The sequence below is a fragment of the Hemicordylus capensis genome, chromosome 2 (assembly GCF_027244095.1).
Source record: "Hemicordylus capensis ecotype Gifberg chromosome 2, rHemCap1.1.pri, whole genome shotgun sequence".
Classification (NCBI taxonomy): Eukaryota; Metazoa; Chordata; class Lepidosauria; order Squamata; family Cordylidae; genus Hemicordylus; species Hemicordylus capensis.
Genome location: NC_069658.1, coordinates 367,455,079 through 367,743,436, shown reverse-complemented (window position 1 = coordinate 367,743,436; position 288,358 = coordinate 367,455,079). Strand labels below are relative to the sequence as shown.

The 288,358-nt window shown below is 43.4% G+C and overlaps 2 protein-coding genes, 1 long non-coding RNA gene and 1 other non-coding gene across 5 annotated transcripts; 2 read left to right on the top strand and 2 right to left on the bottom strand.

The window, feature by feature from the left end:
• Positions 1-108,632: 108,632 nt before the first annotated feature.
• Positions 108,633-141,879, bottom strand: LOC128345689 (uncharacterized). 2 transcript variants are annotated; one of them, XR_008316585.1, is made up of 4 exons: positions 141,146-141,879; positions 139,343-139,492; positions 133,602-133,690; positions 108,633-110,451 (listed from the first exon to the last, which is right to left on the bottom strand). It is a non-coding gene; the product is annotated as an uncharacterized LOC128345689 (long non-coding RNA). The 2 variants fall into 2 exon arrangements; XR_008316584.1 differs by lacking the exon at positions 141,146-141,879 and having other exon boundaries at positions 139,343-140,244.
• Positions 139,649-154,873, top strand: C2H5orf58 (chromosome 2 C5orf58 homolog). The gene is made up of 3 exons (XM_053298012.1): positions 139,649-139,713; positions 145,762-145,861; positions 154,302-154,873. Exons 1-3 carry the CDS (start codon positions 139,660-139,662, stop codon positions 154,463-154,465), a joined length of 318 nt encoding a protein of 105 aa, XP_053153987.1. The 5' UTR covers positions 139,649-139,659; the 3' UTR covers positions 154,466-154,873.
• LCP2 (lymphocyte cytosolic protein 2) lies at positions 154,405-242,501 on the bottom strand. The gene is made up of 21 exons (XM_053298013.1): positions 242,248-242,501; positions 226,236-226,298; positions 225,865-225,911; positions 191,652-191,717; positions 186,690-186,721; positions 181,811-181,848; positions 178,351-178,543; positions 176,371-176,474; positions 175,322-175,376; positions 174,952-175,035; positions 168,263-168,285; positions 168,143-168,162; positions 167,947-168,045; positions 165,748-165,778; positions 164,024-164,036; positions 162,463-162,589; positions 161,876-161,919; positions 159,288-159,400; positions 158,826-158,909; positions 157,655-157,810; positions 154,405-157,353 (listed from the first exon to the last, which is right to left on the bottom strand). The coding sequence occupies exons 1-21, from the start codon at positions 242,323-242,325 to the stop codon at positions 157,231-157,233; spliced, it is 1,593 nt and encodes a 530-aa protein (XP_053153988.1). The 5' UTR covers positions 242,326-242,501; the 3' UTR covers positions 154,405-157,230.
• LOC128348374 (U6 spliceosomal RNA) lies at positions 215,512-215,618 on the top strand. Its single transcript, XR_008318106.1, has one exon. It is a non-coding gene; the product is annotated as a U6 spliceosomal RNA (small nuclear RNA).
• Positions 242,502-288,358: the final 45,857 nt, after the last annotated feature.

The following is a 288,358-nucleotide window of genomic DNA, read 5'->3' as shown; positions in this document are numbered from 1 at the left end:
GTTGAGGTCATGCACTCTCTCGTACTTTTACTCCCCTGCATCTGGTATTCAGAGGCACCCTGCCTCTGAGGCTGGAGGTGGCCTATAGCCCTCAGACTAGTAACCATTGTTAGACCTGTCCATGGGATGACCCCTCATCCTAGTGTTATGTGAGAGGGAGGAAATTTTCTCTCTATCAACCTTCTCAACATCATGCATGATGTTATAAACCCCTATCATGTCTCCCTTCAGTCATCTTTTTTCTCAAGTAAAAAAGCCCAAAGTATTGTAGCCTTGCTTTGTAAGGAAAGTGTTCCAGGCCCCTGATCATCTTGCTTGCCTTCTTCTGCATCTTTTCCAGTCCTACAATGCCCTTCTTAAGATATGGTGACCAGAACTATACACCAAATGTGGCCACACCATAGTTTTGTATATGGCCATTATAATATTAGCAGTTTTATTTTCAAACCCCCTCCTAATGATTCTAAGCATGATATTGTCAGAAATAGATTGCTGGGATTGTTTTTTAAAGGCATATTTTATTTTATTTTATTCTTTATTTTTACATTTTATATCCTGCTCTTCCTCCATGGAGCCCAGAGCAGTGTACTACATACTTAGGTTTCTCCTCACAACAACCCTGTGAAATAGGTTAGGCTGAGAGAGAAGTGACTGGCCCAGAGTCACCCAGCTAGTATCATGGCTGAATGGGGATTTGAACTTGGGTCTCCTTATAGTATATGGCATATACTAACTAGTCTTTGGTGCATTATCTTGATACTCCTGCATACCTTGACATGCAATTCTTGTGTCTATTGCTACATACAGTTATACATGCATAAGTTCCATTTATCTAAACGGTGTTGTGTATATGTGACTGGACAAGACTGTAACTAATGTGTTGTCTTTTCAGAGACAAACAGGATGCCCATGGGTTATTACAGGGGTGTAGCAAACTTGGATGGGCCCTGGGACCAGCTTTGAAGGCGGGCCTCCATTGCTGCCTTCACCACCCATCCCTGCTGCCTGCCTTAACCACCACCTGATTTTCCTGCCTGACATCATGACAGCTCAGGGTGGGAGGACTGTCCCAATGCCAGCAAGAACACCTTTGTCTTAAAGGGGCTGCCTGTTCCTGCTGGGATCAGGGCAGCTTTGCCTCATGGAACAGCCATGGCTCTGTATAGCAGCTGATGTGAGTTGGAACCGAGCACCCTGTGGGGGACAGCAGGCAGTTCCTGGACACCTGAAGCCCCAGGGCTTTCACACTTCCCATTCAATGGTTGTTACATTCCTGGTTTATACAGTTTTCTGCATTTACACATGCCTATAGAGTAGGGTTGCACAACTTTGGATCTCCAGCTGTTTTTGGACTACAACTCCCATTACCCCTAATGACAGGGGCCAATAGGGATTATGGGAGTTGTCGACCAACATCTGCAGGGAGCCGAAGTTGTGCAGCCCTGCTGTAGAGATTGATGGGGTGGGATGGCAGCCAGGCATTGGCAATTGGGGATTGTAATGTATGTAAATGAAGTATACAGTTATGCACTTATGCATGGAAAATGTGCTATGAGATTCTTGAAATCATTCAAAGCCCAGACTCAGTAGGTTAAATTTCCATAGGAGAATGTGAAGATTTATTTTGTTGCCCATGATCATACTTGCATTTAGATTCTGAAAGTGAAAGGGCCAGAGAAACATCTGTGTTTGCAGAAACTGAGTGCTAAGGATGTATGGATGACTGGGATTGTTGAAAGCCACTGACTTTAGCATTATCGTTTTGTGTTTATTAAATACAGAAATTCCTTCCTGCAACCTGCAAACTATGCACATAGCCATTGTGTGCAGACATAACAAACTCCTGTGTAGCATTCATGCAGTGTTAACAGCATCAGGGCTTTGTTAGTCTGGAAATCAGCCATTGACACTCAAATGGTTTGATTAAAAACAATAAACAGATTGCGTTTTAAAAGTCTAAACAATGTTCAACTAAATAATACTAATAATATCTAATATCATTTTAGAGCTGACTTTGAAATAGATGGCCACATATATACTATATATTGTATTATGTGTATACAAAAGTGTGAAGATGTGTGGTCTATTTTACTTATTTCAAAAATATATATTCTATCCTGCTTTCAGAAACTCTCTCTCTCTCTCTCTCTCTCTCTCAAAAGAAGGAGGAGGAGGTTTTCTATGACTGTAGTACAACAGTTACTGAAACATTAGTTTGGCAGTGGTGTGCAACAAGAAGGGAAACTGGCACTTCTGTGTTTCTGAAAAGATGTTGCCTACAAAATACATGATTGCACTTTTGCCCTCAATTAGGATTTGTCACTGTCTTGAGTGTGTTTAAAATAGTTGTCATTTTACATTTCTTTATACAACCTTTGGGATTTTTTTCTCTAAGCATATTTTGTAATTTTGTTGTTGTTGTTTTGGAATGAACCATAATCCATGGAATGGAAACTACAATGATCATATATCAAATTTCTAGATAGCTTTTGCAATATTTTTAAATGTATCTATCTATCTATCTATCTAATCGTATCTATCTATCTAATTGTTTGTAAGCCGCCCTGAGTCCTATGGGAGTAGGGCGACAGATAAATCTAAATAAATAAATAAATAAATAAATAAATAAATAAATAAATAAATAATTTGTAGACTGCCCCAAATTTCCATCACTGAGCGCCAGTTTACAACATAAAACAAATTAAAATGAAAATGTTAAAACAAATTTAAAAGCTTGGGTGAAAAAATGAGTCTTTAGGGGCTCTTTAGTCTTTAGGCTCTTATTTCAGCAGGGAGCGCATTCCAGAGTCTCGGGGCAGCAACAGAGGAGGCCTGTCCCTGAGTAGATGAGCTGGTGGCAACTGCAGACAAGTCTCTCTGGATGATCTCAGTGGGCAGTGGGCTCGTGGCGAAGAAGACATTCTCTTCAATACCCAGGGCCTAAGCTGTTTAGGGCTTTATACCTTGTATTTTGTGCAGAAACCTACTGGCAGCCAGTGAAGCTCTTTTATAATAGGTGCAATATGGTCTTTTTGAGGTGACCCAGGAACCAACCTGGCAGCCACATTCTGTACCAACTGCACTTTCTGGACTATGTACAAAGGCACATGGAGTGCAGTATAGTAGTCGGGTCTGGAGGTTACCAGCATATGTATTATCTCAAGAAGCAAATGCAGCTGGCGTATCAGCCAAAGCTGAAAGACGCAGCTGTCCACCACCTCAAGCTGGGACAGCAGGGAGAGGTCAGGATCCAGAAGCACCCCCAAGACTGCATATCTGTTCCTTCTGGGGAAATGTCACCCCATCCAGTGCCAGCAGATCAAAATCATCTCCTGAGTACAATGTACAATATGTACCTCCATCCTGTACAATATGTACCTCCATCTTATCTGGATTCAATCTCAGTTTGTTATCCCTCCTCCAGCCCTCACCACCTCCAGGCAGGTATTTAGGGAGGTTATGCCTTCTCCTGATGATGTTGACATGGAGAAATATATTTGGGTATCATCAGCATACTGAGAACATCCTGCACCAAATATCCTGATGATCTCTCCCAGTAGTTTCACGTGGATGTTAAAAAAACGTTGGAGACAGTATGGGGCCCTGAGGAACACCATATAAAAGTACAGTTTTTGATGTTAAACAGTCTCCAAGCAACACCATCTGGAATCTACCCGAAAGGTAGGAGAGGAACCACTGCAAAGCAATGCCTCCCACCCCAAGACCTCCCACTCCCACCTCCAGACCTCCCTTTCACCCTCAGATGCTCCAGAAGGATTCTATGGACAATAGTATTGATAGCCACTTAGAGATCCAAAAGGACCAACAGAAACAGTCTTCCTCTGTCAATTCCTAATTGAAGATAATCCAGCATTCTGGCAAAGGCAGTCTCCACCCCATAACCCATCTGAAAGGCAGTTTCAAATGAGTCTAGATAATCACACAATAGTGTGCGCTGCTCTTGTGAAATGCCTTTTCAGCTACAGCAGAGAATGGCCTCCATTTTGGTTTGTCCAAGTCAGAAATGTTACGTATCTGTGGTCGATATTCTTGACTGCAGTTATTCAGAATGTCTGTTTCTTTTTAGAGTCTTCTTTTCTTTTTAGTACTGTGGGTATGTGTTTTCCCTGTCTTAACCCTAAAATATAGCTCAGTGGTGGTAAAGTACTCATACACACACTGCAGGCAGAAGACCCCTGCTTCAATCTCCAGTTTGTTCTATTAAAAGTGTCTTAAGTAGCAAAGCTAAGAAAGATTTTTGCCTACAACCGTGGAGTTATCCTGCCAATCAGAATAGGTAAAACTGGGCTAGGGTAGACCAAAACAGGCTTGTATGGCCTCAGAAGAGGCTTATATGGCAGGCTCTTATGATCTCATCATCTTTTATTATCAGAATATTGTCATTTCAGATTTTGTTTTCTGTGTAACACTGTATTTTCATTTACATTGTGGAATGTCTGTAATCTCATTAATACCCATGAACTTTGTTATCATGAACAATAATATTATTTAGTACAATTGGGTCATCATTCTCTATACATACAGACTGACAAACATCTTCAGTACGCCGATGCAGTTGTGGCTCTGGGGAAATAAAAATGATAGCCTACATTTTATTACACTGTAAATTACATCAGAAGATCATGGAGCACTTTATTCTTTTATTCTTTCGCTAGCGTGTGGGTCTACAGATCAGTCCAATGACCATCTTGTTAAATTTTTATTGTCAGACAGGGATTCTTCTGTTTCTAACTCTGTTGCAAGGTTCTGCTATATCGTTTCTAGATTGTACAAAGGGGAGTCACTTTATGTTTAATTTTACTATTTTACTCTTATATTTTATTTTATTTTGTACTTTGTTCTTGTCGTTGTACTTTGTCCTTGTATTTTTGGTCGATGACCATAAATAAATTATCTATCTCTATACATACAGACTGACAAACATCTCCAGTATGCTGCCATGTCTGGTTTCTTTCTGATGCCAATATGTGGCATGGTTTGGCATATTTTGCCTGTTCTCAATTTGCCTTAAGTTCCTTTCATTGATCAATTGCACATAAAACCTGTTTTATAGTGGCTTCCCTCACAAACACAAAGTAATCTTATATAGATTTAACTAAGAGTTTATTCAGAAACAATTCCATTTTTTCTTTCTCCTGTCCCTCCCTTTTCCTTTCTGACTCCACTCCCCACACTCTCTACAGGATTCCCCCTGGGACAAACTTGTAAACAACAAAACATATAAGATACTGGATAGAATACAAGAACGCCTCATATGATATTAATAATCCTTCTCCTGTTCCTATCCCAGTGATCATCCCCAAGGGTTTACTGTTCCATCATCATTAGCAGGATCCCATTAATGTCATCTCATCTGTATCTGTTTTTTTCTTTCCTTTCCTTGGGCTCTTTGCTGATATGAGTATGGACAATTAGCTGTATCCCAAAACTTGGCACAACCAATATTAAAACATTTCTGCAGGCACTTAGACATGAGCACCCACAGTCTGCTCACTACAAACTTGGACACACTGGGAATTTACCACAAAGACACACTTGGTTGTATAGCATGCTGTTAGAAAAACCACCATCGTATTTGAAACAATATGAATGGGACACCTCAAGGCTAGTTTTTGGAGTATACCATTGAGATTTCCAGTAGTATTTATCCTCTTAGAAGCCCAGAGATGGATTAGGATACAGTTATGTATGACTGACAGACATACAGTCCTTCCTTCCTTCCTTCCTTCCCATGGATAAGAGTTATTCTGTAAAACCTTCCCTGACTTTTCACACCATGTTATGTGTAATTAATTAATTCTATCATTATTGCCACCATCATCTTTCCATCCAAATGTAGCGGTGACAAAACAAAATTCCTACTGAGTCTACAGTCCTTTATTCACAGAGAGTTCAGAGCTCAAACAATTATTAGAGTCTGTTTAATATGACAGTGTTTTGGCCAGAGATGGCAAGAGATGTACTCTTCAGAATGTGTCTGACTTCCTTGGCAGCCAAGAGTTTGCACTGATGGGATTTCTTAACACTGATGGGATTGTTAAGAAATGTCCTGAAGCTGCTGTCTCTCTGTGACATTTGTGAGAGAGAGATTACCCATGAAGGAAGCCTCTTTCTCAGGCAACCTGACCATCCATTGTGCAAAAGCTTCCAGTCTGGGCAGTTGAAAGTGCGTGTTCTTCCAAAAATAACAGAGATGAAGCAAATACCTAGATTCCAAGTCAAATCCAATTAGCACTGCTGCTATGCAGCCCTATTATTAGGGCATAAGAGAGCCTGTTTTCCTCCTTCCCCGTGGCATGTACACATGGGGCATTCAGGATGCTAGACTATAATGGGTAACAGAAGGTCTTTGCACACTTCCTTTATCCCCATTACCTTTCTCCACTCTTCTGCTTGACCACGGAATGTGAGATGAGCTTGTATTCTTTGACCAAGCTGAGGGAGGGGAACTGGACATGGGTATAAGAAGAAAGCCCAGGCTTTCCATTTCCTCTAGTGGCCTGGCATGGCACCTGTGCACCTGAGTCAGGGAAACAGAGAGAAAACGGGACTCTGTTATGATCTATAGGATTCCCTTGCATGTGGACACTGAGCCCATGGTGGACAAAATAGAACTAGCCATTAAGTCTAGATTTTTTAAAAAAATTCTGGCTTACAAAATACAAATACAACGAATATTTATATAGCCTTCTTCCTGCACTGATAAAGGAAACAACAGAGATAAGGAGGTTATAGGCTGCATTAGAGTAATGTAACCCTTTTGGCCTGCCAAGAAATGCCACTCATCAAAATTCTTCAGATGAAATACTGTTGTGTATTTTTCAGATTATACAGTCAATGCTTCAGGAGAAAATGAGTAGACAGTGTTCAGGTTTCAGAAGCCTATAATCATCCTTTTAAAACTCCACATTGGAGCACACACGTCATGAAGAGAAATATTCCTAAGAAAACAGCCTTGGTATTTTCGTTAATGACAGGTCAGCTACTCTAGAATCAGACATTGGAAGGAGGAGAGAGAAATGGAGAGATTTTCAAGAGCAAAAGGCAATTTCCTCAGAGCTGCTTTGACATTCTTTCAGAGTTGGGCTCCACTTTTAATTACTGGGCTGTGCATATTGGTGAATGGCATTCTTGACATTGCTGAATGGCATGGAATGCTTTAAGATTAAGTTGATTAAAGTTAAAAACAACCACCAAACCCAACCATCCCTGAAACCAAAAGGCATGTGGGAGGGTGTTCTGTTACTTTCTGAGACTGAATGTTGTAAGGATTTGTTTTGCTAATTCTGTTTCAAGCTAGTTACAGAAAGATTTTTATGTTTGTAAAAACTAAACAGTTTATTAACAGGTATATCACATCATTCAGGGGCACAAGCAGCATTTTACATTATACAGGCATTTTTATTTATTATTATTTTATTTATTATTAAAAAATTTATACCGCCCTTCCAAAAGGCTCAGAGTGGTTTACGTTAAAACACCATTAAAATCAATTAACAATTAAAACAGAAATTATAAAACTGCATAAAATAATAATTAACAATTAAAACATCATAAAACACCAATTAAAGAGCCAAAACAATTTTTTAAAAAGTTTTTAAAAGCTGAGAAAGCTTGGTTGAAGAGATGTGTTTTCAGAAGTTTCTTTAAAATTGCCAGAGATAGGGAGGCTCGTATCTTAGTAGGGAGTGCATTCCACAATCTTGGGACAGCAGCTGAGAATGCCCATCTCTGTGAAGCCACCAAACGAGCTGGTGGCAACTGGAGACGGACCTCCTCAAGTGACCTCAATGGGCGGTGGGGCACATAGCGAAGAAGACGTTCTCTTAAAACCCAGGGCCTAAGCTGTTTAGGGCTTTGTAAGTTATAACTAGCACTTTGTATTTTGCCTGGAAACCTATTGGCAGCCAGTGTAGCTCCATCAACAGAGGAGTAACGTGGTCTCTCCGAGATGACCCAGAGACCAATCTGGTCTCTTTTTTAGCCAAACCAGTCCATAAAGACTGACCATGGGATGTGCAGAAACACTCAGACAAATATCACTTGTTTAACAGAAACTCATTTGGCTTCCCTTGAAATTCATTAGATGTTTCACATTGGCAGGAACCCTGACATTCACTTTGAATTTCATTCCGTTTGAAATTTCAGTGACAAGTCCTATGGCAAACTAGTCTCAAAGAGAAAGATGTACACACGTTTGCTGGGAATTCCACGTAGAGCAGATTGCTGGGCAAATTCAGAGTAGGGGGCATCTGTATGTGAAAAGCAGCATTAATATTCATAGAAATCAGAAACCGGAGTCTTGCAATTATGTTGTTACAATGGCCGAGGTTTAAAAATATTTTCCTGTCGGTTCTTAAAGCTCAACTTGCGCTTGTTTGTATGCTTGCTTCCTCATGGGTCCAGCTTTGTACTCAACCCACATTTACCGACACTCTTGCAGAGCTGAAAAGTAGGTTGAATAGTGATGCATGCAAGTAGGTTGAATAGTGATGAGTTACAAGCTGGTGGGGGAGGAAGCAAACACACAACTACTTCTCTGTACCTGGGTTTCACCAGACAGCAACTGGAGACAGAGCTCAGTGAAGGAGCTGTGGAACCAATAAAGTCTGGCTGCAAATGGAAAGGAGCCATGAGTTGGAACCTGGAGCCCTTCCTCTCCCTGGAATCCACAATGGCCCAGCTCCAAAGCAGGCAACTGACCTTTTCTCCCCACTTTCCCAAGCAGGCACTTTGCAGGGAAATTCCAGAGACCAGCCCTGGTACAACATTGTCTCTACCCCTGGGGTCCTGGACGGGGTGGTGGAGGGGGTTGTGAGCACAGGCTGGACAGGATAGAATAGGAACCTTGCTGGGGGAGGCAACAGCTGCCCAGAGTTCCAGGGCTCTCTCCAAGCAGGTGACTGGCAGGAGGGATAACAAATGCAGGGTCTGTCAGATGCAGAGAATTTCATTGAGGCCAGAGATCTTGGCAGGGGTATGCTGAGTCTCCTTAATGGTCTCCTCACTGCATGACCTCTGCCTTGCCTCTTGTAGCAATGGGGAATGTAAAGGTATTTAAATGGCAATCACTTTACATCAAAAATAGGTTTCACACAGCAAAAGAAGTGAAAAGAAAATGGATCCCTGTCCTGAAAGGGACACACACACACACACACACACACACCCGCAGCAATAGCTATTAGAGGGATGCTGTTCTTGGGCTGAATCACTGGTGTTGCTAGCACTGGGTAGAAGAGGCATGTGTTCCAAATGTTTGGCTGGGCCTTGAACCTCTTGCCTGCCAGCCTGCTCCCCTTGCCCCACCATTGACATTGCTTGAACCAGGGGTGTAGCAAAGGGAGAGGGCTCCCGTGTCCACCCCTCTCTCTGGCGGCCCCTTGGAGTGAGGGAGATAATGAAGAAGATAGGGAGGGATGGAGTTGGGGAGCCCTCAGGAGCTGGGGCCCCTGGGTTCTTTGAACCCATCCGCTCAATTATGGCTACACCCCTGGCTAGGACAATTGCAGTGATGGGGTCCTCACTCCTGATCCCCATCAGGTGCTTCCCATCCCTACGTTCTCCATTGTTGAGCTCTCTTCTCCCTGCTCCAGAGGAGAGAGGAAGCTGAGGGCCTTCTCCTTATTTCCTTTCCCAGTCTTTGTACATTACTTTCCTTAAAAAAAAAAATTAATTTGTGAGTTTTTTAATTTTTTTTTAAAAAATAAACTTTAATGTAAACTGTCCTGAGCCACCTTTTGAAGGCTGGCATATAAATCAAATAAATGAATAAATACATGTGTGCAAAACGGGGAGGGGAAGGTGGTTGAGTTGTAGGCTGCATGGGGAGGCCCTTGGCTCAGCAGGAACCCAGTTCCTGGGCTCAGTGGAGGGGTTGTCAGGTGGCCGTTGTGAGCAGCAGCAATGCAACTGGAAGGCTTGTGGAGGAGGAGGCACACAGCTCTTATGCCCAGAATCAAGACAGTTGCCAGGTGTAATGGAGGGGGCAGTAGGAGGTCATCATGTCCAGCAGCAACCCATCTTGCCCCCAGTGGCGTAGAGGTGGGTAACCCCAGCCCCCAAAGTACTGTTAATCTCTTTCCATAGCCTCTGATTAAAACAACAACAACACACACACACTGCTCAGTGACAAAGCAGCAGCAGCAAAACCAAACAGTTAAGGGGCGAGATATTAATGCACAGTTCAATCTCAACCCTAACTTGCATGCAGTGGCAAGGCCGCCACAAGAAGTGATTGCAAAGGAGAGGGAAATTTGAAAATAAAACAAGTACTGTGGGCCAATCCTGCTAGGACTATTCCCCTGGTCAGCTATAACAAGGATGTCTTGGTGATCAATGGCTTCAAAAACTGGAAGAAAGTGTTGGATTCATCTAGAGAGCATGAGAATGTTTTACCATCAGAATGTGGGGAGGCTTTGGGCCTGGGCCCCAGATCTCTTAAGTACCTAGCAACACCCCTGGTCTGAAAAGGGACAGTTGCGCGCGCGTGTTCACACACATACACACACCCTCTCTCTCTCTTGGCTAAATGTAAGAATGCTCCACTGTCTCTGCACAGTTAGCAAGCATGCATGTTCTCCAGAAGTGAACTGGTAACCTTACACTTATGAAGAATGCTCAGCTTCTGCTGATCTCACTAACATGGCTGTTTTCTAAGAAAATGAATTAAACTGCAGTCATCAAAACTGCTTCTTATGGAGTAGCCTCTACTGCATGAGCTGGACTGACACCTCCCCAGCTGACACTTCCCCACCTCCCCAATGCTTGCGAAGAAAGTTGTGTGAAGATTTCAGCTTCCAGCCTAATCCTCTCACAGATGTATTTTGACTCATTTAAAAATACAAGGAAGATGCTTTTGAAGATGTATGAAATTATTACTGAGTGATCAATGGTTAGCCTTAATCATTTTTCTGTGCATGATTCTTGTTAAACAGCTTTGAGGCTCTTTAGAAGAAGAAGTGGCTTCTGATGAATTAAGCTGGAGAGAAATAAGACTTTGCATAGTTCAAATATAGGCTGCAATGATAAATAAATCATCCTTGAAGAACATTAGCCCTGAAGGTAAAGAACAAGGAGTGTCCTGCTCTTTTTGTAATTCAAATATAGATATAATTCAAACGTGCTGCTAACAGATTCATTTGAGTAAATGAATAAGACTATGTCTCTTCAAAACCCTAACAGTAACCAATTTCATATTTGCATATGTTTTGAATGAGGATTGCCAGATCCATGCAAACCAGAAGCTGAAAAAGAATGTTCCCTTTTAGATAGGCATCTTAAAATACAAGATAAAAACTAATAAATGCAGCTCTTGGACAGTTGTGCTTCTCCTTTGGGCTGACAAAGAAAATGCATTTGCATGTTTCTTTGTTTCTTCTTCTTAGCTTTTTTCATTGGGAGAGTTAATCACAAACATCTCCCCATCACACTGTTTTGATTTGTAATTTTCCATAACCACAACAGCCTCTCTTGGTGTTTAAAACTATCAGGGGAAAACTTGCAAGTTTCATAATATCTAGCACTTGCATTCTTTATATGCACAAGAGGTGTTTTGAGGTGTTCTTTTCTTCCACAAGCAAGCAGACCTAACCCATTCTTGGCCTCACACATGCCCACATATTTACAAAGAAAGCTAGTAGGTGATCCAAGCACACATGTTTTTTTGCAACTATAACAAAGACCACTGCTGGCTGCATCTGTGTAGTGTTCACACAAGCTAATATGTACCTGAGAATATTCAAGCATGTAGAAAAAAGGACATGAAAGAGCCCTGAACTGCAAAGGCTACTTCTTATGCTATATTTTCTAGTCATGAATGAAGTCTTACAAGTTGCTGCCATACATTAATCCTACCTATCTATCTATCTATCTATCTATCTATCTATCTATCTAGCTAGCTAGCTAGCTAGCTAGCTAGCTAGCTATCCATCCATACATCTGTATCAATATATACATAATATGAATATTATGTAGTGAATTGTGAGAATGACAAAATGCTTCAGAAGACCTATGATTTCAGATCAGAGGCAGAGCTATAATTGGGTGGGCATGTCCCAAGAACATGCACCACCCTGCCTCTAGGGCCACCTTGCCCTGTCTCAGGGCTAACTCACTTGTCTCCCTCGAGTCCCCTCTCCTGCTGCCTAGCTAACCAAACACTCCTGCTGGTGCCACGTACTGCCACACTCCTGCAAGTTATCTCCCCCTCCACGGCATGCTTTGCTGCCCGTCCCAACTGCTGCTTTGCCTTCCACTGACTCCCCAGGCTTTCAGACAGTGAGAAGTAGGAAAATCCCAAATAGGAACATGGCTTGGAATTGGCTGTCAATGGAAGATGCCCAGGTGCCCTTCCAAATGGGCAGAAGGTCTTGTTTGAGGCTTTCCTACTACCTACCACCTGAGAGCCTGGGGAACTGGCAGAACAGTGGAGTGGGCAGGAAGAGGCAGTGCTGGTGGTAAGCGGGTGATGGGAGAGTGGGTGGGAAGTAAGCAGAGGGCAATGGCAGCTGCAGGATTGGCCATCCAGCTGGCCGGTAGGGGAGGAAGGAGGCAAGAGGCAAGATGACCTTAATGGGCACCACCCACCCATACATACATACATACATACATACATACATACATGAGGCGGCTCCCAGATGCTGGGCAGTTCATGTTCTCAGAACACGACCACCCAATTCTACCTCTGCCCCCTGATTGGGCTTCATCTGAAGCTGTGTACTCTACACACTTCCCCTGAAACCACGGAGAGGCAGCCATTCCCACCATGCAGTGTTTTGCTTTGCCTAGTACCAATGGGCTCTTTTAAGGAAGACAAAGCCCTCGTGAACCCATGCATCATCTTGAGAGCTGAGCACACAATACTGGGAAGTGCAGCCCTTTCCAGTGCTTCTCCCACAGAGCTCAAGAGAGGGCTCTATCTCTTCATGTGCCCTCCCAGCATTGAGAAAAGTGCAGTTCTGTACTAAAATCAGCAGGATGAAAAATGGCTCTCATATTGAAGGTTTTCACCTAACATGGCCCCTGAATCTAAAATAGTGAAAATCTCATAGACACAGTTATGGCATTTAATAAAAGGCATAGATGTGTTTTTGGACAGCTGTGTCTACAGAACAGCAATTTAGGTATGGATAGATCTCTTTGTTTCTCATTTGTCTGCATTTTGCCCATTTTTGTTTCATTTCTGTTCTGCTTACCTCTACTAAAAATCCCTGGAGTTTTTTCCATAACCACAATTAATCCACATTGAAATATGTCTTGAAGTACATATATTTTCCAGTATTTTCACATACTTCCTTTCCAGACAGTGACACAATAGTACATTGTGAAGTATGTATTTTTCTGCAAATGTACAGAGGTTTGGAAGCTGTGCTTGAGAAGACAAGGCTCAGAGCAGGGGAGGCAGCAAACTTTTGTTGTTCTTCCTAAAGAAGCAAGCAAGAAAATAATTTTTTAAAAAAATGAATAAACAAGAAAACAAGGGGGAAAGACATGTTTGTTAGAGCTAGTCTTCTTAGAATTTGATTTCTGGCTGGCTTGGGCTTTCTTTTTGACAGGGAAGTTTCAGTTAGAAACTGGGTGGGGATTAGACACCTAGAAAAACAGTGGGTGGAGATTAGCTGCAAGTGAGTCACACAGCTTGTGGGAGGGGCCACATTCTGGGGCTAGCTCAGTTTGGAAGAAGCTCTTGAGAAGATAAGGCTCAGACCAGGGGAGCTTTGCTACCCAGAGCGTTGTGAATAAAAGTTTGCTAACAGACATCAAAGGAGTTTTGTGTGGCGTTTGGCAGGGAAGTGTGCAGGGAGCAACACAAGCTGTCCCCCTTTGTCACAAAATATACACCCAGCATGATGAGAAGATGAGTACTACCCCACTTCTGTAATTTATTTGCAGGACAGAGCTTAAAACCTTTAACTAGCTGACAACTGCAGCTAAGACCTAGATTTCAAGTAAACAAGCTCTATATAAGCTAAGTAGCCAATAAAACCAGTTAGGAAGGTAAAATGCCAGCAGGGGAGGGGGTGCTTTCCAGTACATTGCACAGTATGACTATCTGTTTGAAGGGCGGAAGTAATGGTTGTGTGCTTGGTGCAACAAGCTCCTGGCTCTCAGGGAACAAGTTCATTCCCTCGAAGCCAAGGTGGCTGTGCTGGAGAAGCTGAGGGAGGCAGAGAGATATGTGGATGAGATCCTCAGAGATGTGGTAGAAGCATCCCCCTCCCAGCCTGACAGCTCCTGTGCTGTCATGGAGAATTAAAGTATGGGGGGGGGGAGGACATCATCAGTCTGAGAAAGAAGGGAATGCTCTTTTAGAAATGACCCCTTCCTTGGCTGATGCACCCATTTCCTCTTGCTCAGAGGATACTCCTCCAGGGGTTGGGGGCCTCCTAGTAGTGGGTGATCCTAGTAGGGGCGAAGAGAGATGGGTTTGTGACCTATGAAAAGACCACACAGTGACTTGCCTGCCTGGTGCAAAGGTTGTGTACATCACACAGCAACTATATAGGCAGTGCTGGGGAGGAGTCAGCCGTCATGGTGCATGTTGGCACCAATGATGTTGGGAAAGGCAGTTGTGAGGTTCTGGGAATGAAATTTAGGCTGCTAGGTAGCATACTGAAGTCCAGGACCACCAGGTTAGCATTCTCTGAAGTGCTACATGTTCCATGCACAGGGCCAGTGTGACAGGCAGAGCTGAGGGTCTCAATGCGCAGATGAGATGGTGGTGCTGGGAGGACAGGGTTTAGAATTGTTAGGCACTGGGATACATTTGGGGGGAAGCAAAGTATGTACAAAAGGGACCGGCTCTGCTTGAACCATGATGGAAACAGACTGCTGGTGCTTAAAATATAAAAGATCGCAGAACAATTTTTAAAATGACACTTGGAGGATTGCAGACAGGAACTGGGTGGTATCCTGTACAGCAAGCAAAATCCCCTAAGGTGTTAGTGTGAAAACATTTCAGCCAGAAAGGGACAGAGTAGAACCAGGAGTAAAGCTGACGGAAACACATGACAGCTGGTCAAAAAGATCTAGTGGTAGGATGAGAGATAGCACACGCCAAAACCAGGTAAGAGAATCAGTGTATAAGTGTTTATATACCAATGCCAGCATCCTCCAAGCTAAGATGGGCTTGCTGGAGTACATGGTTGTTAATGAAAACATAGAAATAGTGGTAATAACAGAAACCTGATGGAATGCTGAGAAGAACCAATGGATGCTGTTATCCTGGATACAAAATCTACAGAAATGACATGGAGGGGTGGATTGGGGCTGGAGTAGCACTGTATGTTAAAGAAGGGATAAGAACATAAGAACATATAAACAGCCCTTCTGGATCAGGCCCAAGGCCCATCTAGTCCAGCATCCTGTTTCACACAGTGGCCTACCAGGTGCCTCTGGGGAGCTCACAGGCAAGAGATATGTGCATGCCCTCTCTACTGCTGTTGCTCCCCTGCAACTGTATTGAGAGGCATTGTGCCTCTGAGGCTAGAGAAGGCCCACAGCCTAGTAGCCATTGATAGACCTGTCCTCCATAAATCTGTCTAAGCCCCATCCAAGCTGGTGGCCATCACCAAATCCCATGGCAAGGAATTCCACAGATTAATTATGTGCTGTGTGAAAAAGTACTTCCTCTAGTTAGTCCTAAATTTCTCAACCTTTGGTTTCATGGGGGTCACCCCTGGTTCTAGTGTTATGAGAGAGGGATAAAAAATTCTCTCTGTCTACCCGCTCCACTCCATGCAAAATTTTATACACTTCAATCATGTCTCCCCTTAGTCACATTTTTTCCAAGGTAAAGAGCCCCAAATGCTGTAGCCTAGCCTCATAAGGAAGGTGCTCCAGGCCCATGACATTTTGGTTGTCCACTTTTGCACTTCTTCCAGTTCTACAGTATCCTTCTTAAGATACAATGACCAAAGCTCTATGTAGTACTCCAGATGCGGCCGTACCATAGATTTGTATAAGGGCATAATAATATTATTATTTTTATTTCCAACCCCCCTCCTAATGATTCCTAGCATGGAATTAGCTTTTGTCACAGCTGTCACACACTGAGATGACACTAATGAGCTGTCCACCATGACCCCAAGATCTCTTTCCTGGTCAGTCACTGACAGCTCAGATCCCATCAGTATATATGTGAAGTTGGTGTTTTTTGCCCCAATGTGCATCACTTTACACTTGCTTACACTGAACCACATTTCCCATTTTGTTGCCCAGCCCTCCAGTTTGGAGAGATCTTTTTGGCATTCCTCGCTCCAAAATTGTGGATTTCACTGCCTTAAATAGTTTAGTGTTATCTGCAAATTTGGCCACTTCACTGGTCACCCCAACTTCTGGGTTGTTTATGAACAAGTTAAAGAGCACTGGTCCCAGTACCAATCCCTGGGGGACCCCACTTCATACCTACCTCCATTGTGAAAACTGTCCATTTAATACTACTCTCTGTTTCCTGTCCTTCAACCAGTTACCAATCCACACATGAACCTGTCCCCTTATTCAATGACGGCAAAGTTTTCTCAAGAGCCTTTGGTGGGGAACTTTATCAAAAGCTTTTTGGAAGTCCAACTATACTATGTCAACCGGATCACCTTAATCCATATACCTGTTGACACTCTCAAAGAACCCCAAAAAGTTAGTGAGGCAAGACTTGCCCTTGCAGAAGCCATGCTGGTTCTCCTTCAACAAGACCTGTTCTTCTATCTATATGCTTAACAATTTTGTACTTAAGTATGCTTTCCATCAATTTACCTGGCACTGAAGTTAAGCTGACTGGCTTGTAATTTCCTGGATCTCCCCTGGATCCCTTCTTGAATATTGGAGTCACATTGGCTACTTTCCAGTCCTCTGGTACAGAGCCTGATTGTAGGGAAAAGTTATATATTTTTGCTAGGAGATTGGCAATTTAACATTTGACTTCCTTCATAACTCTTGGGTGGATGCCATCTGGCCCTGACAATTAATTAATTTTTAGCTTTTCAAGACAGTTTAGAACATCTTCCCTTGTCAACTCAAATTCACCCAGTTCCTCAGCTGCTATACCTGAAAAACTAAATTCTGGAGAGGGTATATGGTCAGTATCCTCTGCCATGAAGACAGATGCATAGAACCCGTTCGGCTTCTCTGCAATCTCCTTATCCTCCTTAATAATCCCTTTCACACCCTCATCATCTAAGGGTTCAACTGCCTCCCTTTCTACTTCTGATATATTAAAAGAAGTTTTTGTTATTCCCCATGACATTTCTAGCTATATGCTCCCCAGACTCTCTCTTTGCATCTCTTATTGTGTACTTGCATTTCTTTTGCCATAGTTTATGTTCCTTCCTGTTCTCTTCATTTGGGCAGGACTTCCATTTTTGGAAGGAAGTCTTCTTCCCTTTTATAGCTTCCCTGACTCTACTTGTTAGCTATGCTGGCATCCTCCTGAACTTGGTGGTACCTTTCCTCCCTCTTGGTATACATTCCAACTGTGATTTTAGTACTGTGGTTTTAAATAAGTTCCATGCTTCCTGAAGTGATATGACTCTCCTGACTTCCCCTTTCAACGTCCTTCTTACCAGTCCCCTCATTTTTGAGAAGTTTCCTCTTCTGAAGTCCAACACATTTGTGTTGGAGTTCCTTGATAATTCTCAACTTGCACATATCCTGAATGGGATCACATTATGGTCACTGCTACCCAATTGTTCTGAAACTCTGACATCTTGCACCAGGTCTTGGGCACCACAGAGAATTAAATCCAAAATTGCCATCTCTCTGGTTGGTTCCACGACTAACTGTTCTAAGGCACAGTCATTTAGCACATCTAGAAATCTGGACTCTTTGTCATTACTTGAATGTGAATTTACCGAGTCTATGTGTGGGTAGTTGAAGTCACCCATTATTACTGCCCTGTCTCTCTTTGATGCCTCTCTGATTTGCTTCTCCAACTCCAGGTCACTTTCAGCGCTTTGATCCGGAGGGTGATAACATGTCCCTAGTAACACATTTCCTTTCAGTCCTCGTAATGTTACCCATAATGATTCTGTGAAGCATTCTGGTCCACCTAGATTTTCTAGCTTATTGGAGTCTATCCCTTCTTTGATATACAGCACCACTCCTCCCCCAACCCTCCCATCATTTGACTTATTTGGCAAGCTGTCCTGTGTTTCCTTCTGCTCAACTCCTGGCTCTATTCTGTCCCCTTCTCATTTATCCGAAATGTGTTTACCCTTACACCTTGGAGGATTTTGCCAGCCGAAGCAGATACCACCCTGTTCCCACCGGCAATCCCCCAGGCATCATTCTACATGCAGGTCACAGTCCCATCTCTCTATGTGCCTAATGATCGAATCACCCACTACTAAGAGGCCCCCACCCCCTGGAGGAGTATCCCCTGTGTGAGAGGATGTGGGTGCATCAACCAAGGAAGGGGTCCCTGCTAAGGGAATGTTTCCCTCTTCCTCAGACTGATATCCTCCTTCCCTGAGACCCTCATTCTCCATGACAGCAGAAGTGCCATCAGCATGGGAGAGGGATGCCTCAGCCACATCCCTGAGGTTCTCATCCAGACATCTTTCTGCCTCCCTGAGCTTCTCCAGGTCAGCCACCTTGGCTTCAAGGGAACAAATTTGTTCCCTGAGAGCCAAGAACTCTTTGCACCATGCGCACACCCACTACCTTTGCCCCTCATGCAGATAGCCATACATGCGACATTCTGTGCAATACACTGGGAAGCAGCCTGTCCCCTGTTGGCATTCTCCCTTCATAACTAGTTTTATTGACTATTTAGAGTAAATGGGGTTTGGTACTAGGTACTGGGTACAGTGGTCAACTAATTAATGGTTTTTAGTTTTGTCCTCCAAGAAAATTACAAAGGTTGGGTAGTACTCACCTTATTCATGCTTTGTGTCCCCCCACCCCACAACTTTTCCCGCCAGTTATGTCTGACCATTTTGTAGCTCCACTTTCTCTAGATTTGAAAATGACTAATAATTGTATCTCCATAGGAGGTTTTGATCAGTAATGCCAGACTGCTTAAGAAGCCACATAATGATGTCATAGAAAGAGGTGAGACTATCTTCCCTCCAGCTTGTGTGCAGCATATGCCTCTGAGTTTATGTTAAACAGTGTTATGGTTAAGATTAACTGGGAAACAGCCACGCGGCACTGTGATGTTATTTGCTGTGAAGTGATTTAACAAATGTTTGAACAGCTGTTGCCGAACAAGCGCTATTGATATAAGCGAAGTCATACTTGCTGTTGTTTCTCTTGTTTATACAAGAGTAGGATAAATCAAGTAAGAGAGGACATAGAGACAATATGTTTATAGAGAATTATTGCCGCTACCTCCAGTTTATATCATCTGAATGAGTTCAAGGAGGACATGTCGCATGACCCCAAGTATGGCAAGGCTCAGCTGAAGAGCTTTGTCCAGTCTTATATTGCTCAGGGACAATGCAGACGATAACAAACTGAGCAGAATGCAGAAAAGTGTAGGCAAAAGGAGGCTTAGGAATCAAACGTTCATGGATGTCCTTAATTAGACCATTGGTTCATCTTGACCAACACTGCCAATTTGAAAAGAGAGGATCGTGATAGCGAGTGTGGGTTACTAACTTCATATTTGTCTTTTTTTGACAAGTTTATACTATCTAGTTATTGTCTTCTCTAATTAATATATACACTGGTGTTTGTTGAATGATTGCAGGGGCAGGGCCTATGGTAAAATATCAGTCTGATAATCTGTAAAAGTTTGAAAACGTTTACTTCTCATGAATGGGAAGAAAGGTGTTTTAATTTCAACTTAATTTTAAACGAGAGATTGTTTTAAGCAGAGAAGGAAGTTCATTAGATGGATTTGTAGTCCATATCAGCAACATTTGTAAACACAGATGAACAGATACAGGTCAGGGATGTGAGAGCATCTCAGGATGGACAAGCTGACCTGAAAGGTTTGATTTCTAAAAGGTATTCTCACTATTGACTGTACACAGTCTTTCCAGTCTTTCTGGGTTTGATCCCTGAGATGATTAGCAAATGGATAAAGAGCTCCATTCTACTGTGCTGAAGAAACACCTTTCTCTCCACCTTCAGAACAGATCCTATGGAAAAAGGAGGCAGAAGGAGCCATGGTTTCAGGGTTAGGAACTTTGTCAAAAGTTCAGGGTTCATATAGGGGTCATCACAAGTATTACGATCCGTTCTACACAATTTACTGTATATGCACACTAGGTTATTTTGCATGGCTCAAGAGAGGCCACCCCAGTGCTCTCCTTTCCAGAAATCATTTTCCACCTGCCCTGATAGTCAGTGTTTTAAAGAGCTGGTCTCTTGATAATGCTTCTTACCATGCTTGCCTGCCATCTCTCATCATTTATCTGCTTCACCACTCAATTTTTAAAGATTATTTTAATCTTTCCAACAAAGATTACTTTGTGTTCAGTGCCAATGTAACAGTAGATGCAGAGTTATAAAGCATTCTGCTTGCCTTTGGGTTAGCAAGAAATGTTGCTGAAAGGACACTTTCCAAGGACATTTCTGCACAACATAACTAACTACTTTAGCCCTTTTAACTGTCCTGCTTCTCAAGCAAGGAAACCATTCTTTGTTGTATGAAGGGAATAAGGCTCTCTAACAAACTACTGTGTACTCAGCACCTTCATAAAGCCATAATTCCCAGGAATCTTTGAGGGAGGTCAACACAGTGAACCAGATTACCAACTGGTTTAATTGTCTGAACAGCAACAACTGCTATAGCATCTGAATTACAGAGGGCCAGGGGGCCCTTACCCATATTGGCTACTGTTGGCTGATGTTTCAGAAGGTTATGAGGGGCATGATATGAATAAATGGGAGACAGTCAGGTTTCAGAAAGGGTAATAAGAACAGTCCTGCTGGATCAGGCCCAACGCCCATCTAGTCCAGCATCCTGTTTCGCATAGTAGCCCACCAGATGCATCCGAGAAGCCCACAGGCAAGAGATGAGGGCATGTCCTCTTTACTGCTTTTGCTTCCCTGCAACTGATATTTAGAGGCATATTGTCTCTAAGGCTGGAAGTGGCCTATAGCCCTCAGACCAGTAGCCATTGATAGACTTGCCCTCCCTGAATTTATCTATATCCCTCTTAAACTGCTGTCTGTCACCACATCTTGTGGTAAAGAATTCCATAGATTAATTATGCATTGCGTGAAATAGTATTTCCTTTTGTCAGTCCTAAATTTCTTTGCAATCCGTTTCATGGAATGACCCCTGGTTCTAGTGTTATGCGAGAGGGAGAGAAATTTCTCTCTATCAACTTTTTCCACACCATGCATGATTGTATAGACCTCTATCATGTCTCTGCTCAGTTGTCTTTTTTCTAAACTTAAAAGCCCCAGGTGTTGTAGTCTTGCCTCATAAGGAAGGTGCTCTAGGCCCATGATCATTTTGGTTGATCTTCTGCACCTTTTCTGCACCACTTCTGTACCTTTTCCAGTCCTACAATGGCCTTCTTAAGATATGGTGACCAGAACTGTATGCATCTTTTTTTGGGAGCTCTGCATTTATACGACCTACCCTCTGATCTTAACCACTTTCACTTCAATAGAAGTCTCATTTATTCAAGCAAAATTTACTCCCAAGCAAGTCTGCTTCAGATTGGCACTTTAGTCAGGTCTCTTGAGAGTTTAATAAAGAGGAGAGCCAGTCCTGGAGGGTGTGGAGGTTCTGCAATGTGGGGACTTGCAGTTAGATTACATTATTTATCATTCTGTCAAAAAACGTACTGAGAAGTACTCCCTTCTCAGTACATTTTGTACCTATTTCATCTATATTGAAAGGGGGAAAAGAGGAAAAAAACACCCTGCAACATAGAACGTACAAGTTGCCCATTGAACAATCCAGCCCTGATGATGCAATGACCCAGGGTTCATTGGGATTGTGGCCTAATTTTCAGAATGTTGGTAAACCTGACTCTGGGCTGAACCATTTCAGGTGCAGCTGGGGGCTGACACAGTGGAATGTTCTCCCATACACACAAATTCCTTCCCAGTAGAAAACTAGAGGTCGTATAGACAGATTATAGAGCCCCTGGTGGCGCAGTGGTAAAACTGCTGCCCTGTAACCAGAAGGTTACAAGTTTGATCCTGACCAGGGGCTCAAGGTTGACTCAGCCTTCCATCCTTCCGAGGTCGGTAAAATGAGTACCCAGAATGTTGGGGGCAATATGCTAAATCATTGTAAACCGCTTAGAGAGCTCCGGCTATAGAGCGGTATATAAATGTAAGTGCTATTGCTATTATAGCTTTGCCTTCTCTCTGACATGCTAGTTTTCTATCTGGAGAGGATTTTTGCTTTGTATGTAGAAGCACCCTGCCATGTGAGCCACCACCTACAGTCTGCAGTAGGTGACCAATGCATGCTTGCCATCTCACTGAAAATATAATAGTAGCCGAACTGGCCTCCAGTGCCTGAGATGGCATGATGACCTGCTCATCAGTTTCAAATCAGCAAGAAGTCCAGCTTAAATTTCAAGCCAAATGCTCAACACTGACTTGTGCTAGTATCACAAAAAGGCACAGATAGATGTGGTGGTGGGAAGGATATGAAGTCAATAGGCAAGGCTCTATACCCATGGTGGTTTGTTGGTTTGTTGGTTTGTTTTAAGCCTGCTGCTCTTTTAGCCACTACACTGATATAAAATCATTTTGACAGCATAAGTAGTGAGTTTTTTGTGCTCTCTGTCAAGGCTGGTCCACTAATGAGGCATGAAGAGGTGGTCACCTCAGGCAATGGATTGGCAGAAAAGGGGCGGAGTGGGGGGAAAGTGCCCCCTGACTGCCTCTGCCATCCATGTCACTGCTACTAATCATGTTCTCATAGGGGGCACCTCTCTGTTGCCCATCTTCTATCATGCCCATCATCTATTCCCATCGCCTCAGCCGGTTCTTCCCATCGTCTATGCCCATCGTCTATCATGCCCATTGTCTATCATGTCCTCATAGTCACGTCGCTGCTGCCTCTGCCATCCATGTTCCTGCTGCTAATCATTCTGCCCCACCACTACCCTACTGGTGGCAGCACTGTTGCTCCTGCTCCTCCTCCCTCCCATACGTCCTGCCTCCCACATGTGCTGCCCTGCCTTTTCAAAAGTTAGAGAGTGATGAACACGAGGCAGGCAGTCCCCATAATTCCTGTTGCTCTGTTCCCTACCCTTTGCCGCCTGAAAAAAAATAAGGCAAGGCGAGGAGGAAGATGGAGGAGGAGTGGTGGCAATGATGGCTGTGGCTGCCACTGTCCACCACCAGCAGGTAGTAAGAGATGGGAGAGGTCAGGCAGGGGGGAATCAGCGCACCAGGGGGGATCAGCGATTGGGGGAAATTGGTGTGTAGCTCCCCCTACAGGCCACAGGGGCAGGGGCAGATCTGTGTGCAGTATACTTTGTACAGTGCAAGGCAGTGCAAGATGCGCTCTAGCATATGCGAGAGACACTGCTCATCTCAACTCCCTCTTCTCAGATGAGCAGTGTCACATATGCTAGAGTGCCTCTTATCTATATTCTTAAAGTGTGTGTGTGTGTGTGTGTGTGTGTGTGTGTGTGTTTGAGTTTGAGGCGTGTGTGGAACTCTTTTCAAATAGACAGGATATTACACCAATGGCTTTGAATGGGACTTCCAAAACTATTAAACAAACACTAAAATATGGTACGGATGCTGAACTGCTGTTCTGGATAAGCTACTACTAAAAACAATGGCTGACATCCTGACTAGAATGTTGTGCTTGCTCAGGACAGGAGCATGCATGCAGTGCTAGCCTATGCTTCTGAAGTGCAGACATGCTTGCACGAGAGTGCAATTATTTTGCAGCTCTCCCTGCACTCCAGCCTTGTTCTGTTACAGCAGAAATACATCTCTGACCCTCAGAGGCATTTTGCCACTGTAACAAAGCACTTCTGGGGGCAGGCAAGAGGTCTGAAAAACAGCTGCGCTCTCGTGTAAGAGCACCACACTTCAGAAGCTTGGGGGCTATGTTGCGTGCGCACTATAGTTCAAAGCAAGCTCTCAGTGTCAGTCAGGATATCAGCCAGTGGTATCCTGACTAACATTAAGACTGTCCTTGATCCTCAGATATATACAGGGGTTCTCTTTCCCCACCTGAATTCTTTTTTTTAACTCAAAAATTTATGTCATGTCATATAAATGTTAATTATTAATAATAATAATAATAATAATAATAATAATAATAATAATACAAATAAATATTATTTGTAAAGCATAATGCCTGAGATATGATATACATTTTAATGAAGTATTGATTGGGACATGGCCACTTTTGATTAACCAAAGTAATTTAGTATCTGCCTCTCGTATTTGTAAGTGTGAAGTCATTTTGCCCAGTATAAAACACAAAGAGTATAAACAGTAGACTTAAAAACTGCAAATGGCTATCTGCTTGTCTGTAGGATATGGGTTGCTGTATACACACCAACAGGAGATGGCTTTTCCTTGTATATCTGCTTCAGTAAATAAGATACAATGAAATGAAGAAGTTTTTTCTGTATAAGCTAGCCACTGAGTTAGCAAGGAAATTGCCTCCTTTTTCCAGCCATCTAATTATTCACTACATCTGAGAATATTAATGGTCATCTTTACAGTACTTCAGTGAAAAAAATTGCCTGGCAGCTGGAGCTACTATAAAAATCAAGGGGGTGGAATATCAGCACAAAATGACTTCTCCCAGATGAGTCTGGTTTAGTCCAGATTTCTACACAGAAATTTACTTCCCCAAAGCCTTGTGACCAGCTCACCAGAATCTTCCCAAGCCAGTGCTGGAAGTTGTCACGTGTACCTGTCTTACGCTGCAGCTGAATAACTGCTGATCATTTAGTGATTGCTTAACAGTTCATTTTCACTAGCAGTTAAAAGTGGGCATGCATCCAAGACATTTTCCTCCAGGCAGGCATGAGGATTTAAAGGTTGATGAGTGTAAGTGTCTTACCTGAGCCAAATACTTTATTTATATCTGTATATCAAATTAGACATACAGACTGAACAATTTAACAAATTCAGGGCACTGTTGGACATGAGAAGTTAGAGATCTGATCCATCTCCTGTTACTTATCATATGAGTAATGACTTCTATCTCAAATGATGAGAAGACCGTATTTTCTATTGTAGACAAGCACTTCCTCCATTCACATGATTCTAGCTGAAAATTAAGGTGGCTAAATTCACAGGTGATATTTAGACCGAAGGCTGGTTCACACGTTGTGTCCATGGAGCCCTTTGCAGAGGTAAGAGTGAGTTCTGCATCCACATACAGAGGAACATCATAAGTGATCTCTCTTATGATGTTTCTGGCCTTGAGGAATGGCCAATTATAGCCGCTAATTGGCCATTTTTCAAGGCCACACATTAACTGTAGGACAGATACATGAATACCCTCCTGATATATTATATCATTCCCATATTGCATGTTCAGCAGGAAAAACTTGCACAAACATAAAGTGTGAACCAGCTCTTAAGAGTTTATTTATTATTTATTTAAAATATTTATACCCCACCCCTCCAGTGTACTACTGCTCGGGCCGGATCACAATAAGATAGACACAGATATAATAAAAGTAATAAAATTATTTTTTAAAAAATTAAAAGTCAGATTAAAAACCACAATTATTAGGTTCAAATTAAAACTGAAAATTATAAAAGGCTAAAGAAGCTAAAGAACCTACCAGATAAATACTGAGGGAGAGAGCATGGCGAAGCTCTTCAGGGAGGGCGTTCCAAAGCCGAGGGGCCATGAGCAGGGCCTGAGATGATGAGCTGAGATGATGAGAGTTTGAACTTTGAACCTCGATGAGAATAAGAGGCTATTCACACGGTCCACTGAAATCGGGCTAGGGGAGCTTTGCCTGATTTCGGTGGACTGTGAGAACCACTGGGCTTGCAGGCGAGCCCGGTGTCCTCCAGGTGGTTAACCTGCCAAACTACCCCTCCCCTTAAACTGGGTTTGTGGAGTGAGTGCTCCGCAAACCTGTTTTTTAAAATCATGAGTTGCCACAGCGCGGCTCCACACCACAGCAACTCACAAGGAGACCCCCGACCGGGAGGCTGAAAAGCAGCCTCCCAGCTGGGGGGTCTCTCCAGCATGCCCTGCGTGCTCGCACAGGGCATGCCTGAGCTTCCGGGGGCCACACAGCCCCCAAACTCCCCAGCCCCTGCCGGCTCCATGACATAGCCAGCAGTCATGTGGGCGGCTGCCTGGAGCAGACTGACTGCTCATCTGCAGGGAGAGCAGGCTTAGCCCGCTCTCTTCGCGAACCCCCTCATGTCTTCTAAAATATACCTTGCCTTCATATTTTTCTTTGCTTGGTTAGTCATCTTACATAACACTGAAAGGTCATGAACTGACTGTATTAAATTTCTTTTCAGGTTTAAGGCCTGAAAAGAAATTTCACTGCTTCATCAATGCACTGAGATGGCAGTATTTGGAGGAGAAGCTGACAGATACTTGAATTATTAGGCTGTGGCCCATGGATAGACATCTGGGTAGATGGTTCTCAGGATCTCAGGCCTGGACTATGGATAGCTGAACTCTAGCCCAGGCCTGGTGGGGACTCTCTCCACTGTTGGGTTGCTGATATCAGTGGCATTAGATGAAAGCTGGAAGAAGCAAAAAAGCACCAAACCAAGGTAGGAGGACCGGCCTGATACATCCAGAGGCATCATACTGCCTGCCAGTTATAGGCACTAATGTACTCCCTATTCTCTTAGGCATGTTAAGAGAATACCGGTTTCTGGAAGGTAACCATACAAGAGGGCTATTGTTTCAGGTTCTGCTATTAGGCTTCCCAGACACATCTAGCTGGTCACCGAGCTGGCAGGATTCTGGGCAAGATGGTCTGATCTAGCAGGGTTCTTCCTTAGTTATTATGCATCTGAAGGTTAGTTCTTATGCACCTCTGAGGTCTGAGGACCCAAAGGAGCATACTAACATAGGAAGCTACAAATTAGATAGTTTATAAATAAATAAAAATATGTATTATACAAACAGTGCAAACAACATTAGATGATTTCCAATGGTTCTTTCAACCCCACCCCACTTGATAATGTGTTCTTTGATTCTGCAGGCTAAAAAAATGCCATGTTGTCTGATCCAGAATAGCCTGACTGGTATACTGGCCACTGTGCCACAAAACAGGTTTTCCTCTTGTTAGAACACAGGCTCATTCTGTAACTAAGTACTGGCTTTATTAGACCATTAATAACTACCTTGTGCGGTACGGCCATACTGCCTTTAACATAACAACAGCTGTTAACATATGTAATGACTACTTTGGGAGAGTGAAAACTGACCTTAAGGTCCCACTCCTGTCATCATCTGACAAGCCAATTATGGCTTTAGGACAGCCAGCAGTTTCTTGATAGTTCACCTTTAATTAAATTCTCCCTGAACAAACTGACTCATTCTTGAGCAGTTTCCTGAAATAAAATATATGTGTACTAACCCATTCTACCAGCATCCAAAGCACCAAGGCAATGATATTTACTAGACTGTTTGTTATTCTTGGAAGTCTAAACATCAGAGGCCAGATGGAGCACTTGCAGAAGATGAACTGAGGGAGACACTCAAAGAATGAGGTGAACTTGTTTCACATAAAGGTCATTCACACAACCAAAGTGGAGTGGGCTGGGAAGAAGGCAGGATCCTACCTACCTCTCCCCAGATAATCAGAGCCTCTTTGGGGTTCGTGTGACCTTTGGGGCTGCTCATGTGGCCACACAACTGGTGTGGTGGTGGACTCCCAAAGTGGGATTGGGAAGAGGAAGTCCTCCTGTATCCCACAATGCACCATGTGCGCAGTGGAGAGGCAGCCTGCAGCACTGCTCCTCTTCCTAGCTGCACTAGCTTTCCATCAGATTCTATGGCCTCCACTGCTGATGGTCATTTTAAGAGCTACAGTGCTCCAGATGAGCACAAAGTGAGGAAGAATGGGCTCCATTTTCTTCCTACCTCACTTTGTACCTGGATAGATGACGTGGGCTACCTGGGGCTGGAGCAGGTGGGTCAGGCTGCCTCCTGATGGCCCAGACAACATGAGATGCTTGGGTTAACTCTCTCCTACCCAAGCAGCTTGTGTCGTGAGAATAGGCTCTTAGTCCTGCCAGCATGGTTCTTCTCTTGTGCTTTTGACAATGGTCTGATATGCAGAAATTAAGTAGATTAAGCTTTTCCTATTGCTATCTCTAAGCCAGAAAAAGCTTCACTAGTTTATCCACAATTTGGGCTACTATTAAAAGCACAAGAGTCAGACCAGTAAAAAGAAACAGTCAAGAGCTCCCATTTCTCTTGTATTCTAAAGTGATTCCTTGATCATGTGAATTCAAACCTATATGGCTGAAAATTGTGCCTCTCATTTTGCAGCAATTCTCTGTGTTGGAAATACCCCTCATGCTGTTTCTGTCTCAAGCCTTGCCTCCTGATTGCTTTTATAATCATAGGCTAGGATCCAAAGAGCTGCTTCAGCCACGCAGGGGTTGTGGCTGCCCTTAGATTGTGGCTTCCTCTCCCCTGTGATAGGTGACCCACATACTGTAGCGCAAACTGCTTTTGAAAGCCTTCTCAACTTCAGAAGTGATTTTCCATGGAGCAGGGGGCAGTTTAGGGCACTGTTAAAGACATACAAGCCCAAATGGCCTCCTTCAAAGCAGGAAACAAGTCATGAAGTCCATGTTCCTCCCGCAAAACTGTAAAGGCTTCTGCTTCCCTCTCTAGTTCTATGGGAGAAAATTAATTTAGGATTAGGATGAAAGCTGTGGCAGCATGTTAATGATATTTCAGTGAGGAATGGTTTGGCCCCCAATTTTTTAAAAATGGCATTAGACATGAAAGTACAAAGTCTTGTACTTTAATGCCTTGTCTTGAAGGAGTTGGATACATCAGTTCTAAGGACTTCTATATTGTATTTAGTTATGAAGATGCTGAAACATGTTATAAAATAAAATGATCATAAAACAAGCAATCATTTTTTAACTTTCCATAGAACTGAAAGAACCAGATGATTACACTGCTCCTTAGGAAGATGTACACAGATATTACTACAGGGCTCTTAGTCTCTTGATCCCAGCGTATGAGATCCCCAACCTTGCCCAAGCATTAAGATGAATGCTGAATGTGTAGTCTGAATATGTCTATTTTTCTTCTGTTTAATCTCTGACAGCAGCACTTTTCAAGGAAGGAATTCTGAAGCCCTGTGAAATGATTCCATACAAACATTTGGTTGTGCACAGATTGTAGCAAGGGCCTTCTGCTGTGGCAAGAGCATCGAGCCCTGTTGATCAGAGCAATGGTCCTTGTAGTCTGGGATTCTGTTTCCCAGATGGCCAGCCAGAGTTCTCCAAGAAGCCCAGAAGCAGGGCAAGGAGACCCCAGCCCTCCCTTGCTCTTTGTCCCCAGCATCTGCCATTCATTCATGTCCTCTGAACATGGAGAATCATTATATTATCTTGGGTTAATTAGCATTTAATATCTCTTTACCTGTTTTCTTGTTCATTCCACAGAACCCTTGTGTTTGAAAGCATGAGTAATATGTGTGTGAACTTTTCTATGAGTTCCTTTGCTTTGTCCTGGACTTTTTTCTTCTTGCAGAACACAATTCTTGACCACTTCCCATCTCTTTCATCCTGTTCCTCCCTGAATGTGACCAAAGATTTAAGCTCTTAAGGGCAAGGTCCTTCCAGTCAAAGACCATAAAATCAGTCATGAGGCAGAGTTGAAGGCAGGCACATGCAGAAAGGACCACTCGTTTCAGCTAGGTAGGTTCAGTATCCACCAGGAAATTGTGTGTCCTTCCTACATTCTCACTTGACCCCGCACCGCCCAGTGCTTTATTCACAAGCAGCACCTGCTGCCTGTCCTCCTTGTGCTGCTGCTGCTGCTGCTTCCAGTCCACTCCCTGAGGCAGGTCCACCTTCTGCCCAGTGTTTACTGCAAACACTGGCAGCATGCCTGGCTCTTGCAGCCACTACGCTTTTCCTCCCTCGCAGAGCAGTCATGGAAGTCAGTTAAAGCTGCTTCCCTTTTGTTTCAGTAGAGATTAGAAGCTTTACACTAGGGTTGTGCGTTTTGGTTTTTTTTCCCTGTTTTTTTTTTGCCCGAATCCAAAACACCCCCATTTTGTTCTTTGTTCGAAAACAGCCACTCCGAAACAACCCAATTTTGTTCTTTGTTCGAAATTGAAAAATCCGAATCCGAAACGTTTTGGATTTTAAAAAATGGTCCCAGGGAAAAACTAGTGGGTGTGGGTAGTAGTGCCCAATGGGTGGAAACTACCACCCAAATTTCAGAGGAATTGGGCAAAGGGCTTATTTTTGGTGAATTTTTGAAGTATAGTATTTTTCCCATAAGGAAGAAAGGAGGTTTCAGCAAAAGTATAGCTTCATGTGGGGGGGGGGAGGGGTGGCCCAGAGCAGAGTAGGGTGGGTGGTAGTGCCCAGTGGGGGCAAGGAAGCTGCCAGAATTATTTCAAAGGAATTGGGCGGAAGACTGATTTTTAAAGATGTAATGGAGTTTGCGCATCTGTAAAGTTCTTCCCTATAGGGAATGATGGACCTCCATAATTCCTGCCCCATAACTGCACTTGGGGGGCACCAGGGTGGCCCAGAGCAAGTGGTGGTGTAGAGCACATAGGGTGCCAACCACCCCCATGGGTTGCTAACCCATGGGGTACTGGGTTCTGTTGTTTCTGAGATGTTTTGAGTGTAGATTCAGATTCTCTGGTAGCATGTGAGAGTGGATTCATGGTTTGTCATTGAAAATCTCATACGCTACCAGAGAATCTGCACTCAGAACACCTCAGAAACAACAGAACCCAGCATCTCATGGGTTAGCAACCCATGGGGGTGGTTGGCACCCTATATGCACTACACCACCACTCGCTCCCGGCCACCCCAGTGCCCCACAGGTGGAGTTATGGGTCTGCTGAAACCTCCATTATTCCGGGGGGGGGACACTTTAAAGAAGCACAAACTTCAACAATTCCTAAGAAATCAGCCCTTTGCCCTATTCCTTTGGAATCTGGGTTGTGGCAGGCACCCCTTGGGGCACTGCCACCCAACCCACTGTTTTGCCCCTCAGGCCCCCTTTCTGCCCCGAATCTGCTCCAAAGACATGTCAACTTCAGAAATTCTTTAAAAATCAGCCGATTACCCAATTCCTTTGGAATCTGGGTGGCAGCAGGCACCCATTGGGGAACTACCACCTGAACCACTCTTCTGCCCCCAAAGCCCCCTTTCTGCCCCAAATCCACCCCAAATAACATCAACATCGCACATCAACAACAGCAGAGCTTTGGAAAAAATCAGGCAGATTTCAAAAGGTCATGCACATCCACATTCCCCCCACCCGAAATGCAATTGATCTACACACAACAGTGTGAAACAACAACAATGAAATGTACACTGCCCCACTGGCCAATGAGGGTAAAATTTACCCTTAAATTTGCTTAAAAGGAATAAGGAGGCAATTGCCAGCAGAGCAGCCGATGCTTTCCCTGGCCAATCTGAGGGCTGGAAGGGCTGAAAATTCAAACAGATGTCAAAACTCAAAATGGAGACTGAAGGAGAAAGACTTTTGCGATTGCAAAATGGAGTTCCAAAACAGCCATTTTGTATCCGAAACAGGGATGTTTTGTTTTGGCTACAAAATTTTCTGTTTTGAGCATTGGGTGTTTTGTTTTGGCTACAAAACAGCCAAAATGGCCTGCTTTGTGCACAAAATGTTTTGTATCCGAAACGAAATGCACATCCCTACTTTACACCCTCTTCTGAGTTTGTTTTCATTTGGTTAACAAAAGAGCATGCCTCTGAGGTCAGAAAACAAAAGTTGTTAATAAATCCCCAGTGCAAGGAATAAATGACTGCCAGAAGGGAGTAATCAAGAGGGGCCATCACTTAGTTCAAGAACTTGAGAAAGGAGACCTAACCATATCTGAAAGCTTTTGTGTCTCTGCACACATGCAGAAGCCAGGGCCATACTGATGCCCCACAGGGATGCTAGGCAGAGCGCCGCTACTTGAGGCAGCTTGCAGGTGTGCCCTAATACTAGTAAGCACCCATTGATTTATTTTTAAAGCTGTCTCTCACCACTGCCCCCACCCCCCCTGCCCCAGCACTGGCCTCACTGGCTACTGCTGTCTTAACTGATAAGTCCCATCCTCACGTTAGCCCATTTAAACCTTAAATGTTCACACGTCCGCCATCTTGAATTGGAGTGGATGACATCATCAAACTATGCCATTGAGATGTCCCTATGTGTCATTCAGTACAACTATACCAAATTTGGTTCAAATAAGTTATACAGTCTACAAGTTAGCCCATGTGTGCCTGAACCATTCACACATCTGCCACCTTGAATCAGGGTGGATGACATCATTACAAACGACACCCTTGAGGCATCCCTGTGTGTCCCTACAGCTGTAGCAAATTTGGTTCAAATCGGTTAGGTGGTTCACAAGTTAGCTCACTTGCACCTCAAACATTTATGCATCCACCATCTTGAATCAGGGTGTATGACATCATCACAAACTACACCATTGAAATGTCCCTATGTGTCCCTACAACTATACCCAATTTGGTTCATATTGGTCCAGGCATTGCGAAGTTGATGGGAGGGGGGAATACATGGGCACACAGATGGACGGATACACACACACAATACTGGATGATCTCATAAGCTTTCCTTTGTTAAACAGGAGAAAAACACATCCAATCTAACTTGCACCTAATACTGTGCCCTAGCTCTGTGTAATTACCAGGAGTCTTCTCATAATCACATCTAGTCAGCTTCTGCAGCGAGCCTGGCTTTCTCAGCCTGTGGTCTTGCTCTTTCTATCCAGTTCTGGTGGTTCGATTCTAGATTGGTTTTTCGGCTGCTTTGAGAGTGATTAAATTCTTCAGAGAGTTTCAGATCAACTTTCTCAGTGATTTCTTGGCTCTAATTTCAGCAGCTCTTCTCAACTCTTCTCTGCTGGTTCTCCAAGACTTCAGCTTCAACTCCAACCAGAAGTTGCACTAACGCAGTAGCGGCTGGTGGTCACTGGAGCAGGGCTTGGGTATTTACCCAAGCCTGCTAGGACTGAGGGAAACAGAAAAAGAAAAAAAGCAGAAAAGCAGGGGCAAAAGTAGAAAACAGAAAGGTTTTGTGGGGTGGGGGGAAAGAAGGCAGAAAGCAAAAAAGCCAGGGCAGAAAGCAGGGAGAAATAGGGATGTGCACAGAACCACAGAACTGCGGTCTGGCACTGGGGTGGGGGTTCCTTTAAGGGTGGGGGGAGGTTGTACTTACCCCTCCTGCCACTTTCCCCCTGCCAGTGCATGGTTTTTTGGTAAGCATTTGGGGTGGCAGGATACCTCCCTGCCGTCCCTCCCTCCTCTTTGCAGCAGAAGGTTTCATAAAGCCTTTTGCACGTGAGCACATAACACGCGCACATCGGGTGCGCACATCGCACACATGCGCAAAAGGCTTTCTGAAGCCTTTTGCTGCCGAGAGGGGGAAGGGGCAGCAGGGAGGTATCCTGCCGCCCCAAATGCTTACCAAAAAACTGCGTGCCGGAGGGGGGAAGCGGCGGGAGGGGTAAGTACACCCTCCCCCTGCCTTTAAAGGAACCCCTATCCCAGTGTTCGAACTGCTGAACCGCCCCAAGATCTGACTGGTCTGGAGGCCTGTAGAATGGCCTCTGAACTGGTCTGTGCACATCACTAAGGAGAAAGGCAGAAAGCAGAAAGAAAGGGCAAAAAGCAGAAAGAGGGACAGAAGGGAGAAAGCAGGGACTGCATCCCTCCTCCCACCAAACGAACAAGCTAGTAAAAGATCAGAGTTACCAGCAGCCAGGGAATCCTCCAGGAGCTTCTTCCAGCCCCTCCTTCTCTGCCTGCTCTTTTGGTCTTGCTGGCTGAAACAGCTGCTACTCAAGCTATATGATTGCTAGGGGGCTCCTCCTGGCTCTGCCCCCAGGATGAATGGAAAAAACATATTAAAAATATACTCTCTGAAGCAATCGGAAAGTGCATTTTAAACCCATTATTTTAGTTCTTCCTGGGGGCAGTGCCAGGAGGAGCCCCCTATGAATCAGATTGGCTGGAGCAGCTTGAGTAGCAGCTGCTCCAGCCAATCTGATTCATAGGGGGCTCCTCCTGGCACTGCCCCCAGGAAGAACTAAAATAATGGGTTTAAAATGCACTTGCCAGTAAGACCAAAATAATAGGTTAAAGGCAGGAAAGGAGGGGCTGGAAGAAGCTTCCTGCTCTGAAGGTTTCCCTGACTGCTGGTAAGTCTGATCCTTTATTAGCTTGTTTGTTTGTTTGTTTTTTGGGGGTACTGCCCCTCCTGCCCTTACTGACCAGCCTCCACTGCACTAACCAACTCCTTCACTTGGATTAATTTTCTGCTGCAGGTAAGTCTCCTTTTATTCTCTTTTTTTAACCTCCAAGTTTTCTAAACAAACCAACTGAAACTGCTCCATCCAATATTTTAATACAGATCAAATCAAATCAAACCCCCTTCCAAAATTTAATCTGTACAGCCCTTCTTCCGCCCAAACCAAACTGTAAACAGAGGCTGTGAACTTTAGACCCCACACAGCTTCTTCTTTTTACACAGAACATAGGGAGTAAGCAAATGCATATGCAATACAGAAATCCGTAACACAAAAAGAGGAGGTTGAGGCCTTATTCCTGCACAGTAAGGCACACTCTTTAGTAGCAATTTCTGCATTACAATCTATTGCACAGAGCTCTCTGTAGGAAATGGTGTTTATTCTAAAGTATGAAGCATGGGACAAAGGACGTATTTTCCCTAGGCTTATGAACACAGATTAGATACTCATTGCACATGTATATATTTGATAATAATTTAATAATATTTAATGTAAAATAATTAAAATAATTTAATAATCATATAGAAGCCTGGTAAGAAGCATAAAGTAGCCTATGTGTAGCACAAGTGTTTTCCCTGTCCCCAGCACATGCATCATGCCATTGCTGTGTGCTTAAGCTCAGCATGTCTTTGTGGTGGGAAAATAGCTATGCTTTACTTCATAAAAAGCTCTCATGCAAATATGACCTTAGAGTTTATTGTTCCTATATCCATTTCCCCACCTCCTTTGTGCTCTTCAGAGCAGTAAAGCTCTCTTAGCTTCTCCTCACTTCAGCATTTTGAGGTAAAACATTGATGAACCAAATGCCTAGACTTTATTCCCCTTGTATTATGTAGGTGATAAAATCTTGAATAGGAAGCTGAGGGAACATTCATTGTGCACTTTTGTCAACCCTGATACCATTAAATTTTCAGACTTTTAAACTCTCCCATTTATCCACTTTTTGTTTGTTTGTTTATGACACCTAATGAATTAATCCTGGGTAAGGATAATGCCTTCTGGCCACATGGCAAGGTTATATAAGAGGTTTTTTAATGAATAGGGGCTAAAGTGTACTTGTTGTTTGCTCACACAATTTATTTCCCTTGGATACCTCTTAACTTAATGAAATTTGGTGCATACTGTGGCCAGAATGATCTGACCGCAAGAGTAGTCACGAGCTCTGCTTGGGCCTGCCCTGGTGGCTCACAAATGCATTATCCACAGTCATAGTTCATACTCCACAAGAGTTTTTGGAAGAGATAAAAGTAGGAAGGAAGGGAATTGATTCATCATTCAGTCTCAAGGGGCTATCACTATTAGTCTGTTGCTGCAAAAACATCAAAAGGTCTGATGGCACCTTAAGGATAAACATTCTTATTGTGACCTCTGTTTTCAATGGTCTTAGCACATGTCCATATGAAAAAGTGGGCTCTGCTCTATGAAAGTTCAAGCCACAATCAGGGCCGTCCCTAGGGGTGTGTGGGGCTGCGGGTGAATCAGCATGTGCGGGGCTCCCTTAACATTTTGTATGATTACAAAATCATACTGACTGATGACATACTGTGTAAATAGTGCGAGTGTGTAAGTGAGTGAGGTTTTTGGACATGTCCAACCAACTTGGTCATATAGTTTATTTATAAGGTGGGAAAGTTAAAAACATAACACATGCCCATTGCTTCACAGTTCTCACTCGGACATTCTGGATTGCAAACCAACTTGAGCATAGTGCATGTACAAATAAAATAAATAAAATTTATTTAGATGTTTACAGTTAGCCCTACTTTCACTAGTTGTGAAATACTCTACGGACAGAGAAAACTCTTTCTGGCAGCTGTACTGCAGTAGGAAAATTTATTAAAAGTCATGAAATAAGCCACTTATAGGATTTTTAAAATATATTTTTTTGGGGGGGGGTGGAATATTAAGAAAAATTTGTCCAAACCATTTCAGTTTCAATAACCAGAGCCCTCCCACCCTGTCCTAGATCTGTGCCCGATATCAAAGCCCTAATGCAAGTCATTCCAGGTGATCTAAAGGGTGGGGCTTTTACTCTTTTTATGCAGGCAAAGGGCAGATTCCTCCACATGGGGGTGGAATGATGGTCCGGGGGTGGGTGGGGCGGGGGGCTTCAGTTCCAGAAGTTTCTGTAATTTTTTGTCATGAAACAAGCCACTTGTAGGACATGTATTTTTTTTTAAATTGAAAAAAATTATTTTATTATTATTTTATTAAAAAATAATTATTTTATTTTATTAAATTTTTAAAATAATTTTATTTTATCTTATTTTATTAAAAATAAGCAATTTGTCCACTCCATTTCAATTTCAATATTCAGAGCCCTCCCACCCTGCCCTATATCTGTGCCCAATATCAAAGCCCTATAGGAAACCATTCCATAAATATACAAGGTGGTGGGGAATTTTGAAAAAAGGGAGATCCCATTCCTTTCATTGCTGGCTCTGAGAAGGAGGAGGAAGGCCCAAGCTCTCTGCACAGCCCAGCGGTGTAGGTCAGGGAGGACAAAGGGTGTGCACAGCACTCAGCCCAGCACTGGCCACTCTGCCTCCTGGCTGGAGAGCTTCGGGGACTGGAGAGAGCTTCAGGAAACTGGGAGGCCCAGAGAGACCCTTGGATGCCCCGCCCACCCACCAAACAGCTGAGAGTCAGTCAAGGGAAAGGAGCTGTAGCAGAGTCTTCTCTTGTGCAGGGAGCCTTTGTATAGCAGGCTGAAGTTCTACAGGTTGGTTGAGCTGGGAGAGGGGAGGAAAGTCAATTTTTTGCAGGGCAGGCTGCTCCCTTGTGGGGCCTGTCGCGTGGCCCCGGGCGATCCCCCTGGTTGCCCCACCCTAAGGACGGGCCTGGCCACAATGAATGTGTTAGCTTTTAAGGTGCTACCAGACTCTCTGCTGATTAATTAATAGGCCCTGTTTAAAATATACTAGGTAAGTTGATTCTTACTAGCAGCTTTTAAAGAGTAGAGGTTTCAATTAAAGGCGCTGTCATTTGTTCTCCATGTCACCTCTAGGATCTGAGAGTCCACCTGGCACAGGAATACCTTAATTTGACCTTGGTTTGCATGCAGGATCCATTTATGTGGGAACTTGGAAGAATGTGGGAATGTAACCTGCTTATTTTTCTGCAGGGGTATGTAGTTCCATGTATGGTATGGGTTGCAACATTCTGTTCTTAAGAATTAAGTCTTTTACAACACTTTGTTAAGAAACTTAATAAAGGACAATACATTTAATTATGACAATAACTCAGCATTGTATTTTAAAAATAATTTAAAAAAACACTAAAGAGAGTTTCAGCTTGAAATGCAGCATTTCCAAACCTGCAAGCATTGGTGCCAGTTTAGGAATGATATCAGCAGTACAGGTATAACCAGTTTAACGGTCAAACTTAAATGTCTACAAACAATCCTTTTCATGGCTCATGCTTGGGCTGGATTTCAAGTTCTTTTCCCCACAGAATAAATCCCATTGTGTATATCGTTTGGCAGGCAAAACAGCTTGCCTGGCATATGGGAGAGAAGAGCCACTTCCAATGCTAATCTGTTCCTGGATGCAAGTTTCCATCAGTTTGTCTCCACCAAAGGGCAGTGACCTGACCAGTTCTGAATGGACAACTGTTAGGACATCTTTGACTCTCCTGGTTTAGGAACTGTGACTCCTTCCTTCCTTGGGCAAACTCCAAGGATTTGCATGTTGTGGAGATCTTCTTGTTTTGCATATTTTTGCCTTGAGGAACTGAGGAACATTTTTCCAAAATTTCCAAAATTGCTGCATTTCAAAATGTCATTTTATACATAACAATTTATCTGTCTAAAACTGAATATTTATGGACTCTTTGTTTCATAGGATCAAAACAATGTTTCTTGAAACTACTACTGCTTCTCAATCAGCCATTTAAAAATGTTTTTATTGATCAAATGCCTAAATTTGTGCAAACACAGGTTCCAATGACCATAGTGTTGAAAACTGCATTTGTGCAGTTTTAGGCATTTGCGCAATAGCACTCTAGCACAAAAATGTTGATTTTTTAAAAAATGCCTGCAGCATTGTGGGCAGTGCAGAAACCTTCCACAGTATACTGTGCTTTATGTGGGATACCATCTGAAAACAACTGCTTTGTGCTTACATCACCAGTCATGTTACTCATCTAGATTTGCAGAACAGGTAACTATTTTGTGTGTGGAAAAAATGACATTGTCTGACATCATGAATAAGGGCACAGTGGGAAGTATGTCCTTGTAGGGAGGGCTGTTCTTAACGCAGTTGAAGGCTTCTCCAGTACCACAGTACAGGATGGTGGGGGAGCAATCTTCACTGATCTTCCCTGCCTTCCAAAGTGCTCTGCACCTTCCAAAAATATATCCCTGAGGGTCTCACTACCCTCAGGGACATATTTTTGGAAGGCATAGAACACTTTTTGAGACAGACAATATCAGTGAAAATTGTTCATCCCCAGCACACACTTCAGCTGAATTAAGAGCAACCTGGTTCTGTGCCTTGCTTTGTTAGCCCGAATGTCAGCCATTGTCTGTATTGTCAGAATTATCAGTAGAGGGCTCATGTGTTGGATTTTCAGTCCTTGGGGCAGTCGGTTGGATTAGATGGGTGTTAGATATGTTTGAATTGTGTTGTGAATCTGCACATAGGTTTCACTCTACTGAAGTACATTGAACCTGCCAAGCTGTTGTATCTGCTATCTTTAGGTGTTTGTTACTCAAAGAAAAAGCTTTGTTAAGAGCTCCGTGTCTTCCTGGAGTTATTCTGTGTGAATAATGGCACATTACACATTCTGTCCAAAGGCATCCTTTTTATGAGTAACTCAACTTGAAATTTCCATAATACCTTAGGCATTATCATTAAACATGGTTTTTTTGTTTGATTGATTGTTTTGCTTTTTGAGGGAACAAGTTAAGGCTTGATATTAGAGATTTAAATTGGAGAGCTGTCATGGAAAGCTGACTGCTCCTTCACATCAGGTAGGCTGGCAAAAACTTTCAGCACAAGGCCCTTTCATTCAGCCTATCCTGAGAGCCCAGAATCTTTATAAAGATATTGTCCCCTCTAGTAGGCCACCTCAGACTACAGGGAATTCAGGTGTTTGTTTATCTTGATGATCTGTTGATCAGATCTCCAACTTTAAAGACTCATTCCTTCTTGACACTGCCTGGTGGTATTAATAAATATCCAGACAGACTGATTCTTCAATGAGACCGCATCCAGAAGATACTATATCTAATTCACCTAGATCTAATTCACTAGTCCAGTGCCTTTCCTAACCCAACATCTGGAGCTAATGGTGGCATCACTGGACTCGGTACCATGGGACAGATGTCACCCTAATACAATAGTCCTTCCTTCCCCACCAGAAACCATCGCATGGAAGAGCCAGAAGAAAATACAACTTTCCCCCCAGGTCCTCCAATCCTTCACATGGTGGACATCTCCCTCACATTTTTTCCAAGGCAAACAATTCCCGGACCTTCCCAGAGTTATCCTGACAACAGATGCCAGCCTACTGGGATGAGGAGCACACTGCCTTCACCACTCAGCTCAAGGCAAATGGACACTACAAGAACAAAAACACAGCACAAACTGGCTGGAACTAAGGGTCATCTGCCTAATAGCACCACAGCCCCTTCTCTGGGAAAGTATATACTAATTCAAACAGACAATATGACAATGAGGGTTCACATAAATTGCCAGCATGGAATCAGATCCGGATTAAGAACAGAAGAACAGCCCTGCTGGATAAAGCCCAAGGCCCATCTAGTCCAGCATCCTGTTTCACAAAGTGGCTCACCAGATGCTGCTGGAAGCCTATAGGCAGGAGTTGAGGGCATGCCCTCTCTCCTGCTGTTACTCCCCTGCAGCTGGTACTCAAAGGCATCCTGCTTCATCAAGAAGCAGTCCTCCTTCTCCACTGGGCAGAAACAAACCTAGCATTATTCATAGATCACCATGTCAGTGGGGTGCTGAACTCCAAAGCAGACTGACTCAGCTTCAAGGAAGTCCACCCAACAGAAGCCAACCCCTCAAACAACAGACATTTGACTTCCTCACCCAACACCTGGATCACCCTCAACTCTACCTCTTCGCCATGCCAAACAACACAGCATTCTACATACTGTATTTCCCACATGCTTTCCTTGTGAAGCCATGGAGGCAGTTGATGCACTCTCAGCTCCATGGCCTCCTGTGCTACTGTACACTAGGGGTGTGCGAGCTAGCTTGATTCAAACTGGGCTTGACATCAAGCTGGCTCAGTTCAAAGGGTTCAGGGTTGAACCAGACTGGCCTCGGCCAGTCTGAGTTCAAATCAAATCAGGCCAGGTTCTAGCCGATTAGGCTCAGAACTCTACTGGTAAAGGGGAATCCAGTGAGATTTCCCCCTTTTTAGTTAAGGGGGGGCAGGGGTTTCCCTAAACGTAGAGTGGATGGGAGGGGAGTAAGAAACTAACTTAAAAGTGGCTGCGGCTGCAGCTGTATGAGGGAGTTCACCAGGGGTGGCACCCTGCACCCTACCCCACTGGCCTCCCCCTGAGTAGCCTGGGCCAGTTCCAGCCTGGTTCACGCCTCTGCACAGGCATGGAGGTTGAATTGGAGCCAAATCAGCTTTGCAGGTTTTGTGTACATTTCTACTGCATGTCTTTCCACCTTTCTCTGCAAAGTTCACCCCTACAAGTCAGAGGTCATCTTAGTAGCTCCCCATTGGCCATCAAGGTCCTGGTCCTCAGAATTTTTAAATCTCTTTAATCTTTTAATCTCACAATCTCAGATGCTTGGTTCCTTCCAGTCACCACAGATCTGCTATATTAAGGCCTGATTCTACACTATGACTTAGCCTGATTACAGCTTGCCACATGGAGACTGAAATCAACTTCCTGAGCCAGCACAACTATTCCTCCAAAGTACTAAACACCACTGGCCTCAAGAAAAGCCTCTACCTACCAAATATACCAAACCATACGCAGGACTTTTCTTCAGTGGTGTAGGAGACCTAATGTCTCAAAGGATGGTTGTGTCATCAAGGAACTCCTATTATCTTATAGGAAGGTCTAGATAGAGGCATGAAGGCTAACACCCTAAAAAAAAAAAAGCATCTTCTCTTGTTGGCCTCCTCTCTGGACCCACAATAATGGGACTACACTATCCTCCATCTTACTGGCTCCCTGACCGCCCACCATTTTCCTCCATGGTACCTCCACATGTCTTACATTCAATTTCCTTTGAGCATTTCTGATCTATGTCCCTTAGATGGTTATCATTCAAGTTGACATTCTGAATTGCTATCTACACTGCAAGGCTCGTATCAGAACTTCAGGTGCTATTGACTGAAAAAAACAACCCTATGTATTTTCTTCTCAGACTCCACACATCTAATCCCTGACCCTTCATTCATGCCAAAGATCTCTTCAATTGTCCACTGTTCTCAGGATGTCATTTTGCCCTCACTTTGCCCTACACCGGCCCATCCAACTGAAAGGGCAGCATGAATTTGATGTCCGAAAATGCTCAAGGCCTACATTCAATGTACTTCCTCTTTCTTCAGTACAGAAACTTTGTTCATCTCTTTTCTGTCCACCTCTATGACACAAAAGGTTTCATCATCCACCACAGCAAGATGGATTGAGGCCTGTATATCAATTGCTTACGAAACTCAAAACCTATGTCTGCTGTCACATTTGACTGCACTCTCCACCAGATCAGAAGCTACTTCCTCCGCTTTCTCCACGAATGGTCCTCTCCATTCTGTAGAGCAGTGATCTGGTCCACTCCTTCATTTGCTCAGCACTGCAAGCTGGATATGTATCTCTCTGCCCAGGTTGCCTTTGGCAGAAGAGTTCTCCAACAGGTTCTCCCACCTCAGTAGACCCTAACATCCCACCCGGATTTGTTGGCTTTGGCATATCCCACTCAAGATGCCCTTATCCAGCAGCAGAGAAAGGAGCATTCATTACTTACTGTGAAGCTTTCTTCTTGATGCTGGATTTGAGGTCATCTCAGCCCACACTCATGAAGGTCTGGGTCTACTGGTGGGACCACCTAATCAATATAACCACTACACAAGAACACTCATTACTCTTTCCATTCTCCTTGTTGTTGTCTGCACCGGTGCAACTGGCTTTTCTGTCTCATCAGACTTGGCTACTCAGAACTTGGTGGGGCCCTGTTCACCAGGCTCTTAAAGCTCTAGCTAATTTGCATAAATCCTGCCTGTGGAGCATATGGGAGGATAACCCATTTGAGATGCCCTCAAATCCCAGAGCACTGCTCGTATCCATGACTTCATAAGTGGAGTTGTCCCAATTCCTATTTGTTTAAAGTTATTTTATTTTTGGGAAAAGAGCAGACAAAGAAATGCATCTGGCTAGGGGAATGAAAGTTATAGTGGCCAGGGGAGTGCCTCACACCTCACTGAGCTGATGGTGTGACTAAACTTTGTATGTGTTTCTTCTGCTGCAAAACATCTAGTGGGATTGAGAGTATATGTTACATCTGGCATCTGATTTTTGAGATGTGATGTGGTGAGTTGATTTTTGCCTTTCATTGTTTATTTCCCACATAATCTAATACTTTAATTGAAAAATGGAAAGCACAATTTATAGGTTTAAAGATGTAAGTATTTGCTGTAAACTATCTCTTTTATGAGGAAATAAAATTGGTTCCAAGCAATGCATTGGCAGGATGAAAACTCCTGCGATTAAGATAGATCAGTTCTGCCACCAGTTGCTGTCATATGTAGATACATATAAAAGCCATCAGAATCTACAAATATCTGGGTAGAACCATTTACTTTTTTTTTCAATCAAAAGCAGCTAGCATCTTGCCACCTATATGTGCTGAATATGAGCTAATTTAGGAGGTCGACTGAGTCATTTCAGCACATCTGATCATGACATCCAGAGAGTACATCATGGAACTGATCCCCCATCAGTTTCCATGGCAATAAGTATCATTGTAGTTTGCACAACTGGGCTTTCACTTTCCATTTGCTGCAGCAAGGTTCCTTCCCTTTTACTCTCAACATACTCCTCTTCAACTACCTTTAGGTAAGACCATCTAGCTGGATGGGGCAGGGCAGGAGGGGGTGCTTGCTCTCCTTCAAATTTTGAATTTAATAATATAAAATTGATGTGTAGAACCAAAGTACTCTGGTATCCAACACTAGTCAGCAGGAGGCCTAGATAGAATTTTGAAAACCATGTTTAATGAGAGATTCCAGGCCTGAACTCTGGAAGAGGACCTAGGCCAGCAGCTCACTGTTCAGATGGACACTCTATAAATGAAAAGTTGCTTGCTGGCATGATGCCCACCCATGGGGTGGAGGAGGCTGCAGGTCCAAAGGAAACCTTCAGTGGACCAGGTGTGTGGAGGAGGAGGCAGAGAAATTTTTGCATGTCTCCCCTGACTGCAAAAGCCCTTTCCGCTTGCATGAATCTGTTCTTAAGGTTCACCAATAGCTGCACATCATGCCAACCACTATATTCATGGTGGGATGTAAGTTTGGAAAAATATTCTTAAGTATGATCTAGTACAACTTAGCTTCCATTCTTCCCTCATAGTAATGTATTGCCTGCAATAGACCAATACAAGCTTCTCTGGGTCCTGGTCAACTATATCAATTTCTCTTCTCCCGGCATAGGTACTAAAGACCCTCCCTTCACGATGCTTTGGCTGTAGGTCTTCCTCTCTTCCAAGTTGAGGCAAATACTACTACAACTATTTATATACTACTTTTGACCTGCCCCCCCCCAATCCAAAGCATTTACATAGAAAAAGAATAATAATAGTAAGATGCTTCCCTGTCCCCAAAGGGCTCACATTCTAAGAAGAAAAACAAAGGAGGCAACAGCAACCACTAAAGAAATGCTGCACAGGGGAGGGGGTGCAGAGCTGAGAAGAAGATTAGCACTGCAGTCATCCAGACATTTTACCTCTACTTTAGAGTTCAGCTCAGAATTTATGCTGGGAATGGGAGGGCAGGAAAGGGTGGTAGCATTGGCTATTCAAGAAATACAGAGCATCTCTCTAATCCTCTAATTAAAAAGATGAAAAGAAAGTAGAGGGTGCAACGGTAGCTATGAGCCTTAAAGGTATTGTTGTACTGTTCATGTAACTTGTTGATGTTCTTCAAACATAGAGGCTATTCACACGAGCATGCAAAACTGGACTAAGGGAGCCCAGCCCGGTTTTGCACGCTTGTGTGAATTGCCGGGATCAGGCCTCACCAATCATGAGAAGAGCTCCGCTATCTTACATGTTTCATTTTTGTACCAGTGTAGTTATTTACCATTTAACCATCCTTTTCAGCTTCTAGTTGGAATGGAATATTTAAAGACTGATAAAAGAATGGATTATTCTGCTTATTCAGAGCAGCAGTGTAAGTATGTTTCTCTGTTTCTGGTATATATAATCCCTGAAATGAGGTGGAGGGCAAAGAATCATAGGGTGGGTTCAGATATCACATGGATCTATGATTAAATCTGAGTTCCCACATGATATCTTCTAGGCTTGCGAGTGTACACTCTTCTGCCCAGAAGTAGAAGCATTCTACTTCTGACTGTGTTTAGAAGCAAATCAAGGTTGATTATGACATCCAAACTGAATAAACTTGGTTTATTCTAACCAAACTGCTCAAAACAAATTGAGACCTGAAACCAATTTCAGAAACAAAAGATAAACCTACACCGGCCTAGACAGCTGTTATGACCATTCTTGACTTGTCTCTAATCATTGTTGAAAACAGAATTCTTCTGATTTACCAGCAGGAGAGGGAGAGGCATATTCCAAAGGCTAGGAGATATCACACAGAACCAAGAATTAACTTTGGTTCCATGACATCTAAACCCTCCAATAAACTAGAGAAGCCTTGTAGGCCCTTGAGTCCAATCCCCTGCTTCATACAGGAAATCCAGCTAGAACATTCCCAACAGATGATTGTCCAGTCTCTGCCTGAACATTTATAGTGAGGTAAGACCTCCATTTCTCCGCTCAAACAATTGGTTCTATTGTCAGACTGCTCTTACTGTTAAGAAATTTCTCCTAAAGTTCAGCCAAAATCTACCCTCCTGATTAGATCTAGTCCTGCCTTCCAGCAGTGCAGGAGGAAAAGAGAGAAGTACAGGAGGAGGAAGCCACATAAAAGCCCAGGGTTGTTCATGTAGCACTAAATGATGCTTTGGCATTATGTCTCAGCTACCCATAAGTCTTTTATATGTTTGCATTTGAGGTATATGAATTGAATACTATTTATTGTCAGCATTCTTCTTAACCAGCTGTAGTGCAATAATAGGCAAAACATTTTATAATCATTTCATCTTTAACAGTGCAATCTATATTATTAATTTTCTTGGCCGCCCACCATGGGGATACGTGTCAGCACGGGTGGAACTCTCGAAAGGTTGCACGAGAGTTCCGACCACAGTAATTGCGGAGGTGGCCTGGCCTGGCGAGGTGGCTGGGCTGGGGAGGTGGCGGCGGTGGGGGAGGCAGGGGAGGTGGCAGGGGAGGTGGTGGTGGCTCTGCCCAAGGAGGCAGCTGGGCTGCCAGGAAGAGGAGGACCCGGTGGGTGGCAGTAGAGCCATGCCGCCGAGAGCAGCCCCGCTAGGCAGGAGGTGGAGCCACGCCCGGCTGGGAAGGAAAGCAATGCCGGCAGCCGGGGATGAAAGAGAGCAGCCCGGCAACGGCCGCGGTGTGGAGGTGGCAGCGGGAGAGGGGGGAAAAGCTGAGAAGACTGTTGCAGAAGGCAGGGGGAGGGCTGAAGAGACTGGGGCAGAAGGTGGGGGGAGGGGAGAACCACCAGCCCCAAAGAGTGCACAGATGCTCTGTGTGGGTTCAGCTAGTATTTGACATACTTTGTTATAAATTCCATTAGGCCTATCTCCTGAGCCTAACTTGAGCTTACTTGAATAATCCCAATGGCCAACATGATCCACAGCATTTCAGTGATGCTGCAAACCATGTCAGAATTACTGTGGACACGTATGGCAACCCTGGCACTGTTGAGGATGAGCAGCACCACCACAATTACTGTCCTTTGTGGCAAATAGTAGTAACTGTGGTAGTGCTGCTTACACAACCACTTGTCTTCAACAGTGTTGGAACTGCCTTATTCATCTGCCACACAGAGGTGCTCTAAGCCCCAGACCTTGTGGCCCCAGTCCATGGCCTTCAATGTCTGGGGGGGCCACCAAATGGCCGGAGGGCCTCCGGCAGCCACCCCATGCCCACCCCATCTAACCACCATATATATATTTTTAATTACAGCTGCCACATGGCCGAGGGGTGGCTGCCAGGGGGTGAGCAGAGCAGTCCTTCTCCACTCTCCCCTATTCCCCCTCCCCTGGCAGTGGTGGCCAGAGCAACGCTGGACCTGTCCACTTGGGCCAGTATCTTCTACCAACTGCGAGCTGCACCTGCACAGTTGAGAGATGGTTGCGAAGCCGTGATTATCGAGCTTGCGATGACGAGCTTGCAATGATCTCTGAACTGCGCAGGTGTGCCTTGCAGTTGGTAGAAGACACTGGCCCGAGTGGACGGGCCCAGTGTCACTCCAGCTGCCGCCGCCAGAGTGGGGAGAGTGGAGAAGGACTGTTCCACTTATCCCTGGCATAATAAATAAAAGGGGGGATGTTCCCCCAAAGTTCCCCCAAAGTAGGGCTTTTCGAGGGGCTTTGTGAAGGTGGGGCTCGTGGCTGGGCGGTCCAGGCGCCCAAATAAGTTACGTGCGCCCCTGCTGCCGCAGCCCACGTTTGCAGTACTGACAAGACTCTGAGCATCATGTCAGCCATATGTTTCAGTGAAAGGTCTCACTGGAGAGAAGTAACATGAATAAAGCAACTGACATCCAGACTAATGCTGCACCAATGCCAGTTTTCTGTCACTCAGTGGGGGGAAGCCAGTTCTCAACCATCTTTCCTTCCCTCTGCAGCCATGTGTGCCTTCCAAAATTATGTCCATGAGGAACTCAGGCTAATTGTTTCAGGAGCCACAAGTGCTTGCAAAGGGAAGGGAAGATAACCAAACATCTCCCCTCCACCATTGTGTGACAAGTGACAAAAAACACCGGCACATCAGTACCTTGTTACTCTGCCTGTCAGCCAGAAAGATTAAGCAGCTGGCTAAAAGAAATATATGTTTAACAAATGGCTGGATACGATCTTCTACATGACAGTTCACCGATTAGAATGTGTAATATCAAGCTTTAACTTGTTCCCTTCAAAACGGGGGGTGGGGGCATGTGTAATGATATTGCCTAAGGCATTATGGAAATTTAAAGTTGAGTTATAAAAAGGAAATGCCTTTGGACAGAATGTGGAAGAGAATTAACTGACATCTGCTTTGCTTTATAAGCAGAATGTGGTATTTACATTATGGGAAATCACAAAGTTAGTGCATGTGTGCATGTATGAAGGCTTTACTATGTACCTAGGATACCTCAAGGCAGATTTGAAATCAGCAACAGCTGGTGCAGGGCAGAAAACCAAAATGAAGATGCATGCTCCCACTGATTACCATGTTAATCTGGCTCAGTCCAGCAATTCGGGTGATAATATGCAAATGTGCTGATAATAATGTAGTCTATCAAAACACTGGCATGCTCCCCACGTCATGCATATTCTTTGATATGCACAAGATTCTGAAGGCAGCTTGCTGGTTGTCTATTGCTGATAGTCTGGAGGCAGCTGAGAATGTGTTGGAAGTTACATACCAAAGATTGTAACTTTGATATCACCATGTAATGGACCCGCCAATAATTTATTGTTGTGTTTAGATCAATGGACGCTCTGTTCAACCTAATGGTTTTAGTTCGTGGCTGAACACTATTATTATAGGAAGGATCCCTGGTTTTCAATAACATGCAACCCCCGCTCCCCAAAGAGGCCGATGGCACCTTACAGGTGCAGATGTATACAAGTTATGAATAGTGACTGACATCCTGACTTCTGTGCTTCTGTGCTGCAGGGTAGCAGTTGTCTGATGGTCTCACGAGGGTGCCTTTCTTGCTGACTCCTTCCACCCTCAGAAATGCTCCCTGTGACTTGGAGGTTGGTCCCTGAGGGCTGCAGGGAGTGCTTCTGGAACTGGAAGGAAATCTCCCCCATCCACGTAAGCACATATGCTTCCTTAGTCTAGAACACAGTTTCTCAACCACCGGTCCCCGGACCGCTGCCGGTCCCCAGGGGGTTGAGTGCCGGTCTGTGCAAGTTCTTTAACAACCCCTCCTTTTCAAGCATGCCAGTCCTTTAATACCCTGGAGATTAGCTCCCTGGAGCTAATCTTTAACCAGGCAGCCTTCGCTGCAGGGCTCTGTCTTCCTCCTGAGTCCCAGACAGCCTTTTCTCACTCCCAGCTAATCTCTTCAGTCTCTTTGATGAGAGGAGATAGCGAGAGCGAGTGATGTCACTGGTATGCAGCCGGTTAAACACACGAGGCAGGTAGCAGGGCGAGTGAGAGGGAGTGCTTGGCTTGGCTGGAGTGCTGCATGCATAAACTCTGTTCTGAACTTCTGCATGCATAAACTCTGTTCTGAACTACTACAGAGGAGGAACAGAGGAAGGCAGGCAGGCAAAAGATAAGAAAACAAAACAAAAGTAAGCAACAGTGCTGATCAAATGAAAAAATAAGGGAAAGATAAGAAGAATGAAAGGGGTGAGGGGCGGGCTGATCATGTACTGACTCAACAAAAGGGGATGAAGATCAAATAAAATGGGATTTTTAAAAGCAAGCATACAGGAGAGAACAAGTACAATCTGTGTGAACTGAGAAATAAAATGGGGGGGGGGTGAGGGAGATGAAGAAAGGAGTGGCTAGGGTGAGCTACTGGCTTACCAAAAAGGGGATGAAGCTAACATAAACTGGGATTTTTAAAAGCAAACATGCAGGCAGGAGAGAGAACTAGTGCAATGTGTGTGAACTGAGAAAACCAGTGGAAAAAAGAGATCACGAGAAAGGGGATGGAGTGGGGACATGGTTGTAGCAAGGTATGAAATGGTGAATAGAGGAGAGAGAAGGAGGGAAAGAAGGATAAAGAACAGACCCACTAAAAGTCTTCCCACTCATGTGTGAGTACATAGTACTCCCCCCCAAAAAAACACCTCTGCCTAAAAATCATTACAGTTGTAAAAACCTGGATATATATGAATGTGTGGTATGAAGGGTTAAATCTCCCACCCCATTCCCTGTGGTTTACTTTCCTAATGTGGATGCCATATTGATGTGTAAAGTTCATTACCATAACATTACCTTTTCAAGGTAATGAGTGTTTTAGTTCTGAGTGTACTGCTTGGAGGTTTTTTGGATGATGTTTGGTTACAGACTTCCAGTAAGATATGAGATGTCATATTTTAAGCTTCCTATCAATTAAGTTGATAAGCTGGTTTTATGGTAGCAAACATGCATTGTCCCATTTGCTAAGGAGAGCAAGGGCAGTGATTACCAAATGAAGAGAGGAGGAAAGCTGGAGGTGGAGTACTGTGTGTGTAAGAGAGAGTACTATTTTAAAAGCAATATTACATTACTATTTTTATGCATTTAAGAAGCAAGATATTAGAACTTGACACAAGTTCCTGCCTGCATGTTTATATGCAAAATAGATAGATGAGGAGTAAGAAAAGACAGAATTGGAAGAATGGAGTGTAAGTTTGCAACCTATTCTTAAAATATGGTAATGTTAAATCTGGACTGGACAAATCTCAGGTGCCAGGGAGCCATGATGTCTCATCCTTTCCTCCCTCCCCCTTTTGAGCCAGAACTTCAAAAGTTAAATATTGATTAAATTCATTTTCATTAATTTCACTTTGATTTAATTGATTGATTGTTATTTTAATAATCAGCACCCTAAAAATTCACCTCGGCCCCCATGAGCCAAGTCACGGCCAGTTTTGGCCCATCAGTACATTTGAGTGGTGAACACCTGTGAACGCCTGTACTAATAGATAAACTTGAAACCCCTTTCTAACTGCTGGTCTGGGACTAGAAACTGCACACAAAAAATGTAGTGGTCCTTGAAACTCTGCATGACAAATTTAGCGGTCCTTGACTCCAAAAAGGTTGAGAAACACTGGTCTAGAAGGCAGCAGCAGTACACAAGAAGCATCAGTGCTTCATTATAAGCACTGATTCTTCATTAGTCAAGATGTTGGCCAGTGACCACACAGTCACCAGTGATAATACTATCTATCTTATAGTGCTCATATGTGGTCTCCCATTCAAATGCAACCAGCGTGGATCCTGCTTAGCTAAGGGGACAAGTCATGCTTGCTACCAGAAGATCAGCTCTCCTCTTCTTGTTGATCTTGGCTTCAATATTCTCAAATGCATCTTTGACCAATATTCTCAAATGTATCTTGGCAAGAGTCAGTTTTTGTCACCTCTGCTATTGGCACTGACACAATGAATGAGATCTCTCTCATTGCCTTTAGCTCAGGGGCATTCTGAGGACATCAGCTCCTCATGTGCCAGTCAACCATAAGGGGGGAAAGCAAAACTGTGATTTTTGAGTACTGATCTCCAGTAAGATAACTAAAAGGGTAGTTGATGTTCTTCCCATATGTACTGCAAGAAAGAGAATGTTTGTCTAATTGATTAGGTCCAGATAGGAAGTTTATGTGGACCACAAGCTGGTCTTGTAACAAGCATAAATTGTCCGCTTTGGTAGAGTCTGCCTTGGTTTGCATTTGGATCAGGGGCGTAACAAGGCTGGAGTGGGCCCAGAGACAAAATTGTAAAATGGGCCCCTCACTGATACACACACACACACTTCACAATATATAGTCATGTGACTTGCCTCTGGGGGGCCCCTCGAGCCGTGGGGGCCCCCAGGCAGCCGCCTCCCCTTGCCTAATAGTAGTTACGCCCCTGATTATGGGTGCCTGTATGTGAGCACAGTAAGATATTTCCCTTAGGGGATGAAGCCATTGCTCAATGGAAGAGCATCTGCATGCAGAAGGTCCCAGGTTCAGTCCCTAGCATCTCCAGGTAGAGCTGGCAAAGAGTCCTGCCTAAAACCTTGGAGAGCCACTGCCAGTCAGTGTAAACAATTCTGAGCTAGATGGACCAATGGTTTGACTCAATATAAGGCAGCTTCCTAGGTTCCTATGTTTCTGTTCTCTCTTAACATAAGCTCTCTTGACACAGAGCCAGGAATGCACAAAACAATACTAGGGAAATAAAGAATATTATATATTGTGCAGGGTTTTCTGGGTTGTCATCAGTGCAGATCCCGTGGTTTCCTAGTTCTATCTAAGATGGATCAACATAGAGGTCATGCTAGAAGGCTTTTAGCTTAAAGGCAGAGCATGTGCATGCAGAAGGTCTCAGGTTCAATCCCAAGCACCTACAGTTGAATGATCTCAGATGACAGGGCTAGGAAAAATCATTGCTTGAGGTCTCGATGGGCTGCTGACAGCCAGACTAATATAAAGACAGGGCTAGACAGTAGTGGTGAGTCCGAACCGGTCCGGCGGCCATTCTAAGGAATGGCCGAACTGCCGGACCGGTTCGGCTCTTGGTGGTTCGGGTCCGGGTGGGGGGTATGACTTTAAGGGCGGGAGGACTTGCTTACCCCTCCCGCCTCTTCGGCCCCCTCCAGCACCCATATTTAACTTAAAAGCGGGGCGCTGGAAACCAGCCGCCCCCCCGAGCAGATTAGCAATTAAGGGTGCACCTGTCGTCGCCCGCCCGCCAACCCGCCAGCCAGCCAGCCCGCCAGCCCTCCCTCCCAGCTGCCCGCCCGCCCGCCCGCCCAAGTGTGTCCTTACCTAATGCTTTAAGTAAACGAGAGGAGCTACCGAAAGGAGCTCCTCTCGTTAGCAAGGCCTCCAGAAGACTGAAGGCGCTTTGCGCGCGCGCACATGCGCGCACCGCAAAGGACGCCAGAGGCCAGGTCTACCCGCCGGGAAAGGGCCGGGTAGACCGGGCCTCCGATCGCAAAGCGCCTTCAGTCTTCTGGAGGCCTTGCTAACGAGAGGAGCTCCGTTCGGTAGCTCCTCTCGTTTACTTAAAGCATTAGGTAAGGACACACTCGGGCGGGCGGGCTGGCGGGCAGCTGGGAGGGAGGGCTGGCTGGCGGGCGGGCGACGGCAGGGGCACCCTTAATTGCTAATCTGCTCGGGGGGGGGCGGCGGTAGCGGTGGCGGGGGTGGCTGGTTTCCAGCGCCCTGCTTTTAAGTTAAATACGGGCGCTGGAGGGGGCCGAAGAGGCGGGAGGGGTAAGCAAGCCCTCCCGCCCTAAAAGAAAGGGCCCCCCGTCGGTGCCGGTCCGGACTGGGCTGGACCGTGCACATCCCTACTAGACAGACTACTCTTCTAATTCAGTGACGCTATTCACATGATTGCTCAAAACCGGGCTGGGCTCCCTTAGCCCGATTTTGAGCAATGGTGAGAACCGCTGGGCTACCGAACGGAGCTCCTCTCGTTAGCAAGGCCTCCAGAAGACTGAAGGCGCTTTGCGCGCGCGCGCATGCGCGCACCGCAAAGGACGCCAGAGGCCCGGTCTATCCGCCGGGAAAGGGCCGGGTAGACCGGGCCTCCGATCGCAAAGCGCCTTCAGTCTTCTGGAGGCCTTGCTAACGAGAGGAGCTCCGTTCGGTAGCTCCTCTCGTTTACTTAAAGCATTAGGTAAGGACACACTCGGGCGGGCGGGCTGGCGGGCAGCTGGGAGGGAGGGCTGGCTGGCGGGCGGGCGACGGCAGGGGCACCCTTAATTGCTAATCTGCTCGGGGGGGGGCGGCGGTAGCGGTGGCGGGGGGGGCTGGTTTCCAGCGCCCTGCTTTTAAGTTAAATACGGGTGCTGGAGGGGGCCGAAGAGGCGGGAGGGGTAAGCAAGCCCTCCTGCCCTAAAAGAAAGGGCCCCCCGTCGGTGCCGGTCCGGACTGGGCTGGACCGTGCACATCCCTACTAGACAGACTACTCTTCTAATTCAGTGACGCTATTCACATGATTGCTCAAAACCGGGCTGGGCTCCCTTAGCCCGATTTTGAGCAATGGTGAGAACCGCTGGGCTCACGGGCAAGCCCAGTGGTTCTCTGGTGGCTAGCCTGTATAACTACCCCTCACCCTAAATGAGGTTAACAGAGCGAGTGCTCTGTTAACCCTGTTTATTTGATCATGTGTCAGCTGTGGCTGCTTGCAGCCGTGGCTGACACACTGGGGTGGGGGAGGGGGGACCCCGGAAGGCACCGCACACTCACGCAGTGCCTTCCTGGAGCTTGGGGGGCTGGGGCGTCACACAGTGGTGCTCCCCTTCCCCCCGGAGCTCTCAATGGAGCTGCGGCCATGCGCGGGAGCGCCCAACTGGAGCAGCTGCTCATCTGGGCGGCCAATCCGGCCGCCCAGCAACAAGCAACTGCTCATGTGTGGGGAGAGCGGGCTAAGCCTGCTCTCCACACACAAACCCCATATGGCGCTTCACACCATTCATGTGAAGTGCCTCAGTGTGATGCAGTTTCACAGGCCTATATGGCTTGTAACAACTGGATGCACTGAATCAGAAATACCTGAAACTCCAAAGCCTCTGGCCACCACTTTGAACATGCCCTTATGCTCATTGCTCCCTTGGTTTGCACTAGTGAAGTATCCATCCCAGAAAAGTAGTGAAGTATCGGTCAGGAAACAGAGAGGGTGCAAAGCACTGGGAGCAAAACCAGTTCTAAGATTCACTGTGAATCTATTCATTTTATAGAGTCCTGTCAGCCACTTCAGTACTTCAGCATGAGTGATTTCCAAGTTTGTGACCTTTCAAGACAAGTGTTCCCTCAAGAGCAAAGAGACTGGTGATTGGATAGCAAGCAGTATTGTCTGTGGCAGGGGCGGAGCCACCATTGAGCAGACAGGTTCAAAGAACCTGGCCATGAGCTATAGAAGGAGTTCCTTCCCAGCCAGCGTTAATGTCTCACACACGTGGGCATGGCCTGGTCTCTGGAGGGCCCGCGCAAGCCCTCCAGAGCCCATTTCCAGCCAGCATTTGCTTGCTGGATGCATTCCTTTCCCTTTCTCTTCCTCCAGAGAGACGGGGACCACCACATATAATGGTTGAAATAAACACACCGTATTCCCTACAGGAGAGGACTGGCTCTATTTTTCTGTGCTGATAAAGATCTGCAGTCTGAGAAGCACACTGGAAGCAAAGGTCTGACTTAAACGTTCACTATTTTATTTTATTATTTATTCAAAACATCTTATCAATTATAATTTTTAATTAATATAATTAATTAATATAATTAATATAATTAACTTATCAATATAATTTTAAATTAAGCATTTACATGGGGGTAATCATATTAACCAATCCAGGAGATCTCTGGCAATTCTGTCCATATTCATCAGTTTGAAAACACCAGATTAATACTGTACAACTAGCACTCCACCAAGCTGAGTACAGCCCACCAACAGTTTGTTGAAGGGATGATGCGATTTATTTATTTTTTGAGTGGGCAAGTACCCCTGCCCAAGTCACCCCAATCTGAAGTGGGAATTGATCCCTTTCCTTGAATCAGGAAATGACTGTAGCCCCATTTTGAGAGAAATAATGAGGTCATTCACACAATCGAAAATTGTGTTCCACCTGGTAGAAGCAAGGTAGGAGGAAAACCTGGGTAGAAGTGATTGTGTGGAAGCAAGGTTAGAGGAAAACCTGGGTAGCTTTTTTCCTACCTTGCTTCCACACAATCACTTCTACCCAGGTTTTCCTCTAACCTTGCTTCCACACAATCAAAAATTGGGAGTACGCACAGTTCCCAAACCCAGGTAGAACACAGTTTTCGATTGTGTGAATGAACTCAATGAGCCGGGTCTCATGATCCGTGAGACCCGGTTTTGTCAAAACTGTGGGGAGAGCGGGCTAAGCCCTCTCTCTCCCTGCAGACGAGCGCTCAGGGAGCCCTGGGCGGCCGGATCCCCTAGCCCGATCTTGCCTGATGGTGAGAATAGCCCCATTGATATCCTAGGTCACAATGCTTCTATCTAAGTTGCTGTTACAGTTCCCTGGAACCACTTATATTACATGTTCTACAGGGCTTAGGTAAAAGATTGAGAGCAAGGCCACCTCCCTGAAAGGCTTAATAATGAGCAGAACAACAAGACTGCAATGCTCTCATGCTGGAGGGACAGAATTAGCGGGGAACCGGGTAGCCAAATTTGGGCCTGGTGCTTTCATTTCCAATGCTCTTGTCATTAAGGAAGTTTGATCATAAGAGACAGGGACTGTCACTTAAAGGCCTTAATGATCTGGGCTTAATGATAGAGCTCTTCACTGAGTCACTCAGAGAAGCCTGTCTTCAAAGATGAAATGTTTTCCATTCATAAGTACCACTGGAGGAGCTCTGCTGTTCCACCATATGTCATTTTTTCATCGCCTTGTCCTTATCTATTTCCTTGTTCCTTTTAAATAAAAGAACATTGGGTTAACATTGCCAACACTGCTTAATTAGATCAAGGGGATGTTACAGTCAGTTAGTGAGCTCATCACAGATTTCCCGGCACTTGGTGACTGGGCAGCCTTTAGTTTCAGAGGAGAGATTTTGTTTGAGATAAAGAAGCCATGAAATTAGATGACGAGTGTTTCATAAAGACTGAATTGCTATAAAGCACTGGGGAGATCATTCAATTTGCTCAAGGCTGTGGAATATTAGAAATAGAAGCTTTTCCTTTAAAAAAAAATCACAGTGCATTACACTTTCTGTGTTTGAAGATAAGAATTAACACATGGTCCTTTTATGTCAATGTTGTGTTGTTTTTTAAATAATCACTCTGTTATTATCAGAACAGCAGTAGTGATTAATTGTGCTGTTTGACCAGCATTTTCTGTCTTAACTGACAAAAACCATTTAAAGAACTCAGACCATAATAAATTGCCACTAAACATGGTCTAAACAGAGCCTTCATTTCCAGCTGGTGTCCATTCTGTTGTGCCAACTATAAAGTGGTTATGAAAGGGAAGTTTTAGCAGGGATTTGATCTTTCAGGCACGAGATATCTACAGTGAGGATTTTGTAAATTCAGTCATGTTACAGAATTCTAGATCTCTAATGTACAGGAAGCAATCTGTAGACCTATCTCCTGTGAGATCCACAGCAGGATAATTCCCCCTATATTGGCAAAGTGTTTGCCAAGAGAAGTGGGGTCATGCCACACATTGTGCAGTGGATTGCCACCTTTAAAATGGATGTGATGAATTGATGTGATGAATGTAAAATGGATGTGATGAATGTAAAAGTGATGAATGACAGCATAACTTTAATGTATTATATAAATTGTGTGTTAGGGCAGTTTACCACACTTATGTTTAGGGTGTGGGACAGAACACTGGGACATGCTCACTCATGTTATTCATTGGGTCTGGGTGGGGCGGATTCAGGCATATTGTCTGAACTGGCCCAGTGAAATCTCTCCCCTGTATTATGCCAAGATAGGAGGACAGATCTCACAGCGGATCACATCATTTAAAGCAGCAACTGTCACTTATGAAGTCAAATTGTTTCACCTAGCACAGTATTGTTACAGCGGGGCTGGTGCAGGAGGGGTGGTGGACGAGACAGCTTATGCCTTTAATGCAGTCATAGACCATGGAATCAGGTTGGGTTGCCTGAGGGAGGCTGAATTGGGTGGCACTGTCTTAAGAACATAAGAACAAGGCCCATCTAGTCCAGCATTCAGTTTCGCACAGTGGCCCACCAGATGCCTCTGGGGAGCCCACAGGCAAGAGGTATGTGCATGCATGCTGTTGCTCCCCTGTAACTAGTATTGAGAGGCATTGTGCCTCTGAGGCTGGAGGTGGCCCACAGCCACCAGACTAGTAGCCATTGATAGACCCATCCACCATGAATTTGTCTAAGCCCCTTTTAAAGCCACCCAAGCTAGTAGCCATCACCACATCCCATGGCAAATAATTCCATAGATTAATTATGCACTGTGTGAAAAAGTACTTCCTCATGTCGGTCCTAAATTTCCCAACCTTCAGTTTAATGTGGTGACCCCTGGTTCTAGTGTTGTGAGAGAGAATGGAACAGTGGTTCCATTCCTAGTCTGGCAGATTCCAGATGTTGTTGCTTGAAGACTGTTGCTCTGCATATAATGTATAATGTATAATGGGGGTATAATGTATGGAGTTCCACAAGGCTCCATACAGTCTGCAATGCTTTTTAATGTCTACATGAAACTGCTGAGAAAGATCATCAGGAGATTTGATGAAGGGTGTTTTCAATATGCTGATGGCACCCAAATCTATTTCTCCATATCAATTTTATCAGGTAATGACATAAAGGCGACAATGGGATGGATGAGGGATAACAAACTGAAATCGAATCCAATAAGATAGAGGTACTGACTGTGGTGGGTCAGAACTCAAGAAATGGTTTAGTTCTGCCTGTTCTGGATGGGGTTACAATCCCCCAGAAAGAACAAGTACATAGCTTGGAAGTGCTCCTGGATCCAAAAGTCTCTGGTCTCTCAGGTTGAGGCTACAGAAGGGGGGCTTTTTATCAGCTTCGGCTGATACATCAGTTATGCCAATTCTGGAGGTAAATGACCTTACAACAGTGGTATATATGCTGGTAACCTCCAGCTTTACTACTGTAATGCACTCTACGGGGGGCTGCCATTGTATATAGTCTGGAAAGAACCGTTGATACAGAATGTGGCAGCCAGACTGGTCTCCAGGATAACCCGAAGAAACCACGTAACACCAATTTTAAAAGAACTACACCAGCTGCCGATATGTTTCCAAGTGAAATATGAAGTGCTGGTTACTGCCTATAAATCCCTTAACAGCTTGTGTCCAGGGTGTTTAAGAGAGCACCTCCTTTGTCATGAACACTGCTGCCTATTAAGATCATCTGAGGAGATCCGGATACAGCTACCACTGGCTAGTTTGGTGGTGACTCAGGACTGGGCCTTCTCTGTGGCTTGGGGCCTTTGGAATGCGTTCCCTGTCAAAATAAGAGCTTCTTCATCTCTGGCTGTTTTTAAAAAGACCCTTAAGACACGCCTCTTTTCTCAGGCTTTTAATTAATTAATTTTAAATGGTCTGTTTTAAGCATGCAAGCTCTGCCACTGCAGCTATCTCGCTGTTGCTGCTTAGTTGGATGAGGCACAGGTATGCCAGCCACTCCAGGGTTTTGCCCAGGAAAAGAACCTCAGATTTCGACCAGGCACAAACCTGAAATGGCTGGTGCACCTGTTCCCCGGCCAGCTGAGTGTGGTGGAAGTGGCAGAGCAGGTGCTGCAGTGAGGCTAATTACCACATTAAAGTCATAAGTTGGCTGCCTTGTTCACTGCACCTCTTGCCCCAGCTGTGTGCACCACTCGCCACTGTATTGTCTATACTGCCTAGAAGCAAGGTTTTAGACAAGGGTCTTTCCCTATATAGCCACCTAATGGCGCAGCAGGGAAAGACATGACTACCAAGCCAGAAATTGCCGGTTCAAATCTCTACTGGTATGTTTCCCAGACTATGGGAAACACCTATATCGGGCAGCAGCGATATAGGAAGATGTTGAAAGGCATCATTTCATAATGTGTGGGAGATGGCAATGGTAAACCCCTTCTGTATTCTAACAAAGACAACCACAGGACTCTGTGGTCGCTAGGAGTCAACACCAACTCGACACTTTACCTTTCCCAGCCCTACCTGGAGAAACCAAAGATTGGTTTCTGCATGCAAAGTAGATGCTCTACCACTGAGATGCTCTATCACTGAGCTATGGCCGAGGTGAAAGAGGATGATCTGCAATGTGATGCACAGGCTGCATAATGTTCTCTCCTCTATTTTGCCAAGAGAGGGCGAAGAATTATATTGCTGATCTTGTTATTGATCACTTCCTTTAGAATATTTTCGGCCTGTTCATGTGCCCCCCTCTGGCAAAAGAGAATTGGGCCTCTTTTTGAAGTGGCAAAAGATTTCAGAAAAGGAACCCTCTATTTGGGATCACCACTGCCTATAATGAAATATCATGCTGGTGTAGTAGTTTGGTATGTCATTGCAAGCAATTTTTAAAAAAAATTTAGGTAAGGTTAGAGAAAAGCCAGTACAAAGAAATCCAGCATAATTTTCTAAGGGCTGGTTCTCATAATCAGTCTAATGTCAACAACAAGAAACTTTATTGTCCCCACACCCCAGTCCCAAGGAATATGCAGACACAATAGGCTTGGGTAAAAGGGCCAAATTTTATTGATGTGGTACAATCAGCGAACTGTGTGAAGCAGATTCCACCCACTTGCAGTGCAGGCCTAACATGCTCGTGAGCAGCATGTTCTGTGAACTTGGGATTTTTTGGCTATCTCCAAGTGGCGCAACCCAAGAGGTCAACCAATATTGAGCCAAAGCTCTAAATTTTAGATTTGAACTTGGCTATCAAAGTTGGTTAAATGTTGGTGCCAACTGGAGACTGACAAAAAATACTGAGTTCACACAACACATTCAATATCTCCAGTTTTCATTTAACAGACATTAGATCAATTGTGAAACCCGAAACGTGTTCAACTCCAAAAATCCCTCTGCTAGATAGTATAAGCCATATCGGGCAAGGGTCAAGAGAACAGGTGGTAGGCTGCACCGCTCCAATCAGCTTGTCCATGTCCTCAGGAGTCACAAACTGGAACTGATCCAACCTAAGCATACTTTGCAGTCGCTGGACACCTCCACATCAGACACTGAAGTAATTGTGGAGACTGAGTCTTACGTTGGCCCGAATACGAGAGATGTTTTTCCACAAATAATTCATTAAACATGTCACAAAGGGTAATTAGATGGTTCCAGATTCTGATTCAAGGGAGGAGGGGCACATACTAGCCCTCTCACAACCCTGAACAACTCCACCAGACGTGAACTTGCTGTTGCAATACGGGCAGAAAAGAAACTCTTCTTTGCCACACGTATTGCCTGAGCATAGATCTTCAAATGTATTCTATGTTGCAATCTGTAGTATTCAAATCGAGTCTTTCTCTATTTGCACTCCAGTCGTCTACCTTTCCGCTTCATCTCCCGTAGTTCTTCCATACAAAGAGGCCAATTTTTCAGCGGGTCGGAGAGGACACTTAGGAGCAATCATGTCTACAGTCCTGGTGAATGTGCTGTTCCAGTTTTCCACGAGAGCATCAACAGGATTGCTGGCAGAGCCAACACTAAATCCCTCCAAGGCTTCTTGGAATCCTATTGGATCCAATAACCTTCTCGAGTGGACCATCCTAATCAGCCCTTCAGCCCTGAGAAGGTGTGAAGTGATTGTGAGTCCAGCCTTAATCAGATGGTGGCCCGTCCATGACAATGGGGAAATCTCAGGAGTCCCCACCCACGGAACACCACCCTGATCAGAGTGAAAGACCAAATCAAGCATGTGACCAGCAATGTGCGTCGGTCCCAAGACCGTTAGGGATAGGCCCATAGTCGTCATGGTCACTATGAACTCCTGAGCCACCCAAGACAAGTTGGTCCCGAAATGCACATTGAAGTCCCCCAGCACCACAAGCCTGGGGGACTCCAACACCAAGCCCGAATTTAATAAGAAATTAAAGAAGAATATAAAATATATTATATTGTTAACTCCTTTATCAGTTCTGCAACTAAAAGGAAAACTGGTTATTGCATTGGAGATATTGCTAAATTTGGAATATCTGGTTTAAATATAAATATAAAGCTCTAGCTTCAGTTGCGAAAATTTTTTAGCATCAGAATGGCACAAGGGGAAAGACAAGTAAAGAAAAAGAATGGAGAAAAATAGTGCGATAGGAGTCAGTAGTATCCCACATAAAAGGGGGAGTCATGAGATCTGAATTCTTTATGATTAATGACAGGTCTGTGAATGAATAACCCACAAAGAACAATTCACACCTTAGCATTCTGGTTCAGTGAGATGTAAATTATTTTAATGAAATTGTAAGATCTTTATCTTCTGTTTGTTTAACTATGTTGCATATAGTAAAAACTGCCAGGGTGTTTTACAAGCTGTTCATTTCATTATAAAAACAGCTTGATTGACTCGGCACTTTAAAGCCACAAGTACAGAAAGATACAAGGGCTGAATGTGCTATGCAGAGGCACATTCCGGTGAAGGTTCACCTTTAGCTGAAGTAAGGTTACTATAAATTTCCTTCTGTGCAAAATGCAGCTTTTGATCCAGTGGATCTTTTGTATGATGGGTAAGCATATTTAACCATAAGCCTTAAGTGATCCCTGACACATCTGGAAATAAATAGATAAATAAATACCTATCTCCTTACCATGTTCCTTAAAAACAAAACCTGTTTCTGTCCCTCATGGTATCAAGCAGATCCCACATCATGGGATGTGGTGATGGCAACCAGCTTGGATGGCTTTAAAAGGGGCTTAGACAAATTCATGGTGGACAGGTGTATCAATGGCTACTAGCCTGGTAGCTGTGGGCCATCTCCAGCCTCAGAAGTATGATGCCTCTCAATACTGGTTGCAGGGGAGCAACAGCAGGAGAGAGGGCATGTACATGTGCATCTGGTGAGCCAAGTGCATCGGGTGGGCCACAGTGCATCAGAAGTATTTTTTCACACAACGCATAATCAACTTGTGGAATTCTCTGCCACGAGATGTGGTGACAGCCAACAACCTGGATGGCTTTAAGAGAGGTTTGGATAACTTCATGGAGGAGAGGTATATCAATGGCTACTAGTTGGAGGGCTATAGGCCACCTCCAACCTCAAAGGCAGGATGCCTCTGAGTACCAGTTGCAGGGGAGTAACAGCAGGAGAGAAGGCATGCCTTCAACTCCTGCCTGTGGCTACCAGCAGCATCTTCATGGAGCAAGCACCAAGCACTCCAGCTCACCCATCTTGGCTCGGAGGCTTCTGGCATTGGCATATAAGCACCTATACACTGAATCTCTCACCTGATGTATGCTACCTGATGTCTCTGTCTCTGTCTCTCTCAAAAATTTGAAATAGGTTTTAGAAAATCAGCACTGAAACAATAAAACATCAGTGCAAGCTGATGAAAAAAGAATGAATGAAAAGAAGCACACACATGCAGCAGCTAAAATAAATGTCGACAGCAACTGGAATCTACAAGTATCACAAAAAAGTAACAGCAGAAAGTCCAACAAACATTCAAATTAGCCAGTGTGGAAAGTGTTTAAAGAAACAGGTTGTGGCCAGGTATCTACAGGACAGACATCCAGGGATTGTTAGGGGAGAGCATTCTACAATCCAGCATTATCACACAAAAGGACCCACTCCTAGTAAAACCTGCTGAACTTCAGACAGCTTTGGAATGTGGAGTAAGGTCTCACCTGTTGAATGGAGTGTATGAGAGGGCATATGCAGAAGGTGGAAATCTTTCAAGCGCTATTCATTCCTTAGAAGTTTTTTTTAAAACTTCCCTTTTTTAAAAGGAGCTCAGGGTATCCATAGATGGATCTCCACCCTACCACCATCTTATCTTCACAACTGTTTTATGAAGTAGGTTAGGCTGAGTGACGTGCCAAAGGTCACCCAGGGAGATTCATGGCTTAGTGGCGGTCTGAACCCAGGTTCCCCCAGTTCTAGTTCACCATTCTCACTACTACACCATGCTCTTTAGGGCTTTAAAGTTGAGAATCAGTACCTGAATTGATCCTAAAACTGAACAAGCAGCCAGTGCAGCCAAAGTAATGCAATAATAATATTTTGTCAGTGACTGATTCCAGTTAACATTCCGGCTGCAAGATTTTGTAACAGTTCAAGTTTCTGCATGCTTGTTAAGAGCAGTCTCAGATGCTGTATGACGTGGGATCGAAGTCAAGCTTAAGGCATGAATGTCTGTCGCCAGGTCTGACTTTTCCAGGAAGGGTCACAGCTTAAGTACAAGCCAAAGCTGATGAAAGGTCTTCCTCCTAGTCCCTCTGGCCACTTGTGCTTTCAAAGAGAGTGCCAGATCAAGAAGCACTTGCACGTTGTGAACCTTATATGCTTGCAATCCCATCTAGATCAGGTAAAACCCACTAACTGACTGACAGTAAACTATAATGTAAAATAATAAGATGCACCTCTCTACATTTCTACATCTATTTAACTAAATAGGAGAAACTAAACATGTAACTTCTAATGGCTTAATGAAACAGGAAGGTTTATTATTATTATTTATTATTATTTATTCAATTTCCATTCCACCCTTCCAAAAATGGCTCAGGGCGGTTTACGCAGAGAAATAATAAATAAATAAGATGGATCCCTGTCCCCAAAGGGCTCACAATCTAAAAGAAACATAAGATAGACACCAGCAACAGTAACTGGCGGTACTGTACTGGGGGTGAATATGGCCAGTTACTCTCCCCCTGCTAAATAAAGAGAACCACCATGTTAAAAGGTGCCTCTTTGTCAAGTTAGCAGGGGTTAACTTGTTTCACCTGTACTCTAAAGATGAGTAGATAATCAGTATCACAGATTGTTGGAGAAATCTCCAAGAGTTTGTTTTAATGAGTGTAGACCACACCATGTACCAATCTCCATTTGCCAGCAGTTCTTAACACTCCAGTTTATATGTCGTCCCAATTCCTTCAATTCCCTCCAAATAGCACATTGATACATTATGGTACCATAGCAATCCTTGCAGCAGTACTGAAGTCCATAACTCACAGGCCTTACCTAGATACTTCACTAGGCCTGAACCAGACCCAAATAAAGTTTTTCTTCATCAAGGTCTTAATTGGGAGTAGACAAGGTCTACTACTGCTACTACTCCTACTACTTATATACTGTTCTTCAACTAAAGTTCTCAAAATGGAAGGAGGAAGAGAGGAGGAGGAGGAGAAATGTCTGTTGAAAATAAAGGAATCGAAGGATGATTAAAAAACCAGCAGATGATGACTCAACAAGAAAAACAGCACAACAAACCATTGCAAGGTCAGTTCTTTAATGACACACAATCGAAAGTCAACAACAGCACAACATGGCAGTGGTTAAAGAAGAGGACATTGAAGAAAGAAATGGAAGGTCTCATTTTTTTCAGCCCAGGAACAATCACTACGAGCAAATGTTATAAAAGACTAAATTGACAAGACCCAGAAAGACAGTAAGTGTTGATTATGCTAGGAAGCAGATTAGACAGTTGAACACCTTGTTGTAAGAAAATCGTGCAGACTGATTATAAGGAAAGACACAACAACAAGGTTGCTGCAATGATCCACTGGAACTTTTGCAAGAATTACAAATTGCCAGCAAGCAAGAATTGTTGGAATCATCCAACTGAGAAGGTCATAGAAAATGAAGAGGCAAAAATCCTTTGGGATTTTTGAATACAAACTGCTAGGCATTTAGTTCACAATACACCTGATCTGACAGAATCGGGTACTGATAATTGGTATTGCAATCCCAGGGGATAGATGAGTCGATGAAAAACAATTGGAGAAAATAACTAAATACAAGACCTTCAGACTGAACCTGAGCATCTCTGGAAGGAGAAAATAATAGTGGTACCAATAGTTGTTGGTGCCCTTGGTGCAGTACCAAAAGAACTTGAACACCATCTCAGCACCTTGGCATCAATAAAATTACAACACATCAACTACAGAAGGCCACACTACTCGGGACAGCATGAATACTACGATGATATCTTTAATTTTTCTTTAGTTACCTTAGACCAGCGCTGCTCAACTCCGACCCTCCTGCAGATGTTGGCCTACAACTCCCATAATCCCTGGCTATTGGCCACTGTAGCTGGGTATTATGGGAATTGCAGTCCAAAAACAGCTGGGGGGCCTAAGTTGAGCAGGCCTGCCCTAGACCCTTGGAAAAGGCCCGATAATTAAAGTACCAAATCCAGTCAATAACATCTGGTAGACTGTGTGTAAATACAATAACAACAACAACAACTGGGATGGCTGAATTTTATCATCAATACTGTTGGTTATTATAGATAGGAGAGCCAGCGTGGTGTAGGAGAGCCAGCGTGGTGTAGTGGCTAGAGTGCTGGACTAGGACCGGGGAGACCCGAGTTCAAATCTCCATTCAGCCATAAAACTAGCTGGGTGACTCTGGGCCAGTCACTTCTCTCTCAGCCTAACCTACTTCACAGGGTTGTTGTGAAAGAGAAACTCAAGTATGTAGTACACCGCTCTGGGCTCCTTTTGAGGAAGAGCGGGATATAAATGTAGTAATAATAATAATAATAATAATAATAATGTCGCAAAATATAGGCTGTCCCCAGTAAAAAGCAGCTTTACTGGGAACAACCTATATTTTGCGACAATATATATAATAACCAACAGTATTGATGATAAAATTCAGCCATCCCAGGTCCTTGGGAAGAACTCGATGTCTGGATAAAACAAACCAGTCAATAACACCTGTCTGACTGTGTAAACAAGAAATAATAATACAAGAACAAGCACTAAGAACAAATGCAATAAGAGCAAAAGTAGAAAAATCAACAACAAACAGCAAGTACCGCCTTTGTAAAAAAGCAGATGAAACCGTGGACCACCTAATCAGCTCTTGTAAAAAGATTGCACAGACTGACTACAAACAAAGACATGACAAGGTAGCAGGGATGATACACTGGAACATCTGCAAAAAATACAAGCTACCTGTAGCCAAAAATTGGTGGGACCATAAAATTGAAAAAGTGGTAGAAAATGAAGATGCAAAAATATTATGGGACTTCCAACTACAAACAGACAAACATCTGCCACACAATACACCAGATATAACTGTAGTTGAGAAGAAAGAAAAACAAGCTAAAATAATCGACATAGCAATACCAGGGGATAGCAGAATAGAAGAAAAAGAAATAGAAAAAAAATCACAAAATAAAAAGATCTACAAATTGAAATTGAAAGGCTGTGGCAGAAAAAGACTAAAATAATCCCACTGGTAATTGGTGCCCTGGGTGCAGTTCCAAAAGACCTTGAAGAGCACCTCAACACCATAGGGGCCACAGAAATCACCATCAGCCAATTACAAAAACATTACTGGGAACAGCCTATATTCTGCAACGATATCTATAATAATAACAGCAACAACATTGATAATAAAATTCAGCCATCCCAGGTCCTTGGGAAGGACTCAATATCTGGATAAAACAAACCAGTCAATAACACCTCTCTGACTTTGTAAACAATAATAATAATATAAAAATAATAAATGTATGGAACTTTTGAGTGTTCCAGACAGTACACATGTATCATCTTCTAATTTTTACAACAACCTTGTACTGCAGGTAAATATTATTATCCCCACATTGCAGCTGAGGAGCTGAAGCTGAGAGGGTCTCACCTACCTAAAGCAGGAGCTCATGGCACAGGTGAAATTCAAACTAGGGACTACCTGGAATAAAGTTCAGTCTCTCAGCGACTACACTTTAGTAACTCTAAACTCCAGAGAACAAAGTCTCCCACGCAGCTAGATAAATCGTTAAAGGTCCCCCTGAAGTAAAAAAAAAATATGGAATTTTCGGTTTCTATCTACTCTGTTACTTAACTTAGGCTGTGAAGGTTTGAGTTAATAAATAAAGTGTGTCTTTTGCTCTTGAATTAGTAAAGATCTGAACTATCTGTCTGTCTTGTTTGCATCATCACAATATAGCTGACTTTAATGGACTGCTGGAGTTCATAAACTTAACCATGTATTTAAGATGAATCCCTATCTGTTGAAAGCACAGAGGTTTCTTAAATATCTTGCTTTTTATCTGCAGATTACACTAAATGACAGATCCAAAACTCATTGCTTTCTTCCTTGAGATTGCATCCGCTGAAGAAAAAGCTATTTGCTGTTGCACTTCCATGACTGATATCTTTCAGCATAATGTATGCTTTCAACAGTTAAGATCAATAGGTTCATTTCTAAGTTGGAACAGAAATAACTTCAGAAGCAGTTTGAGAGGTGGTGCTTGTTCCCATACATTTAGGAACAGGCAGTGGTCATCTTATCAGCCTGTATTTTCAGGTGTTTCCACAGATCTCCATGCCCTAAGTACAAAGGATATGCACCTCGGTCTTCCCATCTGATGATCCCTGCTGTCAGAGCTGACAGCATAGATGATCTAGGTAGACACTGGGCTACACAAACAATTTACCTGCTGCTTTATCCTTGTTTCAGAGCATTTGATCACAAACATGTTCTCTGATCTGAGATTTATTTCAGAAGGCAGTGGATACTTTCTAAGCAAAAGATGATCCATTTTGAAAACTAGACATAATTAAACAAGTAAATTCTGAATAGTTCTGTGGTTCATTTTAATAGTCAGAATCCTTCAGAATCATTTTATAAGTTGTTATTAACATGAAAATCTGATATACAGATGCTCTGCATAATTAACAGAGTACGTACTTGTGCCTCTTTAGTGAAGTAGTTCATGAAAAAACCTCTTTTCCCAAGTAAATTTCACTAAAATATTTTCATGTTTTATTGCTCATAGAATGCACCTTCAGTCCAATTGTCCTGAAATTTTGTAGCACAATTGTTTTTAATTTTAATTGTCAATCATTGTTTTAACTGTTGTAATTATATTTGTTTCATTGTAAACTGGTTCAAGATTTAATAATGGGTGACATGCTAATGTAATAAACAAATATACACACAAACAAATAAAATATTATGTGTCCAAATTTGATAAAGTTTGGCTAAAAATGGCAGAAATGCTGCACTTTTCATCAGAGTTCTTCCATACTACAGCATATACTTTTGTCTTAAAAACAAACAATTACTTCTGTAACTATAGACTACTTTAGTGTCCCCACAATCTTGCCTTCCCCCAAAAGCATTCTGTGCTATCTAGCAATATATCCCTGAGGGCTGTGTGACTCTCATGGATATATTTTCAGGTGGCACAGAGCATTTCCAGGGGAAGGGGAGGTCATCAACTTGTGCCCCTCACAGGATTTCCTGTGCTGCATTAGTCAAAATCTTCAGTATCTCACATAGCAGTCACTAGTCTGGAGTCCATCACTATGCTTTAATATAATACTTTAGAAAGCTCAGAGCAGTTCACATACTTTACCTCAGTATTTCTTACAACAATCCTGTGACTTTGTCCATATTACCTTCATACTTCAGGTGGAGCATGGAAGCTGAAGGACACTATTTGCCAAAGTTGTGACTGAGGAAATGCTCAATTCATGGCAGACCTCCTGTAGCCCAACTCTGACTTAGTTCTCATTGAGATGGAAAATCTTGTCTGGGCTGACCACTTTGGACTGCAAGAATGTACTCAAATGCATGAATGCTCCTCTGTACAAAAAAATATCTGTTCATAGAAAATTGAATGTCAGGGATAAATTAGGCAGGTTTGTTTTAGAGTAGAGGAAATGTATTTTGTATGGGAAACGTTGAATCATATGTGCTACCACGTGCAATCTGAAATGATACAGCCCAGACACAGACTTACCCTCTCAGATGGGGTCCTTGTGAAGCAATTTGAGTGAGAGCGACACTTCTTGCACTCACTCTGGGGTTTTGCAGCGTGGAATGACACCCATCAGCAACCAGGAGTACATTAGCTGCTGCTGGTAAGTTTGCCCCACATTTTACTATGCTCACACCCCTGCCTCACAAATCACCAAAATGCTCCTCAGAATATGCATGCAACTATAAGGATGGCAAAAGCTGGGTTGTCAACAGCCCTAAAATGGAAACTGTCTAAAAACATAACTGTTCTCACACACAACTTCCATGTGTTTCCCTGAACAAGAGAGCTTCCAGGGGGGTTGTGCCCAATATTCTTCTTTGCAAATTCAAAAAATCATTCACATAATATATTTGTGGGAGTTGGGTTCTCGCCTATAGGTGCAAATACGGAAACTACGAATAATGATACCTTACCCCAAGGGAATCTAGGGGTTAGGTTCTGAACACAAAAAAGGGTCCAAAATAGAGCAAGGGAGGCAGAAATAAGAGAAAATCACTGTACCTTATTCTTTAGCTCTCCAGCAATGCCCCCCAAACCCCGAAACCAGTTAAATATCCACACATTTTTTTAAGAGCTACAAAATTGCTCTCTGCAGTAAAATGGCAGTCAGAAATGACATCGGAAGTCATTTCTGGGTCATTTCTGGCCACTCAAAACCGTAGATAGATGGTCATTAAAGACCCAACTGCAGATACACAAAACCATGATCCACAACTCCGCAGATAACAGCTACCTGTATTGCACCCACACCCCAAGAAGATATGAGACACAAGTGTATGGTGAAAAGGTGCTACAACTTATTGATTAAATTCAAATGCAACTGAAATGGAAACTGAGATTGGCTCTCCACCTACACAATGCAGAAACTAAAGGCATGCCACCTCAGTGGCAGCCTTACCTAATTCCCACAGGCAATGCACCTTGGCTCCAGGCAGCCCCATTGCTCTAAAGCAGAAGCTGCCCATCTTAACCGACCTAAGGTCAGGTCTCTGCCCGTAGTGGCACCCACCCAAAGCCTCCAAGCCTTTCCGGGGGGTATTGCTTGACAGAGTAGAGCAGGCCAGATCAGAGTTCCTTGATCTGACGAGCCTCTATGGAGTTGATCTGCCGCTCTGTCAGCAAATGCGTACCTGAAGATGCTCACCCAAGCTCAGATGTTACCAGGGGCATAACTATAATAGGGCAAGGGGAGACAGTTGTCTGGGGGCCCACTGCCTTGGGGAGGCCCCCAGAGGCAAGTCACATGAATGGCTCCCCCAGCTGTGCACCCACCCGGGCTTCCTTCACTTGTATTCATCCTCCAAAATTGATGTGGGTGACCTGGAGCTACCAGAACAGCATGTCTTTCTCAAGTACCATTAAATGACTTGCGTTGTCGACAATTTACAAAACCTTTTTTGTTACCACTGTTCAGCCTCATTTAAGATTTACTTCATGACCTGAGCTTCAGTGAGGGGGGGGGCATTTTAAAATCTTGTCTCTGGGCCCACTCCAACCTTGCTATGCCCCTGGATGTTACTCCTGCACTATGCCTGCCAATTGTGACCAATAAGGAAAAACTAACTAACTAACTAAGGAGTACAGTAAGAGGCAGGCAAAAAAAGGACATGCACCAACAGTCCAAAATGAATGCCCTCCCCCAAAATGATGAATGCCCCCCCAAATTCCTGCCCAGCTCCAAAACAACCAGCAAGCCCAGACCTTACCCCAAGGAATGGAGGAACGGTGCCTGCTGAGAACGGACGAAGGAGGAGGATGCTGACATTGGCTGTGAGCCGGAAGACTCCCAAACCAGGGAGCCAAAACCGGACACTCCCCCAAAACCAGGAGCCAAAAGGCTCGCACCCAGCCACATGCTCCTTGTGTAGTGGGGCTGGGGCAAACAAGCCAGGCCGCCCATTTGGGTTATGAGAGGCTGGATTTTAAAAATACGCAGTAGCTACAGCATTAATTAAACTTGTAAAAACAGTGGCTGACAGAATGAGGAAAACTACTCAAAATAGTCCCATTGAAATTGAAATGACAAGTGATGTAATGCCTAACTTGTATTTTTAATTTCCATGGGACTACTTTGAATAATTTTCCTTATATGTAGGCCAGTAACTTTTCATCCATTTTAGTCACTGAAGGGACAGTCCTGAGATTTGCTGCACTAGTACAGAGATCCTTAGGGGAGTGTGTGTACTGAGTGCCAAGCCAGTTCATCAGTAGGAGCTTGCAGAAATGCCTTAGCAGTGTTACAGAAAAGCAGAAGATCATGTTGGCAAGAGTTTAAGCCACTGAGATAAAAAAAAGTGTTCTAAGCAACTGCATGGAACTTTCACAAAGGCTTTTGTTCTCACTCTTTCAGCTGAGAAGGGGCTGTAAAATATGATTTCACTGGTAATAACTAGTACAAGAGGGAATAACATTTTGTATTGTCACTATGAAGGAATATCTTTTCAAGGGTCAGCCGCTAACCATAAGACAATCTAGTGTTTGTAAACAAGGAAGTAGCTTAATGTAAAACTTGGCAAGGGTTTGCTTTCTAAAATGCATCTTAGTCATGCTTGAAACATTGTGAAATGTTTCAAAGCTTAATATTTCATCATTTGCATTGCTTCAGCATGCACCATGGGTAAATTGTATGGAGTTGAGAATATAAAAACAATACAAGATAAGAACAGCCCTGACGAATCAGGCCCAAGGCCTACGTAGTCCAGAATTCTGTTTCACACAGTGGCCCACCAGATGCCTCTGAGAAGCCCCCAGGCAAAAGGTGAGGGCATGCCCTATCTCCTGTAGGAATGTGGCTGAACTGGTTTAGTGCCTCCTTAGGGAAGTGCCAAACTGGTTCAGGCACCAGCATTTGAACCAGTTCAGTGGGGCTGGATGCGGTTACGTTAAAAAGGAGGTAAGCAGGACCTTACCTGCTCCTTCGCTGCCCCACCACTTTCCCAGGCACGGTGCTTGCTGTTCAAACGGCTGCACGTGGCTGCAGCACTGCTCCCAGCAGCCTGTGCACGGTGTTGGCATGCACATGGCCATTGCACAGGCTGCTTGGAGCAGCGCTGCAGCCACGCACAGCCTTTTGAACAGCGAGTACCGTGCCTGGAAAAGTGGTGGTGTGGTGGAGCAGCAGGTAAAGTTCTGCTTACCTGCTTTTAAAAGGAACAGACCCCCCACCCCACCCATGGCTGCATGAACTGTTCCTGCACATCCCTACTCTCATGCTGTTGCTCCCCTGAAACTGATATTTAGAGGCATTTTGCTTGCGTCTGAGGCTAGAGGTAGCCTATGGCCACCAGACTAGTAGCCATTGATAGACCTGTCCTCCATGAATTTGTCTATGCCCCTTCTAAAGCCACCTGAGCTAGTGGCCATCATATTCTGTGGCAGAGAATTCCATAGATTAATTACGTGCTGTGTGAAAAATTACTTCCTTGTAATCAGCTTTCCATTTCATGGGATGACCTGTGGTTCTAGGGTTGTGAGAGAGGGAGAAAAATTTATCTCTGTCCACTCTCTCTGCTCCATGCATAATTTTATAAAACTTGGTCATGTCCCCCCATAGTTGCCTCTTTTCCAAACTAAAATGTCCCAGATGCTGTAGCCTTGCCTCATAAGGAAGCTGCTTCAGGCCCCTGATCATCTTGGTTGCCCTCTTCTATACCTTTCCCAGTTCTACAATGTCCTTCTTAAGGTACGTTGAGCAGAACTGTACACAGTACTCCCAATGTGCCTGCACCGTAGATTTGTATAAGGGCATTATAATATTAGCATTTTTATTTTCAGCCCCCCTCCTAATGATTCCTGGCATGGAATTTGCCTTTCAGATGAGTTTTTTGTTTGCTTCCTTCTTGCTGACCGTGATTCTGATGTTACATATAATGTAGCTAAATTGTGTGTAGTGGCTAATAGAATCAGACAGGCAGACTCTAATACTAATTCGAATTAGGAACATAAGAACATAGGAAGTTGCCATATACTGAGTCAGACCATTGGTCTATCTAGCTCAGTATTGTCTTCACAGACTGGCAGCGGCTTCTCCAAGGTTGCAGGCATCTCTCTCAGCCCTATCTTGGAGAAGCCAGGGAAGGAACTTGAAACCTTATGCTCTTCCCAGAGCGGCTTCATCTCCTGAGGGGAATATCTTGTTATCCCCTGAGGGGAATATCTTGTTAAAGAATTGTTATTCTTTAGGATGAATTGTTATTAATATTTAACATTTTTAAATCTGTCTTTGTATTGCTGGTCAGAGACCGAAATGAAACTGAACTAAGGCCATTTTCACAGCTGCTGTGTACTGAATTGACACTTTCATCGAGCTGTCCTCCATGACCCAAGATCTGGTCAGTAATGACCCGTCAGTGTATATGTGAAGACCCGTCAGTGTATATGTGAAGTTGGGGGGGGGGTTGCTCCAATATGCATCACTTTACTTGTTTACATTGAACTGCATTTGCCATTTTGTCACCCACTCAATCAGTTTGGAAAGATCCTTTTGGAGCTCCTCACAATCTGTTTTGGATTTCACTCCCCTAAATAGTTTAGTGTCATCTGCAAATGTGGCCACTTCACTGGTTACCTCAACTTCTAGATCATTTATGAACAAATTGTAGAGCACTGGCCCCAGTAAAGATCCCTGGGAGACCCCACTTCTTACTTCCCTCCATTGTGAAAACTGTCTATTTATTCCTATCCTCTCTTTCCTGTCCTTCAACCGGTTACCAATCCACAACTGAATCTTTCCCCTTATCCCATGACGGCTAAGTTTACACAAGAGCCTTTGGTGGGGAACTTTGTCAAATGTTTTTTGAAAGCCCAAGTATACTATGTCAACCGGATCACCTTTATCCACATGCCTGTTGACACTCTCAAAGAACTCCAAGCTTTGGCATACTGATCATGTAGAAAGAGAGAACTGCATGGACTGATGCCAGTATTCTAACAGGTGCAGCGGTTACTATCTTTTTACTCAATAAATACACAATAAGTAAACGCAGTTACAGGAAAATAAACTAGAGATCAAATGCATAATACTGTATATACATAAATCATGCAATATAATGTTAACCTCAACCAGAGGCTTTTCCAGAGAAAATCTGTTCGATGCAATGGAAATCAATATCCAAATAGAGATACTGGGACATAGCAGCCCACAAAGAAGGTACAAAATGTTTATTTCCCAACATTGTCCCATTTCAATGATCACATTTTCTAGCATAAAGATAGCTTCTTCATCAGTAGTTTACACTAGGAAGCAACATAAAACATTTTCAACTCAACAGGAAAAAGCATATGGTAATTACATTGCTTCCTTCTGCAATTACAGTTAGAATTCTTTATTTCAGTATTTCCGGTATTGAAAATAAAATTGTTGGATGTTGTGATGTGTTAATAACATTGTAGGGTTTTTATTAGGACTGCAAATTTTAATCAGTTTGGTAAAGTAATCAGCTACCACTTTATGTGTTCAAGTTTATTTGCCTATAAGTGAAGCGAAAACAATTTTAATTTGTAGGAATGAGTCAGGATTATGTAGGCTTTTTTTTTGGAGGCTATTCTGGTGTTGTACTAAAGAGAATGAAAAGTAAAATATTAAATATCCTCTGTTAACAATGAGCAGTGGCTGTTGTTTAGCAAGCTGTAGTTTATCACATATTTCTGTCCACATCTCAAAAAGATTACCTATACAATTGTTATAATGATATACAAGTGTATTTAAATTTAATCAGTCAAAAGGCAGATGAGCCAATTTAGTTGGTTGACAGGCTCCTGTTTAAACTGAGGGCAAAGGGCTGAACTTCTATGAATATGACAAAAGATTCCATGCCATGGAGTCCTTCAGATGCAAGACCCTCCTAGGATTTCAAGGGATTGTTTTAAACTACACTAAAGTAAGACTTTCTATGTCCCACAAACATCAGGAGTTTCAACAGTTTGCACTAATGTTGTTGAAATTATATATAGAGAGAGAGAGAGAGAGAAAGAGAGAGAGTGTTATTGTTTATCATGGAAGCCGCCTTTCTATTCTTTTTAGAATAGAGAAGTGTGGCAAAAATCCTCTAACTAGATACACAAAATAGTGTTTCTATGATTTTATTAACATTTTAAATGCTCTTATTGTGTTTCTTTCATACTGGGTTGAGAATGAAGAAATACCTGGAAAAAGGTGATTGGGTGTGAATTAATGAAATGCCTTCTTTCTCTTTCATGCTGAATGATAGCCATGAATATATAGCATCTGCTGCCAGCTTGTACTAGCAATTACAATGAAAAACAAACACGCGTGGTAGGCAGCATGTCTTGGGATGGTTTGAACAGGACCAGTCTGCTTCAGGTTTCAGTAGTTTTTTTCAGGATAACAGAGTGGAGCACTTTCTTGTTTATAGGATAAACAGAAGGGATGGAGTCTATCTGTGTAGCACAAAGGAGTGGCTGCCAACCCATAACATTCTGCAGAATGCGAAAATTCCACAGCTCACTCCCTCTGGAAAGCTACACTGCAATCCACTTGCGTGAGGGTTTTAGGGTAAACAACATTTAAGTCATCAGAGGAGACAAGATGCCAGGTATGTTTTGAACAATGTATGAAGCTGGACCATTTGCCTGCGGCTTGCCAGCTGCAGCTATCTAACCTGAAGGTACAGCGTCTTCAGGGCACTTGAGCTTGAAAATATAGATTGTGCTCTATTACTGGAAACACAAATCAGAGTCATTACCAAAATCTGCTACAGATCTACAAATCTGCTTTATTCGAAGATTGCTCCCCGGATGTCCAATCCTTCAGAGACACTGCTTTCATACAGGGGCGTAACTATAATAGGGCAAGGGGACACAGTTGTCTGGGGGCCCACTGCCTTGGGGGACCACCAGAGGCAAGTCACATGACTGACTCCCCCAGCCACGCACCCACCCGTGCTTCCTTCAGTTGTATTCATCCTCCAGAATTGATGTGAGTGTTAAGACCTGGAGCTACCAGAACAGCATGTCTTTCTCTAGTACCATTAAATGACTTGCATCGTCCACAATTTACAAAACCTTTTTAAAAATAATTTAGGATCACGTTCTATTGTGGCACACAGGTATATAAAATTACTATGCTTTTTGTTACCACTATTCAGCCTCATTTAAGATTTCTTTACTTCATGAGCTGAGCTTCAGGGGGGGGGGAGCATTTTAAAATCTTGTCTCTGGGCCCACTCCAACCTTGCTACGCCCCACTTGAGTACATCAATAACTTTGAAGAAATGTGAAGCCAAAAAGTAAAGTACAGACAAATTGGGCTATGGTATTTTAGGCAAAGAAACAGAGCTATGTAACCACTTTACAAACTTGGAGATGTATTTCACTACATTTCTGAAACATGGTTGTGTTTAGGACAAGTTTAATATCCAAACACACGCATTTGAAGTCCTCACAGTGCAAGAATCATCACACGTTCCTACATCACCCAAATTAATGGATACAATGCCTTACACAGTTTTGCTGAGCTGTATTTGGGGATCTCACACAAATGAAAAACCACTGCCTCTTTTCTGTCAGCGTTTGGATGTAAATATAGCAAGAGAGTTCTTTCTGCCCCATACTCCAGCTCTTGAAAAATATAAATCAGCTGTCATGGTCATTCTGTTTCTCACTCTGGATAAGATTTGTAATACCACATCTGGGATTGTTACTATTACTACTACGATCACCACTACCACTACCATCACTCTTGTTACATAACAAGATTTGAGTAGCAAGAAATTTTAAGGAAATTCAGTGCATTAAACCAAGCAGAGCATGTTTATTAAACAGGTAATTCTCAGAAAAACCACTTGTTGGAACTTCCATTTAATTGTGATCATACTCTATAATTTACTTCCTACTGTCTGAATTACTGTCTAATCCAGCCCTTTTGTTCATATCCAAATACTTAATCTAAACACTTCACAAAATATTAGTTTCAAACCTGAAGTGATTTTTTGATGATTTCACGAGAACCTGTTCAATTACAATCTCTTTTTCTCTCCACCTCTTTTTAGACAAAGAGTTGTCTACAACAATGTTCCTGTTCATAAACTGAGTTAAGTGAGACAGTTTATTCAACTTCTTACTCAACTAGGCATTTACTGTGATTAGGCATTTTTAATTCTATATCTTCAGAATCACTGAAGACATTCTTTTACTAACTTCTTTTACTCTGGTCATTTAATGCCTGCTACTCACAGACATGAATCTATGAAATATCCTGCTACTTCTGGACACGTGTGACAGTGTAAGAACCTCATCATCAAGATACTACAGCAAGGTACAGTATTTCCAATGCTCAGATGGGTGTTTGAGCCACACGGTGCTTATCTTACTCTCACTAGAGTTCATTCAATTATTAACTTGAGAAATGATAGAAATCTTTGCATTCCATAAGTAAAAGCACTTCTACCTCATTGCAGTCTCTCTAGCATTATGTTTTGCTACTCTTGCTTTGGATTATATTACTGCTGAAGTACTTATTGTGCTCACTAATCTTCCAGTTCCATCACTCAGTTCCATCACTGCTGAAATATTCTCAGGCTTGAGAACAGTGGGGTCCATTTCCCAGCTGAGCTGAGCACACAAAGTCCCATGACCTCTTGTTGAATCCATATTCTGCATTCCCAGACAGATGTTTTACAGGGCTCCTACCACACAGGTAAAGTTGTGTGGGTAATCTTGTCTGGGTTAAGACAAATGTGAATCCCCCATGGCCCACTGTAGATATAGTTCTGAGACAGCTCCCACGCATAGCAGCTGGTAAATATTTTTCCCCTCATCAATATGTACTTATATGACACTTTAATAACTTATCACTTAATAACTTAAATGGCACTGCCAGTGTATAGCGGAAAGAGTCTGGGAGAACTCTCCAACATTCTCCAAGAGACACCATCTGGAACCTGCCCGAGAGTTAGGAGCGGAACCACCGTAAAGCAGTGCCTCCCACTCACAGTCTCCGCAGATGTTCCAGAAGGATACTATGGTTGATAGTATCGAAAGTCACTTAGAGGTCCAAAAGGACCAACAGAATCACACTCCCTCTGCCAATTCCCAATTGGAGATCATCCATCAGGCTGACCAAGGCAGTCTCCACCACAAAGCCCACCCAAAAGCCAGTTTGAAATAGGTATAGATAATCAATTTCCTCCAAGACCATCTGGAGCCAGTCAGTCTGGGCCACTACCCTCTCAATTACCTTGCCCAGCCACAGATGGTTGGAGACAGGCCTGTAGTTGCTCAATTCTGAGGGATCCAAGACAGGCTTCTTCAGAAGCGGTCTAATAATTGCCTCCTTAAGGCAGGGAGGCATCCTTCCCTCCCTCAAAGAAGCATTTATAATCCATACCAGGCCTTCTACAACAACCCCGCTGCCAGATAGTATAAGCCATGTTGGGCAACGTTACATATGAACCTGGTTTAGCGTTACATATGAAAGCAGCCTAATTCTTAGTCTGGCCTGTGTCTACCTGGGACTACCTGGGAGCTTCTTGCAAGCTGCTCTGAGCAAGATATGTGTAAATAACATATTTTTAGGAATGTCTGCAGATTGCCATCATCACTACCAAGATATTTTAAAAGTTGGTGGGACAAGACTTCCTTTTGTAATAGCCATACTATTCTTACTCCGCCAATATTTGTTGATCAGTACTTCAGATAATCAATTAATGCATTTGGTTTGAGTACAAAACCTTGGGGGATGCAACTATTTATTTCTTTTCATTGTGAAAACTTGATTTATCTGTGCCCAACATCCTTCAATAAAAAGAGCTCTCATCAGAGCTCTCATCATCCTTTTATTCCATCACTACTGTTTTCCTAGGACTCTTTAATGAGATATTTTGTTGTCTCATAATGCCAATCACACACACACACACACACACACACACACACACTCGGGACAGAAGTTAGGCTGATAGATACTGAATGTTCTTTATGCCCCCAGAATGTTTTTCCTAATTGTTCTACATTACTTACCTTCCAATAGTCTAGTAAAGAGGCTGGTTAAAGCGATAAATTACATATTTTCATCAATGGAACAGAAGAACTAGCATTTAAACACTATTGCTAGACTGCCACCTGGCCCTGGCAGATAGTTCCTTTTAAATATGTCAATCAATTATGAATCTTCATTGGCCAGCATCCAGAGCAGCGGTACATCCTCCAAAGGGCTGCTGCATCCTTCAAAGGCAGTGTCAGGGTTGTGCAAAATGGAAGGCTGTGCAAACAGTGCTTCCACAGATGTCCTCATTATCCTCAAGGGGGAAATCTGTAGAAGTGCTGCTTACGTAACCATCCGTTTTTGTGGAACCCTGATGCTGCCTTTGACGAATGCAGCAGCCCTGCAGTGAACCGTTACAGAGATGTGAGGCTGTGCTGGATGTCAGCCATTGTTTGCCAGCTCTTCAGTGTTTGCAAGCTCTTTAGGTACACTACTTGAAAACTATCCTTCAGATTGGTATTGCTCCAACACAGCATACCACCGCCAACTTCTTCTTCACTAAAGAGTGATGCATGGAATATGTCTACTTTCTCTGTAATGTTTCTGCCTTTTTTAAAGGCAGGAAAGCCCCCCCCCGTTTCTTTTGCGCAACAACCCAGTGAGTTAGATCACTGTTATTCCACTGCAGAGACCAGCTTGTCATTCCAAGGCTCATAACATGTGTTCCTCATTGTCATCAATAGAAATGGAAAAAATGATTGCATGGATTTTCTTTTCACAGGTGCTAGGGCTGAGCATACCCCTTTATGGTAAATTGGGAGGGGTATTGTGGCTATTTTCAGTGGGCCATGAAAGAGGATGAAGCTGATGGCATACTTAGTGTCAGCAGCAACGGTGCTCCCCAATGTCTCAGCAATTAGTGTCCACCATTTTCCTCTCCAGGATGTCCAGAGTGAAGGCAGAATGCATTGCCTTGACTCTGATTGGCTTTAGAACAGTGCTATGCCCCCATGTAGCATCCTCTTGCCCTGAAGTCATTCAGAGTGAATAAAATGTTTCCTGCCCTCAGTCTGGCAATCCTGGGATGCTGCCAACATATAGCGGCCAATATTTTGGCACAAGAGCCTTGAAACAGGTTGAAGCAGCAGGCGGGGGAGGGGTGAAGTAAGCCAGGGAGATTTTAGGGAAACCCCAAATTGTCAGAGAATGAATGCCGTGTCTATGCTTTCATGGTCCTCAGGTTCATGACTAAGAAAGGCAATGGTGAGACCCTGAGAAAGCACAAGACTGAAATAGGAGCATCTGCTCCTGATGCCTGGAGGAGCTACTTGAATATCAGCGTCGCTGTTACTGTTTTTCCAAGCAGGGAGTCAAGGGTTGAATCAGGTCTATTGTTCTTCGCCTGTGAACTCTTGTGACATTAGGATTAGATTGGAATTAAGACAAGATTGGAATGATTCTTGTTGACTTCCAAATACTTACATTATTGCCAGGTTTTGAACAGGAAGAGACCTTTAATGGTGCCACCTTGGCAATGAGTGTGGGAGGCCTTTCACTCCTGGAGCATTTAGCAAGCCTTTGGCAAGAATAAAACATACTGCTCTTAGTTTAGAAAGTAAGCAGTTCATGGCTGCCTGACATCCACATGTCTAGTGCAGTATTTTTTTTCTTTCTTTCTCTGTGAGATGGTGTCATTCGCCAGTGGCTCACCATCAAACAGTGTAAAAGTCTACTGCCATTTTTGTGGTCACCGGCACAATTTACTCAGCCAGGCTTTCATTCAATCAGCCACCAACTGGTGACAATGTGGAAGTAGAGCTACTGGTCAGGGCTGGCCTTTTAAAAAAACACCCTCAATCTGAGAGTTCTTAGCTTCATTTACTGCATGGAATCATAGACTTGCGGGGAGGAATTTCTATAGACCATTTAGTCCATCCCTCTGCTTGAGGCAGGAAATCCAGAGATGACTATCCTCAACAGATGGCTGCCCAACCTCTGATTCAAAAGCTCCAGTGAAGAAGAGCTTCTCCCCACAGCAGTAACTGGATCCATGTTAAACTGCTCTTATATTTAAAATGTTTTTCTGATGTTCAGCCAAAATCTCTCCTTCTATAACTTAAGCCCTCTAATCCTGCCCTTTGGGGCAGCAGAGTTTTTGCCCTCTTCTATGTGACAACACTTCAAGTATCCAAAGGGTTTTCCTTCAGTCTTTTGAATTCCTTCAATCTCCCTCCAGGCTAAACATACCCAGCTTCTTCAACCATTTCTCACTGGGCTTGTTTTCCAGACCCCATACCATCTTTATTGCACTCACAGGAACATAGGATGCTACCTTATGCCTTATACCTTATACCTCATAATGTCTACACAGACTGGCAGCAGCTACTCCATGGTTTCAGACAGGAGTCACTCTCAGCCCTATCCTGGAGATGCCAGGGAGAGAACGTGGAACATGCAGATTCTATTACAGTGCTCACACATGCCTCTCAGTCAAATGCAAGCCAGGTGAAGGGGACAATTCATGCTCTTTATTTTATTTATTTATTTATTTATTTATTTATTTATTTATTTATTTATTCAATTTCTATACCGCCCTTCTAAAAATGGCTCACGGTGGTTTACAGAGAGAAATAACAAATCAATAAGATGGACCCCTGTCCCCAAAGGGCTCACAATCTAAAAGGAAACATAAGATAGACACCAGCAACAGTCATTGGAGGTACTGTGTTGGGGGTGGATAGGACCAGTTACTCTCCCCCTGCTAAATAAAGAGAATCACCATGTTAAAAGGTGCCTCTTTGCCAAGTTAGCAGGGGTACTACCACAAGACCAGCTCTCCTCCCACTCCTCTGAACCTACTCCAATTTATCTACATCCTTCTTAAGGTGAGGCACTCAGAACTGGACAAAGTGGCCAACATTCCACACAGTGGTATGGTAGTCTTAGAAACCTGCCAGGGCTGCTGTACAATGTGAAAGGCAGCTCTGACAATCTAACATGACAGGACAGCTGTGGGATGACTTAAAACCACTTCCGGGTACTTGTGCTGCTCTACTTACACTGTTTTCATGCTACACCATTAAGGCTGCCTTTCACATCATGCAACAGCCCTGGCATGCACCAAACACTGATGTTCCACTATGCCACTATTGCAGATGAGGTTTGACTAATGTGGAATAAAGTGGAATTATTATGGCTATTATGACTTGGAAACTATTTTATTAATGCAGCCTATAATCACATTAACATTTTTTGCAGCTTATCACATTGCCGACTCAGTTTCAGCTTGTTATCCACTGCAATACTGAGCAATACTTTTCACATTACTACTGCTAATACAAGTATCTCCCATCCTATCTGTGCATTTAATTTTTGATATATTTATATATATATATTTAATTTTGGGGCAAAGTGCTCTATTGGGTTTCAGTTTCTTTCCTGCTTTCCATTTGATCATGGTCATTTTGAATCTCACCCCCCACCCCTCACCAATTTTCTGAGGTGCTAGCTCTCTCTCAGTTTTGAATCATCTGCAACCCCCTGTCTCCCTCTACTGCTCAGTATTGTATACACAATACTACAAAACTAGCTCCGTATTGTCTACTGAGTCTGGCATCAGCTTCTCCAAGGTTTCAGGCAGGAGTCTCTCTCAGCCCTATCTTAGAGATGCTGCCAGGGAGGAAACTTGGAACCTTCTGCATGCAAGCTGGCAGGTGCTCTTTCTTCCCAGTGCGGCCCCATCCCCTGGGGGGATACACGTCTCCCATTCAAATCCAATTCAAATCTCGCTCTGTTTCCCTCCAACCCTCTATCTACCCTCTACTGATAAAATGCTGAAGAGAGTACCAGGCTCTGGACAGAGACTGCAGCATTCCACTGGATCTCTCCCTCCAGATTGATGAGCAGCTATGGATGAGCATTTATTTACAGTATTACAATCAGTTTACATTATTGTTATTGTTGTTTTTGTTGTTAAAATATAAACATAACATTTAAAAACAATAGTGATTGATAAAAAGTCCTAAGAGGACAAGAATGAAAAATGTATTTTTTCCAAACTTTACATGTCCCTCCTGCTGCTGCTGTAGGTGTTCAGCAACTAGAACCCTTCAGGCAGAACTGGATATTTATGTCTCTAGGGAGCAGGGTCCCCAAATCTTGCTATTCTGCCTCATTGTGGCAAGGTGGGGGGTGTTTCTGGGAGGGATGAGCAAAGTATGGCCTAGGAAACAGAAATGAAGCAGAATGACTTCTTAGTTTCTGCCAGACCAAGGATCTCTTCATTGCTAACACATTCTTCAAACAACCAAAGCGGCACCTATACACATGGACATCACCAGATGGAGTATACAGAAATCAAATTGATTACATTATTGGTGCAAGGAGGTGGAAGAGCTCAGTTATAACAGCAAAGACATGGCCAGGGGCGGATTGTGGAACAGACCATGAACTGCTCATGTGCAAATTGCAAATCAATCTAAAGCGGAAAAACAAAGCTACCCAGTTTCCACTATATGATCTTGAGAATGTACCCACCATTTTCAAGGAGAACATCAGGAACTGCTTTGAAGTTCTGAACCTCATTGATAGGGAACCAGAGGAACTGTGGAATGAAATCAAAGACGTTGTTAAGGATGGATATGAAAAGAGACTGCCAAAGACCAAAAAACAGAAGAAAGCAAAATGGATGTCAGATCAGATGGTGGAAATTGCCAAGAAGAGGAGGGAAGGCAAAGTCAAGAATATAAAGACCTCAGGAAGGAACTTACAAGAATTTATATGGCGGCAGAGAGGGAAAGTATAAGCTGAATGAATTCCCAGAACCTGGAGACTAAACTGTCATAGAACAATAAAAACAAATCACCTGCCTAGAACTGAGAGGGAATTCAGGGTGGGACCCTGACACCATCGCACAGTGTCCTTAATTTTACATGCTAGCAAAATAATGCTCAGGATCATGCAGATTAGAGCCCTACATGGAAAGGGAAATGCCGGATATTCAAGGTGGTTTCAGAAAAGACCGAGGAACAAGAGCCATTATTGCTGATGCACGCTGGATAATTGGAAAAGTCAACAAATACCAGAAAGAAGTCAATGAGGTCATTCACACAATCGAAAACTGTGTTCTACCCAGGTTTGGGATCTGTGTGTACTCCCAGTTTTTGATTGTGTGGCAGCAAGGTTAGAGGAAAACCTGGGTAGAAGTGATTGTGTGCAAGCAAGGTTAGAGGAAAAGCTACCCAGGTTTTTCTCTAACCTTGCTTCCACACAATCACTTCTACCCAGGTTTTCCTCTAACCTTGCTGCCACACAATCAAAAATTGGGAGTACACACAGATCCCAAACCCGGGTAGACCACAGTTTTCGATTGTGTGAATGACCTCAATATGTGCCTTATTTACTACAGAAAAGCCTTCGATTGCATCAACCATGTCAAGTTGTAGACTATCCTTAGGAAAATTGGCATCCCAAAACATCTCATTGTTTTCATGAGAAACCTATACACAGGACAGGAAGCCGCAGTCTAGATGGAACATGATGAAACAGACTGGTTCCAGATTGGCAAAGGAGTAAGACAAGGCTGTATACTTTCTCCTTCTTTATTGAATTTATATGCTGAACTGAGAGAAGCTGGATTGGAAGAAGATGAACATGGTTTTAAAGTTGGAGGAAGAAACATCAATAACCTGTGCTACACTGATGACACCACTTTGATAGCTGAGAATGTGGATTATCTGCAAGCTGTAGTAATGAAAGTCAAGGAGCACAATGAAAAAATGGGACTATGACTAAATGTAAAGAAGTCTAAACTAATGACAACGGGCACAGCAACCAGCCTCAGAATTGACAATGAAGACACTGAAGTTGTGGATTTCTTCTGCCTTTTAGGATCAACTATCAAAGTGGTGTCATCGAGGCACAAATGACCTCCTCAATTGACCAAATAACCTCCTTGGTCAGCCTCAGTCTCTCCTGCTGTTCGTCCTTTCCTTCACTTTCCTTCAAATTTTCCCAGCATTATGGACTTCTCAAGGGAGTTGGGTTTTCACATAATGTGTCCATAGTATGATAGTTTGAGCCTGGCACAAATGACCAGGTTCAAACTATCATACTACGGACACATTTTGCGAAAACCTAGCTCCCCTGAGGAGTCCATGATGCTTGGAGAAGTTGAAGGAAAGAGAAGGAAAGGATGACCAGCAGCTAGGTGATGGAATCTTCTCACCCAGGCAACTGGACAGCCTGTAGCTCCTGGCTTCTAATAGTAGGGGGTAGGAATGATTATAGAAAATGTCCATTCTCCAGGCTTCAGATGTTACTTCTGTTTCTGCTGTGGCTAATCATCTCTTTAAGATTTGTTGCATAAGATGGGGTGTGTGGAGAATGTTTTAATGGTAAGTTCTCATTACACAGAAACTGAAACAATTCCTTCTTCAAAATAAAAGATCTTTAGAGCATAATATTATTGGAGAATAATAATGTTCACAAAGCACGAAAAAATTTAAAACAATGTTTTACAGAATATCTGTCACACTGCAAGTTCACATTGTAAGTTCAGTTACAATTTGCCTACAATTCCTTCTTTCCTTTTGCTTCTAGAGGTGGCTGTTAGTAAAAATATGAATGTTCCAAATGAATGGTTTGGAACTTGTTTTCCCAGCCTCCAGTGGCCTCCAGTGATTGCTCCCGATCCTGGAGCTCCCATCCCGCTAGCCTAACTTTTAACCCCAGCCCTTAACTAGGGTTAGAGGGTGAAAGTGCATCCTCAACCCCAGGTCTGGGGTCATGTGTGTGTTCAGGCTTCACCAGGCGCGGGCCGTGAATGTGCCTCCCGGGGGGGGGGGGGCAGCGGGCAGCTTCTTTAAGTGTAAGTGGAGCCAGTGCTCCAAGCTGCCCAGCAGCCCCCGCGGCAGGGAATCGCCTCCGCAACTTACCTGGCTCCCACGGAGGCGAGCCCCCGCCAGTGGCCAGGTGAGTGACGGAGGCGATTCCTCACAGCAAGGGCTGCTGGGCAGCATGGAGCACCGGCTCCGTTTGCACTTAAAGAAGCCGCCCGCCACCCCCCGGAGGCGCGTTCACGGCCCGCGCCTGGGCTGCACATAGCTTGAGCACACACAGAGTTGGGTGCCTAGAACACGCAACTCATCTTGGTTGTTAGGACTAATGTCTACAAGAAGAAACAAAAGAAAGGAACAGGTGTTGCTATATCTTTTCCCTATTGCAATGCAAATCACTTCACTATTAACATCCTTAATTATTCCTGCCATTTTGTAAAGGAGATACAGGTACATAATGTTGTCCAGGAAACCAGACCAGCTTTCTTGTGGACTCAGTAGAAGCACTGCCATTGACCTTGGTGAGTTCACCAGATTTAAGACATAGTTATGAAATAAAGTACTGAGTGAGTACTGAAAGCAGCTGCTCTTAGATGAAAAAAGCGAACAGGAAGCAGAACTTAAACAGAGGGTTAGAGAACTTTGCCTCTGCTTGTAAACTTATATAGAGAAGGTTATTCTCCCCCACCTCCTTGCGCCAAGATAAAGGAGTTACTACCAGACACACATCACAACCTCTTCCTTCTGGTTAAAACAACAACAAAAAATCCTGCTCAAACTATTCAAATCCACTATTCTAAGCCCAAGTGTACCTTGTTGAATACCAAGGTCTCAGTTTGATCTGAGAGGCATCTCTCTATCCCATCCTCAAAATCCTCCAAAGCACCCTTATATCCCACTCATGACATTTCATTAACAATTAGCTAGTTATTTATACCCTTACCTTAGTAATTTAGTAAGGTAATTAAAATACCCTTAGCAATTTACACAGAATTTCTCTTGTGGCTAGAGGACAGGTAGACCACCTTTGTTGACTACATAGTCTCACCTTGGGCAACACCTGTCCTTGGTGCTGCCACCTGCCTGTAGTTTTATAGGCAGGTGGTATATATGCAGCATAACCAAGAATTTACCTTGAGTGTGGAGGAAGTATCTTTCACTCCTGACATGAGCCACGACAGACCTCCCACCTATGCATGGCTCTGTACTTTGCCCCTTTCCTTTTCTCAGACTGGAATGAAGGTGGGCTGTACAGTGGTCAGGCTGAAAAGGGGGATGTTTCTGTCTAGCCAGGTCACATATGTAGCCTGCCATATGTGTAACAGAGATGGTCTCTGGCTGCATGATCTGGATGTGGCCTCCGTTTCTCAAAACACCTCACCAATCTGAATCAAGGTGTGTGGGGGCAGGAAAAGGTTGATTCCGTTTAAAAAACAACAAAACTAGCAGATATCATTTGACTGTAGCCAATGGCTATTACAAGGTTCCAAAACTGCTCACCATCTGTGTACAATAAACACACATGAAAGAAGGTTTGCTGGCGGGCTGCACACTACCTACAAATGTCCATTCTCTGAGAGCCCCCGACTGATGTTATACTCAAGGGACTTTCACATGATCGCACGAGCGGGTGGGTGGGTGGGGAGAAGACAGGGTTAAGTCTACCTTCCCTCAAAGACGATCTCAGATTGGCCCTAGCCACACCACTGCACACACATTTGCCACCTCTGTGACTGGTGTGGTGTTTTGGAGGCCGAGGTTGGCTGCTCAACAGAACAGCCTCAAAATGTTATAAACCCAGATCTTAAATTTATTCCTTTACAGCATTTCCATTTTTCTGCCTGTGTATAAGAATGATAATAAGTTTCACATTTTAAATTTTATTTAATAGTATATTATTGACTACTTAGCTCTGAAGTACACTCAGTCCAAACATGGATATGTACATAGGGCATATGAATACACTTCAGTTAACCTTTACTTTTGCCTCTTGTTTTATGTAGGTAGAGGATCATACATTCAGTGGGGCTTATTGAAACAAAGAAAGTCTGTTTCTTTTTCTTAGTGTGTGTGTGTGTGTGTGTGTGTAGATTTAGTAATATGGATATGGATATGGATGCATCCATACCTGTATATCTAAATGCATCAACACAGCCACCTGTATTGTTTTTTTTTTTGTTTTTTTTGGTTATGCATAAATGTCTGATTCCTAAATCAGGCACTGCCCTCTAGAGCTTGAGTGCATAACAAATCCTGTATTCACATTTGGTGAGCTGACAGTACGATCAGAGTCCAGTCTCGTAATGGTGGAATGTAAGATGTGGAGTGAGATTCTCCATTGGCTCACTCTGTACTGCAGGCATATATCTGGCTGGCAGCTTCTTGCAGAAATGCTGCCTCAGGGGAATGATGAAGACATGCTACAAGAATTAAACATGTCTACTTGGGCTGAATGATGAGCAGAGGGGCTGAAACAGATAACTGCAAATATAGGAAGGCAATAAACTCCAAGAAGAGCAGGAATTATTTTGGGTGCACTGCTACTGAGAATAAAGGCTTATATTAACCTTTAGTTAGCATTATTGGAGTCTCTTTAATTCATTGCTGGACAAGGAGGACTAGCAAAGGAATTACATCCTGTTCTGAGAGGGCAAGCTCATATTTTAGTTTTCACAGGTAACTCTTTTTTTCTTTTTTTGCTGCTGCTGCAGTAAGCTACCAGATTCATGGCTACATAGAAGAAACGGCTTCTCAAAATTGCAGCATATAAAAAGTGCAATTGGCGGTACTCAGTCCATCAAAGGTTCATTTTCAAGAGGTACCATTTTTCATTCCAAATTTATTTCAAACTAATGCCAGCTGATCCCATAAATTATTACATATATTCATCACACACATAACATCCTTTAATTGACATTTAGATCTGTATATATCTAAGATATATGTATGCATATATCTATCAGCTGGGTGGGTTGAACAAAAATACTGGGTGGCCCAAAGTGCATGAATGTGGTTCTTTAGTAACATATCAGATAGATACAAAGTACAAAGTAGAGTGCTTGACATATTTTTAGTTTAGCCTGCATCTCTCTGCACTGTCTGATTCTGTAGGCATTTCTCTCCGAAATATGCCTGCTCTCCCCAGCTTGGGGGGGGGGGGGCAATTTCTTTGCCCCAGCCTCTTGATGAGGCACAAGGCATTGGAGGCCAGCTGTTGGCTGGTGGGGCTGGGAGGAGGTGGGAGTTGAGGGCCGTTTGTGGCTCTGCATCTCCTCCCAGGCAGTCCAGCTTGAGAAGCGATGTGAGATGAGCTCTTGCATCACTACTCTCTGGAGCAAGAAGGCCAGGTGGCGGCAGTGATCTGAGTGGCAGTCAGGAGTTCAGTCCAGCAACGGAGTCCAGCAGCAACGTCTGCAGTATGATGATGTGATGGGAGCGCTTGGTGGAGAGCCTCAGCAGCAGCGGAGGAAACAGTTTGGGCCTTTTAGGCCCAGCCATTTGTACATTACCCCCCCCCCCCCGCCCCAGAGTTCCCACAGAATCCTTCACCCCTTGGGGGTGGCTGCCCTTCCCTGCACCAGGAGGGGACAGTGGCCTTTCTGCAGAGGTTTCAGTTGGGATCTCCCCTGCCATTTTTTCAGAGCCTGTAGCACCCAGAGAAGACCAGGCATCTGCAGAACAGAGGCCCACAAGTGCAGGTCCTGTCTGGCCTGGGTATATTGGGCCTGTGTTGCACGGTTGCCAGCTGCTAAGTCTGGCCTGCTTGGGCGGGGGGGTACCTCAGAGTCCCTGAATTGGGTTTCTTGTCCTCCCCTTTGCTCATTGGGGGGGTTACTTTGTGTGCCCCCCTCTACATTAATAAAGTTGTGGCCTATTTCCCTCCTGTTTTGGGATTCGGTGTGCCTTGTGGGTGGTGATAGGGTGCTTTGTGTGCATTAAGCATGCCTCCCCAAAAGGCTACTGGTAAGACTGGGGACAGGCCCGTTAAACATAAGACCCACCCACCCCAGCTGAATCATCATTGTTTGAGGATGAAGGGGATATGGTTACTATGTGGGTGCTTATAGTACACTTGGACTCATTGGAAAAAGCAAAAAAGCAACCACCTGGGGGCCCTGATCTGGTCCTTCTGGGGTGCCAACTAGACCACACAGGGAGACACAGGCTGCCAAATGAGCTAAACTATTTAAATCTTTATCTGAGTACCTGGCAAAGCTGGAGGAGGATGGAATGTTTACTGCACCTGCACCAGCAGACCTCTCCTCCAATCCTGTTCCTCAGATGCCTCCTCCTACTCCAATTCTGGTAGGAACACCCTCAGACCCAGGGACAGGTGAGAAGTCCACTGGGATGTGGCCTTGGTAAGTGAGCCTTTATGGGTTTTACCCACCTGCTCCACTTGCCCAGTCAGCCTGGCCCCCACAGGGATGCAGGTCTGGTTCGGGAGTGTGTGTGCCTGGTCAGCAGTTTCCAATGTAATCAAGTGTTGTAGGGCACTGCCTTCCCTGGTCAGGTGCCCAGTTATAGCATAGCTGGTCCAGCATTATTTTCCCAGACCCCCATTTCTGAGAACTTCCCAGCAGGCGGGGTGTCCTTGCCACCTGCGATGACTTGATGATCACTTGATGAGCAAGTCAGGGAACAAGAAAAGAGCAAGAAGAAGCTTATGGAAACCAATTGGCTTTCTGCTTCTACCACATATATGGGGCAGATGCAGCCAACCCTGCCCTTTGTGAAGAATTTTAATACTATTCCCAGGGCACAAATAGATTTCACAGGCAATTATTGGAAGTGTTATGACCAAACCTTTCCCATGAGAGCAGTTCTAGAGCCCACCCTCCCATGGGACAAGCAACACCAGGAGTTGTGGCTGCTTATAATGACCCTGTCCTGCCCCATGCAAGGAGAGTTAGCAGATAGTGGGCATATTGTCTCAAAAACTCCATCTGAGCGGGGCTACTGCTGGCACAGGCAGTCAGATGGTTCAACCCAGCTTGTGTGCTAGGATTTCAATACAGGAGATGGTACACACACACATCATGTAAGTTCCAACATGACTGTGGGTTCTGTGGGGGGAAACACCCCACTACCAACTGTTCTAGGATCCAGAACTTTAAAAGTAGAAAAGATCAGAGCAAAAGTCAGAGCAAAAAAAAAAGTGGGGGGGGAGGTGCTCCGAATCCTGCTGGAAAAGGGTCCTAGTCCCATTGACTTGATGGTCCTCCAGCAGCTGCTGGAAGGTTACCCACCACGTAGGCAGGCAGCCTTTTTGTCGGTGGACTTCATGGAAGGCTTTCAGGTTCCTTGTGAAATGATTCCAGGGAATCATTTTTTGGTGGGCAATCTTAAGTTTGGCTTGGGTATGGAGGATGTGGTCCTCAGTTAGATAAGCAAGAAGGTCACATTAGGCAGGGTTTGGGGCGCTTTCCCCTTTTGAGCCCCCCCCGTTGGCTAATTTGCAAATTTCTCCTTTGGGGGGTGGTCCCTAAGAAGGTATCTGGTAACTTTCAGTTAATTCATTATAAGTCCTTTCCCAAGGGCTGTTCTGTCGGTGATGGTATATCACTTGAACTTTGTTAAGTTAGGTACACCTCATTAGATGAGGCGGTGTGTATTGTGTACAGCTGTGGTTTGGGGGCACTGTTAGCAAAATGTGACATAGTGTCTGCATTTCACCTGCTGCCTGTTCATCCTGCGGACTTTGATCTTTTGGGTTTTTTCTTTTCAAGGCCTGTGTTATGTGGACTGTACCCTGCCCATGGCCTGCTTAGTTTCGTGTGCAGCCATTGAGTCTTTTAGTTCCATGTTGGAATGGGCACTGCACAGGAGGGCCAGGCTTCTGACTACGGCTCAGTCTGACCATGGCCCTTTCCCGCCACAGGGCAATGGCCATTTTTGAGGCTGTCATGCCTGTGCAATGGGCCTCTGAATGGCCTGGGTCATGCCAGGCCATGTAGATACCCATTGCACAAGTGCGGCAACCTCCAAAGTGGGGGAAAGGCCCAAATGGGTTGAAGAACAGCCAAATGGGCCAGTTTTGGAAGGAAGGGAGGCTGGTGGGGGGGAGGAGGAACTTTCATGGACCATGTCCTGCCACCTTGGAGAACCCCCACCCTTAGAGGGGATAAGTTTTTTAAATAATTTAAAAAAAAATCGTGAACCCCTCCCCCTTATGAATGGGACAGGGGGTGGGGTTCAGTCCAAGGTCCAGGGACAGACCAAAAAAGCAGGTAGTTCAGTTCGATCCCAAACTGTCAAACTGAACTCGGTTGATGTTAGGGATGTGCAAAAAATTTCGGGCACAGAACGATCTGTGCCCGAAACGAACAATTTCGGGTGATTCGGGGCTGAACCGAATCACCCCCGATGTCCACCGATATTTTTCTGGCACGAACCAAATCACCCGAATTTCGGACCTGAAAAATTCGGGTGATTCGGTTCATGGTTGATTTTTGGTGAATTTTTAAAGTTTTAGTGACTTTGGGGCAGTTCAGGGGCATAGCATGGGATCTGGGCAAAAGGGGTGGGGTGGGGTGGTAGTGCCTAATGGGTGCAGGCTACCACCCCAATTTCAGGGGGATTGGGCAAAGGGCTGATTTTTGGTAAATTTCTGAAATTTTCATGTCTTTGGGGCAGATTGGGGCATATTGGGGCAGAAAGTGGGGCCTGGGGCAGAATAGTGGGGTGGGGTGGTAGTGCCTAATGGGTGGAGGCTACCACCCCAATTTCAGGGGGTTTGGACAAAGGGGTGATTTTTTGAGAATTTTTGAAGTTTTAGTGACTTTGGGGCAGATTGGGGGCAGAAAGTGGATCTGCCCCAAAAGAGTGGGGTGGGGTGGTAGTGCCTAATGGGTGGAGGCTACCACCCCAATTTCAGGGGGATTGGGCAGAGGGCTGATTTTTTGAGAATTTTTGAAGTTTGGGTGTCTTTGGGGCAGATTGGGGGCAGAAAGTGGATCTGCCCCAAAGGAGTGGGCTGGGCTGGTAGATAGTGCCTAATGGGTGGAGGCTACCACCCATCCCCAATTTAAGAGTGATTGGGCAGAGGGGGGAATTTTGGTGAATTTATTTTTATGAGGTTTGTCTTCATAAGGTGAAGTGTGCTAAATTGATTACTTCCTCATATTATTCATAGTAAAGGAAAGTGTGAAAAAGTGAAAGTGGGGTCATGAGAGTTGTTTAATTGAAAAAAATCTCATTTACTATGATAGAATGAGAATTCACACCTCAGAAGTTTTTTCACCAAAAATCAGGACTTTGCCCAATCCCCCTGAAATTGGGGTGGTAGACTCATTGGGCACTACCACCCCAACCCAAAATTTTGCCCCCTGGGCCCCTTTTTACCCCCCCGAATCGATTCGGATTCAGATTCGGATTAAATCCGAATCCGAACCGAATCAAGGGTGATTCGGGTGACCCAGATTCGGGCACAAAACAGAACAGGGGTGATTCGGTTCGGGTCCGAGCCGAATCACCCGAAAATCCGAATTGCACACCCCTAGTTGATGTTGAACATGTTCGACATCAAACCTGTTTACACATCCCTAGTGCAGATCAGAAGTGTACAGCTGTACCTGCATTGTTCCTTTGTACAAACCTGCACAGATCTGTACACTTGTACAGGTGTCGAACATAATGTGTGAATAGGGCTAATGAATAGAACCATATCCAGCAAGTGCTTAATATAGTTTCCAATGGAGACAAGTTGGCAAAGCTACTTTGCAATGGTTAAAAAGAAAAATATTTGTACTGTGTACTTTCCCTAAGAACAAATACAAAGCTGCCAACTGAATTTGAATCAGCAATTGCAACACTTAGACAAATGTTCATTTGAAAATTGATCTTTTGGACTGTTCCTGACTTCCTCTAGTAGGATCACAAATTTCAGACCAAACAACACTATTTATTTATTTGGGGATTTTTATCCTGGTTTTCATTCAGAAAGTGCCCAAAACAGCTTACCATGAAATAAAAATGCAATTAAACAATTAAATCTGTTGTTAAATGGCATATCAGGTGTCAAGTGTCCTAAGATGTTCTGTTGGCTCTGCTCTCTGCTTTGGGTTGAACATGGACAAGGCAGTAGGAACAAGTGAGTATGAACCAATCCACACACACACACACATATCTCTCTCTCGTATATATATAGAGAGTGTGTGTGTGTATGGATAGTATATGGATAAAGTAATAGTATATATCCATTACTACCTGCAGGCAGGCATTTATGTTCACATATGTTGTCTGAATATGGTTTATGTTTCCCATAAGAGAAGAATGTTCAATGAAGTCATATTGGAGTTATTGTTAGTTTAATCAGATTTATAGTCTTCCTAGGGGATACTATAAATAGCATTAAAAACAAGATTTATTTATTTATTTATTTATTTATTTTTGCATTTATATACTGCCTTTCATTAAAAAGACAACCCCAAGGCGGTTTACAAAAGTTAAAAACATACAATAAAAACACAATAAAAACATCATGTTAAAAGTACAAAAACATATAAAAACAGGCATAAAAACAACACAACAAATACAACAAATAGAAACACAGAGAAGCCGCAGTAGAAAACAATCATGTAAAAGCCTGGGTAAAAAGCCAAGTCTTTAAAAGCTTTCTAAAAGCCGTGATGGAGTCCGAGGAACGAATGGCCACTGGGAGAGCATTCCAGAGTCTGGGGGCAGCAACAGAGAAGGCCCTGTCCTGAGTGCACGACAACCGGGCCTCCCTCATTGTCGGCACCCGGAGCAGGGCCCCCTCAGATGTCCTCGTCAAGCGGGCAACAACCCTTGGGAGCAGGCGGTCCCTCAAATACCCTGGGCCCAAACCGTTTAGGGCTTTAAAGGTCAAAACCAGCACCTTGAATTGGACCCGGAAACAAACCGGCAGCCAGTGCAGCTCTTTCAAAATGGGGGTGATATGTTCCCAACGGGCAGCTCCGGATAAAACCCTCGCTGCCGCGTTTTGCACTAGCTGCAGTTTCTGGATATTCTTCAAGGGCAGCCCCACATAGAGTGCGTTACAGTAATCCAGCCGCAACGTGACTAAGGCGTGGGTAACCGTGGCCAGATCTGCCTTCTTGAGAAAGGGATGCAGCTGGCGGACCAGCCGAAGCCGTGCAAAGGCACCCCTGGCCACCCCCTCCACCTGAGCCTCCAAAAGCAGAGCCGGGTCCAGTAGTACCCCCAAGCTGCGTACTTGCTCCTTCAAGGGGAGTGCAACCCCATCCAGAACCGGTAAAATCTCCTCATCCCGATTGGCTCTCCTACTGACCAACAGTACCTCCGTCTTATCTGGATTAAGTTTCAGTTTGTTAGCCCACATCCAACCCATCACGGCCTCCAACCCCCGATTCAGGACATCCACCGCCTCCCTAGGATCAGATGACAAGGAGAGATAGAGCTGAGTGTCATCCGCATATTGCTGACAACTCAGTCCAAATCTCCGGATGACCTCTCCCAGCGGCTTCATGTAGATGTTAAACAGCATGGGGGACAAGACCGATCCCTGCGGGACCCCACAGGCAAACGGCCACGGGGCCAAACAGTAGTCCCCCAGCACCACCTTCTGAACCCTCCCCTCAAGAAAGGACCAGAACCACTGCAACACAGTGCCTCCGATTCCCATACTCGAGAGGCGGCCCAGAAGGATACCATGGTCGATGGTATCGAACGCCGCCGAGAGGTCCAGCAGAACCAACAGGGACACACTCCCCCTGTCTAGTTCCCGGCATAGGTCATCCACTAGAGCGACCAAGGCAGTCTCAGTCCCATACCCGGGGCGGAAGCCAGATTGAAAAGGGTCCAGATAATCCGTATCATCCAAGACCCTCTGCAGCTGGGACGCCACCACACGCTCCATCACCTTGCCCAAAAAGGGGAGGTTAGACACAGGTCTATAGTTGTCCAGGTTGGAGGGATCAAGGGAGGGCTTTTTTAATAGAGGTCTTACCACCGCCTCCTTAAGGCACGATGGCATCCTGCCCTCCCTTAAAGAAGCATTAACGATCACCTCCAGCCATCTACCTGTCCCCTCCCTGGCAGCTTTTATTAGCCATGAAGGGCAAGGGTCAGGAGCGCACGAAGTCGCCCGCACACTGCCCAGGATCTTGTCCACATCCTCAGGCCGCACCAACTGAAAAGAATCCAAAACAACGGGACCAGATGGTACCAGAGGCACGTCTGCCGGAACTGCCAAAACTCTGGAGTCCAGGTCAGCACAGATGCAAGCGACTTTATCTGCAAAGCGACAGGCAAACCGATCACAAAGAGCCGTAGATGACTCTTCCCCCATTGTCTGGGGGGATGTGTGGAGCAATGTTTTCACCACACGAAACAGCTCTGTTTGCCTGCACTGAGCAGACGCAATGGAGGCGGAGAAAAAACATTTCTTCGCCGCCCCCACCGCCACGGCATAGTGCCTAAAATGGGTTCTAGCCTGTGTTCGATCGGATTCGTGACGACTCTTCCTCCAGCGTCGCTCCAGCCGTCGTCCGAGTTGCTTCATCGCCCTAAGCTCCGAGGAAAACCAAGGAGCAGAATGGGCTCCACCAAGCCGGAGAGGGCGCTTGGGGGCAACCGTGTCAACAGCCCTGGCCATCTCTCCATTCCAGAGATCAACCAAGGCCTCGACAGGGTCACCAGCTCTGGACACTGGAAACTCCCCGAGGGCCGTCTGAAATCCAAGCGGATCCATAAGCCTCCGGGGGCGGACCATCTTAATCGGCCCACCACCCCTGCAGAGGGCAGACGAAGCAGTCATACTAAACCCCACCAGGTGATGATCTGTCCATGACAAGGGAGTGGTCTCAAATTCCCCCACCTCCAGATCATTTATTTCCCGATTGGCAAAAACCAGATCTAGAGTGTGTCCCGCCACGTGGGTAGGGCCCGATACCAATTGAGACAGGCCCATGGTTGCCATGGAGGCCATGAAATCCTGAGCCGCACCCACTAAGGGGACCTCAGCGTGGACATTGAAGTCCCCCAAGACAATAAGCCTGGGGGAACCCAAGGCCACCTCCGAGACCACCCCCGCCAGCTCAGGTAGGGAGACTGAAGTGCAGTGGGGTGGTCGGTACACCAGCAGAATCCCCAGCCTATCTCGGAGGCCCACCCTCAAGGACAAACACTCGAAATTCTGAGATTGCCTGACCGGGCACCTGGAAACGGGTGATGACCGCAACGCCTCCTCCCCGACCCTCGAGGCGGGGCTGCTGCACGATCTGGAAACCTGGAGGACAAAGCTGAGAGAGACCAACCCCGCCCAGCACATCCAACCAGGTTTCCGTCACGCATACCAGGTCAGCACGCTCATCCACAATCAAATTGTGGATGAGAGATGTTTTTGCGTTAACTGACCTGGCATTTAGCAGCAGCACCCTAATCCTCGAAGGAGTGTTCACAGAGCTCCCTAGGGTCAGAGGGTTGGGGGAAGGGCTGGAAAAAGGAACAGGCCTCAATTGCCTGGACCGTTTTCCCCTGTAACGGCCTGCCCAACTCCCACCGCCATATCTCCCTCTGCCCGCTACCCGTGATATTGCCGCCCCCACTCCAGACCCACTTTTTTGCTCTCCCAGACACATCTCCCCAGACTATTCCACCACGGCTACTTGGCTTAATTTAAAACCAAGACCAGACTCATACAGTCCCTGCTGACTTCTTGCTTGGCGGAAGATGGATCGTCAAGGCAGGAGGAAAAGGTCTTCAGGGCTCCAGGCAGCTCGCCCCACGGCTGAGAGCCACAAGGACGAGAGCCCTTGTGCTCTCGCCCTTCGGCTCACGCCAAGAGGCTCACGCCCCTGGCCCAGCCCCAGCTTTAAAGCAGCAGAGGCTGAGGGTAGATGGCACACACCTGGAGAAGAGGTGGGGCAGAAGCCCAAACACAGTCACTGCCCTGCCAAGATGTTCCCTCTTCCCTTCCTCAGTCCCTGGCCCAGCCCCAGCTTTAAAGATGGCAGTAATGAAGTAAGACTACACCCCTCAGTAAGGTGTCACAATGTTCTCTTTTCCAGGTGACACGGCCTGCCAATCATAATTGCTTTATTCTTGTATTTAGACTTTCAGATTACTTTTAATTTTAAATTAGCTGGCCAACTGTATGCAGACCCCCACCATGGACAAGGGGTAAGCACCAGGCTACAGGATAAGTAGAGAGGTACAGCTGCATGTCTAGTGGTATGCTTTAATACAATTTTGTCCAATGGCTTTCTACATTACATGTGAAGATGAAACAGAAAGAGGAACAATACTGACCCCTACAGGATGCTATATGAAAGGGCCTGTAGAGATTCTCATGCGTGAACCATACAGGAGTTAAATATATTTATATTTATGTGTTTGTTAAACTGAAATAACTGTAAATATGGGTTGAAAAAAATATGTAACCCTTTGTTTATGATGCATTATGAATATAGTACCGACAGTGTCAGTTCCTGCAAAAAGTGAATTTAAAACATATTTAGATATATGCAAAAAGGTGTGGTTAGGTCCAACTCCTAGGTAAATGTCAGATATCTGAAATTGATACTGACTAAGGAATATTTGTCTTAAGAATATGCATGACAGACATGTCAGCCATGCATGAAAACTAGAAGAGCTTAAAAGGTTTTTATTAAATGTAAAGATTAGTGGATTTCAAAATCATTTAAGAAGCAAGACTGTTCATGAAGCAACAGTTGCTCATGAAACTTGAACCTACTTACTTATGCATACTGAATTTACTGTGTACTGAATTTGCATGTATATTATGTGTTGTTGACTAATTTCTACTCAGTACATCACCAAAAATTCCCTCTTCACCACGCAATGTATCTGGAGTATTTTCCTTACTTGCCCTTATCCTTACATGTCTTCTAATACATTTTTTTCTAGAAGTTCAAAAACATTAGACTTCAGCACCTTTCTCATTCTCCTATCTTAAGGCTGAGCAATATATAATACTTGCCTTGTGGAATTTTTCCATGTGATGACTTGTTGCCACTGCCATAACATTGTCCAGGATATTTTTAAGATGACGACTTTACCATGACTTTACTTTGGGAACATGCATGTGTGTTCACATATCGGCCAGAATACCCTGAAGTCCATGTGATATTTCAGAAAGCACTTCACACACAATTTGGACTTTTCCTTCCGTATTGGAACCTAGCCCAATTTATGTCTGGGGTTAAAAAAAAATACTCTTTTTGGGTCGGCGTATCCATTATGCCCCAAACTCGCAGTAAAGCCTCACAGTAAAGCCTGTTGTCTGAAGAGTCCCCTGGTAAACATGGGCTGACATACCATGCAAAGATATTTCTGCCTAGTAACACTGTATGCACACAAGTTGTGCAAGTTGTGCGAACACAAATTTTACAATATTGCACAATAAATATTACAATATTACACAAGAAATATTACACAAGAAATTATACAATATTACACAATATTACACACAATATTACACAAGAAATAATCTCTTCTGCAACATCATTAGTGCAATTTCTGCATTTGCATATTCAAAAACTAGACATCCTTTTCAAGTTACCTTTAGTTTTAGTTTTGTCTCTGAATGTTCAGGGTGTTGTGGTAGCCTTTACAGGGCTGGATGAATCTTTATACATACATGCTTTATGCATACTTTATAGCAGAGTCTCACCCATAATATCTGAAAGCATTTGTGTGACAATGGGCTTGAATTGCTCTCTATGCTCACTTCTTTCAAAATTTCCTACAATTCTGAACAGGATGGGTGTGTCTTCATTCTAGGAAAGCAGAACATTGGCCATATGTTAGGAACATAGGAAGTTGCCATATACTGAGTCAGACCATTGGTCTATCTAGTTCAGTATTGTCTTCACAGACTGGCAGCGGCTTCTCCATGGTTGCAGGCAGGAATCTCTCTCAGCCTTATCTTGGATATGCCAAGGAGGGAACTTGAAACCTTCTGCTCTTCCCAGAGCGGCTCCATCCCAAGGGGAATAGCGCACAGTGCGTACACTTCTAGTCTCCCAGCCATATGCAACCAGGGTGGACCCTGCTTAGCTAAGGGGACAAGTCATGCTTGCTGTCACAAGGCCAGCTACACTGAGGTGAAACTTAAAATTCCCTTCTGAAGAGTAGAATCAGAATGCCAATACTATGCTCACTTCTTTCAAAATTTCCTACAATTCTGAACAGGATGGGTGCCACACCTGGGAGCTTAGGCCCTAATGAAGCTTCCTCGGGGAAGTCAAGCTCTGGGGCTCTCTCAGGTCCTGGTTCGGTGTCACGATCCAGAGCCATGGCTAGTGCTATTCCGGCTTCTCGGCAACCAACTCAAAGTTGCTACTGTGAGCGGGACCTGTGACAGACTGGGCCATGACAGGATTTCTTTATTTTTATTTCTGTCAAATTGCCTCTTACTCTGTGAGTACTATAAAATAACACCACCAGCCAGTTTATTCAAATCTGTTATGAACTGGTCACATTTATTTATTTCTTCTGCTGAGTTTCTGGTTAAAAATATACAGATATTAATAAAGATGTTGGTTTTTGTGTCCATGGAAGCAGCAAGAGAGATGCAGAGAAATACATGATTTAGCTTCCCACGCCTTGAATTACATCTATCATTCTAGGGCCTTATACACAGCAAAAACACCTTCATTCATCTTCTGGGTTACAACATAAAGAATGAGGGCAGCGATAGACAGTATAATGTAGTGGCAGAGACAGCTAAAAATTAAGAACTTGATTTGAATTTCACCTCTGTCATGAACTCACTAGGTGGCCTTGTGCAAACCTCTCAGCTTCAGCGTGCGTGCGTGCGTGCGCACACACACACAAACAAACACACACCACTTACAATGTGGAAGCCATAATACTCATCTTCCAGAACTGTTGTAAGGATTAGAAGATAACTCATGTGGACACTCAAACGTGCTATACAAATGTAAGTATTATCCTATTAACTTTTCGCCCAAGCTTTCTCAGCTTCCTAATTTTTTAGGCTTTAATTTCTGGTTTATTATTAAATTTTTAAATTGTTTTTAGTTTTTGTATATGTTTTTAACTTGTTTTATGCTACTGTTAATCACCCAGAGACTAAAGTTTGGGGCGGTGTACAAATTTGATTAATAAATAAAATAAATAAAAACTTAAGCCCTAATCAGACATTATATTGCCTGGCATACTGCACAATGCTCCGTCAGCCTTGCAATGGCGCATTTGCACGGTTTAGAGGGCCTTTGTTCATGCCATTCTTTGTGTTGCACAAGAACATTCTGCAAAAGCTGACAGAGTGTTGTGCAATATATGTGGAAGCTATACCCATCTCTCTCTCCCTCTCTAATATGTTAGCTTTCCATAACTGAGAGTGTTTGATGTGAGAAAGCAGTTGCAGATGGTATTGTCTCCCCCACACGCACACTGAGCTTGGGCAGTGCAGGAAGGGCTGTACCACATGATCCTTTTCACTGAATAGTTGGTCACTTTTAGCCCAATCATTGGTGTGTTACCAAGTCCCAGAGGCTAGCATCCAGACTAATACAGCCCTGGATCTACAGAGGGGGGTGATGGTACATCTTCCATGAGAGTCTGCTGGCAAGCCATGCCCTCATGCCACTGTGCTCATTTGCCCCACATCCCCAATGTTTGTCAGACCAATGCAATATTCAGGTACTGTGGGGGTGAAGCGAAAAAGTGCTTCACCATGCAGGCAAGGCTGGCTGGTTCAACCTTGTGGAAACACACGTAGTCCTCTTGAACTCAGTGGGTTTAAATGTGTCCAATTGTGTAGAAGTGCAGACTGTAGAAGTGAAGACTTTAAAGCAGACTGCTTCCATTGTAGACTATGTAGGGAAATGTGGGTTTCCCCGCATCTTGAAGCATTTTCCCATGTGAAAATAGAGTTCCCAGTAAAACCATGATATGTACACATTTGGCACAAAACAAATGCAACAAATAATCTTCAAAATGTGCTATGGAAACTTTAAAAATAGAAGCGCTCACAAATGTGCCATGTCCAATGTTTCAAGGATAATATAGCTCTTTTTCAGAGACAATTTCAATAAAGATAAAATGAATCAGTCATCATACAACAACACTGAGAATTATACACATGTCCCTAAAAAATTTACACCTAGACATTACTGCACAGGAATGCACAATGTCTAACCTGCAAATTCAGTACAGCAATGTGCTAGGGGAAATACAATGCTTTCAACATAACCCCCATGACTTAGGAAATTATATAAGCATTTGGATGCCTGATCAGCTTACATGTGAAGCTAAAGGGATCATTATGCAATTTTAAAGTGGGTTAAGATGGAAAACATCTGAAAATAACACAAGCCAGTCTTCCCCTCTAACACTTCACCCTTGTCTCCATATGTTCTGAGAAGTGTTGTGGCCCAACATGGGGAGCTCGCAGGGAGGAGAGCTGGTCTTGTGGTAGCATGCATGACTTGGTCTCTTAGCTAAGCAGGGTCTGCCCTGGTTGCATATGAATAGGAGACTTGATGTGTGAGCACTGTAAGATATTCCTCTCAGGGGATGGAGCCACTCTGGGAAGAGCAGAAGGTTCCAAGTTCCCTCCCTGGTTTCTCCAAGACAGGGCTGAGAGAGACTCCTGCTTGCAACCTTGGAGAAGCCACTGCCAGTCTGTGAAGACAATACTGAGCTAGATAGACCAATGGTCTGACTCAGTATATGGCAGCTTCCTATGTTCCTATGTTCCCTATGGAGGGCCCAGTGGTGGCTTTAGGAGAGGGAAAACTGGACAACTGTCCAGGGCCTCACAGTTTAGGCCCCCCCCCCGCAATATCTTGTACAATTCTTAATATTAATTAATATATCATGGGCTTTAACAACCCCTAAGAGTATTTAGACCTTATTCTTTATAATTTGTAAGGCATTTATAAGGCTTTTTCAATTCTGAAATCATCGTTAAAATAATCTCACTGTAGTTATTCATGAAATATTGGTTATGAATAGTGTTTTCTCTATTAGATGTCAAGAGAAAATGTATTCCTATGGAATAGAGCATTCCACATTCTGGGGAAAATTACCAAGAAGGCCCTTTCCTACGAGCACAATAACCAAGCTTCAGCTGGCATCATCACTAAGATCATCATCACCCCCACAAGGACATTGTAGGGTGGACAGATTCCCTTTGAGATAAGGAGCACTTAAGTTATATAAGGCCCATGCTATTCGGACTGTAAAGGCAATAGGTAGCATCTTGAATTGGACCCAGTAACAAATCAGCAGCCACTGCTGATCAAAACTGGAGTAATATGATCACCTATGTCTGAACAGCTTCAGACATAGCAAATGCTTCTCTAATAAAAAGATTTCATAGCATCTTTTGAGGTACATCTCTTCTTTACTGGACTTTGATATCAGATGCTAACCCCTGCTAACAGAGCAAAGAGGCACCTTTTAAAGTGGGAAGTGGAGTTTTTAGAGATTTGGTGTAATTTTAATGAACTATAAAGAAATTATCCTGAGAAGGATTTTTAAATACAATATTCATATGTTATGTTAGTGGTTAAGCTTCCTTTTTCTTTCTCTTTCTTTTTTTCTTTTTCTTGATTATATTATGTTGATTTTTCTTTCAGCTGAAGCTTAATAAAGAAAAAGGAAAAAAGAGGGATTATCTCATATTTAGCAGAGAGGAAGAACAATGGTCCCCACCCCACCCCTTGTAAACCACTTTTGTTGAAAAGCAGCACATAAATATTCATAGCAGTAGGTAGGGATGTGCATGAATTGATTTTTTTGATTCAATTTGTACCTGAATCAAATCACCCTTGATTTGCTTTGTGTCAGAATCTGTCCCTCTGAATCACCCCAGATTCGATTTGGATTTGATTTGGTTTGATTTTGATCGATTCAGACCACTTATCAAGGTCCTAGGGGCACCAAATTTGGTTGGTGGGTACATCCCTATTGGTGCCACCTGCCACCCAGATTTCAAGGCAATGGAGCACTTGGTTGATCTTTAATTTTTGTTTTAGTTTTTACTGATTTTGTATATTTCCACCATAGGAAATAATGGGAATTCAAAGTCACCTATCCTAACACTAACATAGATTCCCAGCTTTCATTAAAAACAAAAAGGTTAGCACTAGCCCTTGTAGAAATTGAGTTATGGAGCAATGTGTGCGGTCACTATTTTTCAGGTGTTTGGATTCTTTGGTGTCTAATAATTTTTCCTCATAATGAATCCCTATGAGGATTCATTATATGCCTTCATTTCTTCTGTTCATTTTGACTGTCATTTGACTGTGCCAACTGTCAACTTCCATGTGTCAACTACACACACACACACACACACACACACACACACACACACGGGTACTCAGTTTATTTTTTAGGAATTTTTGAAGTGTTTAGGTTCTTTGGTGCCTTCATTACCCACCTTCATTTCTTCTGTTCATTTTGACCCCACTGCTTTGCAGGTGGGGTTGGGAATTGGTGGCATCCCGTGTGCCAACTACCCCCCACCCAACCCACAAGCCACTGGGTACACAGTTTATATTTTAGGGATTTTTGAGGTGTTTACTCTCTGATGTGTAATGAATCCTCATAGGGATTCATTATGAGGAAAGGTTATTAGACACCAAAGAGTCTAAACACTTGAAAAAATTCCTAGAACATAAATTGAGTAGTACCCCACTGCCTTGAGGGTGGGAGGGGGGTGTAGTTGGCACATGGCATTGACAGTTGGCACTGTCCAAAGATAGTCAAAATGAATAGAAGAAATGAAGGTGTGTAATGAATCCTCATTCATTCATTCATTCATTCATTGAGGGGGGGAAATATTATACACCAAAGAATCCAAACACTTGAAAAATAGTGACCATACATTTTGTTCCATAACTCCACTTCTACAAGCTAGAAACTAAATCCACTTCTACAAGCTAGAAGCTAGATCTTAGTTGTTTTTAATGAAAGCTGGGAATCTGGGGAAATTAATCGGAGGAATCTGAATCTTGAATCGATTCAAATTGAATCTGGCGTGATTCAATTTGGACCCAAATCTAGCTAATGGACCACAGGGGTTATTGGTTCTGTCTCCAAATTGCCCAAATCAGCTAGATTGGGGTACAAATCAGTTTGTACCCGAATCAATTCATACATCCCTAGTATTAGGTGCTATCCTCTTTCTTTATCTTGTAAATTAGAGGATAAATGAAGATGGTCTTTTTCAATGCAAAATGTTTATAGGCAGGAATAATTTTTTCTGCCTAGGAAGGAAGCATTGGTTTCACATCTGAACAAGAAAGAGTTAACTTTTTTACTTTTCAAAATCACCTCTATTGTCTTCTGAAGGTCAAGGTCAAGAAAGGCTGTAATGGTGTGTTTTGATAACAGTCATATCACCAATAACCAGAAAAAAGAACACACTGAACTTTTATAAACATTACATCAGATGTGTTGTTAGAAACAACATGTTTGCTAAAGCTTTCAGGATGAACTGAGCCTACAAGTCATGTATTCGTGACTAGTGGTAGATTTGTTTCCTGCTAGGACTGGAAAGCAAAACAATATGTTATACTGGCAGCCCAAACCAAAATGATGAAATGAGGCCACCAATATTTTGTGTAAATAAGTGTAAGCAAACTCCATTTGAAGGGCAGAAAGGAGGTCAGAAAATGTAGACAATGGAAAATCCCTTTGTCCTCAATTAAGGGATATTGGATGGGATCCAAAGAGCTAAGTAGGCATCCCAGAGACTTTGGGCATGCTCAGTGAACCCCCATACCTCTTCAATTTCAAGAACAGTTTGTCATATGACAGAGGTTCTCAACCTTGGGTTCTCAGATGTTGTTAAACTACATACCACATCAACAGCCTTTGACCACTATGGAGAGTAGATGGAAGATGTAGTCCACCTGGGGACCAAAAGTGAGGAACCCCTGTCATGTGACATGGAAGGCAATTGTTCAAGAGACATGAATCACAACCCTTCTTGGTTGCACAGTATCTGTTGAGTGATTCTTTGGATCTCAGCCAATGGAAAGAGTGTTGTTGGAAGGATTGTTAATGTAATTTTTATATAGGCACACAGATTGTGCTATGGAAAAAATCAAGAAAAATGAATTATTTTTCTGTTTTAATGTGTATTCATTAAATGCTTAAAATATATGAAGTGTATTCTTATTGATACTTAAATGCATACTCTAGTTTCTGGCATCTATTTTATGTGCATTTATACCATTGAATGGATCTTGAAAATGGTCTAAATGTTTATTTTCAGATTGTGAAAGTATAGTGAAAGCCTTAATGTTTGAAATCCTAGTATTCCAGGAAATATGGAAGTAGTTGACATTTTGAATGATTATGAATGTTATTGTTTAAGGTGGTAATCTGAAAAAATATTTTTTCTTTATCTTATCATTTTCTTTACACTTGCTGTAGTGAGAACAGGAATTTCATAACAACAGTGGCTGACATGTTGAGGAAAATTACTCACATTAGTCCGATTGAAATTGACAGTTAGGCTTGTAAGGACTGGACATGTCCTTCTAATTTCAGTGGGATTACTTTGAGTAATTTTCCTCATCATGACATATAATAAAAAGTCCAGCTAATCAAAACATCTATAGTCTGCAAAATTATATCTTCTTGAAGAGGGATGTACAACCTCCTCTTGAGAAATCCACTTGTTGCATTACAATTCATTTGGTTTCCTATCCTCACATTCTACAGACATTGCATATCAAAAGTTGCTTCTCTTTCACTTTAGGTAAAATCCTGTGGCAACATAGAGTTATGTGAAACACCACTTTAAAATGTTGCCAGTTTTATCAAAACATTTTTAGCTTTTCTCAAAATCCTAAAGAATTTTGTCTCAAATCTTGTTCAAATTTTACTTTAATCAATATTCTGTTGTCAACCCAACTCCTGAACAGCCTGGAACATACTGATAACAGTGTGATTAGGATGCAAAAAGAATGTCCCATGACTGCTAAAGCCTTCTCAAAAAGCTTCAAACAGCCCACTCCTCAAAGGTGACCTTTTGTTTTCACTTCAGTGGAGGGACCCAGTTCAAAGGCTCAACAAAATACTTTTATTATTTTCTTGTTTCAATAGAAACATGTAAAACTCCAATGCATTTTTAAATAGTCAAAATGATATGATACACAATTTTCAGGCAGGCTTCCTAGGTTTATTTTGTTTTGCACAGTTAAGCCTGTTCTATCTATCTATCTATCTATCTATCTATCTATCTATCTATCTATCTATCTATCTATCTGTCAAACATGCTGGTATTTAAAAATAATAAAACCAAGAATGGCAATTCACAATCATTGACATTACTGAATCACTGAACACAGTTTCATGTAGTTTCATGCATCTACAGTTAGGAAATGGACAGATTACTGATAAGGAAAAATTCTCAAGGAACAGTAATCATTTTTAATAATACTGATTGTCACTTAAGCTTTTTAATTTAACAGTGCTTTAAATTGGTTTAAGATTTTTATTTTTGTGTTTAATTTGTTTTATGTTGTTGAAAACCCCCCAGAGATGCCAGTTTGGGGAAATATACAAATTTGATCAATAAATTAAATAAATAAATGCAGGCTCTGAATACTCTAAAAACTGCTGAACAGAGTATGCTTCCTATTTTCTTGCTTATTCTGTAAGAATTGAAAAGAGAACTCACACGTCTTCCCATCTGTGACCTTGACTGACAGTCCTGAGCATATGCATCTCCCCTTGGAGCAAACACATGAGTTGAGTTCCACTTTCAAAGGTTACTGAAAAAAGTTACTTGTTCATGTTTTCTGTATCACTGATTGTTAGAAGACCTGAAGTTGCTATGTGAATTCTTGTTTTTGTCTTACTAAAGGTGTCATCATAAAAGATTTTCATTCTTGGAACATCCCCTTGATTTTCAGAATTAAATTTGCTCATGTTGTCACATATTTTATTTTTAATTTTTTATACAGCCTTGTCAACGTACATTGCACTTTGCAAGAGTTTCGTCAGCAAAAAATAATCTGCCCCCTGGTGCAAAGGTTCTTACAATCCTAAATTATGGACCAGGATCTGGAGCAACTATACCCAGAGCAGTAGTTGACCAATAACTGAATACAGAATATGGTCAGCAATTATGTTTTGAATCAATATCATTCTATCACTATGCACATAAAGATTTGGTTTACATGAAGTCTGATGTGAAGTCTAGGCATTTGTCCTCTGTCCTTTTAATTTTTTTTAACCTATTTCACATTTTAATTTTATATATGCAAAATATATTCTTGTTTTTGTTTCTGATTATTTTGAGTACGTGCATATTTTAACTCCTATTTGGTTTTTAAAATATGTGTAAGAGATTGAAACAAAATACAGAGAAGCATCTATGGGAGTACTAACACTGAAACAGCTGGATGGTCGGTCACAACTCCAGTCCTTTCCGAGAATTCTACATTTTTTTTTACACCTCTCCAGAGCTTAGCCATCTTAAGTCCAATAAAATCATGGTTGCCCTGTATACTATTTGTACTTGGAAGCAACAATAATAGACAAAAAACACAATCTTAAGAGTTACACAGTGCCCTAGATTCATTTCCTCTCATAGGATTGGAAATAAAAAAGCAGATGTCCATTAATCCTTTGAGAACTCCTCATCTCAAATCTACAGGAGGATTTTAAAAAGCAAATTCATCTTCTTGCTCTGTTAGCTGGCATTTTAACAGCCCCATACATTTACAACAAAGCTGCTTACAGATCTCAATAGTAAATGACATAACCTCTCCACCAGGTAAACTCCCTTATAAGATTACAAGGACAGCACAGCAATGAAGGGAGTTAACAGGATTTGGCAAAGGAGCAGCAAGGATGGGATATTTAGATGAGGGCAGGGCTGCAGAGAGGTAACTGGGGCCTGGGGCAAAACATAGTCTTGGGGGCCTCCTCTGGTACACCCACCCACCCGCATACAATGTCTGTAGGTAATAATAGTAATAGTTAGCCTTGTGTGGCCTCAGGTAGTTTGCCCCCCTCTCTGTATCCCTTTGGAAGAGTTAATTGGAAGCAGACCCTGTTGAATAAGAAAGCCTAAAAGAAAATGGCTATGAAGAAGTGAGAATTCAAGGGGATTTAAAAGCATGGGGAGAAAGTAGGTGGTGCAAGACATAAAAGGAGATATGGGAGACAGAGCATAGAGCCTCCCCAACTCTGACAATTTTTAAGAAATCTTTAAAGACACATCCGTTCACCCAGGCTTTTAATTAAATACAATTTTAATAGTTTTGTTTTAAAATATTATTTTCAGGTTACAATGTTTTAACTTTTTGCTGTCATTTATTATAACCAATGTTTTAATTTCTCTGTTGTCATTTATTTATTTTAACTAACGTTTTAACTTTCTGTTGTCATTTTTTGTTGTAAACCATCCAGAGACATAAGTTTGGGGTGGTATAAAAATATGTTAAACAAACAAACAAATAAATAAGGGATGATGGTATGCGCATGATGGTAGTGATGGTGACAGTGCAGCAAGCATGGGGAGAAAGTAGGTGGTGCAAGACATACAAGGAGATATGGGAGAGAACACAGAAGGCTGATAACAACTGATTTCTGAACAGAGGGATAAGTTGATAAAAAGGAATCAGTGATGATAAAAAATAAATAAATGCAGTGAAGGGTTGAATATCAGAGATCCTTCTACTACCAGCATCTCAGAGGAACATTACTAGGAGTAATGTGAATACAGCTATCACACACCACATAACTTTCTACCATGTTTGTGCATGTTCTGATTATTAACTAGATTTCCATGTACATAATGCTCAAGAAACTAAATAGTTAGCTATATATCTGAAATGGATGCAGCAGAGTGGAAGTATTCTTTCTCCTTTAAAAAAGGAAATAAAAGGGCATATTAATTTTCCATACAAAAGGAAAACCAGGGTGTGGTGATTGAAAAAGTAATTGTAAGACCATATCTATTTTCAAAAAACTGCTGGATCGATGCCATCTGAAAGCTAGGCTTACTTATAAACTGAGCAAAAAAACCCAAATACAAAACCATGCGGTGGTAGATCCAGCTGTAATTTCAGGCAGCAAGTCATGCTAGTTTCGGATGCTTATTCCCATGTGCATCAAAAGATACACCTAGCCGGGATTTGGATGAACATCATGATATGGACCAGCATCCCGATAAGAATCTGCATCTCTTGTTTGATCAGAGTGATTTAAAATATTAGCCCCCAATGCTAAGGATACATTCTAAACAAAATTCCTTTCAGACAATAAAGAGAGCATGCTTAACTGAGCTGAAACAAATGAAATTAACACTGCTGGTTGAGCCATTAAGTGGGAAAAGTCATTTACAAGAACAATATCAATCTCAAGAAACATTTATTAGACAAGCACTTATCTTGTTTCCTTTTAAATGTTGTAATTAATAATTTTCATTCATTTTAAAGACAGGTTAACATTAGAACACATCCTCTAGAGGCCAATTGTAGCCTTAAGAACAATTTAGAATAAATAACTCAAGTTGATTCAGCTCCTTGCATCCTGTCCAGCTGTTTCTCTCAAATACATTAATTTCCCCATATACAACCTGCTCCTTATTTTATCCAGAACTCAGATAAAGGCAAGTGGTCACAGGAGTATAATTTTTTAGCCATAAAGGAGGATTTTTTCCTGACAGCTTCTTCATCGCCATACCATGTAGCACAATATCTTGTGAAAGCTGAAACTTTCTTTTTAAAGCCCAAATAGCATTAAAGTCATTTTGCAATATTCATTCAGGACCATCTCTTCCATGAAGTAATGCAAGAAATAACTTGAAAAATCTTCTGGATCTCCTTCACTTATGTATGTCAGGAAAGGAAAGTCATTTCCCTTTTATATTCCCTCCTTAAGTATATCCATAAGCATGGAGCAAAACTAATACCCTGACCCTCTCCCTGCTGGGCAATTTATATAAAGCAATAAAGATCTGCAAAATACAAAGACAAAATATATTTTTGCATATAATATTAGCATTGTCAACACTAAAGACTTTCTCTACTGGTCAGGAAAGAAAATATTCTGAATAGTGTCATTTGTTTGTGGGAATGCACAACTAGTTTCAACAACTAACACTCCATGTTTCTTTGCAAAATAAGCCTTCGCTGGCTGCTGAAGAGAAATGTGTTTGTGCCCACTTGTGTCTGTGTACTCTTGCAAATAAGCCTGTACTGAGGAGAGAAAGGTCATTCAGCAGAAAGGTGCCTGCTGCTTTGGGATCTGGCAATTTTCTTTTTGTATCCCCAACCAAACAGAAGTTAATGCTGGCTCATGTTAATAGACATGAAGCTGAAATGTTCACTGGTTGGGCTATAGTAAAATGGTTTATATTAATAACATACTATATTTTATTCTTAATTAATAACAGAAATGGTTATGCTATGATTATATACCACCTTCAGTCCAAAATACTACAATCATTCTAATGTGCAAACATATTTGCATAAGTGGGCTTCCCCATTCACTTCTAGGAAGAAAGCAGCTTTGTTTATGCAGTGGAAAGTGCACTTAGAGCTTCCCACCTCCACTAAAGTCAGTGAAGAAAAGAAACCCCTGTACATAGGAGAGCTCCTCTTATATGCAAGAAGCTGCATAGCTTCCAAGTCTGGAACAGAACACCCTTCAAACAACCCCATTCTGACCCCGTTCCGAGTCGGATCATTCCAAGTGTTCCGAGCACTCTTCGGGCCTTTGCGCACACATGGAAGCCATGTGTAGTCAGCACCACTACACAAATGGCTGCCATGTGTGCACAGAGGCCGGAAGAGCACCATTTTGGAATCCAAAATGGTGCTTGGAACATTCTGACTCAGAACAGGGACATTCTGTCAGAACAACTGGCTCAACTGGTGGTTCCAACAGAATGTTCCAGGAATTTTGCATTCCATTCCAAGCTCAGAACGGAATGCAAAACCTGTTTTGTGCACATCTCTACTACCTAGATTACCTCCTACAGGGTGTATCTCCATGAGCAAGTACAAGAAGAAGATAGAGGCTTTAGTTATTATAATCCTATGATGCAAGGGGAAGCATTTCCACAACCAATGGCACCACCAATTATGATGGTTTAGAATTAATTGTATATACAGTAACCACTTTCTACTGATATATCACCTCTTATATTAATTCCTATACCTTTAGATTTGTTTGTTTAGAAGATTTAATACCTTTCCTTTTAGACACCAAGGACTGTGCAAAGGGCTTACAACATTGCAATAAAAGAACAATATACAATTTCATTAAAAGAATGGAATGGCAGTTGCCTGCATAGTGTGCCCTCTGATCCCTTCCTTCTGGAGCTAGAAATCTCTTAATGTCCCAAGAGCCAAGGTACAGAGGAAGCTGCTGCTCTTCTGGTTGAGGTACCTTCTGTTGCTATTGGTGGATTGCAGTTGCTACTCCTTTCCTACTTGGGCTAAAGGAGCCAAGGTGCAGGTAAAGCCAGTAACCGATATGATGTGCATTGTTATGATGACTGTGCACACCACAGCAACACTAGTGCAGGCTTGGAAGACAGCATCCCTGCAGTTTCTCCCTTTCAGCACAATGGGAGTGCCAAACAGGCAAAACTCTGAAGGTGCTACTTGCACATGCAGGAGCATTCTTGCTGCCTTCTGAGCCCACAGTAAGCTTCCTCCAATGCACACCATCTTTGTAATAGTGTGCATCATGTCAGCTATGCTCTCCTTCATCAGTGACTGCCAGTGGTGGTACGTCTGTGGCACTTCTACTACAGAATATTATATGAAAATATAAATTCCATTTTCTGGAAACAGATCCATGACCATGACCATATAGCAGAACAATCAGCAGTTGTGGCCAAAGAGTGCTGAGGTCCATCACATCAATCAAGTCCAACCCGTAAAATATGGCAACTTTTTACATGGGTGTTGTATATGTTCTAGTCTGGAAGCCACCGCCAGCCTTGGTTCAGCTCGCTGGCAGCAGCCCCCCCCCCTCCACCGCCCTCAGCTACGTCTGCTGTGTCTGACATGCAGGGAGATGCACGATGCACTCACAAACAAAACCGTGCCCCCAGTTTTCAAGCATATTCCACCCAGCGTCGCAGTCTTAGTGAGGCTGGGAGTGGCTCTCTCTGCTTTAAAATTTTTCTTTGAACCCGTTCGTGCAATGGTGGCTCCGCCCCTGCACCTTATCAGTAGAAATCTCATTTTGCTTAACACTTGCTACTTCAGAATTCTATCTCAGGGTGTCTTTTTGATAGAGCATGCCACAGCAAAGTCATTGGTGAGTGCTCTTGGGCATATTATGTTCAATTCAAGTTATGTCCAATACATTTACAGTTTGTGTACAGTGTACAGATACACAGATCTTTATCCTAGTACAATTATTCACATATTATGTTCAGTGCATTATTGCAAAAAAAATATTTTTTTTTGCCAGTTAACTGACTAAGATTAGTACTAGGATGAAGGACTAATTGGGGAAAAAATGAAATAAATTAAAAGTGACAAGATGTATTTTTGAATAATGGAAATCCAGTGTTTCCTGAATGTTTATTATCTCAAATTATAAGCAGGAAATACATCATAGTTTAAAATGTTGCATGTCTCCAATGCTAATGCTCACCTCCAAAACACTATAAGCTGCTCAAGGTTCATGCAGAGCAATTCAATCTCTACCTCTCCCTCCCCTTCACGAATGATTCCACAGGGCATGCATGCATTAGGGATGTGCATGAACCTGTTCGGAGGCCCTGTTACAGCAAGTTCAGAGGCTCAAAGGTGGGAGGTGGGACAACTTTAAGGGTGGGGAAGGCTGCACTTGCCCCTCCCTCCACTTTCCCCCCAACAGTGCTCCATTTGTAAAGAACTCATCGGGGTGGCAGAATACCCCAGAAGTGGTGGGTGCACGGGTGCATGCCAGGCGCGTGTGTTCCCACATTGTGCTCTCACATGTGTGCCCAGCATGCACATGCACACCCAGCGTGCACACACTGGGTGTGCATGGGCATGCTGGACACGCACATGAGGGCACAACGTGGGCACACACATGCCCAGCATGCACACACATGCCCAGCACTTCTGGCCAAGGAGGGGACTGGGCAGCAGGGAGGTATGCTGCCGCCTCAACGGGGTCTCTACAAATGGAGTGCCGATGGGGGGGGAGCAGAGGGAGGGGTAAGTGCACCCTCCCTCACCCTTAAAGTTGTCCCACCCCTGCCTTCAAACCAGCCCCTGCCAGTTCCATGCATATCCCTAGCATGCATAGGCAAACATGCCCCCAGAAAAGTGGTTTGCCCCCACATACCCCATTTCTGTTTCAGAAACCTAATATGTGGGACACAGCCCACCCACTCATAAATGTCCTTTGTCCCTTCTGTGTTCCTTCTAACATTTTTTGGAGGGTGCTGCCACTGCTCCCCTTCAGTCCCATCCCACCCACCCCGGCAACTGAAACCTTCAGCATTCCATGGCTCCTAGCACAGAACATAATCAGTCTCCATCATGATTATTTTTTGGTGGGGAGATATTTTTTATTTGCTGCTGTGTAACCTACTCCTAGGGAGTCCCCCAAGGTTATCCTTGTTTTGCTTCCAATCTTATTGGAACTCAGTCACCGGAGTTTGCAATTAGTACATTATATAAAAATAATAACTAAACTAGAGTACACAGACCTTAATCTATTTTAATCTCACTGAAATCTTCAGTGCAAATAGTGCTTTATTGAGCACATTAGGACATGTTGAATAGAAGCTATTTATATGAATTCACTTCTCTATTTTATTTTGTTTTCTTCCATTTTTATTTATTTTTTACATTTATATCCCGCTCTTCCTCTGAGGAGTTCAGAGCAGTGTACATGGTTATTTTTACCCTCACAACATCCCTGTGAGGTAGACTAGGCTGAGGTAGATTAGGTTATGACTGGCCCAGAGTTACTTAGTGAATTTCATGACTGAATGGGGATTCGAAAGACAATTGCCTGGTTCACTGAGGGCAATGTCCAAGTGTTTGTTTTTTTTAAACTGCTGGTCTCTCCTACTGGGAACATAAACGCCTGTTGTGTGGGGGAAAACACATCAATATTTGGAATACATGTGGAGTACTCTTCTGTGACACCTGCACCAGCCAAACAGTTCTCATATGAACATAAGAACAGCCCTGCCCAAGGCCCATCCAGTCCAGCACCCTGTTTTACACAGTGGCCCATCAGATGCCTCTGAGAAGCCCACAGGTAAGAGGTGAGGGCATGCCCTCTCTCTCAAAGTGTGATCACCAGTTGAAGGAAAGAAAGAGGCAGCTGGACTAAACATGACACTCTCTTTCCCCTCTCCTCCCCCCAGGTGATCAGCACAGTCAGAGCTGTAAGCCCTGATAAACTTTTGGCAGCCAGACTGGTCTCTAGGGTAACCCGGAGAGACCATATTATGTGTGTTTTAAAACAGTTGCACTGGCTGCTGATATGTTTGCAGGCAAAATACAAAGTGCTGGTTATTACCTCTAAAGCCCTGAATGGCTTAGGTCCAGGCTACCTTAGAAAGTGCCTTCTTCTGCATGATCCCCATCACATTTTAAGGTCATTGAGTTCTGCCTACAGTTACATCACTGGTACATCTAGTGGTGACTCAGAGGCGGGCCTTCTCTGTAACTGCTCCTGGGCTGTGGAATGCATTCCCAAAAGAAATCCGTAGCTTGAGTTCATTGTTGACCTTCAGGAGAGCCCTTAAAACTGGCCTGGCCTCCCAGGGCTTTTAAACTGTTTTAAATATTTTAATCGTTAACTAGCTTAACCGGCACAGAGCATCTGCACACTATTACTTGATTGCTCCCCTCACCCCCTGCCATAGCCCCCTCACTTCAGAGATCTCTTCACCCTCACTTGAGCCGCACTCCTGTTCCTCTTCCTCCATCCCATTACTTCCATCACCCTCAGCCCTCTTGGTCACTCCTCCATCCCTTTACTCCATCCTCCTCACCCCTCTTGGTCGCAGCTGCAGCGTTGCTGGTGCCTATTGCCCAAGCTGCAGCCACCTGTTCTCAGAGACCTTCCCACCCTCACCCGAGCCCCGCTCCTGCTCCTCCCCACAAGAGCAGCAGCGGTTGACTGGATCCTTCCTCACTGGTGCCACCGCCATGGCCGCTCGTTCCCCGCTGACAGGCCCGGGCCTCTCCCTTGCCTGCCTACCTCCCTCCGGCAATGGCCTCGGTAGCTCCAAACAGCAGAAGTGGTTGACTGGGCTCTTCATTGCTGCTGCCACCACCATGGCTGCTTGTTCCCCTAAGGCCACTGACAGGCACGGGCCCGTCCCTCACCCTTCCTTATTTCTCTCTTCCCTTCCCTTCTTTTTTTCTCGTTCTCTCCCCCACTCGCTCTTCCTCTCTGTCTTTCTTCCCTTCCTTCCTTCCTTCCTTCCTTCCTTCCTTCCTTCCTTCCTTCCTCTTTCTTTCTCTCTCTCTCTCCCTTCCTGGGTTAACAGATCTTGTTCATCTTGTTTCCTCATCTAATTCACACAACAGCAGCCTCCTTCTCCTGAAGAAGCTCTTTCCTTCCTCACAACCCCACTCTTTGCAGACCCCTGCCCACTATACTATCTATATCTATCTATCTATCTATCTATCTATCTATCTATCTATCTATCTATCTATCTATATTCTCCTCTCCTCTACAATCAAGAATATCTTTCAACCAGTAACAGTTGCATTCCAACTGACCTTAACCATCACAGGCTCCTCTTCCCTATCTGTATATGGAATCCCCACTGCCCAATCACCATGGTGCTTCTGCTATCATGGACTCCTCCTTTCTATCTGCATATGGAATCCCCACTACCCAATCAGGTGCTTCTGCTCGCAAGCTCTCGTGAGATCTGCCACACATGGAATTAGCCATGGGTACAACTTAGAGAATTATATATAGAGATGGTTTACATTGTTTTTAAATTGTTTCGTAATGATTGTTCTTAAAGGACTGATTCACGGGTTTTATTTTTGTTGCTGTGCACTGCCCATAGCTGTTTGCATGGGGCGGTATATAAAGGTAATAAACAAACAAACAAACAAACTGTTCTATCGGGAGAGAACAGGAAAGAGATTCAAGCAGAGCTCAACCGCAGCCTTCAAATATATCTAGATTTGGGACATGGACGATAAATAATTAAGCTTGGAAAATGTCAGTTGTTAAAATAACAAAATGAACAACACTCTAGCCCTATTCAAACATATGTTGCATGTACATACAGGCATTTTTTTGTACATGAGTTCATTTTAAAAATGCACCTGAGTATAGTATAGTCCCCATTAAATACAAATAGGAACTGTACTATTATCTGTGCACTGACCATATGTGTAAATAATTGAACTTGGACACAGTTCTGTGTACAAAGCACACAAACTGTACATATATTGAATATAACTTGAATTGAACATAATATGTTCAGTTCAGTATAAGCACATGTATTTGAACATAATGAGGCTGTTCTCATGAGCAGCCAAGACTGGGCTTGGTTGCCCGTCAGAACTGCAGGGATCCATGCGGATCCCAGCGATACCAAGGCAGCAAAATCGCCCATGGAGTCCACCGCCTATGGAGGGCATGAGGACACCCTTAATTCAGCTTAACAGGATCAGGCTCCCAGCCATTGCCAGGGGATCCCCACAATACACCGTGTACTTGCATAGTGCATTGTGGGATATCTGGGGGCCAGTATGACACATCCCGGCTCCTGCACCTCCGTGCTGTCAGGGGCAGTGGCTGAGTGTCTGGGCACACAGTCTGCATGCCCAGCACCACAGGATGATCGCCTGCAGGGGACAATAAGCTTTGCAAGGCTTCCTCCCCACCCACCCACCCTCATATTCTATCATTAGAACAGCCCCAATATAATAGATAGCATTTCCTAAATGCCTGCATGGAGATGGTAATGGGCTGGATGAGGGATAACAAACTGAAGTTGAATCCAAATAAGACTGATATACTGACTGTGGGTGGTTGGGACCTGAGACATGGTTTAGATCTGCCTGTTCTGGATGGGGTTACACTCCTCCTAGAAGATCAGAAACGTAGCTTGGGAGTGCTCAAGGATCTCAAACTTTCCCCAGTTTCTCAGGTTGAGACAATGGCCAGGAGCGCTTTTTATCAGCTTTGGCTGATACATCGGCTATGTCCGTTTCTTGAGGAAAATGACTTTAAAACAGTGGTACGTATGCTGGTAACCTTCAGGCTTGACTACTGTAATGCACTCTATGTGGGGCTGACTTTGCACGTACTACAATTGGTGCAGAATGCGGCAGCCAGATTGGTCTCTGGGACAACCTGAAGGAACCACATAACACCAATTTTAAAAGAACTGTATTGACTGCCCATATGTTTCCAGACAAAATACGAAGTGCTGGTTATTAGCTATAAGGTTCTTAACAGCTTGGGCCCAGGGTATTTAAGGGAGCACCTTTGTTGTCATGAACCTTTCCACCTATTACAATCTTCTGGAGAGGTCCAGTTAAGGTTGCCGCAAGTTCATTTGGTGGCAATTCAGGACTGGGCTTTTTCTGTGGCTACCCCGGAGCTTTGGAATATGCTCCCCACTGAAATAAGAGGATCTCCTCTGTTTTCAGGAAGAGCCACAAGACATAATTGTTCTCTCAGGCTTTTAAGTGGAATTAACTTTAAAAATTTGTTTTTTCATAATTTTTAATGGGATTGTTTTTATTGTGTCATGGAATTTTAATCTGTTTTTACCTTCTTTATATTGTTTTTATATTGTTGCAAATTCTGTACACTTCTTAGAGATGTATATATCAGACAGTATAAAAATATGGTAGGTAGGTAGGCAGACAAACAGACAATATGTGGACAGGGTTTTTCTGTTCTATTGAATTGGCAATTATACTGATGTTTCAAATCAGTTAGACAGTCCAAAAGCTAGCCCACTTGTGCCCAAAACATTCATGCACCCACCATCTTGGATTGGGGTAGATGACATCATCACAAACTATGCCATTGAGGTGTCCCTACAGCTGCAGCAAGTTTGGTTCAAATCGATCAAGCGGTTCATTAGTTAGCCCACTTGCACCTCAAAAGTTTACACGTCTGCCATCTTGAATCGGCATAGACGACATCATCACAAGCTATGCCACTGAGGCATCTCTGTGTGTCACTCATTGCAACTGTATGCAATTTGGGTTAAATAGGTTAGACAGTCAACAAATTAGCCTGCTTGCGCCTCAGATGTTCATACGGCCGCCATCTTGAACTGGCGTGAATGACATCATCACACAGCATGCCATTAGGGCATCCCTATGTGTCTCTACAGTGGTAGCAAATTTGGTTCAAATCAGTTAAGTGATTCACAAGTTAGCCCACTTGCGCTTCAAAAGTTTACGCGTCCACCATCTTGAATTGGTGTGGATGACATCATCACAAACTATGCCATTGATGTGTCCCTGTGTGTCACTCACTGCAACTGTACCCAATTTGGTTCAAATGGATAAGGCAGTCCACAAATTAGCCTGCTTGCACCTAAGATGTTCACGTAGCCACTATCTTGAACTGGAGTGGATGACATCATCACACACCACACCGTTTGGGCATCCCTATATGTCCCTGCAGCTGTACCAAATTTGGTTCAAATTGGTTAAGCGGTTCACAAGTTAGCCCACTTGTGCCTCAAATGTTTATGCATCCACCATCTTGGATCGGGGTGGATGACATCATCACAAACTACGCCATTGAGGTGTCCCTTAGTGTCCCTACAACTGTATCCAGTTTGATTCATATTGTTCCAGGCATTGAGAAGCTGATAGCTGGGGACACACGGACACACACACAGAATGCCGGGTGATCTCATAAGCCTACTGGAAAGTAGGGATGTGCACGGAACCACGGAGGCGTGGTCCGGCACTTGGGGGAGTGTGGCTTTAAGGGCGGGGGGGGTAGTACTTACCGCCCCCGCCGCTCTTCCCCCTCCGGTGCTGGACTTTCCTAAAACATTCTTGAGTGGCAGAGTTCTTCCCTGCCGCCCCTGCCCCCGTCGTTGTCTTCCAAGTTTGCAAGCAGTAAAAGCTGGCACCACACATGCGCCCGTTGCAGCACACGCCCATCGCAGCGCGCACACCACATACATCATTGTGATGTCTGTGGCGTGTGTGCCGGCGGCGGCAACGGGCGCGCGTGTGCCGCGACGGATGCATGCGTGGTGCCAGCTTTTACTGCTTGTAAACTTGGAAGACAATGACGGTGGCAGGGGAGGCAGGGAGGAACTCTGCCGCCCCAAAAACATTTTAGAAAAGTCCAGCGCTGGAGGGGGAAGAGCGGTGGCGGGGGGGGGTAAGTACTACCCCCCCAGCCTTAAAGCTACACTCCCCCTCCCCGCCGAACTGCTGGACCGGTCGAATTCTGGACCGGTCCGGAGGCCTTTTGTATGGCCCCGGACCGGTCCGTGCACACTCCTACTGGAAAGTAGGCTAATAAAAATAGAGCTGAGCCATTAAATAATTTCTGGATGGGGCTGCCTTTTAAGCCCAAGCCTGGGTATTGCTGCCCTGCCATATGTTATCTTTGCTGCAGTCTAAGGGGGTTGCCCAGTTTATGGTTCCACTGCGACTGTATCTGCTTGTGAGCATACTTCTGTATTGGTTCATTTAAGGAGATCAAAACATATAGTGCCCTTCTTCCCATCCCATCCCCTTTCTCTTTTGATTGCCAGAAGTGGGAGAACAAGGTACACAGTGGGAAGCAGGCATCCCCCCATGTGACTGTTCCATTTGACAGGCTTAGAAGTGTGGGATGGGATGTGGCAGAGTCCATGTTACTGGGTAATGGCTTCAGTAGCTCGGAAACAGGTGGTGTGGCAAGTTCTCGGAAAGGCGACTATAGAGAAACATGGCAGGCATGGAGCAGGCATGCCCCTGGGTCGTCTGAGCCACCGTCTCTATGATTTCAGTTCCAGAAACAGCACAAAACTGCAGTTAGGGTGGCATCTGTGTTTGGACATAACACTGCTGCTCCCAAACCTCAGGTTTGAGTGACGAATCTCACTACAAACCAAAAGTTCAAACTGGAATTTGGCAAAGGAAACCACAGGTCGCTTTTGGCACAAAACCACAGTTTCACACATTCAGACGTACAGGGATTCCAACCTCAGCCCCATTTAACTGTAGTTTGGCATTACATGCAAATGGGCCTTCTGTTTATAGTGACAATGCAGCAAAAAGATCTCTCTTTAATATCACAGCATTGCCAAGAAATAGTTTGTGAGGGATCATCACTGGGGATTTGCACCACTGACTTGTATGCTCATGAACAAGCAAATGATGTGTTGGGAAACAAGTCTTCTGGTCTTTCAATGCATAAAATCCTTACGGTCAATGACACTTCGAAGGAGGAAACATGGCAATTTGCTGCATCTGATGACAAATACATAATTCTTCCTGGTCCCATTAGCCACAGTATGAGATCACTGAGAAAATATCTCTTGTTAACCTCAGCACTAGGTTAACCTCAGCACTATGGCTGAGGTTAACAAACCTGTCAGAAGCATCATTGACTGATCCATGTGGTTGCGAATAATTTCATAATCTTTCCTTTATGAGTGGGAGGGCCCTCTTGAAACATATTTTTTATTGAATTCAAAAGTTCTCATCTGTGTTCCTGAATGCCACTTGAGAATAAACTTGGAAGAACATTCTCTCTAAATAATGTTAAGATAATCCTATTCTGAATCAAAGAGCAACAAAACCTGTGATGTGTTCCAAGGATAAGCCCTGTGTTTACAAGAAACATCCATCCATCAATTTATTTACTTCTCAATGTCAGTGTGGTGCACACTACTTGAGAAGGAGCCAGGTCAGGTAATGTACATAAAGTGGAGAAAAAGATGTTTCACTGAAAGTTTTGAAAGTTCTATAGCTACATACTTCACTGTGAGGTATGCGGAGCAGTCAAATACTATATAAAACAATGTCAATGAACTTGTTCCTACTCAAGCATAAACACATGGAAATATGGACCAGAGACTGGGGAAATCAATAAACTTCTTATGGTTTGAGGACTGTAGTCATCATAACTTAGGAGCTTTCAGGTATTAAATTAATTAGCTCAGGCCTGTCCAACTTGTGACCACTCATCATGCACAGAGATTTATGGCATCCCTGAAGAGACTTGATCAACATCCTTCCCTCCTCACTTGAGACAGCAAAAGCAGGGGTCCCTGGCAATTCCCCAGTGGTAATGTAGACTCTACAGTATGAGACTAGTGAGCTGTGTCCAATAGTCACAAACGCAGACATGTCCAAATGGTTAAAGCATGGGTGTCAAACTATGCCCCTCCAGCTGTTGTTGGCCTACAACCCGCATCAGCCTGGGTTACTGCCTACTATGACTGGGAATTATGGGAGGAGGATGGGAGTTGTAGGCCAACAACATCTGAAGGGCTGCAATTTGACAATCTTGGTTTAAAGTGTTAGACTAGGACTAGGAGACCTGAGTTCAAATCTCCATTCAGTCATGAAATTCACTGAGTTGCTCTGGGCCAGTCACTTATCCCTCAGCCTAACCTACCTCACAGGGTTGTTGTGACTATAAACATAACCATGTATACCTTGGAGGAAGGATATAAACATAGTACATATACAAATAAATTTCTTCAACAAATTTTTTTAAATATGATTTTTACCAGGTGTTAATACACTAGTCAGCCCAGGAGATTCCTTTTAAGAATGTCTAGTTTTCACTCAGTGTTTAGGTCGAAACTAGCCAATACAGCTTTAGGTCCAAACTAGCCAATCCATGAACAATCTCCTGACAATCCCCCTCATTATGGAAAACTGCCCGTTTCGATGGAGAAACAGCGGGAGATGGGGTTGATGAACCCACCCTTTGCCCACCCTGTCTCACCCTTTGCCCACTCAAAATAGCTTATTTTCTGTCTAGATGGAAAAGATACATCGGAGAGAATGTAGCTGAGATGGGGGGGGGGATTTCAAATGGAACATAGGAGGAAAATAATTCGTGTAATCACTACTGCTTTACCACGCCCAGTCACAGCCTTTGATGCTGCTTTTGAGTTTAAAAAACAACCAAACAAGATGATGGAAGATTCTTTGCAATACTTAGCTATGAATAATTCAGAGGGGTCTTATACAGTGCAGTGAGGTTGTCACCGGCACGCACATGGCCTCTACACATGCTTGCCACATGGTTGCTGACCACACAAATGGCCACTGTGCATTCACAGAGGCTATGTGTGTGCAGGCAGCACTCAGGGGCAGCTTTGGGAGGGCACCGCTGGCACATGAAGATAGCTGTGAGAAGTGCCGCCGATTCAGGAAGCGGGGGATGGATGGAGGAGGAGCCGATATGCACCTGCTCTCTTTTGTGTTAAAGGTGCAGGTGATGTGTTCCAAATCACATGTCGAATCGTGATCCATGCACCAATCCAACCTGTTATGCTTGTGCAACTTACCTTCCCCCCAGTGTTTATATTTGTTTATTTCATGGTTCAGAAATGTTAAAATATTAGCCTTTAACCCTAGATTAGGGCAACCAATGAATTGAGCTCTATATCATGGATTTCTTGGCTCTAAAAACATTTGGGTTACAGCCAGGGGTGTTTTAAATCAGTTATACATATTATCAACCTCTCTTCTATATCTCAGACATGCCCACATGAGCCAAGGTCTTTGAAACACACTAATGAAGAAGACAATAGCCCCAGCCAGGACTGTCACCTCAAATGCTACAACAACTTATGTATATATGTTTCCTTCTTCTAAGGGAAGATACAGGTCAGGACCAGCCTTAACATGAAGAATCCCTAGGTGACCGTTTAGGGCAGAACTTGGTAGAGGGCAGTGTTCCCAGATATCACTGACCACAACTTCCATAATCCCCAGCCAAAGGTAATTGCAACTGAGGATGATGGGAGTTGTTGTCAACAACTTCTGGGAATTCTACTGGTAGAGTGTTCCCTGTAACACTCAGGACTTGGTAGAGGGCAGTACTTTTATTTATTTATTTATTTATTTATTTATTTATTTATTTATTAGATTTATATATCGCCCTTCTGATATGGCTCAGGGCAGTTCACAACATGATAAAAACAGTTAAAAACAAATTAACAATTAAAATCAAACTATTAAAACACAATAAAACCAATAAAACAGCTAAAAGCCCTGAAAATGAGGGCAACAATTTAAAAGTTTAAAACAATTAATCATTTAAAACTCTTTAAAACTTTTGCTGCTGCAGCTGATGAACTCAACTTGCTGTAGCACTGTGGTGAAAATGGGGGTGGGGATCAAGGTCTTACTGTAGCCCTACATGCCACAGGGCCAGGTAGGATGCTTGAAAAAGGGCTACAGGAGCTTCAGGGGAAGAAGAGCAGAAGACTCCATCTCTCCTAACTGCCCTCTCTGACCGGCTATAAAGACAGCCTCATGGTATTCAGATGAACTACGGGAGCTGAAGCGGCGAGGTAGATGACTAGAGCACAAGTGGAAGAAGACTCGGTGCAACCCCTGCTAACTTGGCAAAGAGGTCCCTTTTAACGTGGTGATTCTCTTTATTTAGCAGGGGGAGAGTAACTGGCCCTATCCACCCCCAGCACAGTACCTCCAGTGACTGTTGCTGGTGTCTATCTGATGTTTCTTTTTAGATTGTGAGCCTTTTGGGGACAGAGGTTCATCTCATTTATTTATTATTCCTCTGTGTAAACTGCCCTGAGCTATTTTTGGAAGGGTGGTATAGAAATCGAATGAATGAATGAATGAATGAGTAACTCAGAGCACATTTGAAGAGCTAGGCTATGGCAGTGTGAGCAGCAAAGAAGCGGTTCTTTTCTGCCTACATTGCTTACACAAATTTATGTCCAGCTGAGTTGTCTAGGGTGTTGAGGGGGCTAGTATGTACCCCCTCCCCCTTCAATTTAAACTTGGAACCATCACACCGTTCCTTGCTGTGATGTTCTTAATGACTTTTTTGTGGATAAAATCTCTCATATTCTGGCCAAGCTGGATTCCACAGTTACTGCAGAGTCTACTGTGGAATAGGGATGTGCACGAACTCATTCAGAGGCCCTTTTATGGGCATTCAAACAGGTTCGAACAGCCGGAGGTTCAGCCGGTTTGAAGATGGGTGGGCACATTTAAGGGTGGGGGAGGGTGCACTTACCCCCCACCCATGTTTCCCCCACTGGCGCTCTCTTAAAAACTGGTCTGGTGAGATGCCAGCATACCTCTCTGCTGCCCCATTCACTCCTCAGTCCAGAAGTGACCAGAAGTACCCCACGTGCATCCGCATGTTGACAGATATTCAAACAGCTATTCAAATAACTAATAAAGAACAATATTTACTACTACTACTACTACTACTACTACTACTGTGTGTTGCACTTCTGGTTTTAATTATAATTAGATAGTCAATGATCAATAATAACTGTTCTATATAACTCAAAAGGAAAAACACTCATACGTGCTTTTCCTTTACCATCAATATAAACTATGCCTGAGTCATGTCTGGTTGGGAGGGGACACTTGTTTGGAGGCCAGAATGTTGAACTTAGTGGGAGAAAGGAAAGATGCTGGGATAACTGGACATTAGGATAGAGATGGCAGTGAGAACTGGAGCTGGTTCTAGCAATACTCCCCCCTTCACACAATTAAAAAGGGAACATTAATCTAGTATTTGGGTCATGTCTTGAGTGGAGAGGCCATTTGGATGTGATAAAGGGATGCACACTCTTAGTGTGTCCCCCTTTTAATCATGGAAGAGGAGCATTATTGGCACTGGCCTTTTATCAGCTAGTTCAGATGGGATTTTGGATGGTGTGGAAGAGGGCTGGGTAGAATTGTCATAAGTGAGATACTAGGTAACAGATGTAACCCTAGGAGTGTAGCCCTCTGTAGAAGCACAAATACAGTTGGGTTTTTTTCCTACCCTTGGGGCTACTGTAGTGTGGATCTCCGAGGAGAGATATTCTGAGGAAAGTTCTGGACTGGAAACAAGAACAGGGAATGAGAAGAAAGCAGCCAAATCCTGGATTGAGAAGATCAGAGTGAAGAGACAAGACAAGCAGATAAAGAAGCTTGGCAGGGATACAACCTCAGCTCTCTTCAGGAGAAGAGTGGAGTGAGGGTCAGGTCTGACCCAACTGAGTTGTTGCACTCTAAGGATTTATGTGGGCTATGGATTTTTAAAAAGTATATCTTTGCTGGAATCATTTTTATCATATCTTTCCCCTCACTCCCCTTCCTTTTGTCAAATAAACCTCAGTTCTGGTTAAATATATCTGAAAAGTAGCTCACTGGATTTGCATCTGTCCCCTTGGTGGAAACATTCATATACACAAGCACTTTTCATTGACCTACCCATGTTTGATTATTCTTGTTGTGCAAATAAACCTTAGCTCAGTTAAAATGGTGGTCTGCTTTGAAGTTCACACACATAGGTTTGAGCCTGTGCCCTGAGGAGAATATCTAAGTTCAGCTAAAAGCAACAGTGGACCTATGACAAATGGAATTTGATAAAGCTAGCATACAAAAACTTCTGTAATTGAGAATAACAAAATGAAAGCAGAACATTAATGTTTTGTCATGGTCATCAAAGCCCATCACTTGCAGTTGTGTTGCAGCAGGCTGATCTCAATCTAGTTAAAAGGTAATAATTCCACACTGTTATGATTCAGAGTGTATCCTGCAGACACTAAACTCAGCAATATCTGTAGATTTGTTTAAAATATGCTGTAATCTTCTCATTAAACCAATGCAAAAAGGAATAAAGAAGTCATTGACTAAACACATAAGGATCCCTTAAGCAGTTTATTTTTTAATATAGATTCCTATGGTACAATGGAATATATCCAGAGTAACAGAAATCCAATATGCTCATGCAAAACTAACTGAAATGTAATGTAAACATGTAAAGTGCATTTGAATTTTTAGGGGTCACTTTGTTTATATAGATTTAGCTCGTACAGTTATCAGCAAGAAAAAGCTGCTATATTATTCACAAATTGGCAATTAAGATTAAAGTGTTCTTACTGCTGCTGTTTGTTTTACTTTAAAAATGCATCTCATTTAACTTTAGGAAGAAGAGAAGATTGATCATGTTCCAGCAATGTCAAGAGATCATAAACAATTTGAAGCACAAAGAAGTAATCCTGTGTTGCATTTCTCTCTTTCTCATCCTCTGACTAATGTAGTAATGAGTGACTATGAAGAGGGCTTAAGGCTTTTGAAGTAATGTCATATGTAAACAATATCTCTCATACACCTTCAAGTTGAATGAGGTGCTGCAAGAATATGAAAGCATTAATTTTCAAAGGAGAAGGATTTGTCCATAATGAATGTGTGCTTTCAAAGAGACATACTAAAACTGGGAATCATCTTCTTTGTGAAACAGAAAAGACAAGGTGCTCCTTTATAAAAGAAATACATTTGGGAATAAATTATGCAAATATAGTAACTTTGATTTCATTTCCCCACTTGTCCGGATTGTATTTCTCTTTGACTTAGAGATTTGCTACCAGGGGCAGGGTGAAGTGTATCATCAATGACTCAGGTCAGTGTGAATGGATGAAAAATTCATAGGATTCATAATCATAATTGGCTTTACACTGTTGTACTTCTGAGTAACATGTCATGGTGACCTTTCAATTAGATTACTGTAATATGATTTACATTGGGTTGCCTTTGAAAACTGTTCAGAAATTTCAGCTGGTTCAGGATGCACTGCTGCCTGGTTGTTAATTCGTGAAAATTGCAGGGGACATATTCTACTGATTATTTTGTTGTGGAGTATGTGAAAGACCTAGATCAATAAGGAGTTTTGTGGTTGCTGTTTTGCTATCTTGCCTTTAATGCTGTTAAAGTTAATTTATTGGTTTTATGCTGCTGTTTCACAAGTTTTTATGAGATTTACAGATGAGCCATTGAGGCAAAAAAACAACACACACATAAATAAATAAAGGAAGAGAAGGTGACTGACTGGACAGTCAGAAAAAGTCCATTACTCTTTCATGGGATAACTCGGATCTGATCACACACCTCTACTGGGACAGCACCGATGTTGGGGAGTATGTGTAAACGAACAACTATCCCCGGTCCCATAAGGAAAGGGGGCCCACTGGCTGGCAAACAAACTGGCTGTGCAGTTTGCACAGTTTGCAAATAAGCCTTCCTGACTCATTTGCAAGTTTCTGGCTCCTGATCATAGTTTGGGGAGTGTGTGATGTTTGCATAGGAGAGAGAGAGAGAAGGCATGCTGAGCAGTGATGTGCACGAACTGGCGATTGAACTGAGCCCCTGGTGGCGCAGTGGTAAAACTGCTGCCCTGTAACCAGAAGGTTACAAGTTCGATCCTGACCAGGGGCTCAAGGTTGACTCAGCCTTCCATCCTTCCAAGGTCGGTAAAATGAGTACCCAGAATGTTGGGGGCAATATGCTAAAATCATTGTAATCATCATGTCTTAGAGAGCTCCGGCTATAGAGCGGTATATAAATGTAAGTGCTATTGCTATTGCTATTCAAACATAGGGAAGGAGGCTCCTTTAAGGCGTGGGGAGGGTGTCCTTACCTGCCCCACTGTGCTTCCCCTCCGGCACTGCTTCAAATACCGCTGGTCCAGGGCAGCTGTATACCTTCTCAGTGTAATACCAGAAGTGGCCCATGGATGCACGTCACGCACACATACCCATGTGGGCCACTTCTGGTATTATGCTGACCGGGACGGCAAGACGATATACAGCTTACACTTGGATATTCCACCTTATTTATGAAAAACAAGTGCTATAACTCTGAAACCAATGGTTCCTTCCCTCAATTTATATATTTTAAATATGTTTAAATAAAGCAAAAAATAATGAAAGTATTATGCAACAGCTTCATAGGAACATAGGAAGCTGCCATATACTGAGTCAGACCATAGGTCCATCTAGCTCAGTATTGTCTACACAGACTGGCAGCAGCTTCTCCAAGGTTGCAGGCAGGAATCTAGGGACATAGAACATAGGAACATAGGAAGGGATATAGGACATAGGAAGATGCCATATACTGAGTCAGACATTGGTCTAATATCTAGCTCAGTATTGTCTTCACAGACTGGCAGCAGCTTCTCCAAGGTTGCAGGCAGGAATCTCTCTCAGCCCTATCTTGGAGAAGCCAAGGAAGGAACTTGAAACCTTCTGCTCTTCCCAGAGCGGCTCCATCCCCTGAGGGGAATATCTTTCAGTGCTCACACATCAAGTCTCCCATTCAGATGCAACCAGGGCAGACCCTGCTTAGCTAAGGGGACAAGTCATGCTTGCTACCACAAGACCAGCTCTCCTCTCCCTCAGCTGTATCTTGGAGATGAGATGAATGTCTCTCAGCTGTATCTTGGAGATGCCAGGGAGGGAAATTGAAACCTTCTCCTCTTCCCAGAGTGGCTCCATCCCCTGAGGGGAATATCTTACAGTGCTCACACATCAAGTCTCCCATTCATATGCAGCCAGGGTGGACCCTGCTTAGCTAAGGGGACAAGACATGTTTGCTACCGCAAGACCACTCTCCTCTTTACAAAATTTGTGCTTCCTCACAAAATTTGCCAAAGCACTATGACAAACAAAATAAGGTAATGTTTTTCATGGGAGCAACTTCAACTAGAGTATGGGAGCAACTTCAACTAGAGTCTGCAACCTGTTGAACTATATAGAACTCTCCAGTACACATCTATTCAGCTTGGAGGGGTAGTTTAACTCTAGCTTGATGTGGACCAGAGTTACCTACACATACAAATGATTTTAAAAGGGATCTATTCTGGCATTATACCAGTACGTAACCAACCGGGGCTCTACACTATTGATGCCATCAGTAACAATTACAAGTATAATATAGTGCCAATAGTGTATTAGGCTAGGGATGTGCACAAATTGAATTTTTCAAAAATTTGTTTCAAATTTGAATTGAATTTGAATCTATTTGAGCCTGTTTTGATGCCTCTTTTCAGGAGGAGTGGGGGTGAATGGTTTTTAAAAGGTGCCAAACAACCCTCAAATCAAATTTTGAAAATTCAATTTGTATTGTAATCTAATTGCCCTTTTAAGGGGTGATTCAATTCAAATTCCAGTCATTCAAATCACCCAGATTTGAGTCAAATCGATTCAAAACTGACTAGATTTGCACATCCCTATTCTAGATTTTGATCTCTGTTTAACCCAATATCTCCAATTCAGAGCCATAAGAGCATGCTTTTCGCTATTTCCCCTGCCAAAAAGTGATGTTAGCAAGTTTTGATAGATACACCAAGATAAGAGTGCTTTAAAGTTGATCTATTTATCTCTTCATTATCAGGCAGGTGAAGTCTCATCAAATTCTGAATTGCTGCTTTTATTAGGTTATGAACAAAACTACATAGCAGTCATCAACAGATTGCTTATGAAGATTATGGAAAGTAAACCAATAGGAGTTGCACAAATAACACCTAAGCATCAGCAGAAAGAAGTAGTAGAAGGGTGAGCTTAGGTTCAGCCAAATCTTAGAAGCTTCTGCAATGATCAGCATTAAAATGTATACTTCATTTTATTAGCATATTAGAATTAGAGATAATACTGCTTAATGAGAGAACTATAAGTGAGTTCAATTGCAGTTGAATTATAACTGCTGTCTTGACGTTTTGGGTTGGGAGATATCTCTGTAGATTTTTTTTTTAATTATGCCATGAGTAAGCAGTCATTATCACTTTATCTATAGTGCTATTCATCACATTTTAGGATACTGTGAAATGTTATGATCTGCATTAAGTAAGTTTCTATATTAACATAAAGGAGGGGCACTTAGCATACACTACACTGCATTTATGGTCCCCCCCACCATTTTTATACCACCTGATATATACATCTCTAGGCAGTATACAAAATTTAAAACAATATAAAAAGTCACAGATTAAAATCCACAGAACACAATAAAAACAATAGCATAAATCAGTTATTAAAACAAATTATTAAAATTAATTCTAAGTAAAAGCATGAGAGAACAGGTGAGTCTTGAAGGTCTTCTTGAAAACAAACAAAAAAGAAGATGCTCTTATTTCAGCGGGGAGCATATTCCAAAGCCCTGGGGCAACCACAGAGAAAGCCCGGTCCCAGATCACAACCAGATGAGCCGGCAGCAACTGTAACCGGACCTCTCCAGAAAATTGTAACAGGCGGCAGGGTTCATGACAAAGAAGGTGCTCTCTTAAAAATGAGAGGCACACGTTTGCATGTTTTTGTGTGTTTGCATAGTGTTGGGTGGATACATTGGTGTGTCATGTGTTTATGATCAGGCAGTAAATAGCATTAAACCTCAGGCTACAGGAGTTTTTTTTGTCATTGTTTCAGATCGATGTTAGAGATACCATACATTTTCTCATATATGGTGGGGTTGTCCTCTTGATATGATATTTTCCAGACCAACTTTCTCTTGTATCAATTTAATTATCAGTTTATTTCCTCCTTTGGACCCTAATCTTGATTTTGGGGATATTTAAATAGCTGTATTGAAAAAGAATGCTAAACTTTAGTACTCTTTATTGCTAGAATTTTATTAGCTAAAGCATGGAAACAATAGCAGGCTCCACCTAGTTTGTTATGGCTATACTACCTTTGACATATAATGCTAATGAATAAGATCACAGTGTATAAATACCACGGGGGTGGGGTGGTGGGAGAGAGGATATATTCTGTGGGTGTATTCACTCAAAATTGGTCCCCCTTTTTGATGGAATTGGATTATGTCTAGGGAGACCATACAAGAAATCTTATCTTTAATTACATTGTTTAATTACATTGTTTCAAATTTTATTTTGAAAACTGGACAGACTCTGTTTCTGCAGACTGAAGTAATATAATGTAATATAGATAATGGTGGGTTGTATTCTGCTTCCTCTTCTTTTTTCCTGGAATGACATTGGTCCCCCTATGTAATTATATTGTGCATCACTCCTCTTTATGTCAATGCGCCTTTCTACTAGATATGTTTAAATCCACCACCACCCCACTCCTCCTCCACGGGAAGCCCTGCATGCACAGTAAAACATTTCCTATATTTCCTTTGTCATCTATGCCACTCTGGAAATAAATGCTGTTAGTATTTCCTTTTTAAGACACTTGCCATGTTGAGTGTGTTTCTAGGAGTTCACAACATATCTTTATTTGCACAGCAGGGCAGGAAGTAATCATAGAATTTTAAAAATTCTGCTCATTCCTCATTTAATACATCCAGCGTATGAAAGATCTGAGCCTAAAACCTAATTACAGGGATGCCATAAGGTAATTGCCAAGGTAGAATTCCTCCAACGTATCTCGCTATGTCTCCTGCAAGATAATCCATCACTTGGTATACGTGAAAGATATTGCCATATTGTAAAACAAACAACATTAGTTTTAATTTTAAAATAGTGCTTGTGTATTTGTGCTTGAAATATTAACTTAGTCATGTCCTTGTTGCTGTGATAAATATTCTGAGGTGTATGAAGATCAATGATTGAAAATTAGATAACTGCTGGAAATTTAGATCCTTTTTTATTGTACTATCTTGAATTGATTCTATCCATTAAACTACATGACATGAATTAGATTTAAGCAAACATAGCATTATTTATGCTATACAAAATGAACAAGTTATAACTTATCATGTTAAGATTGCAGTGTGTTAATTATGTTCAATGAAGTACCTCCTGGGGAAGGAATAAGCACGGTGACAAGGCAGATGCAACATTAGAGTAAAATGTTTTTTATAACATGAAACATGCACTATCTTTAATATCCTCGGTCTCTTTAATCAAGCTGAACGTGACATCAGATTAAGTTCTAATTATGGAGAAGTATTCAGATATGTATAGATAAAAAGCTTTATATTTATAGATTCAAGAGTACTGTATAGTCTCCCTCCTGCAGAGACGATCACCCAGTTATTCTGGATTAGGCATACAGGTAACACTCATTATTCTCAGGTATTCTCTTTTCACCTATAGGTGTGAATATGGAAACTGTGAATAATGAAACCTTACCCCATCTAGGAGTTAGGTTTCTACAGACACAAAAAGGGCAAAAAAAGAAAAGAAAAGAAAAGAAAAGAAAAGTGGGGAGGAGGCAGAAATAAGTGAAATGAAGTAGACCTTGCTATCCAGGTCTCCAGCAATGATGCCCCAAACCCCAAATTCCTCTGATTTTCCACACAAAATAATGGGGATTTTTTTTTAAAGAGCCACAAAATGGCTCTGCACTATAAAATGGCAGCCAAAAATGGCATTGGAAATCATTTCTGGCCACTCAAATCCACAAATAGACAAATTTTAGTCTTTTCTTATACCATGGATAAAGAAACTGGGTCTCTAAGATCTGTCCGCGGATACACGAAACCATGGTTGTTGAAACTGCGGGCAACAAGGGCCACCTGTACTGCTAGTGCATCTCTTTAGTGCATCTACTAAAACATTTGCTAGATTTGAGGATTCTGGATTGAGCATTATGTAGAATCTTCTAACCTAACAAGTCTTTCATATTTACCTTCGAAAATATGAAATGATTTGATTCCTCCAGTTTTAAATGTGTATTTCATACTTGGTGTGGGATTGTAAATATCAGTCTCATTATCATGGAACTTTGGGTGGTCTATGTTTTAACTATTGTTATCGTGTCCACAAATCTTGAAATGCTATTTTTAAAGCAAAGGCTCTGGAATCTTCTTTCTTAATGTCTGAACTGCAATAATCGTAATAATTCGTAATTCAAGAGACTACCTGTACTGTAATAGTCATCCGAAAACATCCAATTTAAGATGCATCAGGCAGAAATTCATCAGGGGCATATCTAGAAGAGACTAGAGAAACTGCATCTGTTAAATGTCTGCCTGGATGCATCCCGCCCCAGCCCAACTGAAAGACCAAGGCAAAGTGTGGGTGCATGGAGCTCATTTCTAAAACTATCATCTTTACAGATTATATGGCACAGAAGTTAAGATGGGCACCTTAACTTGCAATTTCCATTCTTTTTAGAGCATGAGTGAAAATGTAAAGCATCTTAACTCTTATCTTAAACTGAACATTTTTGGATTACTGAATTCTAAAAAACAAAAATCTGATTAGACACTATGAGGAAGAACTTACCCAAATCACAAGGCAGAACTTTCTGATGATGAACACCAAAAACTTTGTAAAACCTTCAACTAAGATAAAGTCACACTCCCCACACCCACCTGAAAAAACACAATTAAATGAAATTAGTGGATTCAGTAATAGTGGCCATGTGATCTAGAAATGTGCACAAAACTGGTTTTGTCAGTTTGGATTCAAGCCAACTTTTATGCACCATCGAACAAGACACTGTTCGAGTTCAAACCGAGCTAGTTCAAAAGGGCTCAGAGCTAGTGATGTGCCCGGACCGGTCCGGAGGCTATTCTACAGGCCTCTGGACTGGTCCGGGGACGGGCGGTTCGGGTTTGGATGGATTGGGGTGGTGGGGTTCCATTAAGGGCGGGGGAGGGTTTACCTACCCCTCCTGCCGCTTTCCACCTTTGGTGCTGTATTTTCTGTAGCAATGGGGCGGCAGGATATCTTAACTGCGCGCTACAGTCCAGCGCTGGTTTCCTTTCTGGGAGGAGCTCGCTTCAGCGGATCCTCCGACGATCGCCCTGGCAGTAGGCCTTTTCTGGCCTCCGGCCCAGGGCTTCTGGAGCCGATGCGTGGAGCCGATGCGACGGCAGCGGTGGCGAGGCAGCATCCAGCGAGCCGGTGCCACGGTTTGGTCCCTTGCTGGCTAGGAGGAGCTCTCTCGAGCGGCTCCTCCGATGGTCGCCCCAGCGGCCGGCCTTTTTGGGCCTGCAGGCCTCCGGCCAAGGGCTTCTGCTGGTGGCGGTAGCTCCACGTGGAGCAGCGTCGCCAGCAAGGGTTACACTGCATCTAAGCAGCAGCACAGCCTCTTGTGGAGGACTGTGGGGTCGGAAGCAGAGGCGGCAGCATTCAATGAGGCAGCGCGCGGTTTGGTGCCTCACTAACTTTTGGCCAGCAGCGGTGGGGAGAGAGTTGGTCGGCGGCTTCTGCCTTGGGTGGAGCAGCCGAGTGTTAGTGGTGGGACAGCAGCAGCAGCAGCCCGCCTTGTGTCTGATTAGCAATTAATTATTTAAATTAAATGGGGAGACAGGACAGAAGGAAAAGAGTGAGGATAGAAAACAAGGGTGGGGGAAAGCAGGGCACAGACAGAATCAACCCCACATGGTCCTTATTGGTGTGCACTGCTTTTGATGAAGGCGGACTGCTTGGTAATTGGAGAGAGTACAGCCCTCTTTCTTGTGCTGGTCGACTCTGTCCTGCCCACCCCGTCAAGTCAGACCGCAGGAGCTGAGGAGGTGTCCTGCCGCCCCATTGCTACAGGAGGCACGCAGTCAAGCGAGGAAAGGGGTGGCAGGGAGGTATCCTGCCGCCCCATTGCTACAGAAAATACGGCGCCAAAGGTGGAAAGCAGCAGGAGGGATAACTAAACCCCCTGCCCTTAATGGAACCCCCACCCCAGTGCCGGACCGCAGCTCCACGGTTTCGTGCACACCCCTACTCAGAGCTCTACTCGTAAAGCAGAACCTGGTGAGGATTCCCCCTTACCAGTAAAGGGGGGACAGGTGGCTTCCCCAAAGATAGAGCAATTGGGACGGGAGTAAGAAAGTTCCTATGAGTGCTGCCGCTGGCTCTGTTTGAACCGGATCTGGTTTATTTTGAACTCAGACTGGCTGAGGGTGGTCCAGTTTGGCTCTCCAAACTTGTCAAGCCTGGCTCAAACTAAGCCAGCTCGCACACCCCTAGTGTAATCCCATCTCATGATTGTTCAGCAGGGAATAAGGACACAAGAAGTAGGTGATTTGTGTTCACTTAAAATCTCTACTTCATTTTTTTCTTTTTCTACTGTGTTAGTCAGTTTGGCTTAAGGCCTACCATTATTTTGCTGATAACACCATCCTAAAGGAAATAGTTCTGCAGGAGAACTATGAGGTTTATGGGAAATTTCTGAGAAGAGAATCTGTAGTTTCAGATATGGTTGTCAATACAGTTGTTATTTTTAATGATAATTGTTGTTTGGGTCCCCCCCCCAGTTATGGACTCCGTTGGGCAGTGGGGTGATCGGTACACCAATAGAAGTCCCACTCTATCCCTGGTCCCCAAACTTAAGTACACACGTGTGCTATGGTCAGACACTTTGACAGGAATCCCAGAAAGGGAGTTGTTCTTATAAACCACAGCCATTCCACCTCCCTGCCTGCATCCCCTCACCTGTTCCTCAACACAGAGTACTCCTGCAGGGAGAAGCTGGGACCAAGCTGGGCCACCAGCCTCCCCAACGAAGTCTCTGTGATACATACCAGGTCAGACCCTTCATCCAGAATAAGATTTTTACATTGTTTTCCACTCACATTTTTTTAAAATGACCTTTCCATTATTCTCCCCTCTCTCAAGACCATTTTTCAGGGATTGTTTAACTGTTCCCTCATTATATGGAAGCAAGTCCCACTGACCTTAATGGGGTTTACTTCATTCTAGTTGTGTACATAGAATTGCGGGTTCAGTTATCAAAATGCTGCTGGAAAAGTCACGGATACTCCAGCCCAGCATTACTCAGCTACATGCTTCCAGAAAGCTCCAAAGTAGTACAGCAAGGAAATCCCAGAAACCATTCACACCCAGTGCCAACAAATTATTATTGTGGTGTAGACTGGATGTCAGAGGTATGTTTTTTGAAAGAACATTTTTAATTGTATAGACTGCATTGAAGAACTTTCTAAATAATGCCACCGAGGAAGGCTGAACAGCAGCTGAAACGGATACATCTCTTCAGAACAGCTATTGCTTTCATATGGATTTTGCCCCATTATAAATCATCATTGGAAACACCTCCCAGCATTCGTTGGTATTTTCCAGTGGAAGCTTTAGACATATCTATGGAACTTGAGTAAAGTCTATTTGTGGACTTTGACTGCATGGATCGGGGCACACCCAAAAATATAATCTTTGGACTTTTAAAATAGACTTTATTTATGTATCTATGCATGCTTTTTGTGTATGTTTTAAATGTGTGAACATTTGGTAGGATATTTAGTAGCTGGGATCAATATTTTGATATTAATGAAGTGTTATAATTTAACACTTATATTTGATTAAATTGTGGTATCTTAGGATTTATGCTATTTATATATTTGAATTGAGAGTTTTCACTTGGGGTTCTATTTTGCATTATTCTTTTAGACTGCCCTTGAACATGGAGTTTCTACTTAAGAGCCAAACTGCCTGTGAATATGGAGGCTTCATTTCTTAAGTATGGCCAAGTGAAGCTTCCAGTTTGGCTCTGATGTGGAAACTCCATTTTCAAGAGCAGTCTATACCAGAATGATGGTTTCTTGGTGCTGGGTGGGAATGGTTTTTAGGATTTCTTTGATGTTCCTCCTTCAGAACTTCTTAGCATGGGGCCCTTGGTCCCAAACCTATACATTTTTACTCAGAAATAAGCCACAGAGAAATAAATGGTGTTCCTCCCTTTCTATACTTTGCTGAGGGGCTGAAGGAAAATTCTTGCCTTGACTCTCTGTTGGTCGATTCCTATGTGTGTTTACTCAGAAGAAAGCTCCAGTGGAATCGATTGGCTTATTTTCTAGTAATTATGCCAAGGTTTTCTGAGGGCTTCTGCTTTCCCTCTTTGTTGGGGGTAAGAGAAAGGGGGCAGAGGGGGAAAACAAATGTCCAGGAAAGGAGGGGGGGAGGAATGGTTTTTCAATCATGCAAGGAGCAAGAATGATCATATATTGTTTTTATCAAGCACGTATGTTCAGAACCACGAAGACACAAATTGCCAAGATTTGCCCCTCCCAACTTTTTCAGAATTCTTGGTGGCCAGACTCAGTTATTCTCTTAGCTAACATTCCCTTAGTTATTTTCCCTGTTATTATGGGGATTTCAAATAGTAATTACTAAAAAAAATGGTCACCAAAAACTTGGAAACCTTTTATCAGGAGTTAAAAACCTACACTGCTGTATCTCAGTCATTTTGCAACAGATTTGCTCCAAATTTGGAGTGGTGGTTCTTTTGTTCCTTAGTTGATGTGTGCATAATTTAAGAGGGATTGGGTGGATTTGTTTGACTTTATAAGCAATAGAATGTTCAGTGCATATAATGTTGAAAACTCTCTTCAACTATACTGGCACAACTCTGCCAGAATAATACTGGAGCTTTTCTAAACGGCAATTCAATGCACTTAGGCTTGGTCTGGGGGTGGGGGGAGAGTTCATATAAGGGAACCACTTAGAGTGCCATCAGGACGGCAACAGAAGGTGCTGTTCATACAGCCAATGGCATTATTCAACTGTTCCCCTGACAATGTGCAATTATTTTGCATTATATGCATCCTAAAAATGTAGCACTTCGGTGTAGTGCTCAAAACGGCTTAGCTTCCTGCCACAGTAAAGCCTCTCAACTGGGCAGTTTTACTGTTGCTTGCCACTATTCTCTCTTGGATCTCATATCAAATGGTAATGATTTGGCTTTGGTTAAGTCAATTGATCCAATAATTTGAGCACAGTAGTTGAAGATTTAGGTTGAGTATTCTTGATGTGTAAGATTTAATTGCATTTACAAGGCTACTGTGGAATGGGGAGGTTCTAGAGGCTAAATGGTATGTAACTAGGCTTGCCACTTGAAGAACTCCAAAATAAATAACACATTGAGGTCATTAACATGACTGGGTGTGGTGGGGGGAAGACTGCTTAAACTCATCCTCCCCCCAGATGGACAACTTCGTGTTCCTGGAAGTGAGGTCCGTGCTCCCAGATGAGCAGTAGGGATGCGTGAACAGTGTGAGGGGGGTTCGGTTCTGCGTCAAACCGGTTTGGTTCGATGGGTCTGGAGTAGGACCCCGTTCAGTCCGACCTTGAACCAACCCCCCCTGACAGTTCGGGGGGGGGGGTTCACAATTTTTTTTAACCTTTAGCCCCTTTGGGGGGCTTCCTCTAAGCCATGGGGGGCATCTGAGAAGGTTCCCCCTTCTCCCACTGGCCTTGTTAATCACTGACGCGGCCCATGTTACTGCTTTCTGCCCCTTCGGGCCTCTGTAGCCCACCGCTGTGCATGTGCAAATGGCCTCTGCGAGGCCTGGCATGGCCCATATGAATATGCCAGAACCCTCTGCTCATCATCTCAGGCCCTGCTCATGACCCCACCACTAACAGAGATGTGATTGGCGGGGACTAGAGACAGGGCCTTTTCGGTTGTGGCCCCTCGGCTTTTGAACGCCCTCCCTGAAGAGCTTCGCCATGTTCCCTCCCTCAGTGTTTTTTAAAAACATCTCAAAACGCACCTTTTAAAGGAGGCTTTTTAATGCTCCATTATTGTTTGGTTATATTTGGTAGGTTCTTTAGCTTTTTATAATTTTCAGTTTTAATTTGAACCTAATAATTGTGTTTTTTAATCTGACTTTTTAAAAATTTAATTAATTTTATTACTTTTATTGTATCTGTGTTTATCTTATTGTTGTGAGCCGCCCTGAACAGTAGTACACTGGAGGGGTGGGGTATAATTTTTTTAAATAAATAAATAATAAAAAGAGACACCTTTATTATTTATTAGACACCATATTGGCATCTGATGAATTTTCATTAATTAGGAACTTGTATATGACTTGATTTTGGCCCCTCATCTGAATGTTGCAAACATGACCTTCTCCTGCTGCATGCTGTTTCATCTCACACTCTGCCATGCAAAACTAGAAAGTCTCTGTTGCATATATTGCAATGAACTTTCAAAGCATGATCATGCACTTTAGACAACCAACATAACTCCTTTTCCCATTCTTCACAATATTTTTGCATTTGCCTACCTTTTTTGCTGGCGGTTGGGTGGAAGAAGAAGATGCCATGATGACAGACAGACAAGGTCTTCAACTCAAGGGAGAGACTTTTGCAGAAGGCGCCACGCCTTCACAGTGTGGTAGCTCTCTGCTCCGCAAGGCTCAGCCTCTTTTCATCGCCTGCAGGGGCAAAGGTGAACCTTTGACTCCAAACACAAGCATTATCATGGGAGTTGTAGTACCAGAGTGCAATCTGCTATCCATCCCAGGTAAGGGGGAGGCGGTGGTGGCGGCAAAGCCCGGCCTGGCCACCGGGGGCAGGAGGCGGTAGTGGGACGGCTGCTGAGATGGCCAGCAAGATGAGAAAGTGGCGGGAAAGCAGCAGAGAGACTGGAAAGGGGGTGAGTGGGAAAGAGAGAGTGGGGCAGGAGGGAGGGGGAGGGAGGCAAGAAAGTGGGACAGGAGGGAGGGGGAGGGAGAGTGAGGCAAGAGGGATGGGGGAACAGCTGGCCCCAAACAGCGCACAGATGCTCTGTGTGGGTCGGGTAGTAAAGAACTATTCTTTGAAACAAAGAATGGGTGGCAAGCCTAAATGTAACGGCAGGGTCATGGAGGACTGTAGGTATGCTGGTAATTGCTGTACCCAGGACCTAATGTCATACTGAGGGCAAGCATTATCGGTTTAGGTCGATGGAAATGAGTATGAATGTGATTAGGCATATCTCAGCCGTTTATGGATACCAATATTTTATTCAAAGGGGAAGACCGGTACTATTTTTCAAGAAGACATTCAGTGGGTACATTTCTTCCTCTCACAACAGCCATGAACAGTGATGGTGCCAGGTTGGGAGGTTTCTGGAGCAAAGCCGTTGAATGGAGCCCCCATAAAACACTGTGCCCATCCTGCCAAGCATACTGGATTCTGACAGGTGGCAGCCCCTCCCACCCCACCCCACCCCACTGCACCCCATCAAAGAATGGGTAGATTTTTTGCACTTCCTCTCTGCTCCCACCCTTGGAGGCACGTAGGGAGGAGAGCTGGTCTTGTGGTAGCAAGCATGACTTGTCCCCATAGCTAAGCAGGGTCTGCCCTGGTTGCATATGAATGGGAGACTTGATGTGTGAGCATTGCAAGATATGGGGATGAAGCCGCTCTGGGAAGAGCATAAGGTTTCAAGTTCCCTCCCTGGCTTCTCCAAGATAGGACAAGATTTTTTTTAATTGAACCAACAAACTACCAAAGCATACAGTACGTTGCCAAAGCACAATTATATACAAAGTAGTTGTTTGTACATGATATGTCTACAAAGATTTACACACAAGGATTTGGAAACCCAGTACTACTATGCAGGTAGTACTGTAACTCGGGGGTGGGGGATTTCAAGGCACATCAGGTAATGGAGGGTGAGGGGTTTACATCCAAGATAGGGCTGAGAGAGATTCCTGCCTGCAACCTTGGAGAAGCCGCTGCCAGTCTCTGAAGACAATACTGTGCTAGATAGACCAATGGTCTGACTCCGCATATGGCAGCTTCCTATGTTCCCTCTAACAGGAATTCCTAGAAGTTGTTGACTACAACTCCCAGAATCCCCAAGCAAAAGCCATTGCAACTGAGGATTCTGGGAGTTGTAGTCAACAACTTCGGGAATCCCTGTTAGAGGGAAAACTACAGTTTGGAGAGAGCAAGAGGAAAACTGGCCTCTGTTACTACATCCTGCCCCCATTCACAGATGGGAATGCAGAATGGAAAGAAAAGCTGCTGCCACTGAATCCTTCATTTTCCTTCCCACCAGTTAATGTGCTTTCTTCGAAAGAATCCTGTCACAGACTAACCTCTCTTTCCCTCTCTCTCTCTCCCGCAGCCCACAGCTCTTCCTCCTACCTGCCTCCCCTCCACCGCTGCCTGCGGGTCACTAACATTCTCTCTGGGCCCCCACCAGGGTAACCAAAACCACTCAGCTAGCCTGCCTTTCGCCGCCCACTCGCCACTCTCCTCAAAACGTTCAATGCAGTATAAAGAGGGTACTTGTCTTTCTTTCAAATGTTAAATTTTGGACAGGAAGAAAGATTTTCCCTCCTGGACTTTGGGATTGGAATACATCTCATTTTCCAGTCAGGTTCCTCCTCCCCCCGCCCGCCGGGGGTTTGGAAAGTCTGGGTTGCGAAGTCACGCGTGGCAGTCACTGAGAACGGATGATTCATCATGTTTAGGCCGTCAGAACTACAGTTCCCAGCGTGCTCTGCATTGCGCGCCCCTAGAATTCTTTTCTGCGGGCGTATTTGGCTAGCACTGTTTCGAAGGGGTGTGTGTGACGCTCTTCATCTCCAGAGAAGACATCCGTCCACCCCCACCCTTTATTCCTCAGCAACGGCCCTTCTAAGCGCAGCTCTCCCATTGAAAAAGACGTCTAGCAGGCTTGCCCGCTGGCGACCTCGCGCGGTGCTTAAATTGTACGGCCGAAGGGCAGGGTCTTTTGGGCTTCTTAGTTTCCGCGCGCTTGTCTTTCCCCGCCCCTTTCAAGTCGCGCGACGGAAGGCGGGTTATTCAAACACACCGAGGGAGCCACGGCAAGATTCTCTCGCTGAGGTGGCGCCGAATGACCTTCCTTCTGCCCCAGCCTCTTTGGAAAAGGGATTTTAAACAGGGCAGCTACACACCTACTGCGCGATTCAGAGGGTTCTTCTAAAGAAATCCTCGGATAAGTAATTGTAAACAATGCGTGCTTACCTTTCTTCCAGCTCCGTTTCTGGTTTCCCTCAACTCAGCAGAATTTCCTAATCCATTACCCAACGCTTTTGCTTTATTTAGCTTGTTAAGAACATAAGAACAGCCCTGCTGGATCAGGCCCAAGGCCCATCTAGTCCAGCATCCTGTTTCTCACAGTGGCCCACCAGATGCTGCTGGAAGCCACAGGCAGGAGTTGAGGGCGTGCCCTCTCTCCTGCCATTACTCCCCTGCAACTGGTTTTCAGAGCCATCCTGCCTTTTGAGACTGGAGGTGGCCCACAGCCCTCCGACTAGTAGCCATTGATGGACCTCTCCTCCATGAAGTTATCCAAACCCCTCTTAAAGCCATCCAGGTTGTTGGCTGTCACTACATCCTGTGGCAGAGAGTTCCACAAGTAGACCACACGTTTCCATTACACACACTTTCCTCAGAATTTAATGTGCATAGTAGGGTTGCCCCTTTTCACTTCTCCCTAAATATGGCTCATTGACTGTCCTCTACCGAGAAGCATCACCTTTTCAGATGGCAGCGGGGAAATGCTTGACTAACAAGCAGAAGGTCGCAGGTTCGAACCCCGATGGTACCTATATCGGACAGCAACAATATAGGAAGATGCTGAAAGGCATAATCTCAGACTGCAGGGGAGGAGGCAATGGTAAATCCCTCCTGTATTCTACCAAAGAAAACCACAGGGCTCTGTGGGCACCAGGAGTAAAATCAACTTGACGGCACACTTTACCAAATATGTTAATAGGTACCAAAAGAACAGAGAAATACCTTCAGGATTTAAACTAGGAAGTTTAATCAGTCTTTTAAGGTCTAATAATAAAGAGATGAGTGCCTTCTCTCTAATAAACAACCAAATATATTGATTTATATTCTGCTTTTTGACCTTTACATCTAAGAGACAATCTTACTAGCATTATTATCACTGAACGAACTCAACAAAATCGCACCGTTTTCCTGGATATAAGTTTTACAGACGTCTTTGAAATAAAAGCAAATATTGCATAAAGATGTGTATAGCCATATCAGTTTCTGCTAGTGTTTCAAATAGCTTAATTTATCTTGATAATCAAAATGTCTTTACTTTTCATTCCTTAAGAAAGAAAATTGATAGCCTTTATGGGCTTTAAGAGATGTAACCAAAAGCCCAAAATAGATTAGATGTATTATAGCATTTTAAGGTCCTAGTCTTGTAGTGTAATGGCACCCTCTTGTGGCTAACGATTGAAACATAGTCATAATTTTCAACATCCCCTGCTTACCAAGGTAGGTATATGTGGTAGAGGAGGGTGGGCTGGTTACTTTCTTCCTGTTTTCATGGTACGTGAAACCATAGCAGTGTTAAGTGGTAACAGACGCAAATCTATGGATGCTGCAAAGTCTATGCATCCATCTCCCTGACTACAAACAAATTAGGTTCTTTCAATTTGCCCAAGGGCAAATATTCTGTTAAGAAGTATTGTTGCCAACAAAGAATGAGGATCTGATCTATCTTCAGTCAAAACAGCTTTGCTTCTTGATTCCTGCTGATATTAAGTGGAAATAAAGTGTCCTGACGAGTCCATGTCGACTCCTTGCGACCACAGAGCCCTGTGGTTGTCATAAGAACGTAAGAATTATCATAAGAACATTAACCCCTGCTAACTTGGCAAAGAGTCACCTTTTAACATGGCGATTCTCTTTATTTAGCAGGGGGAGAGTAATTGGCCCTATCCACCCCCAGCACAGTACCTCCAGTGACTGTTGCTATAGTGTCTATCTTATGTTTCTTTTTAGATTGTGAGCCCTTTGGGGACAGGGTTCCATCCTATTTATTTGTTATTTCTTTGTGTAAACCTCCCTGAGCCATTTTTAAGGGCGGTATAGAAATCAAATCAAAGAAAGAAAGAAAGAAAGAGCAGCCCTGCTGGATCAGGCCCATGGCCCATCTAGTCCAGCATCCTGTTTCACACAGTGGCCCACCAGATGCCACTGGGAACCTACAGGCAGGAGTTGACGGCATGCCCTCTCTCTTGCTGTTACTCCCCTACAACTGGTATTCAGAGGAATCCTGCCTCTGAGGCTGGAGGTGGCCTATAGCTTTCCAGCTAGTAGCCATTGATAGACTTCTCCTCCATGAAGTTATCCAAACTCCTCTTAAAGCCATCCAGGTTGTTGGCTGTCACATCTTGTGGCAGAGAATTCCACAAGCTGATTTTGTGTTGTATGAAAAGGTACTTCTATTTGTAGGTCCTAAATTTCCTGGCAATCAATTTCATGGAGTGACCCCTGGTTCTAGTGTTGTGTGGGAGGGAAAAGAATTTCTCTCTCTCCACTTTCTCCACACCATGCATGATTTTATAGACCTCTATCATGTCTCCCCGCAGTCGTCTTTTTTCTAAACTAAAAAGCCCCAGGTGTTGTAGTCTTGCCTCATAAGGAAGGTGCTGTAGGCCCCTGATCATCTTGATTGCCCTCTTCTGCACCTTTTCCAGCTCTACAATGTCCTTCTTTAGATGTGGTGACCAGAATTGTACGCAGTACTCCAGGTGTGGCCGCACCATAGTTTTGTATAAGGGCATTATAATGTTAGCAGTTTTATTTTCAACCCCGCTCCTAATGATCCCTAGCATGGAATTCAACTTTTTCACAGCTGCTGCATATTGAGTCGACATTTTCAACGAGCTGTCCACCACGACCCCAAGATCCCTCTTCTGGTCAGTCACCGACACCTCAGATCCCATCAGTGTATACTTTAAGTTGGTTTTTTGGTCCCAAGGTGCATCACTTTACACTTGCCAACACTGAACCACATTTGCCACTTTGTCACCCACTCACCCAGTTTGGAGAGCTCCTTTTGGAGCTCCTCACAATCTGTTTTGAATTTCACTACCCTAAATTGTTTGGCATCATCTGCAAATATGGCCACCTCGATGCTTACCCCTACTTCTAGATCATTTATGAATAAATTAAAAAGTACCGGTCCCAGTACAGATCCCTGGGGAACCCCACTTCTTATTTCCCTCCATTGTGAAAACTCTCTGTTTATACCTACCCTCTGTTTCCTGTTCTTCAACCAGTTAGCAATCCATACATGTACTTGTCCCCTTATCCCATGACTGCTGCGTTTCCTCAAGAGTCTTTGATGAGCCTTTGGTAGAATATGGGAGGGGTTTACCATTGCATCTCCCATGCAGTATGAGTTGATGCCTTTCAGCATCTTTCCTATATTGCTGCTGCCCAATATTGGTGTTCCCATAGAGCCTCCTCTATATCTACCCTGCATAATAGTGGGTTGCCAGGAGAAATCATAGTGCATAAGAATGTGTGAGATCTACCAAATATTTTAGTGGTTACCTAACTTGTGTTCCTTTGTACACTGCAAAATGCATTTACAACTATGTTAATACTGTGGCAAAACAAAGCAAAACCAAACCACATGCTTCTAGCTAAAAAGAAATTGCTATTGATACTAGTAAGACAAATGACTTCTTCAGGAGGATAAGGTTTTCCCATTTTGCCCCCAATTCATCTTTTCATTGGTATTTCTTTCTTTCATATTATAGCTTTTATTTATTTTTGTTTCTAGTAGCTTTGAGAAAATCAGTCTTGTAAGGATATATTAATGTGTAGAAGTCGATTTCAAGCAAGACATTTAAACGTGTATCAAATTAGCCCATACCTGAGAACTAATAGTTACTAGTTTTAAATTCTTATTCTGATTTCATGTTTTCAGATGTCCACGAGTGGTGATGATGATGGTGATCAGCAGTTTACTATTGGCATTGCAATTAAAAATATGGATAAAATGTCCTGTGAGCTGAATAAACTTATTGGTAATTATGAATACCACTACTGGCAGAATGAAGAGAAATTATTATTTGTTCTCTACTGTGATGTTAACCACTTGTGGAGTTCTGGAAAGCTGTGTGTGTGTGTGTGTGTGTGTGTGTGTGTGTGTAGTACAGTGCAAGTAAGGCAGTAAAAGATTTATTTTTCCTTTCTCTGAAGCATGATGAACACAAGAGAAGGGGAAGGAAACAGGAATGTTCTTTGTTGAACTGGTGCTATTTCTCATTGGCTCAATCATTCTGTTACTATCAAATGTAATTACCCTTCATAAAACAATGCTTGACTCTAAGGAAGCAAGCTCTCTGGCAACCACCGATTGTGTTGATTACTATGGGGCAAGGTAAGGCTGCAGTGCTAATACACATACTTAGGAGTCAATCCTACTGAACTCTAAGTAAGCTTGCATAGAATTGGGATGCATATGTGTATGTTAAGAACCGGATGTATGATTAGAATTAATATATCAACTGCATATGAATGTAAACAGGCAGATACGTATTTGTGACTTGCCCAATGCCACTAAATAAGATTAATAGATGAGCATATATTTATATTGGAGTAATCCATCCATGTGCAGATAAAATGATACATGGGAATTATCCTGTATGATGTATTATTTATTTATAAAGTGCCATTTGTGTGCATGATGCTTTACACAGAATGAGAAGATGGTTCCCTGTCCCAAAGGGACTCCAAATCTAAAAAGACACAGTGGATAAAGGGAAAGGAAGTAGGGTCAGGGGGAAGCAGAGGGAGAAGATATGATTTGGTATACATGTACATGAGTTATAGTTACAGTATTGAGGATACAGTTCTTGGAGGAGAAGAATCAAATGGCAGATGGTCCTCGCCAGGCCGGTGAGAAGGACCTTAGTGTCCTCTAAAAAACAGCCCTTGTGCATCAGGCCCAAGACCTTCTAGTCCAGGATCCTGTTTCACACAGTGGTCCTTCAGATGCCTCTGAAAAGCCCACAGGCAAGAGGTGAAGGCATACCCCCTCTCCTACTGCTGTTCCTCTGCAACAGGTATTCAGAGGCATTCTGCCTCTGAGCCTGGAGGTAGCCTATAGCCATCAAGCCTAGTAGACTAGTATATTTGAATCTCCGATCAAATATACACATTTCAATCCAAACCCAGATAAAAATAATCTTAATGGTAAATATTCTTGTGTTATACACACACAATTACACACACATGTAAAAGCTATTACATAAAAATAGAATGGAATAAAATAGAATGAAACAACCCACTTAACCATTTCTAACACACCATGTGCAGATCTTAATAATAGCCATACAAAATCTGGCTACCTGATATTTATATGAAATTTATATGAAATTCATCAGAATTATTTCGGTATCTAGAAAAGAGAGGAATACTATATCTAAAACATAAATTGCGGTAAAAAGAACAATCCAAGAACACATGGCCAACTGTCTCAATATCCCCATTCCCACAGGGACACAGTAGCTCCAGATAGGTGACTCTCTTGAGCCTACCCTCCAACAACACAGAGGGCAGCATGTCCAGTTGAGCCAATGTCAGAGCTCTTCTGTGTGTTGAATATGTCAGATTATACAAATATTTAGCGGTTTTTGCAAAGGCTTAACAGCTTCCAACCTCATGCAACTTGATGCCCAACTTATCTGGTATATCATATCAATAATGCACTGCTTGTGGATCACCCTGGTGTTATAATCCAGAGGGAGTAGATATATTACATTGACGAACCATTGAAAAAAAGAATCTCAAAATTGCGGTAGCTGATCTCTGAGTATTTGTTACAGTGGAATTAGTTTGCTCTTTCCAGCTATCTGTTGCCCGGAAGTTGACCCCCAATATTAATATTGTTTTGTCTGCACTATGCTGATCCCATTAATTTGCCATTTATGCATAACTGGTTTTCTGGTGAACATTATGACCTTTGTCCTCTGATAGCTGATGGAAAGCAAGTTTTTGTGACAGTAGTCAGCCAGAACTCTCAACATTTTTCTCATTCCCACCAGAGACTGTGACAAAAGCACAGCATCATTGGCATAAAGGAGAAAGACTAGATGTCTACTGCCCAATTTTGGTGGGTGAAATTCCAAGTTGGAGAGTCTATCCACCATGTCATCAATGTAATAATTAAACAAAAATGGGGCCAATAGACAACCCTGCCAGATGCTCCTCTCTGCACTAATGGGGCTTGTTAGATGTCCCTGTAGGTTGCAACATACTCTTTAAGTGAGAGTCCCTATAAAGGTTTTTTATTAAGAGAAGTAACCTTTGATTGATTGAAGATTTTGATAATTTCCCCCATAATTTATCATGAGAAAAATGATCAAATGATGCTTTAAAGTTGACAGGTGGCATACAGTACACATCTTGGCTTATTCTTGTACTTATTTATTAAGTGCATTGGAAAGAAACCCTGGTCTAAAGTAGTTTGTCCAACTCTGAAACCCACCTGCTCATCTGCCAGTGCACTTTCTCAGTCAAACCAGTCAAGGAGTTTCCGATACAGGTGTCCAGCCTGTATCCAATTATACCTGTTTTCCAATTATAGAGATGAGGCTATTTGGCCTATTGGAATAATTATAGACAAGTCCCGATCACAAGGAATACACTCAGTCTGATTAATAATTGTAAAGAGTGATGCTAAGACTGGAGTCCACCATGCCAGATTAGATTTTATCAGTTCAATGGGAATAAAATCACCATCTTCCCAGACCTTTGTTCCCATTTATCTCTTCAGGAGTAACGGGGGCCATTCTGGGATAGAAAGATCCAACCGATCATCTATTGTATAGAAACAATCCGGGGCAACTATAAAGTGGTTGTGAAAATGGGATTTCCATGTTCCAGGTGGAATCACATAGTAATCGGGGCATTGGTTCACTTACCGTGAAGGCTTCTTCTTGCCGAGGACATCTCTGATTGGATTATCCCAGGCAGGACTAATTAAAAAGTGTTACAAGCCTTAAGAGCCCGGGATGGATAACCCTGCCCAGTTCTTTTAGGCCAAATGTGCAAGTAGCACTGAACGTAATAACTATAAAACAGCATACTAATATAAAGAAATACAGAAATCCCAACAACATCATTGCAAGGATATTTGTACCTTTCAGGAGCTCTTGGTTTCCCGTGGAGTAAGACAGGACACCACCTGGGAAGGCCGAGATGTCCTCGGCTCCAGCAGCAAGAAGAAGCTTTCATAGTAAATGAACTAATACTCCGTTCTCTACTGCCTGGAGCCGAGGACATCTTTGATTGGGACATACCACAGCTCTGGCCATAACACTCTCTGGGAGGGAGTGTCTTTGCCTACTCCAGGGGAAGAACCTGTTGAAGCGCCCTGTGACCGAATGCAGCCTGAGCAGAGGCATACAAATCAATCTTGTAGTGCTTTGTGAATGTTGATGGCACCTTCCATGTAGCTGCCCTACATATTTCATGTATAGGTGCATTAGTTGCAAAAGCAGCAGATGTTGCTGCTGCTCTGGTAGAGTGTGCCAGTATATGTTCTGGGGATAGCAGGTGTAATGATTCATAGGACAGAGAGATGCAAGCACAAATCAATTTGGCAATAGTAGGTGCTGGTGCCTGATTTCCCATGGAGGCCGGAAGAAAACTAACCAACAGAGCTTCCATCTGTCTAAAGTCCTCTGTATGCTTCAAATACATCTTGAGGCATCTGCATGTCGAACCTGTGCCACTCTCATTCCTTTGCGTGTACTGGCCTAGGACAAAATGAGGATAATATGACGTCCTGTGAGTGATGGTCGGCCAAAGACACTTTAGGTCTGACAAAGGAGTCCGGTATCAGCTGAATCGAGTCAACCACAAAGATGCAAAGGTTCTTGTGTGCCGACAATGCATGTAGTTCAGAGATCCTATGAGCAGAAGTTACCTCTATCAAGAAGGCCGTCTTATAGGATAGGATTCTCAGAAGTATGGATATTATTGGCTCAAATGGTGCTGCCTGAAGCACTCTGAGAACGGTGTGTAAGCTCCAAGATGGAAAGCGATGGACCACCATGGATGAGAGCAGAGTTGCTCCCCTCAGAAACCTTTTAGTATGTGGATGGTTCATAATCTTGTCTTTGGAAATCCCTGATATGATCCCTGACAGCAATGCCGCCTATCTTTTCGGTGTGTTCACCTTGAGCCCCTTGTCCAATCCCTCTTGTAGGAATGCTAGAAGATCTTTAATCGTTGCTGCACCTCGAGGAATTGAATGCCTAGCTAACCAGCACAGAAAAGCTCTCCATGTTTATTGATAGATGCATTTTGTCGAATCTCTCGTGGAAGCCAACATGGTACACTGTTCGTATAGCCATATTGACTCAATATTCCCTGCTCAGTCTCCAGGTGGCTAGCTGTAACCAGCCTGGATTGTGATGTTCCACTGGATGCCATTAGTCCGCTGACACCGGCAGAAATCATGGTTCCTGTTTGGGCATGTGGTACAGTTCTGGAAACCATGGTCTGCTGGGCCAGTATGGGACTATCAGTATGAGCTGTCGAACTCTGTGTAGGAATCGTGTAATAAGTGGGGTCACATATAGAAGTTCCAAGGGCTACTCCATTGACAGCACATCCACTGCTTCCACTTGTGGACAGGGGAACTGAGTGAAGAATCTGGGTAGTTGTGTATTGAGAGTCGACACAAACAAGTCGACCTGTGGTCTCCCGAAATGTTGTATAATCGTCTGGAATACCCTCTGGTTGAGTGCCCACTCACCTGGTAACAGTTGTTTTTGACTTAGCCAGCCTGCTATTGAGTTGAGGTCCCCTTGGACATGGTGAGCCATGATTGATGTTATATGATTCTCTGCCCAAGACATGATCAGTGCTGCCTCCGCCTGGAGCGATCGCAATCTGGTTCCCCCTTGCCTGTTTATGTGGGCTTTCGCAGTTGTGTTGTCGGTTCTGATCAACACATGCTTGTTGACTATCGTGTTCTGGATTGCTAGTAAAGCCAGATGAATGGCTCACAACTCCAGCCAATTTATGCTGTGTATGGATTCTGTTGTGGACCAACATCCCTGGTCTTCTCTGCAAAGGCAATGGGCTCCCCAGCTGGTCTTGCTGGCGTCAGTTCTGAAGATAACTCAAGGTGGATCAAGAAACTCCATTCCCTGACAAATGTTAGAATCCACCATCTACCACTGGAGCGACTCCAGAGACTGTTGGGGATAGATAATGTTATGTTGGTATTTTTGGCTATCGGAATGTGGAATTGAAGAAGAAACCACTGAAGTTCCCTCAAGTGGAATCTGGCCCAAGGTACGGAGTCCAGAATGGCCACCATTAAACTGAGGAGTCGTGCTCAAAACAGTAGCTTGGCCTCCCGAGCCCAAATTACATCTGATACTTCCTTTTTTATAATTTGAACCAGTTCTTCTGGCAAGTAGAGTCTGTCCTTGCAGGTATTATTAGTACACCTAGGTGCAAAATCTTGTATGATGGTACCAAGTGGCTCTTTTTTCTGTTTACAAGGAACCCATGGTGTTCTAGGGTATGCAGAGCTAGCTGAAGGTCTCCTGAGGCCGTTAGCACTGACGGTGACTTTAGAAGCAGATTGTCCAAATAAGAGAAAATGTGGATGCCCTGAAAACTCAGGTGTGCGATCAGAGGTGCCAGCACCTTTGTAAATATCCTTGGGGCTGAGACCAGTCCGAACGGAAGGGCCTTGTACTGGTAACGTATCCTGCAGTACTTGAAGCATAGTAGATATTGACTGTCCAGGTGTATTGGGACATGCAAGTATGCTTCCTTTGGATCTATGGAAGCTAATAGGTCTAGATGTTGCAAGGTTTCCGTTATGGACTGAAGAGATTCCATGCGAAACCTGAACTTTGGAACTCACTAGTTCTGGAACTTCAAATCCAGTACTGCCCTGAGTGATTTGTCCTTTTGTGGAATAGTGAATAAGACTGAATAAATCCATGGGCCCTGCTGAGATAGTGGAACCAGCTCTATCACACTTATGTGCATCAGATGTTGTATTGTGCTTAGTAGTGGGAAGGATAACCCAATCAGAGATGTCCTCGGCTCCAGGCAGCAGAAAACGGACTATTTGGGGGGTTATTCTCCTTTCACTAGCCACCAAAATCTAAAGGAACTTTTCAGTTTAGAGGCTGTATCAACAGCTGCTAGGACTTTTTCATCACCCATTGATAGACCTGTCCTCCTTGAATTTGTCTAAGCCCTTTTTAAAGTCATTCAAACTGGTGACCATCACATGCTGTGGCAGAGAATTCCATATATTATGCATGGTGTGAAAAAGGAATTCCTTTTATTGGTCCAAACTTTTCTGGCAATCAGTTTCATGGGACAATCTCTGATTCTAATGTTGCGCAAGAGGGATTAAAAAAATTATCTCTCCACAGCTTGCATAATTGTATCATGTCTCCTCTTGGATGTCTGTTTTCTAAACTAAAAAATCTCAGATTCCCCCCCCCCGCCGCTCTTCCTCCAAGGGGCCCACATAGTTAAGTTTCTCTTCACAACAACCCTGTGAAGTAGGTTAGGCTGAGAGAGAAGTGACTGGGCCAGAGTCAACCAGCAAGTATCATGGCTGAATGGAGATTTGAACTAGGGTCTCCCCGGTCCTAGTCCAGCACTCTAACCACTACTCCACACTGGCTGTAGCCTTGCCTCATAAGGAAGGTGCTCTATGTCCCTGAGCATTTTGCTTTCCATCTTCTGCACCTTTTATGGTTCCACAATGCCCCTTTTGCAATACAGTGACCAGAACTGCATACAGTACTCCAAGTGTGGCTGCACCAGAGATTTATATAAGGGTATTATATTATTAGCATTTTTATTTTCAATGTCCTTCCTAATGATCCTGAGCACGGAATTTGCCTTTTTCACAGTTGCCGCACACTGAGTTGACACTTTCATTGAGCTATCCACAATAACCCCAAGATCCTTCTCCTGATCAGTCACTGACAGCTCTGACCCCATCATTGTATATGTTAAGTTGGATTCTCCCTCCCACTTGTGGAGCTCTCTGCCACAGGATGTGGTGACAGCCAACAACCTGGATGGCTTTAAGAGGGGTTTGGATGACATCATGGAGGAGAGGTCTATCAATGGCTACTAGTTGGAGGGCTGTGGGCCACCTCCAGCCTCAAAGGCAGAATGCCTCTGAGTACCAGTTGCAGGTGAGTAATGGCAGGTGAGAGGGCACACCCTCAACTGTGGCTTCCAGTGGCATCTGGTGGGCCACTGTGCGAAACAGGATGCTGGACTAGATGGGCCTTGGGCCTGATCCAGCAGGGCTGTTTTTATGTTCTTATTTACTCACATTTGCAATTCTTTTGCCCAGTTTGGAGAGATCCTTTTGGAGCTCCTCACAATTAATTTTGGATTTCACTACCCTAAATAGTTTAGTGAAATTTGACTACCTTGCTGTTTATCCCAACGTCTTGAACATTTATGAATAAATCAAAAAGCAATGGTTCCAGTGCAGATCCCTGGGGGACCCCACTTCTTGCTTCCCTCCATTATGAACTGTCCATTCATTCCTATCCAGTTACCAATCCACACATGAACCTGAACCCTTATCCCATGACTACTAAGTTTACTCAAGAGCCTCTGAAGATAAATTTGTCAAACATTTTTTGAAAGTCCAAGTATACTATATCAACTAGATCACCTTTATCCACACAACACTCTCAAAGAACTCCAAAAGGTTGGTAAGACAATCTCACTTGTCCCTCTGTCTCATGCCTCCCTCTGTTGCAAGCATGTGAAAGTGATCGCTGATGGACACAATTCTTGGAGGGAAGGAGCTAAATGGCAGTTGATCCTTGCTAGGCCAGAGAAGTGGGGCTTTGTGTCTCATCAAACCCTCTGTTGCAGCCTGACTACTGATGACAAATTTTGTGGAAGGAAGACACCAAAACTACCTCGCAAATCTGTAGGATGTATTTTTAAAGTATTGGAACCAGGTAAGGCTGCCATGAGGACAAGTCTTCTATACATTTTAGAGGCACACATTAGAGGGAAATTCATCAGGTGTAGCTTTTCTTTCCCTTGAATGACATGCTGCACCTTCTGAAATTCCTTCTGTGCATCCCTTAAAGGTACTGGAGACCTGTCCTTTCCTCCCGCACAGCAGCCCTATCTGTAGTGAATGCCTATGACAGCACAAATGTTTAACTGGTATAAGAAATTAGGTCTATACTTTTTTAAAAAATGGTAGTGTAGCACACTGGCTGAAGTATCCTGGTTCTTGTCTTGCCATGAGTTCACCAAGTGTCCTTAGGCAAGCCACTGCTTCTGTTTCTCAGCCGCTCTCATCTGCAATATGGTAATAATAATACTTATTGCACAAGACTCTTGTAAGGATTACTAGGATTCTGTAAACATGAATACCTTTTAAAACTGTAGAATGCTATCTAAATGCTATGTATTGTTATTTTACAGTTAAATCCCAACTGTTGCTTTGTGATCTTACTCTGAACTTCAGTCATCCTGTGCAATCAGATGTTTCAAAAGAAGCTGAGGAAAAGAACCACAACTTTGAAGATTTAAGAATAAAATTAACTAGTTCTATTTATTGTCCCTTTGCATTAGCATCTCTTCAGTAGCAAAGTATTTTTCTGCTATGTGTTTGCAGTACATTATGCTTTGTAAAACATCAGCATTTAAAACTGTAAAAGTGGAAGGGGAAAAGAAATGTCCATATCTAATGTTTTGAAGCACTTTCACCAGAATGCTCATATGCAGCAATTTTGTTACGTTAGTTAGTTTTAAATGACACTCTGTAAGCAAGGTAACTAAATACTGAGTATTGCTTTTATGGCATTGCTTAAGCTAAATAAACTATTTTTTCACACCCTTTTTGAGAGTTTACATGCAGATACTAGGGTTATAATATGGAAAATGGAGTAATGTGAGCAAAAAATAATAATCACCTAATAATTTTTTAAAGGAATTGTATTTACTTTAAATAAAGCAGTAACATACTCCTAAGAAAACAGTTACTTTTAATCCTTTGTGTCTTGTAGCCTGATTTTACTGGTCTCAAAAATAGTGAATACCACTGTTCTGAAATAATGTATCTGCAGGGTTGTTTTTAGGTTCTATTATAGTCAGAAAATGTATGTTCAGTCCCTTGCCTTTTCAGAACATAAACATACATTTCTAAATATACTTCTGCAGAATTGGTGCAGGAAGATAGTCCAATCCAAATACACAATGATAACATTTCAGTAAGAAATACAAAGTACTGATTTGTTTTGATATTTAATGGTTGGTTTGTTCCAGTTTAAAGGTTTAATTTCAGAAAGGATTGTGGACTAAATAGAACCTGTTTGTATAAAAGCAGTTTTTGACAGGTAAACATTTCACAGCTATTTTCCTGAAGGGAAGAAAAGTGAAACAAATTGATTTTGAAGCTTTCGAGTGTACAGCCAATTCTCTTGAAGTATTTTCTAATTTGGGCATCTTTACATTTCATTATCTCTGCTTGGAGTCAAAATGTTTAACCTTTAGGGTTTTTTTTTTACTGCAACACCGAAATCAAAGATAAATTTAAAAAACAATTCTACTATACTTAAAATTAGAATTTTTAACTATTTCTTCCTTTCCTACAAAATATAGTAATTGGTTTACTTTATCCCAGACCTGATTTTTTTTTTAAAAAAATTACCAACAGTTGTAGTTTTTAAACTATAGCTTGAGGTTTCCTTACTGATCAGACGGTAATTTTCGGGGTCTTTCCATTTGTATTAATAATATTAAAAGAAAATACTTCCATTAAGTAGGACAGCAAACTGTGAAACTATTTCAAGTGGCAAGGGATATACAGTGAATTATAGCAGTGACCACTATTTTTTAATTGGGGGCTACTTTTGCAAAAAAGTTTCGATGTAAGAACCTTTTCCCACTATGCTGAGCTCCACACAGTAAGTACTGCGCTTCTTCAGTGCTGGATAAGGTCCTTTAAGAGAAATCGCGCTTTCTCTAGGAGGAAAGCACTGGGAAAGGCTAGACTTCTCAGCACTCTGTAGATGCCCTCCAGGATGGTGCAGGGGCTCAAGAGGACTATTAAAGGATCTCCCACCACCACCACCACAAGTGCTGGACAAAGCATAGAATTGCATGGTAAGAATGGTCACCTCTGCATGGTGCCAGAGAGATTGTGTAGAGGATACAGCTTTGGCTGAAGCTTCATGCAGGCCTAATAAAGAATTAGTGTGGGGTCACACTTCTGTTTGATGGGGGCCACCATTGGCCTTTGGGGCCTTACATGAAAAACACTGTTCTGTAGGAATATTTCTCCATTAGCTCAATCTTGTCTATGCTGACCGGTGGCGGCTCTGCATGATTTTCAGACAGGAGTCTTTTCCAGACCTACCTGGAGATGCTACGGACTGAACCTGGGACTTTTAAAATGCAAAAGTATATGTTCTATTGCTGAGCTCTGGCACCGTTAACAAAGCAAAGGATTTTATAACAGTACAGGATTTAAAAGTTGTTAAATTTGGCTCGCGCCTGGTCTGATGGCAACTTAATTTAAAGTATAGCTGCTGATGATTTGGTGGATCAGGCTGACAATTGGCTAAAGCTAGTAGTAAACCATCTGGAAACTGAAAAGTTGGACTGAAGAAATTTGAATGACTAGTGCAGGATACAACCTACAATTCTATTATCTAACCACAATGAGAATATTCATAAGTCCAGTATGTACAGTGCTAGACTAAAAGGTCTAGCCAGCATGCTGGGAGGTTTATGTGAAAACACACACCACAGAGATTAGAAGGTTGTTTGTATCAAGGAATCATTTCACCAAGGTTGGCATAGAAAAGGGAGATGTCAAAACAGATACATTTATTATTGATTCTTGCTGCATCTGCAAATGCAAAGTTTGCAGCTAACTAATATAATCATATAAGGAATTTAGCCAACGGGTCCTTCTACACAGAACAGACATTAGCATGTCTACTTTGTTTGACAGCATCAAAACACTTAAATATTAAGCTGTTCTCAGCTGAATGTATTTGTTACTGTAAACCTGACAGTGCTACTCCCTGGGACGAAGCCTTTGTACATCAAGAAAATGTTCAATAATATGATTATCTTAAATATCCTTTTCAGTTCGTGTAACATGTATTTCAGCTAGGGCATACCTGAAACTGTTCCATGAAGTGTATGTTTAATGAAAAATAATACATTGGAAAAAATGGGTAACTTGAAGACTGAGATCATTCACCTTATTACATGAAAATTAGTCACAAGAAGTTATCTCAGTGTATCAGTGTTCCCAAATATAAATCAGTTACTCTTCAGGCTTCATCTTTTAGAGATAAATAAAAGTATATCTTGAATTGGTCCTCAGTAAAATCTTTTTCTAAAGAAATCCAGCAGGATATGTTAACATGCATTGCTTCCGTGAACAGCGATCCTTCCCATCTATCAGTCGAAGGGGCATTCTTTTGAAGTTCTCAATGATTTCATTCACTGAAGTAAAATCCTGTGTAATTTACAGAACATCTTTTAGTCAATGATTCTCACAAACACTGATTCTTACTGTAAACTATAATTATTTCATTTTCTACACATTGCTCTTTTGGGAACATATCTATGAATAATCTAGCCTTTCATCATTCTTGCTATTGTTCTAGAACTAATTCTGTTCAGATTGAGCCTGCAAAATGTTTGAAGGAGAAGCAGTAAAATGAGTTAAAGTGAAACAGAAAGTCGATGTTTAACAAGCTGCCTGCCTGTGGGAGAGGTGATAGATAGTAAATAAAAGGAGTGACAATATATCGTACCTCATTTGCTTTCAGGCTAGTTCCAAGGAAGTAAGACTTATCTTCCTCTCGATAACGTATCTGAATATTGTATACTTTGTCATTGTAAAGCACCATCAGGACATAAGGTTGCTCAAGAGTTCTTCTCGAACTGTCTCTTACTAAGAAAGTGCCATCCTATAAAAGCAACATATTAAAATATGTTTAAGACAGACGTAATAACAGCTATAAACAAGCTTTATTGCGCTTCCAAGTAAATATGTTCAGAATATTATCCTGAATAATGTGTTCAAATATTTTAGTCATATTAATTTAGTTTATATTATATTACTTTTCTCATTATTTTTTTAAATTTAAAATATTATATCCCAGTTTTCTCTGGTACCCAAAGCATCTTATACCCATAACCATTGAAACAATATTTAAAATCTCTATGAAACTGTAGTAGCATAAAACCAAATCATGTGCCAGATACAAAAGCAAAACTCATCTAACCTCCCCCACCCCAAACTAAAAGCAGTCACAGGCCAGAAAGAAGCAGGAAGTCCTGGAGAAAGCACCAAAATGTACAGCAGAGTGTATCCTGATGACAACTGACACCAAACCTCTGGATGACTTCCCCAAGTTGTTAGATGTTTATTTTATTTTTATTTAAAATATTTCTGTACCGCCCAATTGCATCTCTGGGGAGTTAAACATCATGGAGGACAAAACTGATCTCTGTGGGGTGCTATAGGCCAGGCCTGCTCAACTTTGGCCCTCCTGTAGATGTTGGCCTACAACTCCCATAAGCCTTGGCACTATTGCTGGGGATTATGGGAGTTTTAGTCCAAAAACAGCTGGGGGGGGGGCAAAGTTGAGCAGGCCTGCTATAGGCCAAAGGTCAGGGCATCAAGCATGAGTCCTCCCGCACCACCTTCTGGAACCTTCCCTGCAGGGACATGTGTAGCCACTGCAAAACAATACATCCTACACCCATTCCCTCAAGCTACTCCTGAAAGATATCATGGTTGGTGGAATCAAAAGCCCTGGAGAGTTCCAAGAGTACCAACAGGGATACACGCCCCCTGTCCAGCTACCAGGGTAGGTCATCCACAAGAGTGAGCCAGGTGGCTTCAGTCCCAAAAGTAGACTGAATGCCAAACTGAAACAGGGCTGTTACCACATGGATCAATATAATTTAACTCTTCACCTGGTTTATGTTCCTAAGAGCAACTTCTGCTTTAGGTCGGGTGATATCAGCAGCATACCATTCCTGATTTATGGTGGTCTGATTCTAGAAAAGAGAGAGCATGTCTTTTATTAGTGAGTAATTGTGATATTACAAATACAGGATAAAGGAGAATAGAGTTCTGAAAGGCAGGGGTGGTATTCATTAACTGAATGTTTTGTTGGGGAGTACATAAATCATTCTGCACACTTTCTGTTGAAATCCTTTTTTGCACTTCGCACACAGACTAACCTGTTAAACTCTGCATAACACTTCCTGAACCCTATCTTAAGGCCAGAGATCCATGAGCATCCAATTACTTAACTGAAAGGATTGAAGTTTGCATGCATTCCAACTGAACGCATGGCAATCCTCTGACTTTCGCTCAAATAAAGAATCTGGTGGCAATCCCACTATATTAATAACTTGAACAAATGTGTGTACCTTGCAACTTTGTTGCCCCTCTTCATTGTCAAGTTTGGGAGGTTGCCTGTTAGGAATTGGTAACGGTGGTCTGCCATCAGCTGGGCCTTTGGAAAAGCTTCTGCAGATGTTGCCTTCAGAAACGTTGAGTACATGAAAACAAAATTAAGCCCTCTGTCGTCCACAGAATGCTCATTGGGACATAATTATCTGATCATTGAACCACATGTTATGTAGGCCACTTGCAGCACAGCAGGGATGTTTTCAAATGGAGGGAGAGAGAGACAATGAGAGACAGAGTAACATATATAACGACCCTGTCACATTTTTAGGAGAGAGATCAGCAGCATTTGTAGAAAATATGGCTGAAAAGCAAGCTGAGGAACAAGATGATAGAACCCTCAGGGATGTTACCCAAGCTGCTGGGATTTCACACTACTCGTCAGGTGAAGTTCAGCCTTTGGGGATAACCCCTTACTTGTGGAAACAGCTCTTGCAAATATCAGGGCTTGTTGGTCCTCTGGATAGGGCTGCCATATGGAAAAGTGGTCACTTCTCCTGTACTTTTTAGAGTTGCACAGAAGATGGGATTTCAGCAAGTACAGCTTTTCTTTCCCCTGCATGACAAGCTGTACCTGCTGAACTGCACTCTGCAATGCATCTCTTAAAGGTACAGGAGACCTGGCCTCTTTTCTATATGGCAGTTCTGCCTCTAGAGCAGGGGTGTCAAACTGCGGCCTTCCTGCAGATGCTGGCCTCCAAAGTGCCTTGGTAGCCGGTGGAAGCAACAGCTTTCCCCAATCCTTGCTTGGAAATGATGCTGATGCCTCTGACACTGCTGGTTACCAAGGCAACTTGGAGAAGGCAGCCTCCCTCTAGGCACATGGTGGTAGTTCTGAGTGTGGCACTTGGGTTTTGGAGGTGGCAGTGGTGTGGCTAATGATTAGGGGGGTTATGTCGGCTCCAGCCCAGGCGACAGAGCCAGTGGGGAGTAGAAGTAGCCTTTGGGTGACGGCCTCAGGCAGGAACAAGTAATCAGGCCAGTGCTGGGAGACTAGGGATAGGGTAGTGTCTAGGAATTATTGACCCTTAAGCTGATTCTCTAGCTGCTGCAGTAGGCATGACTGTTGTGGAATCTGACCTCACCCGCCCTTGCAAAAAGCCAGCTTGCCTGCTCTTTGCTAGCTGCTGTTTAAAGCTGATCAACTTTCCAAGTTTGATACAGGGGAGGAAAGAGGTTGGGGGAAAGTGCCATTTTATCATCTTCCATAGACAAACGTGTGAAGCAAATTATAAGAGAATGAAAACTTGGCATGCTCACAAAGGAAACAGGAAATGTATTAGGAAAAACAATGGCTGTCATCCAATCTAATGAAGCATGCATTCAACAATAGTGAGTTGGTGCTATGGAAAGGGGTGATTTTTTTGTCAATCTCTCCTTCCCTCTAAAGTAGATTGTGATTCTCAAAAGTATGTCTCGATGAGTCACGCAGCCCTCAGAGAATATTTTTGGGAATCACGATGAGCTTCAGATGGAAGGGAAATCAACAAAAATCACCCCCTGCCCTCATAGCACTAGCACAGCATTTGCAGCTCCAGTGCTTTGTGAGTCTGGATGTTGGCTAGCACATCTAGGAAAAGACACAGGGAAGAAGCAAGGCAAAATGGTAGGGAAGCTGGGACAGGGCCAAGTTTGAAAGAAAACTGGGATCAAAAGAGGATGACAGAGGAAAGGAGGGCTGAGAGTGAAAAACTGGAACAAGGCTTGAGTTTGCCAAATTTCCAGGACTGCCCTAGATTCTGCAGGAATCCATGTCAATCTCCAGGTGGATACTGAAAGCAATTGTGGAGATTTTAATGGCTTGCTATTGTGAAAAATATTGGGGCACACAATTCCAGGAATAGCTTCAGTCAGAGCTGAAGCAGGGCCCAAACCAGGAAACTGTGTCAAAGCCAGTTGAACAGAGAAAGGATGTTGAAGCTTGCCCTCTCTTGCCAGTTCTGTTATCGTCACATATCTATTCACATTTCTACCATTTTGTGGGCATCTCAGTAAGTATTACATGGAGCACAGCTCTACCTGTTCACAGTGGCTGATATCCTGACTAAATTTACTAGAGGAAGTCCAACTGAAATTAAGCAGTCCGTTGGAGCAGGGATTCTCAGTGTTGGGTCCCCAGATGTTATTGGACTTCAACTCCCATAATCCTCAGACCCAGTGGTCTTTGGTTGGGGATTATGGGAGTTAGTCCAACATCTGGGGACCCAACATTGAGAATCCCTGCTTTAGAGTAATACATGGCCCTGTGGTCACCAACTGTCAACAACGACCTGAAGGCACAACTTTACCTTTACCTGTCTAGTACTATGGAGTAATGTAGTCAGGATGTCAGACAGTGGCCTTTGGATTTAAAATGATACAGCTGATTTGCAGGACTAAATCTGATCCTTTGATTCTAGTGTGCATGTCATAAATATTTAATTTATAATTTAAGTGCCATGTTGCTCTTAAACCTTACAGTTCAAACTTCTAAGATTATGAGGACTAGAGATGTTTTCAAAATGCAAGCTGATCATTCAGAGGGGAGGCATTTTTTTAGAATACATACTTGACTGCAGGTGTGATGGTAGTGTTCCACTTGAGGAAATAGTGCTGTAAAAACAAAGGAGGCTTAGCATACACAAATGAAACGTGGCACAGTGATAATCTCTAGTTTTATATAGTGCCTTAGAGGCATGTATCTGCTTAGTGCTGTACAGGTCTAGAGCCAGAATCTGCTTGGTGCTGTGCAGGTCTAGAATCCTTTGCAGGTTGCAAGTTTATTAGCTATTTCAGACCCCTTGTGAGAACCCACGTGATGATTAAAACGTTCATCAGAGGACCACGATTTCAGAACAGCATGCAGTTATAAATGTAAGTGAACATAATCATTCCAGACCTATACTGACAGAAGCCAGTTTTAAACAAGTACAGCTGGGGAGAGGAGAGCACTGCCTGGAATGAGTCCCATACACATCAGGGGGAGATCACAAAGGGTGATCTGTGCATGAATTTGCCCTTGCTGAACCGGAGCATTGAATGCTAGCCTCTTCTCACAGAATTCAGTTAAGAAGAATCATGAATAAGTGGCATCATAACATAATATGCATGACATAAAGAAGCATAATAGTTCATTACTTGATTAGTTCAACAAACCTTTCTGTGTATGCTTCAGGCTCAGCCTTGGATAATAAAGGAGTCTGTTTAGATGGTAGCTTAGAAGGGAAGGTGTTAAAGAATGGTGACTGTGAAGGTGGCTGTGGGACTGGCCTGTGGGGAACATCTGCATAGAAAACAGCAAAACACAACAACACAATTTAACTAGTTCATGAATATATTAGAGAGCAATGGAACAATGGATTAGCACCCTGAAAAAGTTGGGCAGATCTAAATTTCCTGGCTGAACTTCTGCCCTTTTTCTGGAATCCATTTCAGAATTCAAATGTCCATGTCCCAGCCTCAGATCAAACTACAATCAGATTGGTTACAGCAGCTCTGCAGGTTTCACTGATGCCATAGGTTTCACCTTGCATGCACAAGTTGTACAGTACCTACATGCTGCAGTGAAATAATTGCACAAGTTTAGTGTAGTAGGCCTCTGCTCATATGGGATATGCTGAAACTGCCATGTTTGCACAAGAGGTCTCTGCACATGCACAACAACTATTATAGCATCTGTGAAGACTTCTGAAACCACTGCAAAACCTGTCAATTTTTGGTAACTCCCAAGTCTATTCTGGTGCATTGCCACCAGAAACTGCAGATTTGCTGTCAAATTCCATTCCATATGGAACATTTGCTGACAACTACAGTTTAAAGTGAACTACAGTTTAAAGGGAGAGATAGTGATTCTAGATTTTACTCATGCTCTAAAAGTTGTGGAAATAGCAAATTAAAGTGGTCAGCTTAAACTTCTGTGCCGTGTAAGCAATAAAATTGCTTAGATGGCAGCATATGGAGCCAGTGTGGTATAGTGGCTAGAGTGCTGAGTTCAAATCCCCATTCAAACATGAAACTAGCTGGGTGACTCTGGGCCAGTCACTTCTCTCTCAGCCTAACCTACTTCACAGGGTTGTTGTGAGGAGAAATACTAAGTATGTAGTACACTGCTCTGGGCTCCTTGGAGGAAGAGCGGGATATAAAATGTAAATAAATAATAAAATAAAATAAAATAAAATGTCATATTTTTGTGCCGGCTTTACAAATTGGCCTTGATGCACCCATTCTTTGCCTCAGTCTTTCAGTTTGACATTCATATCTTTAACCTCAAACCCAGACTGCTTATTAATTCTACATGGGTTTGCCTTTGAAAAGATTTCAGTAAATGCAAAGTGTCGTAGTCTGCCTCCAGGGAGAGAGGGTTGCTGAGAACACATTATCCATGGTTTGTTGATCAAGTACATGATAAGAGTATTTGTTAGGGCCAAAACTCAAAGGATCACAGCCTTCTCATGGGATAGAGCTGCTGAAAAAATAATATTCCACTACCATCACATCTTAGATTTCAAGGCACAGGGATAAATCCCAAAGTATCCCAGGGCTGCAGCAGTTCCTGAACCAGTGGAACTGAATACCACCTCTCTATCTCTTCACATTTCTCCTCAGAACCCTCTTTTTCTGTGAATGCTTTGGCATAACCCCTTTGCATTATCTGAAACAAAGCCCAAAACTGAAACTGCACTTAATCATAATAACTAATAAATAATAAATTACGTACGACCATCTTCCATCTGAAAGAAAGAAATTTAAAATAAGTTAAAATTAGGGTTGTAGCCTGATTAAAGCAATCTTAATTTATTAATCATAGGAGATTTAAATTATTGATACATGTAAATATATCTGCAAAAAACTAAGCAATAGTTATAATGAATAAGAAAACATTCTTTTTTTAAAAAAATGCACACACAAGGCATAGCAGGCACCATTTTAGAAAAGCTCTTTCCTCCTCTGTGAAAGGATGGCTATGCTTCTCCTAAGATGGCACCTGCTACCTGTTTTGGTTTTGTTGTATGTACAATTTCCTGAAAATAATTACTTTTTAAAGCAAAAACATCCTGCTGTCTGATAGAGATGCATCTTTTAATCAGTCTTGTAGAAATCAGTTCATTTAACCATTGATCAAGGTTTCACAAGGTCAATCTTGAAATTATTATTCTCTTGTAAAATATCATTACTTGGAAAATCAATGGCAGAGAGCCAAAGAACCCAAGTCCTTCTATATGTACTTCATCGCTTCAGAGGCATTCTGACCCCTGGACTTCGGGGCTGAAGTCCAGGGCCTCCACACCCCCGGGGAACCCCCAAATCCTCTTTAGTCTTCCCCGGGTGGTGTGGTTGCCGTGCTGTATGCTGGCCTGCACCGCACCGAATGGCTGAGCATGACCTCTGCTTTGGAGACGGGGGGGGGGGGGGAATGAGGAAAGAAATATGTGGGATGGGAATATGTTAAGTGAAATGTTTCTGCTAATGCATATTTGCATAAATATCCTGTTTTATATTCTTACATTCTTGTTAATTCAGTTGCTGATCTGCCCTCAAAAACCCACATATTAAAAATACTGCGAGTGTCACGGTAGACAAAAGACTTTTCCTGTGTGCCAACATATATACAGTCTGTGAACATGTGCACATACAGATCCATATGCACTGACAGTTATTCATTTACTATGTTCAATGCACGAACAGTAGCACACTTCCAATCTGCATCCTGCATTTGATGGGGCCTACATCCAAGTTCATTTTAAAAATGAATGCATGTAAAGTCATTCACACAAAAACATGTGCATGTTTACAGACACCTGTATGAGTGTACACTGTATTCATATTCTGACTATATAGACCAGGTCTGCTCAACTTCGGCCGTCTTACAGATGTTGGCCTACAACTCCCATAATCCATGGCTATTGTTTTTAATGGCCCTGCCTCAGTATTTTTTTAAAAATCCCTAAAAATACATCTTTTTAAAGAGGCCTTTTAATGCCCCTCTGTGGTTATATCTGGTAGGTTTTTTACTTCTTTAGTTCTTTAGCTTTTATAATTCTCAATTCTTAGCTTAAAAAAAAATTAATCTGCAATTTAATACTGATCGTGGTTTTTAACCTGACTTTTAACTTGGTTGGTTAATTTGGTTAATTTTATTGCTTTTATTGTATATTGTATCTATTTTATTGTTGTGAGCCACCCCGAGCAGTAGTGTACTGGAGGAGTGGGGGACAAATATTGTTGTTGTTGTTGTTGTTGTTGTTGTTATTATTATTATTAAAAACAATCCAGTCAATAATACCTGTCTGACTGTGTAAACAAGAAATAATAATAATAATATTGGCCACTGTGGCTGGGGATTATGGGAGTTGTAGTTCAAAAATAGCTGGGGAGCCAAAGTTGAGCAAGTCTGATATATTCATATTCTGAATAGTCTTTTTGTGATAAGCATATACTCACATCTGCCCTTCTTTCAGATACTGGACTGTTCCTAAAAGAAAAAAGGAATAATAAAGATTAATTTTCAATATAGTCAGAATGAAAGGCTGGCACAGAATAAAACAAGTTGTTCTAGTAAGAACTAATCAGCCTATTTTCCTTTCACTGTCTCTACATCTGGACTAAATTTGGTGCAAATCGAGGTCCACAAGTTAGATCTCTTGCACCTCAAAGGTTCATGTGTCCGCCATCTTGGCTCGGGGTGGATGTCATAATTACAAACAGTACCATTGAGGTGTCCCTGTGTGTCACTGATTACAGCTGTTCCAAATTTGGTTCAAATTGGTTAGACAGTCCTCAAGTAATTGCACTTGCACCTCAAATGTTTATGTATATAACATCTTGGATCGGGGTGGGTGACATCATCACAAACTATACCATTGGGGCATCCCTTTGTGTCCATTCAGCTGTAGCAAATTTGGTTCAAATTGGTTACGCTGTCCACAAGTTTGTGCACTTGTGCCTCAAAAGTTTATGTGTCCACCATCTTGAATTGGGGTGGATGATATCATCACAGTCTTTGCCGTTGAGGTGTCCCTATGTGTCCCTACAGCTGTAGCAAATTTGGTTCAAATCAGTTAGGTGGTTCACAAATTAGCCCACTTGGGCCTCAAAAGTTTACGCATCCACCATCTTGGATCAGGGTGGATGACATCATCACAAACTATGCTATTAAGGTGTCCCTATGTGTCCCTACAACTGTACCTGATTTGGTTCATATTGGTCCAGGCATTGTGAAGTTGATGGGGGAGGGACACACGGATCGACACACAGACACACACACAGAGAATGCTGGGTGATCTGATAAACCTACTGGAAAGTAGGTTAATCACACTTCTAATAATTCACATCTATTTTCTTGGAACAGCTCATTTAATGCTAGGAGACTATCAGTGGATACCTGCAACAAAGTGTTTCAGTATATCCCCAGTCCTTCACAGGGATGCAACCAGAAGGCCTGAAACACAGCCTTGTCTACTGTTTAGGGCACATAGAGAGGGCAGGGAAAATTTTTAAAGAGTGGAAAAGGGGAAAGGTGTCCTTTTTCTTTTCTTCCCCTCCTGAAACCTTCCTATATCACATAGGAGGAATTTTTCCCCTATCCTCATAGCATGCATCCTCCTGATCCTAATCCCCTCTACTTCTTTACACTTCGTAAAGTGCACTAATTCTTACCTGTTTGCCTCCACAGCATGTTGTATAAAATTAATCCATACACCTTTGCAAAAGATGTTCTTGGTATACTGTAGGGGGGACATGCACTGGGAAGGAAGATCTCAGCATTCTTCCTATGTGCAAATGAACTATAGAGGCAAACTAGATATTAAAGTGCATGACCTGTATGTTAGCATCCGAGTCATGCCAAATTCTTAAAAATTAGAGCAGGGGATGTAAAGAGCAGCGTGGGTGGGGTCAAACCACCTCTGTTCTGATCTTTTTCATGGTGGGAGTGAGTCCTGTCTTACAGCCCATCAGGAGAAAAATGGCTTGGCATTTTGTGGGAAAGGCTTCGCAGGGGAAGGGTTCAGCATTCTTGTCCATGCTGCACTTCATTTGAATCCCCTATCCACCCATTTTATCAGAATTTGGCACAACCTGCATACTGACACACAGGTAGTGCCACCGTAACGCTGAGGGAAGGGGTTACCAAGCGGTGGTACTCCGGAGGTGGCTAAACTACAACACTTATCCCCAGCTACAATTTATTGTGGCTAAGCATGGTGGGAGTTGTAGTTCAGCAACATCTGGAGAGCCAATGGTTGGGAATCCCTGAATTAGGGCATGTTCACACAACCACTGCCCGGTCTGGAAGTGGAGAAATGTGGCATGGGAACTGGAGTTGGGCAGGTTCACATGACATGCCTGCTAGGAGTCCTTGCCTGCCAATGTTTTACCATCTGGACAATGGTCATGTGAACCTGCCACTAGTGCTCCCTGTGTTCATTCTTAACTTTGCTTTCTAGTTGTGTGAAACCCTGTTGTATTTGTGTTACAACCTTACAATCTTGTCTTCTAGAGCTCCTTTGAACCAACACTTGAAGACAACTTCACATGTGATCACACAGTCTACAGTGGTGATATGGAGAGGAAATGGCAAATATGCAGGACACTTTTACATATTTAAGCAGAATCACTTCAAACATGGTAATGTATCTTTACTTTATGAGTGGTGGTTTCTTTCTATTGGTTGGATTGTTTTTTTTATCAGTTGATGGCACAGGAGGCTTCTGTATCTTTGCTAACTCTTCTCCCAGATACCTAAAAAGAAAAATAGTATAAAAGAGACTAATTACTTTTAATGCCATACTAAATGGATAATCCTGCCAGTGCATGCAACAGAAAATTAAGTCAATACCTGAGCTTTGGTGCCAAAGGCTGCAAGAGAGAAAGAAACAAAAGCAGAAATTAAAGCAAGGGTTAGTATATTTGAAAATGAATTAAAGTAGGTTACATTAGTATTGAAGGGACTTCTTACCATTTCAGCAAATCCTCTTCTGCCTGATTTTTTTTAAAAAATGAAATAAACAGAGAAAAAGGTGAGTCAAAAAGTAACTAGTTTAGTTTTGAGCAGTACAAATTGTTCTGGTCAGGTTTAATTGTGTGGCTTTAATAGGATATAATAATGTGGCTTTGGGAGTGTATATGTATTAACATCTCATTACAAGGAATGAATCGTTGACACTTACCTGAAGTGTAATTCTCCTCACAAGTATGGGTTGTATCTACAGACTATTATGGGTTGCCTCGACTTTCTGCTCCTAGACAGGGCCAATCACAGAGCTTTGCCTATCACCAGGAGGGAGGAGCAATCCCCTCAGCCCTCAGTATGTAGCCAGCTCTTTAACACTCTGAAGTCAATAAGAACAGGAACAAACAGACTGTAAAAAACAGGGTAACAACATTCTTGAGGGTAAAGGAAAAACCCCAAGGAATAATTCTTAGTACTAACACAACACCCTCCAGGGAGAACAGTCTACCCTGAATAGGAACACTGCCCATAGAGCAAGGACAGGAAAGGAAACACATCAGACAAGAAACAGGCAGGGCGGATACAACCCATACTTCTGAGGAGAATGACCCTTCAGGTCAGTGTCAACAATTCATTCTCCCTCAGAAGAGGGTTGTATCCGCTGATCATTATGGGACCTACCAGAGTCCCTGCAGAAAAACTTTAGGTGGGAGTTGTAGAGTCTGGTCCCTGGGTAGAAACTACCTGCTGCAGGACCCACCTGCTAAAAGCAGCATCGGCTGAGGCCCAGTTCTGTATCTTGCAATGCCTCACAAAAGTAGACAATGATGCCCATGTGGCAGCCCGGCAAATATCCACCTGTGGAGCCAAGGTAGAAAAGGCAGCCAAGGTAGCGGCACTCCTGGTCGAATGGCCGTAATGCCCCCAGGAGAAGACACACCAGCAGTGGAATAGGCCAGCTGAATACATTGACAGATCCATCAAGCTAGAGTGGATCTCTCTTACCAAGAGAACAATCCCTAAAAGAAACAAAGAGAGACTCAGAGACCCTAAAAGAGCTGGTGTGTCTTAAATAAATCTTTAAGGCTCTGCAGTAAGTAGGATCAATACAGAGTAACACATACTCTGGGAAAATTAAGCACAGCTCCTTCCATATGGACAAAGCCCCTAAATCAGAGACCCACCTGGTGGCCGTGACTGCACCAAAAACAATACATTAAGGGATAGAAGTCTCAAAGATACTGATGTTAAGGGCTCAAACGGTGCCCATATAACTCTAAGAACCAGGTTCAGATCCCAAGTGGGAAATCTATGCACCATAGGGGCTTCAGGATAGCTGCTCCTCTCAGGAATCCTTGGATATGCGGATGCCCTGAAAGAGAAGGCACACCCTGCACCTCCAAAACCGAGGCAGTGGCAAAAACTTGGTGATGAAGTCTGTTGCACTGAATGCCCCTATCCAGCCCCTTCTGAAAAAACCCCAACACCTGAGCAACAGACGCCTATATCGGTGGAACTCCTTGAGACTCATACCACGAGGAACTCAATTCATCCGGTTGACTCATACACCCTGACTCTACCGATGTGAAGCCATGATAGAACCCTGAACTAGAATACCCACAGGCCTCTAGGGAGCTCCGCTCAATCTCTGAGCAAAGAGATTGAGCCATTCTGGCTCCAGATGGAACACTGGCCCCCGCCTGAGAAGCTGGATGTGACAACCCAGGGCCATCAGAGCCTCGCTGAACAGCTCCACCAGGTCTGAGAACCAGGGCCAGTGTGGCCAATGTGGAGCTACCAAGATGATCTCCACCATCTCTTGCCGAATACGCTGGACCGTCTGCGGAATTATTGCTGTGGGTGGGAAGGCGTATGTCAGACCCCGCAGCCAGAAGGATGTCAGGGCATCCACCCCCTTGGTTCCTGGGGTCAAGAACTGGTTTAGCTTGGTGTTTTTCAGGGTAGCGAACAGGTCCATAACTGCCAGGCCAAACCTTTGCACGATCTGCTGGAAGGCATGATTGCTCAGCGACCACTCCCCTGGATCTATTTGCAAGTGACTTAACCAATCCACTACTGTGTTTGACACCCCACTTACATGGTCGGCCTCCAGAGATAGCAGATTGACCTCCACCCATGTCAGTAGTATAGTTGCCTCCTTCATCAAAGTCCGGGACCTACCGCCCTGGCAGTTGATGTGGGCCTTGGCAGTTGCACTGTCAGTCCGAACTAGGATGTGATGGTGCTGGAGGATGGTCAAGAACTCCATGAGAATGTATTATCGCCTGGATTTCCAGCTAATTTATGCTGTTTGATCTCTCCTCCTCAGACCAGACACCCTGCACTATGAGCTGCTGACAGTGTGTCCCCCCCCGCGCGCACACACACACACACACACACACACACACACACACACACACCCCAGCCCTGAAGGCTAGCATCTGTTGTTACTTGGATATGCTTTAGCGGTAGAAACTTGATCCCCTTTCTTATGGCTGGGGACACCCACCAATTTAGACACAGTTAAACTCACTCTGACAGTCCCTGAGTCTTGACCTCCCCATAACCTGGTCCTGCCAAGGTAAGAGGAACTCAAGGCTTCCAGTGGGCTTCCAGTACCAAGAAGGTCGCCTTGACATCCCCCTGGCTTCTCAGAGCAGACGGGACTTGATCAAAAGATCATCTAAGCAAGGATAAATATGACTCCCTTGGTCCTCAAGTGCACCATGAGTGCCACCATGATCTTAGTAAACACTCATGGTGCAGTTGAGAGACTGAAGAGCAGAGCTTGATACTGATAGTGAGAGTTGTACACAAACCAAAGAAAGTGTCTGTCCTGGACATGAATAGGGACATGGAGGTACACCTCCTTGAGGTCTACAGATGCTAGAAATGTATTTCGCGGGATTGCCATCAGAATTGAATGGAGGGTCTCAATTTGGAATCCCCTCCTTCTCAGGAACTAATCAACAAATTTGAGGTCCAGGATGGCCCTCCTTTCCCCATTCTTCTTTGGCACCAGGAAAAGAATGGAATACACTCCCTGGCCCCTTTCCTCCGGTGAGCTCAATTGCCTGTATCCTGGATAGATGTTAAATCGCCTCCAATATCAGGGCATGCTTGGACCTCTTGCACGACCGGGGAGATGGGGGAGAACTCCATACAGTATCCCTGGGATATGATCTGGTGAATCCATGTGTCTGAACATGTGCTCAACCACTTCTGTGCAAACACCTGCAACCTGCCCCACACCTGGAAAGGCGGCAGTAACCGGCCATGAAAGCAGTCATTGGTTGGCATTGCACTTGAATCCAGGCTTGGCATGTTGACCACCCTGCTGGAGCCTGTGAAGAGCGTTGTCCCGAAAGGAAGACTACGGCTTGGACCAGGCAAACCTGTCCCACTTATTTTGGTGGGGACAAAACCCGGTTTGTAACCTCTAGAATTGGAAGGAGTAGACAGAAAGGCCTTTGACTGGTAGAAGACATGGCCTTTTTCTTGTCCTTTGTCTCAACTAGTATGGGTCCAAGCATCTCACCAAACAGCTTAGCCCCCTTGAAGGCCGAGTTGATGAGGTTAATTCTGTTCAACCTTCCAATTCTTGGGCCAGAGCATCCAATGAACAGTAACGTCTGATGCCAGAGCTCTAGCTGACAACTGGACCGTGTCAAGTGAAGAGTCTGCCATAAAGGCCGCAGCCTTGCCCAGCTTGTTGAGGCCCTGGCACAAGCCTGGCAGCTCAGGAGGTACAAGCGGAGTCAATTCTTTGACCCACAGAATTGCTGCCCTGGCAAAAATGGAATTGGACATTTAAGTGCATAGGGAAAGGGCAGTAACCTCATGTGGCCTATGTATGGTGACATCACATTTCTTGTCATCCAGATTATTGAGCATGTCATCACCTTCTTTGGGAAGGACAGCCCCAGTCACCAAGGCAGTCACTTCAGCATCTATAGGTGGCACCTTAAGCTTATCCATAATAGGCTTGCCTGTATTGTAAAAACGCCTAACTGCAGGCGGAGGCCCTTTGCTCTCAGTGGGCCTATCCCATTCCGCCTGAATAAGATCTGGGAATAACTGCGGGCAGGGTACTGACACCTCGGGCACCCTGAGGGAGGGCAGCACTGTTGGGTCCCCATCAGGATTTTCAGGAACAGGCTGTGCCACCCCTTACAGTCTGAGACCTTTGCAAGCCTTATGGTGGAGCACAGGGAAGTCAGATTGAACAAACAAACGATGAGGAGGGTGCTGAGCAGAGCCAGACTCACCCTCGTCCCTGGAGAGCTCCCGCTCCTCTCTGCCTGAGTCAGAGGCCTCAGAGGGGTCAAAAGGAACAGGTCTAATAGGCAGAAGAGGCACTGCAGGGCTTGCAGGAACTGGGCATGTAGGGATAGGAGACTCATATAGAGACAGCATGGGTGGCCCCTGCTCTTGCCTCAAGGGCCGGGAGCCTGAAGCAGTCTGTGCAACAAGCACCCAAATGGTGGCCATGGTCTTCTCAGTAGGCTCCAGCAGCAAATTGGTGGGAACAGGCAGCCAGGGAAGCTTTCTAAACTCTTCTGTCATAACGTGGTGGATCAAAGCTGCAAACCTTGGGGGACTCTCATCCTCCTCATTGTCCGCAGGCAAGGCTGCCTGAAGAGAGGCCTCTGACGGATGGAAACGCTTGATATGCAGGGCGCCAGAAAGATCGTCTGTAGCCTGAGCCCCTGGGGAAGTCCCCTCTGTCTCTTCCCCCACAGCATGGGGCATGGGTAAATTGCCCACTTATGGTGCTGAGGCACTGGGTCCCCCTTTGGCCGGCAACCCCTCCCAAAGTAGAGTCTTATGTGCTGCCTAAGTCCCGCTGAACTTTCTTCTCGCTGCCCCCTTCTTCTTCACCTTCAAATGCCAAGTATCGGGTGTGGGATGAGTCGCCGCCACCCATTCAGCCCTGCACACAGAGTGAGCCACAGAATCCTCCGAGAGAAAGGCAGAAATCTCTCTCTCACTGAGTGAGGCCTCAGCGGCCATGTTGGAAAAGCACGCCAAAAAGCTGCAGCGGAGGCGAACTCAGTTCATGTGCTAACGGTCTGTCTCCCTGGTTCCCCTGACTAGCACTAAGGCACGCAGGGAATTCAAGAGGAGAAAGAAACAAAAACAAAGAACAAGAGAATCCTCAGAAAGGCTTCAAACTGTAAAGAACACGAAGCAACCAATTTAGCACGTGCTGGAGCAATACAGGGTGAAAAACTGAGGGCTGAGGGGATTGCTCCTCCCTCCAGGTGATAGGCAAAGCTCTGTGATTGGCCCTGTCTAGGAGCAGGACCCATAATAGTCAATGGATACAACTCTCTTCTGAGGGAGAATACATTAATATATGTGGGTAAATGTCACTCAATCTCTCACATAATCACAGGTCTATTTTCTGTGGTATGTCTGCACATGTATGTGGTTCATACTCTTCACAAAACAAGCATAAGTATATTTGCACTAGGTAGTAAACATCTCCACTTTTGCAGTACTGACAAAGTATACAACTACTATGCCCAAACTCTGTTTATTAGGGATGTGCTGAATCGCGATTTGGCTGCCAAATTGTGGGGCATATCCCTTTTAAACTGAGGGCTTACACGGCCCCTTTAAAGTGGAGGAGAGCAGGTCCATACCTGCTTCTCCTCCACTCACCACCATTGCCATCATCCTGGCGCTCCCCACCAGCTATGCCTGTGTACCATCAGGGCTTAGCCCAGCTGCCCCCGCATGCTGGTGTTGCACAGAGGCATCTGGGAGATGCCCCGCCAGTGAGCAAGCATAGTTGGGGGAAGCACCAGGATGATGGCTATGACGGCAGGTGAAAGAAGAGCAGGTATGGACCTGCTCTCCTCCGCTCTAAAGGGGCTGTGCAAGCCCTCGGTTTTTAAGGGATATGCTCTGCAATTCGGCAACTGAATCACAATTCTGAATCACAATCACATCCCTATATCCCTTTACCAGCTGTAAAATGCTGGTATTCTACAAATAAATTATCCAAAGAGACAGCAAGAAAGAACTTTGCATGTCTATGCTATTGTACAGGACTAAACTAGATTATAGACATATAATTCACTTAGACTAAAGGCAGAGTTTTGAGCTTTTGGAAATTTAAAAAGAAAAATATTGTGACTTTTGAGAACCTGTTTCCTTGTTCAGGTCCATTCATCGTTATGGTTTATCAATTCCTGCTACTTTGAACTTTGTTATTATTTGATATCAGATTTGATACCTGTGAGAGGCATCTCTCTCTTGTTTATAATCAGATTGTGATGTATTATGATGAAGTCCTATTTAAAATGTTGCTGGCAATGAATTTGCATCATCTTTATCTTCAGTTATGCTTTTCCTTTTTAAAACTCTTCTCTAGCCTTTATCCAGTTTTTCAGCAGGTTTGAAGTGTACACAATAAAAATACCCACAACATCCCAGAAATACTCCTTGGAGATTATTTCTCAATTACATGAGGACCTCTTGTCCATTGCTTGCTCATAACACATTGCTTGTCCATTGCTTGGCCCATAACACATTTCTGGAGTTTTACTTTTGACGTCTCAGCCAGTCATTTTATAATAGTCTGCAGCATGTATTGGCCTGTGGCTATCCTATTTCCTATCAGTTTCATATACTGCATTGAACAAATAATGTTAACTGTTCACTTAAGACCATAAACCAGTGCTAACCTGCTCCTGGGAGGTCTCTGTCGAATGGTGGCCCAGACCAATCAAGTGGGGGCTTATTCCTTCTATCTATAGAAGGAGCTGGAGCTGGTGTGAAGAAAAAATGTTGGGTCAAACTTTATGCTATTAAAGCACAGTCATCATCCTTTATTACAGTCATAGATCAGCATAATCAAAGCACAGTATTTCATATCCCTTCTATCATATGAAGTGTATTTGTTTTTAGAGTTACAATAATAACCTAATTCAGCAACTGAACAATTAGAAGAGTTGTAGAAAAGGTGGAAAGATAAACATGTAATATTTTGTGTTTTGGACAATAAACACGTACAAAAGGATGCAATTTTAAATAGGGATGCATAAGAGCACTCACGTTTAAATGACCTGATATTTTTTCCATTGCTTGAAGGAGAATAAGAAGGTAGCTGCTGAAGTAACAGAGATAGAAGTCAAAGTCTGTTTGTCACTAACAGTATGCAAAGCTTCACAGACCTGTTTCTTTCCTGATTTACGAACATTGTTTGTGACCAAGTCAATTTCCAGGTAGTCTAGACACATAAAGCTACAATGTAAGCACCATTTTACTGAAGATCTTCATTTTGCTATCCCAGCTCTGACTCACGTGCGCACCCTGACCTGGAGCATTTCCAGACAGGACTTTTAGATCACTTCTCTGGAATAGAGGGTGCATTCACATATTGGCCAGATTTACCCCAAAGTCCCTGTGAGCCAAAGTCGTGCACACACACTTCAGGTTTTTTATTAGGCGTTGGAATGTAGCCTGATTTTTTGTGTGGGGTAAAAAAAATAATCCAATTTTTGCATTGTTTTGGGGGAGCAAATTGGAACTCACAGTAAAGCCTCGCAGTAAACCTGCATTAAAGCCTGCTGTCTGAAAATGCTCCTGGATAAACAGATAGAAGAGAATAATGTAAACAACTGGTAATTTCAGAAGTAGGGCTAATGAATTATGCCTTTAAGGTGAATTATGCCTTTAAGGTAATAGGAAGCCTGTACAGACATAGATAGCCACCTAATGGCACAGCAGGGAAGTAACCTGCCTAGGGAGCATGTTCAAACCATGGTACTTTCCCCAGATTATGGGAAACACCTATATTGGGCAGCAGTGATATAGGAAGATGCTAAAAGGCATCATCTCATACTGCGTGGAACATAGCAATGGTAAACTCCTCCTGTATTCTAGCAAAAAAAACCATATGGCTCTGTGGTCGCCAGGAGTTCACACTGATTTGATGTCACAACTTTACTTTTACCTTTACCCTACAGACATAGATACAGGCTTACAGACATAGATACACTAATATGTACAAATTCCCCATGACTCAGAACTGGACTGCTATGTTTTTAATGAGAATAAATAAATGCAAAAGCAAGCAACATTTTTGTAGCAAAGAAACGTACCCCAGTGCCTCTGCCTCCACTTGCTGCTGGTACAGGGGAGGATCCGGGCCTTTGTGGTGGAACAGGAGGCTGAAGCAATGTTTTAGACACTGTTGCAGGTCTATCTAAAGGAAGCAAGAACATTCAGAGAAAACCAAACAATTAGTTAAAAGTGACCCCCTTTCCAACCTACTTTACCCTAAGCTATCTCTTAACTGAGGTACTCAAAGCCCTTTCATACAGAGCAAGACAGACCAAAAAAGTGACTTTTTGAAAGGGTGGAGTGCAAACTAACCCCTAGTTCCCTTACTTCTCTTGAATAAGAAAGGTTTATCAGACACAATCTCCTGGGAAGCCATGCATGTTTTCAGAAACAGCCCCCTTGGCATGCATAACTGAGGCAGTCCCACTTATTTCAAATTTTTAATTAAAGTGCCACTCCCAACCAGGAATATTTTCTCCATCCATCAAGCTAATTAACATGTCCCCACCTCCTGAGTAGAAGAATCAGAAGTCCTTGAACCTTTGTCAGGAGAACAGAGATTAAGGTAACTGACTTGTTTTCCCAGGAAAACAACCCTCACTGACAGCTAATCCAGAACAAGGCAACTTCACCAATAAAAGGATTAACCAAGCCAAGCAGAGGAAAGACCTCTGTCTTTGGTATTCTCAGCCTGCCCCTATGAAAAGCTGTGCCTTTGCAGAACAATAGAATCTATAGAAAATCCAGGTCCTCAGAGAGAGAGGTCCTGTATAAGAGAGAGAGACACAGAAGGAAAGAGCTTGCCATCCGGTTGGTCAGGTGCAAAGGATCTCAGACAGCCATCAGGAAAAAATAGCAGAAATCTTGATCTACAAAGAAACATGGGAGTACAGCCTAAGCACCGCTCAAAACAGACCCAGTCCAAGATCCAAGATTCAAGCACTCAGTATCCCAAACACAAGTCTTCTTGAGAACGTAAAGGCCCCAAAGCTCCAACAACCAGCTCGAGTCTACTGCTTTTTCTCTTCCTCTCTCTGTCATCCTGCTTCCATTTCAAGTCCAAGAATATGAGGCCAGTTCTAGAAATTTGGGGGCCTAATGCAAAATTAGGTTTGGGGGCCCCTTTGTACAGCTATTTTGGGAAGGTTGTCGGCACCCCTTGATCTCTCAGCTGCTCCTCAGCTAGCAACAATCTAGAACAGAAGAAAGAGAACTAACAACAGCCTCCCAGCAAAATCTCCTTTCCTCATTTTTATTTGCCTCATTTTCCTTGCGGGGTCATCTAATGAAGCTGACTGGCAGGAGATTTAGGATGGAGAAAAGTGAGGACTTCTTCACACTGTGTGTCATTAGTTTAAGGAATTCAGTGTGCAAAACATACATTTTGAAGGTCTTAGGTTCAATTTCTAGCTGCAAGGTTCTTGAGTAGGAAAGGTGGGGAGGAATTCGAGAGCTCCTCAGGGTAGATAGTACTGGGCTAAGTGGACCAAAGTCCTGACTCAGTGCAAGGCAGCTTCCTATGTCCAGGGGGAACTTATGGGATAGAACCCCTGCTTTGCACACAGAAAGTGCCAGGTCCTTCGGCTCTTTGTGGCAGGCGTCATCCTCAGCTGCCCCATGGTGCCTGCCTCTCCTCCTCTCTCTGTATCAGCGGTGGGCCAGCCTGTTTGAAATCCTGTCTCACAAGAGTATGGCTTCTGATCTCTCTCTCCCTCCCTCTCTCTCTCCCTCCTTCTCTCCTCTCCTCTCTCCTGTTTTATATACCTCTATCATGTGTCTCCCCATAGTCACCTCTTTTCTAAACTAAAAAGCCTCAGATGCTATAGCCTTGCCTCATAAGGAAGGTGCTTCAGGCCCCTGAGCATCTTGGTTGCCCTCTTCTTCACCTTTTCCAGTTCTACAATTTCCTTCTTAAGATATGGTGACCAGAACTGTACACAGTGCTCCAAATGTGTACTGATTTTTACTGTACAAGATTTGTACTGAAATGTTTGAAGGCAGGTTAAACAAATGATTACCTATGTATTGTGAGTTGGTTGGAAGTGATTTGGAAGGAAATATAGCATTGCGGTGTAGGTCTTCATCATTTGATGGAGGAGGTTCATAATCTGCTTCATTTTCATCATCCCCACCATCTTCATTGGGAGTTTCATAGTCTACACAGTCTTCGTTTTCCAGCTCATCTGGGCTTTCATAATCATCACTATCTTCCTGTCAAAAAAGAAGTACCATCCTGCCAAACTAGCTTAAAAGAGCAAGATAGAATCTTTATACCTTCATTGTGAAAAGTTTTAAATCTCGTCACAAATTACAATAATGTCTCATGTATCTAAGTTGCTTGGGAGAAGAGGGTTACATGACAAACCCTCCTAGGTTTATAAAAATGGAAATTCTGTTTCTTCTGGATAGGGTTATATTTATATGGGGCTACAGCAAAGAACAATATATATATTGATAGTCTGCTTAGATATTGGGGTTTCTACTCTATTATTGCATTTAGTTTTGTGTTATAGAGGCAAAGGACCTTTGCTTGATTTAATTTACTAGCAACCTACTGAATCAACAAACCTATGATATTGCCTGTCTGGTAAACAGACACAAAGCAGGCAAGTACCTTCGACAAGTAGTACAGAGGCTCAAGGTAGGAATTAGGCTGGCTGAAGTTGTCTGGTGGTGCAAAAAGAGAACCTACTGGCTTACCTTACTTAATTGTCCTGCCTGTGAGCATGCAGCAGTTTCAGCTGGTGGCACCAGACTGGTCTTCAAGTATCATCCCACTTCTCATACCAGGAGAACTAGGAAATGTGGTATATAGCCCCAGCTGAAACTGTTTGAAATTTCTTCCTCTGGAAACAGCTACAGGGGAGCAAACTACCAGTCTCTAATCTGCAGAGCTTCCAGTTTAAGCCTTGCAGCGTTTCTGGCCTCATATTGGAAACATGGAAATGAAGAGCACTTAAATGAGTCACAACTAACTTGTTCTACTGATTTCAGTGGGACTTATGCACAGCAATCTTCCTCTGAATCATAGCCAGGGGCTCCAGTTTGCTTTTACTTAAAAAAAAAGGTAGGTGGGAGGGGGGGAATTAAAACTTCTAGTTGGTTTAATACATACTTTGTTATCCAGTGAGACAAATCAGTCATATAACAGATTTCATTAAAATCTGATATTAGCAGGTGAGCAGTCTCTGCCATCCTACAGATTTAGCCTCCAAAGAGCTTTTTCTTCATAGCGGGACTGCACATTTAATGTCTCTCCTCCCAAATTTAGCCTCCAAAGAGCTTTTTCTTCATAGCGGGATTGCACATTTAATGTCTCTCCTCCCACCCCCGCCATCTAAGGAATGACTCTCAAGATTTCTGTCTCTCACCATTTAGCATTGGGAAAGGGTTACACCTTTCTGTGTCCCTCACTATCACAGTGAAAAGGGATTGGGAATGATCTGCCTTCCCATAATGTGTCTTTCCAATTGCATCTGAAACTGAATGTAACTTGTCAGAGTGATGAATGGGTTTATTCCCCTGGTAACTGAGCAAAGAGGCACCTTTATTAGGGGAAGAAGCTATTCCCATGATCGGTAGAAAGCGGGCTAAGGAAACCTAATCCGCTTTCTACTGATCATCGGAATCACCGGGCTTGCAGGTGGGCCCGGTGCTCGCAAGGCGGCTAGCCCACCTAATTCCCCCTCCCCTCATTTTTTTGCTTGTGTGCCACCATAGAGTATGGTGACAGAGCATGGAGACTGCAGCCAGCCTCCCGGCCTCAGGGGTCTCTCCAGAATGCTCCACGGGCTCACGTGGAGTATCCTGGAACTTCCACTGGCTCTGTGATGGAGCCGGTAGTCGTGTGGGTGGCCGATCTGGCCTCCCAGGGCTTGGTGGCTGCTCGTCTGCGAGGAAAGCCGACTAAGCCCACTCTGCCTGCAGACCCACAAGAAGCTCTTCTCACTGATCGTGAGAAGAGCTTCGAAGAATAACTGGCTCTATCCACCCCTAGCACAGCATCCCTCCAGCAGATGTTCCTGGTTTCTATCCTGTGTTTCTTTTTTAGACTGTGAGCACTTTGGAGACAGGGAGCCATTTTATTTATTTATATCCATGTAAACTGCTTTGGGAACTTTTGTTGAAAAGCAGTATATGAGGCTCTACACACGATCAAGGTGTAGAGCCTCAAGGGGCTTGGCGAGGACACGAGCAATCGCTCATTGCTGGGAGGCTGAATCAGCTGCCCAGACAAATGGTGGCTTCAGTCGGGTGCTCCCACACCCTGCTGCGGCTTGCGGGGTCTGGGGAAGGGGAGTGCTGTCGCAGGGCCCCCAGCTCCCAGGAAGGCACCGTACGAGTGTGCGGTGCCTTTCTGGGGTCCCCCCCCCATCCCTCTCCCTCCACCCCGTGTGTTTCAGCCGCGGCTTACACATGATTAAAAAAAAAGTTAACGGGGCGCTCACTCCGTTAACCTCGTTTAGCAGGAAGGGTTTTTAGGCCGGCTAGCCACTGTCGCCTGCGAGCCCGGTGGTTCTGACGATTACTAGAAACCAGGCTGGGTTCCCTTAACTCAGTTTCTAGTGATCATGGGAATAGCTTGTATAAATACTTCTTATATTCATATCGGCATTAAGGAATTATGCAAAGCAAAGAAAGTAATACCCCCCCTTCTTAATCAATTCCAAGAGATTGAAATGAACTACTGTTTTGCAGGGGATAGGCTAATAGGAGGAAGCCAAGGGGAAGCATTCTGAATTCTCATATCTTTCTCCTCCATTTAACTCTTATTAATGGCAGGGTACTAAGATTACTCAGGAACCTCTAGTACTGAAAGCCTGCCAACCTAAAACATGGTTATCTTTCTTCCTCCTGGTAAGGGAAGTGAGGTGCTATCTGGGAGCCTGACAGGTGCCAGTGGCTGATGCACGACTCAGAGATTGCTGCATTCCTACAGACAGAATAATAGGCTATGGTAAGCCAGCAGGTTCTCCTCTTGCATAAACAGTCTTCTATTTCTACTTCTCTGAATGTCTAGGATACATGGTGTTGAATATAACTGGGAGCCAGCGTGGAATAGTGGTTAGAGTGCTGGACTAGGACCAGGAAGACCCGAGTTCAAATCCCCATTCAGCCATGAAACTAGCGGGGTGACTCTGGGCCAGTCACTTCTCTCTCAGCCTAACCTACTTCACAGGGTTGTTGTGACGAGAAACTTAACTATGTATGGCGCTCTGGGCTCCTTGGAGGAAGAGCGGAATATAGATGTAAAAAAGGGATAATTGCTCCCTTCTATTACAAACAATCCAAACAAGTATTTTAAGCAATAAAAAATTAGGAGAAACAGGTGGTTTTTAAAATTTTGCCATGCTTAGGTTGAACCCCAAAACTGCCTTCAGTGATTGTTTTTTTTAAAGAAGTATAGAAGAATGAAACAATGCTATTGTGATCTTTGCCATAATTTCATTTCATTCAGCGGTATTTAAGGATATTTACAAAGGAAGACCAGCCGTCAATCTCCTCATGTCTCAGTTCTGTGAAGAGGCAAAAAAAAAAAAAAAAAAAAGAGAGAGATATCAACATATGGTGGATATAACATAATTCCACAATTTAACAGAGAATACATGAGAGGACGAGAGAAGAATAGGAGCAATACAGCTGATTCACACAGGCATGCCTATTACCCAATAATTATCTATCATTGGCTCTCAGCTGAACAGGAGAATACCCCCCACCCCATTATTGTACTAGAAGTGATATGAAAGCTCTGGTGGTGGTGCTTTGCTGTTCCACAAATGCAAGACTGGTAGTATGTATCAACTGATGAGTAGCTGAAGCAGAGCCATGAGCAAATAAGATGGGTGTGGTGACTAGGAATGTGCACGGATTGGTTTTTTAACTTAAATTTGTGCCTGAATTGAATCACCCCTTGATTTGTTTTGTGTCTGAATCTGTTCCCCCGAATCACCCCAGATTCGATTTGGATATGATTTGATTCAATTTGGATTCAGATTGATTCGGACCACTTATAGAGGTCCTAGGGGGACCAAATTTGGGTGTTAAGTAGGTCCCCATGGGTGCCACCTACCACCCAAAGTTCAAGGCAGCAGGGCACTTGGTTGATTTTTAATGATTTTATCTTAATTTTTACTGATTTTGTATATTTTCACCATAGGAAATAATGGGGATTCGAAGTCGCCCTATCCTAACCATAACATGGATCCCCAGTATGCTTGCTTTTTTTCTTTTTAGAAAATGCTAAACTCCCTTGCAGAAGTGGAGTTATGGAGCAAACAGTGTGATCACTATTTTTTAAGTGTTTGAATTCTTTGGTGTATAATAATTTTTTCTCATGATGAATCTTTATGAGGATTCGTTGCACACCTTCATTTCTTATGTCTATTTTGTCTGTCATTGGACAGTGTCAACTGTCAACTTCCATGACAATGTCGTGTCAATTACACCCCCTCACAGAGACACATACATTGGGGTACTCAGTTTATTTTTTAGGAATTTTTGAAGTGCTTAGATTATTTGGTGTCTTTATTACACACCTTCATTTCTTCTGTTCATTTGGACCTCACTGCTTTGCAAGTGGGGAATTAGTGGCATCCCATGTGCCAACTACACCCCAACCCGCAAGCCACTGGGTACTCAGTGTATATTTTAGGAATTTTTGAGGCGTTTAGACTCTTTGGTGTATAATGAATCCTCATAGGGATTCATTATGAGGAAAGGTTATTAGACACTAAAGAGTCTAAACACTTGAAAAAATCCCTAGAACATAAACTGAGTAGTACCCCACTGCCTTGCGGGTGGGAGGGCGGTGTAGTTGGCACATGGCAGTTGACAACTGGCACTATACAAAGACAGTCAAAACGAATAGAAGAAATTAAGGTGTGTAATTAATCCTCATAGGGATTCATTGAGGGGAAAATACTATACACCAAAGAATCTAAACACTTGAAAAAGTGACCATACATTTTGCTTCATAACTCGACTTCTACAAAGGCTATTGCTTAGCTTTCTTTTTTAAATGAAAGCTGGGAATCTGGGGGAATTAATAGGAGGAATCTTAATCTTGAATAAATTCAAATCAAATTTGGCACGATTCGATTTCGACCCAAATTGTTCTGTCTCCAAATCTCCCCAATCAGCTAGATTTGGGTACAAACCAATTTGTATCCAAATCAATTCACACATCCCTAGTGCTGACATTAAACCCATCCCAGCCAAACTCAACAATAGACAAGTGACATTGCCCTTATATTACAGCAGGAACAGCAGCTACTAATAAACTGCAGTGACTGACATGCCTTGTAGTGTAACGCAGGCGGTGCAGACCAACCCATGCTGCTGTGGGGCTCTAAATCACCCAGCAATGGTGTTGCACAAAATGGAATTACTGGTACTGCTGACTGAATGTCGCACACTATTTCCCTTGGGAATAATAGACATAGCATGCACAATTGAGCAAGTGACAGTGGAAATAATGTAAGTTTCATTGCACAAGTACATAAGCTCTATTTTAAGTAGTAGCAGAACTGCACACTGGTGCTGGAGATCACTTTTATGTTTACAGCAGCTCCAGCCAATTGGAAATGCCGGCATTGCCTTGCACAGGGGCGTAGCTAGGGGAGAGGGGGCCCGTGTTCATCCCTCTCTCGGGTGGCCCCCCATAGTGAGGGAGACAATGCAGAAAATAGGGAGGGATGGCGCTGGAGGGCCCTCAGGAGCTGGGGGCCCGTGTTCTTTGAACCCTTTCATTCAATTATAGCTACGCCCCGGCCTTGCATATCATGTAGGCCAATGTCCTATTCAGTACTATGACTTGGTGCCATTTTAGATAGGGATGTGCATTTCGTTTCGGATACAAAATGTTTTGTGCACAAAACAGGCCATTTTGGCTGTTTTGTAGCCAAAACAAAACACCCAATGCTCAAAACAGAAAATTTTGTAGCCAAAACAAAACGTCCCTATTTCGGATACAAAGCGTTTTGTTGTTTCGGCTGTTTTGGAACTCCATTTTGCAATCACAAAAAGTCTTTCTCCTTCAGTCTCCATTTTGAGTTTTGACATCTGTTTGAATTTCCAGCCCTTCCAACCCGCAGATTGGCCAGCGAAAGCATGGGCTGATCTGCTGGCAATTGCCTCCTTATTCCTTTTAAGCAAATTAAAGGGTAAGTTTTACCCTCATTGGCTAGTGGGCCAGTGTGCATTTACCCTCATTGGCTAGTGGGGCACTGTGCATTTCATTGTTGTTGTTTCACACTGTTGTGTGTAGATCAATTGCATTTCGGATGGGGGGGATGTGGATGTGCATGACCTTTGGAAATCTGCCTAGTTTTTTCCAAAGCTCTGCTGCTGTTGATGTGTGATGTTGATGTTATTTGGGGTGGATTTGGGGCAGAAAGGGGGTTTTGGGGGCAGAAGAGTGGTTCAGGTGGTAGTGCCCCAATAGATGCCTTCTGCCACCCAGATTCCAAAGGAATTGGCGAAAGGGCTGATTTTTTAAAGAATTTCTGAAGTTGACATGTCTTTGGGGCAGAAAGGGGGCCTGAGGGGCAAAACAGTGTGTTGGGTGGCAGTGTCCCAAGGGGTGCCTGCCACAACCCAGATTCCAAGGGAATAGGGCAAAGGGCTGATTGCTTAGGAATTGTTGAAGTTTAAGCTTCTTTAAGGTTTTTTCTCCATAGGGAATAATGGAGGTTTCAGCAGACCCATAACTCCACCTGGGGAGCACTGGGGTGGCCGGGAGCGAGTAGTGGTGTAGTGCACATAGGGTGCCAACCACCCCCATGGGTTGATAACCCATGGGGTGCTGGGTTCTGTTGTTTCTGAGGTGTTAGTTTCTGTTGTTTCTGTTGTTTCTGAGTGTAGATTCTTTGGTAGCATATGAGATTTTCAATGAAAAACCATGAATCCACTCTCATATGCTACCAGAGAATCTGAACTCAAAACATCTCAGAAACAACAGAACCCAGTACCCCATGGGTTAGCAACCCATGGGGGTAGTTGGCACCCTATGTGCTCTACACCACCACTCGCTCTGGGCCACCCTAGTGCCCCCCAAGTGTAGTTATGGGGCAGGAATTATGGAGGTCCATCATTCCCTATGGGGAAAACTTTACAGACACGCAAACTCCATTACATCTTTAAAAACCAGCCCTCTGCCAAATTTATTTGAAATAATTCTGGCAGCTTCCTTGCCCCCACTGGGCACTACCACCCACCCTACTCTGCTCTTGGCCACCCCTTTCCTCCCAACCTGAAGCTATACTTTTGCTGAAACCTCCATTCTTCCCTATGGGAAAAAAAAATCCTTTACTTCAAAAATTCACCAAAAATCAGCCCTTTGCCCAATTCCTCTGAAATTTGGGTGGTAGTTTCCACCCATTGGGCACTACCACCCCCACCCACTAGTTTTTCCCTGGGGCCATTTTTAAAAATCCAAAACGTTTTGGATTTTGCAATTTCGAACAAAGAACAAAATTGGGGTGTTTCAGTTTGGCTGATTTTGAACAAAGAACAAAATGGGAGTGTTTCGGATTTGGGCCAAAAACAAAACAGAAAACAACAACAATGCACAGCCCTAATTTTAGATACATTGTAAGCAAATAGAGAAGGAATAGGAATAGAGAAGGAATAGGAATAGAGAAGTTCCTCTGAGGTTTTCCCTTACTGTGGACTCTATAAGCTTAGTGTCTGCTTTAGCCATGACACAGACAATGAGTAAGTATTGAAATGACTTGACTAGCAAGCCAGAGTTTGCCAGTTCGAATCCCCACTGGTATGTTTCCCAGACAATGGGTAACACCTATATCAGGCAGCACTGATATAGGAAGGTGCTGAAAGGCATCATCTCATACTGTGCAGGAGGAGGCAATGGTAAATCCCTCCTATATTCTACCAAAAGAAAACCACAGGGCTCTGTGGGTGCCAGGAGTCAAAATCAACTGGACGGCATTTACAGTTACCTAATGTCTAGTGCCGTAAAATCATTTATAAGCAACTGACCACATTACCTTCAAGCAGATTGTTTTGCCTATGATGAGATTCCAGACAGGCTCTTTGATCATTTGTGTGGCTTTATTGGGGTGCAGTTTCTTTTTAAATGTGTGATCAACAAAAGAGCAAGTAGGAGTGGAACTACTGTAGAGCTCTATCAGTATGGAACACAGTTTTTCCTGCTTCATCTTATTGAAAAATACAGACATGCTATGAAACACTTCCCCCCCTTTTTTGTTTGCTTCTATTAAAACTCATTCTGCTTGAAAGCACAAACAGTGAACATTTCTGGAAAAAGCTGAACTTGGCCAAGATAGCTTTTACATAGCTAGCCACAAGTGCATTCATGAATAGAAAGTGCTTTTACCTGTATTTTCAGGAACCCTTGGTGCATGTGTCCTGTTGTAGTGTTGGGAGAGAAAAGAGAGTGATTTTCATGACTTAATGGTGAACTAAATATATTTGAGCATAATCCTATTTAGTTAAACTAGTCAGCATGTACAGAAATAAATGAGCAATTTAATCTCAGTTTGAATCCCACCTCATGTTGTCAAAGTGATCCCAAATACAGGGCTGGTTTGGATAGATGCATTGAGTTCATTCACACTATCAAAAACTGTGTTTTACTTGAGTTTGGGAGCCACAACAATTTTTGGTTGTGCAGAAGCAAGGTAAGAGAAAAACGTCGGTAGAAGTGATTGAGTGATTGGAGTGATTGATATCACTCCAATGATGAATGCAAAAATGGACAGTAAGTATCCCTGAAACTGTTGGGAATGTATGAATCAGCTGGGACCTTTTTATCATATGTGGTGGACATGTGGCAAAGCTCAGAAATTCTGGAAGATGATACATAGTAGGATGCAACAAATTTTAAACATAGACTTTCATTTTTTACCAGAAATGTTTATGTTAAATATCACCAAACTAAGTTAAATATCACTTATATTTCTGCAGAATATACGGAGTTGTCTTTATATATGATAAGTGCTGCTAGGATTCTTTATACCTCTAAAAGGAAAATACATACCATTCCGACATTAGAGGAATGGCATATTAAACTTTGGGAATAAACTTTGGGAATATGCATCAATGGCAAAAATAGTAATCTATATATAAAGAATAAGTCCATGGATAAATTTGAACGTATTTGGGAACAATTTGTATGATACAATTTGTCACAAGGTCGGATACCTCATCTGAGATTTGGATTCTCCTTGCAACAAGTTTGTGAAAAGTTTTTAATTTTATTAATGATTATTTTCAATCCCTAAGTTATTTAAACATTTTTAACTGGAAGCTAACAGATTAAATCAAAATGAAAGCAGATAGAACAAGATGATACAATAGAGAGTTGAAATCCTGGTTGATATTTATGACATTTGGGAATATGAGTTATTGTATTTGTGTAATTTTTCCCTATTTTTCTCTTTCCTTCCTTTCTCTTCTGAAATTTTCTCTCTTAAATAAATTTTTTTTTAATTGTGTGATTGTGTGTTCATGATCATGGTAAATGCACATCCTTATCACATGTAGTCAGGCCAGCAGACAAAGTAACGTCTGAAATGGTCCTATCAGGGTGCAGGGTACCCAGAATAGGAAGATATTAGTGAGAAGTCATTAACGTGATGGCTTTGCTTTATGGAACCCAGTAACTTGTACGTGCAACTGTGCAACATTTCAGGTTGGCCATTGGATAATAATGTTACAATTCTCTTGTATTTAGTGGGGTAGAGAAACTCTCCCAATTGAACCCCAACAGAACATACCTACAGTTGTTGTCGTTAGTGTCTACTTTGTCTCTCTCTCTTTTTTAAGATGGTGAGCCTTTTGGGGACAAGGAACCATCTCCTTATGATTTTTTTTTAAAATGTAAACTGAATTTTTGTTGATGGAAAGTGGAACAATAATAACAACATAATTGAAATAAATGAAGAAAAATAGATTTGACAGACTGTAAAGAGACATAGTTCAAAGCAGAGTTATGAATCTGAGGATCTTTCGGTGCTCTGAACTGATAGTGCATCTACAGTTGAGATGAGCTTAATAAAAATGAAACACAGATTATGAGTGAAGATGAAAGACAAGAACGTTTAGGGTACAACACTGTGCTACTATCACCAGCTACCATATTGCACAGCTTGCATACATGTACAGAGCACCTGTGACTCAGGGCAAAAAGCATATATGGAGTCATTTTCTTTGTCACTGTTGTGTGCAAAGTAGGTTCTCTGTTCCCCACTGAATTACAGAGGAATGGAAAGCATATGTTAGGTGTGCAATTATGCTTTAAAGAATCTCATAATCTGATCCACAAATGAAGCTACTGGAGTTAATTTTATTTATTTACTTATTTATTTATTCAATTTATATACCACGCTTCTAAAATGGCTCAGGGCAGTTTACAAAAGAATAAAAAACAATTAAAACCAGTTAACAATTAAAATCAAAACTATAAAAACAGAATAAAACCAATTAAACATTCAAACAACTAAAAACCAGGGCAAATGTTTAAAACAATTTAAAACAGTTTACAGCAGTTTAAAAAACCCTGAAAAGCCAGGCCAAACAGATAGCTTTTAAGGGCTCTCCTGAAAGACAGTGATGGACTCAAATTACTGATTTCTGCTGGGAGTGCATTCCTTATCCCAGGAGCAGCTACAGAAAAGGCCCACCTCTGAGTCGCCACCAGATGAACTGGAGATGGACCTCCTCAGATGACCTTAATGTGTGGTGGGGATCATGCAGAAGAAGGGGCTCTCTGAGATAACTCGAACCTAAGCCGTTCAGAGCTTTACAGGTAATAACCAACATTTTGTATTTTGCCCGGAAACATATCTGCAGCCAGTATAACTGTTTCAAGACAGGCATAATATGGTCTCTCTGGGTTGCCCCAGAGACCAAGCTGGCTGCCGCATTTTGAACTAACTGAAGTTTCCGAACTATGTACAAAGGCAGCCCGACGTACAGTGCATTGCAATAGTCAAGCGTGGAGGTTATCAACTGATGCACCACTGTTTTGACGTCATCCTCTTCAAGGTATAGACACAGCGGTCGAATCAGCCAAAGCTGAGAGAAAGCACTCCTGGCCATGGCCTCCACCTGAGATACTAGGGTGAGGCCTGGGTCCAGGAGTACTCCCAAACTGCGCACCTGCTCCTTCTAGGGAAGTGCAACCCCATCCGCCACAGGAAGATCTAACTCACCCCTCAGATTCTGAGCCCCTGCAATGAGCACCTCCATCTTGCTTAGATTCAGCTTCAATTTGTTATCCCCCATCCAGCCCATTATTGCCTGTAGGCAGGCATTTAGCAAATGAGTGCCATTTCCCGAAGATGAAAAGGAGAAGTAGATTTGGGTGTCATCAGGATACTGATAACACCCAGCACCAAACCCCCTGATGACCTCACCCAGCACCAAACCCCCTGATGACCTCACCCAGCACCAAAACCCCTGATGATCTCACCCAGCGGTTTTCAAATATTGAAAAACTTTGGTGACAGAATGGAGCCCTGAGGGACTCCATATAACAGCTCCCATTTTGAGGAGCAACTGTCACCAACCTCCACCATCTGGAATCTACCCAAGAGATAGGAACAGAACCACTTCAAGGCAGTGCCCTCTATCCCCAATTCCCCCAGGCAATCCAGAAGGATACCATAGTCCATGGTATCAAACGCCGCCAAAAGATCCAGAAGAACCAGCAGAGTCACACTCCCTCTGTCGATTCCCCGGTAAAGGTCATCCATCAGGCTGACCAAGGCTGTCTCCACCCCATAGCCAGCTCTAAAGCCAGTTTGAAATGGGTCTAGATAATCAGTTTCCTCCAAAACCGCCTGGAGCTGGTTGGGCACCACCCTCTCAATCACCTTGCCCAAACAAGGAAGACTGGAGATTTGCCTGTAACTATCCATTGTTAAGGGGTCCAGGGAAGGCTTCTTAAGGAGCAGTATAACCATTGCCTCCTTCAGACAAGGAGGCACCCTACTCTCCCTCAGCAATGAATTTACGATATTAACTAGGCCACCTCCAACAATCTCCCTGCTAGATAGAAGCAACCAATTTGGGCAAGGATCCAGAGAACAGGTGGTAGGCTGCACCGCCTGAAGCAGCTTGTCCATATCCTCAGGAGTCACAGATTGAAACTGATCCAACCTAATACTGCAAGAAGGATTGCTGGACACCTCCTCCATAGACCTTGCAGAAATAGTGGAGTCCAAGTCAGCCCCAATACAGGAGATCTACAATACAGGAGTCAGCCCCAATACAGGAGATTCTCAAAGAATCCATTAAAAGTGTTAAGCCAGTGCTTGGGGGGGTGGGAGGTGGGGGGTAGGGAGACTGATGCGCTTCTCAAAACTCATGGGAAAGAGCTTTTGGGGGATTTAGAAATTTAATTGCTATCCAGGGCAGGCTTTTTAAAGCCCTCAAAGTTCCTCCCCAAGTTTGAGCTTGGAGTCATTTGCCAGTATCTCCAGACCCAAGTACTGTTTACTGAAATGTTCCACTAGTAAATCTTAGGAGTGGGATTCCAATGAATTGCAGTCTCAAATTGAGGTACAGACTGCTACAGTTAACCAGCATTTTCAGCCACATTCTGTTTAAGGAAACCAATGTACCACCTTAGAATGATTCTGGATGAAATTCTTGGATTCATCTTTAAGATAAAATTATGAAGTAAATGGTGCATGTAGTTTTACAAGCAGAATTACAATGCTATAGTGTAAATTACTGTGATTGTACAGGATGATCATACCAATGGCAGTCAGTGAGGGTGGTGCTGGGAGGATGGCGAGAGGTACCTTTAAAAAGTGATTACCAGCACTACCACCAGCACCTGCAAGCTGCTGCAAGCAGTGGTGCTCTGCCCAGCATCCCATGTGATGGCTGCCAGAGCTCCAGCACTCACCTGGCCTCCACACATGCACAGAGGCCAGGTGAGTGCTGTAGCCGTGGCAGACGCCACATGGGATGTCGGGCAGGATGCCACTGCTTGCGGCAGCTTTCAGGTGCTGGTGGTAATGCTGGTAATCACTTTTTAAAGGATTGCCCCCCTCCCCAGTGCCATCCTTACTGGCCGCCACTGGACCATACAAAATATAAACAATAACCATGTTAAACTGATGTATTAAAAAAATCTATATATGACTATATATAATTCTAGTTCTCATAGGCATATATCATTTTTGCGTACTCTTCTTCCTTTTCATATCATTTAAGTATACTCACTTTAGTCTTGAATGTATATGCCTGGTTCCACATCCACTCTCCATATAGTTCTGAAAAAAACAACTCTCCTTTTTTTAAATCAACAAAATGTGTTTCCTACCTTTTTGGAAAGAAACTCTTTCTTTCTTCATTTCGATTTATTTCCTGACTTAGCTTGATTAGTATTCTAGGATTTAAAAACATATATATCAACCATGTATTATTAAGCCAAGATGACATTTCTGAGAGTATATTTTGCAGTATATTACAATCTAGGATAGGCTCCAGCTAAAGCGAAGCATTTTTATGTCCCATTGATTTTGATGATAGAGCATTAAGGGCATAATTTTGAAATAAATGGCACGTTCCCAAACTCCTGCATGCTAACACTTCCCAATTAAGTGTGCATAGGTTTGCAGACACAAATTTGCTTAATTTTGGCAGGATTATGCCACGCATTGTTCTTATTGGTGCGGGGGGGGGATGTTAAGCACATACTCAACTCTTCTTTTGAAATAAAGGGGATGTGCTAATGAGGGTATTTGAAAGAGCCACCTTTCAAAGTGTTAATTCTCTTCATATTTAGCAGGGAGAGAGCAACCGGCCCTGTCCAGCCCCAGCACAGCATCCCTCCAGTGGCTGTTACTGAGGTCCACCTTGTGTTTCTTTTTAGAATATGAACCTTCTGGGGACAGGAAACCAACTTTTTATTATTCTTATTATTTTTCTATGTAAACCACTTTGAAGACTTATTTTGTTGAAAAGAGGTATATGAACAAATAAATAGATAATAAATACATAAATAAATAAATAGATAGATAGATAAAATGTGCAATTCAATTCTAAGCATATTTAAACAGAAGTAAATCCAAGTGAGCTCAGTGGATCTTCCTCCCAATTAAGTGTACATAGGTTTGCAGCCATAAATGTGCTTAAAGATTAACACTTAGGATTATGCCACAAATTATTCTTATGGGGTGTGTGTGTTGAATATCATGATGATCATTGATTCTAGGAAGGGAACAAGAGACAAAATCAGAATCAATTGCCTTTACTCTCCCCACACCACCATTCCAAAGTATAAAAACAAGCCTCTGTACAGATAAGATTAGGATAATGTTAATAATAACAATTCAAGACATCCAAAAGTGAGCACTCTGTGCAGAGTTACAAGATTAGGATAAAATAAATAAATAATAATTTTAACATAAACAAATAAGGACATCCCAAAGTAAGAAACATCAGCTACTCTCCAATTACTGCTATCAGTTCACTACATGGCACCCTTATAACTATGCAATGACAGAAATTAAATTATGCACAAACTATGTTATACAATTAATTATCATAGGCATGAATTGCTTAAAGGATAACAGTTGCCTCCTCTCCTGATGCTCATTTACATATATTCACCTTACATATTTCACAGTAATTAGATAGATCCTGTAATTCTGCAGAAGTTTTATTCCCTATCTGTTAAAATGTTCACTACTTCAAAAGTGTTTCCCATCTAAATATAATACGAACTCATTTGGGCTACTGTCCTATACACTTTTATGTGCAGCATGCCCTGTTGACCCCTATTGACCTCAGTGGTACTTGCTTCTGAGTAGATATACATAGGACTCTAAAACTCATGTTTGAGGAGGAAAATTTAAAGGGGTTGTATGAATCAAATAGGTTTTTTACAATGAAAAACAATTTGTTTGAACTTGAAATAGTAGGATGCTGTCCACGAAAATCTGCCAGAGTCATCAAACCCCTGCTACCTGGGCAAAGAGGCACCTTTTACCGTGGTGATTCTCTTTATTTAGCAGGGGGAGAGTAACTGGCCCTGTCCACCCCCAGCACAGTACTTCCAGTGACTGTTGCTGGTGTGTGTCTTATGTTTCTTTTTAGAATGTGAGCCCTTTGGGGACAGGGAGCCATCTTATTTGTTATTTCTCTTTGTAAACCGCCCTGAGCCATTTTTGGAAGGGCGGTATAGAAATTGAATTATTATTGTTATTATTATTGTTATTGTTATTATTATCTCTCACTCTCATTTCCTTTTTAGGTTGTTGATTGCATAAAAACATTAGAAAGGCTGAAGAAGAAGAAAAGTGGGCTGGCTGGCCTTAATTCTTCAGAGAATGCTGCTTCTGTATAATATTCAGGGAATTATTTGCATGGCACTGCAGTTATTATAACCTGTGGAGCGCATTACAGATTTGTATAACCTATTATATGTGCAAAGTCACAGAGGAGAGCATAAAATAAACAACAACTAATCCACAATTCTCAGAAGAAGAGAGATATGATCAATGAACTAACACATAGATGTTCAAAAAAGACAATGTGTGCATTTCAGACCCAACAGTTTTACGTGCCCCAGTCCAGATATCCTTTATAAGAACATGCATGATATTGCCTATGGAACTTTGAATAAATTTCTTTTCCAAACAATCCTGGTCCATCATGCCACACAGCAAGCTACTGTTTAAATTCAGCCCGCATCTCTGGCTCAAGTTCATTGTATAGGTGGAAGCAGGTTGCATTGAAATTAATCGGACATACTGCATAGTAGCTCCGACTGTGCTCATGGAGCCCAGCATATAAGAGTGTTTCAGTGGTTTTTGAAGAGAGGCAAATGCTCAGACATGCCATTGGAAATGTATTAATGCTATTTAGTGTACATGCTAAATAGCACCCAATGGTGGAATGAAAGGTGAGACCTGAATGCAGAAGCTCTTGGATCATAATCAAGGTGTTAGCTGTAGGACTCTGATATAGTATGCAATCCTGTACAGGTCTACACAGAAGGATGTTCAGTGAGACTTATTCATAAGCCTCGTTGAACATAGCAGGGTTTATTTACATGTAGACATGCATAGGACTGTATGGCAAGTCACTGATTTCCCCTACCCACTGGGACTGCACCATATAGGAAGGTTCAGCAGGCATACCATGGGCTGTGGAAAGGAATGGATGTAAATATGCTGGAGCACTTTGCTTCTTGAAGGCTCCTAAATGACACATGTTTCTGGCTTTTACTTCTCTCTTAAACACGTTTAAGCTGCATTTACACACTGCGCGCACACGCACACCAGGCACTTCCAATCCGACACTCACCAGAGTGGCAAAGAGGTACGCTGCCATCTCGTGGGACTGTTTTTAAACACAGAGCTGGCGAGAGAGATGTGGGAGGGGGAATAAGACCACCTTCCCTGCTCCTTAAAGGTAACCCCCCACCAGCCATTGAACTGGCTGCTGGCGGTTCCATGCACATCCCTAGTAGTTAAACCACATTTATCTAGGGTAGATAACCAGGATGTAGTCCTGTTCATTGTGCAACTCCTACGGAGAGCATGAGAAATGGAATGTGGGACGTAGGGGTTGATCAAGGTAGCTTTAATGTCTCACTGGTAGAAAAAAAAATGCAGTCCTTACCTGTTATGAAAGAAACTCCTTAGCAGCAAAGGGAACATAGGAGCAAAAGAAGCTGCCTAGTCAGACTGCTGGTCTATCGAGCTCAGTATTATATACTCTGGCAGGCAGCAGCTCTCCGAGGTGTCAAACAGTTTCCTAGCCCTACCTGGGGATGCTGGGGATTGAACCAGGGACCTTCTACATGCAAAGCAGATGCTCTACCATTGATCTATGGCCCATCCCTAAGAAGCAGACAAACGCAGATCTCTGCTGTCTGCGGTTTGAAGTTTAGGGTCTGAAGATAAGGGAGGCATCCTGTCACTTCCTCCCCTTCAGCCAAGCAAAAGCTTCATGATAAGTTTGTGGCTAGAGAGGGAGTGAGCTTACTCTCCCTTCTTGGGGGCTACTAGAGTGCCTTAAACCCAGGACAAATGTAGCTTCTCAAATTCTTTCCCTGAGCTAAACGCAAGCCATGCCATCCATAACAAGTCCCTTTCAGGGCTGAAGGGGAGGGACATTGAACAGATCACCTCACCTTTTGGCTCCAAATGAGCCAAAACCTTCCAAGGAGTTTCTGGGCCATGCCAGCCTTGTCAAGGTACCCTCTTCCACCAGATTATATGGACCCACAAGAGAAAGGGACTCTGAGAAGGCCCTGAACCAGCCTGGGTAAGAAATCTGAATGGCTAAAGATGAGAAAAAGATGGTTGCTTTTGTGCTGAAGCAACCAAAGAAACCTTACAGCCTTACAAGAATAAACAAACAAACAAACAAAAAAACACTAGAACAACAGAACAACAAAATCCAAAAACAGAAAAATACATACATAGAAAAATACGGAGCACTAAACCCAGCAGACAAGCAACCTTTCACAGCATTAGCCCCTTCCAAAAGCAAAACTATATTTGAATTCACTGCCTGAAGTAGTGCAGCATGACCTCCATTAGAAGGGCCCATAAAGTGGACACCACAACCCCAAAGTGGATGTTCACCAGACTAACTGTAGCAAAGGCACCTGGAGCCGTGTCCTAGATGATAATCTGAGTATATGGGAAGGCACCTACAGGAGGAAGAAGTCCTTAAGATCCCCAAGCACTTTGGGTCTTCAGAAGTAAGAACCAGCACCTTAAACTGAGTCTGGAAACAAATAGGCAATCAATGCAAAATCATACTAAGCTGGAGTGATGTGCTCTTAACAACAACTAGCCCACATCGGGACATGTGTTAGTGTAAGCGGTTGTGCTAGAACAAGGATGTTGCCCAAAGAAAGAGACGTCTATTCCAGACTAGTCCTTGCACTAGTGGAAGACGTTGACGAGTTGCACAACCTTGTAGCACAGCCTTCCCAAATAAAGTCTTCCACCTAGAGACAGCACAACTTTGCAAAGCACCACAACTTTGCTCAGCTCCACAGACTCTTTAAGTGTGCATACTACTTTCATGTCACTAGTACAATGCTAGTTTGGATACCAGCCCCTGCTACTAACTATCTGCCAGCCTTTTGCATCACTTGATATTTCTGGAAGTATTTCAAGTGAATCCTATGGAGCACATTGCAAGAATCCAGTTTGGAAGTGAGCAAGCTCTCACTTGTCTAGATCCTGCTAGACTCAACTGCTGCTGCTGCTGCTCATCATGGATGTGCACGGAACCAGACGGGGGAGGCTCAAAGGCGGCGGGGGGGGGGCAGCTTTAAGGGCGGGGGACAGTGCACTTACCCCTCCCACTACTTTTTGCCTGCCAGTGTCCGATTTCAGTAAAGCTCGTCGGGGCGGCAGCGTACCTCCCTGCTGCCCCGTTGTCCCCATTTACCGGAACAAAAGTTCCGTGCACATCCCTACTGACCATTGCCCAGTAAACTTGCCTTGGTAAAGCCCAATGGGGCAGCTTACTGCATGAGGGTGGGCAGTAGCAGCCAATGTCCTTTCTGTTGGAGATGCAGCTCCTAATGGCAGCAACTCTTAGCACCCGCAACCTGCAAAATGCATGGAAGTTACTTCTGCCTTTAGCAGACAACAAGGGGGCAGAGGTGGCAGGGAGGACCGCTGCGGCCCTGAAGATTTTACTTGAAAATGGAGCACCGGAGGGGGGAAAGCGGTGGGAGGGGTAAGTACAACCCCCCACCCTTAAAGCAACACCCCCCGGCGTCAGACCGAGCCTCCGCAGTCCGTGCACATGCCTACTCATGTTCCATTCTCTCACCTCGAGAGAGATATTTCTGTCTTTTCCCTTCCCCTCTTCCTGTATGTAACTAGCAGCTAAGCATGTAGGCTTATCTATCTCCCTGATGGATTTCCTAAATAAACTACTTTATTTATTTAATTCCATGCCTCCAGATAATGTTAATTAGCAGTGCTCTTCTGACCTGTGCACTCAGAGGTGCTCTTACTCCTGCACTTCAGGGCCAAAATCAAGGGCTTCCACAGTCCCTGGGGACCCCTCAATCCTCTTTAGTCTGTCCCAGGTGCTGTGGTCACCTGGCGGAGCATGATAATGCTTAATTTTCAGGGGATTGGGGCCTCCAAAGGCCTTTAGGTCCAGGCTCCAAAATTACCTAGGTGCACCTCTGTGTGCACTTCTGCTGCAGCCGGGATGGATCAATAAATCTCCTGTCCAAGCTCTCTAACATTCTATCCTTCAGTGCCAATGCTCTGGCAGTGATGCTGAAGGAGGAGCATCCATCTGCACCCAGTGCAGAGCACCATCAGGGGAGTGGGTAACCAGCGGACACATTATATAAGCATGCTGGTCCCTAGCTGCTTCTAGTTGGTGCCCGCTGCTGAACAACTCAGTACCATTAGTGGGGGAGCTTTTGTTAACTTTAAGGATGTCATTTGTAATTATGCAGGCTCTTGCTTGCCACAAACTCTTAATACTTTCGATCTATGTTAAATGGCACTACAAAGAATGATTGTCCTGCAGAATTTAATTTCTGGGGTAAGGACCGTACAAGTACAGTTGATTATATAGTAGATTCTCATGATGTCTTTTTGCAGAAATTTAAAATTGTTTCATGTCCAGACAGTGACCATTTTCCAGCTGTTATATATTTGAGCCCCATTAACAGCCAACGGTTTGCAGCCTCGGCTTATAGATCTAATACAGTAGTGGAGGTGGGACCTTCCTGAATAAGGTGATCTGAACAGGTGAACCTGAATATTTTTAATATCCTTAAACTCAGAGAGGTTTCTGCAAATCTGCTCCTTACTTATGACATGTGAGTCAGAGGTGGATATTCTATTACAATATGGCAAGCTTATACAAGCATTTCAATACCTATTATGTAGCAGAGATGTGCACAAATCAAAAATTGTGATTTGTTTCATGTTTGAATCGAAACCAGCTGTTTTGATTTGAACATGAATCTAGCCTGCTTGAAACCAGGTCAATTTGATTCAGAAGACTTGATTTTTCTAATCGAATCCAAATCAATTTGACCTGTGCTGTGAGCAGGGGAGAGCCTCACATACTTTTAAAAACAAAACGGTGCCAGGGCACCTCAAAATTACCTTTATTCATTGCAGAGCATGAAGCAGAGAGGGGGAGATGGTGACCCGCCCCGCCATCCCCCTGCGGCCACTGGCCACTCTTGTGATGAAGAAGAGCCACACAGAGGCACCTTTTAACCACTCCTCTGGCGGGAGCGGAGACAGCAGTAATGCAGAGCTAGCAGCACCGGGGAGGCGGCGATCAGATCCGCCATTCTTCTCTGCATCCAGCCTGGCCAGCTGCTCGCACTAACAGAACTTAGCACTGGGCTAAGCCTCCTTTAAATGGCCTCTGCACAGGCGCTGATGTTCTTTTAGCTAGAACACCAGTGTTGTTGTTTTTTACACTAAAACACCGGTGTTCTAGTGAAGAAACAACGGGATAGCCCCATGATGGTAATTTCGGGGCACCCTGGAACCATTTTGTTTTTTTAGAGTGTGTGGGGGTTTCTTTCCCCTCCCTCCTCCCTCACCCAGTACACTGAAGGCCAAATCAATTCAGCTAGATTAAACTGGAATATTGCTGATTTGATTCAACTGCGAATCTAATCACCCCTTTGGGGCGGAATTCATTTCAAAGTAGAAACACTAGAATCAGTGAGATTCAAGTCAAATTGATTAGCTGCCAAATTTATTTGCACACCCCTATTGTGTAGTGCATCTGTAAAGAAACTACTTAAGCCATATTGTTCTAAAGGCTGGTTTGACTCAGATTGTAATAATGCTAAGAGAATCTTAATTAGAGCTTTCGCGGAATATAGGGGAAATCCAGCTTTAGTGTCTCCCTAAAGTTTATTACTGCAGGAAAAACAGTATAAATTATTGCTGAATAATAATAAGAGAGCAGCAAAAGCAATTGATCACTGCAGCTAAGGCAAAAGATTCAGCTAGGTTTTGGCATCTTGTTGCAGAAAGACTTGTATATGGCCCATCCTGTTTGGACTGCCATATTTCAATTGGACTGAAGAGATAGCCAATTTGATGAATCAGTTAAAACCAGGCAAAGCCCCGGGAGTGATCTTATTCCATTTGAATTAATTAAAATAATTCAGAGTGTTGGGCCCCTATTTTAGCCTCTCTTTTTACCTTTATTCATCTGACGGCCTGTATTCCTGAAGATGAGGAGTGGCCATAACAATCCCCATAAACTTATTAAACATACAGGTGAAACTCGGAAAATTAGAATATTGTGCAAAAGTCCATTAATTTCAGTAATGCAAATTAAAAGGTGAAACTGATATATGAGACAGACGTATTACATGCAAAGCAAGATAAGTCAGCTTAATTTGTTATAATTGTGATGATCATGGCGTACAGCTCATGAAAACCCCAAATCCACAATCTCAGAAAATTAGAATATTACATGGAACCAAGAAGACAAGGATTGAAGAATAGAACAGTATTGGACCTCTGAAAAGTATACAGTGTACTGTGCTTGATTGGCCAGCAAACTCGCCTGACCTGACCCCATAGAGAATCTATGGGGCATTGCCAAGAGAAGGATGAGAGGCATGAGACCAAACAATGCAGAATTGCTGAAGGCTGCTAATGAAGCATCCTGGTCTTCCATAATACCTCATCAGTGCCACAGGCTGATAGCATCCATGCCACGCCGCATTGAGGCAGTAATTGCTGCAAAAGGGGCCCAAACCAAGTACTGAATACATATGCATGCTTATACTTTTCAGAGGTCCGATATTGTTCTATTCTTCAATCCTTGTCTTCTTGGTTCCATGTAATATTCTAATTTTCTGGGATTGTGGATTTGGGGTTCTCATGAGCTGTACGCCATGATCATCACAATTATAACAAATTAAGGCTTGACTTATCTCGCTTTGCATGTAATGCGTCTGTCTCATATATCAGTTTCACCTTTTAATTTGCATTACTGAAATTAATGGACTTTTGCACGATATTCTAATTTTCCAAGTTTCACCTGTAATTAGTAACATTTATGTCCACCATTTATATGAGAAATTGTTAAACTGGTTTGAGACTGAAGAGATTCTAGCAGAGAAGCAAGCCAGATGTAGGTCTGGTCATTCACCCCTAGAGAAGGGCTTTGGTTGAAAAATATACTCAAAATTTTCATTTGGCCTTGTATGCTGCTTTAAGTTTGCTTTTGATCTAATTTCATGGGAGAAACTATGGAGAAAACTTAAAGCCTCCTTGATTGATCAGAGGTTGCTTCTCTTATTTACAAATTGTATGAGAACATCCACTTGTGAGTTAGATACAATGCACACGGACAGCTCTCAGAAGAGATTCTTACCCAGAAATGTGTAAGGCAGGGTTGCATTTTAGCCTCACTTTTGTACAATTTTTATATAAATCTTTTGGTGGAGAGGCTAAGTAATTTAGATCACCACCCTCCAAAATTAGAATATAAGCACTTATCTGTGCTCCTTACATAGATGCTGCTGTTGTTTTATCCCTGTCCCCCATTGGGTTAAGAAGCGCTTTGTGGGCTTTTGCATGCTACTGCAGGGAAGACACCTTGAAGGTTAATTACCAAAAACGTAAAATCATGATGTCTGCAAAATCCCCTAAGAAGTTGAATTAGAGTATTTACAGATTTAAAATTGAGCAAGTTGTCTGTTTTAAACATTTATGTGTAATTTCCCAAGCAAAAGGCAGTTTAAATGCTCATGAAGAGCCTGTAATGCAAAATGCCCAGAGAAGTATTTCAGCAATACTTCTATCCACTAGTTCTGTCCACTAGAACTAGTGGTGGACAGTTTATCCCAGCTGCTATCAAACTATGCAGTGCCAAAGCATTAGCCCATGTCCTATATGGTGCCCAGATCACCTTATATTCCAATCTTGCGGCCTTAGAAACAGGGATGTACACAAATGGCTCGTGCACAGGCTGGCAAGGCAGGGAGCAGTTCACAGAAGGAGCCGGAAGGCAGGTCTTTACCTGCTCCACTGCCACCTCACCGCTTTTCCGGGTGCAGCGCTCACCTTAGCAACAGCTGCCGGGGACTGTTGCAGCAGGCAACATTGCGGGTTAGGGGCCTAGAATACCATTGGTGTGCCCAATGCAGGGCTTTGCCCAAGGGCTTTCCACTACCTGGCACTGGCCCAGCCCATGTTTGTTTAAGCAAACATTTCACAGCATCCAGGACATCCCTGTCATGAGGTAGGCCTCTTCAGCAGTGTTCCCTCTAATTTTTATAATCAGTGATTGGAAGCGTTTTGTCCTGTGCAATAGAATCAAGTCAGTGTGCACACATAACTCTCTCTCTCTCTCTCTCTCTCTCTCTCTCTCTCTCACACACACACACACACGTGACTACTGAATTTTTTTTAACCTTTTCCTCCCTGCGGTGGGGGGGGGTGCCACTGACTCCCTCCCTCCCTCCTCCCTCCCATCCTCCTCTGGCTGCTATATCTGCAGCCACCGGGTGCAGAGCCACCACCACCCACCCTCCTCCCCCCTGCCCCAAGCTCCAGTCTCTCTGGGCTCTGTCTGGGGAGCCACGGTGGGGAGCCACCACCTCCCATCTTTGGGCTGCTCTGTCTGCAGCTGGAACTGGAGGAGGAGGAGCCCCAGCTGGTGGGGAGGAGGGGGAAGGGAGGTGGCGGCGTGGCGGCGACCCAGCCAGGGAAAGGGGGAAAGCATAGAAATGCTTCCTGGCCAGGAAAGGGAGGGGGGAAAAGAGTGGCGGGCAGTTGGGTGACAGTGGCAGGCAGTATAGCAGAGACTGTGCACCTGCTACAAACTGTTGTGTGGGGGCCTGGAAGTTGGTGCGTGTGCATGCACACACACACTTTATAGGGAAAACGTGCACCTTAGAGGGAACAGCCTCTTCACACTTCAGATTTTGAGGCATTTATTGTCACTTGGTGAATTTGCTTAGTATCCATAGTATCTCTTAGAGAGAGAAATGAAACATCCTTAAAGTGTACCTCTGCTTCCTAAGCAAATATAAAGGAAAGAGAGAGATTTGAAAGAGGAAGTGCAGTTCAACACAAAGAAAATAAAAGAGGAGGTTTAGGATTGTAAACCATCCTGAGATTTTATATAGGGTGGTATATAAATGTGACTAACAAATAATACTGTAGTGCTCTGCTTCACGCTCTAAAATATCTTGCACCAGTACTGGCAACATCTTTTATTCTAGCCACTTTTCATCAGTCTGATAGTGGACAATAAGAGCTTGGGGACAATTTCTGGCAAAAAAAAAACCCCAACAAAAAAACAAACCCGACATGGGATATTAACCTCCCCTCCCTCTGCACTGCAATCCCAATCCAGCCTTCAGCACACTGTTTGAAAAGACTTCTTATGTAATGTCTAGTTTAGCCATGAGGCTGTTGCTCTTCATTTGATGGAGGTGAGCCTTTATCAAAGTCAGAATAGAGCAGCTGATTTGAAATAGCTCATGGGTATGACAACCTTTGCAGCTGGCATGTTGACTCATGCTGTTGTTCTAAGTGTCAGCAGCAATTCTGAGAAGGTCCTATCTGGAAAATCCCTTGCATACTTGGAACATTTACTGAATGAGTGTTAAAGCATCTCACCTATTTTTGCTTTAACAGTCAAAGGAAATCCCCAATTTTGTTTCCATATAAAAATAACAGCCTTTATAAACTCACCCCTATACTAACATCATTGTGGTGTTATGTGATTATAGAATATAATCTCAGAGCCAACACCAACATTTAGAGCCAGGTCTCACGATCAGTGAGACCCGGTTTTGGAGCATGGGCGGGGAGAATGGGCTAAGCCCGCTCTCCCCGCACACGAGCGGGGAGGGAGCCCTGGGTGGCCGAATCGGCTACCCACACGATTGCCGGCTCTGTGAAAGAGCCAGCGGGGGCTGGGCAGCTCAGGAGCCACGTGGCCCCCGGAAGCTCCAGTATGCCCTGTGCGAGCACGCAGGGCATACTGGGGTGACCCCTGGAGTCAGGAGGCAACTTTTCACCTCCCTTTCGGGGGTTTACTTGTGAGTAGCCATGGCGTGGAGCCGCACCATGGCTACTCACGATCGGAAAGCCTGGGTTTGCAGAGCACTCGCTCTGCAAACCCGGGCTTTGGGGAGGGCTAAAAAAGCAGGCTAGCCGCTTGTAAGCCACCGGGCTCACCTACAAGCCTGGTGGTTTACACAATCAGCCAAAATCGGGCTAGGCTCTCCTAGCCCGATTTTGGCTGATTGTGAGAATAGCCCCTTAATTTCATTTCATTTTGCTCTTTCACCAGGAAGTTGTGACTCCTGAGGATGTGGACAAGCTGATTGGAATGGTGCGGCCTACCACCTGTTCTCTTGACCCTTGTCCAACATGGCTTATGTTATCTGGCAGGGGGGTTGTTGTAGAAGGCCTGGTAGAGATTATAAATGCGTCTCTGATGGAAGGTAGGATGCCTCCTTGTCTTAAGGAGGCAATTATTAGACCACTTCTGAAGAAGCCTACCCTGGATCCCTCGGACTTGAATAACTACAGACCTGTCTCCAACCTTCCATGGCTGGGCAAGGTAATTGAGAGGGTGGTGGCCTCCCAGCTCCAGACAGTCTTGGGTGAAACTGATTATCTTGATCCATTTCAAACTGGCTTTCGGGCTGGCTATGGGGTGGAGACTGCCTTGGTCAGCCTGATGGATGATCTTCAATTGGCAATTGACAGAGGAAGTGTTACTCTGTTGTTCCTTCTGGACCTCTCGGCGGCTTTCGATACTATCGACCATAGTATCCTTCTGGAGTGTCTGAGGGGGTTGGGAGTTGGAGACACTGCTTTGCAGTGGTTCCGCTCCTACCTCTTGGGCAGGTTCCAGATGGTGTCCCTTGGAGACTGTTGTTCTTCAAAATCTGAACTTTTGTATGGTGTTCCCCAGGGCTCCATATTGTCTCCAATGTTGTTTAATATCTACATGAAACTGCTGGGAGAGATCATCAGGAGATTTGGTGCAGGGTGCTACCAGTATGCTGATGACACCCAAATCTATTTCTCCATGTCAGCATCATCAGGAGAGGGCATAACCTCCCTAAATGGCTGCCTGGAGTCGGTGATGGGCTAGATGAGGGATAACAAACTGAGACTGAATCCAGCTAAGCCAGAGGTACTCATTGTCCGGGGTCGGAACTCGAGAGATTATTTTGATCTGCCTGTTCTGGATGGGGTCACACTTCCCCAGAAGGAACAGGTACGCAGTCTAGGGGTGCTTCTGGATACGAGCCTCTCCCTGGTGTCCCAGGTTGAGGCCAGAAGTGCCTTCTATCAGCTTCGGCTGATACGCCAGCTGCGTCCATTTCTTGAGGTGAATGACCTCAAAACAGTGGTACATCTGCTGGTAACCTCCAGACTGGATTACTGTGATGCGCTCTATGTGGGGCTGCCCTTGTACATAGACCGGAAATTACAGCTGATCCAGAATGCGACAGCCAGGCTGGTCTCTGGGTCATCTCCAAGAGACCATATAACTCTTGTATTGAAGGTGCTACACTGGCTGCTGATATGTTTCCGGTCAAAATACAAGGTGCTGGTTATAACCTATAAAGCCCTAAACAGTTTGGGCCCTGGGTATTTAAGGGAACGCCTTCTTCTGCATGAACCCCACCGCCCACTGAGATCTGCTGGAGAGGTCCATCTGCAGCTGCCACCAGCTCGTCTGGTGGCCACCAGGGACGGGCCTTCTCTGCTGCTGCCCTGAGGCTTTCGAATGCGCTCCCTAGTGAAATAAGAGCCTCCCCATCTCTGACAGCTTTTAAAAAGTCTTTAAAAACACATTTATTCACCCAGGCTTTTAATTAATGTTGTTTTAATGGTTTTAATGCTGTTTTAAAATATTATTTTAAATTTTTTGTAAAAGTTCAGAACAACATGTTCACAGTTATCTCAGTTTTCCTCACAACAATGTTAGGCTGAAGCACAGTGAATAACCCGAGGTCACCCCATGAATTTCATGGCTGAGTGATGATTTGAACCCAAATCTCCCTGGGCCAACTGCAACAGTCTGAGCACTATATAGGATGTTATAAAAATGGATAAAACCTTGGCTATTTGACAGTGGGGCTATTCTCATGATGGGGGGCGGAACCGGGTTAAGGGAGCTGAGCCTGGTTTCCCGCCATCATGAGAACCACCAGGCTCATGGACAAGCCCAGTGTTTCCATGGTGGCTACCCCACCTAAAAACCCCTCCCCTTAAATGAGGATAATGGACTGAGTGCACTCGGGGTGGAGGGAGACGGAGAGGCTCTTGCACGGTGCCTTCCTAGAGTTCTGGGGGCTGGGGTGCCGTGCGGTGGCGCTCCCCTGCCCCCATCCCCCGGAGCTCCGAAGGGTGCTGCTCGTCTGGGTGGCTGATCTGTCCGCCCAGCAACAAGTGACTGCTCCTGTGCAGGGAGAGTGGGCTAAGCCTACTCTCCCCACATAACCCCATGAGGCTCTACAAATTGATTGTGTGTAGAGCCTCAGTATCTATTATTATTGCATTAAAGAATAATGAGTTGCTCACAACAGTAGATGGAAAGAGAATACAGCAAACTGCTTTAGAGGCTCTCAATATTCTTTGCTCCAGTTCCCAATCTCTTGGTCTTGGGCCAGGAATAAGAGCATAAAATCCTGGCTGTGCCACTAACAACATAGCTTGGCCATGTCACAGGATCTCAAGCTCTCAGATTTCAATCCATAAAATGGAAGGAAGTGGAACAAACCTCAAAGAGCTCAGATAAACAGTGGCTACTTGGCTTAGAGTTGACTGTGGATTTTACATATTACAGGTGAAACTCAGAAAATTAGAATATCGTGCAAAAGTCCATTAATTTCAGTAATGCAAATTAAAAGGTGAAACTGATATATGAGACAGACGCATTACATGCAAAGCGAGATAAGTCAAGCCTTAATTTGTTATAATTGTGATGATCATGGCGTACAGCTCATGAAAACCCCAAATCCACAATCCCAGAAAATTAGAATATTACATGGAACCAAGAAGACAAGGATTGAAGAATAGAACAATATCGGACCTCTGAAAAGTATAAGCATTTCTTATGTATTCAGTACTTGGTTTGGGCCCCTTTTGCAGCAATTACTGCCTCAATGCGGCGTGGCATGGATGCTATCAGCCTGTGGCACTGATGAGGTATTATGGAAGACCAGGATGCTTCATTAGCGGCCTTCAGCAATTCTGCATTGTTTGGTCTCATGCCTCTCATCCTTCTCTTGGCAATGCCCCATAGATTCTCTATGGGGTCAGGTCAGGCGAATTTGCTGGCCAATCAAGCACAGTACACTGTATACTTTTCGGAGGTCCGATATTGTTCTATTCTACAATCCTTGTCTTCTTGGTTCCATGTAATATTCTAATTTTCTGGGATTGTGGATTTGGGGTTTTCATGAGCTGTACGCCATGATCATCACAATTATAACAAATTAAGGCTTGACTTATCTCGCTTTGCATGTAATACATCTGTCTCATATATCAGTTTCACCTTTTAATTTGCATTACTGAAATTAATGGACTTTTGCACAATATTCTAATTTTCCGAGTTTCACCTGTAGACCTGGTCACTAGACCATTTGTGGGGTGAGTAGGAGGGTCAGAACTTTGCCTCCCCAAGTAGCAGCAGATGACTAGATGAGGAGAACCTTTGTTTGGGTCAGCAAAGCCAGGAAATACATGAGTAAGCCAGTTGTCCATTACTTAAACCAGAGCTGGAAGCATGGGAAGTCCTCCAAAGGTCTAGCAGGCCTTCCCAGAATGTTTGGTGCTGCCAGTAGACTGGAAAGCCTCATTACATCCCCTGCTAAGTTAACTTGGCAAAAGGGCACCTTTTAATTATGGTGATTCTTTTTATTTAGCAGGTAGAGAGTAACTGGCCCTATCCACCCCCAGCACAGTGCCTCCAGTGACTGTTGCTAGTGTCTATCTTACATTTCTGCTTACATTGTGAGCCCTGTCAGGACGGGGATCCATCTTATTTATTTGTTGTTTCTCTGTGTAAACCGCTTTGGAAACTTTTGTTGAAAAGCGGTATATAAATATTTGTAGTTGTACATCAGCAGGTAGGCTTGTGCATTTCGATTTGGGTACAAAACCTTTTGTGTCTGAAAATGGCGATTTCAGAGGTTTTATAACCAAAACAAAATCAAGAATTTAAAAACAGAGATTTTTGTTTCCAAATTGAAATGACTGTGTTTCGGACAGAATGCTTTGTTCTTCAGAAAAGCATTGCAATTCAAATTGACTTCTCTGACTCTCTCCACTCCAGCTGAGGCACTGAGTGATTAGCAGAAGATAAGATATGCAAAAAGCTGTTTAGCATGAATGGTTTAGTTAAGTATGTGTTGTGTTCAGTGTGACTGAAATGCAAACTGGCCTTGCAAAGGGATTTGGAAGACAGCATTTTGAGACAGAAATACCCAAATGTCTTTGGGAGCTCAATGCAATTCCAAAGCTCTTGCTAAAAGCCATGGTATAAATTGTGTGGAGAAGCTTTTCGAGAAGCTGGTTAGGAAAGTTCTGAAATTACACAGGTTTTTCTTTCCAAAGGTTTAGAAAGAATCTCTTAACTTTTTCAGGGGTCTTTTGAAGAGCTATTTTGTTTTTCTTCTGATTTCTATGAGTTATATTGGTGTCTAAGTTTTGTTGCCCAAGTTGAGCAGTCTAATGTAATTTAGGCCACAATGTAATTTGGTGGGACATGATGTCTAAGCCAGTGGTTCACAACTTTTGCCATTGCAGGGACAGGTCATCCACATGGGACTACAGGAGACAAAAGGAGGGGGGTGGGGAATACCCCTCTCAATCTATTGACATCCCCAGGAATCTTAGTTGCTTCTCTCTTTCTTGTAACCATGATCCATGGTTTTGCACTTTCTTAAATGCCGTGATGATAAATCTCAACAATTCTGAACAGTAGGCTGATTTGTTTGGGCTACGGCTCACTCCAGTTCAGTTAAATGAACATTTGAAGCTGTTCCATAGTACCAAGGCAGTTCATTGGTCTATCTTGATATCTCAAATGACCTGTGGTCAGTGTTCCATGAGGAGGGAGTGTTTTTATTGAAAGATTGCTTGAATCCACAAATGGGTTGTGCTGCTGTGCTGGTGCCACAGGGACAGGCTCCCGCCTGCTGCAAAATTCTCAAATAACCGTGCCAAAAAATTATGTGTCGATGTTGTTCATCATTCTCTTCACTCTTTCAACTTGTTTATGTGGGGCTTCAGGGGCAAAACAGTGGGTTGGGTGGCAGTGCCCCAAGGGTGGTGCACCCAGATTCCAAATAGGGCAAAGGGCTGATTTCTTAGGAATTTTTGAGGTTTACACGTCTTTAAGATTTCCCCCCCATAGGGAATAATGGAGGTTTCTGCAGCCCCATAACTTCACCTGGGGGGCACTGGGATGGCCCAAAGCAAGTGGTGGTGTAGTGCACAGAGGGTGCCAACCAACCCCCTGGATTGCTAACCCATTGGGGTACTGGGCTTTGTTGTTTCTGAGGTGTTGAGTTTAGATTCTCTGGTAGCAAATGAGATGTTTAATGAAAAACCATGAATCCACTCTCATATGCTACTAGAGAATCTACTCTCAGAACACCTCTAGAACAACAAAACCCTGTACATCATGGGTTGGCAATCCATGTGGGTGGTTGGCACCCTATGTGCACTACACCGCCACTTGCTCTGGGCCACCCCAGTGCCCCTCAAGTGGAGTTATGGGACTGCAGAAACCTCCATTATACCCTATAAGGAAAATCTGAAAAATGCGTAACTTCATTGATACTTTAAAAATCAGCCTTTTGCCAAATTCCTCTGAAAAAAATTGTGGTAGCTTCCTTGTACCGACTGGGCACTACCACCAACCACACTCCACTCTGGGCCACCCCTCCCTCCCACGAGAAGCTATACTTTTCCTGAAACCTCCATCATACCCTATGGGGAAAATCTGAAAGATGTGCAAACTTCAAAAATTCACCAAATATTAGCAGTTTGCCCAATTCCTTTGAAATTTTTGTGGTAGCTTCCACTCATTGTGCACTATAACTCCCATCCACTCTTTTGACCATGTGACCCATTTTTAATCTGAATTAATTTGGATTTGGATTAATTCAGATACAAAACAAAACGGGTGATTCGGAAGGCTTAATTTTGAACAAAATGGGCTTGATTCAGATTTGGTACAAATCAAAACAGAAAAAATACAAAATGTGCAACCCTATCAGCAGCTGCCCTCTTATTGGCCACAAAGGAGCAGGAGGAGGACCCAGCCCTGCTGAAGTGGCTCCAGTTATAGGATCATAGAGTGTGCTTTGCAGAGTGGCACATCCATGACTGGTAGCCCCTGTAACTACTGCTCTCTATTGTTCCAGGCCTGCTTGGTCCCAGTGGCTGCATAGAAAAGATAACTGCATCCACACAAAGAGAAAAGCAAATTAGGAGAGCTCTCCTCTTCTCCTACTTTGATTGAAAACAGGGCACAAAAGTTGGGCTACCCTAATTTGAGAGCCTGGGATTTTTGTGAGTTCACACAATCATGCAAACCAGGGCGGAATTTTCCTATCCTGATGTTGATGACTGTGTGACCAGGCCTACTATGTTTCCTATTATCTTACTGAAATCATAGTCCTGGTTTATCCAGTTATTCTAATCCAATTATTCTATACATTATCCAGGCCATTCAGAGACACACATACAGTTTGTAACTACTGGGAAACCAGTGTGGTATAGTAGTTAAGAGTATTGTCCTAGGACAGAGAAAACTCAGGTTCAAATCCTTACTTAGCCATGAAGCTAATTGAGGTATCTTGGGTCAGTCGCTATCTCTTGGCCAAATTCATCTCACAACTTTTTTGTGAAGATAAAATGAGAGAGGAGAGCCATCTACACAACTCTCAGCTGCTTGGAGGAAAGGGTGGGATAAAATATAATAAATACTTCTCACCTCCTGCAGCCTGTGCTACAGAGCAAGAAGAGCCAGGTTTCTGCATGCAATAGTCGGCTGAAGAACCATGTGCACAAAGAGGTGCTGTGCACCTACCCAGTCCAGCTTCTAGGGCTGCTCTGTGCATGATTTATTGTCCCTCTTGTCCCTCCTGTGTGCATGCCATTTCGATCGAATAATTCTCTCACTGATTATTTGACCTGAACAGCATGCACACAACATTGGTTTCTGTGCATCTGCAGCTAGGAACATAGGAAGCTGCCTTATACTGAGACAGACCATTGGTCCATCTAGCTCAATACTGTTTACACTGATTGGTAGTGGCTCTCTCAAGTTTCAGGAATATGCTGCAGCCCTGGAGATGCTGCCAGGGATTGAGTCTGGGACCTTCTTCTGCATGCAAGCAGATGCTCTACCACTGAGATATGACCCTATCCCTAAGGGACTGTACAGCAGCCAGTGCTCACATGTAGCCTTCTATCCAAATGCTTAACAAGGATTAATGTTCAAATGCTTAACAGTGAATTAATGTTCGCTGCTGCAAGACCGGCTCTCCACCCCTAGGTCAGTACATAAAGCACTAATGGATTTGGATCTTCAAAAAGAAGTACGAGGGAATGGCAGCTGCTCTGCATCTTGGCTGTTTTAAGCAGTAGGCCTGTGAATCTGCAGCTAGGTAAGGAAGGAAGTGTGGAAACCACAGTGCTTAGTTACGGGGTGGGGGAGGGGAAGGCTGCAATTGATTAAGGATAAGATCAGACAGCAAGACGTGGAAACTATTACTCATGCTCCTATCCCCTCCCTCCTACTTGGCTAGGTCAAATTGTTGGGTATGGCTTAAGTGTTGTCTGGTTTTATTATTTTGAATCATAAGAGATAAGAATGCCAGACAGCTTCCTAGCAACACTGGCTAATGAAGGCAGATGACAAAACAAAGCCTGTGGTTCTAGAAGCCACTTTTAGAAGGAGGTGGCATGAGAGGCTTCTATGATTGACCCCATTTTCACACCCTGCTTTAAACCAGGACACTCCAAGCTTCTTTTTCACCTGGACTTTCTCACCAGCCTCTTCAAAAGAGGAAACTTCTTACAAAGTCAAAAAAAAGGAAACTTCTTAGAAATGAGGGGGTTTCGTTAGAAGGAAGTTAAGAGGAAGGGTGAATAAGTTCAAATCTCACCAAGATGCTTGGAAGTTAACAGAAGCTCAGCTAAATAGCTCAGCTAAATGTATACCACATATTTGTTGGAGATCCAGCTTGAGATGGCATTGAGCTTTTGCACCAGTAACCCTAATGACCACTAGGGACATTGGGAATAGAGCTAGTCAGTTAGGAAGGCTATTCTCATGACCAGCCAAAACAAGATGCAATGGGAGCTGTGTGGCTCCCAGCACCGGCTCAGCGGCAAGTCCTCTTAAGTAGCCCACTGCTTAACCAGGGTTTCATGCACAGAGGCACCTGAAAAGCAGGTTAAATGATTGTGTGTCAGTGCGGCACGGCTCTGCGCCCCACCGACTCATGATTAGCCTGCCAACTGGGAGGCTACAACAAGCCTCCCTGTGTCAGGAGCCTCTCCAAAAGGCACCGCCCACTCACGCGGTACCTTATGGGACTTCCAGGGGTTAGGAGGCCCCTGAACCCCACCACCCCAACTGGCTCCATGACGGAGGTGGTAATCATCTGGGCAGTCTATCCAGCCACCCAGAGAAGGCTCCCTGATATTCTGCGGGGAGAGCGGGTCAAACTGCTCATGCATAGAGCCTCACGGTTTCCTTCTCTTTCCTGTTTATCGCTGCCTCTGTGACCCCTCCGTTGATAGAATGTACTCAGAAACTTCCTGGGAGTGACTTCCTTCTCCCCCCGCCCCTGCAGAATGCTACTAGCTCTCTCTCTGAGCACCATGCTTCTATGGGTCTCTCTCTGACCAACATGTAGCCAGAAGTTAGATATAGTTCTTTTTCCATCATCATGTACTTCTAAATAAAGTAGATTAGTTTAACCTTACATGAATCTCCATGCTTATCATTTACAAGCTGTTGCCCCTGAGACCCTATTAACTTCTGCTTAGGAGTGAGTTAGCTCCTGCAATACTCTGCTATATAAGTAATTACATCCCCAACAATATTAGACAAGGCCAAAAGTATATGTGGCTAATAAGCAGTGTCAACAAAGTGATAAAGGCCAAGAAGGAATCCTTCAGAAAATGGAAGGCTTGCCCAAATGATGAGAACAACAAGGAACACAAAATCTTGTTTTTTTTAAGGTTGCTGAGTAGCTGAGGAGCATATTGTTTTTAAAAACTTTTAAAAACCGTTACTAAATATATCACAAGGGAGCTGGCTGAGGTGTGGGTTGGACAGTTGGATCATTAGATAACCAAGGTGTGAAAATAGTCTAGGGTTTAGCATTGCACATATAACAGTGGAGACAGCTTTTGGCAAGTGCTGGGGAGAGAGAAAAAGATGTCCACTCCTGAAACATGCCACCTCTGCCCCCGCCCCAACCTTCACTGCAAGCTTTGTCCAGCACTGTAAGGCTGCTGTTCAGCAGGATTCCCAGATTAGAGTCTTTATTGCAGAAAAGAGTGATATAAGTTAGGACAAGAGCATATAAAGTGTGTATAAGTGCATACAAGTGTAAACAAGTCTAAATTACAATAAATCAGGGCTGTTCCCATTGCTGCTTTTTATTACAGTTGATTGCATTCCATTGCTGTTTTTCAAACATTGGTTTGTTCACACAGCTGGCTCCCTCCCACTTGATCCATCTTGCCTATTTCTGGCCAATATATGGCTGTAGAGGAGGCCCTCACCTCCTGTTTCCAAATGCTGCATTCAGCTTTGCCCAGGTAGTGAAGAGAAAGGGAGGAGTACATTTTTAATTTGACTGCTCTGTCTACCCTCTGCAGGGATGGTGGACGGATTAGAATTGTCCACCTCCAGAGGCTAATGGATCTGCTTGGTTTCCAGATAGCCCTCAGGGAGTTTCCAGTGTCCTGGAAACTGGTGAATCTGTCGAGGCCCTGGTGAATCTCTGGAATGGAGAGACAGCCTGGACTTTTGACACAGTTGCTCACAGTTGCATCACAGTTTTTAGAAAGCATGTGAAATCTTGGCTTTTTACCCAGGCTTTTATATGATTGTCTCTACAGCTGCTTCTTTGTATTTTGTATGCTTATGTGTTTGTATTTTAAATCTTTTTAGTCAGATCTGTGATTTTATATTCTAGCTTAATGTTTTAATTGTATAAGTTTTATAGTCTTGTTTTAATTTTTCTGTGTGAACCGCCTTGGGATTGTTTTAATGAAAGGCGGTATACAAATTTAACAATAAAATAAAAATGAAATGAAATAAATATGTGTGTGCACATGCTGTGGATTCCTGTGGATTTCCCCCCACTCCCGTACTTTTCTGTCTTTTGAAAAAATGTATATCCTCGGTGTTCTTGTAAAACAATAACTGCTCACTAGATCGATGAGAAGCTCTAGCTACTGTAATGGTGCATTAAACCCAAGCCACCTTTTACAGTTTCACTGGGGACTGAGCCTAGCGGCAGGCAGGAAGCTTCCCTCTAGAATGGAAGTGCTTTCCATTCTTACTATCACCGGGAGTTTTTAAGATATAGGAACATAGGAAGCTGCCATATACTGAGTCAGACCATTGGTCTATCTAGCTCAGTATTGTCTTTGCAGACTGGCAACGGTTTCTCCAGGGTGGCAGGCAGGAATATCTCTCAGCCTTGGAGAAGCCAGGGAGGGAACTTGGAACCTTCTGCTCTTCCCAGGGCAGCTTTATACCCTGAGGGGAATATCTTACAGTGCTCACACATCAAGTCTCCCATTCATATGCAACCAGGGCCGGCCCTTGCTTAGTTAAGGAGACAAGTCATACTTGCTACCACAAGACCAGCTCTCCTCTATAATTTTCTATAATTTTAAGCTTTATGATTTTCCAACGGTGTTCTTGTGTAAGAACACCAGTAGACCAGAACACCAGTATTCTAGAGCAACTGGAAGATTTGCCACAACACTACCTTATTGAAAATGATATCTCATGGAACAGCAGGGCACCATGTAGACTCACTCCCTACTCCCCAGACACCAGGGAATGATTACTTCTTTCTCTGTTTATGAAAGGAAACTTTGCTGGGCTGTTCTGATGTAGTGGTGTACTTGCACAAGAACACCCTGGACGTATATTTTTAAAAAGAATGACCAAGTGGAAGGAAACATGGGCTTCCCAACACACACTCTCATGGAGTTCTGCTTTTTCTATGTACTGCACATATAATCTCCCACATCCCCTGCATCACCCCACCACAGAGCTTGAAACCTGCTATGGATTTTGCCGTAGCTGGGCCTTCCCATTGTTCTACTGCACTGCTGTTAGAGCACTAGAACACCAGGGGGAAATACAGGTGGCCCTCATTATTTGCAGGGGTTCTGTGCGAAACCTTACCCCATGGCAATCCAGGGGTAAGGTTCCTGAAGCTAAAATAAAGGCAAAAAGGTAGAAATAAAGGGAATAAAGCACAATACCTTGTTCTCCAGGCCTCCATCCAGCTCTCCAGCAAGACCTCCCCAAACCCACAAACCCTCCAAACCTTTGCCAAAAATATCAGAAAAGTTGTTGTTTTTTAAGAGCCACAAAATGGATCCATGCTGCATAATGGCGGCCAAAAATGACATCCAAAGTCATTTTCTAGCCACCCAGGAACCACGGATAGGTGAATTTTGCCTATTTAAAAATATGTGAATAAATAAACTGGGTCTCTTAGACCCAAGCGCAGATATGTGAAACCGCGATCTGCAAGACTGCAGATAACAAGGGCGACCTGTAATAATAACAAAAAACATTAGTATTGGATAGAGTTCTGGACTGGAAGTAGACTGCAGGATGCAGGAAGCAAGTCTGCCCAGCAGTGGAATGGGGGGGGGGGCAAGGTGGATCCTACACTTCCCCAACATCACTCCCAGACAGATAGACACGGCTCCATCTCGTGTTATCTCCGGGGTCTCTGCCTATAGGTCCACAAAAATGCCAAGTATGCACACAACCACTTTCAACACTCTCCCAAAAGTGAAACTTTTAAAAGATGTGTATATTATGTATTAAGGGCCAGTCGCCATGGTGGGGAAAAACTGAATAATGCCACTGACTGTATGAACAGCACCTTGCTTTTACTATATTGAAGTTGCTGTAAAGTGCTCGCTTCGGCAGCACATATACTAAAATTGGAACGATACAGAGAAGATTAGCATGGCCCCTGCGCAAGGATGACACGCAAATTGGTGAAGCGTTCCATATTTTTGATCGATGGAGAACTATGGCAAGGTTAGGGATCATCTAGCTGTCTGTCCCAAACTCTTCACCTGTTAAGAGTCTGTGAAGAAGTATTGTATTTCTGATTTAACCACTTGATCAGGGAACTTAAGTGGTTTAGAAATAAACAGTGAAGCATTTGTTTAATTATGATCAACTGATAAATAAAACCTTTAGCATTAAAAAAAAAAATGAAGTTGCTGTAAATCCCCACCTCATCTCAATTCCCTCCAACCTGAATTGTAGTGAAGCAGGAGTACATCACCATTTGGCTAAAGCACTAGGGACTAGCAATACACTGCAACATTTTGTTGCAGGTTTCTACTTGTTAAATGTGAATAATGTTAATGTTTAAATTACTTTAATTGTTTAATTGAGTTAGTTTTGATTTTAATTGTTAATTGATTTTAATTGTTTTTATTTTGATGAAAACTGCCCTGAGCCATGTTTGGAAAGGTGGTATATCAATCAATCAACCAATCAAATAAATAAATAAATAAATAAATTTAGGAAATTATGACATTTGAAACAAACATCTAAAAAATATTGCCTGATCTCCAGACTAACCTTTTGCAGATGTGCTCGGTTTTTCCATTATGCAGGGGGAGGGGGGATTTTTTGGCAGTCACCCCTTCCCCCGTAACTTCTTGTGCTTCCTGAAACTGTGATGCTATTCTCACGACTAGCAGGAACCAGGATAAGGGAGCCCAGCCTGGTTCCTTCTGGTCGTGAGAACCACTGGGAGCCCCATGTCTCCCGGTGGCTACTCAGCGGCAAGCCTACTTACACAGCCACCCCTTTAAACAAGGTTAACGGAGCGCTCGCTTTTTTTGGTCTGTTGTTTTGCACTCTACATGGCCTTCTCAACTTGTGCCTGCCTAGTCAAAACAGTTGTCTCCTGCACCTGACTTTTGTTTTGAACTGGGAGGAGGAAAGGAAGTGAAAAAATCCTTAACTAGGACCTGCAACAGTGTGTTGGGGCAGAGGGGGAAAAACATCTTGAGTGAATACTAGTGCTGGTTGGAAGATATCTGGGATGGATAAGTCAACCTTGCAAAATTTTCTGTAGCAAGCTCTTGGGGGGGGGGGGGGGGTTCAGGGGCATAGCAAGGTTGGAGTGGGCCCAGAGACAAGATTTTAAAATGGGCCCCTCCCTCACTAAAGCTCAGCTCATGAAGTAAAGAAATCTTAAATGAGGCTGAATTGTGATAACAAAAAGCATAGTAAAATATCTATCTATCTATCTATCTATCTATCTATCTATCTATCTATCACCAATGTGCCACAATAGAATATCATCCTAAATTATTTTTTTAAAAAGGTTTTGTAAATTGTGGATGATGAAAGTAATTTAATGGTACTAGAGAAAGACATGCTGTTCTCGTAGCTCCAGGTCTTAACACTCACATCAATTTTGGAGGATGAATACAACTGAAGGAAACCCCGGCGGGTGTGCAGCTGGGGAAGTCACAGTCATGTGACTTGCCTCTGGGCCCCCTCCCAGGCAGTGGGCCCCCAGACAACTGTCTCCCCTTGCCCTATTATAGTTACGCCCCTGGGGGGGTTTACTACGAAGCTTTTTTATTTTTTTAACTTTTGCTATTGCTATTTGAAACTAGAAACTTCTTCATGAAGCTATGTGCCTTGGCCTAATGCCAATGTGTATTTTCTTGTTGATTAATTGACAAATAAAGATTTTTGAGGGACAAAGATGCCACCTTTTTTTTAACCTGTCTGAACCATTCTTGGATTAGTCTAACTTAATACACCAAAAATTCATTTTGCTTGGAGAAGAAAAGCTTCAGTTGAGAAAAAGGATATGTGATCGGCAGGCACATATATCTCCTAGTGAAAAGCAGCTGCATGTGACACTGCCTCATACCCCATCTTGGCTAGAGCCCTTCTGCCCTCCCAATCGTCACGTGAACTGGCCCTATATGTTCTTAAGAATTGCTTGAACAACTTCTATCCTAGACAGCAGTACCAATCAGATGTACGTACTTGAAAGCATTGTCATTCTCTTTAGGGCCACTATTGCTGCAGTGTTGCAGAAATTCTCTCTTGCCATACCAAAGAAGACAGGAGGCAAGAATAACTTGGAGAAATATATGTGGGTAAAGGGCCACAGCCTTTTTGAACAACATTATAATTCAGGTAACTGCAGTAGGTCTACACTTTACCCCACTAACCAACTCAGACACTAAACTCAGGTTGGAGGTCAAACAATTGTGTCCTCCCCCGAAATCTGCTTGAGCAATCACACCTTAGCTCAGAGCAGCAGATCAGAGCAATTCAGATCCCTTATCCTCCTTGCCAATTCTCTATGGCAGGGGTTCCCAACCTGTGGTCCTCCAGATCAGGGATTCTCAACGTTGGGTCTCCAGATGTTATTGGACTTCAGCTCCCATAATCCCCAGCCAAAGGCCACTGGGCCTGGGGATTATGGGAGATGAAGTCCAATAACATCTGGGGACCGAACGTTGAGAATCCCTGCTCCAGATGTTGCTGAACTATAACTCCGATCATTCCCAGCCAGGGATGATGGGAGTTGTGGTTCAGCAACATTTAGAGGACCACAGGCTGGGAACCACTGCTCTAAGGCTTCAATGACCCTCTGCAAGTTGTTCAGTCTTTGATGTGGGTGGTGCTGCCTACTTGGTGCACCAGGGTCCCTCCCAGACTCCTTTTGTTGCTCCCTGTCGTGTGTGTGTGTGAGAGAGAGAGAGAGAGAGAGAGAGAGAAGAGAGGGAGGGAGGAGGGAGGGAGGGAGAGAATTGATTTACCAATTGTTCAGTTACAAGATTTAAAAAAATGTAAAAGCCCTCAAAAACCTAGAATTAAAACCATTTTTTAAAGTAATGTGCAGGTAAGTTTCCTCAAGAATAAAGAAAAAGATCAACAGCACCACTCTTGAATCCCAACACACCTAGCAAAACAAGCATGCATGGCAATGCTTCCTAGAAGCTAGCAAGAATTTGTGCACTTCAAAGGGCATCCATAGCCTTGCAGTCACAACAGAAAAGGTTCTGCATTGTGGGGGGAAAGGTCCTTTGCAAGAACACTTGTCCTGGCATCAAAAATGGCAAGCAAAGGCTGATTTAATGTTAAAGGACAAAAGCAAAACCTGGAACCACAGCAGTTAACAAAAATTTATACACCCACTCCATCCTGCTCTCGCCTGGCCACTTTTCGCTCTCACCTGAGAATCATCCAGATACCAACCACGTACCAAGCAACACCAAGCGCAATATAACATTCAAATTACCCACATAATTTGCATTCACACCAACAACATAACAACTTCCCTTTGTAATGCTTTCTTCTTCTTCTTTAAACTGTCTTCTAGTTCCATTTCCTCCCACCCAGAAGTCCTGCTCTTGGCCTCGTTGCACACCGAAGAGACAAAGAAACTTGAATAAAGTAACTTCACTGGGAAAGATGCAGCAGCCTTTGGGAGTTGTTCCTGTAACCACTGGCCCTCTCAGGGCCTAGAATTAGAAGTAGGGAGTACAACTGCAAAACAATATTTATTTATTTTTTAATAAGGGGAAATGCTGAAGGATAAGTGGGCTGTGAGGGGATTTTGTCTTTTCTGGATCAGATGATATTTGGCAACAATAACTAGTGTAGAGCTTTATTAAATAAATAAAAAGCAGCTTCTGTTCTCCTATTTGCAGTCACCACACGGGATGGCTTGAGGTTCAGCAACATTTTGGACCAATTTCATAGCTTTCGTTAAAGATTCACAGTGAAATACTAGAGAGCCACAGACAGTACTCTAATGTGGGAAAGGATTGCTGGTCTTGTGGTAGCAAAGCATGAATTGTCCCCTTTGCTAAGCAGAGTCTGTCTTGGTTTGCATTTGGACTACATGTGAGCCCTGTAAGGAAAGGGCTGCGCAAACTGGGCCCTCCAGATGTTGTTGAACTACAACTCCCAGCATCCCCAGCCACAATTTTATTGTGGGAGCTTTTATATGATGGAATTGTAGTTCAGCAATATCTGGAGGGCCAGGTTTGCCCCAGCCCTGCCTTAGGGGATTGAGCCAGAGCTCAGTGGAAGAGCATCTGCATGCTTTCATGCAGAAAGTCCCTGGTTCACTCCCTGGCATTTCAAGCCAGTCAGTACTGAGCTAGATGGACCAATGACCTGATTCGGTATAAGGCAGCTTCCCATGTTCCTCTATATAGCAGCGTAGCTAAAATGCCATCTTGTTGCGAGTACTATTATCAGACTTAATTCAGCCCTTTCACATGTTACCTTGAATATGAGGATGGAAAGTCTGATTGATGGCCCTGTCCCTGCTCTCAGCCTCCACATGTTCTGCATAGAAACCTACATGTGTACACACAGAGAAACCTCCCAAATGGAGGGTTCTAGATTGTGGCAAGAAAGGGTCCCCTCCATGAACAGCCTTATGTGCATAGATTTTGTGTAGAAAGTCAAACTGAATGCGAGGAGTTTAGGAATGGGGACAAGGTGCATAAGCTCATTCCGCCTGCCATGCCAATCTAGTGTGTGAGAAGGGCTTTTGAGACAAATGCTAGATGCAAAAAAAGGTTTTCATTATTTCACAGAACATATGGAGCAATGATAAAGAAGGCAATATTTTTAGCAGGTACAGGATACCTTTCTATCATCGCGACAAGTAACGGTGCCCTACTTGAGACAAGGGTCACTTGGAAGCTTGAGCTCTGACAGTCAGTTCTCATGTTGGAAAGTCAGAACTAAATGCTTCAGACTGCATCTTGCAAGTACTACTTAAGGGCAGGATCTAGCAAAATTCCAAACTGAATCAGCTGGAGGTAGTTAAGTACATGCTTTACAGCCTAACATCAAAATTGAAAAGAATTAGGCAGTTTCATTCACACATATCTGTATGTGGGTTTTACTACTCAGATTTTAGATTATTATTAATATTATTATTATTATTATTATTTTACATTTATATCCCGTTCTTCCTCCAAGGAGCCCAGAGTGGTGTACTACATACTTAAGTTTCTCCTCACAACAACCCTGTGAAGTAGGTTAGGCTGAGAGAGAAGTGACTGGCCCAGAGTCACCCAGCAAGTATCATGGCTGAATGGGGATTAGAACTCGGGTCTCCCCGGTCCTAGTCCAGCACTCTAACCACTACACCACGCTGGCTCCAGATGAGGGATTGCATGGTTGAACATCCATATGGGGCGGGGGGGGGGAATCCCTGCGCATAAAAAGATCCACAGAGAAGGCTAGGCTAAGTCATTTCCCCCTGATATCTACTTTTCCATGTACACGTGTGTGGCTTTTTTAAATATTGAGAAGCATTTATGGGCTTCCAGCTGCAGTCTGTTACACCCCAGAAATAGATTTACCACTTTAGTATGCCAAGCTTTTTCTTTCTTTCTTTTTAATCAAAATTGGTAATTTTTCAGAATTCAGGCTAGTTATCTAAGATTAGTATTTTTTAAATGAGGGAAGCTGATTTCTGTTCTGTTCTGGCTTCTTCCCGTTTGTTAATTAGTGAGACATTTTGTGTATGCTTGCATTGGTCACACCTACATACTATGGAGGAGGGGGGCGAGAAAGTGTTCTGACTGTGTACCATTAGGCATGCAAAAATTCAAACAGGGAGCCTGGAGGAGGTTCAGAGGAGGCAGTAGCCCCAGAAGATGCATGAGCCAACATGTCGCCTGCGGCTACATACAACCGCTTATGCTCTTTGTGCTTATGACACAGTTGGAGTCTGGAGTGCATAAGGATGATCCATGCTGGTCTGGTGCTATGTATGAATTTATTGTTTGGTGGCAGGAGACGTGTAAACACATGAAGTAACTGTACACATAAGGCAAACAAAGTGTGGTCTGCCCCTCTACTCAGGACCCTGCCTTTGGTGCACAAGGTCCTGCCAGAGTCTGTCCTTTGAGGCAACAAGGCACAGACACATGAACTTCTGGCTGCGTTCGCACGTAACATGAAACCGGAGGTTGATATAGATCACCCATGGCCTGACACTCTCATGAGAGAGCGGTCCGTGGGAAAGGGCGTTGTTTTGTCATCACACATAATTAGCAGTTCTGCCTGACACCCCTGTCCCCACTTATGGTTCTTCTCATGAGTTGTGAGGGGGTGGCTCCATGGCCTTACACTCTCATGAGTGAGTGGTCCACTCAGGATCAGTATCCATCACCTATGAGAAATCTCCCCTCTCAGTGTTGGCAGTGTTGTTCCTGCTGACCAGCCCTTTTCATAAGTAAATCTACGGACCACACAAGTACCCCCAAGGGGAAAGGATGGGGGCCCCCTTCCCCAACTCATTTGTTCAAAAAACAAAAGTAAAAAAGAAAGTGGCTGCTCAAGAATCCCTGGTTGGGGCTGCCTTTTAAAACTGACCTCTGCCGTCATATGTTTCTGTCCAAGAGGTCTAATGGGATGCCCTGCTTATGTTGCCATCTGGAGTGTTTATGCTTGTGATTATACATCATTGTTGCTTCGTTCTCAGGGAGCAAAGCACTTAGCATCCATCCTGTCATCCCATCCCCTTTCATTCTTGCTTGCCAGGAGAGGGGAGCAAGGGACAGAGTGGGAAGAATGAATGCCCCTGTTTGCACTTGCCGCTTGACAGGCTGACAAGCTTGGGATGGGATGTGGCAACTGCCTGTTGCTGGTCAACTGCATTGCTGCATCGGAGACAGGAGGGTCGGGGCTGGTGCTTGGAGAGGCAGCCAGTGAGAAGCACCGTGGGCATGGAGCGGGCATGATCCCAGGTGGGTCTGCACCACCATCTCTATTATTGCAGTTTCAAAAACTGCACAGAACTGTGGTTATGGTGCCATCCACATTTGGACATAACGCTTTGGCAGCCAAACCTGAAGGTTCAAATTGGAGTTTGGCAAGGCAAATCATAGGTCACTTTCACCGCAAAACTGTGCTTACACGCATTTGGATGTAACAGAGTTACAACCCCTCCAGTTTTGCATTACATCTGAATTTAGACTCTAGGTTCTGTTTCTGGGACCCTGAGCAGGAACCGGATTGTTTCCTAAGAAAGGTTGTAAGCAGTTCAGTGGTTCAGGAAACCTTTGCAAAAATGTTCTTTATTAAACTTAGGGCAAATTACTATAAACAACATAAAGGCTAGCATGAAAAATTGGCTAGCATTTCCAAATAAGAAAATGCTTTGGTGATTATTTCAACAAATTATGGCACAAAGTCTAGAATGAGAAGATTGATCTAAAAATATTCCCCAAATACCAGTCATTACTGTTCTTGGCAAACTTTGATCAAGGCAGGTTTCCTCCCATGTTTATATTTAGGTAGCTCATCACAGAAAACCCACATGCACAGCCTGTACGGTCTTCACTTACCAAACAAAACACAACAAAAGCTTCTGAAGCAGATTCTTGACTTGTGAACATTAAGGCTGTGGTTCTAGATTCCCCGTTATTAGGGAGTAATTCCCACTGAACTTAGTGGGACTTGCTTCTGAGTAAACATGCATGGGACCATACTGCACAACTATTAAGGATGCAATCCTAAACACAAATATTAGGAGTAAACACAGAGGGGCTTACTGCTGAATAAAGGTACATAGAATTGCACTGTAAATCTATCTATCTATCTATCTATTTATCTAATCTACAGTAATCCCTCGACCTACGAACTATTCAACTTACGTTTTTTTCGAGTTACGAGCGACAAAAAAAGACCGGAAGTAGTTGCCGGTTTAGAATCAGCTTACTCGACCTACGAATGTTTAGATGCGGCTTCCTCGAATTACGAGTGTTTTGAGACTTCCGTGGTGCACTTCTCGACTTACGAAAATTTCGACCTCCGAACGTGCGTTCGGAATGGATTATTTACGTAAGTCGAGGGACCACTGTATTTGATTTCTATACCGCCCTTCCAAAAATGGCTCAGGGCAGTGCCTCTTTGCCAAGTTAGCAGGGGTTACCAAGTTAGCAGGGGTTAATGGAGCTTTACCAATTAGGAATCTCTCTCACAGCTTAACTAATTCTTAGTTAATTCTTAATTCTAGTTCACAACCATCTTGGCATCATCATCTGTGTGTAGCAAGTTGCTTTCCTCTAGCATATATTTACAGGACCAACACACATGCATGTTATACATGTATGTGCGTGCGCACACACACACGTATGCTTTAAATAGTAGTCATAGTAATTAATAATAATAATAATAATAATAATAATAATAATAATTCAATTTCTATGCTGCCCTTCCAAAAATGGCTCAGGGTGGTTTACACAGAGAAATAATAAATAAATAAATATGGATCCCTGTCCCCAAAGGGCTCACAATCTAAAAGAAACATAAGGTAGATACCAGCAACAGTCACTGGAGGGATACTGTGTTGGGGGTGAATAGGGCCAGTTACTCTTCCCCTGCTAAATAAAGAGAATCACCACATCAAAAGGTGCCTCTTTGCCAATTTAGTAGGAGGCCTGAGGGGACCTGGGACATGGGTGGAGGGTTTTATTTATGTATTTATTTGATTTATATACTGCCCTTCCTAAAGTGGCTCAGGCTGTTACCTGACAAAAACTGGCAAACCTCCAAATAGGGATGCGCACAAAACCGGTTCACCCAGTTCGGTTCGGATCCGAACCGGGTCCGAACCAGGAGGGGGTGGTTCGGTTTTGGTTTTGTTCGAACCACGCCCTGGTTCGGTTCGGATCCAAACCGGTTCAGACTGGTTCAGATGCCCAAAAATTGGTAGGATGGTAGCTGGCACCCAGGGATACCAGTCACCCAAACCCCAAAGCAATCGGACACTCATATGATTTTATATGAATTTTTGAAAATTATTTATATTTTTTTCTCATAGGATATAATGGGACTCGAACCAGGCAATATTCCTTATTGTGGAGCACCCATGGGTGCCAACAACCATGCAAACCCTGAAGCAATCAGACACCCCTATGATTTTTTATGAATATTTGAAATAATTTTAATTATTTTTTTTCTCATTGAGTATAATGGGACCCGAACCAGTCCATATCCCCTATTGTGGAGCACCTAGGGGCACAAAAGCGGGGTGGGTGGTAGACAGACAGGGGTGCCTACCACCCCCAAAATCCCAAGGCAATTGGACACTCCTCTGATTATTGGTGAATTGTTAAAGTATTTTTGAATTCCTCATAGAGAATAATTAGGATTGCAGAAAATGTATAGCTTCACGTCGGGGGGAAAGGGGTGTCGTAGAGTGGAGTGTGGTGGCTGGTAGTTCCTAGGGTGGGCAAGGAAGCTATCAGAATTACTTGAAAGGAATTGGGCTAAGGGGTGATTTTTAAGTGATTTTTGAAGTTTACGCGTCTTTAAGGTTTTTCTCCATAAAGAAGCATGGAGGTGTCAGGAAATGTATAGCTTCACGTCGGGGGCAAAGGGGTGGCCTAGAGCAGTGTGGGGTTGGTGGTAGTGCCAGGTAGGGGCAAGGAAGCTACCTGAATTTTTTCAAAGGATTTGGGCAGAGGGCTGATTTTTGGTTAATTGTTGAAATTTACGCGTCTTTAAGGTTTTTCCTCATAAGTTATAATGGAGCTTTCAGCAGCCCCATAAGTGCACTTGGTGGGTGCTGGGGTGGCCCAGAGTGAGTGGTGGTGTAGTGCACATAGGGTGCCAACCACCCCCATGGGTTTCTAACCCATGGGGTACAGGGTTCTGTTGTTTCTGAGGTATTCTGAGTGTGGATTCTATGATAGCAAATGAGATTTTCAATGACACACCATAATATGTTGCATGAACACATTATGGTGTTCATGCAACATAATATTACAGGGATACAGGGAGCAAAAATCAGAAGTGTACCTGCCCTGCTCTGATTTACATATGTTCAGAATAGCTTCTGAACAGGCCCTCTGTACACATGTCAGCTCTGAGTGCAAGCTGGAGCACTGGCCAAAGCAAGTTCCCCGAATCATGTAGACAAGCTTATGCATGTACTGTGTGCATATATATATAGGGTTTGTTCACAATCTGGATAGAATGCATGAAGTTATGTAAGTGTGTGTGTGTGTGTGTCTGTGTGTCTGTGTAAAGATTAAAACAAATCATAAGATGGAAAAATACAATAGAATTTCTTTATGGTCCCTTCATTACAAAATACTATTGCTAAAAGTGAATGCGATCAGCTTTATATATCTTGGAATTAGATCGGCTTCTTTTTCTTTATGACATATTTTTGCAACCTGTTTCATCTCTTTTAGAATCAGATGATATATATAATCAGTTTTACTTACGGCATTCTTAGCTTTGGAAACTTCTGAATGTCATTCTCAGACATGTTCTGAAACAGAAACACACCCAGCATGTTGGAGTCTGCACAATAGTTTTTGGTCACTGCATGTTGCCTACTATGAAGTAAAACTAAAAGTGCCAAAGTTATGCAAGAAAGGGGTTTATAACCTAGGCTTCTTCTTAAATGTGACTTTGCGTTGTATTTTTGAGTGACCCATGCCATCCCTCAATCTCATTATTCTCCTAGATCATTTATTCACCCTTCTCTTTCAATGGTATACATTTCTTCTTTGCAAATTCAAAAGCAAGGCCATTTTCTGAGAAGATAACCTCACTAAAAACACCAACAGCAACAACAACTAAAACAACTTACCAGAAATCTTTGTCCGGTCATGCTGTGTTTTCTGGCAACTTTCTCACAATCCTTGAAGTTTAACTGCAGGTGAAAGGAGACACTTTTTGGTAATTTGCGGGGAGGAATTAAGAAACAGTTGTAATAAAGCAAAGCACACAACTCTCAGGTTTCAATAACTGAGTTGTGGTCTAATGTTTTGCATGCTTACTCAGAAGTCAATCTCACTGACATCCCAACTAACAAAGCATGCACACTTTGAGGGACTGTGGAGACATGATGGAAGCCCTCGCACAACTCTGGAAAGTATCTTGCAGAAAACTTTCTAGAGCTTGGGGAACACTCCAGACCATAAGGACTCTTGCACAACAGCACACATGCAGAGGGTTGCATGAGGGCTCCCATCATGTCCCAGCAGTCCCTCAAAGTGTGCATGCTTCTTTAGTCAGGATGTTGGCCACTGACGTTAATGGAACTGGCAAGTGTGCATTGGATTGCAGTCTTAGGTAATAATCTTGAAGGCCATTTCATATTCACTAGACTTGCTTATTTCAGCAGAGCTCTGTAAAGAATGGCCTATGAGGACACAATTAGTCAAAGGGTTTAAGTTCTAACCTAGCCTTCTGAAACAGACATGTGAAAAGCTCTGCATGTGAATTACAGCAGAAATCTATTAATAAGAGGTCATAACAAGGCAGAGAACTAGAACAACATCACCACAATGTTAGTTTTCTCCACCATCAGCATTGCCATTTGTGTAGCACATTACAGTTCTGCAAAATGCTGATTAATATTTTCACATTACGATGGTGTAAGACAGATATCAGATGCTGATTATGCTCCAACTGTGAAAGTGCATCCTGAGGCTTTGTGTAGTTAACAGGAGGAGAAAGCACCACACCAATAAATAGGAAGGAAAGAATCAAGAACAGTGCATGAGCAGTTTATTACAGAGTAGATCCCGACACTTTTTGAGTAGAACTCTTCTTCAGTGGACCACAATATATGAGGAACTGGGTCTCACGATTGGTGAGACCCGGTTTGGTGAGCTGAGCGGGGAGAGCGGGCTAAGCCCACTTTCCCCACTCACGATCAGGGAGGGAGCCCTGGGTGGCTGGATCGGTCGCCTACATGATTGTTGGCTCCGTGACGAAGCCGGCAGGGGCTGGGTGGAGCGGGGGCTGATTGGCCCCCAGAAGCTCCAGCATGCCCTGCACGAGCACGCAGGGCATGCTGGCGAGACCCCCGGAGCCGGGAGGTGGCTTTTTGCCTGCCCTCTGGGGGTCTCCTCGTGAGTAGCTGCGCCGCGGAGCCGCGGCACAGCTACTCACAATTTTTTTTAAAACCGGGTTTGCGGAGCACTTGCTCCGCAAACCCGGTTTTAGAGGAGGGGGTATTTAGGCGGGTTAACCACCTGGGAGCCACCCAGCTCGCTTGTGGGCCCGGTGGCTCCCACAATCAGCTAAAATCGGGCTAGGCTCTCCTAGCCTGATTTTAGCTGATTGTGGAAATAGCCCCAGTATATAACAATGACAATAATAAGGAATAGTTATACAAGGAACTAAATGCAACTACACACAATTGAAAAAATAGATGAAAGCAAGCAATATAACCTTATAAAATAGCAAATGAGATAAACTTCAGGTACAAAGGTTATAATAAAAAACTTCTCACAGACTAGCAAGTTGAAACAGTATAGCGAGGATATATAAACTAACTAAAACTAGGTTTTGATAAGTAGCTTTTTACAAACAAACTAGCAAACTCAAACAAAGAAGCTCTCCTCACGATCATTAAGAACAGCTTCTGGCAGGTCTGCGGGGAGAGCAGGCTTAGCCCGCTCTCCCCACATACGAGCAGCCTCCAAGCCCCGGCTGCCCAATCTGGCCGCCCACACAACTGCTGGCTCCATCACAGAGCCAGTGGAGGCTGTGGGGATCAGGGGCTGCGCAGCCCCCGGAAGTCCCAAGATGCCCCGTGCAAATGCACAGGGCATCCTGGAGAGACCCCTGGGATCGGGAGGTTTGTTTCAGCCTCCTGGTGGGGGTCTCCTCATGTGTCACCATGCTGCAGTGGCACATGACCCGGAAACCCAGGTTAGCAGAGCACTCATTCCACTAACCAGGGTTAAGGGGAGGGCTTCTTTGGTGGGCTAGCCGCCAGAGAACCACCAGGCTTGCCTACAAGCCTGGTGGTTCTTATGATGGGAGAAAACCGGGCTGGGCTCCTTTAGCCCAGTTTTCTCCCATCGTGAGAATAGCCTCACTATTATTTAAACAAACTAAACCACAGATAAGTGACAGGAACCTTGAACAACATAAATGGCAACATTAATAAGACCAATTTGGGAGATTACAATATTAGGTTCCATTTTTTACTGACTCTGGCCAACACTGCCAAACCAGGTAGAGGATCTAATTCTTCCAGCTGTCCTTGCTTCCTATTCACGGTGATTAATTGATTAATTGCTGTCAAGTCGGTGGTCACTCTTAGCAACCACATAGATAGATTGATTCTCTCCAGGATGACCTGTCTTCAGCTTGGCCTTTAAGGTCTCTCAGTGGTTCATTCATTGTTGTCATAATCAAGTCCATCCACCTTGTTACCGGTTGTCCTCTTCTTCTCTTTCCTTCAACTTTTCCCAGCATTATGGACTTCTCAAGGGAACTAGATCTTCTCATAATGTGTCCGAAGTATGATAGTTTGAGCCTGGTCATTTGTGCCTCAAGTGAAAATTCTGGATTGATTTGTTCTATGATCCATTTGTTTGTTTTCCTGATTGCCCAGGGTATCCTCAAAAATCTTCTCCAGCACGAATGTTCAAAAGCATCAATGCTTCTTCTATCTTGCTTCTTCAAAGTCCAGCTTTCGCATCCATCAAGTGTCACGGGAAAAACCATTGTCCGAATTATTCTAATCTTTATAGGTATAGACACGTAATGGCATCTAAATATCCTTTCCAAGGCCTTCATTGCAACACTACCAAGTGCTAGTCTGCGGCATATTTCTTGACTGCTGGATCCTTTACTGTTGATGGTCGATCCTAAAAGGCAGAAGCTATCCACCACTCCAATGTCTTCATTATCAATTCTGAGGCTGGTTGCTGTACCTGTTGTCATTAATTTAGTCTTCTTTACATTTAGTCATAGTCCCATTTTTTCACTGTACTCCTTGACTAGAGCCTGCAGATCATCTGCATTCTGAGCTATCAGAGTGGTGTTATCAGCGTAGCACAGGTTTAACTTTAAACTTTAAAACCACGCTCATCTTCTTCAAATCCAGCTTTTCTCAGTATATGTTCAGCATATAATTTGAATAAATAAGGAGAAAGTATACAGCATTGTCTTACTCCTTTGCCGATCTGGAACCAGTCTGTTTCACCATATTCTGTCTGGACTGTGGCTTCCTGTCCTTTGTATAGATTTCTCATGAGAACAGTGAAATGTTCTGGGATGCCCATTTTCCTAAGGATATTCCACAACTTGACATGGTTGATGCAATCAAAGGTTTTCTGTAGTCAATAAAGCACATATCGACTTCTCTTTGGTATTATTTTGCTTTCTGAATTATCTAGCATGGATCAGCAATGATGTCTCTGATTCCTCTGCCTTCTCTGAAACCAGCTTGAACATCCACAATTTCTCTTGCCACGTAGGGCTCTAATCTGCGTTGGATGATCCTGAGCATTATTTTGCTAGCATGTGAAATTAAGGAGATTGTGTGATGGTTTGCGCAATCTGTTAAGTCTCCTTTCTTTGATTTGGGTATGTAGACTAACCTCTTCCAATCTGTTGGCCATTGTGTCATTCTCCAAATTTGCTGGCATAGTTTGGTTAGAGCCTTGACTGAGTCTTCTTCTGTTGCCTGACATATTTCTGTAGCTATTCCAGCAATTTCTGTAGCCTTCCGACTTGGTAATGACCGGAGTGCTGAGGTTCTTGCAAGTAGGGAATATCTTCTAGAGTATCTTGGATGTTGATGTCCCTGCTGTACATTTTCAGAATACTCCTTCCATCTCTGTTTGATCTTCTCAGAATCAGTTACTATCTGTCCTTTGGCATCCCTTAACATACCAATTCGAGGTTGGAATCTCCTTCTGAGTTCAGAGATCTCTTGGAAAACTTTCCTTGTTTTTCCATGTCTATTTCCATCCTCAAGGTCTTTACAGATGTCATAGTTATTCTGCTCCTTGTTTCTTCTAACAGCTTTCTGAAATTCCCTATTAAGTTCCTACCTGAGGCTGTTATCTTTCTTGACTTTGGCTTCTCTCCTCTTCTTGGCAATTTCCACTGTCTGTTCTGGCATCCATTTTGCTATTTTCTCTTTCTTGGTCTTTCGCATAGGGGTGTGTCCGAACCGGTCCGGAGGCCATTGTAAAGGCCTCCGGACTGTCCAGACCGGTTCGGATCTGGCTGGTCCGGGTCCGGGTGGGGGGGTTCCTTTAAGGGCGGGGAGGGTTTACTTACCCCCCCCCCGCCGCTTGCCCCCGTCCAGCGCGCGTATTTAATGTAATAATTGGGGCAGCAGGATACTTCCCTGCTGCCCCTTGTCCCTCTGCAATGCCACCAGCCGCTTTGACTCACAGTTTTGAAAGTTATTACTGCTGCCCAGTGCCAATAATGAAGTCGAAGGAGAAGAAGCCGGCCTCCACTTCGGCACCTCTCCGCCCGGCGGCTCCCCCAGGAGCCGCCGCCGCCTCCCAGCAGCCACTGAGAACAGCTCTGCCATGGAGGACGCGCCGCGGCAACCCTCACTTCCGGATTCCATGTGACTTCGCCCCCTGCATACAGAGTGGCAGAATGCAGCCACTCTGTATGTGGGGGAAAGTCGCATGGTAGCCAGAAGTGAGGGTTGCCGTGGTGCGTCCTCCATGGCAGAGCCGTTCTCAGTGGCTGCTGGGAGGCGGTGGCGGCGGCTCCTAGGGGAGCCGCCGGGCGGAGAGGCGCCGAAGTGGAGGCCGGCTTCTTCTTCGACTTCATTATTGGCACTGGGCAGCAGTAATAACTTTCAAAACTGTGAGTCAAAGCGGCTGGCGGCATTGCAGAGGGAAAAGGGGCAGCAGGGAAGTATCCTGCTGCCCCAATTATTACATTAAATACGCGCGCTGGATGGGGGCAAGCAGCGGGGGGGGTGTAAGTAAACCCTCCCCGCCCTTAAAGGAACCCACCCCACAGTGCCGGACCGCAGCTCTGCGGTTCCGTGCACACCCCTACTTTCGCAGTCTCTTTTTACATTTGTCCTTAACAACTTTTTTGATTTTATTCCAGAGTTCCTCTGGTTCCCTTTCAATGAGGTTCAGAACTTTAAAGCGGTTGCTGATGTTCTCCTTGAAAATGGTGAGTACATTCTCAAGATCGTAACGTGGAAGCTGGATAGCTTTGTTTTTCCACTTTAGCTTTACTTGGAACTTGCAGTCTTGCACATGAGCAGTTTGTGGTCTGTTCCACAATTGGTCCCCAGCCATGTCTTTGCTGTTATGACTGAGCTCTTCCACCTCCTTACACCAATAATGTAATCAATTTGATTTCTGTGTACTCCATCCGGTCATGTCCATATGTATAGGCACTGCTTTGGTAGGTTAAAGAATGTGTTAGCAATGAAGAGATCATTGGCTTGGCAGAAACTAATAAGTCGTTCTCCTGCTTGATTTCTGTTTCCTACACCATACAGTCCGACTGTGTTTCCCTCCTTACAATTTCCAACTTTGGCATTCCAGTCTCCAACCACCAGCAGCACATCTTGCTTGCATGTTCTGTCAATTTCAAACTGAATTTGAGCATAAAACACTTCAACTTCCTCTTCTTCTGCATCAGCCATTGGGGCATAGACCTGAAAAACTGTCATGTTAAATGGTTGTCCACAAAATCTAATTGATACTAGTTGGTCACTGACAGCATTGTACCCAACTACTGTCATTTCATTACTATATCCTTCCTGACTATGAATACAACACTGTTCATGCTTTGTTTTCCATCTCCTGAGTAGTAGACAGTATGATTTTCTGACTGAAAGTGTCCCATTCCAGTCCATTTTAATTCACTGATGTACAAGATGCCAATCTGTAGTCGATTCATTTCATATTTCACTGTTTCGATTCAGGCTTCTTACATTTCACATTCCCATTGTCTTGGCAGCTTCAGGCCCCCCCCCCCCGCATGGCAACATCAGCCACTAGACATCAAAAAGGCTTTAATCTAACTGTGTCATAAACACCATCGGTACTCTGAGAGATCCTCAGTTCTTCCTCAGTAGCATGTTGAGTACCATCTGACCTGAAGGGCCCTTCATCCAGCACTACATCAACAATCATTCTATCTTGTCTGTCCATGTGGTTTTCTTGGTAAAATACAGGAGTAGTTTACCTTTTCCTGTGCAGTATGAAATGATGCCTTTGTCGTTGTCACTGAAGTGATTGTCCACCTCCAGTACCTTCTTATATCGCTGCTGCCCAAGTATAGGTGCCTGCTTGCTTTAGATGGGCAGCTGGGATGACCTTCGCACTTTGGGTGACCCTGCTGGGAGTATACCTCCCAGCGTACTCACAGTACCACAGTCTTTATTAAGAACATATAACTGAGCACTCACCACACCTTCTGACTTATTTTTATCATATGGGGAGTGGGAGAGGAACACAATAGGAGTGTTTGTTATTGGCTCATCATATCACCTGTTTTCTCTCTTTTTCTGCTGCAATGACTTTTTGACTTTCTTTGGTTTATTATCAAACAGACTGAATAATGTCTCAAAACTCATTTTCTTATATAACTATGATGACTTGATTTTCCTTTCTGTTCTTATTAGTCCTTTCTTATGGGACTTCCAGCATATACTCTCCCTCCCAATTTTTGGACAATCAGCAGGGCCAAATTGCCCATCCTTTACACTCATCCTTATGTCAGGATATTCAAATCCAACCCCCTCCTTCTTATAAAGCTACAATTATTGCTAGTACACCCTGCACTCAGAATAATTGAATCCAGTTCCTTAATTACAGTATTTTACTGACATGCTGTTCTATCAAGTGTTCCTCCTCCTTAACACCCAATAGCCTTAATGACTATTGAGCCTTAATGACATTGGCTATGAGAGGACATTGTGCAGACTCTTTGATCTCCTTATACATAAATTATCCAGTGTTTTTTTGTTTTTCCTATTGCCCAGCCAACACACCTTAAGTAAGGGCAATTTCTGTTGCCCAATCAAATCCAACCCCAAATCAATAGTCCTTTCTTTTGTTTGGGCTTCAGGCATAGCCCATCTATGACCCAAGGATCATTCCAGAACAGAGCTTTGCCTCTACTAGTGTTCCACATTACAAGGATATCTCCACAAGTACAGCCTTTGCCTATGCAGAGGGATAGGGTATCAGAGTGCATCAGTGCAGGGGCAGGGCTTGTGAGCACACTTTTGGGAATGCTGTATAAGAGTGCAGCAACCGCAGATTCAAAAAAGACTGAGCGTGGCTTTCCTTGGAAGTACCTCCCATTAAAATTTGGCCCAAACTACATGTTACACAGATACCACATCAGGGTAGCTTGACAGCCCATTTTAATGAGGAAAAGCCACTTCTGATAGGTGCAAAAAGGAGTGAGTGGAGAAGATAATTAATCGCTCTCTTTGATGGAGCAAAGAAATGGTAGACGAAGAAAGAGTTAAGACTGTTTCTTCATTCTTGATTGTTCTCACTAGATGTAAATCTTCATTTAGATGGGCCTACCATGTGCACATAAATGCACTCAAGGTGACTGACAATGCATTAAGTATATGCTTGAATGTAAGGTTTCAGTTCAGGCCACTTGACCAAGTAAACATGGATAGGATCACACTGTTCATAAGCAACATAATGTTCAGTGATGCAACATAAACTGACTTCCTCTTCTTGGACAATCAGCTTATCAAAAAAGGGACCTCACTTCTTGTAAAATCATCCAACAACTACCAGGAATACAGAGTGGGGACATGGCAACTGATAATGTATTGAGAGTTGGGTGAGGTTGCTTCACTACATGGAGGGCAGTGGAAGCGCCCTGCAACCCACTCTCACCTCTCATCAGCTGAGATGATGTACTGTTTGCAGCAGCACCAGAACGCATATACAGTGCTTTCATAAAGGAAGTCGTTGTTACTAGCTTGAAGTGAGCTGCTAGTCAAAACTAAAGCTACGACTAAACTCTCTAGTTTCGGTTTTGAAAACACTTTTGGTTGTTCAAAAATGTTTCCCTGTTTTTCATCCACACTGTGGGTACACAAAAGGCTGCTTTCAGGGAACTAGTCCTGTTACAGTAAGGCTGGCTAAGACTCAAACCAGATGGGCAATGCTGCATCAGCATATTTGGCTTTTATCCCAGCCCCACCCAAATGCAAATAGCAGCCATGGGGGAAATCAGAATTGGGGTTATGGTTCAAGAGGAAAACGTATAATCCTTTACACTGCTATGATCCCAAGAAAAAAATTCCCCTGAAGCTACTTAGCCCCAGAAGCAAAGGTCTGATTTGTGCTAATGGGAGCTTCCCTTCTGGGCTTGACACTTAAGAGGGGGAGATTTTCACTGGGATTGCAGCAGAAATATAAAGGTTATAACCCCTCCCTACATGCCCTGGAGCCAGACTTAATTAGGCACCCTATGCAGCCATTTTCATCTAGAAAAGCAAGAGACATATTTGGCATAGCATTGGGCTTGACCCTAAACATATATGCCTCCTAGCAAAGGATGAAGGATGCTTATAATTCCAGATTCCATCCCAGCTTTCTGAGATTCCAGTTCAATAGATGTATTTTCTTGGAGTGGAACTGTAAGTGTTGAAATACATGGTTCTTCTGGAATTAATTAATTAATTGTTTGCTTTATGAAGGTAAAGGTAAAGTGTGCCTTCGAGTCGATGTCGACCACAGAGCCCTGGCGACCATAGAGCCCTTTGGTTGTCTTGGTAGACTACAGGAGGGGTTTACCATTGCCATCTCCTGTGCAGTACTAGATGATGCCTTTCAGCATCTTCCTATATCGCTGCTGCCTGATATAAGTGTTTCCCATAGTCTGGGAAACATACCAGCAGGGATTTGAATCGGCAGCTTCTGGCTTGCTAATCAAGTCATTTCTCCCTGTGCCATTAGGTGGCTGCTCTTCTGGAATTTTTCAAGATATTTCAAAAAATATATTTTTTTAAATGTTTATTTTAAATTGTTTGTTGGAATTGTTTACTTACACAATTCTCCAGTTTGCAATTCTTTTAAAAAATAGAAATATTTTTGAATACTTTAAAACTGGAAATGATTTGTTAGGATTGTTTTTCTTTCATTAAAAAAAAAACCTTATAGGTGTACAAATCCTTGGTGAATTTTTGGTCTGGTTGATCACTGTATTTTGGTTGGCTCCCTACATGCCCTATGTCTCAGTCATTCTGTCCTCAGATGATTCTTTTCCTACCTGTCCAATTGTTCTTCAAGTGTTTCAACAAGAGGAAGTTCTTCCTCTGGTTTCCCTATCTCTGTTGAGTCCCTCAAGAATCTGCTCCCAGCTCCAAACTGTTCTCTCTCTACATGCTGTCCATGGGTGATCTCATCAATCTCTTGGTTTCCAGGCATGCATGAAAACAACTGTATATCTCTACTCTAGAACCTTCTCCCTTCATCCAATCCTTTATCTCCAACTGTTTGAGTGAAATTTCTGTTTCGATGCTTCAGCATTGTCTCAAACTCAGTGGAGCCATTCACAGGGCCTACCAACAGGGTGGAAGGCTTCACAGACCTTGCCTTCCTCCCAAGCGATCATGCTGTGGTTGGTGAGAGCACAGAATACCAAGCGTGGTGCACTGGGAGATTCCCCCAAGGGAATCTCGTGCTGACCAGAGGCGGGTGCTGTAGGCCTCCCATCTCTGTATCAGTGCAAGCTGCAAGCAGCCCATGCTGACACGATCCTAGCATCCCGGTTAAGGGCACACTTGCACCCTGAGCCTGGACTAAGAGCCAAGCTTCGGTGCTGGGTTTGGCACTGCAGCACTGCCAGGATCTGCATGGAGCCCGGGGGTTTCCATAAGTAGTCAAGCCCAGGCTGGGCTGCCTAAACCTGGGCTTCTCTGCTCGTGAGAGCAGCAAGCAGTATCCCCAAGACTGAACTTTTCCATCTTTACTCTCAACTCCCATCTTTACCCTCCACTCCTCATATTCTCTCCCTCCATATTCATTGACAGTGTCACAATCCACCCTGTTAAATGGGATCAAAGAACTGATTTTATATTTAGTTTAAAATAAAATATTTTTATTTAAAGTAATCTTTAAATACTGCTCTCCAAGAAAGACTGCTGAAGAGTTGCTTACATTGCCCAAGGAATGGCAAAACTACACCTTGGTCTCACAACCTTAAAAAGAATCACAAGGGAGATGTACCAGCAACAGCCACTGAAAGGGGATGCTATGCTGGGATAAATAGAGACAGTTGCTATCCCTTTGCTAAAGATAAGAAAGCCAACACTTTAAATTGCCTCTTTGCCCAATTAGCAGCATTAAGGGGTCATCTCTGTCTCTTATTCCCCATATCCAGTCTGTCACCAAATCAGGTCATTTCTTTCTCTACAGCACTGCAGAATACTTCATTCTTATTTCTGGACACTGTCCTAAAAAAAGGCCCTTTAGAACAATTTTACAAACAAGTTCTCAAAAGTTATTATTAATATTTTTACTAGCCCATTAGTCCACACTAACTTCTGTTAGTCATTTGTGACCTAAAACTTTGAAAAGTACCACTTTTAAAAAACACTTTCCTTCCTCGTTGCCTACTAGTTATTCGCACATGGCTTCATGCTGCAGGGTAAATGTTGAGCGAAGCCACTTTGAATCACACTCGTGGCACTAAGGGAAGCAGCCCCTCTCCTCTGCTCTTGGTTTTCGTTTTGATGCAAGTTCACATGGCATGCCTCCATGTTTTCCTTCTAGCCAATGGAGGTGGGGAGAGATGACTAAAGAGCTACATCTGCATTTCTAAAGAGAGTATCCCTCTTATCATGCTAATGATTCTACATCAGTGCCACTCCCTATTTGCTCCAGCGTTTTCAGAAAAAGTAGCTTTAAACCAGTATTTTAAAAATACAGAAATACCTCAAAATAAACTAGAATTCAGAAGACAAAACCTGATTTGTGGGTGGAGTGGGTCCAAGGATCTCAAAGGGACTTTGAGCTAGGTTTGGCTGGTGTGTGAACACACACACACTCTCTTCTGAAGGAGATTTGGGGTAGAAGCCCTGTCTCTAAAGCCTCCTGGAGGAAATGAGGCATTCACCACAGACAACCGGGCAAGTGGCAGTTCAGAAGCCTACTTTGAAGTCATGTGTGAAACTCCCCAAGACTCTCCAGTGAGTCCTAAAAGCAGTCTGGAAGCACACTCTGAGGGCAACCTCAGTTGTACGCATAATTAAAATCCAGGTTGTATGAAAAATCTTAGTAAGGCATACAGCCCTGACCTTAACTCTATTTTAAAAAAAATAAATAAAATTCTGGGGAGTTATATGTACAGGTGAAACTCAGAAAATTAGAATATTGTGCAAAAGTCCATTAATTTCAGTAATGCAAATTAAAAGGTGAAACTGATATATGAGACAGACGCATTGCATGCAAAGCGAGATAAGTCAAGCCTTAATTTGTTATAATTGTGATGATCATGGCGTACAGCTCATGAAAACCCCAAATCCACAATCTCAGAAAATTAGAATATTACATGGAACCAAGAAGACAAGGATTGAAGAATAGAACAATATCGGACCTCCGAAAAGTATACAGTGTACTGTGCTTGATTGGCCAGCAAACTCGCCTGACTTGACCCCATAGAGAATCTATGGGGCATTGCCAAGAGAAGGATGAGAGACATGAGACCAAACAATGCAGAATTGCTGAAGGCCGCTAATGAAGCATCCTGGTCTTCCATAATACCTCATCAGTGCCACAGGCTGATAGCATCCATGCCACGCCGCATTGAGGCAGTAATTGCTGCAAAAGGGGCCCAAACCAAGTACTGAATACATATGCATGCTTATACTTTTCAGAGGTCCAATATTGTTCTATTCTACAATCCTTGTCTTCTTGGTTCCATGTAATATTCTAATTTTCTGGGATTGTGGATTTGGGTTTTTCATGAGCTGTACGCCATGATCATCACAATTATAACAAATTAAGGCTTGACTTATCTCGCTTTGCATGTAATGCGTCTGTCTCATATATCAGTTTCACCTTTTAATTTGCATTACTGAAATTAATGGACTTTTGCACGATATTCTAATTTTTCGAGTTTCACCTGTAGAAAGAAACCCAGGGTTTAGTAAAACTGGCTCCTTTTTAGCTTTGGAACATGCCATATGATTTACAAGGGATCTGATATTCAGTTCTATGCATCTATTTAAGCTACAGTGGCAGCAAGGATTGCTTGGGCCATTGCAGAAATCTCATTCTATCTTTCTGTTGATCTGATGATTGCCCCACTACTGTAAGTTTGAGCAAGACAATCTGAAGCTTTCAGAGTTGGAAGGCCCAGTTTTATGTAGTTCTCAGTGTTTTCAGGTTTTCTTCATTTCCTGCACCACCTCTGAAGTTACACAATAGGGTTAATGCTGCCTTAGTGGGCCATTTTGCTGAATGCAGCCATGCCAGCAAAGACTGCTGCATAGGGACTAACTTGAAGGTACATTGCAATGAGCTATTGCAAATAGTAAGATGAGATCAAAAGGCAATGCTCAAATATGGGGGTGGGGGAGGGGTGGGGAAGGGAAGGAGATCCCTTCATAAAATCCACAAGCTTCAACATCAACCCCACCGCTTCTGTTCCTCCCTCTGGCCCTCATAAGCTATGCTTCTAGCTCTGTTCCTGCCATGGCAATTAGGGATATAGAAACAGTCTATCAGAGGGAAAGACCAGGGATAATGCAGCAAGAGCTATGACCACCTACCTACTCCTGCTGAGCTGCACTGAAACAGAACATTGAAGTTTTAATAAGTTTTGTTTTTTGGATGACTGCTACAAAAAATAAAATTGTTGCTGCAGCAACAATCTTCTTCTTCTTTATTCTCAAGAGAGTCACAATAATTGGCTCCAGAAGGGGAAACTCCTTTTCTCACTCAGCAAAGAATCCCCAGAGAAGTATTATCAGCCAGACACAGGGTGGAAGGCACATAATGGCAGTGATGCAAAGTGGGTTATTCCTTCCACTAATCAAACTCCTCCTGACCAATGAAATCTCTGCACCAGTCTGTTTCCAATTGTAACAAAGAGAACAGTTGCAAGGGTCTAGTCTTGTTCTGGGCTGAAATCTATCCTCCTGCCTCTCCATTACTACAGCATTTTCAGGAATTTGGTTTAATTGCTTTCATGTCCTCAATTCTGAATCTTCAAAAGGCAGAGAGGTCAGCTAGGACTAAGCATTTCTTCTGCCCTCCTCCCATCAGAACCCTCAGCTCTCCCCCTGAAGGTTCATTTAAGCTGCACTCCCGCTCTCCTTGCAAGGGTTCAAAATTTGGATTCCCCTTGCAGCCAGGGATCTTTTGGGTTCTGAAATTTCCCTAGCTATAAGATAAATACATTCAGTCTGGAACATACATAATTTGTTGACACCGTTTTTATGGAGAATCCAGATGATGTTGCATAGCGATGTTTTACATGTTGTGTGCTCTCTGACTTGTAGTGGTTTTTAAATGGTGAAATGCAGTTGTAGCACCAGTCTATCCAATGTGGACCAGCAAAGCACTATTGATACTTATTTGGGCTACTGTCCTTTTAATTAGTTATTTCTCCTTGAAATAACTAATGTTATATTTCCTGGCAGTGAGCTTTTTATTACCTCATTTCCTCTTTGCAGCCGGATGAATTGCATGTTCATCGTTATTTATTTATAAGGATAGGAATTGTGCAATAAATTACACACTTTTCACACTTTGTCCAACTTGTCTAGGCTGCTGTTTTCCACTGCAATGGAACCCTCCATGTGTCCTCAGTAGGGGTTTTCATGCATTGGCTTTGGTTTGGTTTAACCTCCTTTCTTGGAACTGCTAGGATTCAACCAAAGTCGACAAGATATGGCAGACTAAGACCCAACTCTGGGATAGATGCTTTAGGAGGGGTGGGCCTCTCCTGTGCCCTTCCTCCCACTATCCTTCCTGAACAAGTAGCCACTGCCTTTGCTCTCCACTTGGAGAGAGCTGCTGACAAGCAGGCAAGCAGGTCCAGAAAGAGGAGTCAGCAAGGTCCAGTAAGCTGGCACAGAAGCAGGAGGGAGACAGAGCGGGCCTGCAACCTGGGTTCATAAAACTACAATACAAGGCAGCTGGACAGGAAGGGGAGCCCAAGGCTAGCTCTTCTGGAAACTTGACACCAAAAACTGAGCTCAGAGTAAGTCAGCGTGGAGCAGAAATGACTCACTAGAGCCAGGCAATCATACCAGAGGTGGAGGTATTGCTCGTGGGTGGTTTGGGGAGGGGAGGTGGGCTTGGGAAGGGAAAGTTTCAGTTGTGGGGGAGCATGCATGGACTCTAGCCAAAGGCATCAAAGGAGGATGACAAATATCCCTGGGCCCATGAGAGAGAGAGCCCACACTGGCTGGGAAACAGCCTGCTTTTTTCTTTCCCTTCCCACCTCCTTGACTTATTGGCAAGCTGTGGCTCCTGAATGGAGTGTGGCAAGTTTGCGCTATTATTTGAATAGGAGTGAGAGAAAAGGCATGCCAAGAATGTTTTATTTTTCAGCATGCCCTTATAGTTCTTCTGCAGCAAAGACATGGAGCTTTCCCAGAGAGCAGGCTTTATCATAGGATTAAGAGGGGTGCAGTATTGTGAGTTACGGATATTACAAATTTGCCTAAAAACCAACGCAAAAAGAGGATTTAAAAAAAAAACCAGATACAAATTGGGCTAAGCTCCAATGCGCAATGAAAAACCCGGATCGTGTATGGAGTACTCCCCAGTAGCTCGCAGGGTCTTCAACAAAGCTGGACAATATGTGAATGCACATTTGCCCTTCCGTGGTTAATCAAAGTAAAATAGCCATCTAGAAATGCTGACGGTGGAGGAAAGGAAGCAAGGGGCCCGGGAACCCATCTTTACTTCTTGTTCCAGGGCCCACTTCAACCCAAAGTCCAGTAATCCATTCCAGTTTAAACTGGTATTTCTTGAGCATGCATTTATTTATTACATTTCTATACCACCCTATCCAAAGGCTCAGGGCAGTGTGTAGAGGAGCAGTTCAGTCCAAGTGCCCTGCACACAATTAGGGAAAGACCAGAAGGATATGCATGCTCACAGCCCATACACATCCGTATTATGTGTGGTGATGTGAGATGAAGTACCACCCAAACTGGCCCTAAGAATACTTTGAGGCCATCTCCTCCCACATGAAACTGCCCTTTCATAGAGTTTGGCTGGTGAGGCCCTCTTGTGCATCCCACCATGCGAGGTGCACTTGGCTGGGATATATGAGAGGACCTTTTCTGTGGCTGCACCTAAGCTTTGGAGCTTCTGCATAGAGAGGTTCATCTCCTCTTGATGGTTTTTCACCATCCCATGAAGGCATTTAGCCTGTCAGTTTGATGCTTTAAAACGTCTGTCTGTCTGGATTTGAATTTTATTCCTGTTTGAAAAGTAGTCCCTTTTAAAATACTGTATATTGTTTGTACTCCTAAAATGCTTTTAAACATTTATTTAGTTCCACTCATGTGCTACAGACCACCCAAGTGACACAGACCATTTTCAGAGGGCATACCAATCCATATTCAAGGGAGAGATGAGATGATAAATTAGGAATGAGAGTGGATAGGAAGGATGTCTACAGGTTGAAGGAGGAGGTTACATCATTCTTCAAAACATATCCTTCAAAAACATGTCCTTTCAGGCTAGTTAATTTGGAATACTGTTTCTAGCAAGTTTTGTACCAGAAGGAAGTATAATGGCTTCCTAAAGGGTCCTTTAAGTTATGATGTAAAGGTATGTGAGCTCGATCATCCATCGAATACAAATGTTATTTGTAGGGTAAACATGGAACAACTGAAACAAAATGAAACTTACCTTCCTGAAGTAGTCTGACAAGTCATCTGGGGTCCATCTGGCCACTTCTGAGCGGTAGGGAATGTTGCGTGAATCCATTTCTGCTCTTTCTGCCTAACCAGTTACAGACCTGTTCATGCCAATACAGCCCAGCTGTATGACTCCCCCTCAGCACGCAAGTAAATATGGTAAATCCACTTAATTAATGCACAAGGTTTGGGCTTTTTTTCAGAATGGTGCTGCAGTTTTATACTAAAGACAGCAACAGCTTTTGATGTGAACCAAACCGTCTGTCTTCGTTCTCAGAAAACTTGTCAGCTAGTTAGTCAGCTTCACCACTTCCTTTTTCTGATTCTGAATACATAAACAAGGAAACACGGCAGCCCACGCCTAATTGCAAAAGGAAGGTTGAAAACTGAGAAAAAATGATCTACTCAGGTATGGCTTTTCCTGTCCAATATGAACAGCAGCTACTGATCACCAAAGACAACCAATCTAGATGTGCAACAAAATGAGGTAGTAAAGACTTGAGGTAAGGGCAAGAGGCTTAGTAGGGAGATAGCCTTAAAAAGCTTAAAGCCCTGCAGACAATCCAGGGCTCCTCTTCGGCAGGCAGAGCACCCAACCAGACAATTACCGGCTGCTCCCAGTAGCTTGCAGGGTCAGAATGCGTCGCCCCGTCCCTGGAGCACCCATAATGCACTGCATGAGTGTGCAGTGCATTATGGGGCTCCGACCCCAGAGTACCCATAGGAAGCTGCCATATACTGAGTCAGTCCATTGGTCTATCTAGCTCAGTATTGTCTTCACAGACTGGTAGCGGCTTCTCCAAGGTTGCAGGCAGGAATCTCTCTCAGCCCTATCTTGGAGAAGCCAGGGAGGGAACTTGAAACCTAGATGCTCTTCCAAGAGCGGCTCCATGCCCTGAGGGGAATATCTTACCCTGCTCACACTTCTAGTCTCCCATTCATTTGTAACCAGGGCAAACCCTGCTTAGCTAAGGGGACAAGTCATGCTTGCTACCACAAGACCAGCTCTCCTCCCATAATGCACTGCATGAGTGTGCGATGCATTATGGGGATCCCCCTCCCCTCCCCGGAGCTGGTTGGGATCCCCACCGTCTGGCACGGCTGGCAGACAATTGCAGAAATGGGGTTAGGAGAGTGCTCGCTCCCTTATCCTCATTTTAGAGGGTGGCTGCCTAGGTGGGTTCACTAGCAAGGCCCGATCCTGGCAGTGCACACGTTCAGGGCAGGCAAAAGCAGGCTGGGCTTCCTTAGCCCAGTTTTGTCTTCATGTGTGAGTAGCTTCGCTGTGTTAATAGAAGCGGAAAGTGGGCTCCATTAGTTCTGCTTAGAGCTACTTGTTGATGTGGGGGGAAAGCATTCAAACACCTCTGTTTGGATGCTTCCCCCACATACACCTCTGCAGTTTAAAGTAATACAGCACACCCAGCTACCTCTGGAGTCTACCCCCTCATTAGCTGTATGTGTAGACTGGACATGAGCCTACATTGTTAGTAGCATTTATTAGTAATATATAATTACTATTACTGTATATGAATCAGCTTTTCTCTCAATAAATCTCCACTATGTTCCTGCCCATTCTTTAAGATCATCTTTGGAGGTTCTTCTCTGTACACCATTGCCCACAGTGGTTCAATGGGTGGCCATCAGGGAGAGAGCTTTTACAGTCGCAGCCTTCCTCTTTAGAGACACACAGCTGGCATCTTCCTTGTATAAAAACCCTTCCTCTTCTGACAAGCTTTTGATTTGTATTGGCTGGTTCTCTTGACAATGGCTTACATTGGCTGTTTTAATGATTTAAGAGTTGAATTTATTCTTGTTTCTGTTTTAGATTTTGTTTTTAATGTTGTTCTTTTTGTAAACCACTTCAAGGACACTGTCAGTTGAGCAGTGTATAAATATAATACATACACACATAGAGATCAAAGATAGCTTAGAATTACGATCCAGCTCCACAAAGTAATATTTAGTGGAGGCAATAAAAAGATAAAAATCTACTGTGTGCGGGATAAGTCAAATACTTGCCTAGAAAGAAAGGTCACCTGTTTGACTCACACAGTCAGGTTTCCATGACCAGGGAATACCACAAAACAGGTACCTGACAAGACTTTCAAGGACAGCACACAAAACCAAGTCTCCTTGCAGCTCTTAATGACTACAGGGACCTACATAGAAAGAGGCATTTCATAAGCAGATTGCATGTAGGTCATATATAACAAAGGATATAAATTGTCGGTCTTTTTCAAACAAACCCAATATTATATCCGATGAATACTCCTGTCCCGGTGTGCACTGTATATGCCCATCATCAATGTGATGATCACTAGTAAACTAATCTGCACTTGACAGATTATGCATTTGACACACCACCACTGAGAAACCTTAAAGGCCAAGCTGAAGACAGATCATCCTGGAGAGAATCAATCTATGTGGTTGCTAAGAGTCGACACTGATTTGACAGCACTCAGTCAATCAATCAGTCAATCAATCTGCACTTCTGACTATCATAATAAAAGGATGCTTTACTTTCACTTATCTGTTACAGCAAGAATTTGTTTTGCAAAAGTATGGAAAAAAGCAACACAACACACGACTAGACTGGTTAAAATATGTTTGGAATATGATATTTCTGATTAAATTTACATAATATGAACATTCCAGGGATGAGGATACAATAGGTAGATTTGTTTCTAGAGGGATATTGTTTGTTCAGTATTCAAAAGAGAAAGTGGAAGGTTCTGCATGCCCACATTAATCGTTCTTGATGATATAACCTCTGTTGAACTGGATGTTGACTTTGATATTTCAAATAATTACAATAAAACATGAATTAAAAATGAGGGTACTTTGCTGTTTCACTGCCAGAGTATGAACACCAAAAAGAAATGCTACATTATTTAATGATTTGATATAAAATAAGGGAATGTTTTTCAGAAATTATTGTAGGTTTCAATCAGAGATTTAGTATTCCAGATTTGAAACTTCCCAAAATGTATAACTGGATTATTTGGGTGGTGATTATTTAATAGGAGGCTATGGTAATGAATCTGATATAAAATGTACTTTTTTTAAATTTTGTTTCACCCCAAACTGGTTTTCTATGTGTCTTATGTTTTGAAGCAATTTCAGTGACTGAAATTGGCCATTCTTGCTTTCTGTATGGAAAGTTTGCGTGTGTGTGTGTGTATTGGCGGCAGGGGTGGGGGGTGTCCTATGTGTCTATGTATCCTTATGCTGCCTCCAGTTGCCCCATTTCTCAGAGTGGTGAGACGTTCCAGGGGTTTGCACTTTGCCTTGGATTCTGGTTTCCTTTAGGACAGTTACTGCAGACTGGCAGTGTCTCTGTAATGTCTGGTTTATTTACACTAATATACAGGACAAGCACTGAGTGAAGTTGAAAAGATACTGTAACTAATCGTTTGTAGAAATCATCAGCAGATTACTCCACTAACTGGGCAAAGAGGCACCTTTCAGAGTCATGGCTCTTTTTATGGTTAGCAGAAGAGCTACTGGCTTTCCTCCAGTGACTGTTGCTAGGGTCTACCTTGTGTTTCTTTTTAGACTGTTAGTCTTTTGGGGACAGGAAACCATCTTATTCTTTTCTGTGTAAAACATTTCGTGAACATTCTGTTGAAAAGTGGTATATAAATAATACCACCTAACCCTACATCCTGAGCAGTGTTCCCTCTATCCCCCCCCCGCCCCCGTTTGTAGAGGGAATGAATTTTGTTCTGGGTGGCAGAATCAAGGCACTGTGTATTCAAAGTGTGGCCTTCCTGATTCAGCTTGAGTGGGATCTAAAATTAACTGAACGGACATCAAAAAACTTGTGCACACGGACACATGTGTATGGCCTAGAGGGAGTACTGATCCTGAGATGTTACCATTCTCTGCCTGGACTGCCCTGTCCCCAGCACTCCCTAAAATCCCTCCTTCTGTCTCTCACCAGAAGCTTGCCTGCTCTTCTTCACACTGTGTACACACACACACACACACACACACACTCCCTATCTCTCCTTGCAGAGGAGGGGAAGCAGGTACAGAGTGATGTCACCTATCAGCTCTCCTTTCAGATAAGTCCTACATGCTTTTTGTCAGACCTATCTTGGTGCCACTCATTCAGCAGAGTCAGAGCCATTAGCAAACATCCTTTTGGCCACTTTGTCCATCACCCAGTGATTAACTCACAAAAGAACTTCCAGTCAGGTAACTACCCCGAATTCACAACAATGCTGTCATTTGTGATGAACATTAGTTTTTGGGTGGATTTATCATCTAAAGCAAATAAGCATAACTGACCCAAATTTCCTTTTAATTTCCTTTTGATAATTTGGCCTATAGTGGGAGACTTCATATATCAATTGTCCTGGTGTAGTGGCACATTTGTACACCAAATCAAATCACCCCTGATTTGTTTTACATCCAAATCTGTCTCCCCCAAATCACCCCAGATTTGATTTGGATTTGATTCAATTCAATTCAGATTTGGAGTGATTCGGAACACTTATAAAGGTCTTAGGGGCTTAAAATTTGGGTGGTGGGTAGGTGACACCTACCACCCAAATTTCACCCATGGGTGCCACCTACCACCCGAATTTCAAGGCAGTGGAGCACTTTGTTGATTTTTAATGATTTTTGTTTTTTGTTTTTAATGATTTTGTACATTTCCACCATAGGAAACAATGGGGATTCAAAGTCACCCAATCCTAATCCTAACATGGATTCCCAGCTGTAATTAAAAGGGGGTGGGGAGGTAAGCTCTAGACCTTGCAGAAGTGGAGTTATGGAGCAAAATGTGTGGTCACTATTTTTCAAGCATTTGGATTCTTCAGTGTCTAATAACTTTTCCTCATAATGAATCCCTATGAGGATTCATTGCACACCTTCCTTTCTTGTGATCATTTTGACTGTCATTGAACAGTGCCAACTGTCAACTGCCATGTGTCAACTACACCCCTCTCCCAACACACACACTAGTTTTAAGGAATTTTTGAAGTGCTTAAATTCTTTGGTGTCTTCATTTGCTCCATAATTCCACTTCTACAAGGGCTAGAGCTTAGGTGTTGTTGTTTTTTAATGAAAGCTGGGAATCTGGGGAAATTAATAGGAGGAAACCAAATCTTGAATCGATTCGAATCAAATCTGGCGTGATTCTATTTGAATCCAAATCTTGCCAATGGACCACAGGAGTGATTTGTTCTGTCTCCAAATCACCCGAATCAGCTAGATTTATGTGCAAATCAAATTGTACCTGAATCGATTTGCACATCCCTAGATAGAACTCTGCCAACTCAAAGGAAGCATCCATAGTGGTCAATCTCATCTGGCAGATCTGACCAGGACAGGCAGCTATTCACCCAAGTTGCCTCTGCCATGCTCTTTCTCAATCCACCATATTTGTTTTCTCCTCACTAGTTTGGTGATAGTCTCAGAGTCTGCGTAGTCTGGGACATCTAGTTTGTCTCTAACTGAGAACTGTAATGTTTCCTTGTTCCATAGCTTGTTCTGTAATTTGCAAGAGAAACTTGTTGAAAGAGAAAAATGACTGCATTGAAAAAAGAAAAATAGATTGGAAGAGAAAAATGACTGCATTGCATTTCTCACCAAGGCCACTCTACTTCCTGATTAAAAGGTGTTTTTAAAGACTTAAGAAAACATGCAATGTCCTATACATTTTCAATTGACCAATAAAAATGAAACAGTCCATGCCCCTACAGTCCCAGTTAGAAAGCAGACACAGGAAGAGTGTGGACATCTGATGCCTTCTTGGGGCATTCTTTATTGCCTGGAATGGCCTGTTCATTCAAATGCTCCCCTACATATATTCAAAATACTTGTCTAAACTAGTATTCAAAGTGCATGTAGAGTGGTCATTTGGATGAACAGGCCCTCCTAGGCGATGAGGGGATCTGCCAGGAGGGCATCAGGATGTCCACAGAGGATGGCACCATGGACAAGATCTCAGTAAATCACCTTTTTAATCACATCAGAGAGAAAATATCACCAGGACAGGTCTACTAATAACAAAAGTTGTCTGAGCAACTATTTTAGGCTTCTCATACCCAAAATGCTTATCGAATCCTAAAAAAAGGGAAGGAATCATCTTGCAAAGTTCCTCTATTACCACAAGAGGGCAGGCCAACTCTATTCTTAGCATTCACATATATCAAACATACGTACTATATTCTGATGTAGGAGCAGGGTTGATTTGGTTTAAATAAAATGTATTTAAATCATGATTTAAATCGCTTCACAGAAGGATTCGATTTTAATTATATAAATCACGAGTCAGGAAGATTCTATTTAATCATCATTTCTTAGTAAAAGTACATTCTTATTGTCTAATAGAACCTTAATACATATTCAGAGATAGATGTAGGTTTCATTTTTAGAAAGCAGATACACACTATAAACACTTCTCACAATGCTGTTTCATTCAGGCAACCAGGCCCTGCATTTCTTTGTTGCACTGTTTTGCATTTTGCATGCATGCCTGTCTTACCTACAAGTATAGGAACTTCATTACAAAATTCCCAAATGGGGTCTCTTTTACAGCCTGCTGCCATGGGAGGTGTTTTCCCTCTATAATCGAGGATACACTCCCAAAACACTTCCTCAGAACTGCATGAGATCTGAACTCCTAAATCAAGGGGAATTATTTGAGACTACAGGAAGAGAAAGAGTTAGGGAAAACAGTGTATTTCTCTAGCATTGGCAAGTGAATGGAAACCTTGGGTCCACTAGGTGGCACTGAAGTGTGACTATAGCACATGGCTTTATTTATAGTTTGAATGTTGTTTTAAAAATCATTTTCTCAATGGCAGCATTAATTATTTTGATCCTGGTGCTCACACCTAAATCTGCCAGGATGGAAGCTATCAGATGCAGTGAGGGGGAAGGCAAAAGCCTCACTGGATCAGAGACTTACAGGTGAATGAATGAATGAATGAATGAATGAATGAATATCTTTATTATGATCATTGATCAGATGTACATACAAACAAATAATACTACATTCAGGTAGAAATTCAGTCATACAGAGTACAACAACATAGAAGCCTCTTGTAGCAGCATCCGGGAAGTAGGGCTAGAAGTTAGCTGTTGGCGAATCTTAACAGCAGCCACACAAAATTTGGCAACATTGTAGGTGATAGAAGGTTTCCTATCTTCAAGAAGGAGTGTGGCTTAATATTCAGCAGTTCGGCCAGGGAAATGTGATAGCACGCGAGAAATAAGATTACTGTCATTAAAAAGATCAAAACAACAGCACATGGTGGGCAGAATCAACCTCACCTGAGCCACAAGGGCAAATTTGACTGGCCAGAGGAATTTTCAAAAACCTTCCAGATAAATCTGCTGATGCTAGGGCATCCTATCTTAGGAATGTGCGAAATGTTTCAGATACAAAATGTTTTGTACCCAACGCCCTAGCAGAAAACCTCTAACTGAGTGTAGATTCTCTGGTAGCATATGATTTTCAATGACAAATCATGAATCCACTCTCATTACAATCAGAGAATCTACACTCAGAACGCCTCAAAAACAACAAAACCTTGTACCCCATGGAGTGGAGTGGAGTGGTTGGTACCCTCTGTGCACTAAACCACCACTTGCTCTGGGCCACCCCAGTGCCCCCAATTGGAGTTATGGGCTGCTGAAACCTCCATTATTCCCTATGGGGAAAATTCTTAAAGATGCGTAAACTCTCACAAAATATCAGCCCTTTGCCCAACTCCTTTGAAATCTGGGTGGTAGCTTCCACCCATTGGGCACTACCACCACCGCCACTCTTTTTGCCCCAGCCCTCTTTTCAAAATCCAAATCAATTCGGATTCAGATTCAGAAAATTTGGCTACAAAATGAAAGGGGTGATATGGATTCAGAAAATTCAGGTACAAAAGAGAATGGGGGTCACTCTCCCCCCACAGCTTGCTCTCTCTCCCCCCGCCGCTCACTCACTCACTCTCCCCCCGCCACTCGCCCGCTCTTCCCCCTGCTGCTCGCTCGCCCGCTCTCCCCCACAGCTCTCCCCATTGGGCAGGCCAGGGCCAGGCCATCCCACCACTGCCTCCCACCTTCTCCTCCCGGCTGGTAGGGCTTTGCCTGTTGTCTGCCCACCTCCTCACCACCTCCATCATTTCTCTCCACGACCGCCTCCTCTTCCTGGCCAGCGGGGCTTCTCCCGCCATCCACCCACCTCATCTGGCCGGAGGGGCTTCACCTGCCAGCCCTCCACCTCTGCATCCTGACCACAGCCATTATTTCTCTCTGCTTAAGTGCTGGAACTCTTGCACGCTCTAGAGCATCTGTGCGTTAGTACTTGATTGCTCCCCTCACCTCAGAGATCTTCCCACCCTCAGCTGAGCTGCACTCCTGCTCCTCCTCCATCCCGTTGCTTCCATCCTCCTCACCCTTCTTGGTCATGGCTGCAGCATTGCTGCTGCCTATTGGCCAAGCTGCAGCCCCCTATCCCCAGAGACCTCCCCACCCTCACCCTCCCTTCAGGAGCAGCAGCAGTGGTTGACCGGGCTGTTCCTCGCTGCTGCTGCCACCATGGCTGCTCATTCTCCTCAGGCCGCTGACAGGCCCAGGCCCATCCCTTGCCTGCCTACCTCCCTCTGACAATGGCCTCAGTAGCCTCAAACAGCAGCAGTGGTTGCCTGGACCCTTCCTTGCTGCAAGTGCCGCCATGGCCACTCATTCCCCTGTCATGCTGCTGACAGGCTCAGGCCCGTCCCTTGCCCTTCCTTCTGTCTCTCTTCCCCCTCCCTTCTTTTTCTCTTTCTCTCTCCTCCACTCGCTCTTCTCCACTCTTTCTTCCCCTTCCCTTCATGTTTTTTCTCCCTTCCTCCCTGAGTTAACAGATTTTGTTCATTTACACAATGGCATCCTCCTTCTCCTGAAAGGGCTCTTTCCTCCCTCAGGACCTGTCTTTTTGCAGACCCCTGCCTGTTATCCTTTTATATCCAGAACATCTTCTGACCAGTAACAGCTGCATTCCAACTGACCTTAACCATCACAGGCCCCTCCTCCTTATCTGCATAGGGAATCCCCACTGCCCAATCAGGTGCTTCTGCTAGCAAACTCAGCCAATCGCCTCCTTCCCACCACATCACCATGCATGGCCAGTCTTGGAGAAATAATAATATAGATGCTTTTGTTTCCACCCTCTGTAAGCCTGTTTCCAGCCTCAATGCAGCATTGGACATACATCGAGGGGCCCTAAATACTGCTCTAATAAACTTAGTTTGAATGATCTCCAATGGCCTATAATTAGGGTAGGGGCCCAGTTGTGTGCCATATAAGAGTTGGGCCAATGATTTAGCAGCAAATAGCTCTAACGCTGCAGGGATAACCTCTTCACCTTTGGAGTGAAATAATCTTAATGTTGCTGATGCATTCCTTTGTGCTTGTTGGACAATGTAGGCCTTCTATGACCCAGTGGCATGAAAAACCACCCCCAAGTATTCAAAACTATTGACCTTCTCTATACGATGACCTTCTATATACCAGTTAAGTCTCTTGGGCCTTTTGGCAAAGATCATCACTTTGGATTTCTGGAAATTAATAACCAGATGATTGTCCTTGCAATAATTAGCCAGGAGCCTAAGCGCTCTCCTAAGGGCCAACTTACAGACGTGAAAGAGTAACAAATCTAACTCAGCCTGTGTACTGCTCTGCCCTCCCACCCCTCCACCTTTCATCCAAAGGTCTCCAGTGCAGTGAAGGGGTATCTTTATTACCTTTTCTTTACCAAACCATAGTGATTAGTAGAAATCATTCTAGCTTCCACAATCTATGCCACAGTTTGTGGAGCAGAATAAATTCCTCCACTTTCTACCAAATCCCAATGGAATGAACACCAGCAATTCCACACATAACTATCCAGGAGCTACATGGATATATCTATGTCTGTTAGAAAAGTTTTGTTTCCTTGTATTAAACAGAACCTTTCAGATTAGCATAGAGCTTTGGGTTTTAAGACTTGGATACCATTTTTCAATTCCATCTTATGAACCAGATATGAACCAGGATATAAATATTTTGCCTTAGGCTGAAGTGCAATATGTGTCAGCACAACCGGTTGCACAGTATAGATACTGTAACACAATATGGAATATTACAACAATATTGGTGTACTCCTGGAACCATAGAATCAGAGAACTAGACACAGTATTCCAAGTGAGTGCTGACCAGTACTGAATAAAGTGGAACTATTCCTTCTGATCTGGACACTATGCCTTTGAATGCAGGCCAAGATGACATTAGCTTTTTTAGTAGCAACATCACATTGCTGGCTTATTTTCAATTTGTGGTCCCTAAGAAACTTAGATCCTTTTTAAATATACTGCAGTTACATGTACTGCAATTACATTACTGCAGTATGAATAGTTGTTCAGCTAGCTATGAATCTTCTGAGAGTTATCAGTCAATGGCAGTATCATAATCAGATTAAACAATGCATGTCTCTCCCAGTTTAGAATTATGAATTTGATTTTTCTTACTTAAACACAGAGGATATATCTCTGTTGAACTTCATCTTGTTAGTTTTGACCCCAAGCTTAGCCTGTTCAGATGATTTTGAATATTGATCATGTCTTTGAAGGTGTTAGCGATCTCCTTTTTTCAGTTTTATGTAATCTGAGGATTTGATCAGTATCCACTCTACTCTTTCATTCAAGCCATGTATGAAAATGTTGAATGGGACATGGTCCAAGATGGAACCCTATGGCACTGCACTTCATACCTTCCTCCAGACTGACACAGCCATTAATGAACACTAATTGATAGGTACGGTTCTTCAACTAGCTATGAATTCATCTGAGTAACAGGTAGTCCTGCCACTAAATGATACTCAGTGTGTTGGAGATGGAGTTCCAGTGCATCGACCTTTTGCACCAACTATCCTAATGACCACTAGGGGCATTGGGAGTAGAGATAGTGAGTAAGGGTCTCCCTAACTATTCTGCCTATCTCTACTCTATGACCCCTGATCTGACTCTTCCGCACTTCCTGTGCTGTCACAATCCTTCCTTTCCTCTTAGAGAACAGATGGAAACATCTGTCTTCCTCCTTACCGATTCAATATGTAGTCCTTTAGATTAGGTTTAGGCTTTCCTAGCCAAGTGTACTTAACCAATAAATACTTAGTATTTAGTTCTACAAGAATCTCCATGTGTTTTCTTTAAATAGCTGCAACAACTTAACCATCCTCTGCTACCTGCTCTGTAACTGGAGTGTGTGCTCCCTTCTTTAGTGCTCTGCTGTTTTAGCTATTGGGGGGTAAAAATTAACAACTCCTAACAGGGTTATGGGCCCAGCAGGAGCAACAACAGGCTCTTAGGCACAAGCAGAGTTTATTTTTCCTTTTTAAAAGTGTAGCTGAGTTAGTGCTCTACTGTTTTACCTATTGGGGATAAAAATTAACAACTGCTAACATTGGCACTGCATTTCATACCTTCCTCCAGACTGACACAGCCATTAATGAACTCTCATTGATAGGTACAGTTCTTCAACTAGCTATGAATTCATCTGAGTAATAGGTAGTACTACCACCAAATAATACTAAATGAAACGGGTATCATCATCAGATGAAGCATACGCAAAGGTTGCTCAGAATTGGATGGACCAAGAGACACACTGGCCACCTTTCAGAACTTGAACTTGATTCTCAAACTTGAAAGCTGTCAGATATCCGCCACCTAGGTCCAACCAATGGCCAGTATGGGAGTTCTTTAACTACAGTTGACTAGAAGAAGTGGTGCTCCAAGCCCTTACAGAAAAACTTTTAGGCCAGGCATTTTCACTGAGCCAAACAAGATGTTGTGATCAGTCAGGAACAGCTTTTCCTTTTCCCCTAAAGAGTGAACTGGAAGTGAACCTTGTCCTGTCCATCAGGCAGTGACTGGGACATAGAGGGCATGGCAGCAGGAAGTGAAGGAGTTCTTTGTCCTCAGAAGCAGCCAGGCAAGAGATGAGAGAGGATGGACAGAAGGCTTAGTGGGGGAGCAATAGAGTTTTGCACCTCATGGTCAAAGCTAGCCTGAAAAATTATATCAGTACAGAGTACAAGTGGAAACTTACCTGCCTGGTAAATAAACTCTTACATTAATATGAGAAGTGACTCAGACCATAGCTGGGTGGTCTTGCCTCACTCCTCACACTGCAGCAACTCCATCACTGCAGGCTGCATTGTGGCAAGCCAGCATCCTGACCCTAAAGATGTGCAACCTCTGCCAGTGGAAATGAAACTATACCAATGGAAATAAAAGAGCAAACACTTCTCAGTATTTTGTACTGTTTCCTGAATAAAGTGTGTGTGTGGGGGGGGGGGTATCAGGAGGATTAAGACCCTGTGGTATCTTTTATTCCAAGCTACAAAAAAGTCTGCCTCTACAAATATGGAGTATGCAAATGTGACCTTCATTCTAGCCTTCCTGCTGATTAAAATTTATCTCAATTTCAATCTGGGGGTTCAGAACTAAAACACATTTGTTTAAATTAAAGGCCACTTTGGCTTTGTTTGCTATCTTAACAGGCAATGAAGGTTTTAATAGGTATTAACGATGGCCTTACTTTCTAATCATGATGGTAACTTTTTCATTCATTTCATTTCATTTCATATGAAAAAGTACCTATACTGAGGCTCTGGTAATAGACAACTGTCTTTCACTTTAACTGATTAATTGGTGAAAAGGTAAATAATTAATCAGCCATTGTTTGACAGCCCTAATATTACCTGCCAGTCTCAGTGGAAGAATAAAATGGAAGTTAGAGAGCTTTTCTATTTTGGTCTACAAAGGACCAGAGGCCCCTTTCCTGTTTGATTTATCAAGATTAGGTTACACATTGCTCTGCTGTACTTAGGACCGAATTTATTGTCGGTTGCCAAAGGTACATTACGTGGCTGAATTTATGCTGAGGCAGATACTTCAGGATATGAATATAGCAATTTAAGACATTAGAAGCAAGCAATAAGAGGTAACCTTCGAGGAATGTTTACATGAATTTGACTCAGTTCAGGAAGACTTTGGCAAAGTTAGGTGGGGCTGTAATAACCATGTGCCCAAGCATCTCCTTCCTCCAAACTAGCCTCTTTTAGCCACTAAAAATCCACTCCGGTTTTTAGTCAACGTTCTGAAGGGATGGGTTATGAATTCACATTGGGGCTATGCTCCAATGATCACATGTGTGCATGTCCAGGCAGGCGGGAGAGAAGGCAGGGAACCTACCTTTCCCAAAACAACTGCTCAAGCCCTTGTGGTGCGCAAACTGTGCACCCACATGACTAGAGCTGCTGGGAGCAGCACAGATGAAACTCAGAGTGGGTAAACAGAGGCTGGAACTCATTGTCCCAGCCATTAAGAATCCCACAATACACCATGCATGATGCATTGGAGGATACCTCCAAGAGATGGGTGCTCTAGGCACTCATCTCTGAGAGCAGCTTGGCTTGTACATGAGCAAGTAGCCTGGGTTAAGGGAGCACTCACTCGCTTAACCTTGGCTAACTGCCAGGCTGGGATTGGACCCAATCCTGGTGGGCTAGGTGGCACTGGCCCACCAGGATTGGGCCTGAACCCAGTGGTTCTCACCCACAGCTTAACCCAGGCTGGGTGTCTCTAGCCTGGGATAGGCTGCATGTGAGAACAGCCTCTATGTCTATCTGCCTGGGCCCATGTGTTCCTGTAACCACTTTTATGTTTACAGTCTGATACAATGCAAATTTAGAGTGGATAGAAGGATTATTGGGATATCCTGACAGAGGTACTTTTATTTCAATCCACCATCTTAAAACAAAATGGCTGTCACTTGAATTACTAGCATCATTGACTTAGAACTCATATGTTTACAGTCCAATGCAGACGAAACCTAACAGTACCTGGCAGGGGGTCCTAGGAAATTGTGATGGGGTATTTTTATTGTGACCCTCCACCTTGAAACAAGATAGTAGGTCACTCAAAATTATAAGCAGTTAAATCTGATCCAAAGTAGACAGTGTACATTCCACTATACCTCTGTGGAGAAGCAGAAAGTAGGCTCTGTTACTTAGAAGCTCTTGGTTTTTTTAAATCACTGTGAATGTGATTAAATTCATAACATAAATTTTGAAAAGCTCAAAAAAGCTGAAATATAATTTTGTATTTTATAATGCAATTATTGATAATGCAATTGTTTTATATGTTTGTATAATTTTGCATTATGAGTAGGCAGTATTATACTGTTCTGTGATCAGGGTTTTAAAAAAAAACAACACTTTGCAATGTACACATATTATTTGTCCTTACAACATTCATAAAGAGCGATCTTGTGATGTAGACAATATGCTCTATTTTCTAACTTGTTTATAAAATTAATTGGCTGAAGATGAGACTCTCTGTGCCACTGAGAAAGTTAATAGCTTAGTAGGGATTTTAACTCAGGTATACATCTTGTGTTTTGGGTCTGCATCCATGATTTAATGTGTTATATGTTTTTATTTCATGTTTTATCCACTAGGCCACAGACAATACATCTCCAAATGTGAGCCCCTTAGGATTAAAAATGTCAGAACAGTTTCCATCAAGAAACTTGTTGTAGTTACAGGATCCAAAGGCTAAGCCACAGCTGAACACAGAAAAGGAGGAACTATGGTCACTAGGAGGTCAGATAAATATTTTAAGTCCAAGAACTTGTACATACTTGGCAAGAAAACATGATTTCCCAATTTTAAAAAGACACAACAGTTTGGAAAAGAATTTGTGTGGAACAGGATATAAGTGCCAGACTTGACTTCTATTTCAAGAACTTGAGAGTGATATAACAGCATATACGTAATGTACAGTATATTGTGAGAAACTTTTAATTTACCCTGTCTCCATTGACAATGTGGGTTGAAACAGAAAACTAAGGCTGCTACCAAATTTTTTGTTTGGTTTCCTATAGGAAGTGGTTATGCTTTTTAGTACATTAGTACCAAAATGCATGCTAAGAAAAGGCATGTGATAGAGTTCCAGAGAACTGTCCTTCTTCGGAATGGTTCAGGATCAGGGTACCTGAGAGAGAGCCTTGCTCCATATGTCCCAACCCAGACCTTAAGATCTTCTTTGGAGGCTCTCCTCTGAGTACTTCTACCACACGAGGTGAAGTAGGTGGCTGTTTGATGGACTTGCAGCATTCCTCTTCCACCTGCGCTGCGAGGAAGGTATAGCCTATCTACATCACTGCGGGGGTGTGGAGCATGATTGATGGTCATGATTTTCCTGGTCTTACGATCTAGCATCTCTAGCTCTGCCTGGGTCCAGTCTGTTATTCCTGCAGTGTATCTGATAACAGGTATAGTCCAGGTGTTTATGGTGTGTATGGTGTTCCCGCCATTGAGTTTGGACTTGAGGATTTTTCTAACTCTCCTGATGTATTCACTTCCCATTTTTCTTTTAACTTCAGTGTGTGTGATGTTATCAGCCTGGAGAACGTCCAAGTATTTGTAATGTTCTTTCTCTTCCAGGTTCTTGATGTTGCTTCCATTGGGCAGTTCCATTCCTTCTGTTTTTGTTATTTTTCTCTCTGTTTATTAATGCAGTACACTTATCTAGTCCAAACTCCATTAGGGATGTGCACAAAACCGGCTTGCCCCGTTTGGTTCAAATTCGAACCAGGTTCAAACCAGGAGGGGGAGGTTTGGTTTTGGTTTTGCTCAACCGGTTAGAATTTGGACCATTTCCAACTGGTATGAACCTCCAAAAGTGGGTGAGGTGGTAGCTGGCACCCATGGGTAACTACCACCCAAACCCCAAAGCAATCAGACACTTGTACGGTTTTTTATGAATTTTCAAATTTTATTTTTATTTTTTTCTCATAGGGTATATTGGGAATTGAACCAGCCCATTATTCCCTATTATGGAGCACCTAGGGGCATAAAAGTGAAGTGGGTGGTAGGCACCCAGGGGTGTCTACCACCATCAAAACTCCAAGGCAATCGGACACTCTCCGATTATTGGTGAATTTTAAAAGTATTTTAGAATTCCTCATAGGGAATAATGAGGATTGCAGCAAATATATAGCTTCACGTCAGGGGGAAAGGGATGGCCGAGAGCAGAGTGTGGTGGGTGGTAGTTCTAAAGGCAGGCAAGGAAGCTATCAGAATTATTTGAAAGGAATTGAGCAAAGGGCTGATTTTTAAGTGATTTTTGAAGTTTACAAGTCTTTAAGCTTTTTTTCCATAAAGAAGCATGGAGGGGTCAGCAGCCCCATAACTGCACTTGGGGGGTGCTGGGGTGGCCCCAAGTGAGTGGTAGTGTAGTGCTCAGAGGGTGCCAACAACCCCCATGAGTTGCTAACCCATGGAGTACTGGTTTTGTTGTTTCTGAGGTGTTCTGAGTGTAGATTCTCTGGTAGCATATGAGATTTTCAATGACAAACCATTAATCCACTCTCATTTTCTCCTTCTGAACGACTTACTCTGGAGAATAATAAGGTGAAGGAAATACTATTTCTACGGTTGCATGACATTTAACGTCAGGAACTTACGCCTTCGGCTAACAGGACCTGCTCTCCCCTATATTTTGGGAACTCCCCCCCCCATGGGAGATAGAGGTGCAAATGATCTAACAACACGCCACTTTTCCAAGTTTTGGTTTGTGTTTGCTCAGGCTCGCTTAAATGTGCTGCCTTCCTCTCTTTTGGAAAGGAGGTTCGCTAAGAATTCTTCAGCTACAGTTTTCTGCCCCTGTGGCTCTGGCCTCATGGAAACTGTTACCTATGTTCTGTTATATTGTTCTTTGTATCGAGGTGTTAGAGAAGAATATTTCGCCCCTGTTAGTTAGATTTCCTGGAAGGTGTGAGCTTTTTTATATACAATATTGCCTTGTGGATACAAGCTGTGAGATTAAGGTCTCAATTTTAGGAGCTGTTTTACTGTTTTAAAGTAATTTATCCTGGATGCTTGTATACTGTTTTAGTGTGTGTTATTATCAGTTACTATTTGTGTATATTAGTTATATTTGTTATTCTGATTTTTATCTCTTTGCTGGCCAACAGCTGTAATAAAAACTGGAAAAAAAGCATGTCAACATGTGAGCCCCAAGATGCATTCTGTGGTACAGTACCAAGAGGGCCACTTGCTAAGCACTCCTTGCTTAGCTTTGTTTCATACTTTGTTATCCAAGGATGACCACTTAGGGAACAACAGATTCTGTTACTTAGAAATGGTATCTGTTAGCTTTGCTTGATAGCACACTACCATACAAATTCCAGGAGAACGACTTCAAATGGCCACACTCCATGCATTACCAATGTTACATTTTTAATAAGATTAACTTACTAAAATGAACCTCTTAGTTGCCTGAATAGAATTAATGTTTACTTTTTTCTTACCGCTCTCTTAGTTATATAGGGCAGAAAAGTCCAAGTTAAACAGCTCACTCTCTCTGGTTATTTATTTATTATTTCTCTATGTAAACCACTTTGAAAACTTTTGTTGAAAAGTGGTATATAAATATTTGTTGTTGGTACAATATAGTCCAGTTATATGGACTTATTTCTCTAAGGCTGAGTAATTTGACAAGATGCTTTCTGTTAAAAGAATTGAGACTGGTGGTACACTGGCTACAATGCCCTCCTTGGCCCCCTTGAGATGTAAGGAAGAATCGTGGGTCTAATGGATCTGAGGTTCACTTGCTCCCACTTCCCCTGCTCTCCCATCCACTTTGAGATGTGCAAGAGAGCTGCCTCTCTGCAGTCAGACTGCAGAGAGGCAGGGGATCTGGCTGTGCAGGCTTCCTTCTTGACAGAAGGACAGCCTGTACAGCCAAACAGGCTAGAGTGTAGGAGCTTCCTCCCTCAACTCCAGCAACTTGGGGCCAAAACTGTTGGAAGTTAAAGGACTTTGCGCTGGCTCTTGTCTCAGACAGTGGAGGACAGACCAGTAACTCAGAGGGCTAGAGGGTCAAGACATTGGCCATCCCTTCTCCACTGCTCTGATACTATCCCTTTGAAATGTAGATTGCTAATCTCAGGGATTAACTTCCTTCCTCTCTCTCTTCCCTTCCTGCCCTTCTACCTTGCAACATGGCAAGCCTCTCTCCCTGCACCATGTGTGCAGAGAAGATGCAGAATCCATCTGCATCCAGCTAGATAGATAGATTAGAGATCCTAACTCCTCACTTTCCTATCTAGAATGGAGTTCCTTAATAAATGCCTTTTATATTGATTTGAAACTATGAATTGGCTCCAGGTTACTTTACTCTCAGCATACACGCATGCCTAACTAAACTACCGCTGTGTTGTGCCTCTGTGCACTCTGCTATAATGAGAAAAGGGATTATCTCACCACAGAGAATTTCCAACAAAAACTGTACTGCCAGCATTCAGATGTAACGTTGGCACTGCAGAACCAGAGTGGGAGGTGCCCAAACTCCACTCTGAACCAAAGGTTCAGAAGGCCTTGGCACCAAAGGTTCAGAGTGGAGTTCAGGTAGGTAAACCATGGATTGCTTCTCACTTTCAACTCCGGTTTCCTGAATTTGGATGTGCGTCCTAGGAAACCAGAGGTAAAAGGAACTCCATTTTCATGTTACATCTGAATTTGGTGCTTGTGAAACTTGTGGCTGGCTCTTTTAATGGAAGTGATTCACAGTAGGATCTGCATCCCTCCTCCTCTCTTGGCAATATACTTGCTAAGTGGGGGGGGGGATTTGACAGTGCTGCAAATCACCTCTTTTAAAGTAGCATTTGCTTGCCAAGAGAAAGAGAGAGAAAAATATAGTACTGTGCATTTTCCAGTGCTTAAAGAGATTTTTTTGCAAGAGGTAGCTTGTCTTTTTTGATGGGATCGTGGGAGATTCACCTCCTGAAATGTCTACTTTAATGCTAGGAACTCAACTTTGAAAATTCAGCATAGTACTAGGAACATAGGAAGCTGCCATATACTGAGTCAGACCATAGGTCCATCTAGCCTAGTATTGTCTACCCAGACTGGCAGCAGCTTCTCCAAGGCTGCAGGCAGGAATCTCTCTCAACCCTATCTTGGAGATGCCAGAGAGAGAACTTGGAATGTTCTGCTCTTCCCAGAGAGGCTCCATCCCCTAAGGGAAATATCTTACACGGTTCACATATCAAGTCTCCCATTCATATACAACCAGGGTAGTTCCTGCTTAGCTAAAGGGACAAGTTATGTTTGCTACCACAAGACCAGCTCTCCACTAATTTTTACTTTTCCTATATGTCCCACATACGAGTGAACACACACACACACACACACACACACACACACACACACACACACACAGATACACAGCAAGACATTGACGGCCTGATTTTATTTGCATCTAATTTGTACTGTACTAATCCATACACTAGCCACACCAACACTCAAAGCCTGAATACTTCATTATGAAATCATGGTTGTACAATGTGAATGAAACTGTAATGTTTACTCCCTGTAGCCCTTCTGTCTTTCCAGTAAATGAAGCTCAAGTATCAGCTAATTAATGACATGAAAATAGTCACAACCCTCCAAGAGTTAACTGAGTAGAAAAACATTGTAATACCCCTGTACCAACGGGTACTACAAGACATACCTTGTATAAGGTACAAAGGGAGGGGACGAATGGCCCTGGGCCTTTGCGGAACAGGGGGCCCCACTGTCTAGGCAACAACTTGCTCTTCACTTTCTCACACCAGCCTCTCCCCAAGAAGAAGGTAGAGGCCCATCTTCACTTTTTGTCCAATGGTCCACTCCAAATTTTCTATGCCCCTGTACATCTCCCAACACATTGTATGAGATGTGGGTGAACTTGCCCCCACTTCAAGTTAACAAAACAAGAGACAGAGGAAAGTGGACCTTGTGTAGCCCAGCCAATGTGGAAGGGACATGCAGGTGCCTATTGATGTGTGTGACCCCATTTCTCCTCAGCACACCTTTTCGGTGGCTGTGGCGTGTTGTCTTGCCTTGCTCTGTGCCATTGTGATAATGCAGGATTAGCCAGCTGCTAAGTAGGAATTTGGAGGGCTGGCACCCTCATTCTGGCATTAGGGGTTGAGGTGTTTTGGTTTTTTTGTTTTGTTTTTAAACTTGCTCGGCACTGTTAAACTTCATTGGAGGATCATTTTAATTTGACCTGGTCAAGTTAATGTGACTGGTTAGGCCCAACTTAGTTGTCAACTAGTGGGCACAATGCAGATCACGTGGGGAAAGAGTAGGGTACATTGAGCACCCTGAGACATCAACATAGTGAAGAATGGCTTAGCTAAACCTGCTTCCCATGGTTTATGGGCACAAAAAGACTGAGCCAGGGAATGCCCTGGCAGCCTCACTAACTCCCATGTCTGTCCTGATAGGAATATTCCAGGCCCTCCTTGGCACACCTTTAAAGCATGTGGGCAGTCAGAATTACTGTTACTGTTCTCCACCAGATCGGGGTTACCCACGCCAGGGACGATAGTAGATTTGCTGCACGATCCTATTTGCTTCCACTGTGCTCTGCTTGTATGTCTGTAAATAAAAATAAATACTACCCAAAAGCTAAAGAACATTTTGTTCACTCAGGCCTTTTAAATTTTTTACTTTGATTTTTAAAAATTGACTTTAAGAAGTTTTTGAAATGTTTTGAATTGTATTTTGTTTTTGTTGGGTCGTGATTTTTTTGTTTTTGTTGTGTTGGGATTTCATATGTTATGTGTTTTTACTTGAAGTTTTAATGCTGTGTTATGAGCCACCCAGATAACAATTAGTTATTAACTGATGATGATGATGATGATTCTTTATTACTTCCCTAAATCCCCAGTGCTTTCTAATCCAAAGGAAATTAAACCCTGTAATTCTACCACTTGGTAGAGCAGGGAATACTTTAAAAAACCATCTGACATTGAAGCATTCTTAGTCAAGTTAGTGCTACAGAAGAGCCCACATTAAATAGAGAGATATTCAAGGTGGAAGGTTCTTTTAAAAAATCAACGTTTATATACTGATTTGAGTAGTTTCCATTTCCAGTTAGTATTCCTAGTGAGATGACATGAAAAGTCTGAATCTTATTTGCAAAGCTGCTCTTGAATTCTTATGCTCTAAGGGATTAAAATGACACCATTTTTCTACTTTCACCTTCATGGAAAAACATTTACGGAAAGCAAAATGTTAGCAAATTGGCTCAAGTTTCCAGTTGCCAAGAGTTTATGAACAGCAGCCTAATATACTATAAGTCCTGATAATGAGGACAAATCATGATGCTAGCAGGACCTTGACATTAAAAAAGGAAAACAAACACCAAATGATTTTGTAAGCCTACGTGTGATGTGAGCAAATGATAGGTGTTCCAAAGCAAGCATTAAACTTCAATGCCAAACTCTCAGAGGGGAAATTTACTTTCGTGCCATAGGCATACTTTTCTCATTAATATAACACACAATCACAGCTTGAATAATAATATCATATTGTCTTCTATTTGTTTTATAGAAAGGTTAAACCTACTCGGATGTGGGATATAGGGCCGATTCACATAATTCACGAGCAATATTTATAATCGAGCCTCCCTCTGCTTGACTTGTTCTCTGGAAGAAGGACCAAGATTGCTTCTTCCAGAAGCCAGTACAGGTAATAAATAGCCGGCTTCTACCATTTACCTCCCCTTTGCTTCATCCCATGCTCCTGGAAGAAAGAGAGGCGAGTCTCATGATCAGTGAGACTTGCCAGGAAGAGGTTTCCAGGGAAAGTGGGCTTTGCCTGCAGACGAGGAGGCAGGAAGCCTTGGGCAGCCAGATCGGCCTCCCACACGACTGCCAGCCCCATTATGGAGCCGGTGGGGGCTGTGGGGATTGGGGGCTGCGCCGCCCCCAGAAGTTCCAGGATGCCCCGCATAAGTGCATGGGGCATCCTGGAGAAACCCCCAAGCCCGGTAGGCTGCTTGCCTTCCAGGGCTCTCCTCATATGTTGCCGCAGTGCGTAGCTGTGCCACAACAACACACGACCAAAAAAACCCTGGTTAGCAGAGTGCTCGCTCCACTAACCTGGGCGAAGAGGAGGGGGAATTAGCAGGGGTTGCTGCCGGGAGCTGTGTGGCTCCTGTTGCAGCACGCGGCTGCCAAAAGGTGGGTTCAGCTACCTTAGCCCGCTTTTTGTTGGTCATGAGAATCGCCTCAGAGATTCCTTCGTGCCCTAGGTGCTTTGAATGTATGTTACTATTGGTACTCTGCTATATTAAGTTTCCATGTTTCAGTGGTTAAGTAACTGACATATAATTGGTATCAATAATGCATGTTAAAAATAGCTATAAAGTATTATCGTTCAAAGGGTAGCAGCATATGTCATGGTTTACGTAAAACCATCTTCTGACCAACAGTAAGTTTGTTTGAATGGCTTATTAATATATCTGTAAGCACTGAAGCATTCATTAACTATTCATAAATCAATTTTTTGTTTTGCGAAGTATAACCTTTTCAATGTCACTTATACTTAGGAACAGGTGCTAGAACACTTCTCCCCAGACTTTTTTATTACATAAATTAAAACATAGAAAGAGCATATTGCAACAAAGAACAGATGTTTCAACAGTTACCCCTGCTAACTGGGCAAAGAGCAGGGGCGTAACTACCGGTAGGGCAGGCAGGGCACGTGCCCTGGGCACCACTTTGGGAGGGGGTACACCAAGGTGCCATGACCCCCCCCCCCGCCGGCACCCCTACCCAACTCAATGAATGTAAATTTTTAAAATCATTAACTTCAAGCAGCGCCTCCTCCTCCCCCGCACGAGCTCTTATGGCCGCCTGGGTGCCTCACTGCCCATGACTCACTCACGCGAGTCTGTTGTTCCAAATCGACCTGATTTCCAAGCAGTCGCGCCAGCGTGGTGCCCCCCCACCTGGGCTGGCTCCGGCAGGCTGTCTGGGCGTTTTCTCACTGCTGCCGGGTGGGTGCAGCATTGTTCGCATGCATTGGACGGAGTCCTCCTAGTGCTCCCCCCACCCACCACTCTGAGTCTCTGACTGAGTAATGTGCATGCTCGCTCCTCCTCAAGTTGATAGCACGCACGCACGTGCTGTTGAGAAGCGACGAGGAGAGGATGATGAGCGGAGCGACCTGTTGCCTGCCTGTTGCTTGCTCTTGCTGCTGCTCCGAGCGGGGAAGAGGATCTGCTCCAGCACAACAACATCACCACCAGCATCATCAATAAAGCTTTAACAGGAGGATCAGGTGTGTGTGTTTTTAAACTTTTTTTATTACTATTATTACAATGACGCCTCTCTCTTGTCTTTAATTGGATCTTTAAAATACAAGTTGTTGGGGCCGCCGGGGGTGTCTCGGGCTGGCGGGGCGGGGGGTGGCAGCGGCTGGGCAGCTGGAGAGTGGGTGGCGTGGATGCGGGGAGGGCGGCCTCCCGAGTTGAAAAAAGCGGTGTGGCACTGGTGCGGGGCCGCGGCATCATGGGCCACTTTGCTGCCGCTGTGGGCGGCAGACAGAGAGCGGCGCGGCCTCTCCATCTCCCTCCTCTCCTGCCCCCCCAATTGCTAGTTGTTGCTGCCTGGTCAAACCCTAAACATTCCAGCTGCCGCCGCCGCTGGCCTCCCCTCGCCCCATCCCCCCTGCTGCCCTTCGCTGCGTTGAGGGGTGAGCCGCGGGTGGGGTGGGTGAGCAGGGGCCAGGGCAGGGGTCCTCCTTTCACCCCCTGGCAACGGCGGGCGGCGGCTACGACTGGAGTGAGCAGTTAAATGTTTGCTGGCCAGTTAAATGTTTCCCTCTTTTTAACCTTTCCCTTGGCAGGCTTCAGTCAAGGCTCATTCATAAACTGACAATGCTAGAGCTTCATCTTTATTAATCCTCATGTTCTAGAGGAAGATTAATTCAGACTACGACACATAGGAGCAAAGGCTGAATCTAATATACAGAGTCCATCCTTGAGTGCACCAACTTTCCAAGTTATGCAGCCAAGTTATGCAGTCAGGCAGAGATGTACTTATGTCTTGCTATTGCAGAAAATACAACAGCTTCAGTGGTGGTGGGTGGCAGGGAGAGAAGCTGGGATACTTCAAGAAAAACGTTTCTCTCTCTTCAAAATATTGTCTGCAATAGGATTGTGGTGCAAGAGAATTTGATTTATTCTTTCTCCAGCATTAACCAGAGCTCACCCCAAAGGAATCTGACATTCACTAACTATTAGCTAGTTTGCTGAATATCCTCCTACAGTTTTCCATCAATTTGATGGCTAGTGAACATTAAGACTGTGAACACAAGCAGCCACTGTAAAAGTATATAAAACAAATCAAAACTGCTGCAAAAACAACCATCTATGAAAATAAATATGCTGATAGAAAATGAAATAATAATAACAAAGATAAAATAATAATAATGACTACTGTTGTCTCTCAAAAATCAATAATAGCGCCTCTGCTGATTGGAAGAATTCCAGCCACAGCCAACCACAAACCTCCGCTTAGTAACAAGCCTTCTAATGTAAGTTGTTACATTTCTAAAAACATTTCTAAGTCCAATGCAATTTCATGTTATGCAGTGTAATCTATTGTAAATGAATTAATTAGTACTATTAATTGACCTGCATCATCCACAATTTAATAAACCTTTAAAAATATTTAGGGTGATGTTCTATTGTGGCACATAGGTTGTTTATATATCTATATCTATGTCTATATCTATATATAACTCTGCTTTTTATATATAACTCTGCTTTTTGTTACCACTATTCAGCCTCATTGAAGATTTCTTTACTTCATGTGCTGAGCTTCAGTGAGGTGGCTGGGGGATATTTTAAAATCTTGTCTCTGGGCCCACTACAACCTTGCTACGCCCATTATTTCAATGCAGAAACAGGAGTTGGGGTGTTATGGCATTTTTGGTTATTTATTGCATTTTGAAATTTTTGGTAATTTTTGTAATTTTGTAATTTTTAAAATAAAAATAAAAGTTTTCTGAAACATGTGTGTCAGTCAGATGTATGTTGGGGGGGGCGCGGGGGGCGCAATTCCAGTGCTTGCCCTAGGCACCGTTTTCCCTAGTTACGCCTCTGGCAAAGAGGCACCTTTTTAATGTGATGATTCTCTTTATTTAGCAGGGGGAGAGTAACTGGCCCTATCCACCCCCAGCACAGTACTTCCAGTGACTGTTGCTGGTGTATATCTTAAGTTTCTTTTTAGATTGTGAGCCCTTTGGGGACAGGGTTCCATCTTATTTGTTTGTTATTTCTCTGTATAAACTGCATGGAGCCATTATTGGAAGGGAGATATAGAAATCGAATCAACAACAACAACAGAATTAATAAGTAAAAGAGCAAAAGAAAATTAAAAATTGGACTGTACCAGGCGACGATGAACTGCATGGCTTTTGGCTTAAACACCTAACAAGCCTTCATAAACAACTATCAAAACAGTTCAATCACATTTTGCAAGGAGGTGATATTGAACAATGGCTAACAACTGGGAAAACTCATCTCATCATGAAAGACCCAGCAAAAGGTACAGTTCCAAATAATTATAGACCGATAACCTGCCTGCCAACCATGTTCAAATTATTAACTGGAATAATAGCAGATGAAGTGATGCAACACTTATTAACTAAGAAGCAGCTTCCAGTTGAACAGAAAGGAAATTGCCCGAATACCAGAGGCACTAAGACCAGCTGCTGATTGACAAAATGGTTTTAGAAAACTGCAAGAGAAGAAAAACAAATCTAAGTGTTGCATGGTTTGACTACAAGAAAGCCTTCGACTCATTGCCTCACACATGGATGCTAAAATGTTTAGAAACAACTGGTGTCAGCAAAAACATTCAGATGTTTATTTAAAAAGCAACGAGCATGTGGAGTACACAGTTAACAATCAATGGCGAGACACTTGGACAGGTTAGCATTAGAAGAGGCATTTTCCAAGGGGACTCACTATCCCCTCTGTTGTGTGTAATCGCCATGACTCCACTTTCACAAATACTAAACAGAACAGGCCTCGGATACCAAACATGGAAAACATCAAGTAAAATAAACCATCTCCTGTACATGGACAATCTGAAGTTGTATGGAAAGTCCCAGTCAGAAATCGAATCACTGCTAAACACTGTCCATATATTCAGTAGAGATATAGCAATAGAGTTTGGACTAAACAAGTGTGCTGTATTAATAATGAACAGAGGAAAAATAAGAAAAACAGAAGGAATAGAACTGCCCAATGGAAGCAAGATCAAGAACCTGGAAGAGAAAGAACGTTACAAATACTTGGGCATTCTCCAGGCTGATAACATCGCACACACTGAAGTTAAAAGAAAAATGGGAAGTGAATACATCAGGAGAGTTAGAAAAATCCTCAAGTCCAAACTCAATGGAGAGAACACCATACAAGCCATAAACACCTGGGCTATACCTGTTATCAGATACACTGCAGGAATAATAGACTGGACCCAGGCAGAGCTAGAGACACTAGATTGTAAGACCAGGAAAATCATGACCATCAATCATGCTCTGCACCCCCACAGTGATGTAGATAGCCTCTACCTCCCTCGCAGCTCAGGTGGAAGAGGAATGCTGCAAGTCCAACAAACAGTAGAGGAGGAGAAAAGAGGCCTTGAAGACTATATAAAGACAGTGAAGAAGATGTACTTAAAATGGTCAATAACAAGAAACTATTCAACACCAATGAAACAAAGCAGGCCTACAAGAAAGAACAAGTCAAGAACCGAGCAAAAAAATGGAGAAATAAGAAGGTGCATGGTCAATATTTGAACAATATAAGTGGAAAATGAGACATCACCAAGACCTGGCAATGGCTTAAGAATGGCAACTTGAAGAAAGAAATAGAGGGTTTAATACTGGCTGCACAAGAACAGGCACTAAGAACAAATGCAAGAAGAGCAAAATAGAAAAGTCAACAACAAACAGCAAGTGCCGCCTTTGTAAAGAAGCAGATGAAACCATGGACCACCTAATCAGCTGTTGTAAAAAGATCACACAGACTGACTACAAACAAAGGCATGACAAGGTAGCAGGGATGGTACACTGGAACATCTGCAAAAAATACAAGCTACCTGTAGCCAAACATTGGTGGGACCATAAAATTGAAAAAGTTGTCGAAAATGAAGATGCAAAAATATTATGGGACTTCCGACTACAAACAGACAAACATCTGCCACACAATACACCAGTTATAACTGTAGTCGAGAAGAAAGAAAAACAAGTCAAAATAATTGACATAGCAATACTAGGGGATAGCAGAATAGAAGAAAAAGAAATAGAAAAGATAACAAAATACAAAGATCTACAAATTGAAGTTGAAAGGCTGTGGCAGAAAAATACCAAAATAATCCCAGTGGTAATTGGCGCCCTGGGTGCAGTTCCAAAAGACCTTGAAGAGCACCTCAACACCATAGGGGCCACAGAAATCACCATCAGCCAGTTACAAAAAGCAGCTTTACTGGGAACAGCCTATATTCTGCAACAATATCTATAATAACAGCAACAACAGCCATCCCAGGTCTTTGGGAAGGACTCGATGTCTGTATAAAACAAACCAGTCAATAACACCTGTCTGACTGTGTAAACAACAATAATAGTATATATCAGCTTCTGTGTTCTATATCCCACTGTTTAAAATCCATACTTATATCCAAGACTTTCCGCCAATCTAATTAAACACCTGGGTAATACATAACAAACAGGAGAGGAGAGGTTTGATGGCTCACAGCTGTACCTGGTTATCACCAACACAGAGAGAAGGAACAGATGGATGTGATGATTTCAGCATTTACTATGTGCCATTAAACACTGGGGGCTATAACTCTTAAGCATAGGTGGCCTGTCGATGAGACCAGGTGAGGCAGCCACCTCAAAGAGAGGATTGGCAGAGATGGCAAACTGCCTGCTACCATACCTGCTTTCTTCAATCTGCCACCTTACCTGGCCCTCTTTCCCGAGGGGCAGCACATGTACTCCAGCTATGGCCACTACTACTGCTGTCTGCCTCCCTCTCACTCATCTTGCCCTTCTTTTCAAAATAAGAAAGGTGGGGCAGAGTAGCAGATAGTCTCTTTAATTCATCTCCTGCCACTCTGTTCCATGCCCTCTGGATTTTGGAAAGGCAGGGTAGAACCAGGAACAGGAGTGAAAAGCCTAGCAGAAAGGCTCTGATAACTTATGCTTTGTGCCACCACAGCAGCTCCCAGGCAGAGGGAATTACCAGCCTGCTTTCAGCTGTAGTGCAACACCACACTTATAAAGGCCAGAACTGGCACTGCAGCTCTTCAGCCAAGGTGAGCTGAGGAATCAAAAGAGGTCTGGCTGGCTTCCTATAAGAGTTGGGTTCTCACCCTGGCAAATGACACTTAACAGAGCAGCACAGCCTAGCTTTTCCATGATGTGTCTCTCACTCAATATTTCATTTCAGACCTCTGAATACATCTCTTAGGATCCTGACAATGACAGGATCTTTTTATCGTTTTTGATACCTGATTCAGCACTTGACCCTAGCTTGCCTTGACCATGAGACTATTCTCATGACCAGCCTAACCCAGTTTGCGGCAGCCCAGCTGGGATTAGGCTAGTCATGAGAACCAGCAGGATCCTCATAGATCCCTCCACTCCCTGCCCGCCTACCCCTCTTAAGAAACTCAGCTGAGGTGTCGTAAATCTGTTAGCTCGGCTCACCCAACAGGATTTACAACCCCCTTCAGCACTCCCCCTGTGAGTTAACAGCAAGTAGCACAAAGCTATGCGAAGGAAAAATAAAAGGCTCACAAAGAAAATAATAAATGAATTACATCCCCCTGAACTGAACTAGGTACCCCCCTCTAACAATAACTGAGTAATAACTGAAAAGAAAACACAGAGCTAAGAGTGAAAAGAGTGAAGGACAGCAGAAACAAGGAATTAATGGAACAAAGCAGGAAAGCATAAACAAGGCAAACTGGAACTCAGAAAAGTTTGGAATTCAGGATAGCACACTGTCTGCAGCCAGTGAAAGTTGCAAAAAGCATCTGAGCAATTGAGAGACTGTTAAATATATATTGCTCAAGAGAACCAGCAGCCAATCAGGCTTCCCTGAGTCAGCATTTCGGCTTCCTCTCTTGTGATCTCCTGAGCCTGTGTAACTCCCACTCAGCTTGCCTCTTGAGACGTCTTCTCAAGACAGGTGAAATCCCAGGCTCCTCCCCATCAGAAATCATGTCTGGCTGCTGTTGCGAATCCTCAGCTCCAGAGTCTGGTCTCCCTGCCAAATCCTGTTGCTGTGCCTCTGAGTCCTCACTAGCAGGCAAATCCTCCTGCTCTGACTCTTCTGAGAGGCTAAGGATGTTCTTGCACCCTTATCCCAACTACCGGGTATCATGTGTCTCCTTGGGCTGAGTTCAGCCCAAGGAGGCACAGACATGGTGCACAGAGCACCCATCTGATGGTGCTCCACACATGTTGTGGAATGCCCGGAGCGGGAACAACAAGTTCAGGCTCCGGATCCCTCCTCCCTGATCTGAGCCTCACGGACCTGCCAGGAGCAGGGCTGCCCATGTGGGCATGCAGGAGGCACACCAAAGACAAAGTTTTGTCTTCGGGGGGGGGGAGCTGGATTAAGAGGAGACTCCCCCAGCCCCCTGCACCATCCCAGCCACCCCTGGAGATTGTAAGAATCACCTCAATGACTGCTATCTCTGGCCTCTTTGATCCTCGTTCTGCCTGCTCTGCAATCAGATCCCCTTAGCTGCAGCCGGGCTTGAAGCCCGATCATGGCTCAATACCTCCATATCCAGGAAAAGAGATTACCAGACTAGAAGCTTAGTTAGAGGTCGTGTTGTTTGTTGAAATGTTCAGACTTCACAGGTGCTGGTAACTTGAGCTATATGTAGCTTTTTGGCAAGGCTCTGAACAGGCCTCTGCAGGGTTTCTTTTGCATCGCGCCCCCCCCCCCAAGGATAAGAGTATAAGGAAAAGAGATAAAACAAGGGCTCAACATTAGTTATTTCTGATGAAAGAGAGGGAGAAGTCTGAAAGCTGATCTCTGTTTAAGTGGGCAATGTGCAGTAATTCATTTTGCCTGAATTCAAAACAAGAGATTTCTAAACCTTCATGATTTGACCCAGGAAGCTACTGATGATATATGTGAAATGTAATAAGAGGGAGAGCAGGGTGGAGTTTAGACTGATAAATTGTGACAGGGCAGGGAAAAGATTAACATGTTTTTATAAGTATTCATAAATACATTATGATCAGGGTTTTGTTTTCTTTTAAACAGAAGGAACAAATTTTGGCTTCCCTGTTCAGATGGGTGATCAACTACAGTACAATGTTGGCTGTGATCTAAAGCTTTAGTTGAGTAATTCACAGATTAAAGCTTTCAGCCTGCATACAAACATCCTGTGTATGTTGAGGTGCCCTGAGGAAAAAGGCAGAGAACTTGAAGGAAAATGGACTGAAGTTCTATTATGAGTCCTAAAGATGTGTAGTGCAAAGTGCAATGCCGCAAAAGCTTGCATGAATTTTAAAAGTAGCCATTAGAGCTGTTTATTTGAATAATATATATGTAGACAAGATTCCAAAGCCACCTAATGGCACAGCATGGAAATGCTTGACTAACAAGCAGAAGGTTGCTGGCTCGAATCCCCGCTGATACTATATCGAGCAGCAGTGATATAGGAAGATGCTGAAAGGCATAATTTCATACTGTGCAGGAGGAGGCAATGGTAAACCCCTCCTGTATTCTACCAAAAGAAAACCACAGGGCTCTGTGGGTACCAGGAGTCAAAATCGACTTGACGGCACACTTTACCTTTAGACAAGATTCCAGTCACTCCTTATATCTAAGCAAGGTTAAGCTATAGATAACTAACTCTATATCTACAAGTTATAATGAACAGAAAATTCTAGGGAATTTTCTTGCTGGCATTATATAGACTCAGACTATCAAATCAAATGAGAAATGAAGTTTTCTGATGCCCCTAAATTTGCCGAGTACTATTTTTCCAATAAGAGTGAATAATCACAGTTGTCTGCTTAATGCCAAATTTGTGCCCAAGAGCAACACTACTTCCAACCCCCCCACCCCCCACAAAACACCTCAATATTTGAAAGAGCTATTGTTGAAATGTTCCTCCTGGCAGATTGCCTCTATTCAGTATAAATTATAATATTATTACATAAAGACGGGGGAGCACTTAATTGTCTCCACCGTTGGACCTTATCAGCCATCCCACCTTCTTATCTTCCCTTCTCATTCATTCTGTTTGCTACATGCAACAGAGTGCCTGATTGTTCAGTTTTCATGCTGAGTCTATGCTTTCCTCCAGTCCCAGAGTCATTGTTGCAGTTCTATAGCTGCTCAATTGAAATAAATCAGCCATTGTGAATGGAACACGCAGTTCTGATGCCAAAGTCATGTTGTTGCTTGTATCCTAGTCTTTCTGCCCAGGACACATTATTAAACAAATTATTTGAAAGTAGTGCTTCAGTTTTTGTTGTGGATTTCATATTTCTTTTCATTTTTGTTAACACCTGCCAGCAACACAATTTGACTCTGTGGCTTAAGCTCAGAAGGCATAAATAATACATGCTCATCTCAGCTACTAAATGCTTTCCAACGGGCAGGTAAGTCTGCTATTCCTAGAATATGGCCAGTCAAACAGAAAGATTTGGGCTGCTGGCACATGACACTATTCACATTAGGAAGGACGAAAGCATCCAATTGACTGATCTGAAGCATTAATTATGGAATAAAACCATGGGATTTTATTCACACTTTAATCAGTTAACAGCAGTTTGTAAACACCACTATGCTGATGATACCCAACTCTACCTATGATTTTAGTCAGGTAACACCATGGAGGCTGTGGATGTCCTGAACCAGTGTTTGCAGGCTGTTCTGGATTGGATGCGGGCAAACAAACTTAATCCAGATAAGATGGAATTATTATTATTAATTATTTCTTGTTTACACAGTCAGACAGGTGTTATTGACTGGTTTGTTTTATCCAGACATCTAGTCATCATCATCATCATCATCATCATCATTATTATTATTACTATTACTACTATTATTATTATTATTATCCTAGTGGTAAGGTAAATCTGGATGGGGTCACACTCTCCCTGAAAGACCAGGTTTGCAGCTTAGGAGTACTTCTGGATCTGGCACTCTCTTTGGGGGCACTCTCTTTGGAGGCACAGGCGGAATGCAGAAGTGCCTTTACCAGCTACGGCTGGTATGCCAGCTGAAACCCTAGTTGGAGAAGTCAGACCTGACCTCAGTCACTCATGCACTGGTAACATTAAGAGTGGATTACTGAATTGCGCTCTATGTGGAGCTGCCCTTGAAGAAGGTTTGGAAGCTTCAGCTGGTCCAGAATGCTGCTGGAAAGATACATGTGTGTGCTAGTCGCTACCTTTAAAGGCCTACATGGGTATCTGTCAGATTGCATCAGCCCATACTAATGCAAGGAGAGCTGGTCTTGTGGTAAAGGTAAAGTGTGCTGTAAAGTCAGTGTCGACTCCTGGAGACCACAGAGCCCTGTGGTTGTCTTTGTTAGAATACAGGAAGGATTTGCCATTGCCTCCTCCTGCATAGTATGAGATGACGCCTTTCAGCATCTTCCTATATCGCTGCTGCCCAATATAGTTGTTTCCCATAGTCTGGGAAACATACCAGCAGGGATTTGAACCTTCAGCTTGCTAAGTCAAGTCATTTCCCCACTGCACCATTAGGTGGCCTGGTCTTGTGGTAGCAAGCATGACTTGTCCCCTTTGCTAAGCAATGTTTAAATGAGCAATGCTCTCATTTACATTTAAATGTGAGACTACATGTGAGGGCACTTAAGTTATTGCCCTTAGGGGATGGGGCCACCCTGGGAAGAGTATCTGCTTGCTTACATGCAGAAAGTTCCAAGTTCCCTCCCTGGCATCTCCATATAGGGCTGAAAGAGGGTCCTGCCCACAACCTTGGCGAAGCCACTGCCAGTCTGAGACAATACTGAGCTAGATGGGCCAATAGTCTGACTCCACATAAGACAGCTTCCTAGGTTCCTATGAATCTGACAGGGCTTTTCATTCATCATCTTGAGCCCTGCTTATGGCCCTGCCATTGACTAAGATTCAGGTGGTGGAGACAAGAAACAGGGCCTCGATTGTGGAATGCCCTCCCAGAAGAACTTTGCCACACTCCCTCCCTTAGGGTTGTTTTTGGGGGGAAAAAAGAATATCAAAACTCATCTGTTTAGAGAGGCTTTTAAAGTATTTTAATTATAAATTGATGGACCTTTTATTTTCTTTTATCATTTTTTAAATTTTAATTGGGTTTGTTACAGTTGATTTTATTTTATGCTATGTTTTATTTGTTTTATTGTTTTAACTCTCAACAAAAAGACCTTTTATTGTGCAAAAGAAAAAGAAAAACTGAAAGCTGGTAAACATAAAACGTTTTGGTGTAACACACCATCCTCAGTTAAATAAACAAATGAGCACATATGAAAACCTCCTCCGTACCCCAGCTGTTAAATTCCTTAGATGTGATAACACTCTGTTCCATGACTGGAACACACCAACATAGAGTGTTATCAATTTAACAGCTGGGGAACGGAAGAGGTTTTCATATGTGCTCATTTGTTTATTTAACTGAGGATGGTGTGTTACACCAAAACGTTTTATGTTTACCAGCTTTCAGTTTTTCTTTTTCTTTTGCACAATAAAAGGTCTTTTTGTTGCAGTTAATATGAGCACTGCATTGCTGACATATCAATGTCTTGGTTTAAACTTGATATTACTTTTACTGTTGTGAGCTGCCCTTAGCAGTATTGTACTGGAGAGGCAGAGTTTAAGTATTTTAAATAAATAAATAATCTGTCCTGGTGCTCTGTATAGAATTATTTATTCAGGCATTTCCAGTGAACTGTTTCCGGAGCAAGTGTTTCCAGTGCCGCAATGGTGCCTGTCTTTAAAAGGAGGAAGTGGATTTGTTTGAGCATTCCTTTGCATGCACACTGAAGCCCCGTTCAAACAAGTTGTTGTCCTGTGTCAGGGGCGTAATATAGGGGGGGCAGGCAGGGCATGTGCCCTGGGCGCCACCCCAGCGGGTCACGTGGGGGGGCACCAAAAAGTGGCATCCCCCCGACCCCCCTGGATTGCCCGCCGAGTGTGGCGGCGGCGGCGGTGGCGATTCGGCGGTGGCGGGTTGCCCGCCGAGTGCAGCGGTGGCTGGTGGCTGGCGGCGATTCGGCTGTAGCGGCCTGAGCGGCAGTGGATCAACTGCCGAGGAGTGCAGCAGAGCGACGCCGAGGCCTGCCGTCTGGCCCGGTGTCGCTTCCCAACTGTGCAGCCGGGCCAGACGGCAGGCCTCGGTGTCGCTCTGCTGCACTCCTCGGCAGGCGATCCGCCGCCGCTCGGGCCGCTACATCCGAATCGCCGCCAGCCACCAGCCACCACCGCACTCAGCGGGCGTCCCGCCGCCGCCCGCTACCGCCGAATCACTGCCACCGCCGCCGCACTCGGCAGGCGACAAGCCACCGCCCGCCACCGCTGAATCGCTGCCACTGCCGCCGCACTCGGTGGGCGCCCCGCAGCCGCCCGCCACCGCCGAATCGTCGCCACCGCCGCCGCATTCAGCGGGCAACCCGCCACCGCCCGCCACTGCCGAATCGCCACCACCGCCGGCGATCTACCGCCTGGGGCGCCGGCACAGGTATTTGGGGGCCTGGGGGGGTGGGGGGAGGGGGGCGCAATTTCAGGGCCAGAGCTTGCCCTGGGCGCCGTTTCCCCCCGTTATGCCACTGTCCTGTGTTCAGATGTCTGTACACAGGTACATGTTTTTGAGCGCATAACTGTACCTGCATTCATTTTAAAAGTGGACTTGGGTACAGCTCCTTCAAATGTATGGTACTGATAAGCACTACATTGCTCTTTTCAATAAATAATATGAATAACTATACCTGTGTACATGTCTGTGCCTGTATATACTGTACACAGATTGTATGTGTGTTGAACATAAGATGTGAATAGGGCAGCCTGCATGTGCAGGACATCTGTGTGTATATCTGAGAGCACAAAGATCTTTGGTTTGTGATATTATATATACCTATACATATAAAGTGTGTGTGTGTGTGTGTGTGTGTGTATAAACACACACACGCATATAAAGACATACACAAGAAGCAATCAAGAATACTTATTACAGTCAAATAAGCTGTATAATAATGACTAATTTAAGAATTTAAAGGGAGGATAAAACAACTAAAAGCAGCTCATTTCCAGACCAGTTCTAGGCATGTTTACTTGGAAGGAAGTCCCACTAAATTGCTTCCATATAAATGCATACATTATTACAAGCTTAAATTAGCTGAAATTATGTATCTGCCTAAAACACTAAAGGGACATTCGAATCCTTGCAATAACTTTCTCTTCTGCTCTTGACTATACTGCTGTGCACTCACAATTCCCCTACTGCTGACCTCTCTTCCCCTCTAGGTCACCCATTTCCATGTACAGGTGAAATTTAAATTGCTGCAATGTTTTAAACTTCTGTTTTTTGTTTTAACTAATGTTTTACTTTTTCTGTTTTTATTTTGTTGTAAACTGCCCAGAGACATACGTTTTGGGAGGTATAAAAATATTTTAAATAAATAAATAAAACAGGCCTGTGTAAAGTTTGGTCACGCTAAAAACCCTACATATCAATAGCTACGGCCAATATATTTCGAATAACCAGAAATTATGTAACTGAACCACCAACAGTGCTGCTGCCTATTTAAACCACTGCTTTTACTGATCTGGATGTGTACCAGAGGAACCAATCCAATATTTTGTGCCAATGGCACAAAATGGTTTGGATGTTGGTGCCAAGGATTCATCACAACAGGGGGAGAAGATTAAAAGTGATCATCTGTGAGGCGGCAGCATCTGCTCCAGCCCTCAGGCATCCTTTTGTGAAGTAAAATAGTAGTGCAGATTAAGCAACTGCAGGCTGTAAAATGAAGTTAACTATACTAAGAATTAAAGAATGCTAATACTAATGAATGTTATGGTCAAATTCTGTAAATTCTAATTACATTCCCAGCAAGAGAGTAACAAGTTAGACACAGCAGGTATCTTTTTGACTTCCCATACTTTCCACAACACAGAATGATAAAACTATAATGTTGTAGATATTTGATGTAGAACTTGTGTTTTACTTAATGATAACCTGGTCCTTCATGAATTAGTATACTGAGACTGGACAATGAGTAAGAATGGCAATTGAATTACATGCTAGAAAAAAATTCAAAATCTTTCGGTAGACCACAGTTCTAAATTCAAATGTTGACCTTTAATTTTGAAATGTAAAAACATTTAAATATTATTTTGTGGCAGCAAAATGCTTGTCATCGTAATTATGATGTGTGTGGTTCTGCATAATTAAACAGTTGAATTACTTATGGGTTATGTAGGATTTCTACATAATTAATCTATTGAATTATCTGCCACGGTATGTGGTGATAGCCACTAGTTTGGATGGCTTTAAAAGTGGCTTAGACAAATGCATGGAGAACAGGTCTGTCAATGTACCTGTATGCGGCTATAGGCCACCTCCAGCTCAGAGGAAAGATGCCTCTAAATACCAGTTGCATGGGAGCAACAGCAAGAGAGAAGGCATGCCCTCATCCACCACTCACCTGTGAGCTTCTCAGAGGCATCTGGTGGGCCACTGAGTGGAACAAGATGCTGGACTAGATGGGCCTGATCCAGCAGGGCTGGTCTTATGTTCTTCTAAGGAGGGCCTTGCTATTTGTGGGGATTCCATTCCGCAGTTATGCCATGAATATTGAGGCATTAAAATCAATGTATTTGCAGGGGTCAGGTTCCCGGTCAGCCAAAAATGCTTCAAAATTGCCAAAAATTGGTTGATTTTCTGGGGGAAATGCAGGGGGATACTCCTTTCTGTGCTTTGCTGCTCCCTGAGTCACACTCTGCCCCTGGAATACCCAGAAATTGCCATTTCTTCTCTATTTTAAAAGGCAAGAGCCATTTTGTGGCTCCAACAAACAAAACAGCAGGCAGAAATAACCTCCACGGTCATTTCTGGACACCTCCAACCCACGAATACACGAGGTCAACATGTCTTCCCCTCCCCAGGTATGCTGAGGTCAGGTGTCTTTTCCCCGACTGCAGATATGTGAATCCGCAGATAATGGTTTTGCATGGCCTGATCTTGCAACTATGGTTTTGCAGGGCCTGCTCTTGATTGGAACCATAGTGTGGGTAAAGTGGGCTTTAACCATTTGCCCCCACAGCAGTCTGATCTTGATCAGGGGCTCCTACAGTGGACATTTGCCCAAGGAGGGAAACTGCCATTGGCACTAATGGGAGCTTCCCTTCCACGGTAAATATCAAATTTTCTATCTATCTATCTATCTATCTATCTATCTATCTATCTATCTATCTATCTATCACCCTATAAAAGAACCTCTGGGCAGTTTGCAATTGAAACCCAACAATAATTGAAAGCTAAAATCATATAAAACACATTAAAATAACCATCAATCAAACTTTAAAATATTATAAACTAAAAGCCTGATAAAATAGGTGTGTTTTCAAAAGTCGCTTAAAATCAGCCAGAGATGGGGAGGTTCTTATTTCATTTGGGAGTGGGTCCTAGAGCCCTGGGGAACCCCTAGAGAAGGCCTGGTTTGGGGTCATCACCAAACAAGCTGGTGGTAAGTGCAACTAGACCTCCCACAATGATAAGAACAGCCCTGCTGGATCAGGCCCAAGGCCTATCTAGTCCAGCATCCTTAATAGGTAGTAGAGTTCATGAAGAAAGCACTCTCTTAAACACCCTGCGACCAAGCCATTCAGGACTTTATAGGTAACAAATATTCAGATCTTTATATGTAATAAATTTTTTATTTTGTATTTTGCTCAGAAACTAATTGGCAGCCAGTGAAGTTCTTTTAAAACAGGAAGAATGTCTTTTTGGGTAACCACGGAGATCAGACTGGCTGCCACATTCTGCACCAGTTGCAGTTTCTAAACAACATACAGAGGCAGCCCAAAGTAGAGCACATTTCAGTAGTCAAGGCTGGATGTTACCAGCATATGCAACCCTGTTTTAAGGTCCTTTATCTCAAGAAATATTCATAGCTGGTGTCTGATAAAAAGCATGATAAATAGCACTCCTGACCACTGCTTCAACCTGAGATATCAGAGAGAGCTTTGGGTCCAGAAGTACTCACAGACAACATATCTGTTCTTTCAGGGGAACTGGCAGATCTAACAATTTCCTAAGTTCTGAATTACTACATTGAGTACCTCCGTTTTCTTTTGATTCAGCTTCAGTTTGTTCTCTCCTATGCAGCCATTACCAATCCCAAGCAGTCATTTAGGGAGGTTATGCCTCTACCTGATGATGCTGGAATGGAGAAATAGATTTGGGTATCATTAGCATAATCCACTGAATCTCCTGATGATCTTTCCCAGTAGTTTCACGTAGGTGTTAAAAAGCATTGGAGAAAGAGTGACTGTACACACGAGCAGCCAAGCCCAGACTTGGGCAGTGGCTGTTTCTGTGCACCACCAGGATCGATCCCAATGCTGCCTCAGACCCAAGTCCAAGTTTTGTACCTCGCCTTTTACCGCGGTTAGAGGGCGTGGGCTGGGATTGTATGTGTGCGTACTGGAGTCGGCCAGTACACCGTCTTCATTGCACAGTGCATTGTGGGATATCTGGAGACCAGGACTCATTTCCCTGGCCTTTGGAGAACTGCACTGCTTAAAGCAGCATGGATCGTGTGGGAACACAAGCCACAGTCCTCACAGTAAAATAATGATTGCCTGGGGGGAAGGTAGATTTGTCTCCGCCTTCCCCCACCACCACCCTCCCCACCCCAGGGACGATCCTATATAGGCTTAGAATGGAGCACTGCAGGACTCGATACAGTAGCTCTCTCTTTGAAGAGCAACAATCTCCAAATGAGATCATACGTTCCTATGTTCTATGTTCCTATGACACCATCTAGAATCTACCCGAGAGGTAGGAGCGGACCCATTGCAAAGCAATGCCTCCCACTCCTAAACCCCTCAGGCAGTCTAGAAGGATATCATGGTCAATCTTTCCCCCCTTTTAGATCTCACTAAACTGGTATGATCTGCATTTTAATTTATTTTAAATCGAGCTCCTTAAGCATTTTAAAAATGTTCTTTACTTTACATATAACCAGCAGTGACCGGTGTGGGCACCACTGGTGAGGACACCACTGGGGTGGTGGCAAAAGGCACCATTAAGTGTAAAATAGTAGGTGCTTATCTCTGCTACTGCCACACTTGACAGCTGCTCTGAGCAGCACCTCCAGGGGGGGATCAGCTCCACCACTCACCTGGTGGAGGCCAGCAAATGGCCTCCAGACATGTACAGAGGTCAGGGTTAGTGGCTGATCCGATCCTCCACCGCAGGAGGTGTTGGGCACCTTGCCACTGCTCTGAGCAGCTTTCAGGTGTAGCGGTAGTGAAGGTAAGCACCTACTAATTAATGCTTAAAGGTGCCTTTCACCCACCTCTCCTAGTGGCGCCCGCCCCAGCCACTACTGCATACAACTATAGTTCAATTATACAGAGAGAGAGAGATATCTCCTACATTAAAATGTATTACTGGCACACAAACGCTTAAATTTGAGTGAATCAATGAAGACTTGGCACACCACTTCTGAAAGGCGGTCAACCCTGATCTAATTATTTGGCAGTTGGAGTCTGCCACTCTCTCCTCATTGGCGGATACATTTCCAAAGCTTGCTTCCTGGGTTGAGGAACAAACACTGAACCTGGGACTCTATGCCATGAGCAGTGCAGCTTGACAACATAACTCAAGGTATCATCTGCTGGCTAGCTAACTTGATGAATCTGATGACTCGTGGTGGTTTGTGGCCCCAAGCATTTTCCAGACAAAAGCTAGTTTCAGTAGCTTAATGTACAGTATCCGTGTACACAACTGGCTGCATAATGATTAGATATTTGGAATCCCATGGATGGAAAAAGAGCTTCAGGGAAGCAACTGGGAGTGGAGAGGGAAGTGAAGTTTTAAGCCCCCCCTCTTTCCTATGTCACTTCTCAGCTTTAAATTTCATCCTCCTTATGCTAGTGTGCTGCTTTAGGTGAGCATTAATATTTATATTAGCTATCTTACAGTATATGGCTAGTAATTTCATGGGCAGATATGTATAAATATGTGAGCATTACAGGAGCACCAACCATTAAATGAGCAGTACTTTGATCAGTCCATTAACACAATTAGTAATGGCTTCAAATCTATGCTATGAAGATTGCCTCTGTGTTTATGGTCTGTTATGAAGTATACTGTGAAATGTATTCCCTTTATGCATGTAATAACCTGCCTTTTGAACAAGTATGCGTGTTGGATTAGTTGGTTATCATTCATACTGAAATATTCCCCCTGATGCTCTGTGACCTTGCTTAGAAACATTTGAAGTATTCCAGTTAAAAATTATTGTATTTGTTGATACATATTTTACTTGCTGCATGTGCAAATTATTATCAAGGAATCAATAACTGAGCCTCAGCTGATCAGAACTGGGTCTAAAAATCCAATTCAAATCAAGCATCTTTTCCCTACCATGGATGTTTATATTTAAGGTGATGTGGCTTTTCTTTAACTTGCTTTATTGCTATCAAACCTTTATGTAGAATCAGTCAAGCAGGTGCCCATTATCTTGCAAAATCTTATATGCAGAAACATGGCATTTCGCTTTACTGATTTGCAATGCAGCTAAAAATGGTGTCTTCTTTCCTGTTCCAGACCAAGCCAGGGTGTCCACTGATCTAGGAAGGACACAGACCACAGACATCTCCAAAGAAAAAGGGCCTACACACCTGAAAAAAAATCCTAGAACTTAAACTGAGTAGTACCCCACTGCCTTGCGGGTGGGAGAGGGGTGAAGCTGGCACATGGCAGTTGACAGCTGGCACTGTCAAAGTCAAAATGAATATAAGAAATAAAGGTGCATAATGAATTGAGGGAAAGTTATTACACACCAAAGAATCCAAACACTTGCAAAATAATGACCACACATTTTGCTTCATAACTCCACTTCTACAAGGGCTATAACAGCTTTCTTTTTAAAATGAAAGCTGGGAATCTGGGGGAATTAATAGGAGGGATCCGATCTTGAATCTATTCAAATCAAATCAGGTGCAATTCGATTTGTACTTGAACCTAGCCAATGGACCACAGGGGTGCTCCAAATAATCACCCAAATCAGCTAGATTTGGGTACAAATCAATTTATACCCGAATTAATTTGCACATCCCTAATATCTTTGTCAAACCAACTATTCTGCAAAATGTGTAGTTACATCAAACTGTACTATCTTTTTCAACACTGTTACACTTTCATATCCTTTAGCATTAATACTATAAATCCTCTGAAACATCTAAAGGCATTTTGGTTTTTGTAATGGTATGCTTTCCATGGAGAGTCTTCAATTTTCATGTTCAAAATGAATGCTCTTTGATATAAGTCACAAAACCAGTCACTTAGCCTGAATAGGCTTTTATGCTCTCAAAAGCTACACTCTCAAAATTATCCAGCCACTGCGGAATACTTACATTCCACTTACATTCAAGACAGTGAATAATTAATAACATTGGATATTCTGAGCTCATCCCCCATCATCTGTGAAAGTAGCAGTGAGTTCCTGAATGTCTGCATCAGCTCTAATTAATGACATGGCCAAACATCCAGACTAACCCTGAACCACTGCACCATGTGTGGGATTTTTGAGGACCCCCTTCCTCCCTTCTACAGCCACATGGGCCTCCTGAAACTATGGTCCTGAGGGTTCCCCCAACCTCAGACACATCGTTTTGGAAGGCAAAGCTCGCTGCAGATAGCTGAAATTCACCTGTCTTCCCTCATGCAACATAAAACCCAAGCAGGTGCAGGGTTCATTTGGATGTTGAACATAGGAACATAGGAAGCTGTCGTATACTGAGTCAGACCATTGGTCCATTTAGCTCAGTATTGTCTACCCAGACTGAAAGCAGCTTCTCTAAGGTTGCAAGCAGGGGCTCTCTCCCAGTCCTCTCTTGGAGATCCCTGGGAGGGAACTTGGAAGCTCTTTCCAGAGTAGCCCCATCCCCTGAGGGGAATATCTGATAGTGCTCACATGCATTACTAATTCCAATACAAACCAGGGAGACCCTGCTTAGCAAAGGATACAATTCATGCTTGTTGTGAGTTTAGAAATACTTCAAATGCACCCATTGTTAACAGTTCAGAAGAGGATTTGAAACAAAGGCACAAACACAAAATAGTGTGAGTTTTCTCTCATGTGAATGAAGACAAACACTTGTAGAACTGAGCATTAGGTGATTGTATTTAACTTAGACTTGTACATCAGAACAAGACCAAAGCAGAATGACACTCCTCAGCAGCAAGGGATAGCACCAAAGAACAACCCCAAAAGCATCCACAAAAGTTGCGTACACCCTTTAAGTGCCCTGAGCCTATCCATTTTGATCACAGCTCTCCATCAGTGCCTTGGCACAACTTACAGACATTAAGAAAGTAATTTTGTGGAATGTGCTGAGTAATAAAGCTCTTTCACTGAAAAACACTCAAGTGCCTAAGTTAGCAGAGAGTTGCCCACTGTCCAACTCTTATTGTAGTAATCTACAGAACAAATAGCACCAAATAGAACAAATAGGGCATAGCTAGGGGAGAGGGGGCCCGTGTTCTCCCCCTCTCCCTGGCGGATCCTCAGACTGAGGGAAATAATGAAGAAAATAGGGAGGCATGAGTGTGTGTGTGGGGACTGAGTTCTTTGAACCAGGGGCGTAGCAAGGTTGGAGTGGGCCCAGAGACAAGATTTTAAAATCCCCCCCTCACTGAAGCTCAGCTCATGAGGTAAAGAAATCTTAAATTATTAAATGACGATGCAAGTCATTTAATGGTACTAGAGAAAGACATGCTGTTCTGGTAGCTCCAGGCCTTAACACTCACATCAGTTTCTGAGGATGAATACAACTGAAGGAAGCCCAGGCGGGTGTGCGGCTCGAGGAGTCAGTCATGTGACTTGCCTCTGGGGGCGCCCCCAATGCAGTGGGCCGCCGGACAACTGTCTCCCCTTGCCCTGTTATAGTTCATCCCTGCTTTGAACCCATCCACTCAATTATAGCTTCATCCTTGAATATCACCATGAATTAAATTTTAAGTTATTCATTTCAGGGATGATTCCCACCTGAAGCTGTAAGGTATATACAGGAACAGTTAACCTGTTTTTCCATCTTTCTTAGCATGGAGAATCAGTGATAGGGAAACATGGACTTCTTTCAGTTTCTTCTGTTAAAAGTTACAGAATCTAGTCAGGAAAAAGTGGGATCCCTCATAAAAACATGCATTTTGCACTCATTTTAAAAAGAATCTCTTGCCATGGCTGACTGACTGTTATCCACTATTCTCTACATACAAAGAGGTTGTTCACATGAGCAGCCCTCCCCAGGCTTGGGCAGCCTTATCTGAGTAGGGCTGCTCATGTGACGTGCTGGGATCATGGCCAATCCTGGCACTGCCTCTCCAGGTAGCCCAGGGTTTTTACCCCGACTTTTAAGCGTGCCTTCCCCACGCCCCCGGGTTTCTGGTCATGTGTCTGCTTCGGCACCTAAAGCACCCGACTGAGGAACACTCCCTCAATGCACCTGCACTCTCCACTCCTCTCTTTCTGGAGGCCGGGTTGTGTTTTCCCAGCCACCAGATGGCCGTGCAGCACCCAGGAGAGCCGATCGTGTGGGCACATGAGCCGCACAACCAGAAGAGGACCAAAGATCATCTGGGTGAAAGGTAGGTGCTATCCTGCCTTTCTCCACCACCCTCCCACCAGACAAAGGTCATGTGAATGGCTTCAAAAAATAATGTGCATCTTCCTTTGCTAAAAAGTAGTTGGGAGCAATTGTTATACCTCGCTTGCCAGTAGAAACTAGTCAGGGAGTCTGTTTACTAGATTAGGCAATCCAATTAAAAGCAACATCCATAAAATTCCTTTCTTGATTTTATAGCCAACCAGCTGACATTCAGCTATGCTCCCCAGCCCATACTGTTTTATTGGATATTGGAGAAGACATTTGGAGACTCTGGTAAGTGCAGCCTCCAATTATACATTCATTTGATTTATGTTTCTTCACCAGCCAGCAGGGACAACAATTCTTCTATGCCAAATTGTTGCTGCTTTTCTAGGGACTTCTTTCCATGATTTGGCTTAGTGCTGTGCATTTGAAGAAAACTGAAGCTGGTATTTCCAAGGAAAGAGGAAATTTGCATGAAGCTGAGCAGAGTTGGCAAATGATCATCTCCACATACAATGGGAAGAGGTGGAAACCAATGCTACAGAGAAGAAGGGGGTCTTCTTTCCTCTGTCCTGTTGATGAAGCACATAGATGTGTGCTGTAGCACAGAGAAGCAGAAGAAGAAAAATATAAGGTTCACAAAAATGTCAGGAAATTGCTGCCAAAGTAGTTTACAGTAATGAGCTAATTATGACCATGCACTAGTTTTGCTCATGTTCCATCATAGGTTTATTTTCAAATTTTATTGTTATTATCCCACCTGCTGATAAGTGTTTTGGTAAATGTCCTCCCTTCCTTAATTTTAAAGGGTGACATACGTGCTCTCTTCAGAGTGGAACATTATAGAGCAGGGATTCTCAACATTGGGTCCCCAGATGTTATTGTACTTCAACTCCCATAATCCCCAACTGAAGGCCACTGGGGCTGGGGATTATGGGAATTGAAGTCCAATAACATCTGGGGACCCAACATTGAGAATCCCTGTTATAGAGCACGCAGCGTCCAAAGCAGTCAGAGAAATGAATTAAAATACTTTTAAATGGCATTTGGATGCCCTGTAATGTCTAAGTAAAAAATTCACAAAAAATGGAAAAGCCATCCAAATACCCACACAAAGATCCTGATTTTACATTCACAAGTGTGACTGTTATAGTTAATATTAATATGATGGGTTTGGGCCTTTAAGATATGATGCTTTGCTTTAAATAAAGTACCCAGATGGCACACAGGCTAGAATAGCAGAGGGCATCCAACTGGCTGCCACCATTCCTTGCTAATTATTTGAAAAAGGATGCATCTGGAAGAAGGGTTTTTGGTTAATTTTAGTTCCCAGAGTAGATGAGATTGCAAACTACATAATATCCCAAGTGTGGCAGTAAAGAAAAAATCGGTCTTTGGGGCCAGCTGTGGATACATCTTTAGAAGCAGTTAAAAATACAAAAGCTAGGACAGAAAATAGACTCGTTTGGTGCTTGTTTGGCATCATTAGAATACCAAATTGAGGAAATAAATTATTCTGCCAAGCAGCTGTTGCAAAATCAACAGTTTCAACAGGAATTGGAAATATGAAAAAAGCCTCATTAAGGGGGCACTTATTAAAGCAGTGTTGTCCTATATAGAGAAGCAGTGGACACAAGTAAATGAGTCTTTTCCCCAAGATGTTTTTTTTTCTGGGTTTCTTCTACTGGGGTTCTTTGTTCAGGGCCTCCCTTTCTATTTTTCCCTCTTTTTCAAATACTCAGAGAGTGGGTTCTCTTCATTCTCAGCCATATTGACAACTTGGAAAGAATTTTCCCACAAGTCATCTTAACCATTCTGGGTCAAGATGGGATTGCAGTAGTGTCTATAGTGTCTGGCCTTCTTGCTTGAGTTCACTGGGACATACTCCCAAGGACATGTGCATAAACATCCAGCCTTAGAGCTATTTCTCTGCAGGCACTTTCTAACTCTCTTTCTCAGTTCCATCCTTCCGTATGGTGAGAGACAGAATCTGTCAAGATTATTATGATTTTCAGAAACATATCTGAAGAAAATTAAGGAGTTAGGAAAGGACAGAGGAAGGGGTTTTGCGATGCACATTATTGAATTGGGATGGGATTCTAGGACATGATCTTGCCAAAGAAAGCACTTTTAAGTTTGATTTATTTCAATGGGAAGGTAAGCAATACAATAATTCTTTATTTGGTCACTGATCAGGAAAAAAATGCATCAAAATTTCAAAGAAAAAACAAAACATCAGAGCATAACAACAATATCCAACAGCTATAATACAGAGAGTTTAAACAGCTGTAGAAGATGTCATAACTTGCCTAATCCTGTTATCAATCAGAAGAAATTTGGCCACATT

Excerpts from the sequence above, each read along its gene's own strand:
- C2H5orf58 (XM_053298012.1), top strand. The coding sequence starts at position 139,660 with ATGGCCAGCAAGATGAGAAAGTGGCGGGAAAGCAGCAGAGAGACTGGA. Across the intron at positions 139,714-145,761 it reads GCAGAGAGACTGGAAAGGGG|ATGTCCACGAGTGGTGATGA; the intron begins GTGAGTGGGAAA and ends TCATGTTTTCAG. Across the intron at positions 145,862-154,301 it reads TGAGCTGAATAAACTTATTG|TTAAATCCCAACTGTTGCTT; the intron begins GTAATTATGAAT and ends GTTATTTTACAG.
- LCP2 (XM_053298013.1), bottom strand. The coding sequence starts at position 242,325 with ATGGATTCACGCAACATTCCCTACCGCTCAGAAGTGGCCAGATGGACC. Across the intron at positions 186,722-191,651 it reads AAGAGTTTCTTTCCAAAAAG|GACACATGCACCAAGGGTTC; the intron begins GTAGGAAACACA and ends ACACTACAACAG. Across the intron at positions 159,401-161,875 it reads ACCATCACACCTGCAGTCAA|GCAACATCTGCAGAAGCTTT; the intron begins GTATGTATTCTA and ends ACGTTTCTGAAG.